General features: G+C 49.5%; 3 protein-coding genes and 1 long non-coding RNA gene across 10 annotated transcripts; 1 reads left to right on the forward strand and 3 right to left on the reverse strand.

Moving 5' to 3' along the window:
- Positions 1 to 7,060: 7,060 nt before the first annotated feature.
- On the reverse strand, positions 7,061 to 9,683 carry LOC145715576 (uncharacterized). The gene is made up of 2 exons (XR_014137850.1): positions 8,493 to 9,683; positions 7,061 to 8,391 (listed from the first exon to the last, which is right to left on the reverse strand). It is a non-coding gene; the product is annotated as an uncharacterized LOC145715576 (long non-coding RNA).
- Positions 7,070 to 49,123, forward strand: DGLUCY (D-glutamate cyclase). The gene is given in 15 exon segments (XM_078447906.2): positions 7,070 to 7,176; positions 8,327 to 8,437; positions 12,444 to 12,597; positions 14,389 to 14,587; positions 17,699 to 17,846; positions 18,997 to 19,119; positions 22,331 to 22,534; positions 28,696 to 28,956; positions 32,613 to 32,712; positions 36,956 to 37,104; positions 40,680 to 40,688; positions 40,691 to 40,798; positions 41,544 to 41,695; positions 47,711 to 47,743; positions 47,745 to 49,123. Coding segments are annotated over 14 exon segments (1,845 nt in total). The 5' UTR covers positions 7,070 to 7,176; positions 8,327 to 8,349; the 3' UTR covers positions 47,862 to 49,123.
- A 718-nt stretch (positions 49,124 to 49,841) lies between these two features.
- Positions 49,842 to 82,924, reverse strand: GPR68 (G protein-coupled receptor 68). 3 transcript variants are annotated; one of them, XM_060620556.3, is made up of 2 exons: positions 82,187 to 82,924; positions 49,842 to 56,418 (listed from the first exon to the last, which is right to left on the reverse strand). In XM_060620556.3, exon 2 carries the CDS (start codon positions 56,280 to 56,282, stop codon positions 55,200 to 55,202), a length of 1,083 nt encoding a protein of 360 aa, XP_060476539.1. In that variant the 5' UTR covers positions 56,283 to 56,418; positions 82,187 to 82,924; the 3' UTR covers positions 49,842 to 55,199. The 3 variants fall into 3 exon arrangements, with proteins under 3 accessions (XP_060476539.1, XP_060476540.1, XP_060476538.1); XM_060620557.3 differs by lacking the exon at positions 82,187 to 82,924 and adding an exon at positions 72,661 to 73,221; XM_060620555.3 differs by lacking the exon at positions 82,187 to 82,924 and adding an exon at positions 64,294 to 66,413.
- A 3,646-nt stretch (positions 82,925 to 86,570) lies between these two features.
- CCDC88C (coiled-coil and HOOK domain protein 88C) lies at positions 86,571 to 216,901 on the reverse strand. Of its 5 annotated transcripts, none has more exons than XM_060620560.3 (30): positions 216,211 to 216,901; positions 215,371 to 215,471; positions 208,266 to 208,374; positions 163,310 to 163,379; positions 149,082 to 149,140; positions 148,120 to 148,203; positions 145,378 to 145,518; positions 144,941 to 145,125; positions 144,114 to 144,195; positions 143,584 to 143,742; positions 133,902 to 134,048; positions 133,107 to 133,251; positions 129,809 to 129,993; positions 125,361 to 125,498; positions 123,245 to 124,315; positions 121,163 to 121,290; positions 119,653 to 119,788; positions 118,419 to 118,607; positions 117,082 to 117,243; positions 115,675 to 115,952; positions 112,627 to 112,770; positions 110,362 to 110,548; positions 108,248 to 108,393; positions 105,609 to 105,698; positions 104,058 to 104,296; positions 99,053 to 99,241; positions 96,350 to 96,415; positions 93,594 to 93,662; positions 92,435 to 92,724; positions 86,571 to 88,872 (listed from the first exon to the last, which is right to left on the reverse strand). In XM_060620560.3, exons 1-30 carry the CDS (start codon positions 216,268 to 216,270, stop codon positions 87,853 to 87,855), a joined length of 6,069 nt encoding a protein of 2,022 aa, XP_060476543.3. In that variant the 5' UTR covers positions 216,271 to 216,901; the 3' UTR covers positions 86,571 to 87,852. The 5 variants fall into 5 exon arrangements, with proteins under 5 accessions (XP_060476543.3, XP_060476542.3, XP_078304030.2 ...); XM_060620559.3 differs by having other exon boundaries at positions 119,650 to 119,788; positions 216,211 to 216,900; XM_078447904.2 differs by lacking the exons at positions 215,371 to 215,471; positions 216,211 to 216,901 and adding an exon at positions 210,011 to 210,130 and having other exon boundaries at positions 119,650 to 119,788.
- Positions 216,902 to 259,564: the final 42,663 nt, after the last annotated feature.

Raw genomic sequence — 259,564 nt, forward strand, 5'->3', positions numbered from 1 at the left:
TGCCCTGATACTCCATCATCTTTCAATACTTTGCTGTGTCTTTCCTGCATACAAAGACACTTCCCTACCTGACCACAGCACAACCATCAAAACCAGGAAACAAGATTTGCCAATTATCGCAACCATGTTTTTGACCACAAAAAGATCCAGTTCAGAATCACTCCTGCACTTAATTAAGTCTGTTTAGTCCCCTTCAGTCTGGAAATACAGCTCAACAGTCTCTCCTTGACTTTCATGACCTTGACACTTTATTTTTAATGTTGTTATTTATTTTTGAGAGAGAGAGAGAGAGAGAGAGAGAGAGCAAGCATGGGAAGGACACAGAGAGAGAGAGAAACACAGAATCTGCACTGTCAGCACAGAGCTGGATGTGGGGCTTGAACTTGTGAGCCATGAGATCATGACCTGAGCCGAAGTTGGATGCTTAACCAACTGAGCCACCCAGGCTCCCCTTAAAAAAATTTTTTTTAATGTTTTGACCTTGACACTTTTAAAGATCACAGACATTGTAGAACGTCCCTCAGTTAAGGTTTGCTTAATGTTTCCTCCGGATCAGATTCAAGTTATACACCATAGCAGGAAAATCATGCAATGACACTGCCTTCTTCCCCTTGCCTCCTACCGAGGCGTTCTCCATTTTGGTTTGTTCCTAAACTTTGATCACTTGGTTAAGGTGGTGTCTACTAGGTTTCTTCACTATAAAACTAGACTTTTCCTCTTTGTAATTGATAGGTATTTTATGGGGAGGTACTTTGCAATTGTGTAAATGTCTCATTCCTCATCAATTTTAATTATTTTTTATCTCCATATGAACTTTTGGATTCCTATAAAAGTTAGTGAGTTATATCCATTCCCATCATTCTTTAATTTAAAACTCGCATTGTCCCCAGTTTGACCACTGAGAGCTCCTTCATTCTGTGGCTTTTGTGTATGGTTCCATCATTCTTTCAGCACATCCCTACTTTTCAGCACACCTTCTGGACTTCTGACTTCCAGAAGGCTCACCTTCTGACTTCTAGGCCCCAGTTAGTGAATCAACCATTTCTCCAAGGCATCTTGATTCATTTTAATGGAAAATGGCATTTGGAATCCAAGATTTGGGCACCAGATGTGCTCATCCCTTTTGAGATGTTAGTGCTCCCAGGCAGAGCTAAGATACGTGTTTCCCTGTGCATGCGCACACACACGCACATGGGCACGCCCCCACGTGGGTGCACTCTTTCCCTCTGATGCTACATGCCAGTCTGCCATTGTCCCACCGTATGAGGAATCTCTCCTTGCACTGATCGGATGGTGACACCACGGGTCATGTCACCCTCCTTGGGCTTGTCCTCCTCATCACTTGGACTCTGATCCCCTGCTCTGGGCCACCATGGCTCCTGCCCTCCATCCCCCACCATGGACTCCTTCCTCACTCAGCTCTACCTAATGACTTTGGGACTGAATTGTTTAGGAAAGGAACCCATTGGCTTTGGTTGAAAATGCTTGTTTTGTTCACAATCTTTTGCTTATTGGGAGCACTTGAATCTGGCCTATTAGATAAGCAATACTAAACATGACTGCCAGCATTCTCCCTAATCTTTTGTCTCTCTTATTGTAATGAAAACAATTTTTGTGAAATGTCTATACAGTTAGGATGGCTTCTTCCTTACAGCAACATCTATTTTGCAAATTTGCAGTTGTATTTAGGCTGCCACCAGCCACTCTCTTGGCAAACGTCGAGCGACTCCCACCACAAAAATTAATGAGTAAAGACAAGGTCTGCACACCTACTTATTCTGTTCTTCCATTATCAAGCTGTAGGACTCTGGGGAAGTGATCCAGGGGACATCTACAGAAACCAGAAATGGAGTTTTGTGTTACTGTGAATTGCTCATGCTTGTGAATTAAGATCTTCCTGGTTAGACTCTGAACATCAAGGGAATGGACTTGTCTCCTCCTACTTTTTGTACCCTTCCAGGTCAGGTCCTAAACGCAATCCTGCTTACGGGGTGGGTGCTCCTGATGCTTGTTAACCAACAGGACCACGATGACACCATTATGGTGGTAAGGGAGAAAGGGCATGAATTCCAAACTCCAGTGGGTGCTTGTTGGGCTTTATCCTCCTTGACCTCCATAACCACCAATTCCCCCCCTGCAACACTTGCTTCCCTCGGCTTCTGAGCCATGGTTTCTCCTCTCCCTCCCTGGCTCCCTCATCATGGTTGCCTTTGTGCAAGTTACTTGCTCTGCCTGTGTCCTCCAACAGTGGACATTTATTGGGCATTCTCCATGCGCCAGGCACTGTTGTAGGTACTGGAGATATAGCAAGGAATAAAGAAGATCAGAACTCCTTCCGTGGAAGAACTGAAGGGAAACAGAAAGCCTTGTCTCTTATGTGTGTGTGATTTCTTGTGTCCGTTCCACAGGACCAGCCTCTGCTGCTGCCCTGAAGCGTGTTAAACACTGACTGGTCCGGCCAGGCAAACAAAGGGTTAAGGTACCGTCTCTCCTTCAAGATTTTTTCTAGAAGGAAGACTTTTTTTTTTAAGTTTATTTATTTTGAGAGAGAGAGCGCGAGCACAAGCAGAGGAGGGGCAGAGAGAGAGGGAGAGGGAGAGAATCCAAAGCAGGCTCTGCACTGACATGGGGCTTGAACTCACGAACCATGAGACCATGACCTGAGCTGAAATCAAGGGTCAGCTACTTAACTGACTGAGCCACCTGGGCACGTCCTAGGAGGGAGCCTTTCTGTACGCTCATCTCTCTCCTAGCCTCCCCTCTCATCTACCAGCCTCCTATTTTGCCTGCCCTGCGGTCCAGTCCCCCACCTGCAGCCAGAGTCTTCTTCATAAAAGGTAGGTCTTACCAAGTCACTCTACTGCCTAACACCTTCTTGATTTCCCATCGTTCTTGGATCGCCCACGAGCTGGCCACTGCCCCATCCCAGCTCCTACTCCCCTATCTCCTCCCTTACATCAAACATTCCAGCGGCACAGGAAGCTGGTTTCCTTCCCATGCCTCCCTGCTTTTGCTCATGCTGTCCCCTGACCTACAGTGCCCCCTCCCCACCTGTCTGCTAGTCTGACCCCTACTCTTCCTGTTAGACTGAGTTTCTTTTCCTCCTCCACTTGTAGTCCACGTGGCCCAGGAGTGCTCAGCACATGGTGTTATAGCTACTGAAGATAGATACAGTGGTAATTATGTGCTTAATGTCTGTCTCTGGGGATGGCAAACCCCCTGTGAGCGTGGGCTGTGGCTGTCTTATTCCCTACAGTATGTGCAGCACGCTGGGTGAGGAGCGGTAAACAGGCAACGCTTTTGTGGTGCTAACTGTGCACCCAGCCAGAAATTGTTCTAAGAATCTCACGTGTGTTAGCTCATTTAATCCTTACCACAACTCAGTGGGATACGTATTGTTATGAATCCCTGTTTACAGATGAGAAAATAGGCACAGGGAGGTGAATATGATCCCCTCCTGAGTGTAGAGGCAGGCTTGGAATCCAGACAGCCTACCCCCTAATCTGTGCTCTGTACTGCAATGCCTGTTGAATGGCAGGGATCGTGTCTAGATACTAAGTGCCTAGCAGGCACCCAGTAGGCGACAGCTGTCATTATTATCACCATGGTGTCCACACTCCCAGGCATGCATGCCTTTTATTTTTCTATTTTTTTAAGTTTATTTATTTATTTTGAGAGAGGGAGGGATGGAGGGGCAGAGACAGAGAAGGAGAGAGAATCCCAAGCAGGCTCCACTCTGTCAGCACAGAGCCCGATGCAGGGCTCAAACTCATGAACCATGAGATCACTACTGCAGCCAAAACCAAGAGTCAGATGCTTAACCGACTGACCGACCCAGGTGCCCCAGGCATACATGCCCTTTAATGGGGATAAGTTCTGCTTTACTCACCTCTGTGTGCTCAGCACATTCTACCCACATGGTAAGGACTAAATAAATATTTACCAAATGAATGAAAAAACTCATGACAGAAGTATAAGGAATGACCTAGGGTGCCTGGCTGGCTCAGTCGATCCCCGATCTCAAGGTTGAACATGCGATCCCGGATCTTAAGGTTGTGAGTTCAAGCCCCACAGTGGGTGTAGAGGTTACTTAAAAAGGATATGATCCTACCTTCCTTATATATGTTTAAATTAAATTCCAGTTTTTAAATTATGTGATACTTACATGTTGTCCTATTGAAAGTTGTAGGAAGGATAAAGAGCAGAAAATCCCTCTTCCGTCAGGGCCACCCCCTAGCACAACTCCAGAGGGCACCACTCACCTAAAATACAGTGTGGCAGCCACTGCTCCTGCTCAGGACCCCATCCACCTAATTTCCCTCTCTGCGGCCACAACTGATATCAAGCTCTTTTCCATCTTTACAGAGATAGTTTACATGCATTTGAATGGATCATGGGTGTGTTATTCAACATAGAATCCTTTACCTTACCTTGTTCATTTTATGTCTTTGGGAGATTGTTTCATACCGGGTGTATAGAGTAGCCTCATTCTTTTTAATGGTTACACAGTATCTCATTGTGCGGTATGGATGTACCCTAGTTTAGCTATGCCTCTATTTAATCAGCCCTCTATGTATTTACCCAACCTGTATTAGGTTGTTTCTACATTGTTTCTCTTACAAATAGTGCTGCCATGTGCTCCCATCATTCCACCTGGCTGTTTGAGAACATCTGGAGCATGCATTCCTAGAATTGGATTACTTGGGTAAAGCAGAGAAATGACTTTCTAATGGTGGAATTTCAGTCATCTGTGACAGGCATAGCTGAGGTATTTTTATACTGGGCTTTGGGGTGTGTCAGATCCTTCTAAGGAGTTGATGGTCTGTGGGCCCCTCTCTGGTGTATCCCAGGCTAGGGAATGATATCTGTGGGCTTGAAAGTTTGTTACTCTCTAAAGAGAAAAAAGAATTCACAGTGGAAGGGTAAGCTTCTTAGAGTCCAACTAGTGCTCAATGATTAGATCCCTTACTTAGAGTAAGGCCTTACTGGGTAATGAGACACTTGGGCCATGCAGGGCCACTCAGCAGTGAGTTCACTGGAGGTCCTGGTGGAAAGCCTGAGAAGTTCAGGGTTCAGTCCCCAAAGGAACATATGGACTCAAGAAACTCTGGTTCTGGAATCACCTTTTGGGAGAAAAGGGGAAGGTCCTTGCTATTCCTACTGAGGATGTGATTCCTATTAACACCAGAGGATGGATGGAAGGGGGGAGGGATGGATATATAGACACATAGGCATAGAAAGGTAGATATCAGTCAAGCAAGCATGAATTTAGACTTATTTGGGGGCTTAGGCTGTACCACTTAATAGTTATCAGACTTTAGGGAGCTTCTTTGATCTCCCCAAGACCCCATTCTTTGTCCATAATGGGATTAACAGTGTCTTTTTTGTGGGGCAGTGGTGAAGAACCAATGGTTGTAAACCAAAGAGGGTAAAGGGTCTGGCACAGTGCCTGGCAAACAGTGGGTTCTCATATATGGTAGGGTGGTAGCTACCATCATTTATTATATGACTGGGCACTCTGTCATTGGTGTATTGACAATTGCTAATGAGCATGTCCTTCATGCTCCATGTGGCCCCTGCCTTCAAGGGGGATGACTCTGTAGGGTAGGGGTTCTCAGCCTCCTTTCCCTCCCAACATGCACAGTGGGTAATATTCAGGTGACTGGCACACTCCCAGCATGCATTTCACAGGGCAGGATTTCAGGCTACACTTATTTAATCTCCAGGCCAGCAAAGCAACATTATTACAGGAATGACCTAGATCCACTTAAACTTATATTAAAACAATAAATAAATAAAGGAAAGGAAAGGCAATCACCCTCAGATTTTGGTCTTTTGACTACAATTTATTTGCAAACCAGCTCCCAGCTTCCACCTGCTGTCTTATAGAGTAAAAATGAGGGGCGACAGCTAACAGGTACCACTGAGGGCTCTCATTTCGGTGGGTTTGGGGTAAGTTCTATTCTCTCCTCTAGATATGAAGTGAAGGCCATTACCAGAGGAGTCTGGCCACTGTCCCCACTTGATTATGGAATGGTTCTCTCTTCGACCTTTGCTGAGTGCCTGGCTGAGGTGCTAAGATTTCTGCAGTGACCCTGGGAAAACACAGACATCCACGACCTCAGCCGGTGCCTCAGATGCTTGGCCAAGGGGTCAGGCCGGCCAGGTCCAGGAGGGCTCTCTCAGTCTAGCAGACAAGCTCAGGCTTGACCTCCCAAAGCAGCTGCTTTAATACTCAGTATCTTCAACTGGGGAATGGAATCCAACCTCACCTGACCCTCCCAGCACCCAACCCCCTCAGCCCAGCAGGACCAACTGTTCTCTCCTCTGTGTCCCCGAAGCACTTTGTTCTGTGGCTATTAAAGCACTCACTGTCAGTTTAAAACACACCTCTACCCCTTCCAGGGCAACACTTCTTATATTTTGTTTGTTAAAGTTTTTATACGATCTCAAATTTTTCATTAAAATGGCCGTGGAGTTTGCTTGGTTTTCTACCTATGAGATTGGAGTTGAAAACTGCATTGGTGGTTTGGAATCCCATTGGGTTCTTCTCTAGGTAGAAAGGGCTGTGGAAAATCTGGCTTGTCCAGAACCTTCCCTGGGGACACCACCCTTGAATCCTGCTTTCATCCATTGTGCAGTCAGTCAGCTAGCCATTCAACAAACACTGAACTACACTTTTGTGCCAGGCACTGTGCTAGACATGTAGTATATTGAGATGAAGACGACATGGGCTGTGCCTTGGAGGCCAACACAATGAGACTGTCTAGCTCTGGATGGTTGTAAATTGAAGTATAGGTGACCTACAATGTTGTAATAGTTTCAGGTGTACACACACAGATTTGACAATTCTGTACACTGCGCAGTGCTCACCAAGGTAATTGTAGTCACCATCTGTTAACCACACAAAACTACTGCAATATTATCGGCCACATTCTCTATGCTAGACTTTTCATCTCTGTCATTTCGTTCGCCTCTTCATCTATCGAACCCTAGATTCCGCTGACATGTTGAAACCTCTTTCTAGAGCATGTTAACCTTAAGAGAAAACTGCCAGCCATTTTACCAGCAAAAACGGGTTTATTTGGAAATAGCAGAGAATTGCAATCCCAGGACGTGCAAGCTGTGGCAAAACTACAGGCAAGGCCAGAGGCAAGTCCGGGGAGCAAAAGGGAGGTAGGTAGCTCCTTTCCAGAGGGAAGGGGGAAGATGGGAGAGCTGTTATAATCCGGAAGTCCATTGGAGTAAACTGGGAGTTCGAAGTGTAGTGCCTCCTGATTGGCTGAGCTGTGACCGTCATTGGCGGGGCTGTTGCCAGGAGAGGAGGAGACCTTTCCTCCTCCTGCTGGGGCAGTAAACTAGTAGCTAAAGTAGTATTGGACTTGGTAAGGTGTAGGTCTTCCTGTTGGGGCTGTGAGAGCTCCCCCTGCTGGCCTCCCTCCTACGTTTTAAACTCAACCATAACCTGAACTAAACTGGTTTCCTTTCATTTGTTTTCACAAGAAGTCAACATACAGGATTCCTTTCTGAATGCAATTTCCTGGAGCTTTGACACCATCTCTGTATTTAAAAATCTGCAGTATTTTTTATTCATCCACCAAAAATCTCTGTTAGGCACTGTACCTGGAGTAGCGGGGTGGGGTGGTGGGGCAGGGAATATAAAGAAGAAAACATAAAATCTGTTCCTTCTAGGCACCTAAATCTAAATAACAGAAGTCACACATAGACAGAAAATCTGGCCTATTCTTTCATTTGTGATTGCACGTGGCATGCAGTCGTTTGTTCAACCGAGCATAAGTATTTTTGGTGTGTGCTATGTGCTTTGGCTGTCGTAACACCGCGGGAGGCCCAAGATGTGAACCTGCTCTCTGGGTACTTGGGGTCTCCCCGGGAAAGAGAAAGGGGGTCCAGAGTCCAGTAAACATCAGGCCGAAGTCAGTGGCTCAAAGTATGCTCTGGGGGCAAGGAGACCCGGCAACCAGTCGGCGTGAGCCTACTGGGTGCTTCATAGAGGCGGAGGATTGGAACCTGTACTGAGGAATGGAAAGGTCTTCAGGAGGGAGGGAGGGAGGACATCCTGGGCCAGGGGAAGGTCATGACAAAGGTCAAGACAAAGGTCTTGAAGTGTTAGGAGTTTCTCACTAGAAACTGAGACCTGAAGGGGATGGGAATAGGGTGGGGAGAATTTGCTCCAAACAATGCCCACTCGGGCCAGGACAGGTAGGGCCGGGGGTGGGGGGGGGGGGGTGATGGATACCTGACGTCGAATCTGCCCCCTGCAAGGAAGCTGAGCTTCTCATTTGTTCCTCTTCCTTCCTTCACCCAGACTCTGGCCCGTTCAAAGACGGCATGATAACCTTCACACTTCCCTCTGCCATAAGGAGCTTGATCCTACAGAAGACACCAGACATCAGAAACATGTCCAGCGTGGCTGGGGGTAAGTAGTGATAGATGTTTAAAAAAAAAGAAAGAAAGAAAATCCCTAGAAATACCAGCGGTGCAGGGCCCAGGAATTCCTGAAACTTGTAGCTTCTGCCTGGGAGACAGGAAGTAAGAGCAGGATGATATTTGCTCGGGTCCCTAATTAATGTCCCAGCAGGTCTGGCAGTTGGGCCAGACTCAGGTGTGAACACCTTACCAGATGGCTCCGGTACCACCAGTTCTGCTTGGTCAACCCAACTCCACCGGGGGACCTGCCAATGGCCTCAGAAGATGAAAGGGGTTTTCCCTGGGGGGGGGGAAAAGCACCCCCAGATAACACTGCATTTTAATCTGGTTTTTGATTCAGACCACGTCTCCCCGTTTTGTTCCTCTCTGGGTGCACCGTCTCCCCAGTCTCTTCCAGGAGTGACACTCAAGGCTCTGAAAGGTCCTGTGAGAGAAAACAGCCGTCAAAGTTGTCACTGACACAAGTCCCAGCAAAATTTCATGATACGAAAGACTTCCGGTTACCGGAATCGCCAAAGAGAAAAACCAGTAGCATGGTTTAAAGTTCTGGAGCAAGACAGTTTTCACTGACGTATCTGGCCTCTGTGGCTATTTCTGGACCAACAGAATTCTCTATTATTGCATAACAAAGCACCCCAGACTCACCGGCTTAAGCGATATTCTGTGATGACGCTGGCCTTAGCGGGGAGTTTTTCTGCTTCACATGGTACCACGTCTGCTGGGGCTGGACCATCCATGATGGCTTCTTCCTCACATGTCTGGAGTGTCTACTGGGAGGCCCAGAGCACTTGGGGCCGGCCTAATGCTTCTCTCTTGCTAGGAAGCCTCGCCAGCAGTGGTAGCCAAACTTCTTTCCAGGGTAGCTCAAGATTCCTGGAGGAGGGGCTGTAATGCCCAAGCACGTATCAAACACCCGCTTGCGTCATACTTTCTACCGTCCCGTTGGCAAAGCAAGGCACGTGGCCTAGGACAGAGTCAACGGGGAAGGAGCCACTCAGGGCTGTGAGCCCTAGGGAGCGTGCTTTGTAGAGAGCCACCAGGGTCATAGTCTCCCCCAACCCTGTACATGACGTACCAGCAAACACCAGCTGAACCCCACTGCTCGCTAGCACCTCGGGGCTCCAAGAGAGCAGAGTGTACCAGTCTGGATGTAAGTCCCAGCTTGGCTCCTTCTGGCTGTAGCTGTGGGTAAGGTGTATGACCTCTCTAAGCTCACCTGCACCCTGAAAGTAACAGTTCAGTCCTCCCTCAGGAGCTGTCGGGAGGGGTAACTGAGCTCGTGGGGGTAAGATGTACCATCCAAGTCAGCCACTGTCATGGAATGTTCCACAAGGAAAGAAGCTCATTCTGCAGAAGAGCTGCAGCACCTCAGTTCGGGACTACGTCTTCCGGGGCTTTAGATCAGATTAGGGACATTAGAGGTGCTTTTTTTTTTTTTCCCTCTCCCATCATTAAGTTAAAAAAAAAAAAAAAAAAGAATGGACAACTTTGCTTTGAGGTAAAAGGACTCAGAAGGCTCACTTTGTTTCTCCTCACAAAGAAAAAGCTGTCATGACCTTAGATGGAGCCGGAGACCCAGGCAACACAGGAATCCGTTCAGACCCTCCCCTCACCCATCCCCCCCCCCCCAAAGCCACCACTGAGCCCTCTATTGGTGTCTTGTTACTAATGGGAACAACTGGGGACTTGGTACCATCAGCAGTGGAGATGAACAAAATGAAAACACAGTGCCCTCTGAAGTGCGTTTAATTAAAAAGGAAACAAAGAAGCTTTGTGCTCATAATACCTCTCTGATTTGCGGTATTAAAAATCCAATTTGCTCTCACAACAGGCTTTGGAGGTAAGAAAGGAGGCGGCTAGGGAAAGCCAGGCTTCTAGGCTGGCTGGATTCCCTTCCACCTCACTCCAGACTATTTTTGGAGACACGCTGGGCTTGCTTGAGACATGCAGTCAGCTTCCTTGGGCTTTCAGCAGCTGGGAGTGTCCAGCTCGTCCCCATTTTCAAAGTCTGTAGCATTGGCAGGCACCGAGGGTTTGAGGCAATGAGTTCCAGGATGTTAGAGCAGAAGCTGGTGCTAGAACTTTCCGTACGGATGGTTGCATCTGCTTGTATCCACTTCTTTCTACCATCCCTGAGGAGGAAGGTGCCGGAATGGGTGGTGGACCCATCCTACAAAGGTCTGATGCCTGCAGTCCAATGGTGACCCTAGAGGGACTCAGCGGTCCCCTGTCTCAGGCTTAAATCCTGGCTCTGCCATGCCTCAGCCATGTGAAGTCACTTCATCTCTTTGAGCCTTGTTCTCCTTACGTATAAAATATAAGTGATTACGTCTACAAATGACTTAGCACAGAGAGCTAAGGAAAATATCAGAGCTAAAGAGAAAATACTAGCAGACAGTATCGTTGTGGAAAAGAGATGCCCACATGTTGATACGGCAACCTAGCATTTAGGAGAATTGTCACCAAGATTATTTCTCCAAAAGCAGCATAATTATGTTTTTCTTTGGGATGGTGTGTTTAAAGGAAATAATCCCTTAAAAAAAAAAAACAAACCATAAGTTTTCTTGTTTGTTTTTTCCTCCAGTTACAGAATGATACCTATTTATTACATACATTTTAGAATTGAGAAAAGCACAGAAGAGAACATTAAATATCACGCAGTCCTGATACAGGAGATAACTGTGATTAACATGTAGATGTATTTCCTTCTAGTTATTTCTCTCATGAACTGTATAAAAAGGAGAATATGCCCCAAATACGGTTTTGTTATCTAGTTTTGTTCCTTTAACCGTACGTTACAAACCATCATTAAATATTCCTTCAATACCATAATTGTAAATGTCCATGCAAGAGTCCATATTCATGCCTCCAACCCCTACTTCCTGTACACCTGTGTGTTAGGTAATTAACACACAGGAATGAACTCCCAGAGTTCTCTTTGAGGCAGGTGTCATTACTGCCATCTCCTCCTTGGGAATACCAAGGCTCAGGGGCACACTGCTGGTCAGAGGCCGAATCAGGATTCAAACACAGGTTTGTTTAGCTGTCAAAGGACTTCCCACTCCAGAAGAGGGCTCCTTACCACAGGAGGTGGTGTCATGCAAGTGGGGGGTCTTCCCCCATAGCTGAAGTAAGACTACCTCCTTGGAGGGGGAGTCAAGGATTCTGTGAGCCTACTCAGTCAAGAATCTGCCCAGACAAAAGACATGAGCAGTGTCTTTCCCACAAAGGATACCCAAATGGCCAATAAAACCTATGAAAGTCACTCAACCGCATTGGTCTTCAGGGCAATGCAAATTAAAACCGCAGTGTGAGGCCACTACCCACCTGCCAGGGTGGATGGAATGGAAAAGATAGGCAACAGCAAACAGTGGAGAGGATAAGGAACAAGCAAGAACTTGCAATATAAATTGGTACAACCGCTTTGGAAACCGCTTAGCTGAACATGTATATACCCTGCAACCCTAGGGGTATGCCAGACAGAAATGCACCCCAACATGAGTGTATTAAAATGCTCATGGCAGCACCATTTATAATAACCCCAAACTGGAAGCCATTCAAATGTCCATCCACAACAGGACTGGGTAAATACATTGTGGTAATGAATATATCACACAGCAATGAGAATGAACCAGCTGTTGTCAAACACAAAGGTATGGATGGATCTCCCGGACATACGATTGAGTGACAGAAGCCAGACTCAAAAGGCTCACATTGTATGATTCCATTATATGAAGAACAGGCAAGAGTAACCCATGGTGTTAGAAGTCACGGTAGCGGCCACCTTCGAGGCTGGGGTGATTAACTATAAGGGGCATAGAGGGATTCTGGAATGTTGATAATGTTGTTTCTTGACCTGGGTGTCGGTTACGTGTTCATCAAGTTGTACACTTATGGGCATTTTTCTGTGCTGTCCTACGATAAAGAGTTAAAATTGAAAGGCTCTACCAAGAGGCAACCGACTATGCCTGTGTCCCTTCTCTCACCAAACTCAGGGCTCCGACCAGCCAGCATGGTGGTCCTGCACAGGTCCCTGGCTCCAGCCTTTGAAAAGTTCTGCCAAGCCAACAATGGCCCTCTGCCCCTACTGGGCCTGACTGAGCCAGGCAAGTGGACGTTGCCTACCCCGAACGCTGTTCTGGACACCAGGTAAAATGCTTGGGTTACCAGGGTTCAAGCTTGGGAGTGGCCACATGCAGCAGCCAGGTGTGTCTGTCAACGGGGACCTCTTTGTCCAGTCATGGGGATGCTCAGTACCTGGTACAAGGCCTCACCCATGACTCTTGCTCAGGGATGAGCTGTCCTCCCCTCCATTCCCATCCCTGTCCCTGTCCCTTGCCCTGGGAAAAATCTTGGGGATCACCAAGATAGTCCTGCCCTGGCTGCAGAAATGCCGCTGGCACCTCCCATCATCCACTTCCTCACCCAAGCCAGAAATCGGAAGCACTGGATGAAGAAGAAAGTAAAAACACTTGCATTACTGGTACCTACCCAGGGAGAGCCGTTATTAACACTGTGGGTATGTTCTCACAGACTTCGAAAATATAACATATTGAATAAATGGGCCTACTGATTCTGCTTCCTCCATAGCATCCCAACGAGCCCACCTTTCTCCCACGACCCCAGCTCAGGCTCACATCTCTTCTGCTTGCCCACCTGAGTGACTTTTCCTAAATGCTAGGTCTGATCACATGACTCCCCCATTTAAAATCTTCAGTGCCATGGAGCGCCTGAGTGGCTCAGTTGGGTAAGCATCCAACTTCGGCTCAGGTCATGATCTCATGGTTTGTGGGTTCAAGCCCTGCATCGGGCTCTGTGCTGTCAGCCCGGAGTCTAGAGCCTCCTACGGATTCTGTGTATCTTGGTCTCTCTGCCCTTTCCCTGCTCATGCTCTGTCTCTCTTCTCTCTCAAAAATAAATAAATAATTTTAAAAACATAAATAAATAAATAAATAAATAAATAAATAAACTCTTCAGTGCCTTCCCATGACTTGCACCTTGGCCTGATACCTGGTCACCTGTAGTGACCAGGCCCTGGCTCAGTGTCTCCCCTCCCCCATGACACTCCAGCCATCCCCAGCCATCTCCCCAGAGAGAAAGCTCCCCCCGAACATTCTGCTGCTACCATTTTGTGGACTCTGGGCTAGGAGAGTCCTTCAGAGACCCCACCCAGACCTGAGGTCAGCTCCTTCTGTTTTTTTTCCTAGCACCCCCTAGGCTACCATCTTGGGGACTCTTAGAGCAGATCGCACGGGGTGTCACATGTTTGATGCCTCCATGCTGTTCACATACTGTTCCCTCTGCCTAGGATGTGCTTTCCCCCTTGTTCAGCTGGTGAACTCCTATCCATCCCTCAGGATCCAGCTCCAGCACCTTCCCCTTTGTGGGGAAGAGTGAGTTCCTCCCTTCCGTGGGTCACTCCTCCACCCACACTGTTAACACTCACTGCTCTGTGTTGCAAGTATTTGTTTTCAGTGCAGTCTCACCGCCAACGTAGGATTGCATACTTCTTATGGGCTGGGCCGATGTCCTCTCTGTCACTGTTGTCCCATCACCTGGCTTGTGCTTGGCACAGAGGAATGGCTCAACAAAATAATTTTGGAGTGAATAAAGAACTGGCTTAAAACCATAATATTTTAATTCTACAGAAAAGTCTCTTTTTTTTAAAAGATTTTTTAAAGCTTATTTATTTATTTTTGAGAGAGAGCACAAGTGGGGGAAGAGCAGAGAGACAGAGAGAGAGAGAGAGAGAGAGAATCCCAAGCAGGCTCCACACTGTCAGTGCAGAGTCCGACATGGGGCTCAAACTCATGAATCTGAGCCGAAATCAAGAGTCGGAGGCCTAACCAACTGCGCCACCCAGGGACCCCAACCCCCATTCTTTTTAAAAATGCATGGTCAGGGGCCATCTTGATTCTGGAACTATGAGCTTCCCCCCAGGACAGGGTGTCCCTAGTTCCGGAAGTACGAGTTTGGTGCCCGCGGAGGCAGCCTGACCTCATTGGAGGAGTACTCAGAGCAGCTGAGGGACACGGTGACTTTCCTCCCGGAGTGCAGCTCCTCCCTGGAAGCAGCCTTGGAGAAGGTGGGGCTCCCCAGAAGAGACTCCGTAGGGCATGGTCACATGGGTGCGTACGAGGTAGGACACAATCTCCAAGGGCAGAATGACCTGAAAATGTGCATCACCTTGTATTTTCCTGTGGTGGGGAGAACATGCACTCAGGAGGTCAGAGACTAAAGTGACCTGAGCTCAGCCACTCTCTTGCTGTGCAACCCGACAAGTGGTTAACCTCTCTGAGCTTGTCCCCTCATCTGGAAAATGGAATGTCCAGCCTCTCTCGTGCCCACCTCTGGGATTGCTGTGAGCTCCCAGGGTGGCCTTGAGTGTTCAAGTCAAGCCCTTATAGACATTGTGGCAACTGTGTAAACCAAACCTGTCTGGAATTTGTCTGGCTCCTTTAACTTAGAGCATCTCAGTGAGCTTTTTGAAAATCCTCCTTGGCTCAAACTTCCTGGCATCGGGCAGAATGTGCCTGGCCAGGTAAATGGCCCCGGGGATTTGTGGCAGGGCCTTGGCCAGCCTGTTGGCTGCCGGGTTATGTTTCTGTCAGGAAAGCTGGGTTCTGTTCTTGGCCAGCGGTGGCCCCTGGGGGTCGCCTCTCCTGGGACGTGCCCGCTGCTAGGGGTCACCTCCCTGCCGTGTCTCTGAAGTTCCATTCCAGCCACTGCTTGTCAAGGCAGGAGAACCAGATTCCCTCATTCCCCTGACCCCCCTCCAGGACATCGTGTGAATCAGCCCACGTCAACGGCCAGCTGCAGGGTCCTCTGTGGAGGACTTGGACTGCAGATTTGGTCTTGGGCTTCCGGACATGTATTGAAACTTGCCTGGTTTGGGCTCCTGCCAGAGAGGCCCGAGCTGCCTCTGATGAGAAACAATTTTCATGAGTGAAGCATGTGCCTGAGCAGTTTTCTTAAAGGTAGGGAAGGGCGGAGACAGCAGTCACTGGCAGGGGCCCTGGGGCAGAGGTGGCCCCCAAACACACCGCCCTTGGCAGCGGGTACATCATGGGCAGTCTGTCATTGAGATGAGGAAACTGAGGCCTGGAGAGAGAAAAGGACCCGCCCATATCCCAAAGCCAGACCCTACCCTAGGACTCCTGGCTCCCGTTTATGAAATGTCACTAGTAGAAGTGTGACGATTAAGGGATGCTTTGCACAGCATGTTCATCACTGCCATGGTCAGTGCTCAGGGGAGCCATGGTTTTCCCATGACAGCTCACTTACCAAATAGCCTTCTGTTCAGTACGGTTGCCTCTGGCCCTTGGCTCCTGGGAGATACGGCCAGGCAGCCATCTTGGATTCAGGTGGGGCCCTGAGGGGCAGCCTCGGGGAGCGCTGCCTGTCCCCTGTGAAAGTCCCTGACGCGTGTCCCTTCCCCAGTGCTGTGATTCAGACACCGACCGGGCAGGCACGCCAAGGTTTCATCCTGCGGCCACCAGGGACTGCCAGGGAGGAAAACTTGTCCCTTCTTCCCTTCTAGGCCCTTTGGCTGGTCTAACACTTAGATCGACAGGAGGTGGATTAACAGGAGAAAACTAAATTTAATGTCATACCTACAGGAGCCCCAAACATGTGAGGCTCAAAGAAGTGACCAAAACAGATAGCTTTTACACCTTTCAGACAAAGAAACAATGAATTTGTGAAGAATTGGTAAGACAAGTTTGAGCTTGGGGTAGTAAATTCACGAGGAAGTCACAAGGTTTGTTTACATAGCCCTCTCGGCCTTGATTTCCCATCTCTGGAGATAAAGATGCCTTCTACCCTCTTGGTACAGGGAGGGTCCCTTCACGTGGGAGGATTATTTCCTGCTTTTCAGCCGGGGGGGGGGGGGGGGGAGGAGGAGGGGGGTTGCTGGAAAGGGGTGTAGAGTGTTTTTCTTACACTGGCGGTTTCTCAAGTAACTTTAATTCAAAACAATCTGTATGCCAAACTGGTGTATTTTGGGGTGGCATTTTCCCCCCTCAGTGCCAACAGCAAGCGCTTTGGGCAGCAGCCACGTCCCAGTGGATCATCATCCTGGCCACATTCTAAATCATTCATAAGCCCCACGGCAGCCACCAGAAACCGTTCAGACCACAAACACCACCACCAGTGAAAGTCACACAGGTCATTCTAAGGCAGGAGGAGGGAGGCAGGGCTCAGTGGGGCCCCCATCCCCAGTGTGGACTCACGAGGCAGAGCAGATCCCAATGCCTCCTGAGACATCCCTTGTCCTTGGAACCCTCTGCCGCTGACTGTCTTAGAGGTCTTCACCTGCGGTCCACGGACCCCTAGAGGTCTGTGGAGAAAATCCAGAGGACCCATGAAATTGGATGGGGAAAAAATTACATCTTTATTTTTATAGCCTCAGACTGAAACTGAGCATTTCCTTTGATTATGAATGCAGACAAGGAACTACAGTTGTATCAGCAGACCCTGTGATTTTGTGGCTGCCCAGAGAACTCCCAGATAGCTTCATGTCTCATGGCCATGCTGATAGCACAAAAATATCCTATATGTTGATCACTACACCAAAATTATAATGGTAGGTCTGCTGTCTTGTTCCCCAAGCTGTTAATGAAGGATACATATCGCTGCATCACATTTTTTCATAAGTTGGTAACTGCATGTGCGATATAATTGGTTGGCTTTGTAAACCTATGCGTTTCTTTTTCTGTAGTTAAAAACATTGCTTTAAGTGCTTTAAGCTACCAGAGCATCCACAGCACATACAAGGTTCTCTGTTTTAGACCAATAAATACCAGCAGGCTTTCTCATTTCTATGTCACATAAAAGTAGAAGCAACATGGGGCACCTGGGTGGCTCAGTTGGTTGGTTGAGCGTCTAACTCTTGATTTTGGCTCAGGTCATGATTTCACAGTGTTGCGGGTTCAAGCCCCCCATCTGGCTCTGCGTGGGTAGAGAGGAGCCTGCTTGGGATTCTCTCTCTCTCTCTCTCTCTCTCTGCCTCTCCCCTGCTGGCACTGTCTCTGTCACTAAATAATATAATATGATATAATATAATATAATATAATATAATATAATATAATATATTAAATCAGTCTTAAAAACAAACAAAAAGTAGAAGCTATAATTTTATAATAGCTGCTTGGATCCCCTCTTTCATTCAGCTGCTTTGAACTCCTGGTGTTCAGGCTTTCCATCTGTGTTAATTCTGTTTTTCAACTTGTTTTCCTTGATTTCTTTTCAGACGACAGCGCCTTGTGCTACCATTGCTGGCTTTTGCTGCCACCTGGTGGTCACAATGAGGCCCATCCCCAATAACAAGCTGGAAGGGCTGGTGCCGGCCAGTTGCTCCCCAGGGAATAAGGGACATCCCATTCATATCGACGACCCGGGTGAGTGTCCACTCTCATTCAGTATTCTGACAGCCACCCCTGAACTTCAGCACGAGAAGACGGGAACCTGCTATGTTCCCGAACTCCCCCGGCTTGTCCTCATCTTCCCAGGGGTCCTGGGCGTCCTGGACAAGGATCAGACTCCCGCAGCAGCTTTCGGGCTGGGTTTACAGAGGCCCCTCAGGTTTAAAGGTGTTGCCCTTGGCAGAATAGTCAGCCTCACCCATCATCTCCCATGAACTTAAGGTGAACCTGAAGGGTCGGGGGAAGCAGGTGGTAGAGAATGACAGCACGGCTATGTGTCCCGGGACTTGAGCTGAGAGCAACCTCTAATCCAGGCTGTTGGTCAGCAGCGTATTTAGCAGGGGAAGGCTTTGTTCCAAATGTTCACTTCAACTGATCCCCAGGGTATTAACTCAGTCTGAGAGTGAGTGAGCAGATCCAAGAGCGACAGCTGTCCAGGCCTCTTTGTGGTTCTCAGAGGACCTGGTGAGAACCTGGGATTGGGTCTTGGGTGAGAGTCAAAGCTCAGTGTAACTGAATTTGCTCAACTGTGTAAAACGAGCCAATCAGACAAAACCTGCTTTCTCTAAAGATGCAATCAACAGCGGGGCCACCTTCCTCTTAGAAAGATGATCTCAGGACCCCCCAAAGCAAAGTGCATTGATGAATCATTGAATTGTCTTCTCCTCGGTGGGCTTGGGTTGGCCCAACACATCCATCTTTGCTGTCCTCATGAGCCTTCTGATGCCAGACCATCAGTAGGGGTGCTGTTGGTGGTTAAGCAACAGAGTTTAGGTCTGCATTATGTGACTCAGCTTGTACCAAGATAAATGTGGGCTCACAAATGCTGGCTTGGTTAGCAACCTGCACAAGGTGCTGGGCTAAGTGCACCCAAGGCTCCTCCAGCAATCAAACCAGGGGTTTGAGGTTCTGTGTTCGGAAACTGTGCTACTCAGAATGGGCTAGAAGTTAGCAAGCGCCCTGGGTTGTTAAAGTCCCAATTCCTTTTCTCCAGTACCATCGACAGCAATCCTAGGACCAGAGTCTGTCTGGGAGAAAGAAGCATAAACCACTCAATGTGTGTCAACTTGGATGGGACCTACTAGGGCAGGATCCGATGGACTTCATTTTCTTTTTCCATTTGCAGAATGGTTGGGAATCAAAGATCTTTCTAGACCTGACTATGGGGAGCCTGTGGTGTGTCAGCCGGGGGACGTCCCAGTGTTCTGACCTTCTCCAATGACCAGCCTCGAAGCTGTCAGCAGCTGCAGTATGTCTGGGCTTATGGGGCACAATCACCATGACCCACGATGGAAACCAGTGGGGCTCTAGTTCTTGAAAGCATAGACTCACAGTGCAGTGATTTAAGAAATAGAGTCATAATGGGTTCCTGGGTGACTCAGTCAGTTGAGTGTCCGACTTTGGCTCAGGTCACAATCTCACAGTTTTTGAGTCCCCGCACTGCATTCGAGCCCTGCTCACGCTGACAGCGCAGAGGCGGCTTTGGATCCTCTGTCCCCCCTCCCTTTGCCCTTCCCCCACTCATGCTCTCTCAAAAATAAATAAACATTAAAAACAAAAAAGAAACAGAGTCACAAAACAGAACACAAAGCATACGGGTCTCGCTGGCTTCCTTCTTCCCTTCTCAGGGCTGGGTCTCACCAGCAGCTCGTCTCTCAGCCCAAGGATGCTTTGATTAAAATATTTCTCACCGCACAGGGCTCCCAGCCCATTGTGATAGAATCTAGACCAATATTTAGCTTGACTCTCTGAGACATTTTGAAGGTGGGTGGGGCTTGTGAAAACAAGAGCGAAGGCAAAAGCACAGCTAAACACACCATTCCACGTGGCGTTGGCAAGGTGCAGCGGGCCCCCCTCATCTTCAGTTCTGCCTCGGGAGGTTTGTTACCCACAGTCAACTGCAGTCAAGAAGCAGATGATCCTCCTTCCGACGAATCGTCAGAAGGTCAGTAGTGGCGTCCCACTCCATCACAATGCCTACTGGTCACTCACCTCGCTTCATTCAGCTCTCACGCAGGCACGTTATCACCTCACATGATCACAAGAGGAAGGGTGCGTACAGTACCAGAAGGTATTTTTAGAAAGGGAGACCACATTCACATAACTTTTATTATAGTATATTGTTATAATTGCTCTATTATTAGTTAGCCTTCTTAATCCTACTGTGCCTAATTTATAAACTAAACTTTATCATAGGGATGTACATATAGGGAAAAACATAGTCTGTAGGGCTTGGTGCTATCCGCGGTTTCCTGTCCACGGGGGGTCTTGGAACAGATCTTCATCCGGCAGGACCTCCGTATTTGAAAGCGATGTATATACAGTCAGTTTATTTTTCCCCAAGTGTAGGATGCTATTACAACGAAGCGACACACGAGGGCGCCCTAACTAGCTCACAGTAAGGTAGGGATGTGATAAAACATTAACTATTGCAGTCTATTTCATAGACACTGGAAAATTCTAGCCAGGTCAGCCACACTCACACTACAATCCATAGAATTTAGTGTTACTTTAATTGATTTTGAAATCATTCATATAAGTTTAGCTATCAGAATGGCCTCATGACAGGGGAAGATTAATATGGTGATGAGATCCGTGGAATTCTATTATCTAACATTAAATGTATGAGGCACCTGCTATGTACCAGGCATGGACCCAGATCTTGGGAATAAAATGCTGCATGAGACAAGATGCAGTTCTCAGGGAGTGTGTGGTCATTTCTGAGTGTGTGTGTGCTCATGTGTGTTCACACATCCACACACGTGCAGTAAATATTGTCTAGCTCGGTGGCCTCGCTCCTCTCTGCCACCAGCCACAGGGGACGCCCTGTTCTGCAGCAAACCCCAGCCCATTAGCTCTGGCTGGAAATAGTCTTTCTGACTGTAAATGATACCAAGTGACATCATTGGCTTAGGGATGACCTTGAATATTTCTGAGTTACAAAAGTCATGCTCAAACTTCAACATTTGAACTTCTCTCGGTGATAGATTAGTTGCTACACACCTCAAAGCTGGTGGGGAAAAACCCTGTGTCACCTTCTGAGCTGACTGTTCTGATGTGTACCTGGCATTAGAGTGATCAGTTTTAGATGCTGTCTAAAGTGATTACATTCATCAAAATCCTTAGTCCTTGCCTGTCTAAAAATTAAGTTAGAATGCTTTCTGCAGTTATCAGTAGGTTTTCCTTCTGAAGTGTTGACCAACTTTGGACTTTTGTTAAATCTGAAAAAAATGTGACTGTTTTCCGTGAAATTCGAAACATTTGTGCGTTGAGACACTCGAATTCTGAGATAAGTAAACAAAGGTCCCTCATCTCTGGGAGCATATAGCTGAGTAGGAGTGGAAGCACTCTAGGATAATAATGACGGTGAAGAAAGCAGAAGACGTAAATGAAGGACAGGAGGTATTAAGCACCTAAATGAGCCAGGCACAAAAGCATAGGACGAGTAAGATACCGTGCCTGATTCAGTGAGGCAAACCATCACTTATTGAAGGTTTACTCTGAACCACTTTGAGAAAACACTGTTATGTGCATTTTCCAGTTCTGACAACAACTATCTGAAGCATTATCATTATGATATAGTTGAAGAAACGTGTTTAGAGAAGATAAAGTCTCATCTCCAACTCTGGCACACTAAAGCCAGTTCTTTATAACTATACTAGAGTGCCCGGGATTCACATTGCCCAGGATTTAGTGTGGGAGAGGCGTGTTGTTTTGTTTGTGTTTTGTTTTGAGGGAGGGAGGGTGCAAGAGAGAAGGTGTGAGTGGGGGAGTGGCAGAGGGAGAGAGAGGGAATCTTTTTTAAAAAACATTTTTAAAGTTTATGTATTTATTTTGAGAGAGAGGATGCAAGCAGGGGAGGGGCAGAAAGAGAGAGACTCTTAAGTAGGCTCCATGATCAGCACGGAGTCCAATGTGGGGCTCAATACCGCCACCCTGGGATCATAACCTGAGCTGAAATCGAGAGCCAGACACTCAACGGACTGAGCCCCTTTTTTTGGAGGGGGGAGGAGTTTTTTAAAGAACAAAGTTAGCATATACCAAATCAAAATAAAAGTCCTATGGGAAAAAAAGGAGGTATGTTCAGAGAGAGCTATTTATTAGCAAAGTACAGAAAGATGGCTTCATGCATTGTAAGAGTTCAGTAAGTACTTTCGGATACCCGTGGGATTAAATTGACGGAAATTCCTAGAGCCCTATCTGTAGCTATGGCTGTACCTCCCTTCTCCCTTCTTCCATACCCAACTCATCTTCACTTTCCTAAAAATTGGAGGCACTTGTTTGAGTGGGACTTGATTTAGCCATAAGACAGTTTTTTCTGACTTGGTGCAAGAAGCCGTGAAGCACTGTTGGCAGAGTCGATGCATGGCGCCATCTTGCCTGTCCGACAGTGGGCTAGATGAGAATGAACTGAGTCTGATGAAGTGAGTGCATTCAGGCCCTCTTGTTGTGTGTTTCAGAGACCCCGCTGGCTTTCACCAGTGCACTGGGTTGCACAGTCATGACCAACCTGAAGAATACAGAGGCTCCACCCAGTTGTCTTACCCCTGAGGGAATTCCTGAGGTCCATCCCATTTCCCAAGATCCTTTGCACTACAGCATCGCATCGGCTTCAGCTCTTCAGAAGATTAGAGAACTGGAGACTATAATTGCCACAGACCCAGGTAAGAAACAAAGTGTTCACACCTTAATGACTTGGAGAAATTCATCATTGAAGTAATGGTCAGTGAAAAAGGCAGCATGCAAAGTACATGCATCTATAGTACGAATTTTTTATGAAAAGAAGAATTTATTCCTCTTTATTTAACTAGCACTATCAAAGAGAAGAAGTTGCTGTTTTACCAAGAAAGTAGGCATAGCCTTGGGGCACCTGGGTGGCTCAGTCGATTAAGCGTCCAACTTTGGCTGAGGTCATGATCTCACGACTCGTGAGTTCAAGCCCCACATCGGGCTCTGTGCTGACAGCTCGGACCCTGGAGCCTGCTTCAAATTCTGTACCTCCCTCTCTCTCTGACCTTACCCTGCTCTCTCTCTCTCTCTCTCTCTCTCTGTCTCAAAACTAAATAAATATTTTAAAAAATTTAGGGGCACCTAGGTGGCTCAGTTGGTTAAGCATCTGACTTTGGCTCAGATTGATCTCATCGTTTGTGAGTTCAAGCCCCGTATCAGGCTCTGTGCTGACAGCTCAGAGCCTGGAACCTGCTTCAGATTCTGTGTCTCCCTCTCTCTCTGACCCTCTCCTGCTCACACTCTGTGTGTCTCTCTCTCTCAAAAATAAATAAACATTAAAAAATTAAAAAAAAAATTTTAAACAGATACTCAGAATCCAAACTTTTTTTTTTTCAAACTCTTTAAAAAGTTACTTGAGAGTCATTAAGATACTTGTTTGAGTCATCTTTCCCCTCCACCTCCACCTACATATACAAGGGTCAGCTGCCTAAATTCCCTCTTTGCCTCTACTGAGCAGTCCCACAGCGTGATATTTTATTTTATTTTATTTTATTTTATTTTATTTTATTTTTTAACGTTTATTTATTTTTGAGACAGAGAGAGACAGAGCATGAACCGGTGAGGGTCAGAGAGAAGGAGACACAGAATATGAAACAGGCTCCAGGCTCTGAGCTGTCAGCACAGAGCCCAACGCAGGGCTCGAACTCATGGGCCGTGAGATCATGACCTGAGCCGAAGTCGGCCGCTTAACCGACTGAGCCACCCAGGCGCCCCCACAGTGTGATTTTTTAAAAATGTTTATACTGTGTATGAATCCCCCAAAAATGCACCAAAATTCTAGTGTTGATGATCTCTGGGTAGTTCGACTATGAATAATTTTGGGGGTTTTTATTTATGTTTTCCCCCCAAAATTGTCAACACTAAAGATAAGAGGGACTTTGGAAGGTGAGCTTATTAATTGGGTACATTGCCAGCAGGACTCAGTTGGGACCGGGTAGGTAAGAAAAGAGGGAGTATGGTTCCTAGGTAGTCAACTGGCACCATTTAAACAAGTCACCCCTGGGTTTCAGTGTCCCTAATCCCATCTTTTTGTGCCATTGCCCTGAGGTTGGGTGCAGAATAGGCTGTGCTGGGCAACAGAGGTGGGGGCGGGGGGCTGGGTTGCCACTCACTTGCAGATGCTGGAAGGGCAGGACCCTGCAAGAGACAGCCTCACAAGAGTTTGGAAGCAACATGTATATTGTATATTGAGTCTCAGAGAAAGGACATTCCTTCTATGGCTTGCGGCCTGCTGGCTTTCTAGACATGAGATCCACTAGGGGTCTTCTGGTTGCAAGTAGGAGGAGGTTGGCTGTAAGCCAGTCGAGGGGCTTTTCTCTTTCCCCTGCAGCACCGTTTGTTAAGAGCCAAAGGTCTAATTTTTAAACATACGACCAGCAGAGGGCGCTGATGTGCATGGAAATTCCATCAATTTGCTGGCTAGTGCTCCCCAGAGAATTAAGGTGCAGCCTTCCCAGCTGCTCTCCCCGTATGTTAAAAGCTTTGACACATTTCAGGGCGCCTGGGTGGCTCAGTTGATTAAGCCATTAAGCGTGATCTCATGATTTGTGGGTTTGAGCGCTACATCCAGCTCTGTGCTGACAGTGCGAATCCTGCTTGGGATTCTCTCTCCTCCTCTCTGCCCCTCCTCTGTGTTCTCTCTTTTTCTCTCAAAATAAATAAATTTTTTTAAAAAATGTAAAAGCTTTGACACATTTCATCTTATTGAATTCTTCCAGTGACCCTATGAGACAGCTATTATTAACTTTAACAGATGAGGAAACTGAGGCATGTAAGGTTAAGAAACTTGCCCAAGTCCACCTAGCTAGCAGATGGTCGGGGCAGATATTGAATCCACACTAACAGACTCCAAAGCCCACGATCCACAAATGTTGGATAAATTGGAATCTGAGTTTAAATCGTATATCATGGTCCCACTGGGCCAGTTAAAACAGTGCTCTGGCCTCTCCTGGCTCACACCCCATTTCTTCTGTACCTTCTCATGGGCTGTAATTCTAGACTTGGGAGCTCTTTGTACTTTGAATGTCTGGTGAAGGCATATAGTGGTCTCCCTGCTGGCCCATCTGATCCCTGTTTCCTAAGCAGATACCTGGATTGATGGTGGTGGGTCCCCTGTGGAGAGCAGAGGGGTAAGGTCAGCCTGGAGACATCGACCCTCCTGGCCAAAGTCCCAGCACCTAGACAGAACTGATGACAGTAACATCAGTACAGAGAGCAGCAGCTGGGCAGAGTCATAGAGCAGCCAGCCAGGGTGCCTTTTTATGTTAAATAATACTGTGGCCAAAAATCAAATAGTTCCAGGACCAGTAACCAGCCTTAAAAATGTCTGATCTCAGGGTGCCTGGGTGGCTCAGTCAGTTGAGTGTCTGACTATTGATTTCGGCTCAGGTCATGGTCCCAGGGCTGTAGGATTGAGTCCAATGTTGGACTTCTCGCGGAGCATGGAGCCTACTTAAGATTCTCTCACTCTCTCCCTCTGCGCCTCTCCCCAGCTTATGCTCTCTCTTTCTCTCTAAAATTAAAAAAAAAAAAAGTCTTCTCTCTCCCCTGGGTTTGGGATCAAAGGTCTACAGTAGCAAAATTTCCTTCAAAACCACAGGGCATAGCTTTTTGATTTTTTGTATGTCTGTTAGGTTGTTCGTTCATTCATTCATTCATTCATTGGTTCTGCAAAGAGTATGGTTTCTTTTACATATAAACCCACAGTAAATTTGAGATCTATACCTATCACAGGTGCACCTTTAAGGACATATGCATATACGGAGTTGAATGCTTATGGCTATATATATATATAGAGAGAGAGAGAGAGAGAGAGAGCACCTCTTACATAGTTGGTCTCCTGGGTGGATTTTTTTTTTTTTTAATTTCTGCAATACTTTCTCCCTCACAAACATTCTTATCCAGGCTATATCTCTTCCACTCAGCACAAGGGTCATAAGGGAAGATGAATTATTAACTCTGCCATTAGCTCAGATAAAAAAGTAAGTGGGAAGTAAATTTACTGTAGACCCAGCACACCCTAACTTACTAAGAATGACCTAGGAGGTCATCCACAAAGCCCCCCTTTGGTGCTTAGTCAGACTGTGTCAAGGTTTGAAGCATGAGGGTTGGGGGAAAGGCAGATTCATGACAGTCCGGATGTGCCAGTACGGTCTATTAAGGAACATCTTTAATCCCCAAGAACAATAGATGCTTTTGATTCCTACTATATTACATAAGCAGATACAAGATTAATGGTGGTATACTGAGCATTACTCACTATTAGAGCCACTCAGTCATTTTTGAGACGACGTTGGCTTGCATTTGAGGTGCCTGGAGAATATGAAGGAACACAGGGTTCATAGCGACGATGCTTCTCTCATAATAAAATCATCGCAAATGATGAAATCATACACTGCTCTAAATTTGACAAAGTTCTCTCTCTCTCCTCCTCTCACTTTTGTTATCACATCCTATGAAATAGGTTACATTCCAATTTCTTTCTTTAAAAATGTTCTTCTTTCCTTTCACCAACAGCAGTTCATACTCGTTGGAGAAGCATCAGAAAATATATGAATGTAAACAGGCAGTAAAGATGACCAGAATCGGGGCACCTGTGTGGCTCAGTCGGTTTGTGAGATCGAGCCCCCCCGACTCAGGCTCTGTGCTGACAGTGCAGAGCCTGCTTGGGGTTCTCTCTCTCCCTCTCTCTCTCTGCCCCTTCTCTGCTCTCTCTCTCTCTCAAAAGAAATAAACATTAAAAAAATTACCAAAATCTCGTCCCAATTAACATTATCAGCCATTCAGTATTTGCCCTTACGGTCTTTTACTTCAGTCTTAAACCTGTAAGACTGAAGAAATATATATAGAGAAAGAATATATATATATACAGAAAGAATATATATATAGGAAGAATATATATATTCTTTCTATTTCTATATAGAAAGAATATATATATTCTTCCTATATATGTAAACAAATTGTAAATATATTTTTCCTTTTATATTGCAAACATCCTTCCATGTCATTAGCTTTCTACAACATCCTTTCTAATGTTTGCCTAGAATTCCATTTGAGGAATGTGCCACCATTTATATTATTATCCTGTCACTTGGCACCACAAACAAGGCTGTGATGAACGCCTTCTGACTATGTGTGTGGACCCCCCCACAATCACTTTATGAGGGTAAATTCCTACACGTGAATTGCTGGTGCCACTAGAATGTGCCAATCTAAGGTCAAAGCGCCCTCCAGACAAATGTTCAGTTGGCGCTCCTACTGGAGGTATGTGAAGGGCCCTTACCCTGCACCCTCCTCCACCTGGACCTCCCCCCCCCCCCCCCCATGCTCCACTAGGAAACTGAGGTCCGGAGCAATCCAGGGATGAGGCCAAGGTCACACAGCTACCATGTTCCGACACCTGGGCTTGAATGGAAGTTTCCGGATTCTAAGTCTGGAACTGTCTCCCCACAACAGAAAGCCCAACCCTGTGTCCCTTCATGTTCTCCAGGCAGCTCAAGGCCAAGCTGACCTCCTCTGGCTGCGTCCCTCAGCCCACCTCTCGTTTCAGCCACAGCTTGTGGGGGAAGTTCTGAGCCACATCCTGCCTTTACGGGGCACAGATGTGCTCTGGGGTGCCCTGAATACGGACAGGGTCATGATGAAATGTGACAGGCCCTGGGAGGCTGTGCTGCCCAGTTGGGACCAGGTTGACAGTCACCAGTAGGCATCACAGCAGATGCCGTTGGCACCCCACCTGTCTCCCCTGCCCCCAGGGGTTCACCTGCTGCTGCAGTGGGGGGTTCCCAATGGGACAGCTTCCCCACTTAGGCTCACATCTCTCTGTCTTCCACCTGATCATGTCCTTGTACCTCCAGACCCCCTCCAGCACAGCAGGCACAGCCCTGGGTGATGGGGAGTTTATGTCCTGATGGGTAACCTGCACCCAGCAGGGGACAGGGGCAGGTGCCTCAATGCCCAGTCTCCCTGTCCTCTGGCAGGACAGTCCTGAGGTGTGTACCCCACGGTTTCCTAGAGCATCTCCAGCGGGATCAGGCCCCAGCTGCCTTTGGAGTTGATTTGCTCACTCACGAATTCTTTAGCGGCTTTTCTCCCTTTTTTCACACTTCTTCCATCTTCGGACTTCATGTTCCTGGGCTCACTTCCCACTGAAATCCTTGCCCCCAAGTCCGTGTCTCAGGGCCTTCTTCTGGTGACTCCCCGACGAGGGCAGCCCCATTGCCTCTCCTCTTTTGACGTTCTTGTACGAGTTAGGATTTGCTAAGACCACGATAATAAATTGACCCCAAGATGCTTTCTTCAAATACAGTACAAGTGTGTGGCTCTCACGCAACTGTCCAGGGTAGGCCTTCCCAGGTGAGTGTTCAGGTTCAGCAGGAAGGGGGACCTGCCCCCACCGGAAGCTCTGCCATCACACCCCGTGACCCCCAGCAGGCGCTGGTTGTCGCACCCCAGCACCCGAGAAGGGGGGTAGGCAGGGAGGTGTGTGGCAGGCCCAGAGGGGGTGCACATGACTTCCATTCACATTCCCTTTGACCCTCTCCGAATGCTGCAGAGAGAACCCAGTCCTGTGCCCTCCCCCTCCCCCACCCCCACTAACTGGAATTGCTGCTGGGCAGAGGTTGACCGGCTACCCTTTGTGAGAGGGGACAGAGGAGAAGGCATTCCAGGGAACGACCGGCAGTCTCTGCCACACCCCTCAAATCCACGTGAGAAACAAAAGGAAATCAAAAACCAAACCGCTGTTTGCATAAGCTTCTACTCGAAACACAATGACGTTGTTTTATGATTTTTTTTTTTTCCCAAATAATTTTAGGCCACCGGAGGATCGGGCACCTGCTCTGTAAAAATGAGCTGCTGAGGGCCTCCCTGTCACTGTCCCACGCCCGCTCGGTGCTCGTCACCACCGGCTTCCCCACTCACTTCAACCATGAGCCCCCAGAAGAGACAGACGGCCCATCAGGAACCATTGCTCTGGCCGCCTGCCTACAGGTCTTGGAGAAGGAGGTCTCCGTGATCGTTGACCTGAGAGCTTCGGGTTTGTTCAAGAAACTTGTTGAAGATGCCATTGAGCAAGGTGAGCAGCGAGATGAGGGCAGTCCATTTTCCCAAGGGGACCTCCGTGGGCAGAGGGTGGGGGTCAGTGTGTGTGGAACTCCTGCCCAGCACCCAGCACAGGGCTGTGCACTGGGCAGGGGCGTTTGTCGTAAAGCTCAGAACAACTCTCTGGTATAAGCAGCATTATATCCGCGTTTTATGGATGAAGAGGCTGAGCCTCTGAGAAGTCCAGGTGATTTCCCTGGGTGGGAATGGTGAGCTGGGGTTTGAACCCCGGTCCTTCAGGCTCCAGGTCCCACGGTCCCACTGTGCACCTGCTCCCCTCCCTACAAGAGCCCTGGTGACCTGCAGAGGACTCAGCAACCCTGGCCAGCCCTGGACCCCTGCCCCCCAGTCAGAGGCGGGATAGTCAAGAACAGAGTGGCTGAAGGGCTCAGGTGGCAGAGTCCCTCCCGCGGCCGCATGGGTGGGGGTGCCCCATGCTGCACAGGTTCCCAGAGCACCCAGGTGGCACGAGAGCTGCAAACAATGCTGGGTGAGGCTGTGCTGCTGATGTCTGTGCACCACGATCAGCCTGGGGGGCACTGTGAGCAAGTCTCTTCACCTGTCCTCCCTTCCACAGGTGGTGTTTGGGCATCAGCTGGGAGCCTGGTGCTCTACCCTGCTTCCCATTGCCTACCTCTCTGTGTTCTTTAGAGACACATTTTTTCCTTTTAGCCTCTAAAAAGGGCTTCAATGAAGCTCTTCGTGAAGATGAAAAAATTCTGGAGAGGGATGGTGGGGTGCTCGTCAAACAACATTGCGAATGTATTCGATGCCGGGCAAATGCACACGTAGAAATGGTTAAGAGAGTAAACTTTACATTATGTATTTTACCAAAATTACATCGTTTTAAAAGTTTTTAAAAGAGTGCAGGTTGGAGCCTCGGGGTGAGAAATCTATTAGCCACACAGATGGAGAAGTCAAGTAGACAGATCTACGAGTCAAGGTCAGGAGAGCAGTCTGGGCTGGAAAGATAAATCGGAGAGCAGTTGGCATACTGATGGTCTTTTAAGTCCAGACACAGGGTGAGATCACCGAGGGAATACGAGACAGAGAAAAGGGCCCAGGATTGCCCCCCTGGGACGCTCCCCAGGGAGAGGCTGAGGAGAAGAGGGGGAGCCAGCAGGGAGATGGAGAAGGGAGTAGCTGCCCTGAGGACAGAGGAAAACTTACCGACTGTGTTGTCAACACGGAGAAGGGACGGGCCGCGGTGGCAGCCACTGCCAACAGGCTGGCAGTCTTTTTTCCATCTGACAGCCGGGTCCGGTATTTTTAGCCGCACGCGTTCCCAGAAGCAGGTCTGCTCTCTGCTCACCTGCTCGCTGGCTCCAACTCCGGCGGCACAAGAGCTCAGAACTGGGGCTCGCTCAGCCGGGCGGGTTAGCAGGTGGAATCTACTGTGTTAGGTTGTGCAGAAATTTCATTACATGTGGACGAAGAAAGCAAAAGAGATTTGGCCCTTTTGATGAAAACTATTTCGGTTCTTTTTATAACCAAAGGCTGCACATGTTTAAAGAAGAAAGAGCTTAGTCATTTCTTCCCCGTCTTGAGCGTAAATGGACCAAACTGATAAATTGGTACTTCGTAGCTCAGGTGCAGGTTCTCATCTTGCCCTGACATTCCTTTGCAGGGGCTCTTTCTGTGTGCCCCCCTCTTGGAGGTATATTATGTGCCCTGCCCTGTTTGGCCCCTGGCACCCCTTCTTACAGGAATCCTGTATCCTTGATCCAACGTCAAGAAAGTAAGAAATCACCAGCCTTAACTTAGCACCTACTGTGCACCAGCCTCCCCCAGCTCAGTGCTTGGGACATATCCTATCACTGCATCCACAGCACTCCTGGGGGCAGGGAGCGTGATTAACCCTATTTGCAGAGGAGGAAACCACAACTAAGGGAATTTCTGTGACTTGTCCAAGATCACACAGCTAGGAACGTAGCTTCCCACCCAGGGGTGTTTTAGTCAGTCTTTGTGCGGGGCCACCAGGCTGCTCCTCACAGCACAGAAAGGGGCTGGGTCTTTCAGCCTGCTGTGACCACCCCCCGCATCCCCCCTCCCTGCCTGTTCCCTGGCCTGCCCCATGTAGAATGTGCTCAGTGAGTTTCCCTTAGTGGGCTGACTGCCCTCCTCTTGTCTTTCCCCCTTAGACATGGGGTGGGGCTGGAGAGAGAGGTTGGAGGGAGGCCCTTTAGGGTCTCTGACAATGATTCTGGCCCCTCCACCCACTGTGGCAGTTCCCAAAGGGCTTGGGGCAACAACACGGTGAAGCTGGGCCATCCCGAATCCACATTTATTATACAAGCACGTGGTCGTAACATAGACCTTACCTGGGCTGGGTTTATGTGAGGGGTGTGAGGGGCTGATGACGGAGATTATGACACCCCCTCTGGTCCACAGAGCAGTCTGGGGGGTCCTGCAGAACCCATGAGCGCTGGGTCCGATCCCTGTCGCAGGCCCTCTGTTAGGTGTCTCAAGCTCTGTGGAGAGACCTCATCCTGGGCCAGTGAAGGCGCATGGATTCCACCCCAAACTGCTGTGAGGTCTTAAAGAAAATCAAGTCAATTTTATTTTTATTTATTTATTTTTTTAAGAAAGATTGAACTAGTTTCAATCTATCCCAAGAAGGAGACTTTTTTTTTTTTTTAATGTTTACTTATTTTTTGAGATTCAGAGAGAGACAGAGCTCGAGCCGGGGAGAGGCAGAGAAAGAAAGAGACACAGAATCTGATGCAGGCTCTAGGCTCTGCTGTGACAGCACAGAGCCTGAAGCGGGGCTAGAACTCATGAAACCATGAGATCACGACCAGAGCAGAAACCAAGGGTCAGATGCTTAGCCAACTGAGCCACCAGCTGCCCCAAGTCAGTTTTATTTTAATTTGGAATTTGTGTGTGCTTCCCATGTATTCTACAATAATATGTATTATTATTGTAATTAGAAAAGGTGCCTTTTTTGAGAGTCAAACTCACTTTTGGAAATCACTCTACTATCAGTAGCTAACTCCAGGCCCAGACTCTGGGACCTCTCCTCTGTTGTTCTCGAACTTCCCCAAGGGTGTGCAGGGAGGGGAGGGTGGGGACCAGATGAGAACTTAGCGTGGAAACTGAGGTCATGACACTGACCTCCATGTTCAGCTTTGCCTAAGTTATTTAGCATCTCTGAGCCTCGGTTTCCCTCTTCTGTAAAATGGGATTCATAATGGTTCTTATCACATAGAATTGTTGTGCCAATTAAATGAAAGCATGCATGTCACATACTTAGTGGAGAGCTGCCTCCCTGTCACCTGGGCACCTAAATATGTCCTCAGCGCTCACAAGGACAGTGAGCCAGAATAGGCCTCCAATCACATGGTGTTATGGACATCTACATGCAGCCTATTTGCTAGCCCACAATATTGGTGCCACTAGCCCAGTTCCACTCAGGGTCACACACTCCACCAGCCCTGGGGTTTACTCACGACTAAAAGGAAGCAAGTATTTTTGCATCCAGGTCTTGGCTTTCCTAACAAAGTATTCTACAGGTAGGTGCTGCTCACCCATGATGATGATCCTCTCCAAAGAAGCTTTTGAAGAGCCAACATGAATTTCCAAAATGCAGCACTAGAGCTGATGCGTCCACCCTTTGCCTTTACTTTCAAGGGGTCCTGAAGACACAGATCCCCATATTCACTCTCCAAGGTGAATCAGCGGGAGCTGCTCAGGCATTTCTCTGCAAAGATGGGGACCCCAAGTCACCCAGGTATGTATGTCACCTCCCAGTGTGAGTGGTGGTGGTGGAAAAGCCCACACGCTATTAACTTTGACAACTCCAGAGAGGACAGAACCTTGGGGTTCTGATGGGCCAGGCTGGAGGGTCTCAAGCTGTACTAGGGGCTTCTCAGAGGGTCTCTGGGAGTGGCAGGTCCCTGAGAGATGGCATGTCTTCTCCGTAGAGGGAGACAATAGGACAATTATAAAAAACAAAACCTTAACAGTTTCTCAAACTGGGTCATGACCCATCAGAGGGCAGTGAATCATTCCAGTGGGGGTAACCAGCACCTTCGGAAGGTGAAACAGAAATAGAAATACCATTGTATGTTTTAAGTCATCATGTTAAGTACTGTCATGAAACTTTATGCAAGTGTGTGTGCCTTTTTAATGTTCATTTTTGAGAGACAGAGACAGAGTGTGAGTGGGGGAGGGGCAGAGACAGAGGGAGACACAGAATCCGAAGCAGGTTCCAGGCTCTGAACTGTCAGCATAGAGCATGACGCGGGTCTCGAACTCACAAACTGTGAGATCATGACCTGAGCCAAAGTCAGACGCTTAACTGACTGAGCCACCCAGGTGCCCCCAAGTATGTGTATTTTTTTTTTACTGTGTGTTATGATCAAACATTTTGAAAAATACATTTTTATTGTAGGTAGGGATGAATTTTAGATCTTATAATTTTTAATACCGTGTTCTGCAAACGTTTTTGACAAAAGTAATACATAATACATTTTGCATTGCAAAACGGTACACACGCATGCACACACAACTAGAACAGAAGATTCAAAAAACAGTATTTTCTGACATTTTCTATTCCAGTCTGTTCTATTCTGTTCTTCGGTGTTCTATTTTACTTTTCTGGAAATGCTGACGTGGCCTAATTTATTTCACAACCCACTAATGAGTGTCCCATTAGAACTTAAAAACACTGACTTAATAGGCCTGGAGGGCATAGCTTTACTGCACGTCACAGCAGAATTTGGTGATCATAATGACAACCCTGAGTCACCAATGAAAAGTTCAATCATGGAGCTGATATGCTACTTAAAGCTGCAAGAACATGTATGGTTCATATTAGAGATGTTTCTATTCTGCAAACAGTTGGCATATAAACAAAGCTCCGGATCTCCGGGGAGAAGCTGGAACATTCTCTTGTGTGGGATCCCCGATGGCAGTTAACACAGGTGCTGCTCTGTTTGCTGAGCGGAGAGAGGTGGAGAGAGGGTTCTGCTCTCTTTGGAGAAGATGCATTAACTCTTTCCAGGGAACAGGCTTCCCAGGAGTGGATTATTTCCCACTGTAGCTAAATGGACCCTGCAGGCCTAGAAAAAAAAAAATCAATCCACCTTCACGAGGTATATAACTGAATTCTCCTGGGGGGAAGATCCAGAAATGGTGTTCTCCCTGCAGAACAGAGAATGTATTAATCTCAATTGGAGGTCTTGTAAACAGCTTTTTCAACAACATTGATACAGATCTAGAGGAAATTCAGGGTCAAAGCTCTTTCCTCCTGGGGCGCCTGGGTGGCTTAGTCAGTTAAGCGTCCGACCCTTGGTTTCAACTCAAGTCATGATGTCACAGTTCGTGGGTTTGAGCCCTGCATCAGGCTCCACACTGACAGTGCAGAGACCTCTTGGGATTCTCTGTCTCCCTCTCTCTCTCTCTCTGCCCTTTCCTGCTCACTCTCTCTGCCTCTCTCTCAAAATAAATAAATAAACTTAAAAAAAAAAAAAAAAGCTCCTTCCTTTTGTTGATTCTGCTTCTCAGTGGTTGCCTTTTTCTGCCGTGGACATGTAGCCTCAGGATTACATTCCAAAACCCGCCCGGTGGCCTATTCATCCAGGCATATATGATGTCACCACAATATGCACAACCAGAGGGCACAGACTAGGCATAAAGATTTTGTTTTTTAAAAACATGTACAGGGGCATCTGGGTGGCTCAGTCGGTTAAGCGTCCGACTTCAGCTCAGGTCATGATCTTGCAGACTGTGAGTTCAAGCCCCACATCGGGCTCTGTGCTGACAGCTCAGAGCCTGGAGCCTGCTTCAGATTCTGTGTCTCCCTCTCTCTGTCCTTTCCCTGCTCTATCTCTCTCTGTCTCTGTCTCTCAAAAATAAATAAACATAAAAATTTTTTTTAATAAAATAGAATAAATAAAAACATGTACAGAAAAAGCATTCAGAGCTTAGTGGTTTTTTTTACTGTAGTAAAATATACATAACATAAATGTTTCCACTTTAACCATTTTAAGTGTGCAGTTCAGTGGCATTAAGGTGTATTCACATTGTCGTGTGTCCATCTCCAGGACCTTTTCATCTCCCAAACGGCAATGCTGTCCCCATTAAACAGTGACTTTCCATCCCCCACCCCGACCCCAACCCCTGACCCCAACCCTTCTACTTCCTGTCTCTATGAATCAACTGCTCTAGTACCTCATAAAGGTGAGATCCTACAGTATTCGTTCTTCTGTGATTGGCTGATTTCGGTCGGCAAATTATCCACAAGTTTCATCCATGTTGTAGCACGTGTTAGAATTTCCGTCCTTTTTGAGGACGCACCTCTTTTGGTTCTTGGCTCGTCTGTCGGTGGGCACTGGGCTGCTTCTACCGTTCGCTTGGTGGGAACACCGCTGTCGTGAGCAAGGATGTGCAATATCTCTTGGAGACCCCGCTGTCCGTTCTTTTGTGGAATTTCTGGCTCGCGTGGTGATTCTATTTTATGTGCTTTGAGCGACAGCCACACAGTTTCCCATAGCAAAGATTTTTAAAATTTTTTAACGTCTACTTATTTTTGAGAGAGGGAGAGAGACAGAGCATGAGCGGCGGAGGGGCGGAGAGAGAGGAAGACACAGAATCCAGAGCAGGCTCCAGACTCTGAGCTGTCAGCACAGAGCCCGATGTGGGCTCGAACTCACAGACGGCTAGATCATGACCCGAGCTGAAGTCAACGCTTAACCACCTAGCTACCCGTAGCAAAGATTTTAAAGAACTCCATCATGGGAGGGTTTGCAGAGATAAAGAAGTGTGATTTTCATGTTTTTAAATTGGATAATCAAGACAGTATTTTCCTGAGATGGGTGGGGGATAGGCTATATGGCGGTGGGCATTAAGGAGGACACTTGTGATGAGCACTGGGCACTGTAGATCAGTGATGAGTCACTGAATTCTACTCCTGAAACCAATATTGCACTGTCTGTTAACTAATTAGAATTTAAATAAAAACTTAAAAATAGTGGAGAAAAAAGATAATATTCCTCCTAATAGTGATAACATCCACAACTACTACCACTTACCGTGCACTGAGTGGGTGCAGGGCCCTCTGCTAAGCACCTCTTGTGCATTTTCTCCACTATATTGTTGAAGCCTCTTTCAAACCCAGGGAAGTAGATATTGCAGGCACAGTGTCCAAAAATGAGGCCGAGGGAGTCTGCTTTCAGCCCTGTATGAGACAGGTCCCCTTGTCAGGTCATCCGAGGTAGCAAATGTGGGTCAGAGAGGTTAAGCACTTGGCCAAGGCCAGGAGCAGGAGGGTCTGGACTCAGAGCCTACACCATCTGATTCCATAGCCCACAAGCTTACCGCTGCTCCCTGTGCCTCTTATCTAATCTCCGTCTTGTATTAGATTCATTCGTCTTCCATTTCAACTCTTTTTTAAGTCTGTTTGTGTTTGTAAACCGAACAAGAACCTAGAAGAAGCCAGAAGTGGGCCAGGAGCGGCCAACGCTCCAACCCCTGGGTGCTGGTGTCCACTGGCTAGAGATGGGGCAGGGCATCAGCAGCGTCAAACACGTGACCCTGACCATTGGCCTTCTCAATCTCACAGCCTCTGACTCTAATGAACCGCTAGAGATTCGGATGAGATTTTTAGTGATCTGATCGAGGGGCACCTGGGTGGCTCAGTCAGTTAAGCATCTGACTCTTGGTTTCGGCTCAGGTCATGATCTCACGGTTCCTGAGTTCCAGGCCCGAGTCTGGCTCTATGCTGACAGTGCAGAGCCTGCTTGGGATTTTCTCTCTCTGCCCCTCCCTCCTCTCAAAATAAACAAATAAACTTTAAAAAAAATGATCTGATCAACTAGCCCCCAGCACAGGCCGTGGCACACATAAATGTTGAGTCAAATTCTGTAGGAATGAAGGAATCAAAGAGAGCACAAGGGTCCTTCACACAAACACATGACCCAACAAGTCAGCCACACCCTCCATAAAGCCCCTATGCCCTTGCTTCCTGGCAGATTCGACCATCTGGTGGCAATTGAGCGCACAGGAAGGGCCGCCAATGGTAATTGCTATAATGCGAGGAAGATGAGCATCAGGCACTGGGTTGACCCCACTGATGATCTTTTCCTGGCAGCACAGAAGATTCCTGGAAACTCAGCTACTGGTAAGCCGGGAGCACAGAGAATTCAACAAGAGCGTGTCTGCACTAAATGCCTTTTTAGTTGACTATTGAACAGGTGACATGAAGGAGTTCTATGGGGTCCATAGTTTTTCTACTCCAGAGATGTTCTTTGTTTATTGTGATCTGTGTAGACAATAACAACATTATCACTTAGAAATCCAACATTCCCACAGCAAGAAAGGAAAATGATGCTTTAGCATATTCTATTCCCCCAACTCTAAAATATTAAAACTAATAGTAAAATTGGGGCACCTGGCTGGCTCAGTCAGTTAAGCATCCGACCCTGGGTTTCGGCTCAGACCATGATCTATGGTTTTGTGGGTTAGAGCCCCGTGTCAGGCTGTGTGTGGCAGTGTGGAGCCTGCTTGGGATTCTCTGTCTCCTTCTCTTTCTGTCCCCTCCCCCACTCACACTGTCTCTTTCTTTCTCAAAATAAATAAACTTAAAAAAAGACTAATAGTAAAATAATAATAATAATAAAATCAAGGCATAACATATTCTTTTAGTCATGCAGGACCAATGCACCATGTATATACTGTGCTTCATCTTATAAGAGCTTTAGTTTTGAAATATATCTTGAATATACGATTAGTGCAATATTCCGATTGCTAATAATATAACGTGATCATTTGTGTTTGTACAGAACTTCATCGCTTTCAAAGAGGTTTCACATCCATATATTGTTGAAGCCTCTTTAAAACCCTGGGAAGTAGGTAAGGTAGAGTGTCCAAAAATGAGGCCTAGGGAGGTTCCTCATGGTCGCTGAGCCCATTAGTGTTGCTGGTAGAATTAGGAGTCCAGACTCCCAGGACCCCTCCAAACATGCTTTTCATGGAATCACGTTGCTTTAACTGAATCTCTGAAAGGCTTGCTGTAACTCCCAGAGCAGTGTTCTTCCCCTGGGAGTAGGTGTAGACCCTGGGGTAATTAAGGCAAGTTTCTCTGTTCTGTGTTTATTTGTTCTCTTCATTCAAACACTTCAGAGTGTTTCCCAGACTCATTAGTCTCCTTTGGCTTTTGAGGTTGGATGAGACAATGAAAGTCTTCCTGGCTGGGTAGAAAATTTCTGCAAATCGCCTGGTCTTTCCCAGAAGAGGCCGTGGGTGTGGTGCCCACAGCACAGTTGGCTTGGGCTTCCTGTCTCGAGGCTGGCCAGGCGAGGGACCTGAGGGCTGGAGGAAGGTGTGCCCAGGGCGGGGAGGGAAGGGGTCTCCAAGTCCAAAGGGGCAATCAGGGTCTGAAGGAGCTGCTCTTCCCCTGATGAATGGACCCCTAATCTTTGCTCATCCCCCCAAGATCCCAGAGGACGCAGGTAGAGCTCGCTGTTTGTGCCTTCCAGTTGCCCCTTTTTTGTGGGCCCTTGGACCCCTCTCTTACCCAAAGGATCCCAACCTTCTCCTGTGATTTCCCCCAGCACCCCCTTCTCAGCAGGACCACCCCTGGTCTTTTCTCCCCTCTGCTCCATCAACACCCTGTTTTCCTCAGTTTCCACCGGCAGCTACCTTGTCATGGACGTACTACCGACCACCCAGGACCTAGGTGCCATCCCTCTTGGAGATTCTGGGAATGCCATCAAGTGAGGAAAACAAGGACTCACCTGAGGAGCAAACAAGATAAAATTCATAAAATGCAAAAGAGCAGAGACAGAAATAGACACAATACCAATGCTGGGGTTGTTATTATTTCCCTTCATTCAGTAGCCCGTCGTGGACCCAGAAAATTTTTCAGAGAGAAATCCTCAGGGTGTGGACCTAAGGCATCTGGCCATTCACAACAGTCTGATTCTTTGGGCTACGTCCAGGTCTCTGGCGCTCGAGGTGGGGTAGCTCTGGTCCCTGTCCACCATCTCACAGTGAATGCTAGCCTCTGGTGGAATGCTTCCACGCATCCCAGGCCTTTCTAGAAACAGACACAAAAAGAGCCATGCAACCTTTCTGCAGGCTTGCATGGCCTGGCCCTCTGCCCTTGGGGCCCTTGGACAAGTGTTTTGGGTAAGCGGTTATCTTAAGGCAGCCACAACCCTCTCCTGGAGGCAGATTCAGCTGACCTCTGGCCTACAGAATCCTCCAGAAATACCTGGACACAGGACCAAACGGTGTTCCTCTAGCACCACCACCTCAGATGGGTAGGCTGCAGAGTTGGTTATAATTTTTTTGTTTTTTTTTTTTGAGAGAGAGAGACAGACAGACAGAGCAGAGCAGAGGAGGGGCAGAGAGAGAGACACAAAAGCTGATTCAGGCTTCAGGCTCCAAGCCGTGAGCACAGAGCCCAACGCGGGGCTCGAACTCGTGGACCGTGAAATCATGGCCTAAGCTGAAGTCAGTCGCATAACTGACTGAGCCACCCAGGTGCCCCTGGTTAGATTTTTTTGCATCTTGTTCCTGTGAGGGTAGTGCGGCCTGGTAATTATTTTTAGCCAGTTCACCTATCTTCAACACCATTCCTGTCACAGAAGAATTAAATCATTTCTGATATTGATTTATTCTAACATATTTGCGATAGCATTTATTGTGCTAATTTCCAAACCCTCTGGTGCTGCTTATCAGATCGCCTTTAGGCCATGGTCTCTTTCCAGTGCTAACCAACCACCCCTGTGGTATGTGTTCCTCATTAGGCTACTCCACAAGCAGCCAGGCACCCTTCTGGTGTAGATTAACTGACACACATATATTTCATACTCTTTTTTTTTTTTAATGTTTATTTTTTTTCGAGAGAGAGACAGAGCATGAGTGGGTGAGGGGCAGAGAGAGAGGGAGACACAGAATCTGAAGCAGGCTCCAGGCTCTGAGCTCTCAGCACAGAGCCTGATGTGGGGCTCAAACTCACGAACTGTGAGATCATGACCGGAGCCGAAGTTGGACACCCAACCGACTGAGCCACCCAGGCTCAGTCTTTAATTTACATTAAATTACAGAATTGACCTTTACAATCTGTATCAGCTCCCCAGCACATGGATGGGTTTCAGGGCCTTCCTTGAAGCCCCTCTGTAAACAGGAGTCACTCAAAAGTTGAGGAACCACAGCTGTGTCTCCCTCGGGCTTGGTAACATCAGTATAGGGGTTATTCCATCTGTGACTAGAGAGCATGACTCAGTAGGGCACTGGCCACATTCTGGTGAGTTCCAAACTTCAACTCACTTTTTTAAAAAAACTTTGTATGTTTTATTTATTTTTGAGAGAGAGAGCACTAGTGAGGGAGGGGCAGGGAGAGAGGGAGACATAGAATCTGAAGCAGGGGCTCCAGGCTCTGAGCCCTCAGCCCAGGGACCAACACAGGGCTTGAACCCATGAACTGTGGGATCATACCTGAGCCGAAGTTGGGCACTTAACCAGGTGAGCCACCCAGGCGCCCCTCAACTCAATTTTAACTAAAGAAGTTCCTAGAAGATCTGAAGAAGTACATCTCCTAGTTGTCTGAAAATGTACCCAGAAGCAACCCTTTTCCCTAACCTGAGGCAACAAAACACATGTGGGGGGGGGGGGACCGTCCTGCCCCACAACGAGCCCCCATTTTGCCCAATCCTATACACCCACTGACTTGGTTCCCCTTGCCTTCAGGGGTCGGTGATGGGGCAATCAGCTTGGGAAGGGCAAAGTCAAGGAAGCTGTGAAAAGACACATATGAAATGGGGATGGGATTGCCTGTGATGTGGAGTCTGACTTTGCTGTCATCACTGGTGAGTATTCACATGGCGGGCCAGTCAGGCCCAGGTCTGCGCTGGGGCCCAAGAATCTGTGTTTCTAACAAGTTCCCAGGATCTCCTGGTGCCACTGGTCTTTTTTTTTTTTTTTTTTTTAATGTTTATTTATTTTTGAGAGAGACAGAGTGTGAGTGGGGGAGGGGCAGACAGAGAGGGAGACACAGAATCTGAAGCAGGCTCCAGGCTCTGAACTGTCCATGTTGCATAATTTTTTTTTACCTCAATACCCGGGGTTTGTTGTCTCACTGCTTTGAAGAATGAAGATGTGGACACAAAATGAGCAGCAGGCAACAGTTTGTTAGACTATAAGATTACTCTTACTTACAAAGTAAGAGTAATAGGAAAGTCCTCTTTACCGAGAGGGAGCATTCAAAAGTGAATGCCCCAACTATAGACAAGGGTCTTTATTTTATAGGGTTTTGGTCAGCCCCTTCCCTTCCCTCTTGTTTCTTCTCAGGTCCTACCCTTATTGACTGGATAACTCTAGATGCTGGGTGGTCCATTCCTGATTGGCTTGTTTCCATTTTATGAGGGGTGGTCTATGGCCATACCGTTCCTTGTGGGTCATGGGTTTTATGGTCACCGAAGTTGGACACTCAACCGACTGAGCCACCCACACCCCCCTTGGGGCCACTCTTTGAGATGAGTTCTGCTGCTTAGAGGCAGGGTGATGGACCCCATAAGCTTTCCAGTTCTATGATAGAATCTTTTTCTGTTCTAGGTGTTTCTAACTGGGGAGGCTGTGCCTTGGCCTGTGTGCTGTACATCCTCAACTCATGTGAGGTCCACAGACATTACCTAAGGGAGGCAGTTGGACCCTCCAGAGCACCTGGGGAGCAGGACTGGGCTCAGGCCCTTCCATCCGTTGCTAAAGTAACACACCCCGGCTGGCCACTCCCTGCAGGAGAGGTAGGCATGCTCCAGGCTTTCAGCCCAGGGCCAGGACCACTGCTGCCTGTTAACAGCCAGAGGCAGAGCCTACCTATGTAGGGGAGCAAAATTTGCCACCACAAAATGTGGCTCTTGGGCATGTGGATTATTTTAGGATGATTGTTTTTTGAAAACAGAAGGACTCAATGACTCTGCCCTTCTCTCTTGGGGCCTCAGTTCCCACGGCCCTACCCACTCACCCCAATCGCAGACTCAAACCCACCTCTTCATCCCCTGCTCCTCCTTGAGCCTGAAGCACCTTCTGGGAGAATTTTCCAGAATAATTTGGATCATGGGAAATTGGAGCCAAAGCCCTGACTTGATGTCTAAATCCCAGACCTGAAGGGACTTGCCCGTGAGCAGCAGCTTCACCTGGGGGCAGGCGGGAAGCTGAGAGGGCCACAAAGCCTGAGAAACAGTGGAGGGAGCTGGGGTGTTTGGCCTGGAGGGGAGAAGACTGGGGGGCATGGATGGCTCACACCTGAATGGCTTCCTGGAGGAGGGAGACAGACAACGCCCTCAACCCCCTGAGAGACAGAAGCAGGCCAAAAGGCAGAGGTCACGAAAGCAGATTCTGGTTCACTGTAAGGAAGACCTTGCCCTCTGCAGAGCTGCGCAGCCCTGCAAGGAGGAAGCCTCTGACGTGGGCCGATGGAGGAGGGGTTCCCGTGCAAGGGCAGGCTGGGCCGCTGACCCCGCAGCCACTCCTAACCAGTCCAGAAGCAGTCTCGTGCAACTGAAGGCCTCACTTTCCTAGCCTGGCCTCCCAAAGGTATGGATCGCTAAATGCAAGACCAGGAACCAGGTCTTTTGTGTCTGCTTTCCCAGCAACCAGCAGAGGGAACATAGTGATAAATTCTTGTAGAATGAACGAATAAACGAACGGGCAGGCCGATGCAGTGCTTTGTTAGGACAGCAGGTCCCCAAATCTAGAGGCATCTGAATCACCTCAGGGCATCGTAAACCACAGGGTGCAAAGCCTACCCCAGGGTACCTGACTCCAGAGATCTGAGTTGAGCCGAAGTGGCATCTCTGACATGTTCTGGGTGACCACACTCTGAGACCCTGGGTTAGAGGGTTGGTCTGGGGAGAAGCGAAGGCAATCCCAAGGCAGGAAGGTTCCTGAGCCTCGAGCCTGGACATAGCAGCTCAGGTGGGGCGAGTGGTTGTGATGAGTCCCCAGGCAGCCAGGGGCTGAGGCCCAGAGCCCCTCACTTTGGAGAAGCATATGCATCCAGAGCCCTGTCTCTACCTCTGTGTCTCTTTCTCCCTCCTGCCACCCCGTTTCTCTCCAACACCTCCCTGGGTTGATGTTGTCCCCACTTTACACATGAGGGAGCTGGGATTCCAACAAGGGAGGTGGCTTGCCCAACTCACCCAGCTAGGAGATGACCTTGGACCTGAGCCTGGGTCTTTCTGACTCCATTCTGTTTCCGTGGCTCAGAAGTTTCCTGGTTCCTGCTAATGCCAAGGTGCCATGTGGGGTTGGGGGCACTAGAGCAGCTTGAAGTGACATTTTCAGGGGAAACGATCTGCCCCATAGGGGCCCACAGGGCCTTCTGTGTTTTCTTTGCACTTCCTGGATCTGAACTGGAAAAAAACACTCAGGGGGGCTGCCTGACACATGATTCCTGATTCACACAGGCACAAAAGAATGAACCCAGCCAAACAAATTCACACAGACCAAATGCTTACCCTCTGGGGATGGAAAATTCTTTTAGTTTCCACCCAGTCCTTCATAAATACATTAATAATGTATCACTCTTGTAAGGAAAATAAGAGGAAACGTTTTCAAAGCAAAAGTACAAACTCGTGTGTGTTGAGCCCCTCCTCTGGGCCAGGCCAGTTCTGCTCTGAGAGGCAATGGGGTCAGACCCAGGCCCTGGGTAGGGACCTCGGGATCTCCCTGGGGTCAGGTGTGGGGACTCATGGAAAGATAGAAGTGTGCAGGGCAAGCTGCTGTGGGGACAGAGAGCAGGCACTCAGCTCCCTCAGGGGGCTCAAGAAAGGCTGCCTGGAGGAGGTGGTGCTGAGCTAGGTCTTAAAGGATGAGTGGGATATAAGTAGGCAGGTAAGAAAGGGTGGGGAGGCTCTTCCAGGCAGAGGACCCACATAAGCCAAGGTGCAGGCACACGAAGCAGTGCAGTGTGCAGGGGGAGTAACTGGGATCGTCATGCTAGAGTTCTGTAGGTGGCTCCATGGATGTCCCTGACTCATCGAGAGGTGTGGGCAGAGCTGTGGCCTGAGCAGGTGGTGCAGCTTGATTAGCAGGATGATGAATGTCCCCCATCTCTGCTCTGTGAGTTGCTTGTAAGCAGGGCCTCCCATATTCAGGGACGGTTCTTAGGGGTCCCCTTGTAACTGTAGCAGGTGTGGGCACCAGGCTGAGGAGCCCAGGGAAGGTAGCCACCACCATCTAAGGCACACCCTGCCTGCTCCAGCCCTTGGCTGTGCCTGGGAGTTTTATCTGAGGGCGCTAAATGGCTGGAGAGCATTCCCCACACCTTGTCAAGGGCTAAGAGCTGATTGATGACACCTTACAGGGACTAAGGATGGATGGATGGATAGATGGATGGATGGATGCATGGCTGGCTGGCTGGATGCCTGGATGGATGGCTGGCTGGCTGGCTGGCTGGATGGATGGATAGATGGATGCCTGGATGGATGGATGGATGGATGGATGGATGGATGGATGGATGGGTGGATGGATGGATGGATGGGTGGATGGATGCCTGGATGGATGGATGGATGGATGGATGGATGGATGGATGGATGAATGCCTGGATGGATGGATGGATGGATGGATGGATGGGTGGATGGATGCCTGGATGGATGGATGGATGGATGGATGGATGGATGGATGAATGCCTGGATGGATGGATGGATGGATGGATGGATGAATGGATGGATGCCTGGGTGGATGGATGGATGGATGGATGGGTGGATGGATGCCTGGATGGATGGATGGATGGATGGATGGATGGATGAATGGATGGATGCCTGGATGGATGGATGGATGGATGGATGGATGGATGGATAGATGGATGCCTGGATGGATGGATGGATGGATGGATGGATAGATGGATTTCTGGCTGGATGGCTGGATTGCTGGCTGTCTGGCCAGATGGATGGATGGATGGATGGATGGATGGATGGATGGATGATACAGACAAGCAGGAACATGGCTTCATCTTGGGCTCCTTTTCTCTTCCAGTACCTTCATCCCACTCTACTTTTCTTTCTAACTTTTTAAAATTGAGTTACATAGACGAAAGAAGTGCATACACCTTGCATGTACAGCAGATGAATTTTTACATACATATACATCCATGCAGCCACTGCCAAGATCATGATACAGAACAGTTCTAACTTCCTAGGAGGCCCCTTTCTTCCACCCCACTTTGAATAGCAACATCACCTACCCATGACACTACCCTACCACGCACCCTGTGTGAACCAACAGTGACCACCCACACACTCAGCCACTAAGCCCCAGAAGGCATCCTAGGGCCTCTTTCCCTGTTCACAATGAACTAGGCCCCAAGCCCTGGCCTTCTTGTCTCACTTCAGTCCTCTGTCCCTCCTCTCATGCCACACTGTCTCAGCCTGGATTGGTGTCACAGCCTCCAGGTGCTCTGCCTCCAGGTCAAGTCTCCTGTCTTCTGTCACCTCCTCCATGTGGTGGCATCTCCTTGAAGATGGTGTGCTCATTCAGTGATTCCTGGAAATTTTCAGGCAGTCTCCACTGGCCCAGCTGTTCCTTGTGGCTCTTGGTAGAGGCCGAGTGCCAACCAGTTCCAAAGCTGCTGTCTAATCACATGCACCCTGACACCCCAAGCTTCTCCCTGGGACCCAGAAGGATGGGAATGGTGCCAGTGGGCAGTGTGCTAAGAGGAAATGCCCATCCCCCCTCCAGGGACCCAGGAGCACTCCCCCAGAAAGAGAGGATATGATCCAATGGAGAGAGAAATGGAAGAATAAAGCCCAAACAAAGGGCAGGAAATGCCATTCTAGGCTGGGTAGTCCCTGGGAAGGGGCTGGTGGACAAAGAGATGCCTGGAAATGCCCGTGGGTGTCCCTCCCAACTTGGCACCCAGGGCAGGTGGAAATGCAGGCTCTCCCACCAGCTGGGAGTAGAGACGGTTCCCAGGTGACTTTTGCCAGCACTCTCTCCATTGTTTTGACTGGTTTTCAGTGAGTGCTCCTCACAGCCCCTGGCTTGGCTCCTTCCTGCTCTTTTGTCATCTGACATCCTAGCTGTCTGTCTTCTAGAAAATCTTTCTTGAGCCACTCTGATAACCAGGGTTGGATGCCCCCTGCTTGGTGCTGTGATCCCCATAGACTGTGCCTGCCTGATCACTTATCTAGACTATGAACACCCCAGGGGGGCAGGGACTATGTCACATTCACCGCTGTATCCCTGGTTCAGCTCTGGCACATAGCTGGTGCTCAAGGAAACTTTGATGGGTGCTGAAATGAATGAGAAATGCCTGAGGAGGAAGATGAGAGCCCTTCTCAGTCCTATCCTAACCTTCCTGTTGTGGATTCCTATGTCTCCTCCACCCCCCCCACCCCCCCACCCCCCACCCCCCCTTCTGCTTGAGGAGGAGGAGAGGGAGAATGTACTTGAATTCTGCCCCTCAGGCACCGTCCTCTCTCCTTTTGCCCACACCCAAGACCCCCTTCCTCAGGGAGAACTTTTCAACCAGAGAGTAACTCATGCTAGCTTTGATAAGTAGTTCTTTGGGACCTTTACTTTCAGAAGGTGAAATGAGGGGGATCAAATCACTTTTTAAAAAATGAGCAAATATGTCAAAGGAAAAAAAGCTCTGGGCTAAAGGCCAGGGGACCCAAAGCTGCCAATAATAATTCACTTCATTTCATGAGCACCTACTGTGTGCCAAGGACCACACTAGGTGCTTTACTTCCATCGTCTTATTTAATAGAGGCATTACTACTATTATCATCAAAATCCCCATTATACAGATGAGGACACTGAGGCAAGGAGAAGTTAAAACACCTACCAGGAAAGGCCCAAGTCAGATCTGTCTGATCCTAAACCCTGCCTGCTGGGCCCACGGTCTGTTATGCCCAGAATTCGTGATCCCCAAAGACCGCCAGGGAGCCGAGTCCGATGTAAAAGCAAAAGAGCCTTTATTCGAGCTAGCTCGAGCTCAATCCCCTACCTGCACCAACCCAGCGGTGAGATACCGGGGAGAGAGAGCGAGTTTCAAAAGGACAAAGGTTTTATTGGGGCCTAGGGGCAGTTGGTGGGGTAATGGCTGTGGCCTCAGCCGATTGGCTGGGGAAGGGTCGGAGTCCTGTTAGCCAGGTGAGCGGGAGGTTACTCAAGGGGAGGAGGCGTGGTCAAGGTGAAGGACACAGAACAAGATGGAGTCGGCTGGCATAGGCCCGCGCTTTCAGGTCAGGCTGCATTTTCTCCATGACTCTGCTCCCTCCGGATGCCCCCACATCCACACTGGGTCGTATGGAGAAGACAAGAAGGTGGCTGCAGCAGGGTTGGTACACGCCCCACAGGAGGCTAACGGCGGCGACTCAGGAGGAATGGGAGTCTCCCTGGCACAAAAGCCGCCGATGGATGATCCGGAGCTGAGCAGGGGCTAGGTTGCAGGGAGTAAGTAGCCTGTGCTGTCCCCGCAGAAGCGAATCTTCAGTGTCTTTAACAAACACTAACTCCACGGTAGTTACCGGAAGAAACATCCCAAACTGTTCCAAATTGCTGCTTCTCGGGAGCAGGTTTGGGGCAGATGAGAGGTGATACAGGACACTTACTTTTCATTATGAGTCTGCCAGTGGCATTACTGTGGTTAAGCAAAAATTCGTCTTTAAAAAGGAGTCCACGCCAAGTGAAACACTCTTCCTCCACTTGTAAATGTATGTGTTTCTTTCTTTTTCCTCCCCCTCCCCCATTCTATCCCCATCCCCTTGTTTTTCCAGGAAGAAAAAGTGTTGGGCATCCTGGTGCAGCACCCAAGTCCAGAGTGGAGTCTCGGGCGAGGTGGGCCCGGAGGTAGATGGGCTGCCCTTCCACGGCACCCACGCCCAGATGATCCAGAAGCTGGTGGATGTCACTGCGATGGGTGTGTGACTGTGCATGTAGAGTGCGTACCAGATGGCCGTGCCTGGAACTAGGAGGGAGTTCCCTGAGGGCCCCGAGCTCCTTTCCACACGGTCCTGGGTGAGCAGCGCCTGTGAGGGGACAGCGCAGACGTTGGGGACTGAGGAGGATGTTTCCTCAGGGCTTCCAGTCCTTTGCTTTTCTTCCTAAGTGCTAAGGGATTGATTTCAACCCTCCTCCTCAGGCTTCTTCAGAGCACCCACATGGTCTGCTCTGAGAGTTTTCTGAGGCACCACTTATGGGGACAAGAGTAGGCATGACTAGAGCCATGAATAATCCCAAGGCTAATTAAAAAAATAGTAAAAAAAAAAAACGGAGGGGGCACCTGGGTGACTTAGTTAAGTGTCTGACGCTTGATTTTGGCTCAGGTCATGATCTCGCGGTTTGTGAGATCGAGCCCTGTGTCAGCCTCCGTGTTGACAGTGTGGAGCCTGCTTGGGATCCTCTCTCCCCCTCTCTCGCTGCCCTTACCGCCCCCCCCCCCACTCTCTCTCTCAAAATAAACTTAAAAAAAAAAAGAAATTGTTAAATGTACAAATATGTAGCATATATTTACAAACCTCTGGGACTTTACTAAAGGTTTACTCACTACCACCACCAACAAAATATTTATACCTCTGAAATGCTTTCTTTTTCAAACATTTTGTTTCCTTGGGTCTTCAAACCTTACGCTTATCACCATCACCCCTCCTTTCTGTTCCTCACCTCTCTTCACCCCCACACCTCCCGACACCCCCTACCACAGAACCTGACTCTTGGCCCGCCTCCTCCCCATAGGCTCAGCCCCAGCCTAGAGCCAGAGGCTTTGGCCTCCCTGAATAGGAGGGCGGCCACACTCCTGGAGCCAGGGGGTTGGGGGGTCAGGAGTGTCTAGGGCTCAGGTGGCTCACAGGCTCCTCCTGGACAACTGTAGTCAGCTTGTCCTTATCTCACTCACACTCGTCCAGTGCACGTTTCCCAACAAAATTAGGAGCAGGATCACCGACCACATCCCATTACACTCCCCTGTTGAGCTAATACAGTATCTCGTGCTAGTTCACTGCCGAGCGATGGCTCACTCATCCAGATGGGGTAGTCTGGCTTCCCAGCTACAGCTCCAAATGTTTATTGGGCCTGCTTTGTTTTATTTCCTTAAACATGTCCACTTCAACTCTTTAAGGGGCGTTAGTTGTGAAGCGTGAAACACATGCTACAAAAATTACCCCTAGGTTGTCTACTCAACAGAAGTTAAAGCCTAAGCGTGTAGTAAGTAATCTGGGATTAACTTCCAGTGCCATTTACACGGCAAAGCCCCTGGCCAGCTAGGGGTGGGACAGTCCAGACCTCCCTTTGTCATTCTGGCGGGGAGTCCCCACCTACAGGTTTGTGCTTCCGCAGGTGTGGCCTCCAGGGCTGACGTGCTCATTGTGATGAGCTCACAGTCCCTCCCATCTGCAACTTCTCACAGCTCACTGAGCCTGTCTCAGCTGTCAGCTTTACTGGCCAGGTGTTCCACACTTACAGTTTTCGGCCCTGACTTGAGACGGCAGAGTTCCGCGTAACGGGGGCCTCTGAGAGCCCGCCCTGGCATTTGTGAAGTCTCGATGACTAGGAGAGAGGAAGCGAGGAAGCATCACTTTGGTAAAGCTGCCATCACTCTTCTGATTCATATTTTGGGGAAAGACACTAATGGACCTTTGGTTTTGCAATAGTAATAACAGAGTTCTGTTCTGGCATGGAGAAGTTTAAGGCATGACTGTGTAATAGGTTATGTGCGCTGTGGCCAGAAGTTTATGGGATGATGATGACATTGTTTAGGACAGAGGCCGAGACCTGGGTGGAGCCCAGAGAAGGCCGCGAGTGGGGGGTCCTAGTTCTGGAGTGAGACATCCGCAGTACCCCCCTCCCCCCGCACACACACACACACACACACACACACACTGCAGGGAGAAAGGGGCTAAGGTGCAAGCAAGAGCCAGGAATAGGGGCCAGCAGGGACCAGCCCAGGGACCACTGGAGCTCTGAGTTCCAGGATCCAGTTTTCAGGCATTTCCGTTCCACAGGATGATTCCTGGTCAAGCCTTTCATAAAGTTTGGCTCAAATTTATCCTAGTGTTGGCTGTGTTTTGATAAAGGGCCTGTGTTCACGTCTAGGGTGACTGGGTGAGCATGGCTATGGCCTGGAGAAGCCAGTTGCAGTGGGACAAGAGTGTCCTACAGGGAATGGTGGGGCAGCCTGGGGTAAAGATGGGCTGGAACGTCCCCCGGGATGGATTCATGGGGCAGGTGAGCATCTTGGGGCACTTCCAGGAATGTTAGAGGGGGATCCTGGCAAGCAGTGTCTGAGATGCTCTCTGGATATTCAAGGGCAGGCTGGAGACCTTAGGCACATCGAGATGCACATGCCCCATAGACCCTACAGGAGGTGGGACTCAAAGGCAAGCAAGCCAACCAATGGAGTCAGGGTTCCTTAGACCCCTGCTGTCCCCTGGTCAAGTGCTGTCCTATTGCTCATCTGGGCAAGACATTCCTCTGAATTCATTTCATGCCCCTAATTGCATGGGCCCTGCTGATGGCCAGCCCCACCGTCGTCCAGTCCACTGCATTCTGCTCCTTCCTGCCCATTCCATATGGGTTTCACTGCTCCTCAATGATAATTCCCAGATTCAAGAGACCACCGCTCTAGGCAGGACAGAGAAGATGTGGCATAAGAGCAGTTCACATGGACTCAATGTATGTCAATGATGTGCTGTGTCTGCCAGAAAAGCCAATGCATCGACAGAAGCACAGTGCGGTAGTGGTGCCTGGGTGGCTCAGTCGGTTGAGTGGTTGACTTTGGCTCAGGTCATGATGTCACAGTTCATGAGTTTGAGCCCCACTTTGGGCTCTCTGCTTTCAGCACAGATCCCACTTCAGATCCTCTGTTCCCCTCTCTCTCTGTCCCTACCCCCTCCCCCTCTCTCCCTCTCCCTCAAAAATAAACATTAGGAGAAGAAGAAGAAGAAGAAGAAGAAGAAGAAGAAAAGAAAAGAAAAGAAAAGAAAGGAGAAGGAGAAAGGGGAAGGAGAAGGAGGAGAGGGAGGAGGAGGAGGAGGAGGAGGAGAAGCACAGTGTGAGGTAAATGGTCCCTTTCTCCTCAGTGCAGATCAGACAGGCTTGGTCTCACTTCAGATCCAAGCATCACATTTGAAGAAGTGAGTTTTGTTCAGGTAAGGTTTAGGAAGGTGAGAGCTTAAAACCTGTTAAGTGGAGGTAGGTGACTTAAATTGCCGTCTGTCAGAGACTGGCTGGATGCTCACCACTTCTGTTTCCCCTTCCTGAATACATAGGAAAACTACATTTCCCATTCTCCCTTGCAGTTGGGTTGGAGCATGTGATTGGAATCTGGCCAATGGAGTGTGAGTAGTAGATATCAACCACTTCCAGACTTGGCCATAAATGCCCCGTGAGATTCTTTTGGTGCTGCTTCCCCTACCTGTATGGATGGAACAGTACCCCAAGATGCGGGAACCTCTTGATGGAAGGATTCTGAATCACTGCCATCACTTGGATGAAGATTTTCCAGAACTGGCAGCCTCTCGTTGGACTTTGGATGAACAGAAGACAAACTTTTCTTGTTTTAAGGCACTGTGATTTGGGGGGGGGGGGGGGGGTATATTCATTACTGCAGTATAATCCAGCCTTGTCTAATACAAGCTTGCAAGGTTTAATACTGAGAAGTAGGATAAGAAAATTCTCTTCAGATGCCAGTACTGGAAGGACCATGTACTCCAGGGGCACAGTTCATGTGCTTTAAGGCCAGTGGGGAAAGTGGTTCCACTTTGGCTCATTAAGAGTTAAGATTTTCTGACCAACCCTGGAACGGCTTATCTCGGGAAGTAGCAAATTGGTGCCATTGGTGGTATTTGTTCAGAAAACTGGACCATCATTTGGGGGAGAGGGGATATACCTGGGATAATTCATGGAGAGAAAACGGGATATCATGACCTGTATGGTGCATTCCAGCAATGATATCTAACATACAATCTAGCAGCGTCCTTCTGAGAGTAGTTGAATTAAAGCAAATGGAATAAAAATCCCACCATGTCTCCAGATCATTGGGTACTATTGTGACCTCCAGGTGATTGCCATCAAAGGCCATTGTCTTGCTAGATGAATTCCAGGAATGGAGGCTGTAGGATCGCCAGCTTCAAGCAGCAGATTTTTCAGAAAAGCAGTGAACCAAGCGGACCACATTCTGGCTATCTTGGCTCCACCGGTCAGAGGGAATGTGGCAGATGGGGCTGCATTCTGTGCTGAAAATTTCTCCCACTCTTGTCTGGCCAACCCACAGACCAATGTGTATAAACAGGAAGATGAGCCCTCATCTTGCTAAGCAACACTGGTGAATAAGAAAGGAATCTAATGGCTCTGTCACCTTCCGTCCAAACCAGATGGGCCTTTTCCTCCATCTTCCCTCAGGAGAGAAAGGAGTCTTAATCCCCAATAACGTCCTCACTTAGTCTGTTTGGAAGAAGGATCGATTCTTGCAGAATACTTCAGGACTCCAGGAATCTGACCCAGAGAAGGATTAAGTGACCAAAACCAAATTTACATTTTAATATGATGCAGTTAATCTTGAGCGATAAACACATAGCCCGCCACTATTGGCAAGATGCTAAAACCTAAAAGGGCTGGTCAACAAATGTGAACCTCCCCAAACAAAACCCAAGAAGTGAGGACATCCCCAAGAGAGGACTCCAGCAGGTCTTTCTACTTTGGCAATCTTCCATGGTGAGCGGGGTGGTCTCTCTCATCAAGCCCTTCCTCACTGTGGGGGACAGAGGGAGTGATATTCTCCAAATCACAAGGCTGGACTCTGTCCTCAAAAGGAGGAAAACGAGTTAAGTCCCGGAGTGGATTTGTAACAATGTGCTATAGATCTGAAGACACTTTATGAATCTCAAGAGGAGGGAGAGAAGACCCAACTTCACTTGAAGGCTCCATTGTTTTTGGCCACTGCTGGCTGACCAAGGCAAAATACCCTAATTTCTCTGACTTTTCTCTAAGAAAACCGATCCCTGGATCTTCCTAACTCCATTGGGTATTTCAAGAGCCTTCTAGATACCCCTGGTGTTGGAAGACCCTCCTTCCCCATAAAGACTGCAGCACACTCCAGCTGTGGCTTTTTACTTTGCTTTATTTGCAGACTCAAGTTTGCTACGTAAATCCATTGCACAATTCGGCACACATATACTTGGCATAAAAGGGAGGACCGTACAAAAATACAACTCTTGATAGTAAAAGGAACCATCCTCAGCTCATCCCCGTCCATCCTCCTGGTGGGAACACCCATGTTTAAGGTCAAAATAGGGGGAAATTTGGCATGAGGAGGCATGGAGGTCTCAACCAGTTCCATTGCCCCAGTAGGATTCTGGGCTGGGGCCAGGTGGACTTTTCTGTCACTTTCAGACCTGGTCACTGCCTCCTCCAAGAAGGGGAAGAGAAGCTCCCCAGGTTATGGGAGGCCTTCCATAAGGAGCTAGAATAGGGCTATCCAGTCAAAGCCAAAGCCACTTCCCTGGGACACATCCAACCTGGGGTATCTGCCTCTGGGCACCCCTGATTGGAGAGTAAGTGACTCAGGATAAACCCACCTCTTGGAAAGGGATGGGAGGAGAGAGTCAGAGAGATCTAGAGGATGTTCTCCTTGGCTCTCCTTTTAGCAGATTCCATAAATGTCCTATGGATGCCAGTTTGTATCTCCCTGCCCCTGGTCCCTCCCCAGGCTTGAGTCCACCTAGCCCCTTGGCAGTGAGGAGCTTGAATCCCAGAACTCCAAAGGAAGTCAGAGTTGGCCCCAGCCCACTGACCAGGAAATCTGAAGGACTAGCATTTCTGTAAAGGTGGGCAGATCCTTGGAGCAGCAAGAAGTCCTTCTGGTCCTTGGTATGTTCACCAGGGTGGAGGCTCAACATGGTCGGGCACAAAATTGCAGGAGAAATGAGACTGGTACTGAGCTTCCCAGGACAGAACAGAAGATGGCGGGCAGTACCCTGGTCTACATATGGCCCTACAGACCCACTATCACTCTCCAGGTGGTGGGGTGAGACGTCTGGCAGATGAGCAGTGCTGGAGAACAAAAGAGGCAGGGTGAGCCCGGGGCCACCTCCTCTTCTTGTCTCAGGGGCTATTTAAACCATTATGGAGCTTAACCCCAGGCCTTTGGGCTGAGAGATGCCAGAGAATGAGTCTCCGTTTTGTTTTGTTGTATCTGAGAACTCGGAGAGAATGTCAGGGTCCTCTCTGAGACTGCTAAGACACTCCACAGGGCGTGTGGCAGGGGGCTGAGGTGGGGACTGGGGGGCGGGGGGGATACAATTCTGCCAGTAGTCATATAACCTTAGCCTCAGTGTCTTGGCACAGAGCTGTCATGGAGACCCTGGCATTTTAACGGTGAACACATGCATGCTTGCACGCACGCGCACGTACACACACACACACACACACACACACACACACACAAACACATAGGGTTCCTGGCATCTGCCTCTGGTGCTTCTGGGCAAATGGAGACAGAAAAATAATTAGAACTCTGTGTGTTGGGAACTCGGTTAGACACACTGGATTTAGGCCTCTGTCCTGGCCCTGCGCTTCAGGACTGGCTGTTTAAAAGGGCCACAGACATGGCCCCAGGGAGCCCCGGGATTTGTCTTCCATCAGCCCTGGGGCTTGTAGAATCCACTCACCTGTCCTGTGAAAGTGAGACATGCCCTTCACTGTCCCCCCACCACATGCTCCCAGTGCCCGACCGCCTCCCCACCTCCCTTCTCCCCTCCGGCCTCCAGGGAGGTCATCTCCCTTCCGACCCCTTTGTGGGGTGGGGCTCAAGTGTTAATGATGACAATACAGCTTCGTGTGTCATGTCCTCAGGAAACACCCGTGCATTTGGACAGGTGTCATCGGTGACAACGGCACTGGAAGGTCCTGGCAGGCGTGAACCCAGATACCCCCCCTCATCTCCCAATCCCCACCCCTCACGCTCTGCACCCTCCCCCGCTCCAGCCTGTCTTTGAGAACTTCCTGGAGGTGACAATTCACTGTCTTCCTCTCCCCAGAAGCCGGCCGCAGACGACTCCCATCAGCCGATGGGGGCTTATCCCCACTGGGCTCAGCAAGCTGGAGCAGGCCCCCCGGGACCAGAGAGCCCCCCCCCCCCCCTCCTCCCCGGGACCAGAGAGGTCTCATGGTGGCCCAGGCCCATCGCTCCCACCTGCGCTTGGCCACGCGGGCGGCAGGCGGCGGGCAAGCTCAGGCCTCACTTGGCCCCACACGGCGGCGGGACCCTGGCTAGGCCAAGCCGCCCGCGGGGGTCCCGCCCGCTCCAGGCGAGTTCGGGGTCTGGAAGGTCGAGTGGAGCCTGGTCAGCAACTCGGGCTCATCGCTCTTCCCCGAGGCGTCGGGGGTGCCCGACGGGTAGGCCTCCCTGGCCCGGCCGGTCCTGGCGCAGGCGAGGAAGGCCAGGCAGGCCCCGCGCAGGCGGCCCAGGTCCCTGTGGGTGGACTCGCTGACGAAGCAGTACAGCACGGGGTCGGCCACGCAGTTGAAGCTGGTGAGGAGCAGGGCGAAGTGGTAGGCGTTGAAGACGGCCCTGGCGAACTGGCAGCTGGCCTCCCAGAGGCTGCGCACCAGCAGCAGGGTGTGGTAGGGCAGGAAGCAGGCCAGGAAGATGACCACCGTGCTGAACACGAGCCGCTGGATCTGGTCCTTGCGGCTCTTCTGGGTGCCGTGGCTGCGGCGCACGGCCCGCAGGATGCCCCGGTAGGAGGCCAGCAGCAGGCACAGCGGGAAGAGGAAGCCCACCAGGAAGCGGTAGTAGTTGATGCCGCGCTGCCACGGCTCCAGCGGGTAGTGCTCGAAGCAGACGCGGTGCCGCTTGTCGTCCTCCACCACCTCCTGGTGCCTGAGGAAGTAGACGCTGGTCAGCAGCTCCTTGGCCCAGATGAGCGCGCTGACGCCCACGGCCGCCTTCAGGGTGCGGAACTGGTGGAAGCGGAAGGGGTGGGCCACGGCCAGGTAGCGGTCGATGGAGATGCAGCACAGGAAGCCCACGCTGATGTAGATGTTCTCGTAGAGGAGGATGCCGCACAGCTGGCAGGACAGGTCTCCGTGCGACCAGTTGTCGTGCTGCAGCACGTACTGCAGCCAGAAGGGGAGCGAGCAGATGTAGAAGAGGTCGGCCACCGTCAGGTTGCACAGGTACACGCCCAGCTCGTTCCGGGCCTTGATCTGCAGGTAGCCGAAGTAGAGGGACAGGCAGTTGGCCGGGAAGCCCACCACCAGCACCGCCACGTAGACCACCGGGGCCAGAGTCTGGTGGATGGTGTGGTCGATGGGACAGCTCAGCGACGAGTTCTCAGTGACGTTCCCCATCTTCGGGCCTCAAGGGGCCTCGCCCCTCATGGGCTCGGGGAAGGGGCCGGGCTCTCTGACGCCATCTTGCTTGCGGGATGCGGCTCAAGCCGGTTCAAAGGCTGGGCCTCCTCGGTGGCGGGGAAGTCCCTGAAAGCTGAAGGCGGGAGAGGCTTGGAATAACAGCAGCTCACATTTCTGTAGCACCTACTGTGTGCCAGGTCCCTTTCTAAGTGCGTCACCCGATCGAGAAGACGGACCGACCTCAACTCCACTAGCCTATCCGAGCGGGTGGCACACCAGGATACTAAAATGTAAAATGTGGTTTGGGCCTCCCTGTCCCCCTTCCCTGGCCTCCCGTCCCTTATTTATTTTCCTGGTCCCTCGGGGCAGCAAGCAAGGCTAGGAGCCCTTGTGAGCACAAACCCTCCAAGGGAAGCTCAAGGTAAAGTTCAATTCCAACCCACGCACGACAGTGAGGGCTCCAGCCATTCTCTACGACAGCACTATGCATCCGTCACATCTTTCCTGCTTGCTCCAAGACATGTACCAGGGCAGTTAACACTGAGGTCACGGCCCCTTCTGGGGGCCTCTCCAGACAGCAGGGCCCGACCCTGTCACGTCCTCTTGTGCTCTGGCAAGAAACAAAGGCCGTGCTTCCCTCAGGCCACTGCCTGGATTCCCGGTGCTCCCCAGGAGGTGCTCCCTAGGAGGTGCTCCCTCACCTCTTCTCTGGAGAACTGAGGGCCCAGCGCAGGGAACAGCACAAGACGGGAACCAACAGAAATGAACACGAGGCCGGGGTCAGCCGCTTACAGGCTGGGCAAGGCATTTACCCTTTGTCTCAGTTTCCTCATCTAGAAGGTGGGGATAGAAGCACTCACCCTCAGGGGCAGTATCAGGGCCACATCAAATGATGGATGTCAAAATGCACGGCATTGTTTTGCCAGAGGGAAAGAGGCGGAGTCACAGATGGTATTTGCAAGAAGTTTATCGTGTTGAGAATTTAAGAAAGAAAATGCTATTGCTCTATTTTTTTTTTAAATTTTTTTAACGTTTATTTATTTTTGAGACAGAGAGAGACAGAGCGTGAACAGGGGAGGGGCAGAGAGAGAGAGGGAGACACCGAATCTGAAACAGGCTCCAGGCTCTGAGCTGTCAGCACAGAGCCTGACGTGGGGCTCGAACTCACAGACCGTGAGATCATGACCTGAGCCGAAGTCGGACGCTTAACCGACTGAGCCACCCAGGGGCCCCAGCTATTGCTCTATTTACAGATACATTAGAACAAAATAGAATAAAAATTGTTGTTGTAAGCCTACTTTATAAATTATCTGATATATATATATATATATATATATATATATATATATATATATATAATGAAAAGCCTGAGCTCCTCTATTGATTAAACACTCCTGGTTCCAGTGAAAAATCTCACTGTGAGTCTAAATCAGGATGTTTGAACTTTTTGCTTGTTTAACAGTCATCCTCCCCGGGGGCACCTGGGTGGCTCAGTCAGTTGAGTGTCTGACTCTTGATTTCAGCTCAGGTCATGATCCCAGGGTTGTGGGATCAAGCCCTGTATCGGGCTCCGTGCTGAGCGTGGAGTCTGCTTAGGATTCTCTCTCTCCCTCTCCCTCTCTCTCTCCCCCTCTTCCACTCTCACTCTCTCATGCTCTCTCTGTCTCAAAGAAAAAAGAAAGAAAGAAAGAAAGAAAAGAAAAGAAAAAGAATTATTCTCCCAAAGACCCTCATTAGACATTTTTCCCCCAACCACCCCCTTTCCATGAAATTTTAATACCCCATATGTATTGCATATCTCTTTGTGTCCTGTAGCCCTTTGGAAGGTGACAAATCATCGTAATAGCTCAGATTTTTTTTCACCACCCCTCCCCCCGAGAACATACAGTCTTATATGGTTGCAAATTCTGAATGAGTAACATTTGAATTAAGCTATTTTGAAGTATCAGCAGATCAACCCTGTCCTTTGCATGGTCTCTCAACAATAGTCAATCTGGGACTCAAGGACCCAGAAGGGAAAAGCCTCAGAGTCTGCCCCAAGCCACCTCACCGCCAGCTGACCAGGCCCCCTCCCACCGCCATCTCCCTCCTGCAGCTCTGTTGTGGCTCCTGCCTGGCCTCTTGCCTCTAAATGGGCAGGAGATGGTTCTGGTCCAAAGCTACCCTCCTCACCTGGAGTCCCTGGGACTCCTTGGGGCTCCCCCCACCCCACCCTGGCTCTCCCCTTCATGCTCCTGCCCATTACCCACATGGAAGGCACAGCCATCTTTCTAAATATAACCAGCTCTTCTTCTCCCTTGCTTAAAACCCACTGAGATGGCTTCTTATCACACCTACAGTAAAGCCCAAACTCCTTGCGGGACCTACAAGGCCCAGCATGATCTGGCCCCGACTCCCTCGGCCTTGCCCACCACCACCACCCTCTGGCTACAAAGGCCAGCTCTCTGCGCCTCAGGCCTGAGGAAGGAAGCGTGGGCAGGAGGACCCAGGTCTGCCTACTCCATGTCCCCGCTCCTGGCCAGCCAGTCCCCACCTGAGACTCACTCTCGAACTCTCAGTCAGTCTCCAGAAGGCAGGACTCCCGTCGGGCTCACCTCTCCACCCTCTCCAGGACACAAGCCCGGAATCTCAGTGATGGTGGCGGAGGGGAGTGCTTCTCGCTGTTTTTAATTGTGGTTAGATATATATAACATAAAATGTACCATGTTAACCATTTTTAAGTGTACATTTTTAAGCGGCGTGAAGTACATTCACACGGTTATGCAACCATCACCACACCACCCGTCTCCAGAACTTTCTCATCTTCCCAAACTGGAAAACTCTGTATCCGTTATACCCTATTCCCATTCCCCTATACCCCATACCCCATTCCCCTCACCCCCCAGCCCCTGGCAAGCTCCATTGTACTCTCTGTCTCTGAATTTGACTATGCTAGGACCTCGTGTGAGGGAAATCGTTCGGTGTTTGCCTTTTTGTGTCTGGCTTATGTCACTTAGCAAAATGTCCTCTGGGTTCATTCATGGGGTAGTATACTGCAGGATGTCCTTCTTCCTGAAGGCTGAACAACATTACGTTGTGTGCATGTACTGTGTTTTTGTTTTTCCACTCATTTGTCAGTGAACATCGGAGTTGTTTCTATCCTCCCTACTGGCCAGTGTGAATAACGCTGCAGTGAACAGGGATGCCGAGGATCCGCTTGAGTCCCCGTTTTCAGTTCTTTGGGGTCAACACCTAGAAGTGGAATTCCTGGATCATAGGACAGTTCTATTTTTCATTCTTTTGAGGAACTGCCATTCTGTTTTCCATAGTGGCTGCATCATTTTACATTCCTACCCGCAGTGCACGAGGGTGTTTTCTTATTTTTTGCTTTTTGTGGTTTTTTTTTTTTTTTGGTTTTGCTTATATGTTTTGATGGTGAGAGGAAGGGGGAAAGGGGGCAGATGAGCCCTGTGACCCTTCAACTCCGCCCGCGGCCGGTGAGTCAAACTTTGGTTCCACTCACCCTCCACTTGCCGACCCTCCTATCCCTGAATCCCAAGCCCACGCACAGTTCAGCTGGCTTACATATGAGGTCAACAGCCGGACACGTCCCTGAACTGTCCCCAAGAGCACTCACCCGGGACAGCCCCCGTCTCTAGATTTACCTCAGGTTCTCCAAAGTCCAGATAAAGTCCACCCGCAGGAAGATAAAATTCATTCATAAGCACAGGCCCCCAGATGCCCCCAAAACAGGGCAAATGAAGCCATCGTGAAGAAAAACACGTCCTGTCGGGTCTTTGGAAGGTCACCAGGCTGAAGCCTATTGTTTATAAGTGGTGAGTGTATATATGTGTGTATGGCGGGTGAGGGGGGAGCTGGGGCAATGGCCTGTGGCTTCCTCTTTCCTAGGCCAACAATAAGCGAATTCTGGCAACCAAAGTAAAAAATGTTCAAGCGTGCAAGGCAGAGAAGAAACATTTACTATGTTTAGGTTAAAACACCTCCTACGTTCCCTTGTAGCGAAAAGTGGGTTTGGGTGTTCCAGAGCCGTGGTTTTCATATTTAGGTGCATCTGAGTCACCTGGAAGATTTGTTTAAAACAGATTTTTGAGGGGCGCCTCAACTGGTTAAGCGTCCGACTCTTGATTTCGGTTCAGGTTGTGATCTCGCAGTTCATGAGTTCGGGCCCTGTGTCGGGCTCCGTGCTGACAGTGTGGAGCTTGCTTGGGATTCTCTCTTCCTCCCTCTCTGCCCCTCCCTCGCTCATACTCTCTTCTCTCAAAATAAATACATAAACTTAAAAAAAAAAAAAAACCTTATTGAAATTATTGAGCCTTACCTACCAAATGTCTAATCCAGTGGGTCTGAGGTGGGGCTTGAGAATTTGCAATATGCTCCTATGTGGTGTTGGTATGCCAGCCTGCTGACCACACTCTGAGTAGCAAGGCACTCAAAGCTCTAGAAAGTCTGGGATCTGAGTCCTGATAAGGGGCAGGATACGTATCCTGATACCTCGAGTTCCCAAGCTGGGAGGCAGAGGTAGCTGTAAGGGGAACTTAACGACCCAACAGAACCCTTATGGGCAGAACCAGGATGCAGCCTTTGGGAGGTCAACAGCCTGATTCACTCTCTCAAGAAATAGGGACTGGATCTGTCAGGGTTCTTACACCTCATATTTGCAAAATCTTCTGCAGTTTACAGAGCATTTCACCTCTGCCCTCTCACCCATCTTCACTACAGCCCTGTTATTTTCCCCATTTTAGGCAAGAGGACACTGAGGGATGGAGTGGCTTGTCCAAGAGTCCAGTTCCTCTGTGTTCCTCCCACCCTCAGGGAGCCTCCAGTCTCATAAGACAGAACAGCACGCACAAATGACTACCGCTCGAGGCAGCGCACGGTGGTACTGTGAGCCCCCCTCATACTCACGTTTAATTTGGTATGTTCTTTTCACTCCACACACGGCCTCTGTGGGACAGCCTCCCTCTGTGGTTTCAACCCCATCTGCACTCTGACGACTCCAGGCCTCCCACCAGGCGGACAGTGGACGTAATCAGCTTCCCGCTGCCTCACAAGACATGCTCCATGATGAGGCCCAGCCCCCTTCCATCATTTTCTGCACTAACGGCCTCTTGGAAGGGGCATCTCTACCTGTGCAGATGAATGGCCTTTGGCTTCTTCCCTTATCTTCATCCAAAGCATCCAATTAATTACCCAGTTCTACCATTTTCAACTCCTGAATATTTCCCACATCAATCTCTTCCTCTTCATTTCCTACACCAATGCCCTAGATTGACTTGGCCAAGACTTCACCCCCAGCATCGGTACAATGGCCTCCTGTTGGATTTCCTAGCTCCATCTGACCGCCCTTAATGCCATCCTCTAAACCATCCATGCAACCATGCTTTCGTGCATCCATCCATCTGTCCATCCATTCACTTATTCATTCATACAACAGACACTTATTGAGTATCTATTGTATGGAAGGCACTGCCCTAGACACTGTCACTTAGTGAAACTCAAGTTGCTTTTACTCTCATGAGACAGCGGAGAAGACGGGTGAGACCAGCTCCTAAGGAGAGCACAGGACTTTAAGGGAGCTCATGGGAGGTAACCTGACCCAGCCAGAGAGGCCTTCCTGAGCGGCAAGTCAGACTAAGACAGAAGAAGGGGGAAGGGCTACCCAAGCAGAAGGGAGTTTCTGCCTGTGGAAACAATGTGTGCAACAGGCCAAATGTGAGAGAGACAATGGGCACGTTTGGGGAACTGAGAGTAGCTTGGCATGACTGGGTCTAGGTATGAGGAAGCATGGCCGGAGAGGAGACAAGAAGGAGCTACAGAAACTGACAACTAATTAGAAGGGAGGTAGGGGGCAGGGACCCCAGTCAGGGACAAATCTGAGATGTTCCTTAGTGCTTGGTCCTTATAAGCTCTCAAAAATTATTTGTTAGGTGGGTGGATAGGTGAATGGGTGGATAGATGGGTAGGTGGATGAGTAAATGAATGTATGAGGAGGTAGATGGATAAATGAATGAGTGAATGGGTAGACAGATGGATGAATGGGTGGGTGGGTGGGTGGATGAATATGTAAACAGCTAGATGGTGGCGGGTGGCACCTGAGTGGCTCAGTCGGTTGAGCGTCCGACTTCGGCTCAGGTCATGATCTCACAGTTCGTGGGTTTGAGCCCCACATCGGGCTCTGTGCTGACAGCTCAGAGGCTGGAGTCTGCTTCTGATTCTGTGTCTCTCTCTGTCTCTCTCCCTGTCCCCTGCTCACTCTCTGTCTCTCTCTCTCAAATAAACATTAAAAATTTAAAAAAGTATAGCTAGATGGGTGAGGGGTAGACAGATGGATGGGTTAATGGGGAGAGAGATGGATAGATGGGTGACTGGATAGGTAGATGGGTTTGAGGTTGGGTGCTGGGACAGCGGGGTATCATTAATAGAAATAGAAAAGTAAGGAGGAAGGATTACTGGGGTTTCCTCTTCAGAAGCCTGGCATCTGCTCAAGCCTCCAGAGCTGGTCAGAGGGTCCAGCTTTTGCACTCAGGTCTTATCACAGCCAACCTTCCCTTCTACCAGTTCCTGAGGACAGGTACCCCCAGATAGAAACTCCACCTTGCCAGGAGGGTCCCTTCTCTACCTGGTGTCCATAAGAAACTTCCTCCTCAAAAATCAAGGGACACAGTGGATGCAAAAGTGTTCCGTGAATGGGAAAACCTAGATGGAATAGAAGAACCAAGCCACATCGGCCGAGAGGGCTCGACGTGCCAGGCACATTTCCGCACATTCGCTCCCTTTCAATACCACTCTCATCAGTGCTCATTTGACAGGTGAAAAAACTGAAGCTCAGAGCGATGAACCAACCCGCTTAGGATTCCACAGTTACGATGTGGTAGGCTAGGTTTGGAGCTCAGACAGGCCCAAACTCTGTGAACATGAACTCTGTGTCCTGTCCCCTTTCTGTCTATCACGGTGATCCGTGAGCAACCACCCTCCACCCCCAGGCTTCGCCAAGCTCCGGTCCTCAGATGCCACCAGGAGGGCCACCGGGCTTACTCCCGGGCCTGCTCCCCTGCACCCGGCGGATGTCTACCGGGTCACCCATGTCCTCAGCACCCAAAGTGCGCCCAGTCCGTGGTGGCCCGAGGGGCAGGGGGAGGGGCGGAGAATGAACACAAGGAGTCTCTGCATCTACCTCAAACGCTTCACCATCCAGCTAAGAAATCCACGGACTATCCACGACACAACCGACCCCTGAAAGCAAATCTTTCTACAAATGCTCGTCGGCACGGAGAAAGGTCTTCCAGGACCTTAACGACCAAGAAAAATTAGCCCTGAAAGGAAGGAAGCGCCTTTTGACGCAAGCTGAGAGCCTCCTGCACATCCCCAGCCAGAAGGCGGAGGTGCCTGATGCTGGCCTGGAGCCGGTGCATAAACAGTGATCTAATCTGTCGCCGTTTCTTCCGCGTGCTGCACACAGGCACGCACACAGACGGCTACTCACGGAGCCCCGAGCCCACGGAGCAGGGAGTTTCCTGCGCACCCAGCTTCCCTTCCCTTTAGCTGGTCAAACTTCCACCTGCTTTCAGAGGCTGACATTTCCCTCTGGGACGGGAGTAGAAATCAGGCTGCAGGCTTCCTGAGTCCCATCTTGCTCCCAAACAGCCTCACTCGGGCAACAACAACAAGGAGAAAATCTCATTTCTCAAGCCCTTGTCCCTGTTGGGAAGTTCAGTCCCATCTGGGCTCAGGCAGTCGCTCTGGGGCAGGTGGGGCTCGCACTGCTATCCCATTTCACAGAACCTGAAGCCCAGAGAGCCTAAGCCAGTGGCTCAAGTTCACACAGTAAGTCGGGCGAATCTGAATCCAGGACCCAGAACCCAGGCGTCCCGGCACTGATTTGCTGCCTTTTAAGCTCTTCTGACCACAAAGCATAGCAAGGATACATTTGACATTGTAACCAAGCACACAGACATCACACACACACACCTGCATACAGAGAATAAAACTTCCCCGAAGCAATACTTACCCCACTACTTGCGACGCACTCTGATCATTTCTACACTAAATTGATTTCCTGACCCACTAATGAGTCACGATCCTCAGTTTGGAAACAACTGGGCTGATCCCCCGCCTTCTCAGCCTCCAGACCCCGGGAAGGCGATGGTCTCTGACGCCAGGTGAAGAGCAGGCAGGGAGCGGCAGCAAAGGGGGAATCTGGCTCTTCTCTGACTGTCTACTCGGCTGAGCACTGCCCTCAAACCTCAAATAGCCGGGCTTCCTCTGGCCCTGGAGAGTCCCGGGGGAGGAGACGGGACCCACCTTGCCAGGCCTGGTGGAGGGCCCCAAGCAGGCCACTCTGCAGCCAGGACCCGCGCTTCCCCTCCGGAGATTTCCCACAGACCACACCTCCCAGCTCGGTCTAGAAAATCCCAGCTGGAGGCTGCCCGTTCCCGAGCTGAGGCAGAATCATGTGAACTCCGATCCGGTATCAGGCTGGGTGGTTGCCGAGGAACACTTGCCAGCCAAGGATGAGAGCAGGGGGGGACTGCTCCCTCCACCATCCGCATCCTCCAAATTCTTCCAGACCCCAGGGGGGCAGGGAGAGACCTTGCCAGGAATGTGAAAGCCTGAGTTAGGGGCAAGAGTCCTGGGGAGTGGGGTGGGGGTGGGGGGTGCAGGAGGAGCTAACCACACTAATTCTACCCATCAAACCACCTTGAGCACCTACAAGATACCAGGAGAGGAGCTACAGGGTGTCGAACCCCTGCCCCAGGAGTCCTTGCTTGAGCCGTTCAGACAAGCCAATGCTAGAATATGCTGCGGACACCGGCAAGAACGATGGGACGGCCGGCAAGGACAGGGGAAGGGGACTGTTTCCGTCCCCAGCCCCGGGCTGTCACCCTTCAGCGGCAAACAACCAACATCTGGGTCAGTGGGTCGCAACTCACCTAAGAACATACCCGGGGGACTTATAAAAATTAATACTAATGCCCATGCCCTGCCTCAGATGAATTAAATCACCCTTTCTGGCGGTGAGATGCCAGCACCAATGTTTTTCAAAGATCTCAGGACAATTCCAGTGGGCGGCCAGGTAGAGAAGCACTGATGTGGTGGTGGAGGCAAGTTGGATCCTGTTCTGCAGACTGATAGAGCCAGGGCAACGGGGAAGGTTCCAGGCTATGAAGAAGGCAAGCATCGATGTTTTAAAATAGCATGGCCCAGAGCAGAGAGCAAGCACAGGGCTCTGGTTTCACGGGGTCTTCTGTCTCTCAGGAGCATTTACTAAGCTTGGTCAGCACAGCGGGATTGGAAGACCCCCCTGGAGGTTACGCAGCCCAGCCCCCTCATCTTACAGATGGGGACACTCAGACACAGAAGGGCAAAGGCTCTAAACTGGGGCCTTACAGCTAAATGACAGAGCCGTGATTTTCTCAGAACACGCTGGCGACTTCAGACGTCATGCTGTCTTGGCATAGCCTCCTCCCTTTGAAGAACTCTCCTTGGAAGCTGCATCATGGGACACGTTGCTGGGGCCACAAAGCCAACGTCCGCCACGCATGGGGGTCATTGAGAAAGTGCGTTCTCCCTGCCCCGTTGGGTGATCTGTGGGACTCGTCCTCTCTAGAGGGTGAATCGCTGTAGTCTTTTGGGGGGACCGTTTCGGTAGGGGTCTCAGGAAAAACAAATCCCCCTGGGTTGGGCCCGGGCCCTCCGAGCAAATGCTTCTCGACACAGATGTTCTTCCGGAGCCGCGGAAGCGTGGCTGGCGTTTCCTGATGTCACAGGAAGGAATGCGTGGGTGAGGAGGGCAGGGTTGACTTAGTGGTGAATGCCTGACCACCCGGTGGACACACAGGCCAGAGAGAATGTCTCTGGCTCCTTCTGCAGGGGGGCCCGGCCTAATAGGACACGCACACGCAGGGGGCGGGTGGCGCTTTAGTTTTACTCAAGTCAGCTGAGCCCACATCCTCGGAGACACCCACTCAGTAAGAGAAAAAGGAGCCCGTGCTGTGTTCTCCTTTGCTGCCAGGATTTTGTCTTGAACCTAAAACAGGAAAGAAGGCCTAGAAAGCGTGATAACACAAAGCATCAAGCAGGGGCCTGAGGGGCCCTAGGGGCCCCATAACCTCGAGTCGCCCAAACCTCACTAAATAAACCTGTAACTAAGTACAAAGTAATGAGTTTGTAATAAAAATACAGTCTCAAGAGAAGCCCCCGGACTGCCTCCTTGCATTCAGACTTCTGTCCTTAAGCCCAAAGTGATAGTATCTTAGAGCTGCAGCTGAGCAGAACGGGGAGTTTAGTGAAGGGCCAGAATGCCTGAGCTCTGTGGGGTACGGTGACCTCATAGGGGCTGCTAGGGGCCACCTCAGTGTCTCCTTCCATCCTGAAAAGCCACAGGACATAAACTGGACCACGCCTGCCACCTGAATTCACTGTCTCCATCTCTCAGCCCTCAGTGACAGCAGACAGGAAGCCCTGTAGGCCCCCAGTAGAATGGCAGCCCCAGAAGGTTGGACTGAGCCCTGGGAAGACCTGTCTGCCCCCAGCATAAACATCTCCTCCAACAACCTTGGCTCTGAGGGGCTGGCGGACTTTTCTGAGCCACTCTGGAGGCTATTTTGAGGGCAACAGGACCATAGGCAAGAAGGCTCTCGGGCACCCCTGGCTCTTAGAATCCAGACAGCCTGAGACTCATCATAGGGAGGACTTCAGAGTCTGCCCTGAGCTGGTGGCACCATGCAAGCCGTCCAGCACATGGCAGCAATGCCATGGGCACGGGATGAAGGTTAAGAGCAGAGGCTCTGGACCAGACTGTGCAGGTTAGATCCCCGGGCTGCCACTGTCTGGCTATGTGACCTTGAGAAATCGCATACCCTGTGACCACTGGCCTTCTGTGAGAACCAAAGGAGATGAGGTTCAGCCTGGCACTCAGTACGTCCTCCATGTTAGTGAGGATCCAGGGGTGATGAGGATGGTGATGATGGAAGTGACAGGCTAGAAGGTCCTGCCCCATGGTCCGCTTTCCCCTAGAAAGGGTGAAGGGTGGGCAGGCCAACTTGGTGAGGTATTTTTTTATGGTGCACTACCTTATCCCCATGGCTACTCTCCCGATTTGGGGCTGGCTGGGGTAACGACCTCGGAGGCTCCCCGGGGGCTCTGACAAGTACCAGTGTCTTATCATGAGCCATCGGCTGTTTGACACCAGGGACCTTTGCTGACTTGTGTCTTGAAGGCCAGCCTTGGCCTTCCCCAGGCCTTCTATATCAGCGGCACAGGCTGTAAGCAAGGCTGTAAGCACAGGCTTACATCAGGGGAGCTAACACATGGTGCGATATTGTTGCAGGTTCAAAGGTGGCCAGGTGTGAAGTAAGGATGGCTCCAAGGACCAAGGAAAAGAACCAGCAGAGAACCTTCCAGAGCACCTGGCACCACGGCCCTGGTGGGGTCAGAGAAGAAGTGGAGGCAACATAGGGCCAAAGAGCATAGTCCTTGCCATTGTGGAAGCATGTGCTTAGTACCTGGGATGAGCACTTCTCAGATGCTTCCTGTGTTAATGCTGGCACCAACCTTGTGAGCCAGGGTTATCCCTGTCTCGGTCCACGGAGACCCAGCATGCCAGCAACTCGCCCCGAGTCGCATAGCTGGGAAAGAGTAGAGCTGTTTGGCACCAATGACTCTTGACCACTGTATGAATTTCCTGTTGCTGCCAGAACAAAGTACCACCCACTTAGTGGCTTAAGACAACACAAATTTCTTGTCTTAGAGTCTAGTGGTCAGAAGTCTGACATTGGTTTCACTGGTATTGGCAGGCCTGCATTTCTTCCGGAAGGTCTAGGGGAAATCCATTTCTTTGCCTTTTCCAGCTTCTAGAGGCTTCCAGCATTCCTTGGCTTTCGTTTTCCAAGCCAGCAGTGGCGGGTTGAGTTCGTGTCGCACTGCGTCACCGCGGCCTCTGCTCCCAGCCTCACGTCTTCTTCTCTGACTCTGACCCTGCTGCTCCCCTCCTCCATTTTTAAAGACCCTTGCGATCATCCTGGGCCCACCTGGATAATCCAGGACAGTCTCCTTATTTAAAGGTCAGCCCATTAGCAACCTTGATTCTACCTGCTATCTTAATTAATCTCCCTTTGCCGTGTAAGGTAACATACTCACTGTCTCCAGGGACTATGAACTGGACATCATTTGAGGGTCATTATCTCTGCTGACCACACCACCACATCGCACTTATCTAAAACCCTATAGAGCAGTGCTTCTGGAATGTTGGCGTGAATGATGGAGCCATCTGTGAGACGTGGAGCCATCTGTGGTGAGTTGGGATAGAGCCTCTGGGTGCGGATGGGCTTTGAGCTGGTGCCCTGAGAGAAGGGGGTGGGGGGGCGGGTGAGGTGGGCAGAGGTGGCCGAAGTGTGAAGGAAGGGAGAAGGCCCATCACCCTCGCTCTGAGTCCCAACACAGGGCCCACCCACTTCCCGGCCTCTGTTCCCTAGTCTTTCAGGCCCAATCCCGTTTCCCCGGGGAGCTCCAGCAAACCTGCATCAGTATTCCCAGGCCCTGCCCTGGGTCACTGATTGAGAATCACTGAGGGATGAGGTCCAAGAGGCGGCACTTTGAGCAATACCTCTGGGTTTTTCTGACACACGCCAAAGTCCGAGAACCACGGCTTTCAGGCCCAGCTTAATGTGCTGCACACATCCCTCCTTGGGTTCTTTTCATCCTTCCTTGGCCAGCTTGAGGACTGTGACTGCCAGGGAGCTGGGACCGGGGCTCTCCATACAGAAAGAAGGCGGCCAATGAGTTCCAAATGACAAACAGGCACCGGACGAGGGGACACCGGGCGGGTGCTTACATACTCAGAGTTACCGCTACGTGCGAGGCTCTGTGTATCCCACAACATGCCTTGCTGATGCCTTGCAGCAACCCTGGAAGGTAAATATTATCATCCCGGCTTTACCACCGAACACACCAAGGGTCACAGGGCTGGCAGAGCCGGGATTCAAGTCAAGTCTAAATCCACTGTATTTTTGGGCCCCTGGGGGGCTTAGTCGGTTAAGCATCTGACTTCATCTCAGGTCACCATCTCACGGTTCATGAGTCCAAGTGCTGTACTGGGTGAGCTCAACCCCCGCTTCAGGTGAACACATGCCCGGCTTCGAGCAAGCCCTGCTTCTCTCTCTCTCTCTCTCTGCCCCTCACTCACTTGCGCCCTCTCTCTCTCTCTCTCTCTCTCACACACACACACACACACACACACACACAAAGAAAGAAAAAGATTCATTCCCTCTCTTTCTGCCCCTCTCCCCCATTTGCACTCTTTTTCCAAAATTAAAAAAACCATATAAATAAAATATTTAAAAAATAAATTCATTGTATTCTAGTAACTATCAATGCAGTGCATGGGAATCTGTATGATTATGTGCTAATGCCCACCTCCACCTCCAGACAGTAAGCCCGTGCGGAAGGAGGAGCCGGGTCTGTTCTGTTCTCTCTTAGGGAGAAGGTGGTTTGGCCCAAAATAAACGCACAACAGAAATGTGTTGAATGCTTGAATGAATAAATGAATCTAAAATCCGTTTCTTTCTGCAGCCCAGTGTGGCTGAAATTGAAGTCAGGAGCTAAGAGACTGGGGCAGGCCACAGGAAGAGGGTTGGTTTCGACTCTGAAGACACTGGTGGGTGGCCACGTGTGAGAATGCATCACGGTGGAAACCTACTGCCGAAAGAGAGACGTTGGTCTCTCTTTGGAGAGTCTGTGGTCTTTCTGAGAAGGTCTCAGCCGTCTGGGACATCCTTCCTGCTTGGAGCCAAAGCACAAAACCACAGACCTGAAGGTTGCCATGGCGACTCCTAGGGCCTGCTGCCCTCTCTGGCCTCCTGCCTCCCCACCCCCCGGGGCTCCAACCCATCAGTTAATAACCTAATAATGTAGGACAACAGTCACTCCCCAAGCACCCAAGCAGCAACCCTCATGAAAAACAAACAGATTTCTCCAGGGAACTGAGCGCTACATAGATGTTCATTATACTCAGCCTGGGCCACCTGCTAGAATCTACTTTTCTGAATCCAAATTATCCCCTGCCTGGCTTCTCCCTCTGGTTTTAAAGACAAGGGGCTAGCAGAGAGGTTCCCGGGAAACAGATCCTAGAGAAGCCACTGTATAGGAGGCCTGCTCCCTCATTCCGGAACCAGGCCCCAAGAAAGTGACCGTGACCGAAACAGGCTCTGTGATAAGGCCCTCGTTATGGATATCTGGATCTCTGCTGGTCTTCTCCTTTGCGAGGATGAATTAATTTGTCACCATGGCACCCAGAAAAAATTAAAAAAAGACTTTCAAGTTGTGGTACAGTCAAGATAGTTGGAAATCGTTTGATGCTTTTTTCATTGAGAGATGGAGTCTAAGTCCCCTCCCCCTTGAATGGTGGTGGTCTCTGTGGCTACATGGTCAGTAGAATGAAGTGGAAACACACTGTGCTGGTTTCTGAGTCCACGGCTGAAGAGACTATAAACCCCCATTTCCTATCACTTGGGAGAGTTGCTCTTGAAACCTGGGCGCCATGTCATGGGGAGGCCCAAGCAGCCTCTTGGAGTGGCCCCATTGAGAGGAACCAAGACCCTAGCCCCAGTCCCAGCTGGCAGCCAGGATCACACAAGTGTGTGATCTCAGAAGAAGATTCTCTGGCGCCAGCTCGGCCGTATCAGCTGACGCAATAAGGAGCAGAGATAAGCCACGCCCACCAAACCCTGCCCAAATCACAGCTTCCTGAGCAAAATAGCTGAGTACTGTTATTTTAAGCCATTATCTTTAAACTGGTGTGTTAGGCAGCAGTAAAAACTGGAACACAAGTATTCTTTTTCTCCAAAATCAGGTGAGGGCTTATCATGTGCTGGTTTCACTCATATGGTTATTTTAACTTTTATAACAACTTTGTGAGGTGGATATAATAATCTCCATTTTTCCCACGACATACTAAAGCTCAGAGAGGTAAGGTATCTTGTTTGAGACCGGCCAGCTAGGAAAGATAAAACCCGCTTTCTACCGTTTCCCTGAGTCTTCTCTCCCTATGGTGTGTGAGCTGTACCCAGAAGGGTGCAACCTGACGGTAATAATAAGACTCCTAGCTAACACTCAGGGGCTCTGCAAGGCTTTCAAGGCGAGATCTTCTCCAGTATGATCTCGTAACACCCTAGGGAGTAGGCTCAACTATCATGCCCATTTCGTAGAAAATCACACGGAGGCTTAAAAAGAGGGTAGCTGATTTGCTAAGGTGATCGCTCTCCTAAGAGTAAGAGCTGAGATTTGCACTCCCGTCATCTCGCTCTGGAACTGAGCTCTCATTATAGCATCCACACTGTTCCAGCCCGGCATCCCCTGTTAAGCTTGGGAATCCTTTTTCCACCATCCTCTCTTTGGAAGCTTACCTGCGGGGAGAACAACATAATCTCACCATCTCAGATCTGTAACATTCTCACATCTCTTTTGTCCTCACTAAAGTAGTTATTTCCATTTGACAGGGGCCCAGCCACAGGAAGTGACCTGCCTCTGGCTCCAAATCAGTGCTCCCTCCTCTTTTTCTCCTCTTGAATCCCAAAGTGTCTTCCTGTGCCTTTTGGCCAACGCGTCACTGTTCTCCAGCTTGAGGAGTACCCGGGCCCACGGATTGCCAGGCAGGTGGCCTTGCCAACCTCAACCGGGCACTCCTTCGGCCAATCGCAGACAAGCTTTCCCTGTGCCGGACACCTGCCCTTCACGTAAAAGACACCGCGCAGGCCTGGGGGAAGGAAGGGAAAGCCTGGCCCACGCTGAATCTTGGGTCCCCTGTGCTGCCGAGCTCTGGGAAAAGAAGGGTTAGCTGTGTGTGTGTGTGTGTGTGTGTGTGTGTTAATTACCAGGTGGCCACAGAGCCAGCCGAGGGGGTGGCTGCTAACCCAGGCAGCTACCGCGGGAGGAGACACTCTACCGCGGAGAGGGGCCGGGACGCGCCGGCGCTCAGGGGCAGACACCAGGCCAGGCGGGGCCTGGCCGCAGCCACGTCTGCCCGTACTGCTCGCCCAGGGCGCGCCCGCACTTGGCCACCTCCGCCCCGCCCGGCGCGCGCACACCCGGCCGCTCCCGCACGTGCCCGCCCCGCGCTCTGCCCCCCGCCCCCCCATCCCCCGCGCACACGAGGTCGCTCCCACGCTTGGTGGCTGCGCTCCGCGCACGCACAGGTGGCCCGAAGCGTCATCGCGCGCTCGTGGGGCCGCTTCGGCGAAGGCGGGGAACTGGCTGCCAGTGCCCAGGACGCGGCCGCTGTCCGCAAGCAGTTTGCGGGCGCGCCAGGGACCCCAAGACCTTGGCGAGAGGAAGAGGCCCAGCTTGGGGGGGGGGGGCGCAACGGGGGTGGGGGACCTACCTGCGCGGTGAAGGGCCCGCGTGTGGGTCGCAGTCACCCCGCGCGTTGTCGGCGCCCCCTCCTAGGGCCGACGCCCAGCAAGCAGGGTGGGCACTGCTGGCAGGGGTGGTCTGGGAACACTGGCGGGTCCACTTCCTGGCCGGGCCCTCCTCCTCCTCGTTGTGCCCTGATTTCCTCTATCCTCTCCCCCTTTCCCGCTCCTGACGGTCGGGCACACCCAGCCCTGCCGGGTCCTTACCCAGCCTTTCTGACCGCAGGCCACAGGCTAGGCGCCTGCCAGGAGGAACCGCAGTGGCTCAGACCTGTCCTAGAGGCACAGCACTCCCCACCCACTACAACCGTGTCCCCGGAACAGACTCTGGGTGGCCAGGGTGGGCCAGACTGGTCTTGGCTGCAGAAGGACAAGGTTCCTTCTCCAGCCACATCCCTGGGGAAGCTGAGAGAAGAGTCCATGAAGCGACCTTCCTGTACTTTGCGGGTCCTTATCCTCAGCGCCAGCACATCGGTAGCCGCTCAGTAAATGCGGTACCGCGTTGCCGCCCTGAGCCTCTCGGCACCTCCCCTGGCACCTCCCCTGACCTCAGCGGGGCGCCCCCCTCCAGGAGTCTGCACTTAGGTTTGCTGCTTCCTGGATTCCGGTGCTGGTGCTTCCCAGGGCCTGAGTGTGCCTGAGTCACAACACAGACCTCCTGCTGTGGAGGTCAAGGAGGGAAGTCGAGGAGGCAGTCAGTCTCCCCCTCTGCCCCTCGGGCTCAGGGATAACAGCAAAAACAGCAGCCAGGGCTTGTGGTATTGTGCCAAGGGCTTAGATGACCCTATTAGGTACATAGTATTATCACCCCCATTTTGCACATGGGGGAATAAGGGACAGAAAGGTCAAGTAATGAGCCCAAGGTCACACGGGTAATAAGTGGAGGCAGTGGGTTTCAAACTCAGGCAGGTGAGCCCAGAGCCAGCAGTCTGTGCCAAGCCAGCCTTAGCTGTTCCCTCAGCACCTCTGCTCCTTCACATCAACTCCTGTGTCCCCCTCCACCCACAAGAACTCCTGTCCCCATCTTCTGAACTCCAGCCCCAGTTTTAAGACCCAGAAGTCACTTCTGCTACCAGGCCTTGACAACTGTTCCAGGCAATTTGTGCTCTGCTCCCCTGACCCCTTCTCAGCGTCTTTTGCACCGTCCACGGGGGTCATTGGCGCACAGACGTCTCTCTGTAGGACTCTCACTCCCGGCCCAGCGCCTGGCTCAGAGGACGGCACCCCATTCCTATTTGTGAACTGAGTGTCTGGGAATGGTCACTGCGGGAGTCTGCAGACTTGTGCCATTGGTCATTAGGACCGGCGGTCAGGGGTTAGGACTGAGGGCAGTCAGAGAGCAGGCAGGGGACGTAAAGAGATGGAGAGATATCTCACCTTCTGCTAACCCCTCTGGGTGGCTCAAAGCTGCTCACTTTGTGACCTGGCCCCTAGGGGAGTCTCTGGAGGGAGATGGACAGTGAACAAGAGGGCAGAGGACACCTCAGCAGGAAAGGCAGGGGAAGCAGAGGCTGGATGGGGCCCCTGGTGCGACATCTTCCTCCTTCTTGCAACATCTTCACACATGGAGTTTTCTGGATTAACTATTCAGGCCATAAAAATGCACATATGCTTTTCAAAAGTTGCCAGGCTGAGAGTACTTGTTAAAGAGTATGCCTTCCAGGGGCACCCTGGGCGGCTCAGTGGGTTAGGTGTCTGACTCTTGATTTCGGCTCAGGTCATGATTTCCTGGTTAGTGAGATCGAGTCTCACATCTGATATTGCGGAGCCTGCTTGGGATTCTGTCTCTCTCTCTCTCTCTCTGCCTGTTCCCCACGCGTGCGTGTGCGTGCACTCTCTCTCTCAAAATAAATAGATAAATTTTAAAAAAAAGTTTGCCTTCCAAAACCAGTGTCTGAATTAGAGTCCTAGCTCTGCTACCTATCAGTAGGGTGACCTTGGAGAAGTCCCTTAACCTCTCTGTGCCTAGCTCTTCACGTGCGAAATGGGGACACCCCTTCAAAAGGGGGTTGAAACGATTTCACAATTAAATCAGGCAAAGCCCTTAGCTCGACACCCAGCAGATATTAGGGTTCGGTAGATGTTAGCTGTTATTATTGTCTCCTCCCAATACCCTCTTCTACACGGCTCTTGTCTTTTGAATGCTTACTGTCCTTAGTGCCTATGCACGCTGCTCTCTTTGAATTCCAAGTAGTTTTATTCTCTCCAATTTACAGATCAGGAAGCTGAGATTCAGTGAATTACCTGAGGCCACTCGGTTCTGAGTGTCTGAAGCAGGACTTGAGAGAGTCTTAAGGGAAGCTGTTCTTGCAGCAATCGTGTCCCGTCCCCCAGGAAAGGAGTGGGGTGTTCTAAAGCCCATCGTCAGTTGCCAGATGCAGGATTCTGGCTTCCAGGGGTACAAACCGCGCATGCCATGTGGAAAGGTTATTACCAAGGGAATCCTGTCCGGGCTGCCACGACGCACGGTTCCGGGGGGCCCATACACACTGGAACCGACCGGATGGTGTCCCCTGGAGTTGGAACGGTGTGGCAGTGTCTGGTGGCCCTCTCTCCCTGCCTTTTTCTAGCACACAGTCTCTGCTTACAGACCTCCAAACACAGAACCTCTCACGAGGATAAATACTCTTCGATTAAAGCAAAGCTCTGTTTGGATTCATGCTTTAGTCTTTAGAGACCAAACAGCATGGCACCTATACTACTCACTGAAAGATCCAGAATCGGCCTGTGGAAGATGGGGTTGGCATCTCTGGCTGTGCTCTCCCTAAGAAGATGCTAGATTTGGGGAAGCAAAGAGATTCGTCGCCCTGCCTGCAACGTCAGCTTCTGGCTCGACTTCTGCCCTTTCTTGATGTCAAGCTGCCCAGTCATTGGCAGGAGCAGTAGAATTTGTTGTTTTGTAAACAAAACCTGGCACTGGCCTTGCAAACAACCTACAGCTCACCATGTTAAAATGAAGCATGCATTGTTTTCCAGAACCTTCCTGGTCCCAGGGAATGGCAAATTACGGCCCATGGAATGCTGATCTGAGACACCGCGCTAATAACCATCTTCCTTGCCCACAGCAATCATCTCCCACAATGGGCTGGACTCCGGAGACGTGGTCAGAATTTCTCCATACCTGGCATAAGTGACGTTCACGTCCATTTCTTTTCCAGTCTCTCATGGGATTTCGGTCTCGGCATTTGCATTTTCCCAGTGTCTGGGTTAGGGAGGCCGCTGAAGGGCCCGGAAATGGCAGCTGATGGGATGGTTGAAAGGGATTGTTTCCCGAGGGCCAGAAAAGTGCCGAGGACTTTTTATCGGCCCGTCCAGATCCACTGTCTACCCGTCTCCATCCTGCTCCCTGGATCGGATCACCGGCCTCCCTTGCCCTCTGGCTTCTGTTGGGTTTGGCCAATGGGAAGCACTAACTGGGATCGGAAGATGGCAAGAGAGTGAGGAGGAGGGAGTATTTATCCCCCTGCCAGGGTAGCTTCAGGTTGGCTGCTTCCTTTTAGCTCCTGCCGGAGTCCCTGTCCTACTCTGCTCTTCCTCTGCCCCCTCCAGCCTGGGGCAGTGACGACGCCAGGCCCAGGGTGCTGCAGACTCCTGCGCTGGTTCCCTTAACTCTATCCCCACATCATTAAAAACCGTCCCCTGTATTAACCTCTCCTCGGTCACCCTGCTTGACCTTGCGTCCGCTTCCTGCCAAGACCCTGAGTGACACAAAAGTGCACAGGCCAGATGCGTCTTCACTGCAAACTCACACTAATGGAAGAATATGCGCATATTTAGAATGTGCACAGATTATCTACTTTAAAAAAATTACTGTTTTTCCAGTTCGTTCTTCCAATGAGCACAGCTGGCCAGCCTCAGAGGAAATCTGTCTTTATCCCCTGAAGGAGTCCCTGCTTCCTCACTCTGCTACGTCAATAGCACATGGCTGCCTCTTGCAGATTCCCCTGCCCTGTGCTGCCTGTGGCTGTGAGCTTCCTGGCTATTCACTTGGGTATGTGTGACTCTCCTTTTGAGAAATGTTTGTCACTGCGGAGTCATGCTCCTGCCAGGACAGTTTCAAGCAGCAAGAAGCTGGTTTTTCTGTGAATTATCTTTTCTGGCATCAACCACACTCCGGCAGGGCCTGAACTGATTAATTAGACTGACCTGATTAATACGACGTTGTTTCCGCTCCCACTCAGACAATCCCCAGGCTCTCAGACGGAGTGTGACTAATGGAGCCACCCAAAGGCAGGAAACTCTGAGGCTGGTGGAGAAGACAGCACAAGTCCAGCTGAAGTGCAAGCACACACATCTGGAGAGCTGGGGAACCCATGTCGCATGCCAGGCTACAGACTCCCGGCGGAGGCCTTCAGGCTGGGCTTGCTCAGGCTTGGGGGCTGGGAGAGGGGGTAGCATCTGAATGTCCGGGTTCAAATCCCAAACCTGTTGCTTTCTAGTTGGGAGAACTCTGGCAAGTTATGCGGCCTCCCTGTGCCTGTTTTTTTTTTTTTTTTTTTTTTTTTTTAAATGGGGCAATGGGATGCCTAGGTGGCTCAGTCGGTTAAGCATCCAACTCTTGATTTCTGCTCAGGTCATGATCTCATGGTTTGTGGGTTCTGGGGCTGCATCAAGCTCTGTGACAGTGCAGAGCCTGCTTGGGATTCTCTCTACCCCTCTCTCCCTCTGCCCCAACCCTGCTTACTCTAAATAATAAATAAATAAATAAATAAATAAATAAATAAATAAATAAATAAAATGGGGGTGATAAAAAAGATTGGTGTGAGGATGAAATATAAAAGTGTTCTCAAGAAATGTGTTGTCACAGGGGCACCTGAATGGCTCACCCGGTTGAGTGTCTGACTTCAGCTCAGTTCCTGATCTCATGGTTCATGGGTTTGAGCCCTGCATTGAGCTCTGTGCTGACAGCTCGGAGCCTGGAGTCTGCTTCGGATTCTGTGTCTCCTCTCTCTCTGCCCCTCCCCGCCACCACGACCTGTGCTCTGTCTCTTTCTGTATCTCAAAGATAAATAAACATTAAAAATTAAAAAAAAAAAAAAAGAAATATATTGTCATAGAAACGAGGGGCCCAGCCTAGCAAGTGCAAAGAGGGCAGGTTATGCTGGGAAGGCACAAAAGGGGCTTGGCCAACTGAAATACAGGGAGTCAGGCTGGGACTGTTCAGCCAGCCTTGACCAGCCTCTGCCTTGGTTCTCCTGTTCATGGAGAATGGACTGAATCTTCATACTGGCTGTGTGACCTTGAACAGTCACATGACCGCTCTCTGCCCCAGTTGCCTTATCTGTGAAATGGGGATAATAACAGTACCTCATAGGGTTGTTGTATTAAATGAGTTACTGAGTATAAAACTCTTGGAAATATGCCTGCCCCTAGTGGGCGCTCAATAAATGTTAGGGCACCCCTCTTCACCGAGTGCCTGTGGAAGGCTTCCGTGTTCTCCTCTGGCTCAGATATACAGGCTTCTTTGTAATGGCGAGCTGGGGAAATGTGGTTTCGTTTCTTTGGTTTGTTGTATAAGACTTGCCTTCTATGGGGCTTGTATGCCTGGGGGAGGGGTGTGGGGGGAGGGCAGAGGTGAATTTGACTGGTACTTGGCACCAGGGCCACCTGCCTGGAGCCCCTAAAAAGAACCATCGGAAGCTCCCTGCAGCTCCCCGAGATAGGCTTAGGTACCCCTAATGGGGTGAGAGAGGGCTGAAATGGGAGGGGACTGGCCAGAGATGGGGCCTCACCCAGAAAATCTCGGTGAAAACTCTCCCTCTCCTGTTGTTGGGCTTCAGACCTTGCCTGGCCTCTCGCAGGCTGCTGGCTGGTATCTTGGAGGTGAGAATGGTGACAGGGAGGGAGTGTAGCCCCAAGGTCAGGAGGATGCACCAGAGCCAGACTGCGTGGGTTCAAATCCCAGCTCTGCCACTTGCCAAGTTATTTAACCTCCCAGTGCCTGACCTGTACCGTGAAGGTGGTAACTATGGCACCTACCTCAGAGTGCTGGGTGATGCGTTCAGAACGGTCTGTGGCCCGAGTAAGTGTTCAGTAAATGTCAATTATTATTACTATACCACCAGCCACAGTGCCCTCTGACCACCAGGGACAGCGATTACGGCAGCCAGAATAATGCCCCTCCTCAAAGATGTCCGTGTCCTGATCCCTGGAACCTGTGACTGTGTTGCCCTTTTATGGCAAAAGGGACTTGGCAGGTGTGATTAATTTAAGGATCTCAAGATGGGGAGAGTATCCTGGAATTTCCACAGGTAGGAAAGACGCAACCAGCCCTTGTTGGTTTTGAACATGGGAGTTGACCACCAGCCAAGAAATGCAGGCAGCCTCTACAAGGTTTCTAGAAACTGAAAAAGGAAATGAGACCCATTTCTGACCTCAAGGATTGCAAGACTAAATTTGCGTTGTTTTAAGCCACCAAGCTTGTAGTAATTTGTTACAGCAGCAGCAGGGAACTCATACAGCTGCCGAGACCCGACTCAGCTGCATCCCTGAGGGAAGAACCACGCTGACTCACTCCACAGTAGACATGAAGCATCTGTGACGTCACCCACTCTGCTTGTCCCGTGCAGGTGTGGGGAACACCTTGGACCATGGAACTGAATTTCCTCTGGGCACAGGCACTGCCAGGGATTGAATACAAAAGGGCAGGACACATCCCGGTGGGCTCAGTGGGTTGAAAAGGCCTCCTGGAAAATCTAGACCCTCAGGTGGGCCTTGAAGGATGAAAAGTGTGGGGTTTGGACAGGGAAGAGGAGGAGGAGGAAGGAAAGGCATTGTGGGAAGAGGCCCAGGGGGACCGAAGTCAAGGAGGTCAACACAGTCATTCAATCATTACTCATTCATCTTCCTATTCAGCGCTTGTGCTCCAGGCCCTGTGGGGGATAGATACCTGGATAGTAAGTGACTGAGACAGACCTGGCAGGGGTTCTTATGGGACTTACAGTGGGAATAGAAGCCAATATCCCATTATAGTAAAGCATATAACAACCCTTACAGCAGGACGAGTACAGCTTGTTAAGGAAGCACATCTGGGTGGGCTTCCTGGAGGAAGTGGCCCTTCCAGGATAGGTAAACTGAAGGCTTGTTCCGTATCACTTCAGGCTCTATGTGGTGCTCTGTACTCTCAGCAGGTGCTGACTGAGAGTAGTTTAGCCATATATTTTATTATTCACTATCCAATTCTTTCTTTTTAAAAAAAAAAGTTTTATTTATTTTGAGAGAGAGAAAGAGAGCACAAGACGGAGAGGAACACAGAAAGAGGCAGAGAATCCCAAGCAGGATCCACACCCTCAGGGCAGAACCCGATGATCAGGGCTTGAACTCACGAACTGTGACATCATGACCCGAGCTGAAATCAAGAGTCAGATGCTTAACTGGCTGAGCCACCAGGCACCTCTAGCTAATTCTCCCTTAGCTCGTCTTCCTGCACTAAGGAGAAAGTCTCAGCTGGGTGTTAGTGTGTCTTGAATTCTTTAATTCTTATTAATCTCGCTTTGTAACCTGGAGAGCTAGACTCAGGTGTGCTATGCAGGCAACAGGTGCCCATTGAAGTCTAACAACACTTCTTGGTTTTCCTTGTTTTTATTGGTTTAATTACCTTCATTTTGTGGCAGAGGGTACTGGTTTTCCACTTCTGCGAGCGGAACACAATTTCCTTTGAAAAAGAACTGTACGTAAGTGGATGGAACCGTAAGTCAGTGAGGGGTTCTCCCTCCTATCCCGGAGTTGACCACTGGGGTCCAGCTGAACACCAAGAGGGGCACACAGTGTGTGCCCGGGGCAGCGACGGGCCTGACTCCTTAGAACTTCCAGATCCTATTCTGGGCTGTGTGCGGTGCTGGGGACAGTGAGTGGAAACTGGGTGGCCACTGAGAGGCTGAGATTCTCTAAGAGGATTCTCGTGGAGGGGGGCGGGGCTGCTACAAGGAGAGGAGCCTGGGGTCCATCTGCTAAGGCAGGGGGCACAGTAAACTGCTCAGTGTGCCTTTTTGGACGGGAAGAAAAGAAGCCTGGAGAGGAGCAGGAGACAGCCAGGGGACAGTGAGTGGCCTGCATGCCGTCCTCCACTTGTCATGCAGGCTTGTGTGGCTAAGTGGATGTGAGGGGAGGAGCTGAGCTCCCGGGGGGCCAGCTGGTGGGGCAGGAACCAGGGTGAGGGGCAGGAGGAGACGGTGCTAGAGCCAAGATGCCCATGGGATCTGGACCGAGGGGGAGGCTCAGGGGACCTCTGGGTAACTTTTTGCCTTGTGCCCCCGAAAGAGCCACTCAGGGGCCATCCGGGCCAGTGCGGGCTGGCCAGAGAGAAGAGATGACCAACAGAGAAAAGTTTCTATTTCCTGAATAGAGGTTCTGCAATCCAGTTTCCAAAGTAAAATCAAGAAAAATGTTATGTATATACTAACATGGAACTAGAGTGGCTGAGTTTTTGAAACTGACTTAGGAGGGAAAGCTGGGAGTGATACGGCAATGACAATACTCTGAGAGCAGCTATGATCACAGGATGAAGGGCAGGAGGGCCATACTGTGGGAGCCCAAGGTGCCAGAGCATCTGATCAAGAGGACAGCAGTCAAGGTGGCCTTCCTGGAAGAGGTGACTTCTAAACTGAAACCCACAAGGGGGCAGGAGCATCCTGGAATTCCTCCCAGTGACTGGTGTTTATGATGCTGTGGCTACAGAAGGGGTCCTTTGAGTATTGATGGTGGGGGGCTTAAGAATTTCTCACTAGTCCAAGGGTATATTGCTGGTGGCGAGTGCCCCCTTAGATTCTGATCGTTTGGGGCAGGAAAGAGAAACAAGGTGGATCTGTCTCTCCAGCTAGAGTGTGAGTTGTACTGGCAGGGGGGCGGGGACCAGCTCCCTCCATGTGGGGCTGCTGAATGGGCCATAGGGAATGGATGGGGGAAGAGCGGAGACAGACAGTGGAGATGCTCCTGGAGAAGCACCAGGCACCAGCAGGCACTCGGGAGACGTTAGTTTGCCCCCTCCTCCCCGCCCCCCCGCCCCCCCCCCCCCCATCAGGAAAGTCTCCAGTCTGGGACCGGGTCCTTGGACTTCGCCCACGGCGCACTTCCTTGGGCCTTAGCTGCACTTATGCAGGGTCAGGGTGTGTGTCCCGGGGACCTGGATGGTGTTGGACTTTTGAAATCTGCGGGGACCGTGGGGGCCCTGGGCAGGGCGGCCCCCTCCGGCCCTCTGCACCCCCAAACGCCCCTCTCGTGACACACCTTCTCGTGATAGGTCCCTGGGCCCCCAAAGCACTATCAGTGTGGACCTTGGGATGACACGGACCTACTTCCCAGCCCTTCTCCTCCTCCTCCTCCACTCCCAGCTAAGGCCTTTATCTGGAGACTGGATTTTGAATTTTCCGCCGCAGGAGATGTCAGGGAGCCGGCCTTGCTGAAGGTCCGTGCTCCCCTGGGCCGGGCCGCCGTCATCCGCGCGCTGCCTGCCCCGCCGTCCCGGCCCAACCCCGCGCTGCCCCGGGGCGCACTCACCTCTCTCGGGTCCCGGGCGCAGGAGGCCGGATCGCGGCGGGCGGGAGCGGAGGGACGCGCGGGCGGCGGGGACCGGGCGGGGACGGGCCGGGGACAGGCCGGGGACGAGGTGCGGGCGGCCCTGCGCACCGGCTCCAGCTCGCGCGCCGCCTCGCCGCGGGAGGAGGTGGAGGGGGCGGAGGCTCCCGGCGGGCGCCGAGCAGCCGCCCCAGGGATCCGGGGAGGGTGCGGCTTCCAGAACCATTGCTCTCCCGCGGGGAGCGCCGAGGGGCCCAGGGGTTTCCTCCCGGCTCTTTATTGGGGGTCTCTTGGAGGAGAGGATTTGGGGAGCAGGTGGCCGGCTTTGCCTCTGCCAGCTCTCACACTGCGCCAGGTGACCCCCGTAATCTTCACCTCAGTGGGCTGGGCCAAGAAGCCTGGAAAGGGGAGGACGGGTCTGAGCGCTGCCATGATCCCTCCTCACCCCTCCCCAGCACGTGCCAGGCCTGCCCGGCGCCCGGGGCTCCTGCCTGACTTCACGTCGTTCACTGCTCCGTTTTACAGACGCAGAGGTCGCGGGCTTTCCTCGGGCCCACTCTTTCCCTCTACCTGGGGCAGAAGGGCAAGGAGGGGCGATGGGAGGAGACCCAGAAGCCCGGGTCTGAGCTTTCAGCCTCCAGCGATGGCTCCCTGTGCCCTGTGCAGGAAGAACACTGCGCCACCCACACCAACACGGAGTAGGCGGTCAGCTCTTCACAGCTTCCTCCCTCTTTGGTCTTCTTCGGTTCTCAATTCTGTCTCTGCTTTTTCAGCCCATCTCTAAAAAGGTGGTGCTCCCAGGAGCGTGCAGGAATTTTGCAAGCCAGTTGATAAACAGTCATCACTAAAAATTAACTTATTTTAATTAACATTAATTTAATTATGTTAATTTAGTAGGGCCACCTGGGTGGCTCAGCCGGTTTAAGCATCGGACTTCAGCTCAGGTCATGATCTCACGGTTCATGGGTTCTAGCCCCGCGTGGGGCTCTGTGCTGACAGCTCAGAGCCTGGAGCCTGCTTTGGATTCTGTGTCTCCGTCTCTCTCTGCTCCTCCCCCACTCATATTCTGTCTCTCTCTCTCAAAAATAAATAATATTAAAAAAAATTAACTTCTGTAAACCTTTGATTAAATACTGTATTTTTTTAAATGTTTATTTATTTTTGAGACAGAGAGAGACAGAGCATGAGTGGGGGAGGAGCAGAGAGAGAGGGAGATACAGAATCGGAAGCAGGCTCCAGGCTCTCAGCACAGAGTCCGTCGTGGGGCTCGAACTTGTCAACCATGAGATCGTGACCTGAGCCAAAGTCGGATGCTCAACCGACCAAACCACCCAGGCAACCCCTAAATACTGCATATTAAAAACAAAGGTAATAAATACATAAAACTTGCTGCTTCCTAATTATTTTACCAGTACCCATACTCTTGAGGTTATTTACACCCACTTTATCGGTGTGGAGGTGATGCTCTGTAACAGGTGCCACACATGTCTTCCCACCTCTGTGGTCAATGACACCACGTTGGCAGCTTGGAATCGGCCATGGTGAGAATATTTACACCACAGAAATTGGCAGATATTACCAATCAGGGCTTGATTTATGTTTTTCTCAGTGTCTAGACTTAAGGAAATGGCAGAGAAAATGTTCATAGTGCAGAGTAAACTTAAAAGTATGTCTTGGGTGAATATTTATGGCATGTAAGGCGGTACATCTATTTTTTTAAAAAGTGTGCTCCGTCTGTAGCCATGATGTGACAGCACAAAATGGAGGAAACTTGCTCATCCTGCATCCAGACCTCCTCCGTGACCAGGTAGTCCCCGTGTCATCCACAAAGGAGTGAAGTTCTGCCATGCGTTTCTGGTTCGTTTTGCTTTCATGGTACTGGTTAACATAAAGGGAAATTTCAACCAACATCCCTGTTGGAATGATACTGACAGATGTCCGTTGCAAGCACAGGCTGGCTACAAATACACAAGTGTGGCAGAAATCGATGAGAGCTTTCTCGGAGAATCAATTGGCTGTACGGGTTCTGAGGCAGAAAGTATTATATATTTTACTATCTGTAAATTTTATTACACATCTTTATAAAATTTTATGGATGTATACATGTTCCTTCTCCTTCGGTTGATGAACATTGGGCTGGATGTTTTACACTGGCTAGATCCTTCCCAGGGTTTGTCCTGTGCTTTCTCACTTTAGTGTTCTACCCAGGGTGAGCCCCTCTTGTCCCAGAGATGATTCCAAATCTCTTTCCAGGTATAGACCTCACCCTGGAGCTGTGCGCACGAATGCCAACTGCTAGTCAGCTCCCCAGACGCCAGGTCCCATATCTCCCAGGCCAGTGCAGAGGGAGGTGCCTGGAGCTCAGGAAGGGCATGATCTGGGATGCCTGGCTTAGCAACAGGACCCTGTGGTACTGCCCGGGGGTGGGGACCATTGCCTGGGATTGGCTGCGTATGTGAGCGAGGTGTCAGAGCTGGAACCAGCTGATAAAGTAATGGATAGGACACAGGGAAGAGGGAGGTGGGTGTCAAATATCATCTGGAGGTTAGGGGACAGAGAAGATGAGATGGGAACCACAAAGAGGCTTTGGTGGGGGGGCAGGTGGTAAACAGTATGCTGAGCATTGAGTTGGAGGGACATCCAGGCTGGAAACACAGGTCCGAAGGCTCCAAGGAGAGGCTGGGGCTGGAGCTGTTTGGAGCCTTCTGGGAACAGACTGTAATTAAAATCGTGGATGTGTACGAGCTTGTCTGGGGCGAGGGGAGGGAGCCGTAAGAGGGCTGGGTGCACCTCGGTGAGCCATGTAGAGCGGCCCAGTCCACAAAGGCATGGGTGTGACTAGTGCGGAGGCAGAGACTTAGGGGAATGGGTCAAAAGGAAAGGTCACCGGGGGTGAATGCCCTGAGAGGTGCCACGAGGGCTAAGTTGTTTGAGGCAGCCAGTCTATTGGGCAAGCTACCGCCCAAACCCAGGGCCAGGTGTGTGTGTGTGTGTGTGTGACCCGAGATGAGAAAAACTAAGACAAGGGTGGGGGTGCAGATTCCAGACACAGTCCAGAACGTGACCTAGAACGTGTGGGGTGCGGAGAGAGGAAGGGCCGAGCCTGCATCTCGGGCTTCTGGTTTTTGTGATAACAGGACAGCTGGTCCTTGAATGAGCGAGGGAGCCAGAGGGGTGGGGGTGGCCAGGTGGAAGAGTCGAGCGAGGCCTGCAGGTCCAGGCAGGAGGATCTGACAGCAGGTGGGGCTTCAGGCCTACAGCTCAGCAGTCAGCCCTCGGCTAGCCTCGGGGGGCTGTCCAGAAGGGGCAGCCTCTGGGACCTAGCACCTTAACTTTGAAGGCACCTTTATGAATGAATGAGGGGCTGGCAAGTATGAGCCCTGGAGACCCGTTCCAGACAGCAGAGAATCCCAAGCGAGGTTCACGTGCTAAGTGGCCAGGTGGCAAAGTCTGCACAGGAGGAAGCGGAGAGGTGGCTGCTGCTGTTTGGCCCGAGCCTTGTGGATGGCAGCCCCCCGCTGAGCGGTCACACGGGACAGGCTGCAAGCTTCCGAAAGGACAGGCGAAAGGACAGAAGAGGAGGCAGGAGACTCTTAATCCGGGGGCACACGGGGGGCTCAATCACTTGAGCTCAGGTCGTGATTGCGCGGTTCGTGGGTTGAAGCCATTCATGAGGCTCTCTGCTGTCGGCACAGAGCCTGCTTCGGATCTTCTGTCCCCCTCTCACTCTGTCCCTCCCCTGCTTGTGCTCTCTCAAAAATAAACGTTAAAAAAAGCTTGGTGAGGAAAGACACACCGAGGCAGCAAGACAGAAAGCCATTTGAAGAAAGACTTCACCATGTGTGGATATGTATATGCCTCCCATCCTCCCTCCCTCCTATTTAAGCATCTGATCTGAGGTCCCGGAGATCTAAATTCCAGATCCTAGTCGAGTACTCTTGGGAAAATCCAAAGGACCAGTTGGAGCTGAATCCCACATCAAAACGGGGTGTCTGGGTGGCTCAGCCGGTTAAGCATCCAACTCTCGATTTCGGCTGAGGTCACGATCTCATGGTTTGTGAGTTCCAGCCTTGCATCCGGCTCTGTGCTGACAGTGAGGAGCCTGCTTGGGATTCTGTCTCCTCTCTCTCTCTCTCTCTGCCCCTCCCCTGCTCACTCACCCTCTCTCTCAAAATAAACTCTAGGAAAAAAAAATACAAGTCTGGGAAAAAGCTGTATAGTAAGCACGAAAAACTTGTTCTCTGACCTGTTGGCAAAGAGTAGATTCCAGAGGCCGAGAAGGCTCTTGGAGGTGAAGCAGGGAGCCCCGGGAGCCCCCGACAGCCTGTCCCATAATGCCAAGGCTGTCCAGTGAGAAAACCAGGACTCCGTTCTCTGCCATCTCATTTTATTACAATCCTGTCCGGGTGTTCCAGAATGAATGGCTATTCAATAAACAACCGAAAGCGCTCCTAAAACTGACCTTGTTAACAATCCCATTTTTTCCTCGGATTAAATCAAAAGAAAAAAAAATAAATCTTAAAAAAAAAAAAAATCACCAAGTTTAGTATATCCCAGAAAGAGCACCTTTACTAAACAGAAAACAAAACGTGTCAGGAATCTGACCAAATACACAAAAGCAGCAGGTTAAGATTCCTGATGGAAAAGAAGGACTCCCAGTGGAACATAAATAGATTCCCCCTCAAAGGACATATATCTCACAGGGGCGTGTACATACATATGTAATATATTAAAAGAAATTTGGTTTCTACCACAAGAAGTTATTCAGAAATAATAAATCAATATCTCATCTGAGACTGGGGAAGTGGAGAGGCTGTACCCCACTCTTGCACACACCTCCCCTCTGTACACTATGTGCACTTGCTGGTCGGGGCTGGGGCAGGGCCCTCTCTCTGCCCCCAGCCCCAGCAGATCCAGTGTTTGTAGAGAAGTGAGTCAGGGAAGGCAGGTCTCCCCGTGGCCCCTGAGCCCACCATGCAGAGCCCAGGAGCCGGCTGCAGGGGGATGGGGGGGGGGGGGGGGATAGGCCAAAGCCTGAAGCCACTTGCCACCTGCCTAGAAGGCCACCTTAGCCCTGGGGCAGAAGGGGATTGCCTGGGACCCCAGGAATGGCATGGCGACACCCCTGATTTTCAGCAGCAAGCCTAATTCTGGGGTCCCCCCACCAAGGTCCTCAAGATCTTTGTAGTTTGGCCAGTCTGGACTTCTCCTAGGATCAAACGGCTTTGGGGAGAGGGAATGGAGTTTCCAGAGCCGCGGGGGCTTGGCCACGTGAAAGTGTATGTGCACACACGCACATACACACACCCGTGCCTTAAGAGAGGTCAACGAGTTGCAAATGAGTGTTCTACCGGGACATGCTCAAATAGTGTCTGCTTCAATGGTTCTGTCACTGCATTCTGAGTGTCCCCGTCAAGTGTGGATCTGTTCAAAAGCTCTCAGGTGCTGGAAGCTACAGAAGACACACACCTGGGAGTGTAACCCTCGCAGGGCTTGGCACAGTGTTTTCATTAACAGGAGAGACGCACAGGAACCCCCATCCTCATTCTAAAGCCCTTTCCTGGCACCACAGGGGCAGAAGCAAAGGCCGTCACCGCCAGAAGGGGAGTCAGTAGTTTCAGGGTTCAGGGGCCGCCGGTCCGGACAAGTCACACGCAGCCGTACTCGTACCACACCGTCTGCTGGTCCCCGCCAGGCTCGGGGGACGCCGGCGTGCTCTTCAAGCTGCTTCCGCGGCTGAAGTCCTCAGGGGCCCGGCTGGTGTGCGGAGCCAAGTCGGGAGACCTACCCGGACTCTTGGCAGGGAGGCCCTCGCCGTGGCCTTGCCTCGGGACCCCGTCTCCCTCTGAGAGGCTGAGCGCGCCCCGGACAGGGGCGATGGTGGCCGCCTCCCCCGAGTGGGGGGGCGTCTGGGGTTTGGTCCTGGCAGCCGGGGCCGCAGCCGATGGAAAGTGCTGGGGCTGGGAGCTGCTGCCACAGGCACCGCCACCTCCGGAGGCGATGGCCGGGGCCGTGGCAGACTGCTGCAGGGGGACCAGCCTCTCCTCCTTTGGGGGAGCCAGTGAGAAGCGCCTCACGTCCGGGGGCCGGCTGCGGGGGGCTGAGCCTTGACCGGAGCTGCCGCAGGTCTTTCCGGCAAGCGGGGTCCGCTCCCGGGCCAGGCTGTGGGAGGTGGGGGGCGTGGGGCTCTGCAGGACGTGACTGCCTGTTTCTCTGCCCCCTGAGGTGTCAGGACCCCCCAGCTTCTGAGGGGCCTCCTGTTTGCAAGCCTCTGGCCCACTGGCCCGGAGAAGGTCGGCCGAGGCCAGGCTAAAGGCACGGCTCAGGGATGCACTCCGGCCGGCCGGTGTGTGGGACGTCGGGGGCATCGTGGCCTGCCGGGGTCTGCCCAGTGACAGGCTCTGGGGGGGCTGGGCCTGCCTCGGGGGGGCACTGGGTGGGGCCTCGGCCTCGGCAGGTCTGGAGTTTGGCTTCACGTACTGTCCAGGCTTCAGCAACTTCCCTTCAGGGGTGTTGACAGGCATCTTGATGGTAGGGGCCACGAAGCTGGTGGGCATCTTGGCCCCTTCTCTCCTGGCAGGTGGCCCCGGCTGGCTTCCAATGGCCGGGAGACCGCTGGCTTTTCTGAAGAAGTCACTTAGCAGGTCATCCGGGCAGCTGGGAGTGTCCTACGGGGAAGAGAGAAGGAGTGAGAAGTGGGCACAAGGCCCCGACAGGCGCTCCAACGGCCCTCCCCACCCCAGGACGTCCCCTGGGCAGCACAGGTGGCCAGGACTGAGGCTTCCTGCCCCCGCTAGGCCTCTTTGAGGCAGAACATCGCCCGTGCCCCCCACACACTGGTCAAGACGGGGAGGGGGCGATACACAGAACACCAGGGAGAGAACCCCAGACGCCACTCTGGCAGCCCCCTAACTTCACAACAACAAAAGACCTCCAGACACGGGAAGGACTTCCCACAAAGCTCATCCAGTGTCTGGAAAGGTCAGGGCTGAAAGCCCGACCACAGCCAACTGTTCCAATCTGTTCTGGCTTTCCTACTGCGCAGGGCCGAGGGAAGCTGACCGGCAGGGCCGCACTTTTCTTCTCCCGGTCAGCCCACTGTGCTCAGACACGTTGCAAGGGCTCTGTGTGTGGAGCCACAGAGGAAGGGGAACAAGACCAGCTCCTGCAAAGCCAGAACCCTCACTGCCACTCAGACCACTCTCCACATAAGAGGCAGGCACAGCGGGGGTGGGTGGGAGCCAGAACGGCAGGCTGCCTAGTAGGACAGGGTGGCAGGAATGGGGGACATGTGACGACCCAGCCCGCCAGACTGCTCCGCTCAAGCCACCGCTCCCTGGCTGGGCTTCCCCGGGCCAGGGAACTGGTGTCCTCTCGCCACCACTGTGTAGGCAAACAGAGTCACCAGAGGCCCAGGTCTATGATGCCGCTCAGTAACTTCAGCCTCCTGTCAGCACCTCATGGCCTGGAGGAGCCAAGTGGAGGTTCCTCCTCGGGCTGATGGACACTGCAAAACCAGGCAAGGAAGTGCATTCACGTGGCAGGTGGGAGTCAGGCACTGAGGGCTGAGGCAGTCTGACCCTAGCCTTCTGTGAGCTGTTGGGGGGTGGGGGGAGCCAGTCTGCAGGACGGGGCAGCAGCTCAGAAGCCATCTGTACCTGCCAACAAACTGCTGGCCCATGGAAACATCTGGATGCTCAACTTGACAGAGCCAAAACCTACTGTTTTATGCTAGTTTGGAGCCACAGATCTCGGTTGAGCACGCGCTAAGATCTTCAGTCATTAGCAGGGATAGGAACCATTTATCGAGTGCTTCCTGAGTACCAGACACTGTGCTAGGAACCACAGGTTAACCACCAAGAAAACCCAAACCTCCCTGAACTCTTGAAAGAGCAACGCTGCAAGGCTGTTTAAGGCTGGATTAAAACAATCTTCGATAGGAAAGGAAGTTGAAGCCCCAGGGGTCTAACAGGTCCCACACCCGGAGAGCACAGACCAGGATTAACACCTACTGCTGGCTGACCCCAGCTGCTGCCTACACATGGTTAATCCTGTGATGCGCACCTGCATGGGGCCACCCTCTCTGGCCACCCAGGGAGCCCATTTTGAGACACTCCCTTGCCGGCATCAGGGAGGTGAAAGCACGGACGGGCACACTGTGACTTCTCCGGACTGGTCGAGGGAGGGTGGGAGAGGTCAGGTGCACGGGTTGGGCAGGGGTTGTGCACCCTAGGCAGGCAGAGAGGTGAGGGTGGCTCTCCAGGGCCAAACATCGGCTTCCAACACGGACTTTGCAGTAAGATAATTTTGGGGTTGTTTAGGCTGAAAAGGGACAGGTGATGATATGGAGCGTGAGGAACAGGGACTACCAGGGACAGGTCTGAACTGAGGGGGGAGTGGCCCTGCCCCTTGAACAGGACCCACCCCCCGAAATCTGCAAAAGGAAAGGAAACTCACTGCGGTAGGTACATAGTCGGAAAGGGTCGAGAAGGAAAGTCTTCCAATTTGCAGGCACCCCTGCTTTCTGGACCATTCTCACTTATTCCACCGGATAAGTGGAATCTGGCTCCTCAGCGTGTGATGCCTGGACACACGCTGACAGCAAGAGCATCCTCTGGGAATCCAGTAAACACGCAAATTCTCAGGGACCCCCACCTCAGACCCACGGAGTCAGAAGCTCCAGGGTGCAGCCTGTGTCCTGGCGAGGCCGCCAGGAGAATCTGGGAACCACTTGGCAGACCATAAGCTTCCTGAAAGCAGCAGGGCTTCTGTGTGGTTTCTCCAAGTCCTAGTGCACAGAGCCAGTGCTTGCCGGACAGAAACGTAAATGAAGGGACGGCAGGGGCCATGTTTTCTATTTCCTTCCAGTGCCAACCACAAGACTCGGCACCTAGCAAATCTATGAGAAAAGCTTGCCAATTAATGGTTTGCTCTGATTTTCGAGAGCAGGCACTATGCACACTGTGTAACATGTAGTAGGTGCTCAGTAAGTATCTGCTGAACTAATACTTAGTGTTTCCACCATGGCCTATAAGGTGGGTCATAGAGTTTACCGTGTGGCTAAAAAAGTTCCACTGTTAAGGGGAATGAGACAGAATCATGGAAGCATTAAAAATCCTTACAAGATCTCAGGGCACCTGGGTGGCTCAGTCAGCTGAGAATCTGACTTGATTTCGGCTCAGGTCATGATCTCAGGGTCATGAGATCGAGCCCTGCGTTGGGCTCCATGCTGGGTGTGGAGCCTGCTTCTGATTCTTTCTCCCTCTCCTTCTGCCCCCAACCCACTCATGCGTGCACTCATGCATGCTCAAAAAACAAAAAAACCCTTACAAGATCTCATTTGCAAGAAAGTATACTTTATCTGTTCAGTAACCCAACTGCTTACTTGACTGAAGTCAGGCAGAGTGTGTAAAAGGCACACGTGTAGCTTCAGGAAAGTTAAACAGAGACACTGGCAAGTGACAGAGGAGGGCACCCCAACGCCAGTGATGTCTGGGGGTCAGAGCTGCAGGATGCAGGCCAGCAAACTACAGCTGGAGGTCAATCTCGGTTGGCCACATGTTCTTGTATGGCTTAAGAGCTAAGGAGAGTTTTTACATTTTTAAAATGATTTTTAAAAATTTTTAAAAAGAAAAGCCTTACGTGACACGTGAAAATTAAATGAAATTCAAATGTCAATATCCGTAAGTTTTGTTGGAACACAGCCATGTCCATTCACTGACAGAAGATCTAAGGCTGTGTCCTTACGAAAATGGCAGAGCTGAGAGGCTGCGATAGAGACTGCATGGCCCAGAATGCCTAAGATATCTACTATCGAGCCCTTTACAGAAACAATTTGCCAACCTCTGCTGGTGGAGGCTGGGGAGAAGTGGGTATTCGGGGCTCTGCCACAAAAGCTGCTGAGACCCTAGCCCCACCAAGTTGGGTGCTGGCCATATCCCGAGAGCAGCTCCCAGTGGTGGGCACATCCCATCCCTACCCTCTATGCTGGCAGCAACTTCCTGCCTGCTCACTTCACAATGGAGAAAACAGGCTCCGAGGTCTGGGGCCGGCTGCCAGAGCCCAGTGGCTTGCTGACTAGTGGGTGCCCTCCCCCATCCAAGCCAGCTCTCCACCCAGGCCACACCACGCCTGGCCCGTCCCTTTCTGGGACTCTGCTGCCAGGGTCTCAGCCCCCAGTGCCCATGTGGGGAAGACAGGCACTCTGTGTCCAAGCCCCGGGCCACTCACAGGGGTGGGGGAGCGCCGGTTGCTCTCCTCCAGAAACTCCTCCAGGGTGACCATCTCACTGCTTGGCGAGGCAGAGCTGGGCCGTCCCCCAGCGTGAGGCTGGCCCGCGCCCCTCTTCTGGATGCCCTCCTGGGGGAGAGGCCCGTTCCGGGGCGGGGGGCACTCATGGCGGCTGAGGGCGGCGCGTCCCGTGGTGCTGGCGTCCCGTGGCAGAGTGGCCGTGTCCCGGCTGGGGATCAGGTCTTCACTGCTGAAGCTCTCGGACCTTCTGTGGAGCTGGTCAGAGGAACCTGGGAGTGGGGGCGGGGCGGTACAGAGGGACACGCGTGAGTCTCCCTTGCCGTCTCCTCTGCCTCCAGCGGGCTCTGTGCTGCCTCGCAGTCACCGAAAACAGAGAGAGCCCTGCCAGGGCACCCAGGCCACACTTCTCCCAGCTGCAATTCGGATATTAAGGATGTTTTGGAGAGCTTCAGAATTTCACTCTGGCATTTAAAAACGAAACTCCTTGAGATAAAAGCAGAAAGCTTCTGGTAATGTTTAAGTTATTATTTAATATTAGTAGCTGAAGGCACCACACTCAGTAGGTCTCATCCATCCATGTATTAAAGGATTAATCAGCACCTGTTTCACGCTAGGGGTCTTCCAGGGGCTGGTCATGCGCATGAGAAGGGAAAAAAGTTATCTGTGAAAAGTTTCCAGGCTTGGGACAACACACACATTCTTTCCAAATGCTCAGAAATGTTAAGACAGACGATACTGTGCACTATATAACGAAGTTAAAAAAGTACAGAAGAATCAAAGTCATCCCACTATGCTCTCTGGCCACCAGACAGAACTATGGTCAGTACCCCCACGCTACAGATGAAGTAGCTCAGATTCAGAGAACGGGGGGCAGGGGGGCGGGCACCCAGGGCTGGTCTATGGGGATGAAGGGATTCAAACTCAAATCCGCTCAAACGCCCAGGTGTGTGCCTCAAACAGCACGATGTGGACTCCACCAGCAAATGTCCGATGAGGCAGACAACCTGTGAAGATGACCACTTTGTTGTAAAAAAAAAAAAAAAAAAAAAAAAAAAAAAAAAAAAAAAAACAACAACACGAGCCCAGAACCAAAGCCCACAATATAACGAAAAGTGTGCGGAAGCCAAGGCTGACCGACCTTTCAGGTTGAGGGGCGAGCTGTCGCTGGATGCATTTCGACTGCTCTCCAAGCTGCCTGGTCGGGACACTGAAAGGAAAGGACACTCCGTGTCAAGGGCCAACGAGCAGGTAAACCCCAGACTGAACCACCTGACCCGAGAAAGGCCGCAGAACAAAGCACGTCCACGCCAAAGTCCAGGCAGAGGCCCTGAGGATGGATGGGTGCCGGGGTTCTCTATGTTCCCCCACCAGGAGCGCCAGCAACTTGCGTGTGAGGCACGGCATCCAGCAAGCGACCCAGAAACGACAGGTAGCGTTGTTTTTATTAGGTCTAGGGCTAGGACTTGAGACAATTTTGTTAACAACACGAATCGCACACGAACGCTAGTCCAGGAAGCAGACCGAAAGAGAAGGGCTGCTCAGGGGAAGCTAACGAGAGGAGAGCGCCCACGCCTATTATTACATAGAGCTTTCTGGAACACATGTGAGACCTGGTGGGGGTAGAGGAGCCAGAAGACAGCGGGGTGCACACGTGTACAAGGGGGTGCGTGCCTGCGCCCAGGGCACCTTCCCTTTGCTGATCCACAGGAGTGAGTGCGGGGACCCTGAGGAGGGGAGGGAGAGTGTGCTTTTGCTTTTCTTGGCTGTTTGTGGCCCTTCAGCTCCTTGCTTCCTCTGCCTCGAATTTCCATCTGCCCCCAAGGGAAAAATTGGCCCTTCCGGTGACAAGGAACTTGGAGACAGCAGCTCTCCTGGCTGCATGAGCCTGCCTGAGTGTGTGCACAAGGGAGCTCAGGGCGGGGAGCAGGGGGAGGCAGGCGGGGGGCGAGCCTGGCTGCAGGTGGGGGTGGCTTCACCGCTGCAAAAGGCAGGCTGGCCCTCCAAGGCCGGCAGACCCCCGCTCTCCTGGTCCACTCTTCCAGGAGCCCTGCCGGCCTGCCCCACACCACTTTGTTTGTCCTGCCGGACCACGAACCCCTGGGGGACAAGAACTGCCTTTCTGTCATCCCTGCATCTACCTCAGCACGCAGCTGGTGTCGAGCCGAAGGGCACGGAGAAACGAAGACGCGCGGAGGTGCTCTGTTCATTGTGCCCCTGGGGAGAGTTTGCTCTTGCTTTACTGGGTCTATAGGGCGTCCAGTTCCCAAGTGCTGGTGCGCTCTGCAAATAGCAGGCATCTGGAAAACTCTTACTAGCAAACAGGGTTTGGGGAGGAGCCAAAAAATCCGCAGTTTTCACAAACAGTGTAAAAGCAGAGTCCCCTCTTTCAGAAGGAAAAATTGAAGAAAATGCACGTCTCTCTTTAAAAAGGAATTAAGTTTTGGGGCGCCTGGGTGCCTCAGTCAGTTGAGCAGCCGACTTCAGCTCAGGTCATAATCTCACAGTTTGTGAGTTCGAATCCCGGGTCGGGCTCTGTGCTGACAACTGTGAGTCTGGAGCGTGCTTCGGATTCTGTGTCCCCACCACCCCGCCCCCCCCCGCCCCTTCCTTGCTCACACTTTGCCTCTCTCAAAAAAAAAAAATAAACATTAAAAAAAAATTATAAAGGAATTAAGTTTCATTCAAAGAAAACCGTGACACAAATCAACAGGGCCCCAAAGCACTTTTGTTTATTCAACCACAGCACTGAAAACTGCTTTTCCTTCCTTCTCCCCTGATAAGAAAAGCTCAAGGAATCAGAGTGCTTAGGAAGAAAACCCCTCGGTTGGTCAGCCACTGGAGCACCCATCTGGCTCCTCAGTGCCCCTAACAAAGCACCGCAGCCAGTATGTCCAGGTGTGGCACCGCCCCCCTCGGTGCAAAGACACAAGGGGCCCTCGTGCCAGACTGTTGTGCCACAGAGCATGTCCGACTTCCACTCATACAGAGCGCCAGCGTCTGTATCTGTATGAACGTCCGCATCGTAAGACACTGAAGACGACGGACGGGAGACAACGCTATAGCCCCTACACTTACTGTTGATCACTTCCCAAGTAGCAGAGTTCACGGTGAGCTTTCTGATTTTAAGAATCATTTCCTCACCCTTATAGGATTTTTGTTTTTCAAAACTCACCAAAACCCAAAGCAGCTTTTAAGTTTTGAGAAAGCTGGTATGATTCGCTGTTTCCCTGCTGCAGAAACTTACAATGTCTCTAAATCAAATGGCCAAGGGCTTCATCAGTTCCTAAGACTAGTACAACGTGGAGCTAATGTGGACAACTGAATTCCAAGTGAGGACACTGAGGGACCTCCTGGCACTCAGTGCTCCCCGTGTGGGTCACCACAATGCCCTGGCAAACCTGAGGGGCACCCCCAAAGCAAGGGCAGTTGGAGCCTGTAGACGCGGGATACTTTAGAAATGGTGACTTCCGGGGCGCCTGGGTGGCTCAGTCAGTTAAGCCTCCAACTTCAGCTCAGGTCATGATCTCGTGGCTCATGAGTTCGAGCCCTGTGTCAGGCTCTGTGCTGATAGCTCAGAGCATGGAGCCTGCTTCGGGTTCTGTGTCTCCCTCTCTCTCTGCCCCTCCCCCACTTGTGCAGTCTCAAAAACAAACATTTAAAAAAAAAAAAGAAGTGGTGACTTCCCTGTCCCTGGAGGTATGTAAGCAGAAGCCACATGCTCAGGACCCTGGGGAGGGCAAGAAGGAGCCTGGAGGAACTGCGGCCCCTCTCCATCCTCACTTCTACCCATTTTGTATGTCGGACATCCACACAGGACTGAGGTTGAAGGAAAAGTACTGCAGATGAAAATGAGTCTGAGAACCCAGGCACAAGGACATGACGCTGAGCACTCACCGTACTGCCTGTGGTTGAACTCCAGCTCCAGGGACGGGTCACAGAGGCTGTCATCTGAATTATAGCCTATGGTGACAGTAAGGTCATCGGTTATTAACGCAGGAGTTTCTGGAACACTTTGAAAAACTACAGACTCTTATTTAGGAAAAAGTATACTTTTATTTGCCCTTTGACCCAGCAATCCCAATTCAAGGAATCAGCTCTGGAGAAGGGTTGGTTGAAAAGACTGTGTGATATGTGGCCATTTAATACCAATTAAAGTAAGAAAGATCTCCATGATGTATGCCTAGGTGGAAAAAAAGAAATCAAGGTGCCATTTATTTTTGAAGAAGCACCAGGAATTTCAACGAGTACCGAAGGAAAAAGGGTATCCAGAGAGTGGTTTTGGAATAGAGTTCAGGGGATGGGGACAGAGAGGGGACCTCGAACACTGAGAATACCTCCTCACATTATTCAGGTTTTTGAATCTATATTATGTATTTTAAACACAGGGTTAATTTATGAAGAAGTCTAAAATTGAAAACAGAACAAACCTCACTGCATGCAATTGTTAACAATCACACAGAGAGAAACATTTATCTGTTTACATTTTGAATGTAAAACTCTATGTGTGCATCCTTAGTGAGATGGAACTTAAAGAGTAAAAGAACTATAAAGAAAATACCGCTTAGTGGATTTACTTTAATAACACTGGCATAACTTTTTAAACCATTTACCACATATTTGGGGGGAAAAAGATAAGTCAATGTTTCAGGAGACCAGATTTCCATGTAAGAAAAGGACAGATATGAAATCAAAGAAGGAAAATCCCTGTAATGTTACATTTGAATCGGAAGTATTGACACAAACTTATAATGTGTCCCATCTTTCTCTACTGAAAGGGCCAGAAGCAATGGCAACTCTGTAGCGCCCAGATCTTGATTATTAAGTTCTGCTCTAGGGGCGTCTGAGTACATCAGTGGGTTGTCCAATTCTTGATTTTAGCTCAGGTCATTGTCTCACAGTCTTCAGATTGAGCCACGCTCAGTGTGGAGCCTGCTTGGGATTCCTTCTCTCTCCCCACCTGCCCTTCTCCCTTGGTTACATATACACGCACTCTCCCCCCCAAAATAACAAAATAAACCGATAAATTCTGTTCTAAAAGGAATCAGATTTACTTAGAGAAATGGCTGACTCTAAGGGGGGGGGTTTCCACTTGCTATTTGCCCAATGGCAGTCAATACTGAGGAGTATGAGTACACGTTGGCGGGGAAGCGCGTGGCCAGGACTGGGTCTGCAGAGGTGACCCACCTTCCTGCAGGCTCCACAGGTGTAGGAATGGCCAGAGAGGTTTCTAGGCTCAGGCTCTGGTTTAGGACTGGGATCCAGACAGGGCCCGCGAATTAGTCTCAAGGGTTGGACCCTGAACCGCACAGGTCGCTGGAAATCCGAGGGGAGATGGAGTCCCGGCTCCTCCCTGAGACCAGGCAGGGCTTCTGTACCCCTGGCCCCGGGAGAACGGGGGGAGACTGCTGACAAGGAGCCTGTCCAGGCTGTCCACCTAGCATGTGACACCATCCCCTTGACCTCCACCAGCATGAGACTACCACTTCCAGTGTCTGGCCAGGAGTAGAGAAGGACCACCTGCTCACCCTGTGCCCACTCATCTCCCCAGAGGTGTTCATGAGCTGTGAACAAGGTCGTGAAGCTAACCCAGATGCGCCTTGAGGGTGGGGACCCTGTGTGCTTTGCCTGTCAAACCAAGGTTCTGCACAGCCAGGTGGTATGGTGGTGGGGTGGTGGTATAACAGTAATCCTTCCCAGTTCTCTCCAATTTCCAACACCCCACAGGCACCCCTTCCAGCTGTTGCTTCAGATATTTTCATCTCTCTAAATTGTAAGCAGGATGTCTTTTTCAGTCTTAAGCTTTATCTTCCTGTTAGCAGATTTTAGATTTCCAAGTGCTTTTCCCCCCAACTGCTCTCTTTTACAGCATCCTGTTCTTGTTTCATGGGTAAAACCACCTCACTTATCTCGGACTCTATTAATGACAGGCATTTCAAAGCTGTCACCTCTGTGCTGTTTACTCTGTGGCCTCGTATTGGTTTTGGTCGCCCTGGCCAGAGGCTCTCTTCAGGTGTCCAGGGATCCCTGAACTTCCCTAGGCCTCACTTGGCAAGATATGACTGAGCTGTTCTGGTGGGAATTTCTCAAGCTTATCAGACAGGTCGAAGAACATTTTAATCTCACGTCCAGAGGTGTGGACACATATGGCTCCTGGCACCCAGGGAGAAGTTCAGTTTGTAAGCCCCTCCCCAAATCCCCTTGTCCTCAGTTTAGGAGACCCACTCTCTAATCTACTGAGTGGACCTCCAGTTCAGAGACACGCTCGTGTTTCCTCCATAGAGAATAAACCGCCAAACTCCCACCACGGTGGAGTGAGGGTGTTGCCTGCATTTAGCCCAAACTCCAGTTCACCTCCCTTCTGGAGCTACTGGGTGCCACCACTTCCTGAAAAGTGCTGGTGAGAGCGGCTTAGGATAGGGCCTCTGGATGGTGAAGTTGTCTGCCCTGAGTCACCCGGCTGGTAGGCAGAATCCATGCCTTTGTGATTTCAAAGCTTGCCTACAGCTTACCTGCTCTGCTTACCACCTCATAGCCTGGGGTCTTTCGGAAGGACCCTGGGCGCTTATCCCTCTTATTCTGGAGGGGCCCACAACTCACCTTTGGTGCGGCCTGGGTGCCGGGAGATGGGGGTGGAGCTGGAAGGGGTTGTAGTGATGGCTGAGGTTGAACAGGTCCGGGAGCTCAGCTCCGAGGGCCAGGGTTTCACGGCCAGGTCGGCGGAGGCATCTGTGCGGTCAAGGCTGCCTCTGTGCGGGGACCCTTGCTTTGGTTTTAGGTCCCCAGGGCCTGGGGCAGAGAAGGACATTGAGAAATGGGGCTGCAAAAGCCCGTGCGAAGGCTGGGCTGCCACACTGAGGTCTAGAAGCAGGGACACCAGGGCACACGGACCACAACAAGACAGAAGCTGGGCTGCAGTTTCAACAAGAGGGCGCAGGCTGCAGGCCTGTGTTGGGAGGCCCAGAGAGGCCGGCCCTGGCTCTACAGATGGATCCTACTGCAAGCCCTGAAAAGCCGGGAGAAGATAAAGAACTCAAGACGATCGGATCGACACACTGTTGCTACAGGTCCCACATACGAACTACGGGGTACACCTGCTGTATGTAACTCCAATGACTGATCTAAAAAGATCCTCATAACTTCTGCTCAATATCACTCAAGGCCTGCAGCCAAGGTTCCAAAGGCCCAGGATGTGCATCCTGCCAGCTGGCTTCACTGAGGATTTGAAGAAGATGTTCACTGTCACGCTGACAATTTAAGAATTCTTAATTTCTGTTAAGAGTGACTTTTACCTTGCATCTTGTGCTTTTCTGCAATTGCTGAATTTTCTACCACGAACACATACTCTTATTATAAAACAAAATCTATGTAAAAATATTAAAAAAGAAAAAAAAAACCCAACTCATTCCAACTACCTAACAGTAGGAAAGGAGATGGGCTCTCTAAATGGAAGGTAACACGAGTGCCGTTGGAACTACTAGGAGCAGGAGGACGTCACCATGTCCCAACCCAGGAACCCCGTGGCTGGGGACCCAGAGCCAGGGCCCTTCCGTGGACCTGACCCCACCGGCCCCTCAGCCACTCGAAGTCTGGGTTCGCTGGGAAGTTTTCAGTGCCCAAATCTTACAACTTGAAACCAAGGCAAAATTTGGATTCTGAAAGATACCCTTGATGAGAAGCAAGATTCAAGTCTGGTGGAATGAGTCGGGACAGGCATCCAACAGGTGCGGTTAAAATGAGGAGCGGAGGGGAGATGGAGATGAGCAGACAGCACAAATGGCAGAGAGACAGGGCGATTCCAATGGCATGCTGGCGAGACAGAGTCCTGGGGGACCAGGAGCACGGTGGCCCGGGGTCCCCAAGGCGGAGCGTGCGAGATGAAGTCAGTGCCACTTTGAACGACTTCAACAGCTTAGTAGGTATGTATGTACTTTTATGGTTATCTTGTTTTTATGCTGATACCGGTTTTCCACAGACAGTACTGATAATAATCTTTCCTTTTAAAAATAAATTTAAGTAGCAACGCTGAGTCAGTTCAAGGGAAAACACGGAAGTAATCATACAGGTAAAAAAAAAAAAAATGTGGCAGAACTCAAGAAGACCACACAGGAATGACAGAAGACAGCAAACAGTGCAGTAGCTAAAGGCCTCTATCGACCAGCATCCCCCCGCTCTGGGCATGACTGGTGTGCTGATGGTCTTTCTGTCCGCTACCATTTTGGCTTCCACATCCAAGAGGTCAGAGAGCTACCACACAGTCATAAAACTTCATTCTGGGCTGCCCTCTGGCTTGGCAACATCGATCCAATTATACAAAATGCTTGAATGGAGCAGTAAATCCTTCAAAACATAGAGAACATCTAAAAAGGGCCTTGTCAGCAAAAGCCAACAATTCGGTGCTCTGACAAAGGAAAGGGCAGCGGTTTTAAATTTAGCTGCTTAAAAATAAGTCTTAAAAAAAAAAATCTCACTTGACAGAGGCCGTATACTTTAGGAAGCAAAGCGACAACTGACCAGTCCTGCTTTACACACGGGCATGACATAAGCCTGCAGGTGCGAGAGAGGGGAAGGCAGCCCACGGCCACCAGACTTACTTATTAGCACGGACATCCTGGCCCAAGGACCTGTGCACGGATGTCCCGAGGCTCCCCTAAAACTGTGCTGCGCTGGAGAAATGGTCCAGAGGGTGTGACAACTCATCTTCTCTTTTGAAATCAGAATCCACGCTGGCTACTTTAAGTTTGGCTTGAACTGGGGTTGGGAAGGAGGGGTCCACTATGGGTCATCTGGCCTTTAGGTACTTTTTGTTTGTTTCTTTTTTGGTTTTGTTTGAATTTCAGAAATGAAGGAGGATTACGTGATGAAGACACATGATACAGGAAAAGGATTAGAAATCTCCAATTTCTGAAAAAGGGACAGGCTCATTAGGAGAGGATGGGATGTCAGAGGAAGACCAGAACCGCAGGCGTTTAGACAGAGTTGGGTGGGCCGTTGGAGACTTGTCTTTGTCCTTGCTTTTGCTTCTCAAAAAGGGACTCTTTTTGCGCTGAGTTGCTAAATTGTTATTCCCCGCAATACCCAAGAGAGGAAGAAAAGAAAAAAAAAAAAACAAGTAAATCAAATGAGTAACAACAAATGACTCTAAATAAGCTAAATGTAGTCAGGAAATCAGAATCCTGTCCAACCCAGGAAAGACAGAAACAATACCCATGACAAGCCCAGAACCAGGACTCCGTGAATCATTTATGCTCTGAGTCAATTTAATTTCACCGGCATCTTTGTGCCAATGCTTCACTCTGCACGTGAGGAGAACTATATACTGCTCAAGGAGCCAATGGCTGAGACATATTTCAATTTCAAAGTGTTAAATTATTAAATAAGGATGTTTGTTAATTTAGGACCCGGCTTCTCTTACTCGTCCATTTTAATGACAGGCCCCCTGATGATGTGGTGCTCACTCTACTCCTGTTCCTGTTCAAAGGCCTTGGAAACCCCTAATGGTCTGTTTCTGGCCTGGTGTCATGAACAGTCTACCCTCAAGTATTCACCAGTAACTCTGTATATCTACAATAACCTCTTTTGGCAGTATATGTTTAAAAACAATGAAAATATCACTTTTTATACCAAACCCCCTGTCAAGAATTATTTCCCTTTCGATCTCCCACACAACCTCTACCCCAATCCCACACTTCTTGGCCTTTAGAGTCTTGTCAGAGCAGACACTCAAGTCTTACTTTCTGAACACGTCCTATATTGACACAGCTGATTTAACCAATTTCTCATTTAGGATTAAAGCAATATGGGATCCTCGGTTATTTCTTCCTCCACAGCGCCACCTGGTGGCCAGAATAAGGGACCTCAGGTTCTGCCACACTTTAGTTCAACATCTTCGGGGACCCAAAGGGCTTTAACTGCACACAGTGGTCAAGAACTCCAGCTCGCACCCCGACAGACGTGGATCCCAGTTCCACCACTGGTTACACTGGCAAGGATTTAATTTCACCAAGCCTCACTTTCTCAGCTCTGAGGAGGGATGATTAATCGTGCCTGCAGGACGTGGCAGTTAGGACTCAAGGAGACAGGTAAAGCATGTAAATTAGCTACAGGGATGCTGAGCCCAGAGGAAGCACCCCACACATGGCTGCCACTATGAATAATTTTCCCTGACCTGCTCGTTCATGGATCAGCTCAACGGTCTGGACCAGCCAAGCACTTTTTTTCCTCTCAAAGTTTTCCTAGCTCATTAGACAGATGGTAGTTCACGAAGTCAATTACAGAATAATAGAAGTGGAGGGGATAAACGTCAACAGCTTTAAATGGCCAACATGAAAACGGGAGGTAACAGGGCTCCTCTAGAAACCAAGGTTAGGCTTCCTTATCTCTTAGCTGCACGTGAGCGTTTCACCTAATCTGATCTGTAAAGAAGGGGAGGGAGGCAAGCATTCGTCGCCAATATGTGCGCGTGTGCACGTTTTTTTCTGCATTCAAAAGTGACAGAACAGGACCTCGCATGGTGAATGTACCCCCCCCAAAAGGTTTGTGCACGTGCCACACTCAAGAGGCAGCTTGTCTCCGCCAGCCGTCAGCAGCCGGGGGCACAAAGGTCTCAGGCCTGGTCTTTAGACAGTCCTAGGGTCCTGCATAAACACTTACATTACTAGCAAGGTTTATGGGTAAGTAATCTTTAATCACCACTTAAAAGTAAATTTGAAAATATAACAACGTTTCATGGCCACTGCCGTGTTTGGTTGATTCTAAGACACGCATTTCTCCCCATTCCTTCCCATCTCTGAAATCAGGACACAGCTCCGATGGTGTCTGAAAGTCACCGGTGGCCAGGGGGTACCTCTGATAAAACGGTCACTGCCACTGCCAATTTATTTTGCTCCTGTTTTCCGTTTACGTCTGGGCACAGCAACCTAAGTCTTTGGAAGAGCTCTCCAACAAGAGTATAACAAACTTTCTGAGTGGTAAGGCACTTCCTCCTCTGATTGCCAGTCTTTTCCTTCCCGGGTGGCATATTAAGTAATTATGCAGTGCAGAGCTGATAGAGTCTTAGATGTGATGAAACATAGCATATACAACAAGAACTCCATTTCAGAACCTCTGGCAAACTCCAAATGACAGGTCTAAGTAAAAGGGTAAGCTGTGCCCCATGGCTGGTAGGACTCAGGGACTTTACTGAAGATCTAATGTGCACACAAAACACGTTAAATGCACTTGGGATTTCCCTACAGGAACAGCTCACACTAAATCTTTGACATGTGCAACCTCAAAACATATACTACCGAGCCTGTCTCTACAGCGCCTGCATAAGTATCTCTGTGGATGTCAGACCCCCTACCCCAGCGTACCTGCTGGGCGATGGTTCTCATTCTAAAATAACAAAACTGTCATGGGACGAAGCTGCTGACGTAGATGTATATTTTCTACCTGGTTGCTAACATACGCGAAGAGGCAGATGTGTGCGTATGAGGCACACCCTCTCCATGCCCCTCCGCACATGCGTGCACATCCACGCACCGTCTCTCATTCTACCCTCGAGGCTCAGCCCTTCGGAGCATCCCCTCCAGAGCCTGGCTGCAGCCTGGTCGGCCACTCGTACCTTTCCCCACAGGCCCGTTGAGGGGGTCCTGCTCTTCCACACAGTTGGAGCCAGATGGGGCCGTCTCGGGGTTGTCTGGCTGCAACCGGAGGGGCTGGGAGGCAGATGGCGTCGTCGGGTCTGGGGACTCCAGCTGCCAGGGAGGGCTGTCTGCGGTTGACTTCAGTCGTTCTCTGGAACCCTCCTTCTTTGGTTTGATGAGTTTGACTAAGGCTTTGGCTCCAATCCAGTGGTTTTTCCTAGTTACGAGCAGAGTGTAAGAAGGACAAGGCCAACCCGCACTGTCCCTCCAGCAGGTCACAGGGTGGGGGGCCCTGATGGGAGCTGGACTTTCCATAAGCCTGGAAGCCATTGATTTGGGGTTCAGAATGGTGGTGCTCTTCATCACCATAATCATTGGATTTGGGGCCCAGGGATGGTAGAAATGTGTGTTGTGGCAGAAATCCACACTAGCCTCTTGGGAAAACAGACTTCAAACACGGCCACTGACTCTTGGTTATCTGTGTGAAACCAAGTGGTGCTGTGCTAACCACATCTGTGTTCGCTGGCAATTTTTCTGTCAAAATGCCATTCTGGAACAGAGTCATGGACCTCTTCATTTTCTGTTAAAGTTAATAGTGAGTGAGGTGAGTGGACATTCTTCTCCCAGTCCCTGGCACAGAGGAATATGGGAGAGCAGGAGGCAGGTAGAGTAGGCCGTTTAAATTAAAACCAGTGAATTTTAAGAGTAAACGACAGAGTAGCAGCTAAATGGAAATGGGAGCATCCTGATATAACAAAAAAACTGACTCTGAAACTAGATAGCACTGTGTCTACACAAACTACTCGGTTCCTCATCTGGGCCTCCATTTCTCTGTCAGAGAGAAGGTTGAGAATAAGGTTCTGAAATTCTGTGGTTCACCAGAGGAGCCTTGAGGCTTCATGGTGATTCTGACTTTGAGGCTGGGCTGGGACAGGACACGGGAGGGCTGGCTCAGGGGTCAATCCTGATGGATGATGCCGGCCCTGCTGGGAGACTGAGCGGGCCCCACAGCCAGGGGGCTGCTGCTCCCTGGAGAAAGAAATGTGTTTGTGAACCTGCCCTGGGGTTCAGGGAGCCCAGAGGAATTTGTGTGAGGCCCAGGGGTTCCCGTGTTCACCTGTAGGAGGTGCTATACCAGCTTCCTTCTCTGAAACAGGAACGTGATTTGCAATGTCCTGAGAAATCCTGAGACAGAACCTGACACGGCAGCCATTTGTCCCATTTTAATGGCTCCAAAACCACAGACTCTCTGCCCCCTTTAAAGGGCTGTGGCTAAATTAAGCCCACGTCTCATCACAGTCAGCTGGCATCCGCCGTCCCTCACAGGACAAGCCAGAGCACAGGGGGCGGGGCCGAACGTCTAATTCCCCTCTGTCACGGGAGCGGCCTGCACACAGGGCCTCCACAGAGCAGGAGGCATGGGCTCTACAAGCTGGGTGCTGCTCCAGACGGGAGCAGTTTCCACCCCACTCATGAACACGGACATTCTCTGCTCTAGGTCTAAGTCACAGACACTTCCATCAACTCACTTCTTGGGAGCAGGGTCATAGAACTTGTACTGATCCATGATTTTCTCCTCCAGTTTTTCCTTATGTCTCCGTAAGGCATTTAATTTGTCTCTGTGAAGAGAGAGGAAAGGGGGGCTATCAATCCAGTTTTAAATAAAACACGTGAATTTACTTCATCAGCCCAGCCTGGAACCTTTTCTGGGATTTGGACATCACAGTGTCATGACCCTCATGATCACAAAGCTGGGAATGTGCGAATGGAAACGTCTGGCATGAGTCCAGGGAGCCCTGCTACCTTAAGGAGCCATGATAAATCACCTAGGGTCTGGATGCAAGGCAACTCAAGGGAGCAGACTCCTAACCATCTGAAAACCTGCATGTTTCTAGAAGCTCTAAGGACTTGGCGGCCAGGTCTTTCAGGACACTGGGCATTCGGGGGTGGCCACAGCACTTGCACGTTAATAATACCTTTGGTGAAAGGGGAAAGGTGTGCCCTCAGCTAGTCAGTTCAGCAAAGTCAGACCTCCGACTTGGACCTATCCCGATGCCGGTTCCTGAGGACATTCCACGAGGGCAAACTCAAAAGCTTCCGGGGCCAGAGAAGGAGCAAAGCAGGCCTAGAAAGAGCAGGGGGAGCGGTGGGCACGGTAGCCCAAACAGATGGCCACTAGGCAGGGATGCATGAGGCCTACAGGGCAGACCCGCCAATGTTTTCAGAGAAGCCAAAAACTTAGGTCATGAAGCAACATGTCCTGATTTCTAACTATTGGAGATCAGTTCACATTTTCAAAAACACAAAAAGGATCAAGACGCCTCTGGACCCTGGGGCTGCCAGAGGGCACTGCTGTGCCCTAGGCGAGTCTGGCCTTACTGATATGAAGGGTGTGCTTCTGGTTTGCTTTATCTCAGGAGTCCCAGGGGCGGTGCCTTCTACACGCACTGCCCACAGGCTGCCACCTGGGTCTCAGCAGCCATGACAGCTCGGAACCCTGGTCTCCTTGTTAGAAAAGGAGGCCTCTGAACCAGAGACGGGTAAACAGGCCTCTGTCGTGGAGCTGTAGGGGCTCCATCCGAACTGAGGGCTGAGACATCACTGCACAATGACATCCCAAGAGTGACAGCTTCGTGAACCTCTGGCGCCCACCAGGAAGCCCCACTCTGCTCCCAGCCCCCTTGGCTTGATGTCTGTGTTATTCTTCTGTCTCACTGCCATGCTGCTCAGCCTTCCTCTGTGAGCACTTCCGTGGTCGTCTGGCCCCACAGATGCACAGTAACTCCCTGCGAGTGGGCAATGCACCCCTCCCAGGGCCCAGAACGGTGCTCTCTGTTCAGCGCAGGCTCTGGGAAGCTTGCTAAGCCCCCGGCATTCCGCACTCTCTAATGCAAAACCACCATCAAATCATCCCCCTTGGATACCAGGCTCTTACTCTTCAGGTTAGCACCTGCCCAACCCCCTGCTGGCATTTTTTATCAGCTGGGTTACAGACGGCCAACTTCTGTCAGTCCGATCTACCCTAAATTTACAGCGTGGTTTTCAATGTAAACCATCCTCCAGTAGGTGGCGAGCCACCTCTACAGGATCAAAGCCAGAAAAGTAACGAAGCAGCGTCATGCTGGAGAGCGGGCCCAGTGTGGCGGCATTCACTGTGATCACATCCCTCTGCCAGCCAGCTTCCTCTTGCGTTCCCCACACTGGCTAGCCAGTACCCCCCTCATGAGGAAGGAGAGCCCACCCACCACAGCACAGAGTGGTGAAAATCACCCCATATCCACGAGATGGATCTTGGATTACTCAACTTCTAAAGCATGAGGTTTCCAGGACCAGGGCTCCTCCTCCAGACCTCTATTTCCTAGGCCCTGCTAGACCAGCATCCTTTCGGATGATGGCATCCTTCCCGGCAAATCAAAACTCACAAGCTGCACAGAGAAGCCTTCCACGGCTGAGTGCCCACCTCCTCGTCCAGGCTTCTTTCCGTGCACATTCCCTGCACCCAGAACACTGCTGAGCTCCACCTTCAGGTTCCCCACCTGCCCACCTTCCATGTCCACAAGAGAACCTCATCTCCCCACTACGCTGCCTTCCATGAAGCTCAGCAGGTGCCCAGCACGGAGGTGCTCCTCGCACAACCCCCCACCCCTACCAGTTCCTGGCCCCCAGGGAATGGATCTGTGCACCCATGGGGCCCGTGCCAGAGCTGGCACTTCATTAACACCAGCTGAGGGAGGACAATCACAGCACAGCAACAACCCACTTTGCGACAATCCAGGGGAAAACAGACACAGGTGACAGAAAGACACCAGCTATGGCACCTGTGCTCAGCCTTCCACTTGGATTCTTCCCTGAGGTATTTCTCACCGGCACTGTCATATTTTTAAAAGTGAGCTTAATTCCAAAAGCAGATTCCAAAGCTTCTGGTGGGGGTACTGCCTTTGAAACACAAACAAAAGCTAACCACCACCACTTACAGAAACCTAGAACCATTCCAGGGAAGCCAAGAGAAGGATGTGTTGGTAAGGTGGTCCGTCCCCTTGCCCTCAGGACGCCAACAGGCTCGGGGCCATTCCTTGTCCACAGTGTCACAGGTCCTGGATGGGGCCCGGGAAGCTAGAACCTCCCCCCGCCCTTTGCCTACAGGCGTCAACCCCACACGTGCCCTTACATGTACTGCTTCTGCTCCTCGTGGTACTGCTCCTTACTCTCCATGTTCTGCTCTAGAAGCATCTGGTTCTGCTGGCTCAGCAGCTGGATCTGGCTCAGGAGGTGATGATTTTCTTCCTCCAAGTTTCCCTTGAGACGGGAGAGCAGCTACAACACAGATCAACAGCGTTTCAGACACTACGCGATCCCGTGATTCCTCTGCTGGGAATGTGGCTTCCAGGGGAAGGGCCACGTGCACAGGGACGTGCACCCCTCCTCTGCCAGTGAGAACCTGCAAGGACCAAAAGAGCCAACGGCATGGGAAGAGCTGAACTCCTTCTGCACCTGCCCTGCCCAATCTGGCAGTCACCAGCAACGTGTGGCCATTGAGCTTACAATGCAGCTAGTCTGAACGGAGGTGTGCCAAAGTACACGACAGATTGTGAAGACTTAATGATAGTAAAGAACATAGAAGATATTTTTTTGGATACACATCGAAATGATAATATTTTAGATATGTTAGCCAAACAAAATATACTATGAAAATTAATCCCACCTGTTCTTACTTTTTTAACATGGCTACTAGAAAACGTTAACATGTGCACGTGGCCTGTGCTTTATTTCTGGTGGGCAGCTCTGCTCTTGAAGAGGGTCAGCACACCTTTTCTTCAAAGGACCTGACACTAAGTATTTCAGGCTTTCCAGACTGAAAGGGGGTCGCCTGTTGCAAAGCTTCGACTCAGTTGCTGCAGCAGGAAGTAGCCACAGACAAAATGTAAGCGCACCGGGTGAGGCCATGTTCCCATAAAACTGCTGACAGACATGGACATTTAAATTTCCTATCATTTCTGGGGGGCCTGGGTGGCTCATTCGGTTAAGTGTCTGACGTCAGCCCAGGTCATGATGATCTCACGGTTTGTGGGTTCGATCCCCGCATCGGGCTCTGTGCTGACAGCTAGGAGCCTGGAGCCTGCTTCGGGTTCTGTGTCTCCCTCTCTCTCTGCCCTCCCAAACTCGCTTGCCCGCCTTCCCTGCCTCCCTCCCTCTCTCTCAAAAATAAACATTAAAAAAATTATCCTTAAGTTTCTTATCATTTCCACTTGACACAAACTATTCTTTCGATTTCTCCCAACCACTACCACTGTCAAAGACATTCTTAGTTCATAGCCGAATGTATACAAACAGGCAGTGGGCTAGATCTGACTCATGGGCTGAGATCTGCCAACTCCTGCTTCAGAAGATCAGTACGGGTGATGTAGCAGGAAAATCGCAGGCTTTGGCTTCAGACAGAGCTCCATTCCACTACCGTGGACCTCAGTCTGAGGTCTCCTCCGAAACCCTAAAGAACCTCCCTGTGACAACACAGCCTATGGTGGCTGAGGCTTCCTCTGGCTTAAAGTCTGGCCCCCACCTCCTCCACACGCCCCTTGCCCCAGCCCAGGGGGCCTTGAGGCACCTGGGCCTTGGTTTCCTCAGCTGAGATGTCCCACAGGGCCACCACCAGCTCGAAGGAAAAGGCCTCTGAGAGGATTTCTGGACAAACGAGAGGCAAGAGGAGCTGTGTCCTGGGGATGGTGCCATCCATGGGGAGGGACCCACGGATGAAGCTGGGGAGGGACCAAGTGCTCTCTCCTGCCCAATCCACTTTGGTCTTATCTGTCGCGGGGTCTGCTCACGATTTCATTTGAGATGGTTTTGCTAAGAAGACAATTTCCAACCTAGTGCACCAAAAGAGAGCTCTGCTCCTCTGGAAACCCGGGCACTCCTGAGTAAGCTCCATCCCAGATGCCCCGGGATACAGGACCCGGAGCCAGAGTCAGCCATTCACGCCATTTCTCGGGAACAGCGTGGATACTGAATTGCAAAGATGAAAAGTGTAGACACAGACAAGGGGATGGAAATAAGTCTGTGTTCTGCTGTCCCCACGCATGTCTCTGATGCTCGGGGAAGCACAGGGCAGATGGAAAGGTGTTTTCGAATACATCTCTGCCAATCATGGGGTCTGTCTCCCTTTTAAACGCCTCAGTACCCTCTCAGCCCCTGTACCGCCTTCCACAGAGTCTTCGGATGCCGACGCCAGCGCAGACCCATCGCAACCCCACCGGGCCCAGGGCCGTCCACGTCCTGAGGCCTCACCTCGCAGCGGTTGTCCAGCTTGGTCAGCGAGATGTCCATGTTCTGGTGCTGCTCCTTCAGCTCGTCAAACTGTGCCTGCCAGCGGTTCAGCTCCAGCTGTGAGTTGTTCAGGGAGGTTTTCAGCTCCTTGGTGTGGGCGTGCAGCTCCTCATACTCCCCCTTCAGCTGGTGGTGCAGGAAATTGACCCTGGGGGTGGAGAGCCACAGGCCAAGAGCTGAAGAGCTGTCCCTGCTGTGCAGCCTTACACAAGAGGATAGCCTCTCTGGGCCTCAGTTCTTTCACGTGTAAAATGAGAGGCTTGAACAAAATCAGCAGTCTTCAAACTGCGTCCCTTGGGGTTCTACAAGGATCCCCCTGGTGTCCTCACACTGGGCTGGGGGGACAGAGTGGGTAGGCTCAGACACCTGCTCCAACAGAGTATCACTGCTATGATGTCTTTTGGCTTTAAAGCCTTGGGATATCTGCATACGTACTTGGAAAAAAGGGTTCAGTAGTTAGCGTGTTTTGTTTTGTTTTGTTTTGTTTTTTGGAAACACAGAACCAGAACATTTTTGCGTCTGGCTCTTCTTCCCAGTTTCAAGCTCCTTTCTAACTTCAACTCCTGGGATAAATAAAATGAGATGCCAGGGTTTTACAGAAACCCACTAAAATTATCATCATGATAACTATTATCTAACTGGGATTTCTTGGGGGAAGATTTGGATCAGAAAGTTCCAGTCACTGGAGGCTCACGGATTTCATTTGGACACAGCTGTGTCTTATTTGGCCCCACACCCTTCTTTTAAATGGATCAGTGTGCCTGATTTAGAAACATTTAGAAACCTGAAAGTCTCACGTCAATACTCCGATGTCCCGTTTCTCTTAAGAAAAAAGCATAAAACGGAAAGATGACCTGGTAGCGGTGAGCCCGCCTCGCGGCTGACAACCTTCAGCCGCTGTGCTCTTCTCCACGTCACTGTCCGGCCTATCGCCGACACTCCCTCACCCGCGAGCCTGGTCTCCCAGGGCACAGGACACACCGCAGTATGCGGTCCCGGTGCACATTCATGCAAGGACATGGAGAGGAAGCAGCTTTATAGGGTCATTGTGGTAAGACTGGATTCAAATCCTGATTCTGCCATTAAGTGATTTTGAAAAAATGTGCTCATCTCTGAGCCTGTTTCTTATCTGTTAAAAAAGTGGGGGGGGATAATAACAGTAGAGCTGACTCTCGTTATCTGAGGTAGTGATGCTCTGTGAGGTCCCCCAAGATCACTGAACTGGTGGATACTGAACCACTGCTCCTCGGGAAAATGCACAGTACAGGTTCCTGCTCTGGTTACAACATTTTAGTCGACTGATCAAGACATTCCTTATTTTATAGGGGTCTCTGTTTAAAGACACCTCCCAGCCACAGCACCGTAGCTCCTGCCTGAATGGAGCTTATCTAATGTGTACTTTCCCCGTAAGGCCATCACAGCCTTGCACTTAGGAACACGAGACAACACTTCAGTACTCCACTTGGTGGGTATTTTAAATAGTAAAACTGCCACGAAGTAAGACAAAAATATGAAAATCCCACAGGTCACAAAAAGGATGCTTATTCACAGTATGAGAACTGAAACAGGAAGGCAGAGCATCCTTGTATGTCCTCAGCTGGAAATGTGTGCGTCAGGTGACTCAGGTACTGGGCCACCCCGGGCATGTACATCAAAGTACCATGAGCATCGATTTGGGGGTGACGCATACATTTTAGGAAGGAGGTGAATTCACAACAGGAAACGTGTGAATACTAAGCATCAATGGTGTGTCCTTCATGAGATCGCCGTGTGGCCTACATCAGATGAGGGTCTGTGCCTGATGCAATGTGTCTCTCGAGTCCTTCCATCCCAGCAATAAGCTAGAGCCCCCTCTCAACTGTGCCACCCAGCTGTGAACAGGACAGGGTTTATAAAAATACAGGTCTGCGGGGCACCCAGGTGGTTCAGTCGGTTGAGCATCTGACTTCGGCTCAGGTCATGATTTTGCGGTTCCTGAGTTCGAGCCTACACGTCAGGCTCTGTGCTGACAGCTCAGAGCCTGGAGCCTGCTTTGGATTCTGGGTCTCCCCCTCTCTCTGCCCCTCCCCAACTTGTGCATACTCTTTCAAAAGGTCAATAAAAAATTTTTTTAAGTAAAAATATAAAAATACAGGACTGCCAGGGGACCCCCGCTGACCTCCTCTCGGCAGGGCTGAGTGCGTCTACGTGAAATCCCGGATGGCAGCCGCCCCACACGGAGCTCACCTGTCCAGCTCTCTCCGCAGCCGCTGGTTCTCACCCATGGCCATGGCGCCCGTCCTCTGCTCTTGCTGCAGTGCCTCCCTCTCGGTGTTCAGAACCTTCTCCCGCTCCTCCAGCTCCGCCTGACGCTTCAGCATGTCGTCGTGCCTGGCGGAGGGGAGCACACCCGCTGGGAGCTGGGCTGGGGCCTCCTTTCCCTCCAGGTACCCAACTCCCCAGAGGACTGTGAAGCTGCCCACAGAAGGCAGGGCCCCTCTGGAGGCTTTCTCTGGCGTCTTTGAGGGGGATGGGGCAGGAACAGGCAGGGTGAGATGCAGGGCAGCAGAAAAACAGAGAACGGTGGCCAGGAGAGGCGTCTGGGCCAGGGGTCTCCTCCAGCCCCACACGTGTCCACAGTCCCTCAGATTCCCCGTCAAACCAGCCATTCCTCTCTGGCCACCTGGGCTGTGTTTCCTGCACTCTGAGCCCTTCCCTTCAGGAGTCATGGCTACATTACTAGGTGGTTCGCTAAGCACAAACACATCTACAAGAAACGACAAAATAAACAGCTGAATTCCACCACACTTAACTCTTAATCCCTCTTCACTGGGGCCTGGGTGAGCCCTCCGCCCTCCTCTCCTCCGGAATTGAGTCTCCTTGTTCTTTGCCTGGCCTTGCTGCTGGGACAGAGGCTTGCTTGATGGGGACCTACTGGCTGCCAGTGGCCAATTCTTCACACACACACACACACACGCATGCGCGCACAGCCTTTTCTCAGGATCCCCAACCACAGCCCTCCCCCTCCCCTTAGACTTTTCTCTCCTTCTGCAGCCTAGGTCTCCGGGGGTTACTGTGTAGTTGTCTCTGGAGACCAGCAGAGCACAGGAGGATGGACCCCTTGACAAGCCCAGGCTGTCTTTCCTACTTGCTGGAAACATCCGTGTTCAAAGACAACTCAGGATCTCCCCCAAATCCATGGCAACGACTAAGGCACCACCTTTCAATCGTCCCCATTCAGGCAAATCCCTCCTCTGCAGACCCCCTTCCTTGTCAGACAGTGTGACAGGGTGCCCAACCTGTCTTCACAGCTCCACGCCTGCGCCCTCAGGCCCCACAGCAACTACGCTTATACCACCTGACTAGAGCCAGGACTAGTCGGGGATCAAAGTCAGAAACCTGCTTAGGCAGCCGTTCAATGACACACTTTTGTGGGGCCTTCTGCCACACTGTGGAGAAGCATAAAGCTGGGAGTGGAAGCTCTGTCTAGCTTCTCAGGTGGTGACATTTCTCAACCAGGCTAACAATTCTGAAAAAAGCCATCCAGGTTTGCAAATTAGGGCCACAGGCAGATATCAGGGCTCCCCAAAATGTGTTTCCCTGTGGTCATGTCTTGGAAAAGCCCACAGGGGTATCTGTAACCACTAGTAACCACCTAACTGCAGGACTGATGCCATGTGTCCTGCTCACCAGTGAATCCTGGGTACGAGGCATGGCACTTGGTAAATATCTATTAAAGAACGAAGAAATGAGCATCCAATTTAAAAAGTGCCATCATCCCTGTGTTCCAAGTACCTACACTCCCAAAGCCACAGCCCCACTGCAGACAGACCAAGGGGGCCTCCAGCCATCTGTCCAGCCAGTGAAAATTCAAGCGACACAGTAGTTCTGCCTGCTGTATTGACAAGGAGCCAGAGGGAAAACAACAGTGAACCCCCTCAAGGCCAGTCCAAACTCCACCTGCAAAAACCTTCACCCTCTAAACAGACACTAAGAATATCGTGAGACACGATTAGAACATAGAACAAGATGTTAATGACAAGACGCATAAGTGCCTGGTGAGCAGTGGGCAAGGTTCAGAGCTCTGTGAACACCTTTTGCTCCACTTCATTAGCCAACCGGGAGCATCCCTGGCAAGTCCAGACACAGCACCATGCACACAGTACACGCTCACCAAGTGCCACACGAACCTAGGAGGGGCTCAGGAGGAGAGGGGAGATGGAAATGCCCAGAGGCACAAGACGCTAATTTGGGCTGGAAGGCATAATGTCTTACTAGGAGCAGATGCTTCGACAGCTCCTGAAGAAAGGAGATGTGGGTGGAGAGAGCAGGTAGAGGACCCCAGAGAGAGGCAAAACAGAAGCAACGGGTGAGTGGATAAATGAATGTCATCACCTCTGTGCCCTCAGCATCATCAGATGCCCTTACCACTTTGCAGCTCCATGACTAAGACCAGTCAAAGGAGATGCTGTCAGCAAGGACACCTGACAAGCACAGGAAGTGGGTAATCAACTGCTCCCTCCTACACAGCTCCGTGGGCTTGAGTGCCCACCTCTCTGTAGAGACACAGCTCTCTCCTGGGTCAGAGTCAGGTGCACAGCACCCTTCCCACCAGACTCCGGGTCCTGCCCGGAAGCACTCAGGGATCTGCCGGGGGACAGGAGCTCGGGCAACGCTAGCTGAATGTACACGAAACCCAGGACCCTGCTTTGTGAAGAGTGCCAAGACCTGTAGGTTTCAGTGCATGTAAATTTTAGATTAAAAAAGGAAAGGAGGGCAGGCAGGGGGAGAGAGAGGTATGGCTGAGAGGTACACGGGGGTCTCATTATACTGTTCTATTTGCTTTCTATATATTCACAAGCTGCCAAAATCAAAGGCTGGAAAGAAAGCGTCCCAGACCTTGACAGGGAAAACGAGGCTGGGGAAGTCCATGGGAGCAGGTCAGTGTAAAAAACTGCGGGGCAGTTGTGGTGAATGGCCTCCTTTTTCCTGGTTTGGAGAGGAAGGGAGAGGTGGGGGAATCCATAGGGAAGCAGGAACCCCAAGGCTGGGGATTCCCTGAGCTGGGAGTGGGCACGGCACCCCCTTCGCTACTCGGGGACCCTCCTGTCACCCGACCTCCAGCTGCACAAACTCATCCAACCGCTGGGTGGGACTTTCGATGGACTTCCCTCCGGGAAAGTCTGGGTGTCCCAGACAACGTGAAGCAACGGCCCGAGAGGAAACGCGGGGAAGGCTTGTGGGCAAGGACATGAGCCCGGAGAGGCAGGGGCGCCGCCAGAGGCCCGCACACACCTGTCCCGGAGCTCCTTGTGCTCCAGCTCCAGGTTTCGATGCAGCGTCTTCAGGCAGCTGTGCTGGTGGATGAGGGCCTCGTACTCCGTGGACTGCCGCTCGTGGAGCGCGGCCAGGTGCTCGTGGTCCTGCAGCAGCGCCTCGTAGGCCGCCGTCAGCTGCTCCTGCTGCTTCTGCAGGTTCTCATTCTCGCTCTCCTTGGCCGTCTGCTGGTTCTGGAGCAGCGTGTACTGCGCGGTGAGCGCGGCACTCTGGGAGCTCAGAGTGGAATTCTCCACCTGCCGGGAGGGAGAAGGCTCCGCCTGACCGCGGGCAGGCCCCAGGGAGCCACACGCTCCGTGTCCCCGCTCGCGGTGACCACGCCGTGAGGAGCCGGAGTCAGACACCCGGACAACAGGGACCCTCGGGGCAGCCAACACCCAGCCGCTGAGGACAGTTCTGTCTGAACTTGAGAAACTGCTCTGGAAAGAGGCAGCACCAGACTGTCAGACGGCTCTGGTCCTGCACCCTCCCTACATGGGACCTTTCGGGGCCAATTATGTCCTTTCTCTGGAGAAGCTCCCGGGCACCCTCTTTGGCTACTTTCACACACCTGTTTCCTAGAACAAGTAGAAAACCAGTGACATTGCAGAATACCCGGTCACCACCACCAGCCACCCTAACTGATGCTCCCAGAACCACCACCCCACAACATCCCAAACTATCAGAAAACTGAAGAGGCAGCACTGCCTGACTCATTCTGGGGCCACTTTTACTGACGTGAAACTCAGACGAAGACCTGGCGACAGCCACCACCACCAAAACCAACAACCAATATCAAATTTTGTTATTTTAATACAACAAATTCCAACATCTTTGCCTAATAGTTTCCTGTTTACTGTCCTGACCCATGTTCCGTGTTTTCAAACGCTTTTCTCAGAAACTGCATTAATGAACGATTAATTCATTTCCTCGCAATGTATTAACCGTAAATAAAAACCAACGTCCTCGAATATGCGGCATGGAATACCAGTTTCACTAGAAGCTCTCAAAAGCCTGGCAGCTACTTGATGCCCTATATGTCCCTCGTGGAGATTAAAAATTCACACTAAACAGAGACTCTGCCAGGTTTTATAGTAAATAAAATCGACTTGAGTCCAGAACCTCTTTCCCAAGTCATTCCTGGTCAAAGCTTATGGAAAAGACTTTGAGAAACAGGCAAGTCCGGGCAGAGCAAGTTTCCAGCCCTGCAGCCACAGGCTCAGTCACTGGAAACAAACCCGCACCACCTTCAAAGACCCCCAGGCCGGGCCCCGCTGTTTGCAATGAGCCAACGCAAAATAAATGTGCGGAGACTCTCCCGTGCTCGGAGGAGCCAGTGTGGCGGGCCGGTCTCTACGTGATGCCTGTGGCTGGGCCCTCACTCACCTGCAGCGTGGCCGTCTGGGTCTGCAGCGTGGTGTTGTGCTCCTGCAGGAAGGCGCTCTGTTTCTGCAGTGTCAGGATCTGACTGCTGAAGGCCACGTTCTGGGTCTCTAAGTGCTGCAGCTGTTCCTTGAGCAGCTGTTTCTCTGCCTGCAGAGCTGCGTTCTAGGGGATGAGGAAGCACGGGGCCCGTCAGACACCGGCTTGGGAAATGTAACCGGCCACAGGCACTGGGGTTGGAAGCAACACTCGAGAGTTGATGCTATGGGCACTAAAGCCAGAATCCAACAGGTGAGACAAGTAACGTTTCCCTCTTGCAAAAGACAATCAACAGAATTGGGGGGGAGGGGAGAGACCTACTTTTTTTTGGTATGTGCTTTCCAGACAGAAATGCATTCACCTAATGGCGATATGGCTTCAAACCTGAGCATCTGAGTGCAAGGCAAAGGCAAGCTGGGGTTAAAGCCGTGCAGTGTCTTCTCTCTGTAATGCTTCTGTTTTCTGCTGAACACCCCACAAGTGGCGTTCTGTGAGCTTCTCCCACAGGACAGGGAGTCAAAGCCTGTGGCCACACCTCACCCTACTCAGGAGCGACAACAGACAGAAGAAGGCGGTTCACGCCCCAGCAGACTGAGAAATACCATGTAAAATATGCCACCAACCGGGCCAGGACATATGGGTTACAGTCCAGTGCTGTCCCTTACTAGCATGGGGCCTAGGGTCGAGTCTCTTAACCTGTCTCCACTTTCTCATCTGTCAAATGATGAAGATCATCACTACCTGCTTCACAAGGTTGTTGGGAGAGTCCGACAACATCGGGGGTTAGACACGCACCGGCAAACTTCTGTAAAGGGACGGACAGAATTCTGCAGTCTTCCAGCCACGTGGTCTCCACTGCAACCACTTAGGTCTGCCACGAGGGTGGGAAGACCACACACAATATGTAACAAAGCAGATGTCCGTGGGCTGGCAGGCCACGGTCTGTCAACCCCTAGGGGAACACTGTGGAAGCGGGGCTGGTGTACAAGCCAAGGGCCAAGTCTGACGGGCAGGCAGACAGGGATTCACCATGGGAAAATGCGAACGTGCTCCTTTCCGCTAGAAAGGCTGACGAGATCTCAAATGACAAGTAGCTCATAGGACTTGCCAGGACAACTCAAGAAGTATTCAGCTGGATCTGGGTAAATCTCAACAGATTCTGACGTCTCGTGTCCTTTATGGTAATGGCGGCCTATCACTGGGACAATCAACAGAGTGCACTGCGCGCGCGCGCGCTCTCTCTCTCTCTCTCTCTCTCTCTCTCTCTCTCTCAACGACCGCAGCAGGGGCAGCCCACTCACATTCCGTTCCAGCTCGATGGCCCGGTCCTTCACTCGGAGCAGCTCCATGGTGGCTTCCTTGTGGCTGGGTCCCCAGGGCTCCTTCCCCTGGAGACCGGTGACCAGAGTGTCCACAGGGTGTTTGAAAGAGTTCTCCAAGTGCTTCCCTTCCTGCTGGTTCTGCCTGAGGACCTCACACTCGGTCTTCAACTGTGGGGTGGGAGCAGGAAAAGCAGACTTGGGGCAGGAAAAGGTTGGCTCAGAGCTCCGAGTTCGTGGCTAGAGGAGAGCCCCATAGCAAACCCAATCCCTCACCTGGCACCAGTGATAAGCCAGACACCGTCCTTCTGCTCTGCAGGGAACGTACATAACCCACCCTGTGCTCCCCCTCCTTCCAGACATCTGCCTCGGTCTCAACTTCAACCACATGACCTTGGCAAGTCTTCTCGCTTTCCCGAGCTTCAGCTGTCCACTCCATCAAATGGAGATGAGCCTGGGGGACGTGGACCGGGTGATGTTACAAAGCCCCTTCCAGCTCTAGAACCACTTTGTTCTAGATTCCTTGTTCAATCACGCAGCCAAGAAATGTGCCAAGGCTTCAAAAAGCAGAAGGGGCGGGGAGTTGGGGGAGCGCCCGGGTGGCTCAGCTGGTTAAGCATCCAACTTCAGCTCAGGCCATGATCTGTTCTGGAGTTTGAGCTCCGCATCGGGCTCACTGCTGTCAGTGCAGAGTCCACTTCGGATCCTGTGTCTCCCTTTCTCTCTTCCCCCTCCCCTACTCCTGCTCTCTCTCAAAAATAACCATTAAAAAAAAAAAGCCTTTGCTTAAAAGAAGCAAAGGAGAGCTGGAAGAGCACATATCACCAGGAGTGGACATCCTGATGAAGCACCTGTGCACCCACGCCCACCTGTCCCATGTGAGGGTGCCCAAGAGACTCGAGGCCTCTGTCTGGTCTCGATGCTCATAATCTCACACTGGTCCTCATCAGTGTTCCCGATCTTGCCTAGCAGACTCAGTGCTGCTCTGAATGTGGCCTCCTCTCCTCCCAGGCATCTGATCCTGTCCAGCCCCAATGCACAGGATTGTGATGGTAGCTCCCCCGCTCAGAACCCTGCATCTCAGTACATCTGCTCTGAGAAATGGACATCCAGGCCGGCCCTCTGCTACCCCCAGGTGAGGGGCTGGAAAAGGTGGGGCAGGGGCCTCATGACTGGGACTTACAGTGTGGCACCGAAGGGGGCCAGATCTTACCACCTGGAGCTCGTTCTGCAACTGGTGGTTCAGGCTGGCCTTCTCTTCCATCTGAGCTTCTAAAAACACAATCTTTTCTTCTTTCAGGGCTAATGTTGTTTTTAATGAGTCATTTCTGTCCTCCAGAATCTTGAACTTTCTGAAAAATACAAAGACACAACTGTACCTATCTGCCTCTTCCACCCACAAGCCCCCAGTCTCCCAGCTACCAACACCTATCTCCTCCATTAAGCTCGTTTTCCCTATTATTCTGCAGCATTTGGCCCAGAAGAACTGTAGGAGCCAAAAGCCATCACCCAGAGCCCTCCCCGGGGCTCCCTGCACACACCTGTGACACCCTCCAATGAGACATCACTGCTGTAGTCTTACAGGCATAGTCTTAGAGGAAGGTATCATCAAGGCCATTTTACAGATGGGGAAACTTAGTCTCAGAAAGGTTAATTAAGCACAGGGCACCTGGGTGGCTCAATCGGTTAAGTATCTGACTCTTGATTTCAGCTCAGGTCATGATCTCACGCTTTGTGAGACTGAGTTCTATGTTGGGCTTTGTGCTGACAAGCAAGGAGCCTGTTTGGGATTCTCTCTCTCCTCTCTCCCTGCCCCTCCCTGACTCATTTCTCTTTCAAAAATAAACATTAAGAAGGAAGAAAGGAAAGGAAAGGAAAGGAAAGGAAAGGAAAGGAAAGGAAAGGATAGAAAAGAAAAGAAAAGAAAAGAAAAGAAAAGAAAAAAGAAAAGAAAAGATTAGGCCATTTGCCCAAGACTACAATGCTAGCTAGGTAAGTGGTAGCCTTTTCACCACACCGACAGCGTGTCACACGTTATCCGTCCTGTGGATCTTGTCAGTTACAAGTCCAGGAAAAATCCATGATACTGGATTTCTTTGAACAATGAGACGGTTACAGAAAGAACCGCAGGCAAAGACTACAACGGTTAAATGTTTAAAAATTAAAGGGCTGGGACCAGGAAAAGAGGAATGAATAGGTGGAACACAGGATTTTCAGGGCAGAGAAACTGTAGGACACTTGGCAGATGCAGGTTATTACACAAGGGTTGAAACCCATGAAATGTGCACCATCCAGAGCGGCCTCCAATGTAAACTGTGGACTTCGGGTGATGATGGGTCAGTGGAGGCACATCAAGTGTAACACATGCACCACCCTGGTGGGGATACGGATTACAGGGAGGTGATGCCGGGCAGGGGTTGAGGCGGGGTGGCACTGGACATTCAGGAAATCTCTGTCCCTTCCCTTTAACTTGGCTTTGAGCTTAAAGCTGCTCTAAAAAGTGTATTTAAAAAAAATTGAGAAGCCTTTCCACTGGACAAGAGAGTCTCCTTTCACCCCTCCCTGCAAACCTCCAGGGAGATGATCTGTAAAGGACACAAGCCCCTCATAAAGACCACAAGACAACAAGCCCCGAGGTAGGTAGAGTGAACAGAGCTCTGGAGCTGGGAGCGTGCGGCGTGCAGCCCCGGGTAAGAGCCCACAGACCGCGGCAGGGAGGTCCTCACGTGTCGCCATGGCTGCTCTCGTCCTGTAGCAGCAGCTCCTTGTGGAGGCCGACCTTCTCCAGCCCCTGGCTCAGTTTGTCCAGCTCACTGGTCAGCTGCTGGCTCTTGAGCTTCTCCAGCACCAGGTCCTGCCAGGACAGGGAGAGGATGCGCGTGGGACGGGAGCCCAGCACGGAGGGCCTGGCACAGGCCCTTCTCAAGGCCGAGGAGCCATCTTCCCGAGTCATGGCTGACTCAGGTGTCCTGAGGGCTGAGCAGACAGTTCCACGGGACAAGTGAACCCCAGGGACATCTTCCAAAGGGAAGGGACAGACGCGCTTTCCCAGCCTCCCAGCCTCCATGGTGATACGGGAAGGACGTGTGTTTGTGCAACGCCATTTATGTTGACCTTTGAGTAGGAGCTTTGAATTCTAACACGATTACCTTTTCTGTGCAGTAATGGAATTAAATGCTCCTTGCGGAGAATTTGGAACAGAAAAAAGGACAAAAGAGATAAAGATTTTACTAAAAACTCTGGTTGTGGTTTATTCTGCAAAAGCAGTTGCTCTCATTTAGGTGGTTTACTTACTGTATGTAGGTCCCCCTTCTTACTCCCACCCATCTTCGAAGCTCTCCAGGCAGGTACTGCTCTCTGCCCAGTGCCCCAGCTACTTGGCATGCAAGCTGACCCCCCACCAAATCCTCAGGCCTTTGACGGCCGTGTGACAGCGTGGCGCTCGCCCAACACTCCATCAGCTCACCCCAAATGTCCCAGCTACCCGGTAGTTCTGGCCAGTGAGTGGTGGGTGGACATGCTGTGGGTCACCTCCTGGCTGCAGCACAGCAGAGCCGGTGTGTGACCTTCCAGCTGCCTTTGTCCTGCCTCAGCAACTGCCCAAGCCCCGTGCTGAGAAGGCGGAGCCATAAATCAAAGCAGCCTGGACTGCTGAGTCACAGCACAGATGACAGGCTCCTGGGGAGTCACCTGGACTCTCGCGAATGAGAAGTCAGTCCCTGGCGTGATGAGCCGCTATGACTCCGGGCTTGAGTGTGACCATGGCAGAACTTATCTTCTGCTTCCAGAGACAGGGACTAGGGGTCACATTAGTGAACTCTCTCTCCCATAGCCTTACGATCTTCCCGCACATGAACATGGAGACATCCCTGTGTTCACCAAATCTATTTCCTTTTCTCCCCTGGCACACCGCTGAAACACGTTCCCCAGCCTCGCCTGCAGCTAGGTGCAGCCATGTGACCACGTTCTGCACAGTGGAGTGCAATCTTTCTTACCCACTGTCTTCCTCATTTACTGCCACAGCCAGAAGAGGACTCCACTGCGGGATGGCCGAGCCACAGGATGGGAGAAACCAGGTGCCCAAGTCACTGAATTTAAGGCTGTCCATGAACAGCCACACTCAACTCCTACCTACGTGAGACTCAACTTCTGTGCCGGGCCATTCAGATGCTGAAGTCATTTACTAAAGCAGTTTATTCCCCCTCAAACACTGAAGGAACCCCCAGAGGGCCCATGCAATAAATACTGGGGAAACAGTAGGATGCCAACTTAGCAAGAAACTTTAAGATGTTCATACCCTTAGAACCCCTACTTTTGCTTCTAGGAATATAGCCTGAGAAAACAGATATATGTATGCAAGTGTCCAGTGATATCTAAAATAATGAAAAGAATTGGAAAACCACCTAAACGTCCAAAAACTAATTGCAGTAAATCTACAGCATTAAAACCCTGTAGCCATTAGAAATCCATGGCTTCAATCTTACTTACTGTAATGAGAAAAGAAAGGCAGAGTAAGTAAACAACAGAAGAGCTTAGGATGCAGGGACGCACGATGTCAAGCGTGTGTATGTACAAATGCACATGGGGAATGACGGGATAAAATCGGCCAGACTATGAGCAGTGGTCATCTCTGGGCATCTCTGGGCAGGGAGATTAGAACCAGTGCTTTCCCTTTGTTCTTCGCACCGGCAGACCTTATTCTGTTCAGAATCAGGGCGGACACACACACACACAGTCTCACGTCTGCTCGGGAGGCACGCACCCCCACCCCCTCACCACGGGGGAGGGGCCTGCCGGTGCCAGCTCACCTCTCTCAGGGTGGTCAGCGTCCTCGTATGCATGGTGACTTGCTTGGTGAGGTCCCTGTTGTCCCTCTCCAGTTCCTTCAGCTTGCTGGCCGCGTCCCTGCAGCGGGCCAGCTCCTTGTCCAGGGCGCGGCTCTCCCTCTCGGCGGCAGACAGCTTCGCGGTGCTGTCGTCTAAGACCGCCTCCTTGAGCTCCACCTGCTGCCACAGCCGCTTTGCCTCCTTCTCCAGCAGCTTCTTGTCTTTCTCCAGCTGGGCCACCTCCTGCTCCAGGGCCTTCCTGTCCTTCTCAGCCCTCTCCAGCTGCTTGTGGGAGAGCCGAAGGGCCTCCAGGTCGCGCCGCAGGACCTGGTTTTCGGCCTCCAGCTCGCCGAGCTCTTGCTCCAGGGCCTGGGACTTTTGGCTGCTGCTCTCCAGGGTCTGCTGCAGCCGCAGGTTCTCGGCGCTCACGCCCTGGTAGCTGAGCTCCAGGCGCTCGGACTTCTTGCTCAGGGCCTTCAGTAGCTCCACGTTCTTCCTCAGCTCCTCCTTCTCCCGCTCGAGCTCCTGGTTCTCCCTCTCGATCTGAGCCATCTTGGCACTGGTGAAGCGCATGGTCTCCACCATCCTGCGCAGCTCCAGGTTCTCCTCGTCCAGCTGCTTGTTGTCCCGCTCCAGACCCTCGAGCTGCAGGGACACGTTCTGCAGGGTGTCCAGCGACTTCCTGAGCTTCCGGTTCTCCAGAGCCAGGCCCCGACTCTCGCGCTCCAGGGCGTCCACCTTCTCGGTGGCGGTCTTCAGGGAGGCCACCTTCTTGGCCAGCTTCTCGTTGTCCTTCTCCAGCCGGTGCAGCTCCTTCTCCAGCTCCTCCACCCGCTCCACCTTCTCCTTCGCCTGCTCGAAGTCCTTGTGCAGCTGCTGCTTCTCGAATTCCAGCTTGCTGAGTCTGCTGCTGGTCTCCGTCACCGTCTGGTGGAGGGCTTTGTTCTCCTTCTCGATGTCCTTCACCCGGGCCTCGCTGCTCACCTGCGACCTCTCCCGCAGCGTCCACACTGCCTGGTTGAGATGATCCTTTTCTTGCTCGAGATCCTTGATCTGCGGAGAAATATAACGCGAATGACACAGGAGGTGGCTGTTGCATGGATAAATTTCAGTGACCTGGGTCCAAACTAGGAGAATAAATTGTAGGCCCCTGAAGGACCACCCAGAGCCATCCCACTGCTTCCCAGGCCAAGGTCAAGGGCAGTCATTACTCAGTTCAAGCCAAACACATCCACAGCAGTCACAGCGATTCTCAAATGTAAACCACTTCTCTTCCTCTTATTTACAAGAATGAGAATGAAAGGGATTTCTCTGGTACTCCTCATCCTGGGCAGCAAGACCCCCACGACCTGAGCCTGCCACCTATGGCCACCCCGTATGCCACTCTCCCCCGCTGCGGACGCTGCACGTGATGTTCCCTCTGCCTTGAACACTCCCCCATCTTCCCCCCACTGATCTACAGCATCTCTGTCCCCTCCTTGTCCTTCAGGCTCAGGGAGAGTGTCAGCTCCATGACTTGAACATGCCTGGCACCCAGCAGGACGCTCTCCCTGGGCATCGTGACCTTTTTCCCGCCCATACTTTGGGGATGTGCAATAGCTAGGCCTGGCAGGACAGGTAGAGAGAGGCCTGGCTTCTGGCTGGCATCACTGAGCCACTGCACCAGCAATGCGTTGCCCACCCTGGACCTCTTATAGCGTGAGCCAAATAAAGCTCAAAGGTTTGCCAGGGTTCTCTGCTAGGACACGACAGACGTTTACAGCTGGACCTGTTCTTCGTCCTGAGGGGCCGTCCTGTGCACTGCAGGCCATCTGGCAGCATTTCTGGTCTCCACCCACAGGCCACGGGCACCTTTTCTCTCCTCCCCCAAATCACGACAATCAAAACCAGGACTGCCGCTGTCACCTGGGAGGCAAAAGCTGACCCCTGTTCCTGCACCGTCAGCTAAAAATGGCTGGTGAGGGCAGCTAAGCTGGGTCAGTGGTAACACAAAGATCACTCATCAATTATAGGCAGTGGCTACAATCCTGGACTCTCCCTCTTGTAGGCAGAGTTCCCAAGACAGGCGAGAAGGAACATTCATCCCGGAGGCACCCACCTGCCTGGCTCTGTCGGCCTTCAGGGTCTCCATGTCACTCTGCAGCTGCTCCTTCTCTTTGATCAGCTCCTCACTCAGGGTCTCCAAATCCTGGTTGCTCTGCTTTTCTCTCTCCAGCTGGGTCTGTAACTTTTCAATCTGTGGAGCCAGAAGAAGACCCAGCCAGTGCAAAAGTCACTTTCACAAAGTGAACGACATTTTAAGACAAACCAAAGCCCTGCCAGCCTCACAGAATACTTGCACAGGCCTCTTCTCAAGGAAAAACATCCAGGTGCTGTTCCGTAGCAATCTCAACTCTTAGCTCACACCTTGCACTTTCGGCTCAGGGAAGAGGGGAGGGTCCTGGGCACCAACCAACCAGTCAGCCTCCCTCTCACCCCACCCCTGCTCATCCTCACTGCCAAATGTTCTTAGCCACACCCAGGTCCCTCGCTTCTGTCTCAGGCCTTGTCCACGCTCTCAAGGGTCAGAGCACATGCTCTAGGGGCCACCAGCCACCACTGTTGGATGCCCTGCAGGGACTTTGGACTCACCCTTCTACCCTCTCCTTCACAAAGGCCACCTAAGTTGGGGACACACCTGTTCACCCAGCTGCTCAGAGCAGTCTTCTGATGCATCTCTCCTTCCACTGTCACCCTCCAATAAGTTTGTCAGCAAGTCCTGTCCTCTCTACCTGTGCCCCTCCCCCTCCACATGCCCCCTGACTACCCCAGGCCTGACCATGTTCCATCTTTTTTTTTAAAGTTTATTTTTTAGAGTGTGTGTGTGTGCGCACATGCGTGCAAGTGGGGGAGGGGCAGAGAGCATGAGAGAGAGAGAGACAGACAGACAGAAACAGAGGAGGAGGATCCCAAGCAGGCTCTGCATTATCAGCACAGAGCCCAACTTGGGGCTCGAACTCATGTACCGTGAGATCATGACCTGAGCTGAAATCAAGAGTTGGATGCTCAACTGACTGAACCACCCATGTGCCCCTGGACCACACTCCATCTTGCCTGGATGACCACCTGTATCACCTCCTGGGTGCCATGCTCTTGGCTAAGACCCACCAGCGTCCATCCTTCCTAAACATGAACTACCTAGCTCAGGGCTTCTCACACTTTATCATGCCCGATACCCACATTTATCATCGTGGTAAATGCAGATTCTGACTTGGCAGGCTGAAGGCAGGGCCTACAACTCGGCTCCCAGGTGATGCCCATGTCACCTTTTGCAGTCTGAGGGCTTCGTGGGGGCTGCTGTCCCTCCCTGTCAACCCCAAACTCCTTATCACTGGGGACAGGAGGTGGGGAAACGGCACTGACTGGTGTCAGAGGGACACGGGTTCAGAGTCTAGTCCCTTGCTGCTAACAACAGGACCATGATGAGCAAATTTCTGTAAATGACATTGGGCCAGTGGCGTCCATCTTCATGAGCTATCCCATCAAGTGCTCAGCATGCATCTGGCAGGTGTCAGGTGTGCCAATGTCAGCAGACCCTCCCCAAGAGCGTGCTGCCAGTGACGGGTAAGGGAACAGGCAAGTATTACTGACCATCATGCAGTGGACGACTCTGGGCCAGAGCAACTAAGTGATTTGCCCAAGGCCTCACAGTGAGGACACAGCAGGCCTAGGATGCACACCAGTGGGTGACCCCAGACCTGCTCCCAGGCACTGTCAGCAGCCTGTGGTGCGTGCCCCCTGCCTTCCCAGCTCATCCGCTGACCTCACTGGTAATCCTTTACCCTGGCTGCCCCTTCTCTCCTGGAGAAAGGAATGTTCTTCCAGCCTCTGCATTTCTGATTGTTCTTGCTTCTAGTCTGAAGACACGATGTCCCCACATCCCACCTATCACTGCTGGATGCCCACTGCCATCTTTCTCCCTTTCTGGTTCTTTCTGCCATGGAATTGGAGCCCCTATTCTTACCCATCCCTGACGGACCACAGTGGCCCTGGGGGAGCTCGTGGGGCTGAGATGTGAGCTGGCCGTAGGCCTGTCAGCCCTGAGAGGGCTTCCCATCCTTCCTCAAGTACCTGGCTCAGGTTATGGATTCCCAGAGCATGTGGGTGCCAGGGGCCTTCCCCTCAGCTCTGGATCTGTACACACCCTCAACGGGTTGCCTTCCTGTCTCTGAAACTAAGGATTCTTTACTTCTTAGCTCAAGGCGTTCAACTTGCAAGGTATTGACACAGTTATAGTCATGAGGGCGAGGCAGTTTCTCTAAGTCCCATGAAAATTTCATTAATTAGAAGGAAGATATTAACTTTGGGGAATGACGGTTCCCACAGACATCCTGAACCTAAGCAAGCTTGCAGCCTGGGCTACGTGCAGGATGATGGGAGAACCGGGCTAGCACGGCAGGGGGCGGGAGGGGCCTCCAGGTCACTGTGTCCTGGTTGGCCCTTAACCCTCCTTTGTAGACACCTCCCAGGGTAGCTGTGCCGTCTGGGCTCGTCCCAAGGCGGTGCCCTCCCTTGTTCCAGGAGTCACTGTTGGGGATGTGTCCCCTGTGGGGCTCAGCTAGGTTGGTGGTTCACCTATTGACCAAGAAATGCCAGCTGGTGACTGAGACACACTCCATGGAGAGAAGCGCAGAGTGAGGTGACCAAGGCTGGGGAAAGGCAATTCCAGAGGAGCTGACAGGCTCCCTCCGGTGTTCTGTACCAAGCTGGATGGTGCAGAGAGAATGTAACTACCCACGCTGGGTCAGAACAGATCCAGCCAGACCCTGGGCAGGCTGAGGACAAGGAGAAGAGGTGCTCCAGTGGGCAGAAGGACTCCCTCCCCAGGGCTCCTGACTCTGGACACAGGATGGCTTCAGTCTGGGAACAGTGGCACCTCCCTTTTACCAGGGATGCTGTGCCACAAGATATGCTCCCATAGGCTGCGGCAGGGAGGGCTGCTATCCCCCTGGAGAAACGATCCAGAGAGGAAGCAGGAGGTGGGACCGAGAGACGGGGGCTCAGAAATAATGTTGGGCAGGCAGCACCCACTGCCGGTCCTGTCTGTGCAGAGGAGGGACCAGGGTGGACCCCAAGGGGAGGGAAAACTTCTGAGGCTGGCTGGGAGCTGGGCCAGCAAGATTTCAGCACAGCTTTCTACGGCAGACCCGTGAGGACCTGTGGAGTTGAAGGTTCTCATTTCTCGAAAGGTCAAAAAAATTTTTTTTTTTTTTTTTTTTTAGTCTTGGCTGAGGTCAGACTGCCATTTATAGAGACATTTCCTGTGCTAGGCCCATGTGAATCTAAACACCCAAACCGTCTAGTCGCCCTCCACACGCTGCTCTGCATTAAGACACAGAGCACAAGAGAGTGTGTTTTCCATTGTCCTATGAGAGACGACAGACTTTGGCACCTACCACGCTGCGGAGCACACAATGCTTCAAAGGGACCAGAAGGGTGAGTAACCGAGCCTGGGAAGTCCCAGGAGGGGACGGGAGAGACCATTTCATAGAAGGAGGGGCTGCCTCAAGCCTCCCCCAGAGAGGAAGTGCAGGCAGGGCCAGCACCAGTGGACCCCAGTCTCTTGTCTGCAGCCCAAGCTCCTCCCCCTGCCAGTGCAACCTCAGTCAATGACACTGGCCAGACAGTGGGCAGGTCAGGACAGACACCCAGATACCCAGAAGCGTCGGCCCTGCACGGTGGTCAGCGGGCAAGAGCACTCTTGTCCTCTCCCTCAGCTGCAATCTGGCAGCTGGTGTGTGGATAGCCCATGATGCAGGTGCGCTGTCTGTAGTGTGGGTGACGTCTACTGAGGCCCTGTGACCAACACATGCAGGCAATCCCTGGCTCTCAACTGCCCTTTCGTGCACCTGATCCGCATCCCCTGTGCGAACAGGGGTCCTTGTAACCGGAGAACAAAGACGGTTTGGGAGCCTCTGTCTGTCCTCCCAGAGGTCTGGGCTCTACAGTGCTAAATCAAAGACCCAGCAGTTGTCCTGAAAGGCAAATGCAATTTGGCCATCTCTTCTTCCTCACCCCATAAACCAAGAGAAAGAGGTGTGCTCTGATCTTGTGTTACCACCAGCAATGCCCTAAAATAGTCCATCAGTGTCCTGTACACACGTGCACGCAGGCATGTCTGACATCACCGCTTCCTCTTCCCGTGCCCCGTCCTATGCTTTTTAACAGTGCGTTCTTTTCATAGAGCACTTACTATGTATGTGCCCGACTCTACTTACACTAACCCATAAAATCCTTACAACCCCCATTAACCCCATTTCGCAGATGAAGACAAGGCACACAGAGGTCTAGTCACGCTGGGGCCACATTTGCATTTGTGGTGCAGGGACAAGCCATGCTGCCTCTGGTCAAGGACACGCTTATCCCTCTATTATAATGAACTGTGCCTGCAGTGGATTCTGCATTTTTCCCAGCTGTGCACACTCACCAACACCTGAACGCTCTGCCTGGCTGCACATTATAGACAAGGGCCGGGGGAGGAGGTCGCCCACCCCCGGCTGGAGTTACCTTCTTGCTGAGCTGGTGGTTCTCCTTCTCCAGATCTCCGCATTTCAGGCTGCTCTCCTCCAGCGCCAGGGATGCATCCCGCAGCCCCTGGATGGTGCTCTGGAGGCTCTGGTTCTCCTTCTCTAGCTTCAGGATGCGGCTGGAGGCACATTCGTTCAGCTCAAACACAAATGACTTCCGGGAGGCTGAAACACAAAGTCGGGTCACAGTCCAGGTTCCAGGAGAGACTCTGCTTCCACTCTCTTCCCCACCCCGGGATCAGCTGGGTGCCTCACCCCCAGTCCATGCGGTGCTGCTATGGTCAGCACGCTAGAGACCTTCTCCGGTAGTTCCAGTCCCTCTGCCAGCTCAGCTGGGGTCTGGGGGAGCAACCAGGAGCTTAAGAAGAAAGCAGCTCATAGAGGAGGGGCCAATGTAAAAGTCACAGACTAAGGGCTGGGAACTGTTTTTACCAAGCTGCTAACTTGACTGTGCACTCAAGGACTGTACAGACCAACAGAGATGGCAAACAGGTGACATTTCTGGGCCGGTTCTGGGAGGTTCAGCAGGAGGAACATGATAATTGACTAGTTATGTCTGCCACAAGTGGTCAGCAACTGTGTGGGGATGTCTGCCAGGTACTTGCCATCCTTTTGACAGAGATTTTGTAATTTCACAATTGTACTGGAAAAAAATGAGATGGTATATATAAATTGCTTTAAAATTCTAAGTGAGATGAAAATGTGAGCCAAAGACAGAAAAAGGCAGATTATCTACTCTGCTTCTAAAACAGCTCAAATACAAATAAATGAAGAAGGGGGCACAGACCCAAGAGTCAGGGGACAGGAGTTCTTGGCCCCATCCTGCCACAGCAGGTGAATGATATTAGGTAACTTAAGGGGCTTTTCTGGAAAGGAAAAAGGAATGTATGTGAAAGCCCCTGAGAGAAGGGATCAGGGATGTCCTGTCCTCTTCTGTCCCGTGAGAACCATGCTCAGCTCTGGGAGCCTTACCACACTGTATGGCTAATATGGCCTCCCCCACCTGCTGCTTACTCATCACGCTAGGGCCTGGAGGTACCAAGAGCTGAAGGCTTTCATAGCAACCACATCAAGCTGGAAAAAAGAAAAACGTGTGTTTGGATCCCCTGCATGATCCTAAGAACTGGAAGGCATCCAAATCCCTCTCTGAGGTCTCTTCACCCACCAAGGACAGGAGTACAGACCCAACAAAGCAGAAAGGCCTCAAGACCACAGGCAACAACAGGCATGCAGCAGTGGAGGTGGATGGAGTGTCCGCAGTGCTGACCATCCCCGCACTAACGCACCCACGAGCACATGCGCTCTCGATGTGCAAAAACGGGTGCACAGTGGGCTGTCTCGACTGTGCTACGAATCCAACTAACCTGACCTAAAACCCCACTGACTCAGAACCTGTGATCACTGGGACAGCATTCATGGGAAAAATCACATTTTTCATTGTGGTGCAATATACAGAACGTAAAATTTACCATTTTTATCGTTTTCAGTACAGTTCTACGGCATTAGATACATTCTCACTGGTTAGATTCAACCGCCCCCACCATCCATCTGCAGACTTTGTCATCATCCCAAACTGAAGCTCTGTACTCATGGAGGATAAATGTGAAGGTTCCACACATTAAACAAAGGAATTGATTACAAGCCTCATTTCCCCTTCAGTGAAAGGCAGGCCCTCAGAGACAATGAGGACCCAACAGTTTATCACAAAACCACCAACGACTCTTGACTGAGTGCTTCGCTCATTAGCACCCCCAGCAATCAGATTTGTGAGACAGGTCGTGTGTGTGTGTGTGTGTGTGTGTGTGTGTGTGTGTGTGAGTGTGTGAGAGAGAGAGAGAGAGAGAGAGAGAGAGAGAGAGAGAGAGAGAGAGGTGGGGGGAAGGAGGGAGGAGTTTTGACACAAGAGCAAGACAGGAAGAAAGAGGAGCCCTTCCCAGAGTGCCTGTGGGCCAGGTACAGTGTAACGCTTCACTGCCTCCCATCACTGGATACTCAAGGCAATCCTGCGAGGTGGCTGCATCACCCCCATTTTGCAGCTAAGGAAACTGGGCTGGCCAACTAGCTCTGACTCAAGAAGCCACCACACCATACATGCACAAGCACTTTCGGGCTCTGCTCACATGCCACCATTCAAACCAAAGCCCACGAGCTCCCCGCTAAGCACTAGGAGTTGGGAACACCAAGAATAAATCATCATCATGGACCTGAAAGGGCTCACAAACACACTCAGTCGTGTGAATCAGTGAGGCTTCCGACTCCAACAGCCACCCTTGGGTGTCACTGAAACACTCCCTTTTGGTCTGATACTGTCCTAGGCAGCCTGCACCACCTCTCTGCCTCGCCAGGGGGCAGCGGTCCTCCCCGGTGAACCTGAAATCCCAGGGCAGGAATCCATGTGAACCACCCCCACCAACCCTCAGGCCCCACCACAGCCCCCGGACACCATGGCACAGGCAGAACTAACTTCTCACACTGATTAATAATTTAATCAACGTATTTTAGGTTTGGAACTTGAGAAGAAATACCCAGCTGCTTTCAGTAACCCCTCCATTATGTTTAGGGATGTTTATCAGAAATGAAAAAGTCCCCCCAAACCCACCCAATACCCTACCCACACTCTGTACAGTTCTAAGTAAACATTAACTCACACTATCAGGTGCACGTGTACTATTTTTGAACAAAGGAACTGGCTTATTGTTTGCGGAGCGCTGGAGCTTCCTGCTGCCCCACCCGCCAATCCCCAGCCAACACCTCGCCTGGGGTGCTGGGCACAGGGGGGAGAGGAAGAGGCCTGGGTCCTGTGAGGGGCAGCCACTTAGCAATCCCCACCCAGAGAGACAGAAAACAGACTGCATCCATCTTGCCCAATTATGCAAATGAACAGAGGAAATAATGCCCGGGGTACTTGTATAGTGGAGATTAATGACCACTGGGGGTGTCACCTGCCATCCAGAGCTTTCAATCATCCATAGAGAGGCCTAACATGTCCTCTGGGGGTCAGCGTGCTGTAATCTGGAAGCTCCTAGGACTGTCCATATGGGAAACGAGAAAGCTGGCAACGCTTAATTTGCATTTCATGTCCCGACACCAAAGCTGCCGGACCCCTCATGTTCTCCTTGGGGAGAGCAGTGATGAAACCATTCCAAATGGCTCTTGATGGAAACCCTATTTACTTGGGGTGAATGGCTAGACTGACACGGAAGATTCTGAGCCAAGGGTTCGGCTCCCTGGATGAGAAAGCTGCTGCAGGCCGGCTGAAGACCCCAGGCGGTACCCACCATCGGACAGGTCTGCGTTCTTGGACAGCTGCTCCAGCTCCCAGCCGAGGTGCACTGACTCATTCATGCTCTGCTTCTGGGCTATCTCGAGGACCATGTTCTCTTCCAGCAGCTCCTCAATTCGTTTCTTGTCTGTGTCCCGGTCCTGGTGCAGGAAGAGCGAAGGAGTGAGGCTGTGGCCAGGGGCTCCCGCTGGACAGGCTCCAACCCCCAGGCACCTGCCCTCGTTCCCCCCCAGGATGAAGGGATGCCATGCACCTGGCTCACTTCCTAAAAAATACAGCTGCAAGGAAACCTCTCCAACACAGGACCAGCTGAGTTACGGCCATTAAGAGATACCCTGCCCCAGTGACCTAGGTAATGAACAGAGACCTGAGGTCTCTAACTGAATGCTGTCTTGACAAAGTGACACACTATGCAGGGCTTTAAAGCAAGTAATGTGACGACAGGTGGTTCTGGGGTCCTCGAGCAGGCCTCACACACCTTGAAGAGGCTGTACAGAGACTCACAAAATCACAGCTCAACCCGCACCATGAAGGCCAGCAAGGACCTTCCTGCCACAGACATGCACATACACCCATGCCTACGGAAGAGCACAAGCGGTCGAGTCCCGTGTCATGGGCATCGAGTGCTGCCCACTCAGTCGCACTGAGCTTAGCAAGCTGCCCACCATGGTTCATGAGCCACCGTGGTGGCGGCAGCAAGAGCCCAGGGGTGAAAGCCCCGAGGAGGGCACGGCATAAATCGGACACCGCCCCAATCTGTTTCAGATGTAGTGGCGGGAGCTGGCAATACCAGTTCCAGGTCGTGAAGCTTGGATTTCAGCTGCAGGTTCTCTTTCTCTAGCTCGTGAACTTTATCGCCCCGGGCCCGGGCTGCAGTCAGCTGCTCCTCCAGCATGGCCTTGGTCTCGATTAAAATGATGTTGTCCTCTCTCAGCTCCTGCTCAGCAAAAACATACACGAGAACCGTCAGATGAAGGCACCTGGCTCACAACCAGGGTTCTGGACCGAAAACACACAATGTAGGGGTGAGGCCGCTGTGCAGGGGTGGGAGGTACGTCTCCACCTTTCGGCACCCCCACATTTCTCACTGGGCCAGACCAAATGGGCATGCCCTACTGAAAGAAAAGCCCCCGGATCAAGAAAATGGTTGAATTTGGTGTCTTCCTCAGTAGACACTTCCTCGATGTCTATGCTGCCCATGGTATGAAGACGTTGCCATTTAAAACCTCATCTGGTTGGACAAGTGGACTCTGCTGACAGACATGGGGCCTTGCTGAGTCCCATTTCTTTCTTTTTGTTTTAAAGTTGTTATTTTTGAGAGAGCGAATGAGCACAGGCGCAAGTGGGATAGGGAGAGGGGGAGGAAGGGAGGAAGGGAGGGAGGGAGGGAGGGAGGGAGGGAGGGAGGGAGAGAGAGAGAGAGAGAGAGAGAGAGAGAAAGAGAGAGAGAGAGAGAGAGAGAATGAATATCCCAAGCAGGCTCTGTGAGCACAGACCCCGCTGCAGGGCTCAGAGAACTCATGAACCGTGAAATCATGACCTGAGCTGAAATCAAGAATCGGATGCTTAACCGACTGAGCCCCCCAGGTGCCCCGAGCCCCGTTTCCTTAACAAGAAAGAGGTGGGGCTGACAAGTCTGTCCCGGATTCGAGGGCTGAGTCTAGCCCTGTAGACTCAACATTCACTTTGTAGTCAGGGTCCTGGGAAGAGGTAGCTGTTGAGATCAGCTTTCGTTCCATACCCAGCTCCTATCTGAACTTGTCACATATGTACTCTTGGAAGAACAACAGTTCTCAACAGTTTTCTGGAAATGCAGAGTCTCCGAGACAGGTCACAAACAAATGGGAACCCCCAAAATAAGTGCTACCGGCCCCCTGTGTATTAGGCACATGCTGGGTGTGGAACGTGATGGCCATTCCCTCGAAGACCCCCTTCGTGGGCGAGGGGCAGTGGGACTCTTCCTCCTGCACCAGACAGCCCAGCACACACGATGAAATTCGGCTCATTTGCTCCATTTCTCCTCCCTCTTTGTTATGGGGCTTCTTGGTTTCTCTTCTCCTCAGAGCCCTTCCGGCACCACTCAGGATCCTGGAGGGACAGTTTCCCAAAACGCCTTCACAGTGCATGCAAACACACACAGGTTGGAATGTGTCTGCAGAGTTTTCAAAGGCCTGCCCCTCTAACAACCGGGAAGCTCTTGCTTATCCACTACATGTGTGTCTTCCCTGCACTGAAGATTCTTGGTCGAGGGGGAAACCACGTGCCTTCTGGTCAATGGTCACGGTGCTGATCAAAGCGTGGCAGCTGTGAAGGGTTTAAGACTCAGATTACCTAGACGTCCTCTCTCTGTCGGAGACTCTGTCTACTGTGCAGCTGGCCCTGCCCTGGGCACACCCTCTACCTCACTCATCCCAACAGCCCTGAGAGGGAGGCAGGGACAGACCCTTTTCACAGATGAGGAGGCTTAAAGTAAGCCATGAGCCCCAAGTCACAAAGCCGCTGAGGGGCGAAGCTGGGACTTGAGCTCTGGCCAGAGAGGTCCAGACATGTGTTCTCCTCACCGCCCTCAGCTGACAACTCATCCTCAAGGGACTCACGTGGGAAAGAGGCCCAGACCAGCCATAATGATGTGAGCCAGAGCACATGGGGGTGTCAAGCAGAAAGAAAGGCTGGCCCTTCGTCTTTGGCCACTGCCCCCACTGTTCACACCCTGAGTTCCAGCAGTTGCACCCACCAGCACTTTCCACCATCACCTCACTACTGGGCTCTCCGTGCCCACGGCACAGACTGCCCCTTCATCCTCACAACCAACTCCTGATCAGCCTTCAAAACCCAGCCTGAGTTGCCCCCTCTGAAAAATGCCTGCAAATTCACTCTGTCGTGCTTGCTGAATCAGGTACTTGGGCTCCCAGAGTGCCCTGGACACGCTGTGCGGCAATGTGGCCTGCCCTCCTCCCCCAGACCTTAAACTCCTCAGGGTAGGGCTGTTCCATTTCTGCCCTTGTGAGCCTCATAGATTTGTTCAATAACACTGTTGGCTGAATCGGGTGGGCAGCAGGGGTGGGGTGGGATGGGTGGGTGGGTGGGGGGAGTCGGGCATGTGAGGTGGGCCCTCAAGGACTCAGCGACTTCCAACAGGCAGGGACAGATAAGAGTATCCAGGAGTGAAACACAGTATGGAACAGGGTGATTTCTAACTACTATTCAACTATATTTCAATCCTCTGGCCTTATCAACCTCCACCACATATTAGGCAACAGAAGTACGTCAGCTTGTCTTGGACACCCCACGACCTCAGAAGGGAGGGACTAGAACTGCGTGAAATTGTGCCCCAGCTCCTATGGCAAGCCACGGGCTCAGCCCAGATGACTGAGAATCTGTATTCCTCCCCTCTGGGCAGCTGCCTGAAGCCAGCCTGCCCCCCGCAGATCTGACCTCAACTGAACCAGGAGGCTATTTAAAGGCCTGACCCAGCCCTGCGAACAGCTGAGGGGTCACATTTAGGGAGTCACGGGCCAGGTCTGATGGCTGGTCCCCAAGGGGCTAAAGAGCTGCCCCAGCTAATCTGTCGTGCTGACCGGGAATATGGGCTGACAGGCTCCGATTCCCAGGCCTGCCAATGCGCTATTAGCCATGGGATGTGAAGCAAGTGAATGTCCCTCAACTGTGGATCCTTCCTTTCTGCGACGGGCACACAAGTAGGGCCGATACAGGATCAGACGCAGTAATGCTTGTCAAATACTCCGTGCACAGTGCCTGAGGCCCAGTGAGATAGGGGCATTCCCTCATGCCCCTGTGGTCAGCCCAGCACTCCCCAGGCATCCAACCACCAAGCAACAGGCCAACACTCGTTTCCAGGGGGCCTCCTTGACCCCCAACAACCAAATGCCAGAGGTGCGGGGCGGGGGGAGGGGAGGCGGAATCAAACCAACCACTGGTTCCTCCCCGCTGCACTCAGATCGCAGCACCCAATGCATCTCTCCGGAACCTAGAGCAACAGAAAGCCAGTCCGGAGGTGTCCTCAGGACGGGGACAGGGGCACTCCACACCGGGCAGGTGCACCTCCTGCTCACTCAGCCAAGATCGCCCCCTCACTAAACTCCACCTGTTCGCCCCGTCCCACTGCCATCAGCTCGGCTCCCTAGAACACCTGCCCGTTCTTCACCTGCCTCCAGGAGTGTGGTGATCGGTACAAACATCAGGTCTGTCTGCCCTGCTTTTACCTATGTACCGAATTTTATCAGCACTCCTTAGAAGCCGTTAAGAAACATGGTGAAACACAAAGTCCCAAGTGTAAACAGATAATGAATGTCCCAAGGTTCTTACTCAGTTCCCCGAATTTTAACGTTCCCCACTCACGACATGACATCCAAATTCCCACATGGACCACTGGAGGCGGGGCCTCCGTCTGCCCTTTCACGGTGTTGTCTGAGGCAGGGGCCACCATCACCCCCTCCTGAGCACCCGTTTCCCACCCCCCACCCCGGCACCGCTGCGTCTCTCTGTGAGTTCCCCCGCCTTTATTTCCTTCCCCGTCAAGGTAGAGGCCCTGCAGGCAGGCAGACACATTTCAATGCAACCTCCGTACTGACGGCAAAATGCAGACACTGTAAATCAATCCTCAGTTTTCTCCCATGAAAACAGGACATGTTTAGCAGTGGCTGCTGAACCCTGGTGGCCACCATGAGGCTTACACGTGGTGATGTAGTTGGAGCTTAACCATTCCTAGCATGCGGAAAAAGCTTCATAAATACAGTTATAACTGCTCTTTAACACCTTACTGTGCACCTACTCTGGGCCAGGCAGTTAAGTATTTTCAGCTTTTCAGGTCATAAATTTGTCACAACCATCCAACCCTGCAGGTGAACCAAACGCAGCCACAGAAAAATGTATGAACGGACGGATGCCATTGTGCTCCAGTAAAACTTTATACTTACAAGGGGGATGGGGGGGCCAGGTCTAACCCCTAGATGGGCTGTAGTTTGGCCATCGCCAAGCTACACAACATGCTCGAAGTCAGTCAGGCACGGACCTGGGCTTCAAGGAACTCCCAGTATGGACAGGAAACAGGAAAACACACATCACAGCACCATGTGAGGAGCACTGCCCGAGGTCACATGAAGCACTGCCTGGGGCCTGCAGGAGGTGAAGTGTGAAGCAGAAGGCTGGGGGACACAGAGGGATGTGGACAAGGACAGACAGAGGCAGAATGGCCAGTTTGGATACCCGCGGAAGACATCCTGTGTGTAGGCTGTGGGGTCACATGAGCAACGACAGACAAGGCTGGTAGGGCAGAGACCCTCACTCCCCCTTCCACCTGCCCTGGACAGTGGCAGGGACGTGCCGGCAGGTGGGAAAATGGGCTCTGGAGGATGGGGAGAATCTGGGGCTGGGTGGGGGCTGGGTGGACTGATCATGAACCCAGCTCCCAATTGCCTTGCCAACAGCCCCCCCCCCCCCACCCTCCACTGTACGGTCAGCTCCCAGGGCTTGCTAGGATCAGCTCACTGGAAACCAGCTCCTATAGTGCACAATGCCCTTTTATAGAACACCCAGCAAGGGGGGTGGCAGCTAGGACTGTGCCCTGCTAGGTCTCTGCCTCTCAGACTGTTTACTTTGGGGCCAGCACTGCCTAGGAAGCCATAAATGCCACATAGGAGCAAGGACAAGGCCTGTCTTACCTCCACCCCACACAGATGCACATGGCACTGAAGCACCTGTCCTCTGCTTTGGAAATTTCAGCCAAATCCAAATCACAGGACAAGAGGAACGTCCAGGCAGCCTCTCTGCCTCTGTCCTCCTCCCACAAGGCTCACTGGCAGCAGCGAGGAGGGACAAGTGCTTGCAAAGAAGCCAAGGACCACCCGGTGCACTGACCCCATGCTTCCCACCGTTCCCAGGGATGGCCACACCACTCTCGCCCTGTAGTGTGAACTACACTCACGTAAACTACACCGGGAGGCACGGAAAAGCTGCCAGAAGCTTCACGGTAAAACATGGAAATTTGTGGTCCATATTTTTCTAACCAAAATTAACTTTGCCCTTGTCCTGAACCCCAAGGCCTTTTATCTTTTCCTCCCATGAGGCACGAGCACACGCTGCCTCCCATGATAGGCGTTAATGTGTCTCTCAGCGGGGAGACTCGACAGGCTCTCGGGGAGGGCACCTGGGCCGCCTGCCACTCTCCTGTCACTCTCCTGTCACTCTCCGTGTCTGGAAGAGCGTCCCCCACAGGGTAGGTGTCCACAATGTGAGCTGGCACAAACGTGTCAATCCTGTTCCTCTCTCTGCCCTCCTGACCATCACACCTACCACTACCCCATTCTCCAAGAGAAAAAAGCTCTAGATTCTTCCCGTCCTTTTCTCCAGATCAAGTCTTTTTATTGCTGAGTGATGGGGTTTTCCCTGACTTGTGGGGTGATTACCAAGTGCCTTGTGTGTGCCAGGCCCTGGCCACGCCGTCATATTAAGACCTAGTCCCTGCGCTCAGGGGCTCGAGTTCCATACAAGCAGCCTCAGGCCAAGGTCCACCCACAGACTAGCCGTCAGCCTTCCCAACCCCATCTCTTGCAGAGAAAAGCCAGCAGTCGGAGGAAAGTACCCTGTTCATATGACCTCATGCTTGGCAATGCTGAAAAGCCATCTGGGAGAGAGCATTCAGAACACACATTTCTGGGGCCCAGGAATCTCCATTTTTAACAGGCATGCTGGACTCAGATACAGGTGGATACAGACCACCTCTTGAGAAACGGAGATCTAACACATGGGGCTGTTCAGTATTTTAAACTATTATTAAGTTGATGTTAATCACGTATGAGCTTATTCAAAAGGGTTAACATCCACTGCTATCTTTTTACCTTCCACCACCCCCCTATATTTTATTATGGAAATTTTAAAGCCTACTAGAACGTTGAAATAAATATTCTGAACACACATATCACCAGGATTCTGTAATTAGTGTTTTGCTCTATTTGCTTTGTCACATATCCCCCCATCTCTGTTGTTAAGTTTTTGGATGTGTAAACATCGAAATTGGGTCTTTCCCAGTCTAAGGTTTTATCACATGCAGGTCAATCTCCATTCACAGACACATCTCTGCATGGTACTGCGTACTTCTAATTACTTAGAAATTATTCAAGAATCTTGGGGTGAATCCCTTGGAGGTGTGCATCACTACACCCTGGAAAATCTGGTTTTACGTACAAAGCTGGGCAACGTTGTTTTCTGAAACAAAAACATGGACCCAAAAAACACACCTGTGCATCAAGGTAGTGCTTCTCCTTGACACGAAGCACCAGAAGGACTGAACGGCCCAGGCCCCTAAGTCTGGGGACAGGCAGCCCACCTCAATCCCTGCAGGCCCCAAGTACTACTGGCTCACATCCCAAAGCAACCTGTCCTGAGGTCTCTAAGCAGCATTCTAGGTTAACTTCCAACACACCCCAGTGTGCCCTGGTAGGCAGCAGGCCAGGGGAAGCCTGCACAGGGGTCTGAGAAGGCAGGGGCTCTACTGCGGCCCAGCAGCAACAAGCTCTATAAACGCTGATCAAAGAAAAACCCAGATACGGGGCACCTGGGAGGTTCAGTCGGTTGAGCATCCAGCTTTGGCTCAGGTCATGACCTCGAGGTTAGGGAGTTCGAGGGCCAAATCAGGCTCACTGCTATCAGTACAGAACCAGCTTCAGATCCTACATCCCCCTCACTATGCCCCTTCCCTGCTTGCACTCTCCCAAAATTAAATAAATACTAAAAAAAAAAAAAAAAAAAAAAAAAAAAAAAAAAAAGAAAGAAAGAAAGAAAGAAAGAAAGAAAAAAGAAAAAGAAAAAAGAAAAAAAACTCCGGATATAATTCTTTCAGCAAATGCTCATCCACCACCACCCATGGGCCAGACACTGGTCCAGATGCTGAGCACATACCCACAAACAAAGCAGAGTCCCCGTTCTGGGGCCCATGCCACTGGGAGTCACGGAAGCTGCAGCAGAATGCACCCTGGGCAGTCCATCCAACCTCCCCAAGCTTAGCTCGTCCTCAGGGCTGCTTGGAGAAATGAATGAGAACACACAGATGTTGCTCAAGTAACGCTCAGCAGCTTGCAGCCTTGTGGCCAGGAGAGGGAGGAAGCTCACCAGGCTGGAGATGGGCCCATCCTGGCTGATAAGAGGGTGTATGGGTCCCAGGTGGGCCCATCTGGCTGGCAGACTTCCACAGCCCATGGCATCCTGTTGCCCCTTCTGGTCCGTTCCCTACCTGGCAACCCAAAATGTGCTTTCTGAAATCCAAACCATGCCATTCCCCTCACTAAAACACTTCCTGAGGATGGCATGCACCTTCCACAGCTGGAGTCTTTGGCCCCCTCCAGACAGTGAGAAAGGCTGATGTGACTACTTGAGATCTAAGGATGAGTGCCCAAGTGCTCCTGTCCACTGAACCCTGTCATCAGGGGCATCCCAGCACAGCAAGACTCATCCTCTCTGTGGTGGCCTGGACTCCATGGACCACACCCAATTCATCAGCCAGCCTGGGCTGCAAAGGGTCTGCAAACCCATGCGTGTCCCTGCCTGCCCCAAAGTAAACACCTCGTGCAGACACATACCATTTCTCTTGTGGTGAATAAAAACTAAAGTAAAATTCAAGGCCTTACCAAGCTCCCAGTAACTTTTCACTATGCAACTAATCAATATGAAAAATGTTGCTGTTACTACAGAGGCATGAAATTTGAAAATTTGAGAAGTCTGAGAAAAGGGGGGTCCTGGGAGAAACCCTAAAAGTCGGGAAGCTCTGTGAATGCAGGGCATGCATCATCTTGGGTTTAGATCCCTAGCTGCTGGTGCAGGCCTTGGTACCACACAGGCGCTAAGTCACCGTGTCTGGATGACCGTGTGAGGCTGCCTGGACAGGGCCAGGGGTGCACACAGAGACAGAGACTGGATCCCGATGCCCACCTGCTCCATGGGACAGAACTGGGGTGAGGTGTGGGAGCCACACTCTGCCTGTGATCCCATCTGGGGGCTGCGGAAGGCCTGCACTGTTTAGAAGGGGCTGCTGGGGCAGCACTCTGGGGAAACGTGTGGGACCCCCCTGATTCTCTCAACTGTGGCATTTCTAGTAAGTGATAAGAGGCCCTGGTATATGCCCGTGTCCCAGAACCTGTCTGTGCTGGGGATTTATGCCTTTCAAATTCAGCGGGGCCAGTGGACCATTTCCAGGACAAAGCCAGAGGTGGTCTCCCACCTCCCACCTCTTGCACCCCAAAGCCACAGTACCAAAGGTGCCTTCTCTGCAGGAGGTAGGGCGTCGCATTCCTCGGGGAACAGACACTTCTTGCATAACAAATGGGCCCGGCACCACAGCCTTCCCCACCACCTCCCGTGGCCCGTGGGCAGGGCCTGCCTGTAGCAGCAGAGCGCGTCCGGATGTTCAGCCAAACACCCTTCCCCAAGCTGGTCTGCCAGCAGCATGGCTGGGAGAAGGATACCATGCCCCCCAGACCCATGTTTGGTCCCCTCAAAAGCCTCCTGAATGGCAACTGGAAATCTTTCTTACCAAACAAGCCCGGTTGGTACAGGCTGACATCCTGATTTCACCATCTCATTAAAACTACCTTCAGGGGCGCCTGGGTGGCTCAGTCGGTTAAGCGGCCGACTTCGGCTCAGGTCATGATCTCACGGTCCGTGAGTTCAAGCCCCGCGTCGGGCTCTGTGCTAACAGCTCAGAGCCTGGAGCCTGTTTCGGATTCTGTGTCTCCCTCTCTCTGACCCTCCCCCGTTCATGGTCTGTCTCTGTCTCAAAAATAAACGTTAAAAAAAAAAAAACTTAAAAAAAAAAAAAAAAAAAAAAACTACCTTCAGACCCCACCTTGGGATTGTTGATAGGGGCAAAGTCCCCAAATCCTTGGGAAAGTAGGTCCTGGAACCCGTGGCTGACATGAGGCAGTCAGGGTGAGCAGTTGAAGCACCGGTAACCCCACTTGGGTCTCGGTTTCCAGTCCCCCGTTAGCCCTGACGCCCTCCCCTGCATCCTCCCAGAACCTCGGGATCAGAGTGGGCTCCACGACTGAGGACTTCCTATGGGACTTGCCCAAGTGACAGGTATTTTTTGTCTTTCATCTGGAAAAACTCATGAAGTGGTATGATTATTTCTATTTTATGGACGAAGAAACTAATTCCCTGTAAAAGTTAGCCGCAGAAACTGCAAGAAGTAGGAAAAAATAAATAAAAATCCACGAATTGAAGGTCATCACTGTGGCAGGAAGCAGGAAAAGGAAAAATCCTAAAAGGAGTCTGAGCTCTTCATTACAGAACCACGTTCCCTCCCCGCCCTCACCCATGTGACACCTCTAGGTGGGCAAGGAGCTGAGGGATGGAGCCTCCTGGGCCCACAGACAGGCTGAGCGGCAGGGAAAGCCTCGCCGTGGAGATCTCACAACTCCCTTTCCCGGCCGGCGCGGACGCGTTCTGGAAGGCGGGCTCACCTCCATGCGCGCCTTGTAGAAGTCCACGTCGTGCAGCTTCTCCCTGCAGCGCACGAGCTCCATCTCCAGCCTCTCCACGCGGTTCGCCTTCTCCCTCAGGGAGTCCAGCTCGTCGCGATAGGCACGGGCAGACCGGGCATCAGCCGCCAGCTGGATGTTCTGGGGGGTGGGAAAAGGCGGGGGAAGCCAGCTTAGGGCCCCCCCTCCAGGGAGGGGAGAGGGGCTCAAGTCCCTGCAGTGCAGCCTTTCGGGGACATCCCAGGAGAAGCCAGGTCCGGGGGGCCCGGCGGGTCGGCGTGCAGGTCCCTGCGTGGGGTCCCCCACAGGCTGTCACGAAGACACAGGGTCGTCCCCCCACAGCAGTTCTCAGGACAGCTGGCTGTCAGGCAGCGTCGCTCTGAGCAGACAGAAACAGAGGCCTTTGCCGGAAGCTCCTGATGCTGTTTTCCTGAGCCTCTGGGCCACAGTCACTGTGGAGTCTCGGCCACCACCACCTCCTCCAGGACACACGCACAGGCCCGCCCGCTCACCTCCTGCTTGGCCTTCTGAAGCTCTAGCACCAGCTGGTCCACCTCATGCCTGGTGTCCACAAGCTGCTCGGTCTTCTCCTCCCTGGGGGCGATGTGGAGGAACGGAGCTGAGGAGCGTCCTCAGCCAGCACCCTGAGCGGCCCCCCACCTCATGAGACCACAGCAGGGAGCGGGACGGCGGCTTCTGGGAGGGAGGAGGCCAGTGTGCGTACGGGGCTTACAAAAACGTTCCTGACTCGCATTCTCTTCTGCCTTTAACTTTTCAAAGCCTGCTCTCAAACTCCACCCACCAGACACTGGGTTTCCCTCTGAGGGTGCAGGGCAGGGGGACAGGTAAGGAGGCTCCTGCCACAGGTGCACTCCCCACTGCCAGGCAGGCAGGCAGGCAGGCAGGCTGTGAGGGGGAGGAGGGCAGCTCCCCAGACGGGGCACAGGGACATTCTCCTGCTGCAGGAAAAGAGGTGACAACAGGTTCACTGGATGGCGGGGTGGGGTGGCGGCATGGGGGTGGGGTGGGGTTGCATCCTCCCTCTAGCCAAGAAAACATGCCACTGGGTGATCAGTCCTGCCCCAAACTGGACAAGTGTGGACAAGAGGCTATCTGCAGACCATCTGTAACCCGGGCCGGTTGGAGCCCTAAAGATCTGGTAGAACCCCTCCCCGTGCAGGCCCAGACAGGGAGGGAACTAGTCCACGTTCAAACAGCGAGCGAGCCTGGGGCAGCGGGCTCTGGGGCCCGGGTCGGACGGCTCCGGTTGGCCGCACCACACGACAGACCACCCAAAAGCAGAAAGACAGCCCAGCCCGGGGGTCCCTGCAGGACTCACAGCTCCTGTCTCACACGGCGCAGCCTGGCCTTGGTGTCCGCCAGCTCCACGGCCAGGTGCTGCTTGTCCTCGCTGGAGAGGCTGCTGGTGGGGCTGGGGGTGGACTCGGCGCTGGAGGACCTGAGCGGGCTGGGCGGGTGCTGCGCCTGCAGGTAGTCCCGCTCCTGCGTCAGGTCCACGATCAGCTGCGGCAGGGCAGGGGGAGGGGGGGGAGAGCAGTCGCACCAGCGCGCCCCGTGCCCTGGCCCAACCATCGACAGACAAGGAGAAAGCAAGAGCAGAGGCCGGGTGTGGGGGAGAAACCATGAGGGAGGTGGCTCGAGTTTGTAGGAAGAGCTAGAATATTCGGTGGGACAAGGAGTGCGTGAATGGGGGCAGGGCCCCGAGCTCGGCGTTTCTACAGACTTCTCCTCCCGCAGGTGTGTGCGGCCACGCACCTCCGTGCACTCGTCACGCTCATCTATGAGCCTCCTGAGGTGAAACACCATGTTCCTCGAGAGGGCCTCCAGCTCCTCCGGGGCCACGTCCGGGAGTTCCAGCCACTGCAGGTCAAACACGTTCTCCTGGTTGTGGGTCACCTGTGGGCACACAGGCAGGCGCTGCAGAGGCCGGCAGGGAGCATCCGCCTCCCCGCGCTAGGCCGGGCGGCGGGGTAGTGGCTGACACGTCCCACTGACATTATCAACCCGTCACTGACACATCTACTGCACCAAGGGGCCTCATGAGTAAGGGCAAACTCCCTTCAACCAAGCTCTGGTGCAAAACACTCCTGCTTTCAACACCGGCTCAGAGAACACCTGGAGTCTTAGATTTTTTTTTAATGTTTATTTTTGAGAGAGAGAGACAGAGACAGAGACAGAGTATGAGCAGGGGAGAGGCAGAGAGAGAGGGAGACACAGAATCCGAAGCAGGCTCTAGGCTCCAAGCTGTCAGCACAGAGGCCAACATGGGGCTCAAACTCAGGAACCGTGAGATCATGACCTGGGCCAAAGTCAGGTGCTTAGCTTAACCGACTGAACCACCCAGGCGGGCCAAGCACCTAGATTCTTTAATGCCAGAAAGCTCTCCTACAATACAGTATTTCCCTAAACAGTCCTCAGATACGGTTGTTGTAAGCTGTCAATTTACAACTCAAGAAAGGGAAGCCTCAGGGGCTGGGAGAATCCCTCAAGAGGGGGACCCTGTGTTACTACTTCAAATCCAATGTGAATACGGCAAATGTTACATAAAAGTCTTATGTCAGAATGTGGGGCACATAACAATCTTATTTCGGGGGAAGATATTTCATAATCTAAAACAATTTTCAGTAAGCCTGAATCTCATTCCTCACGTAAAATCATCTGGTTTTTCCCTTTCCGCCAGGTGTGAGCGGAGACCCACAGCGATGTCTGCACATAGCAGCCTCTCCATGGATCGTGACAGTCTGACCTTCTCACCACCCCCCAGCCCCAGACCTACTGAGGGGGCAGATGATCTATTTGGAGCACCTGATAGCTTAGTTTGGGAAGTGAAGTATTCGTGTACTCAGGCCTCAGTGGGGGAAAACAGAAAGAAGCCAGAGCTATCCACTCAGTGAGGCGCACCAAAAAAAGTTCTTAAATTTTTCAGAGTAGTAAACGGAAACAGAAAATAGTTGAACAAAACAAAAGACAGGGCCCTTTAGTATCTCAAAAGGGCTTTCTTACCTCTCCCCTCCTGACAAAGGAAAAGCTAAGATTCAGCTGATCCTGAGGAATCAGGAGAACCTTATCCCATGGTACAGGGTACCTTAAACTCTCAGAACTGGGAGCACAGGCTGGATGGGTGCTAGGTCTGCCCACAGAGGAGAAAAGGGGAGCAGGGGCTCAACCCCAGTGCACATCAGTCACCCAAGGAGCTTTTAATTAAAGGCTCATGCCCTCATCCCCTAGTTCTGACTCAACAGGCCTCTTGTGGGGTCTGGACACCTGAACGTTTAAGCAGCACCCAACTAATTGTGAAGCCAGTCCCCATAGCCAGCCACCAAATGACATGCATGCAAGACTCCTTTTTGGCCACATTTGACCTTCTCTTTCTGATATTCTGCTGTCTGAGCAGGAAAGGTGGTCAGTGGCAAAAAACAAACAAACAAACAAACAAACAAACAAACACTGCTGGCCTCAAGGACCCAGTGCCCAGATAAATACAATTTTCAAATTAAAAGCAGAATGGTTCTTAGGCTAACAGCTGGTCTGCCCCTGATAAGGATGCTTGAGGATATCTGTGACACTATTGACTCTCCCTGATGGACCCCCTACCGGCCCAGAACTGCATCTGTCTCCTGCTTCAAATCCCACCTCAGAACTCATGCCCCCAATGCCCCGACAGTGCCCTGGGCAGCTATGGAAGCCCGGGAGCCCAGGAGCAGCCTGTCCCTGGTGCCAGCAGCGGGAGCTCTGCCTTCACTGCCCCTGTCAGTTATATACCTGCTCCTACGAGCTCCTGGTTATATCTTTTATATTTAATACATCTGTCCAATTACACGGAAGGCTGAACCTTAAGTCCTGAGGTAATTGAAGAATTTTGGTGTAAGGGTGGGGTGGAGATCAGGGAAGAAAATTTTCAGGTGAGCACCTGCCTCTCTCTACAGGCTCATTTTCCAGGGAAACCCCCTCCCACCAAGGTCAATGGCGGAGAGGCTGCTCTCAGTGCAGAGCCCTCCTGACCCCATCCTGGACACTGCGTCTCTGGAGACAGCCCTCTGGGACTTGCTGGTTTTTAACTTCCCAAGTGGCGGCGGCTTGTCTCTCTGCCATGTTACTGACAGAAGCAGAGAATCTCTTTCTATAAAGATCAACCATTCAAAACAGGGTGACATTTGCCAGAATACATTTTCAGGATCTGTAAATCAAATTCTGAGCCTAAACCACTTGACAGCTCTTAAAAATAGTCTGAGTCCATATTAGGCAAGAAGAGGAGGCAAAAGATGACTTGATTGAGGGTTTAAAAAATTTTTTTATTTTTACCCCATTTTATTTTAGCTCACTGATGATTACCTTTCCAAATAGAATACATTTGTCTGTGGTGTCTGAAACCTAAGATCAGCAAGAATATTGATGGGTGACATATTCTTCAAACTTTTCACTGGTGGAGACTGCCCATCTCCTGGCCACCACAGGAGCGGCGGTCCACAGCCACACCCCACGAAGCCACACACCTACCTCCTGTATATGGGCCACGATCCCGGCTTGGGTCTCAATGTCCAGCTGTTTGATTCTTTCAATAAATTCCTCTTTCCTCTCACACTGTGGAGGGTTACAGGTGTTAATGGAAGCATTCTGTGAGGGCAACCTGGGGCCACCATGCTACAGAAGTACAAACTATCCACCCAAGCCCTGGCTTTCTCCTTTATACCCCAGAATGCTCTTGTCCCCTTACCAGCCCTTACACTAAGGTTTCTCTAGAAGTTTCTTTGACTACCTAGATCAGACCTATAGCAGATTTTTAAAAAGCACATTCCAGACTGAAAACACTGGCGGTAGAACGCTGAAATCTGCACTGTATTATTTTAAGTAGGTTTCATGTCCAGCGTGGGGTTTGGACTCAGAACCCTGAGATCAAGACCTGAGCTGAGATCAAGAGTCAAATGCTTAACCCACTGAGCCACCCAGGAGCCCCTGAAATGTGCACTTTGGACAATCTCTCCAGATGATTCCTAAATCGGTAAAGAACAAGAACACCTGGTCTAGGCCAGGGGCTGGCAAACTTCATTGGTAAAAGGCCAGATGGTTAAAAAAAAAAAAAAAAAAATTCTCAGACCCAGTGGGCCACGCCCCACAGATAATATGTAAAGGAATCAGCATGGCCGTGTTCCCATAAAACTTCATTTACAAAAATAGGTGGCAGGTCAATTTGGCCCCCAGGCTGCAGTTTACTGATCTTGTTCTAGATGTTCCCATACGGGGCAGTCTACTCATGGCGTCTCGGTCCGTGGGATCCCCACCTGCTCTCTTGCACAGGGTGCTCTGTGTGAGAGATCAGTGCCATCCAAGATGGTGGCCACTGTCTCTCAGGCAACCAATGGTTTCACTCCCACCTCAATTCAGGGGGCGTTTGATCCGCACAACTCCAAACACAAGATGGCTAAGAGCAGGCCCTCCCCACTGCATGCCTGGATCCCTACCTGGACGGCACAGCCCAGCACCAGCAGCAGCACCTTCTTTATTTCTTCCATGCTCTTCCCTAAACCAAAAGAGCAAGATAAATGTAACTAAGCTCAACTGTTCATAAAATTTCACCACTGATCTGCATGTGCTGTAGGGGAGGCGGGGGTGGAAGGGATCAAGCTAGAAAGCTAGAGAAAAAGGACTCTTTCAACCCAGCGATATCCATGTAGGTGTGCAGAGTCCATCTGTTTTCTATGTATGGGTTTATTTTTTTTGAACCAAATGAGAATTCCGTATATGACTATTTGTGGCCCTTTTCCGTTCAGATAGCATAAATATCCTCTCATGATAACGAAGGAACTTCAGAACCAGCAGCTCTTTTCAGTGTGTGGGAAGCAAAGTACAATGGGAGAGAGTAATCCCCACGGGAAATACGGAGTCCTCCAAAACACGGCCGTACGCAACTTTACTTTTCCACCACGCAAGAACATCCAGGAGCCAGAGGAACAAACCACCACACTCACAGCCTGGCTTCACACTATGGACTGTTTACGCATCGGTTCAGTCCCCCCCCCCCCCCCCCCACACACACACATTCGACTAGAATACTCTAAAGCAAATCCCTAACATACATGTGGCATTTTTGATGGTCTCATCTTTACTTTGTACAAAGACCACAAACTTATTCAACCAATCTTCTTGGAGAGGTTCAAGTTTTTGATACTCTAAATAATGTGATAGAGAACATCTTAGTGGCTAATTCTTTATGCACATACTTACATCTTTCATTTAAAAAAAACTTTTCTTTAAAGTTTATTTTGGCGGGGCGGGGGGAGGGAGAGAGGGAGAGAATCCCGAGCAGGTATGATGCTGTCAGTATGGAGCCTGACGAGGGGCTCGATGTCATTTTTTTATGAAATTTATTGTCAAACTGGTTTCCATACAACACCCAGTGCTCATCCCAACAGGTGCCCTCCATCAGCTGAAAAATTCTACAGGATTCTCCCTTTCTCATTATATCCTCTTCTGTTTGGGGGAAAAGGGACAAGCCACATATAGCCTGGTTTTCTTGACAGACTTACCAGCATGAGCTCACCCTGTGCAAAAACGGCCCCAGGTATCCCCAACACCTGCTAGGATAAACAAACCAAACCTGGGTCCCAGGAACTAGTGTGGTTCATTCCAGGTCCCTGGGTGTAAGGTGGGTGTGGAGTGACACGCGATCTTGTCCTAATATTTCTCAACGGAAAAGTGTCTCAAAATAGCTTTTCCCTGACATCGTGGTGGAGTCTCAGATGTGGGGGCTGGACATTCGTTCAGCCAAAACTGAACACCCCTTCCTACCTTCCAGCCTGAAGGCGGGCAGGAGGGGCTGGCGAGCTGGACCACAGGGACCCTTCCGAGCACTCAGATTCCACAGTCTTAACACACTTAGCTTTGACGGCACTGTACACCAGTGTACTGGGCTAAGGCCCTTCTCTTTGCTAGTAAGGTGCACAACTTCATCAGTGTTTGAAATGGGAACATTTTCAGACTTTCATACATTTTTTTTTTTTTTTTTTTTTACTGGAGGCCTTTTACTTGTCCCAAGAGTCTAATCCATAGACATAAATAAATAGATGGCCACGACTCACTTCTCCGTTAAAGCTGAACTGATGATCAATCACAATTTTAGTGTTGATTACAAGGAAATGCCCACCTGAATATTAAAAGCCTACAATCAGTCTCACCAAAATCTTTCCCTGGCCACAGTGCTGCATCCAGCCCAGGTGACCACCCTCACCTCTGTCCCCAGACACCCAGCCAGTGCCCCTCATACACCTTTGGTGGATAGAACAGGTACAGACCCCTCCCAGCCACTGCCAGTGATTCACCACCTGTCATGGGCCATGAGCCCGGCGTATAACCGGCAGGGACACACAGGAGGAAAGCATTCGAAAGGTCTCCTGTTAGCCCAGACATAAGTCAGAGTTCACACGGAGAATCTTTACATACTGTGTTCACAGCGAAGGCCCCAAAGGCCCTCATTATATCATACACTAGAATAATTTAAACAGCCCCGATGATCCATCTTCCTGGCTCGCAACAGATGAGCAAACTAAACGTGGGAACAAGCACTGAACACGCCCACTGCCAGTAGCAGGAGCACAAGCCAGTGACTGCAAGGAAAAGACCAGAAACCCTATGTACACACACGCCAAGGCCTCAAAACTACATTCTGTGGCTATTAAAACAACAAAGGTTCTGTTCCCTCACCACCCAGCACTTACACACCTTGACAACCATGAGTCATTCATTCATTCGTTCATTCACTCACTCACACCTATTAGAGAAGTATGCAATTCCTGTTTTGCTAAGTCTTAGAACAGAGTAGGGGGGAAAGGTTTTAAAGGGACAGAGTTTTAGAAAAATTCTCATGGAAAAAAAGTATTTAAAATAAACTTTTTGGTAATGAACAGGGTACCAGGAAAATCACCCCTGCCCTCATTCAAATGAACCAGTGCTGCGCTCATTCTCACCAGGCTAAGTGAATACAAACATTTGCTTATAATAGATGCATCCTGGGGTGCCTGGGTGGCTCAGTCGGTTGAGCATCTGACTTTGGCTCAGGTCATGATCTCACAGTTCGTGGGTTCAAGCCCTGCATCGGGCTCTGTGCTGACAGCTCAGAGCCTGGAGCCTGCTTCGGATTCTGTGTCTCCCTCTCTCTCTGCCCCCTCCCCCACTCATGCTCTCTCTCAAAAACAAAACCCATTCTAAAAAATTAAAAAATAAATAAATGCATCCTGTGATTTACCCCTACACAGATTCCTGTGAAGTTAAAAAAGTATATGAAAATAAAAAACGGAAGAATACAAGTTCCTTCATTTCTCCTGGGAAGCTGATGCCCAATTTCTCTCAGGATTTCAACAGTAAGGCAAACTACTGCTATTTTCATAAATCTGCCAGATTGTAGGTTTTGAATAGTTTCAAAACATACCCGAAGACTCTGTACTGGGTCCCTGCCAATAAGACTGGCTCAGTGACACACTTAAGCAGGCCAAGAAGAAATAAACCTGCAGGCAACTCCCTCCCAAGCACCCCCAGGGGTGGAGGCTCGCTGAGAACAGAACCAGAATCGACACAGTCCTCTGAGCTCAGACCAGGGGCAGCAATTTTAAAAAGCTGATAAATGCTATGGAAACCCAGAGGAAGGACATCTAGTTTGCAGTAAGGATCAGGCAAGGCTTCCTGAGGAAATGACCCCTGAACTGAGACCCAAGGATGACGAGGGATGTAAGACGCAGGTGAACCAGGGCTCAGGCACAGGGATCATCAGCATGTGCAGAGGCCCAGAGGTAAGGCAACATGGTGTCTGTCAAATTATGAATGCTTTGTGGTTACGGGTGGGTCTTCAGAGTGAGAAATGGGGGCAGGGTATGAAGTGATGTTCATTTCTCTACCGAGTGAGTCACAGGCAACCAAGGGGGGAGGGTCAAAAACATCCGACACCCTCTGCGTCTACCCACAACCCCAGGGGGAATCCCATGACAGCCTGAGCTAATGGCTGAATCTAAGAAAAACCTTCCTTTACTACCTGCTTCCTACAGTCCTGACACAGAGAAACTCACACCGGCCTTAGCAGAAATAGAATACATCAACATATGCTGATCTAAGCTATATATAAAGTTAGATGTTTGTAGCAACCCGCTTCCAAAACAGAAGGGAAACTATCTGATATTGCATGTGTGTGAGGGTAGACAAAAGATAGAAGTAGATAGACAGTAGGTAGATAGAAGTGGGTTTTTTTTTTTTTTTTAGTAAGTTCATTTATTTCTGAGACAGCATGCAAGCGAGCGAGCGAGCGAGCAGGGGGGGTAGAGAGAGAGAGAGAGAATCTGAGCAGGCTCTGCACTTTCAGCACAGAGCCCAACATGGGGCTGGATCCCACGAACCATGCGATCATGGCCTGAGCCGAAATCAAGAGGCAGACTCTTAACCAACTGAACCACCCAGGTGCCCTTCGAAGTGTAGTTTGATAATTAAAGTACATGACCCTCTAAAATGTGGAGGCAGAGCTAGATCAGGGCTGGAAAATCCCCTTTCTAATCTCCTGTCTGTGGTACATGTGGCTCGTCAATATCAACACCTTGTTAAGCAGCCTGGAAAGAGGCCTCAGAATCCCTCAGAAAAGAGCACTGGACAGCACCTGCCAATCAACAGAAGTTGACACATGAAACGAAACCTGTCTTCCGTGCCTGGTACGTGATCTCTAGGGTCCTTTTTGGGTCCACTCTGAGTCTCCAAGATTCAGCCCTCTGAATGTTCCCACTTCCTGGTCTCTAGATACGGAAAATAAACCTTGTCATTGATTATTGGTCACTTATGTATGAAGGTGGGGATTTAGGCAAAGGAATGCTAACAGTCCCCTCTAAGACGGAGCCCCTCTTGCACACCCTCTGCTCTGTTGAGGTCAGAAGGCACCGTGACTGCCTGCAAAGACAGGGTCAGAGAAAGGCAGTGATACTGACTCCTCAGTCTTGCTCGCTCAGCTCTCCACAACCACAGGGGCCCAGGATCAGCAAACTGCCAGCCAGGCTGAGGGTTTAACCCGGAAAATGGAAAATGGGGGACCCTTTCAGGTTAATTCTGGAAAATGGACCCTTTCCTGGAAAATGGACCTGGAAAATGGACCCTTTCAGGTTAATTCTGCCCCCGCCCCACCCCGTGCCCTTCATGCCTGCGGGCCATTACTGCACTTTCAGTAAAACACACAGTCATCTGATTTAACCCCAAAGGACAGCATTATCTCCACTTTACAAACAAGAACAGGTTCAGACCAGCAGAGTCACAGAACTAAGATTTGGTCCTGCGCTGTTCACCACCTGCTTTGCCCTAACTCCCTATCGTCCTTTTGCCCCCTGAAACTGTCATTACTGAGGGTTACAGCTCCTTCCAGAACAGAACTCTATCTCGTTTAGCATCTGACCCAAATGCCACAGTGCAGGCATTTAACCAGTGCCTGCTGATTGAGTGAGTGACATTAACAGTTAACACTGAGTCCCTGGGTAGAACATAGAGAACAATTTCAGTTTCCTTCCCTGCTGGGATGGAGACTATGCATTCGTATGTACCTACTTGTTCTTAATAAGTCTCTATACCGCTCTCCTCTGCTGTGTGTTAGAGTCGATCACTAACTGTGTTTCCCGTTTAACAAAAAAATTTTTTTGAAAAAGTGAGAGAGTGCTCGAGCAGGGAAGAGGGGCAGAGGGAGGCTGGGGAGAGAGACGGAGGGAGAGAGAATCTTAAGCAGGCTCCACGGCCAGTGCTCAGCCCGATGTGAGGCTTGATCTCACGACCCTGAGATCATGACCTGAGCCAAAATCAAGTCAGATGCTCAACCGAGTGAGCAACCCAGGCACCCCTCTGTGCTTTCTTATTTAAAAAACCGTTATTTCCTAAGGATGATTACGGGGCTGTCTCACTGATTTGAAAGTAATGCTGTGCTGAACGTGACCCATGTGTATGTCTCTTCAATGTCTAATGGCATCCTGAGACTCACTCACAAGAGCACAGCTCTGTGGGCCCTCCTGAGGACCTGGCTTGCATCAAAACCAGCGGTTTATTATCATTTGAACAGTCAGGGTCACCTTCCGCAGGCACTGCCGAGGAACAGAATGGATGGGGAGTTCCTGGTGGGTGGGCACATGAGGACCTCCCCCACATACCTGTCTCGGTGCATACGGTCTGAAGCAGGCATCTCCACATGATACCTCACTGGCTGAAGGGCGACCCCTAGGAAGCCCTCACCTAGCTTTCTGACACCCAGAACATTACCACACGGGGCCCCCACCAGGCAGGAACATAACCAGGCACTCCACTATCTGTTTATTCAGTTACTGAATAAATGGTTATCACAGGTGGGCTTTGGCAGGCACCAAGTCGCATGGCAGTGCAAACGGTGCAGGGGCCTCCCACGCAACCCCCCCCCCCTCCGCCGACCAGCGGCCCCCTGATCCCGGCATCAGTGCACCCCCCAATCCAGCCTGCCGCCAACCCCCGGATCCCCCAGCACCGCCGGGTGTGGGCAACAAGAGGCGTCTGCCCAGCAACAGAGGCAGCTGCTCCCAGATTGGGGAGAACACTTTGAAACAGCCACCCCAAGCCCCTCAGACAGCATGCCCGACAGAAAGGACTCCCTGCCTGTCCCCCTCCCCCCACCCCCCCCACCCAGGCCACAGCAGGGGAAAGCTAATTCTCCCTAGCACCAAACAATTACAGATCAGAAAAGCAAAATGCAGAGGCGCCTGGGTGGCTCAGTCGGTTAAGCGTCCGACTTTGGCTCAGGTCATGATCTCACGGTTTGTGAGTTCGAGCCCCGCATCGGGTTCTGTGCTGACAGCTAGGAGCCTGGAGCCTGCTTCCGATTCTGTGTCTCCCTCTCTCTCTGTCCCTCCCCTGCTCACAGTCTGTCTCTCTCTCAAAGTAAACAAACATTAAAAAAAAGAAGAAGAAGAAAAGCAGAATCTGACCACAAGAACTCAGCTTGAGACCCAGCATCTGTACTGGTTGCAGGCGAGAGGGTGCCACAGGCAGGAGATGATGCGAGGAAGGGAAGGGTTCCTCCCCACCACCAGGCAGAAAACTCAAAGCCCAAATACTATCAGTGACCATAAAGAACCTTTCACAAACAACATCTCGTCCCTCCTCCTCGGACAGCCACGGCCACAGGGAACAGTGCTGCTGGAAGCCATGGCGTGGTTACCACAGCCAGGGAGCCGTCTCTGTGTACAGACCATCGCTAAGAAGTTTACTCAACAAAGGCTGGTATCCAGGCAGATCCCAGGGCTGTTCCGAAGGCCGGCATTTGGCTGCGCTCTAACACCCGCCTGTGCCTCATGTTAACCAAGCTTTTCACGTTCCTGGAAAAGCAAAGTGCTGGCTTTCAGCTCAAGTGTCCAGCAACCCCGGCGTTCTAGATGGACCAAAAGACTCCTTTCCGGATCCAGCAAGCAGCACAGGAGCAAAGCAGCAGGCCGTAGCCTCGCCATTTGCAACCACACTTGGATGCTCTTCTGAGCCTGCTCCCTCCAGGACAGAACGGGGAGCGTCACCAGGATCCAAATGGCTACAAGGTTGGTTCTCCTTTGCTCACTTACTTCTTCCCTCTTTGTCTAAACAACCTGAGGTTTGGGGCCCCCGGGTGGCTCAGTCGGTTAAGCGTCCGACTCTTGATTTCGGCTCAGATCACGATCTCACAGTTCGTGGGATCGAGCCCCATGTTGGGCTTTGTGCTGACAGGGCAGAGCCTTCTTGGAATTCTCTCTCCCTCTCGCTTTCCGCCCCTCCCTCCCTCACGCTCTCAAAATAAACAAACATAAAAAAATAATAAAGAACCTGAGGTTTTCGTAAATACAAAAATAAAAATATGTGCACACAAGAACAAAATTACAGTGAGGGAGAAATGAAAAAAAAAAATAAGGTTAAGAGAAGTAACACCAGAAATCTCCCTTTAACCCCCGATGGTGGACGCTTGCCACCAGGTCACCCGGCAAGCGGCGGCACTAGGGAGGGCAGAACCGCAGGGAGATGGCGGGGGAGGGAAGCCAGCCCTCGAGATCTTTAAGAGAACACTCACTGGGGCAAGAAGACTGTTCCTAACAAACCTAGCTCTGGGCCCTCTTCCCGGGCTGCAGGGAGCAAGCCACAGGCACACAGCCCACACAGGCTTCCTGCTAGTCTGCAGAAGGCAGAGCTGTGCCGTGTGGACTAGGAGGCAAGGCTTCCACGGGGTCTGAAAAGCACTTTGGGGATGCCTTTGACAGGAGAGCAGGCAAACACTGCAAGGGTTAAATACTGATCCCAGGAGTTTCCTTCCAGCCTTTGAAAAGTAAACTTCGGCTGGGACAGAGCTTCCTCCTAGTGTCCTGAGGACAGATGCCCCTCATGGGATTCCCAACACAGTTCTACTCCTGTGGGCTTCTCCCTCCCAGGACACCTTTCCTCTGCTGCTCTGCCACACACAGCCTCCTCCAGGAGGTCTTCCCGGCCTGCCTGGCAGAATTCATCATCTGCTCTGCGTTTTATGGAAAGCACACGTATGTCACTTCTCACCCTGGAAAAGATCCAGCAGTTACCAACGCGGTCTTCCTATCCTCCCTCCCCCAACACGGACTGGGGGCTTCTTGAGCAAAAACAGCCTCCTTGTTTCCAAGGAGGGGCCCTGGACCCAGCGTGGTGGGCATCTGACAATGAAAGCTGGAGGAGAGGGCCGGGCTCAACTTCTCTGTGGGCCTCTGGCCGAGGGGTAGCCTACTCAAAAAAGCAAGGGTGCAGGGCCATTCTAGTCTTCTATGGGGGTGGGGGAGGGGCAGAAATTGGCCCTTTGGTTTCCTCCGTCAGAACAGAGGCCTGCATGAACTGGGAGGAAGCTATGGCACCTGCAGGCACAGAATGCTCCCACTCATCAAGGTGCTTTCTCGGTCACTAGAAGCCCTTCAGTGAGCACCAGAACAGGGAGAAAACAGAAGACCAATGGCCAGCCCACTGAATAGCAATTAATGGAATCCCCAAGGCTATCCTCAAGTGTTCCAGCTGTATTCACAGACAGCACTCTGTAGGATATGGGGACAGCCCCTCCACGGACCCGGGTATCTTGCCTTGTGTTTAAAATCCACGCAGCACCGGGCTGAAGGATGACGGTGGCCACTCCCCGATGACCCACGTATATATCCATCTGCAGAACTAAACAGTGACAAATGCGTCTCTTACCTATGGGGCCATCAAGCCATATGCTTCTGAAGGAGTTCCCTCTCCTCTCTGAGCTGGGTTTCCCAACTTAACATGGCTCCCTTCCTTCCACTCTAAGCGTCTTAGGTGGGATCAGCCATTTACAAGTCAGAAAACCACTACTGCACTTGGATACAAACCTTGGAAGACAAACAATGCTCTCTTCCAGCATGACTGCTGAATGATTCATCGGAGAAATTAATTTGCTACCACCTTGGCTTCCTGTCAGACGAATCCAGCCTTTTTTTTGTGTGGCCCGGTGACAGGCCTGGCTGCTGAGAAAGCAGAGCTTGAGGGGACCAGGGAGCTGGTCCAGGTGTGACCAAAAATCTTCCCTCGTTTAACAGATAAAGCAGACATCATCACCTCTTGGTTGTCATGACTTCTTCCAGAACGGACTCTGAGAAACCATGTAAATGTCCCTAATGGATGCACGGCTGGCAAGCTGGTGGGGTGAGGGCAGTTTCCAGCACATCATCTCCAGTCTCGCGGAGCCACACACACATGGTGCTGGGCACAGATGGACTTCCACTTGACCCTGACCACTGACATCTGATCTTTTGCATCTGTGAGAGCATGTGCTTAACACTTGTCAGCCGCACTTGCTTGAAGGAAGGGAAGTGGGGACAGGAGGAGATAAAGGTAGGTCTCCGGCAGGCATGCTTTCTTTACTGAGCACCTACTATGGGCCAGGTACTGCTGTGGACACTTGGGATAGATGGGCGGCAAGAAGAAGAAAAAACCCAAAGATTCCTGTCCTCATGAGAAATTACATCCTGGGGGTGGGGGTGGGTAAGCAACGCAACAGAGATGAAAAAATAAATGATACTGGAGGGTGATAAATACTGGGAAAGGGGGAGGCAGAGCAGGATGAGGGGACTGGCCTAGGGACACAGGGGGTCGGGAGGGGCACTTGAGCAAAGACTTGTGTCTGGGAAAAGCATGCCAGGCAGTGGGAACAGCCACTGCGCAGACCCTAGCGCCAGGAGGGAAGGGGCAAGAAAGTAACACAACCTGACTGGCATGTATCTAAGAGGACCAGGGGCTGTGCTTAGGACAGACTACCAGGGGCAAGGACAGAGCCAGGCAGGTGTCACAAAGCCACTCTGGCACGCAGCCGGGTGGGAGATCAGGGTGGCCATGTGGCAAGAGGAGTGAAGAACTCAGGTGCTGCGAAGGCACAGCCGAGGTACCTGCCTGACAAACAAGTGTGGGTGAGAGAGGTCAGGATTTAGCCAACTAGAAACAAAACAAAGGGACACCCTACAACACCCAGCCCTGGGAGCCACCAGAACAAGGTGGGAGCCACCAGGGCAAGGCTTTCCTGCTCACAGCCATCATGTAAAAGTGAGCAAGGGGCTCAGAGCAGAGTCCTGCGAGACCCCAGCCAGGCTCCAACAAGTGGGGTCCACAGTAATGAGGTACTGGACAGACGCTTCCCAAGGGACTGGCACCCAGGTGACAGACAACTGCACAACATCGTGCCATTAAAGAGAAAATCCAGAGTGGCAATTCAAGCTAAAGAAGAGAGAATGAGGATTTAGGGCCAGAGGGGCAGGTACTGCAGAGAGATTTTTTTTTAAGTTTGTTTATTTTGAGAGAGGGAGTGAGAACATAAGCAGGGGCAGAGGGGGAGACAGAGAAGGAGAGAGAGAATCCCAAGCAGGCTCTGCACTACCACTGCAGAGCCCAATGTGGGGCTCGAACTCATCAACTGAACCATGAGATCACGACCTGAGCCGAAATCAAGAGTCGGACACTTAACTGATGCAGCCACCCAGGCGCCCCACTGCAGAGAGATTTTAACAACAGTTTAAAGTATATGAAGTTCTTTGGGGCAACTGGGTGGCTATTGGTTGAGCATCCAACTCTTGGGTTTTGGCTCCAATCATGAGCATGGAGCCTGCTTATGATTCATTGTCTCTCTCCCTCCCTCTTTCTCTCTCTGCCCCTCTCCCTGGCTTGCACTCGAAAGAAAGAAAGAAAGAAAGAAAGAGGAAGGAAGAAAAGAAATAAAAGAAGGAAAGAAGAGAAAGAAAAGAAAAGAAAAAAAGAGAGAGAGAGAAGTTCTTTCTCGCATTTACTGAGCAGTTCTCGAATCCCACCCAAGGCAGAAAAAAGAGAACATCCTTTTGTCTGATGGGCGCAGGCACAGCAGGTCAGACACACAGAAAAAAATCTCATAACAGAAGTCATGACACCTCCCTTGTTGGGGTCAGAGCAAGGGGACAAAGGTTTGGCGTCTCAGGATGGGTGTCACTGGGACTGGATGCTCTGTTGGGTTCTGTCCTGCCCGCGGACCCTGGCTCCACTGAGACGCGTTTGCCAAAAAAACAGTAACAACAACCCCAAACTGTGATGTGTTATAACTAACGGTACAGTGTCCACGTGAGCCGAAAAGAGCACAGACATCTTCCTACGACGTGCGAGGAGGAGTAAAAAGACAGCGCTCCTCTCACCTTCCAAACCCACTTCCAGGCCACCACTCAAAACAGAAAGCAACTTTGTGCTTTATTCAAAAACAAACCCCAAATGCTTCACTCATCTATTTTTTTTTTTAATTGAAAACAGATGACACCATTCCATAAATAGGCCTCTGCATCTTCTTGCCAACCTTCCCTCTTCCCGGAGGCCCCCTGGGACTTCCGTCAAAACCTACCCAAGCGTGTGCCCAGCTCCCAGCTCCCGGCCAGGCCGCCAGTGCCGTGATGAGCCAGAACCGGTCTCTGTGCACGGCCCGCAAAGACCCCGCCTGGGAGCCCTCCCGGCTTGTCGCGAGGCCCACGCTCGCGGCCTCTTTCCAACCTCTCCTTGAGAGCTGGGGACACAACCTTTTGAGTGACATGTACGGATTCTTTTCTGTGCTGGAGACAATCCACGCACCTGTCACAGTTGGAAAGCAGCTTCCCCACAACGTTCTATACCTGAACTATGGCAAAGGTCACACGACTCTACACGATTATGACAGAGAGTCACCCCACAGTATACTCAGAATGGGTGAATTTTATGGGATGCAAACTATACCTCAATAAAGCCGTCTCAAGAAAAAGTCAGCGTCCACCTCACCTGGATGTTTCTGTTCAGCGCTGGACCTGAAGTGGGGGCCTGTGTTGTCTCTACATGTGGACAACCTCTTGGCCCCTGTGGTTCAGAGGCTGGAACAGAAACTCTGCCGAGGGGGAGGCTGGGGCCAGGGTTCCAGGGTGAGGAGGAATCTGGTGAAGGGGCTTCCAGGGGACAGGTTTCCCGCCAGCAGCAGGAAGAGAGGACACTGACAGGGAAAAGAAGGGGCACCCAGAGGAAGGTGGGTGAGCTACACAGCACGCCGGGGTGATGGGGGGGCTGGGTGGGGGAGTGGGAGGAGTTTCAGGTTAGATTGAGCCATCTGCCACTGCCAGTTTTGTAGGTCAAAACGGCTGAACACTGGCCCAACCTCACATGTCCGTGTGTGCTATGGATGGGAGCTCAGACTCCGGGGTCTGCTTACGGGCTGAGTGACAGAGGGCTCATCACTTAAACTCTACGGGCCTGCATCTTCTCACCTATAAACGGGATGGCACAGCCACACCCCGGAAGCACACTTTGATTTCCACGTTTTTTTTTTTTTTTTTTTAAATTTTTTTTTTCAACGTTTATTTTTTTATTTTTGGGACAGAGAGAGACAGAGCATGAACGGGGGAGGGACAGAGAGAGAGGGAGACACAGAATCGGAAACAGGCTCCAGGCTCCGAGCCATCAGCCCAGAGCCCGACGCGGGGCTCGAACTCACGGACCGTGAGATCGTGACCTGGCTGAAGTCGGACGCTTAACCGACTGCGCCACCCAGGCGCCCCTGATTTCCACGTTTTAATACATACACAACGCCCAGCACACGGCAGGCTCACCAAGGGCTCAAGGAGGGAGCATCCTTCTTTCCTGCTCCCCCGCCCGCCTCTTCGCCTTACGTGGCCGCCTCCAGAGCAGAACGAAGCTTGCACGGCCAGCCTCCCACAGGCATCTCTCTTCCCTTGTAAGACCGGCTCCCGAATACGTCAGGACAGTTCTGCTCGGCGAAGGAGACCCCCACTTTCCTGACGTTACTACAGAAATACGAGAGCGCCGACTGTCCCTGGGGCCCGGGGCTGTGGCTGGCATCCTCTGTGTGGGGGAACCAGGAAATCAAACCAAAACACGAATGGCCCAAAGGCAGAGCTGGGGGCAAAGTGAACCAAAGGCCCCGGTTACCGACACACCCAGTGGGTAAGGGCGTTCGCTGCCAGGAGCCACCCGGTGGGCCTGGGTGGCCTCTGCAAAGCCATCATGCAAGGCCGTAAGTGCTCATGGCCAGCTGTGCTAAAGACTATGGGAGGTCATGTGGAGAAAAGGCACATGCACCACCCAGCTGGGGCCCAGGAGGACACTCGCCAGGAGCAAAGTGATCTGATGCTCAGCTGCCCCCGACCTGGTGCCCCCAGATGCTGCTGCAGCCAAGGGCCACGGCGCTAAAATACAACTTCTCTACAAGAAGTGTCCTGGGCTGGTCACTCGGTGTACTCTTCCTTCAGTCTGCAGGCAACTTTAGCTAATGTCATACAGGCAGGAGCAAGGACGGCCAGACTCCAGTGGGAGCAGGGTGAGAGGAGATGCTGCAGAGGAAAGCTTCGGTTCCTTCTGTAGAAGCCTCTACTGTGTGGGGTCCTTCCTGCATTCCTGGACCCTCACCTGTTTCTAGGAGGCCAGAGACCTACGCTAGCCAAGTGTCCGCTGGAACGAGTCCCAGCCAGCTAGTGCACTGTCCCTGGGGCCGGCGAGCTGATGTCCATGAGCCATGGGTGCAGGTCAAGGCACACAACTGTGGCAGGGAAGAAATCCATCAGCCTGTTTAACTCTCCCGGTGAGTTAGCTGGGCAGGTATGAATTAAGCTCTGATTTTCTGCAATGGAGGACATTTCATTCAGTCTTTCAAAGGCACACCGAGTGTCCAAGCCTGGGACTTAGAAACCTTGCCCTCTCGGGCTCCACAGACATGTGGGAGGTATGAAAACAGATACAAAACAGGACATGCTGGAGAGATACACCACAGTGTGAATCAAAGTGTAGTACAATCCAGCGGAAGGGACATCCGTTCGCTCAAAAGGTTCTTAACTTTCTTGCCAATAGATACCACAATACCATGACGGTGTGGCTTCCACATTTACTAAGGAGAGACCCCCAGCAAGTCTGGCCTATGGCTCAGGCGCCTAAGCCTGACAAAGCAGTGGCCTCGCCTGCCTCCACACTTGCATATGAGGGGTTGGGAGGGCTCATTCTTAAGGGGGGAAGAAAACGTGCTCTTGGCTTAATGCCTCAGAGTAATAAACCACCCTTTAAAATCGCACCAAAATGATCACGTGTTGTCACTGTGGTGGCTCTGAGCCGGCAGCCAGAGCTCTGTCTCCAGCAGCTGCTCAGAGCCGATGGCACCGCCCGGGCACCGCAGGGGGCAGCTTCCACTCACCAGACAGCGGGTCTTTGCCAATCATCAAAACATTGGGCAAATTCATTACGATCAGCTGCTGGAGAACTTCCTACAGAAACAAAGGGGAAAAGATACCGTTAAGAACAGGAAACAAAAGTAAAGAATGATTAAGAAAATTACAGTTTATCAAGTCACTGGACAAAACGTGCAGCCGTTGGATGGTAACTATGAAGGATCCTATAGAATAGGAAGGAATATTTACAATACAAATAAACGTGAAAAGTCAAAGTTAATTATACTTCAGCCTTGCTCATGAACAAATAAAAGTCATGCTTGCATATGTACAGAAACCTCGGGAAAAAGATCTACTGCATGCTAGGATAGAGGATTAGGTGTAGGCTTCTTTTTAAGAGATGTCTTTATTTTTATTTTATGGTCTGCTCATGCAATTAAAAAAAAAGTACAGAGTAAAGATTACAGAGATGCTTCTGAGTCCCCACGACCTGATGATTCAGGATCCTAGCATTCAGCAGGCCTTTGGTACAAGCTGTAAATGAGGAGACTTCTCTCCTTTACGACACTGGCTTCCCTGGGAGAGGGGATAAATCACAGCTAATCTGCACCGTTAGAGGCAGCGCGCGGAAATGAGCCGCCTTCTGGCCCTCACACCAAGGGGCTTTGAAAGGAGGCCCAGGCACCAGCCATCAGTCATGGCCCCGTGTCTGGGGTCTTTAACAAGCTCCCCCTGGGAGTGTGCCGGCTCCGACCCACCGCTCATGTTGCCCAAAACACTTCTCAGGGCAGGTCTGCCTCCCCCGCCCAGATGTACCTGGTTCTTCACAAATCAGAAGATAAAAGTCTAATTTTACAGAAGACCAGTAAGGGGATAGGTTTCTTAGGTATTCTTGGTCTTACAAAAGTGGTCACTACAGAAACTTCACCAACAAAGCTCCTCTTAGGCCTTTTTAAAAATGTTTCCAGTGAGACAGCTTTTTTTCCAGAGTCACTCTATTGCACAACACGAGGGTCTCTGTATTCTGTATACTGCCAGCTAGCACTGATGGAGACAAGAGGGACAATCACACAATGCCCTAATCCCACAGGGTCCAGCTGAACACCCCAGAATGATGTCCAAATCATCAGATTAGAGTGAGAGCCTTGGCAGGCATGCCTGAAGAGGCCAACACCTTCAAAAAACATATAAAGTGATTTTATCTCCCCCTCACTGTTTCTATGGCTCCTGTCCACACCAGAACTTGGGGGGAGTGGATGTGGACCCAAACACACCAGGCCCCTCCCCCACTCAATGATGGGGTCACAGGTCACCACATCAGAGATCCTCATGTTTTCTCGAACACGTCTTAGTTGTAAATACCTGTGCTGGATAGAAGTGTGAACCATGTAGCAGCCTCAGCCCGCCTTCAGGGCTTGAAAGAAGTCCACGTCCACACACACACACACACACACACACACACACACACACACACGGTCTCTTAACTGAATGCACTCACCCCAAAGGATTCCACAGTCCCACCCTGGGGCAAAACACACATCAACAGTAAAATCAGCAAAATCCACTTTCCAGCTTGCTCATCCAGCAAAAGGAAGGACTCCAGGCCAGATTAGCCCATTCTGGCGCGGAGTCCCTGCTCTGCCCCAATGGTAAACTCAAGTGCGCAGCCCAACTTCTGGCGGATTTACTTGTTATCACTGTCCAACCAGCTATAGTCCCTTTTGGAGTCTTGGCTGGTTTCGCCCTGCCACCGTCCAGGAGTCCGGAGTGCTAACGCTATTATCGGGGTACTTACGTTTATGAGAGATACAGAACATGAAAGCATCTTGAAGGACTCTGAAATGACGCAAAGTGGTATTTCTATGCTAATGATGAGCTCAGCAGAAGACTGCTGGGAGCATTGCTCGGAAATATTGCTAGAACACCCACATACTCCCCTTCCAAAGCAGCATGTTTAACTTTGTCTAATCAGTACTAATTTTCCCACAAGAAATAGGTCATTTGTGCAATCAAGAAGTAATGCTTTAGGAACAGAAGATATCTTTTATTTGTTCCTTTCAAAACACACTGTGGGTCTCCCAAGATCGAATCCTGGGGCCCAAAGCACTCCTGAGACATTAACCATCTCCCCACCCGCACCCCACCCCCGCCAAGGACTACCAATCACATTTTCAGCAAAAGCAGGCTTCAAGATAGAAGCAGCAAGGTCAGAGAAATACAGCGCGAGACACAAATTAACTTCAAATGTTCTAGTAACCGTCTTAAAAAAAGATTTTTTAAAAAGGTGTATTTATATGAAAATATCCTAATAATGCCTTAAGACAATATATATCCAAAATATTATTTCACCACATAATTAACATAAAATCATGAATGAGATACTTTACATTCTCTTTTCATACTATAGTCTCTGGTCTCAAAGCCCATCTCAATTCGGATGCTAAATTCTCACTGGAAACACTTGATCTGCAAAAGTAGCTTCACACACCCCAAGATGTTCCAAACACACTTTAAAAAGTTTTCCTAAATAACTGAATCAAGTATCAGTTTTTAAATTTAATTAAACTTTCACTTCCTCAGTCACACTAGCCACATCTGGAGGCCCCAACAGCCCCATGTGGCCAGCAGCTGTCACACTCCCCGACACCAGTGACAAGGGGACTCGGCAGAGATCAGTCCCTGAGGAAATCCTGGGTGGCAGGGCCTCCAAGGCGACAGGCCAGGCCCTCCATCTAGTGGGGACGTGAGGTGGTTGCTGACGAGGAGACCCTCCCGCCTGGTACTCAGAACAGAAAGCCACTGTGGAGGCCGCAGCTGACACTGGCCGGCTCAGCAGGCACCTGGTCACACCCTGGCTGGCTGCGTGGGGTGGGCAAGAGCCAGGACGGAGAACACTAGCCCAGTGGTGTGCTCTGAGCAGCCCTCAAATGTGCCAGCAAGCCCTCCTGGCACCAGCCAGGCCTTTGCAAAAAGCAGAAGCAAAGGCCACTGCCACATCCCGAGGCAAATGATGAACAACAAGGGCAGCCTCTGTCTGGTCACCCCATCCGTGTGGCCTGATGGGCAGGAGGGAAGAGTCAGGGTCAGGGTGCAGCCTTCCTGAGACCCCACCCTTTGGAGGGACTGGGGTGGGGTAAGGGTTAAATACCGAGATCCAGGGTGGATTCTGTCCCTCTTCCTTCTCCTCCCCATTCCCCCTCTAAGTTTGTTCCCAGATCCTAATAGAAGATGCAAGGGGGACCCCAGATGCTCCTTTTCATAAATGAAGCTGCCCTAATTGTGTCCTGGAAGGATCCCATGGGGAACTGCTGTAAACAAATTCAAGGAAAAGTCACAAGAAGGGACGAAAGGAGGGTGGGTGTCGTGGGCAGCAGAGGCGGGGCAAGTGCTCTGTAATGTAAAAAGGGGACAGAACCTAGGGGACACCAACCAGCGAGGCTGCCAGTCCAGGAGCGAGAATCTCATCCTAATTCCGAAGCTCCTCCCAGGGCTGTGAGCCCTACAGGCTAGGGGAGAATGGGACGGGGAGGGGACACTCTCCTGGAAGCGTCTGTCACCCCAGTTGCTGGGGGTTGGGGGCTGCATCTGTGTTTGCACATGGTGTCTGTCAACAAGCCTAGAGACTCACCCACCCTCGGATTCCAGCTTCCGGATTCCAGCGGCAGCGGCCACCGGAGGTGACCCAGGGCCCGTGGCCTGGCTCTCAGAAGTCACCGGTGGGGAGAAGTTCTAAGAACAGAACCAGGAAGCTGAGTGCAAGGAAAAGGCTTCCTTCCCATCAGAAACCTCTCCTGACAAGTACAAATGTACTCAGTGGGGGGAAACCACGGGGACGTGGGAGCCCCATTCTGGGCTCCAGTTAATGGGGTGCTGGTAGTGACAGGAAGGACGATGGGAGGATGGGGATGAACAGATTCCAGAGGCACCTGGATACACACACAATGCACAACTAAGCGAGCAGCCACTGTGGACCACACTGCAGCACCCAGGGGCACGGCTTCACTGCCCGTGGCCAAACACTGGTCCTGCTGGTCTGTGAGTCCACCTCGGGGCCCAGGTGGCAATTCGGGCTGGCTCCACAGTGTCACGCTGCACCCTCGTCACTCCCTACTGTCACCGGCCATCCCCCCCCAAGCTCCCTCCAACCTCACTCCTCCCAGGGAGGCTGCAAAGTGTCCTGAACGCCTGCACTTGGTGGGTTGTCAGCAGGGCAAAGTCTTAGGATGAAAAGATCTGGAAGTTTCCGTCACTGCTCTACGGACAGGGTTGTCCTGCTAGAGGCAGGAGGACACAGCGAGGGGGAGTGGGAGGCCTGGGGCAGCACAGCAGGGGCTGGGAGGGACCCGGGATGGACCCAAGCACCCCTGGTTGCCTCAATCCACCTCCTATGGCCCAGGGCCTGATGTAACCCTCCTCCTCATGCACCTCCCCACCCTCAGCTCCCAGGGGCTTGCAGATGCGGCTCAATTTCTGCGTCTGTCCAGTCACTCGATTAAACTGTTAGGTTCTGTGGGAGCTGGGGCCCCTAATTCCACGTTGGCCAGTCCCCATTCAGGACTTATGCACACTGCACCCACACAACCATGTTCACGCAGCTGAATGTCCCGGAAGCTCCCAGGTGAGCCTGGGCTTTCTCCCAGGACCCCACCCTTGGCTTAGGAACAGGGGACTCAGCTCAGGTCCCTGCAAACTTACCTCTGGGAATAAGTGCACATACCCCAAACTCTTGGTAAACTGTCTACTGCACAACTGTCAACAGCAGAGTATTAAACGGAGACCCTAACACACCCCTACCAAAACCTCAACATACAAATGAAAGGAAGTATGGTGTGGGCAGGGGGAGTCGGTGTGATACGGGAGTAGCACTTCAACACTGAGGCTACCGATGGGTAGGTGGTCCTGGTTAGAACACAAGATGCCTCAGTGAATAGAAGGACACACAATTCTATGTGCAGTACTGGTGTTGAAAAAAGAAAAAGAAACCCTCAAAGGGAATGTACCAGAATGACACCACATTCTTCACTCGTGTTGTCAGAACAAGAGCAAGTTTTCCAGCATTTTCTAAAGGGCCTGTAATGTGCTCATATCTATGGTATTTTAACCCACATGGCTTCTCACACATACAGTCCGCAGCATCTATTCATCAGATAGTAAGCCATGAAAGGACAGGTTCACAAAAATGACCTCCTTTGAGACAACTCATCAGGTATCCAAGATGAATGAAATGGATTCCCATGTTTTAAAACACGCCCCCCCCCCCCCCCCCCCAGCTGGGAAGAGCAGACACCAGCCAGCAGGACCCAGGCGACCTGGCCAGGGATGGGGACAGGGCTGACTTATAGGCCTGGGGAAGGGGTGGGCTCTAGAGCATCAGCCCCTTGAAGCCCTTGAAGGTTCAGGTTAGGGGTCCCAGAAAAGTTCCATCTACCACCCGAGGCAATGCAGAGGCCTCACTGAAAAGGCTTACAAGCCTGCCAGGTCCCATCTGGACCTCTGTGCCCGCTCAAAGAGAAAGGTCATTTTCTCCCCTGGTGGAAGAAATGCGAGGTCCTGGAGAAGTTCTGGGGTAGAAACACACGTGTGTAGTGGGACTACAGGATTAAGAACAAGGATTTCATTGGGGCGCCTGGGTGGCTCAGTTAGTTGAGTGTCCAACTTCAGCTCAGGTCATGATCTCATGGTCTGTGAGTTCAAGCCCCACATCAGGCTCTGTGCTGACAGCTCAGAGTCTGAAGCCTGCTTTGGATTCTGTGTCTCCCTCTCTCTCTGCCCCTCCCCCACTCATGCCCCCCCCCTGTAAAAAATAAACATTAACAAATTTTTTTAAAAAAAAGAACAAGGATTTCATGAAGCTGCTGAAATAATTTTTTCTCTCCCCCAGAATCAAACTGAATTTTATGGCTTGATATGGTGCCAGGAAGACCAAATAAATGCTACTAAAAGCCAAGTTTTCAGGCCCATGAGTGACACCACCCCCTCCCCCTCCGAGGGGTTTAAATGGGAGAGGATGCTGAGTAAACGAGGGGAAATCCCAGCAAAATTAAGACAATCACCGAGCAGAGGCATCCAGATCATTACCAAGGAGGTCTGGCCGGTCCAGACAGCAAAAGATGCCTTCCACACGGCTAAAGAAACAGGGTGTTGTTGTGGACCTGTCCACGTTCTCAGAGCCAATACTGAAAATCAGACACGCGTGTTATCAGCTTTGAGCATACACCCAGCACCCCTTTAGAACTGGGGTTCAGATATTCCAAAGATACATACTGAGCACCGTGCTGTGAGTGGGGAACTCTCAGCCTGAATGGAAAGGCAGAGAGGCAGAAAATCACAGCGCAAAAGGACAGGTGTCAGTCAGAGCAGCACAGCACAACCAAGTCCGGGAAGGCTTCCCAGAGGAGGTGGCTTCTGAGCTGGGCTATGGAGAATGCTTAGGAGTTCCACAGGCGGGGGAGAAAGCCCAAAAATATATTAACTGTTAAATGTGGCCAACAAGCCAAGCCTTTGGTTACCCTGTACTGTACATACTCTGCAGTTCCTCCTGGGGCACAATCTTCCTCACATACCCCTAGCCTCGATTACTACCAGTCAGAATCCTATTTATCCTCCGAAACTCACAGAAATCATCACCTCCTCTATGCAGCTACCACTGATGCCCTTAATCACATACGATTTTCTTTCCCCTGAATTCTTAAGGCTTCATTTGCCCTCTTCTGTGGCCTTTTCACATTCTGCCTTCTTCATCAACTCCCCATTCAAAGGCAGCAAAAAGCTGCTAACAGTGACAGCTGACAGAAAATCAGACTGATCAGAAAATATTCCTCAACATTTATATTAAGATGAAAAAAAATTATCCTCTTGGAAGAGGTGTCCTCTCTCTCTCACACTAACCGGGGAACCAAGTCCTAAAAACCATCTGCTTTGCTCCACCACCATGATGGAAGTAACTCAACTGTCTTTGCCTGGAATCTTGGCAAAATCGGCTGCCACATGCCTTAAGATTCAACAGCCTGCAGATGTAGGCAAAAGTTAAAACATCTCCTCATCAATTTGTAATGCTGGTTTGGGTACACCATGCTTTCTGATTGTTAATTCCCAAATACGATCATTTTATGAGCAAAGAGAAGCAGAACAAGGGTATTTAAAAATTCCAACACTACAGAAATGACTCAGACAGGAAAGGTATCACCTGAATTCTGATGTTCTCAGGGTCTATTCCAGTGCCCTAGAAGAGGTGACATGTCTAAACCCCACAGCAAGAACACGTCCAGGAAGTGCAGAGCATTTAGCTGGGGTTCACACGGGTGGGATGCCTCTGGGCACCCGACAATGAGACACTCACAGAGCACCGCAGAGAGACCTACAGAGCCAGGGACTAGCTCCAGGGGTCCTCTGCACACACACCACACAGTTTGTGCTCATGTCATCAATTAGCAGTCCTCCATACCACACCTTGAAATCTCCCACCCGCATCTGGCCAAGAGGGGTTCCTTAACGCCCTTCAGGACTCCTCAGTCAAAACAGAAAGTGCCAGAAACCCTGCCTGACCTTGCCAAACATACACCCAACCACAGAAAGTGCCCCATCTCTTTCCTTCTCCCAATATTCACAAGAGGTGCTCAGGACAAGAATTACTAGAATTTCCCATCTGAGGGAACCACAGCACAGGGCAGGTAACAGGGCTTCACGTGGGGTCCAGAGCAAGGGCCAAGACTGGCAGTCTGCGTGGCGAGCTCTCCCCCATACCATGCCAGCTTCCCCGTGGCTCACACTAGAGCACTCTCTACGGGTGAGGCTTGCCTCATACCTTCCATGGTGATGCCTGGTACTGACAGCCTGCTGGCCTCACCCCGACAGATCACGCCTCCCATGATTATCACCCAATCTGAGAGCAACAGGGACTAGACTCCAAAGCCAGGTGTCACAGCCCACTTTCTGGGATACCACAGCCAAGAGCACGAGTTTCTAACGTAGCTGCTGGGAGGAGACGTAAGCCTGATGATTTATCCTCGGCCGCCTGTTCAAAGCCTGAGCCCATGGGGCCACGTGCTTGTAATTCCATCTGGACAAGGGGCTCTGGCTCCGGCCGCCTTCCCTCTCACTGGGGCAGTGAGCCCTGGCAAAATGAGTGGGTAATGAAGTGCTTTTATGTTAAGAGGCTGTCACGTAAAGCTGCTGATAGATTCAATCCATCTGTTCCAACTCCTTTCAATTAATCCTGGGGTCCCCAGGGCCTGAAACCAGTCCGGATCCACACAAGCCCAAGAGTACTGGCTCCCCTAACTAGGCCACGCTGCATCTCAGGACCCAGTGATGTAAAGCCACCAACCTGGGCCATCCGTGGTTATCACGCTGTGAAAGAACCGCCTGCCCCTGAACGCTTTGTAGCTGCTTGCCCTCGTGGCTGTTCACAAAAACAAACAACACCATTCTTTGTTCGCAGAAAGGAAAACAGTATTTCCTTCGATAGAGGAGGAGGAGGAGACCTGTGGGAAGGAGCCCCTGGAAACTCAATCACCACTGCATGAGGGCAGAAGCTATGTGCTGTGTGACCTCAGGAAAGCCACAGTCCCTCTCTGAGCCACACCCTCATCTGTAACAGGACTAGGACCACCTCTAAAGGGATGTCTGGCTCCTTCAGAAGTTGGGGGAGGGGAACTGGGAAAGGAGACAGCGTGCTGGCATAGAGGAGCACATCACAGTTTTATCAGGTCACTAACTCAGGACTACCAACTCTGAAAACAGGCAAGTGCCCATGTGTCCCGGAAGAACCCAGGGGAAACCCAACAAGGGACGGGACTGCAGGATGCTCAAATGTCCCCACAGACGTTTGTCACCTTCCCTTTAGGGCTGGTATGACGCCTGGGGTTGCTCTGCAGCAGGAGCCGTCTTATCTGATGCTGGTAAGTGCCTGCTCTGAGCCCATGGACCAAAAAAAGGTGGTGGGGTAGCCCCGGAAGCATGGGCAGGGCACTGCGTTCAGCTCCTCTGAGAAGAATTTCTGCCCATAAATGGTGTTTCGAGAGCCACTTTACATGGTAAACACAAGCCTGTCACCAGCAGCCAAGGTTGGGCTCTAGGGGAGAACTTCTGCAGCAAAGCCATCAGCAGCCACAGGTGCTGGGGGAGGGGCACAGGGCTCCAGATGGACCAACGGACGGACATGCAGACTTGCTGACAGATCCCGGCCAGCATCAAGGGGCTGGTGAGAACTAGCTTTTAAGACTGCAAGAGGCTTCCAGATTACCTACAGAGCAGGAAAACTGAGACCCAGAGAGGAAAATCACAGGGTGGGGCGGTGGGCAGCATCACACCTGGGTCTAGAAAGCCAGGTCTCCTCTGCCTCCACCCCGGGGCTCTTTCTACCACGGCAAGGAGAGCAGTTCATTCATCAGTGTCTACTGGGTGCCTCCTACACCCAGGACCATGCTCCAGGAGGGGCTCGGGGGAGGGAGGGGTGGTCCTGTCCTCACACTCAATGCCCAGAGTGGTTCAGGGCCGCCCTGTCCTCTCCTCAGCAACATCAACAGCATCAGTGCTCGGGGCTGACACAAGAAACCCTACTTCATGGCAGTGAGGGATCTTACAGCTGTGGACCAGCAGTTGGAGAATCCCTGTGTTCCAGCTTCTTGGAAGAGTCTACATTTCTGTTGATCAGCAGGCAAGGAGGGTGTGGGGCTCAGAGGCAGACCACCTATTGGCCAGGGTGTAGCGTGGGTATGTGTGTAAGGGAGGGAGGCTAGAAGAGCCACCAACACCACCAGTCCACGGGACCCAAACTGCTCCCCTACACCCCCAGCAGCTGGGGGCCCTAGGCTGATTTCCCAGGCACAGTCTGCCCTGGGCACGCCTACAGAGCTTAGCGGGAGGGGTGCGGCCCTCCCCTGTCCCAGCAAGTTGCTGGGTGTCTACGCATCAACTGTATCCCATTCTGCTGCATCCATCACTCAGCCCAGGCAGGGCTGGAGCAGAGGCCACACCCTAGCAGCCCTCACCCGTTCCTGACAGTGCTGTACCAGCTCCTTCGCTCCCAGGGTACAAGTCTGAGCAGGAGGGGACAGAGTGCTTGGAAGCCTCCAGCAGCAGGTGGCAGCCTGCTGGGACCTGTGAGGGCAGGGAAAGGCAGGGAGGGAAGACCAACCCAGAGCGTGAGCGTCGCAGGACCCAAGGCACCAACGCATCCAAGTCAGCCAGGCCTCCACACCCATCTCCCCAGGGCAGGGGGAATAGAAGGACAGCCGGTCACTCTCTTTTGGACACCACTGTATTTCCGGGTACCTAACAGGTGTCAGGTGGTGTGCTGGTGTGTGTGTGGTGGGGGGAGGGGAGTTACACAGAGATGACTTCTGTCCTCAAATCTACAATACACAGAAAGACAAGCTCAACAAAACGTGCAAGAGCAGTGAGGGTGCCCAGGGTGTGTGCGCATGGGGCCGGGCTCTGTCCTTGAAGAGCCTGCCGCCTGGCAGGGGGCCGACCTGCTGGCAAGTTTGGCACCCTAACAGTGGAGATGAGAGGCATCTCAACTGAGGAGCATACGGGAGAGGCTCACCCAGAAAGGCTTTCAGGAAGAGGCGGCACTGAGCTACGATGGAACAGAGAGGCACAGGTGCCCCCCAGGCATGTCACATGCCTAGCAGATCATGCTGATGGTAGGGAAAGGAGGCAACAAAGGCAAAGGAAGAAGCAAACGGCACCCCACCCCCACTTCCTGTGTCCAACACGGGCACTGGAATCCCACCTCCTGGCCCGGTCCAGGATGAAGCAGCAGAACCCCTGTTCAGGGAGTTGGGGCCCCCGGCATGCACTCCGTACTCAGCTCTGCGGTGGCAGCAGTGGCTCTGGAGTCCCCAAACCAGGCCCACCAGCAGCCTCTTGCCGCTGGGACTCAGCTCCAACTCCTGCCAGGTGGCTGGGCGGGCAGGGGGGGCATCACACCTAACCCACAGGAGACTGAGCACAGCACCTGGCACGTAATGAGGCCCCAGACACTCTTAGGGAGAACACATGCCTGCCTCCTGCTTCAAGGGTCCCGCTTTAGAACAGTTCTGGGATGCACACATGTAGGAGGCCTGCAGAGACCAGAAGTGAAGACAGCCACAGTGAGGTGGGTGTGGGAGTTCACCCTGGAGGTCCTCGGGAATGGAGAAATCCTCTCCACCCCTTTTTCCTCTCTACTGCTCTGGCTCCTTCAGAAAGGACTGAATAGGAACACCTGGACACCTCTACTCCCTTGCTCTCACTTCTCTCTTCCCTCCAGTCGCTGGAGGAAAAGCACACACGATGGTAGGCACTGCAAAGGCTGGCAGAGGTTTCAACCCTCAAGGCCTGGCAGGTGCTATGCTGAGAACTCTCAGGGCAGGCCTAGCCTGTAGGGGAGGGGGTATAGGGAGAGGCGGTGCTTGGTACATTAGTGATGCCTGGGGGATGGGGAGAGATGCCTGGGGGATGGGGAGAGAGGTGCCTGGTTGATTAGTGATGCCTGGGCATGGGGGGGGGGGCGGGTTGCTTGGTTGATTAGTGATGCCTGCCTCAGGCAGAATGACAGAATTTTCACCTCCGAGACCAGCAAAGGTGGAAATGCAAACTCTCCACAGCAGGAAGTGAGCTAGGTAGGCCTGTACTACTGCCTCCCTCACCCAGAAAGCTGCAGATGAAATAGGTGGTACAAGTTACAAAGAGGTGACTTTTGGCTCCAAAAGGAGGGATTTCTGTGAACTAAATGAGACGCACTGACAAAATGATATACTGGGTCAAAAACGCCAGGATCCTTGCATTTGGAGGGAACCTGACTAGAGTAACTCTACGTTATTAGAAAAGTAAAACGGGGAGAACACATTTACTCCTCAGGATTTCTGAAAACTAATCCTCAAATCCATGTTAAGTGACCTAAGGGCGGGTGGGGGGGGCATACTTAGCCCGTTTTACTAAAAGCAGAACATTTCTAAAAATTAATCTTCCAATAACAGTAGCAGTTGCTACATCCGTCTGATCATCAGAGGCCTTCCCCATCATACAAATAACCCACCTGGGAACAACCACAACAGCAAAGAAACAGAGAAACAGATGGTGTAAGCAAACAAATCTTATAAACACTGGTCACTTCGCATCGTTAATTAAGGGAGGTTGCCACTCATGGCCAGACTTCATCTAGAGAGTAAAGAACTCTGAAAGGTTCTTATTTTCCTATCACCAAAAATGTATTCTATAGCAGGAAACTGGGGGAGGGCAACTCAGGACACAGTTGAAAAACTGGGGAGGAGGAAGGTTAAGAAATGAGTTTGTAATGAGTAACATTTCGTCAGGAAGCGAAAATCTCAACAGATGGTATCAGCTTCAAGGCAGCTGGGCAAGGGCTTGGTGGTGGCTCAATGCACGCCCCCTCCCTCCAACACCTGATGCAATCTCCCCCACTCTGCAACACTCACCTCCAGTGCCATCCTCTACCCAAATTCCTTGGTTGGACATCATCACTTCCTCCTCTGTGCCCGAGCCCCAGGGCGTGCACCCCTATAGTCAGTTCGATGTGACTGGGAACCTCAGGGTCTTGGGGTGCTGTAAGGTGCTCATCTCTGAACTGTCCCCTCCACCACCCCAGGCCTCTGCACGTGCTGCCCACAGATGGTCACCAGCTGCTGGCTGACCCAAACCCACTGACCACAGGAGGAAGGGTCTGGTGAGAACAGAGGCCTCAGAACCTCAGGTCACTGACTACATCTTCGCCCTTCTTGCAGAGTGCAAGCAACACTGGCTTTTGAACAGTAAGCCAGTCCTAACCGGCAGGCGGTATCCCAGGTCCACTGGCTGGCTCTTTGCCAACACAGGATCTGTTTAATCAACAAATATTTTAAGTTTATTTATTTGTGAGAGATAGTGTGAGCAGGGGAGGAGGCGGCAGGGCAAGGAGAGAATCCTAACCTGTGAGATCATGACCTGAGTCAAAATCAAGAGTCACACACTTAATTGATTGAACCATTGATTGAACCACCCAGGTACCCCGATCAAATATTTCTGATTGCTGGGGATGCTGCAGTCAATGAGGGCAATCAAGAGGTAAATAAGTGTATTATAAGCACGTGCCAAGAAATACTAAGTGTGGAGAAGAAAAATCAGCAAGGTAAGACCATTCGGAGTAACAGAAAAAGAAATTACAGACACGCAGCCAAAGGAAAGCCCTTCCATGAAGTGATAGTTGAACAAACATGAGTGGAGAGAGGGTGTGAGCCAGGTGGACGCGTGGAATAAGAGCATTCCAGCCACAGGCAAGTCTTGCAAGAGGGCAAGTCTTGTGGCTGGAACACACCGTGTAGTCCCACTGAGGGTGACACACACTGGCAGGGGTCCACCCTAACCTGTGGTGCCATTCCCAGCAGTGCCCGCAGTGGACTCCCGGGGTCAGACTCCCCACTCTGAAGCCTGAGGCAGCACAGGAATGTCACATGAGCAACTCACCAGGACACAGGGGTTCTAAAGCTTTTGAGCCTTGGACACCAGGCACAGGTGACTAGTGGTGGCTATCTGGAGTGCTGTGTTGAGAAGGATTCTGAGGCCAGGGCTCGGAGTTAGAGTGCCACGATCGATCAGTGAGGTCAGCCTGAGCTAGGAATTAAGACACGGGGGCACTCCCTGGTAGAGCCTGGTGTAATAACGTGCTGTAACACGCTTGTGGTATAAAATGCTGCGGAGACAAGAGGAAGCGACCAGCATTTCTCTGTCACTCATTATAAAGCTGTAGACTGAGCTCCCTCTGCTAAACCATCTTCACTTGTGAAGCCTCCATACCAGGCTGTGGGGTCCCCAAGGTGGGGATCTGGACCATCTTCCTCCCTGCAGCTGCCCAGGGTGTGGTACGAGGAGGGGTTCACTCAGTGTTCTATCAGATGAGCTAGGCTGGCATGCGTTCTGTGTGAACAGCCCGACTGTGGGTCCCTAAAGGACAGAGACAGAAACAATGGCCTTCAATTAGACCAACTGGGCCTTTCTGGGTGAGGATCTGACCCGAAGACAAAAACAAAACAAAGCAACCACCTTTCTTTTCCTTTTAAAAAAGAAAAGGGAGGCTTCCTTTCAGATGTGGGTAAGGTGGGTGTGAGGACCACCAGAATCCAGGAACATTGGGGGGGGGGGGGTAGGTGGGAAAACTAAGGCATGCAGACCCACCCCAGCACCTGGCCACGAGGCAGCCCAGCTGAGAACCCACACTTCAAACAAATAAAGGCATCCTGGCCACCTGTTCCTGAGCTCAAATCCAGCAGGGTGACGGTTTGTGCCCATCCCACCCCATGGCAGGTGGACTCCTCCAGCCCAAGCCAAAAGATGAGAAAAGATGCCATCTGTGCACATGAACTGAGCACCTACTGTGTGTGTGTGTGTGTGTGTGTGTGTGTGTGTGTGTGTGTGTGAAGAACATCTCGCTCTGGTCCAAGTGTGTACATGCTGTCGTGGGCTGAGTGGGGCAGGTGTCTGTTTTACACCTGGCTTTTGGGGAGTGCATCTGTCTTCCAGAATGCACTCATGGTCCTCTGTGCCTTGCACACTCGTGGACTGCCTCACTTTTACATTCATTAGCTAATTCACTGAATGAGCATTTACTGAGCCTAGGTCTATTCCAGGCAGTGTGCTCGGGTCGGGGACGTGATGATGGTGAGTGAACACACACTCCTGGTGGAGACGGGCATTTATCAACCACCCTCACGAGTGAGCTCAGTCAGGAACGGCGCTGTGGGCGGGCACAGGGAAAGCTCCAAGTAAACGTTTCCAGAATGAACGTACAGGAGAGATGGAATACTGCAAAGCCAGCAATGGTCATCATAAATTCCATCTCCCATCCGGAAGCAGAGAGGAAAGATGCAGGAAGTGGGACGCGCTGTGTGCTCCCAGCCAGGACCACAGGCCCGAGGGAAGACCACGGGTTGAGCCACAGGATAGGCCCATCTCTTGGCAGACTGCCCAGGTACAGCCCCGGCCTGCAGCGGTAGGAAAGGCCTTTGCTCCAACAGTCACACTGCGCTCGCCTGGCCATTAAGACCCAGGAAAACGAGGCCAGACGTTGGGCTTGGAACAGAACTGCTCCAGGCAGGCAGGCTGGCCAGCTACTCTGGCTGCAGCTTCACGCACACATGCGCCGCCCCTCCATTAGCATCGCCACCACCTCCCTCTGCACAGAGGGGCTCTCACCCCGTGTCTAAGACACTGGTCTTTGCTTTCAGCCAGAAAAATAAAGAGAAACAGAAGCCATGACAAAGCACCCCCACGTGAAAAAGCAAGCTCATCTCATCTCACACCACCCACCCAGAGCTTCCTCTAAAGAGTAGAGGGCTCACGGTGGCTGCCGAGGGCTGGCACGGAACAGAGCACCTTCGACAGGCACAGGTGTGTCAAAGGGCCCCTAAATCCACTCCTGGGAAGTGGGGTCGCCACGGAGGGCAGGCCGAGAGGTGATGTTATGCCTCCACAGTGGAGTCCCTGAGCTCGTGGGGCTGCTGTGAAAATTACAGCACATGTCTACGGGTGCTGATTAACTCTGGCATCCACAGGAACCATCCTAACTCCATGAGCCAGCGGAGTTCAGAGGAGTTAGGTGATGCCCAGGTTACCTGCGGGTGAGTGGAGTGTGGGACCCAACGCCAATTCCTTGGAATCCTGACGCCAATGTGAGATCCTGCTGACCTTTTAGAATCCACAGGACTCTCGGTAGTCATTATGCACCTTGCGGTGCTAGAAACCATGGAGCTGGGGGCGGTTACATGACAGATCCCTGAGAATTACAGTCATCTGGGAGTAATGAAGACCTGAAAACAGTGACGCCCTAGGTATCAGGGACCTGGGCACTGCGAAGCATTCCAGGCAATGGGCAGGAGGGAGCTTCTGAGAAAGGCATGCTGCCCCCTCGTTCAAGGAGGGCTTCCCAGAAGTGGCACTCAATCCTGACCCCAGAGCCATGCCTGGCTGGAGGGGAGGCTGGGGCTTCTTTTATTAAGGAAGAAGGGGGAGAGTGGACAGGAGCTGGGGGATAATCTGCCACATAAGACAGGTGATAAAACACGACCTCTGGCCTCATGGAAATTACCGTCTCGTTAGAAATATACACACATGTGGAGATGATTAGTGGGTGAGGCCACCTATAACAAGACACTTTGACACACAGGAAACAAGTGGTTAAGGCAGAACAGAGCCATGGGCCGTGGAGGTTGCTACAGCCAGCAGGCATTAGTGGAAGAGGGAGGCCTGAACTGCAAGGGGGGCAAGAGAGAGGCAGGGGGAAGGCAGCTCTGGAAAAGCAGATCGCTCCCCCCCTCCCTGTGAACACTGGGCCATCACAGCCTTTGCTAAAACTAACTTGGCAGTGGGGGATGGGGGGGGGGGGCAAGCTGGACCTAACAGGCACAGAACTAGGTTAATTATTAAACATAATCCTTGGCTCATGACACTCATCTGTGGTCACACATGGCTCGCTTTCTTTCAGTTACTTTTTACAACGTAATAAACACCTGCAAACCCACCACCCCAAACACAGGCTATGATCTTGACAATAACCTCCATCTAACCAGATGGTTCCCCCATCCCACCTCCACCCCGCCTTCTATCCAAGATATCACCATCTTGGATCACAAGTGCACATTCCCTTGCTCTCTTTTTTACAGCTTTACTTCATCTGTAAATATTCCTAAAAAGCACATTTCGTTGCTTTTTAACTTTAGAAGAAAAGGAATGATGGTGTATGTAATCTTTGAGAGCATATGTTCTTTTCACCTAGTATTTATGATATTGCTAAAATTCATCTACATCACTGCACGTTGCTGCAGTTAATTTGTTTGGACAGCTGTATAATATTCCATTGTGTGGTCACATCTCCGTGTATTCATCCGTTCCCCTACTGATGGGCATCTGGGCTGTTTCCAGGTTTTTGCTGTTGTGAACAGAAATGCTGTGAATATCCTTGTACAAGTCTCCCAGAGTTCACGCGCCAGAGACTTTCTTGGGTATATACCTAGGCGTAAAATGAGCTGGGCCATCAGGTATGCGGATGCTGAACTTTTGCCATTAATGCCAGTCTGTTTTCCAAAGTAACTGCACCAATCTGCACTCCCTCCAGCAGAGGATGAGAAACAGAACAGCCAACACTGGCCACACAACAAGAGTTCACCAGTTCTCTCCCAGTTGCCTCATGTCAGACTGGGAGCAAACACTGACCCAGCACCACCACCTACTGCGTGCAAGAGCCAGGTCCTGACCCATCAGCAGCCGGACTCTAAAATCCCGTGTTCCCAACCACAAAGACCTCCCCACTTGACAGGCCAACTCCCGCCAGAGGGAAAAGGCTGGAAGGGCAAGGATTACATCTAAGACACCTCAACAGGATCAAGTTCAGGGTCAAGGGCTGAAACACAGACATGCCAAGCCAGTCTGTATAGGATCCTACCTTTGTCACCCAGGGCCAGGGATGAGCTGTTGCCAAGTCTGACTGGTCTTCGATGGCCGGCATTTTCTCACTCTGTCATCCACTGCCCTTGACTCTTAAACTGCCTCAATGCAAGCCCACCAGATGAGGTGGCAGATGGGGCCACATAAGTATTGGCTCCTTGAGCTTGCCTCCTTCTACTCCATCCCTGCTCCCGCTCTCATTCTTGGCTCCAGGGACAAGTGACAGTGATGGCTTTCCATGGCCAGGTCAGGTACCTACACTGGTGCCTGGGCCCTCCACTGGAGTGCCTCATTTGTTCCCACTTCCAGTCATTTCCAGTGGGCCTGCCTGAAATCAACACATAAAAAACTGAGTCTTCTTCGTCAGTAGTTTAGTTACTGGAGAAAGGGTCCACCCTGCAAACATGTGAGTGAAGGCCAAAGGGTCTGGGGTTGAATATAAGTGCCGTGGGACATCAGAACGAGATGAGATGGTGGGGACTGGACAAGCCCACTATTAGAAAGGACCTCCATGCTATGCCACGAGGACTCACCTTCCAGCTTCAAGTTGTCGTCCTGACACTAGCAGCACCCCCCCAAAGTCATTTCCTCACGTTTGTTTTGTCTTCACACATAGATGCTCAATAAATACTTGTCCAATAGAAACAAAACTCTCATTGCTATTTATACAAGACCACCCAAAAAATCTTTGTCAAATGCTATGGATAGAATTCTGGTCATCGTGGGGTGGTTAACTGTTCTGCAACTTTTTGGAAAGCATTACACAGGGAAGCACACCCGCTTCAACATGCAGCAGAAGCAAGGACATAAGAGCAAAGTGCCAGTGTGGCATCAGACAGGCCTCTCAAAGCAGGCAGACCAGTTTAATGCAAGAGCACCCAAAATTACATGCAAGCCAAAAAGTTTCCAGAAGAATCCTATTATATATACACTTTTACAACATGGTTATTGTGCAAATTTTCAAAAGTAGATAAAAGGAGACAAAAACAGTACAATAAGCCCTACGTACCCAGCAGCCAGCAAGATAAGCTTCATATGTCGTTTTTCCCTTTGCTATAAAATTATTTTCACACAACCTCCAGCATCACATCATCTCAGCCCTCCATCAGAATGTTTCTCTAAAGAACACTGGCATTTTCTTACATAACCACAATTACATGCTATTATCTTTTTCCTACGTGCTTCTTAAAATGAAGCACTGTATGTTTCTGGAGTCCAGCCAGGAAGTGAGAGAGAGGGGAGGCGGGAGGAGGGGGGGGAGGAGGGGGGAAGGAGCAGGGAGAACGTGGATACAGGTTTCACGTGAGACCTGCAGTATGCTCTAGGGAGGGGTTTCCCCATGTGCACGCCCCATGCAGATTTGTTTCTTCCATGACTCTAACCACTGACTAAGGAGCAGGTGAGATTGGGGGGCTGAGGACATGGAAGGGTGTAGTAACATGGGGAGAAGTTAAAGGTTTAAGGGCTTTCTCTGTGGGGAGTTTGAGTCTCCCATCCCCGCCTATCCCAGGAAGGGGGCCTGTGACCCACCAGACCCGTTGCACATTACCAAAGGGGTCTCATGGAGAGGAGGGACCCCAAGTCTCAAAAACACCAGAGCCCAGGTCCCGGAGACACAGCAGGTGCGGCAAACCAGCTGGTCAACACGGAAACAATCTTTTGGGTCTAGGGTTTTATCTTCTCCGCATTTCTCTACGCCCATGAAGTTACACATTCCTCCTGCTGCTGAAGGTCAAGGCTTTTTTTTCCCCCCCAGAATAAAAAACTCTTTTATTGAACTGGGAGAAGGATAAACACGGGGAGTCTTTATCTGATGGGGTGTCCAGACTCAGGGAGGCCCGAGCTGGGGGCGGCGGAGCAAGAGGCGGCAGCGAGGTTGGTGCCCTGGAGCTGGGGCTGTGCGCACTTGAGGGATGGCTACACGGCCGGGCATGGGGCCTTGGAGCACAGTGCAGGCCATGCAAGGCTTGAGCGAGCACAGCTCCGCGGGGCTGCAGCAGGGAGACAGAGAAACTGAGGCAGGTGCAGGGGCAGCAGTGAAGACATCCTGTCCTCAGACCAATCAGGGGGTCTCAGGAGGTTGACCTGGAGGGCGCCGAGGACAGTCAGACCCCCGATTCTCCCCCGCAGGACGAGGCCAGTGGAGAGCAGGAGGGGGGCTGAAGATGGACAGACATCCAGCTCTACCCCGGGGGTCGGGGGAGGGACAGGCTGGGCAAAAAGAGGACTCACCTTGGCATCCAGTTAAATGGTTAACAGAGAGGTTGGGGGGGCGCCCCTCTGGACACCCCATTTGCAGCCAGAAGGGCAGCTGGGGGACTCGAGGTTGATCCACCTCTCATTCTCAACCTTGGGACACAGGATCTTCTGAGGCCAGGAAGATGCTCTATCTTCCACCTCCGGGACAAGATTAAGGGTCCCCGAATCTGGACAAACACCTCATTCTCAGACACCTCCAGACTAGACAGGCACAGTATTTTCTCTCACATCCAGAAAAATCAAGTCTGGGTGCACCTCCCCCCCCCCCCCCCCAAGGTCTCTCATTCTCTGAGACGGTAAGGACTGTGACCAGGAAGGTAGGTCCCTGAGCCATGCCTGTAAAGCACGGGCTCCAAGTCGGAGCCCGCCCCATCGAGCAAGCGGTGCGCCAGGCTCAGCACCGCAGCTGAGTGCCGATCCGGCTCCCATCCTGCTGCCTTGGCCTCCAGCAGAGATAGCTCCAGAAAGTAGGTGGCAAAGAGCCCCGAAGGTCAAGGCTTTAAAGCCTGACACATCAAGAGGAAGGCTGCAGCTTCTGTACTTTCTGCCCCAGGTGGCAGGCTTTGCCTCGAAGAGGCGACTGCACAATTAATTGCCTTCGTCCCAATCAGGCCTCTCCTACAAGACCCAGCTCACTCCTCTGTCTGGTCCAAGCCCACCCCCGGGTCTCCTTTCTGATTCCTTTTTTCATTGTATTTTCTTAACAGCCCATTTCATCAGGGTTAGTCTGCTATCTTCTCCTGTTTCACATCTGCACGTCTGGCCTCTCCAGCTAGGATAGGTTCTTCCATGTCCGGGCAGCAGAAAGAGCACAGAGCTGAGGTTCACAGCAGCCTTGGGTTCTAGTTCCAGACTCACCATTAAACACAGAGCTCATCACACCTTCTCGGGGCCTCGGTTTCTTCATGTGTAAGATGAAGCCATGCAGGGAACAGCACTGTCCTCCTCCTCCTCCCTCCATGGCAGACATACTACAGAAGGAAGCCCTCTTTCCCACAGATCCAGGCCTCCCGGCCCTTCTGCACACAGTTCTCTGCGCGGCCACACCTGCTCCATCTGTACCTCAGCGCGAGCTCGTCCCCCACTCCCTGGGCTGGATGGTTTCCAAGGACGCTGTAAATACAGTGGGCCCCACAACAGAGCACCCAGAGAAGATTATGCAAAAAGTGGGAACAGGAGATCCTCCCTGACAGTGTTTGGACTCTGAAGTGGCCACCTCTGGTGGGAATAATGGACTCTGAATTTCTCCAGACGAAGGCCCTTACAAGGCGGTCTCATCTCCAGCTCAGCTCTGCCTCCACTGTGTTCGAAGGAATCTTAACGCCAAGCTCCTCCAGCAGGGGTGAGGTCGGCTATCTCTCCACCCGCCTTGGGGCCCAGGGCCGAGCCCAATTCATGCCGCGACCTAAGGAAATCATCCAGCAGTTGAGAGAGAGGGCAGAGAAGAGACACAGCCGCCAAGGTCTCGGAGAGATAAAACCTCATCTCATGTCAGCCTGAGAAGGGCGTGAGGCATGAGTGGAAGCCCCTTGGGGTCACACAGACTGTCTGGTCTCCTACAGAAAACCCAGGGGGAGACCACAGCCATTCCTACATGAGGCGCAGACTTGCCCAAAGTTTAAATCCTGATTTATCAGGACACATGGCCTCTTCTGACTGTACCTCTTTCAATACCCGTGCCATAGAAGGGAAAGGAGGCGGCCGCACCTGTCCCTTACCCCCGAGCCCTCAGGGAGAGAATGAAGCCCTCACACCTGAACTCCCTGCCCTCCACCCTCCCAGGCTGGGGGCATTCTCCTTCATCCCAGCTTCTAGTACTACTGACAACAGCCTCGAAGGGCAGGTTGAGATCGGCTGAGGGACCCCCAGGGTCTGGCTCCCACGCTTCACTGCCCCTCCTTTGGCAGCACCTGACACGCTCCCAAGCCCCAGGGCCTTCTTGCCAAACCTCGCAAAAAGCTTAAAAGCCCACAGCTGCCTGCAGGAGCCCGCTTCTCCTCACCACAGCCCAGAGTACCGCAGCTCTGGAGCACTACAGCTGGGAGCAGTCAGGTGGACAGAAAGCCTCATCTCCCAAGGGGTCTGTCTGAAGCCCAGGCCTGCCTGCTCCAGTGGGGGGGTCCTGTGGCGAAGGGCCCCAGGCAAGACTGGCTTTGATGATCAAGCCCTTCCCCCCACAACGCCTAGGAAAGGGAAGGCCCTCCCTCATTCTGCTTGTGCACTCAAGTGTTAAGGAGCAGGAGGAAGAGGGGGTGGGGGAGAAGGCCAGGAGCCAGGGTCATTTGGCCTCCTCAAAGGTCCGCCAGTAACTTATTAAGCTTCCCCATCCTTATTGGCACTGAGGATCCCCACGGAAGTATCAGTTTACTCTGCAAAACCAGTTCCTGCTGCTTAAAGACCGAGCTTGGTGAATGGCAGTGGGAAACCGGACACCCCTGGGAACAACACTGTTCTGGGGGAAATGAAGCGCTGGGAAAAGACACAGCACTCCCACAGGTTATAAACCATTTTACTGTCAGCTGCGCGCTCCGACAGGGAGCTGGGGCCACCAATGGAGAGGATATACCACCAAAACGTGATCACCTCAAACTCTAGTAGGAGACCCATCTTTCTCACAGTGAGACAGTGAAACACATTTACTTGTGTGTGTCAACCTTTCCAGTAACAGGTGACACCGTGAAGCCCGCAGAAAGGCTGCGTCTCTCCATTTCCAATTTGAAGATCAATTCTGCACCTCACGTGAGGGAAGGCCTTCTGGAGCACCACGCGTGGGGACCACGGTGCACTGGTGCATCCTGGGGAGACGTTCCAGGAGGACCACACCTGGGGACCATGATGCACTGGTGCATCCTGGGGAGACGTTCCGGGAGCACCACACCTGGGGACCATGATGCACTGGTGCATCCTGGGGAGACGTTCCGGGAGCACCACACCTGGGGATCATGGTGCTCTAGTGCATCCAGTAAGACTAAGGTGAGAGAATCAGTGCATCGAAATCCAAACCCTGAGGATCATCCAAATATTCTCAGGAGGAAAACACCCTGCCTTTCACTACTCTGCTGTGAACTAAGCGCTAGCACATGGGAGAGAGGGCAGCTCGCTATTCCTCCACCGCACACCTTGGAACCCCTTCAGCCACACTCTCCTGCGCTTCGGCTGCTCCACTGGCCGGCTGGTGAATCAGGCTCATCAGTGTGGTGCTAACAAGTCACATAGGGAATCTGGGCTCTGCGATCCTCACTTCCCTTCCTGCCTGGTCACGGCCCACGTGCATCCAGGCCCGCTGTGTCCTCAGTCACCAGAGAACCCCAGAGGAGGACATGCGGCTGAATCTAGTGACGCCTCACACCCTGCTCCCCAAACCCACAGCACAGGGGCCACCACCCACCCAGCATCAAAGGGCAATACGGTGCCTACTCTACAAACTTTTCCTTTGTTCTCTTTCAAAGTTACTGCTCCCCACGAAACACTGCAGTGTGATCACTGAGATTCCCGAGAGCCTTTTCCAGTGAACCACATGGTAAGACCAGCACCCACAAATTCTCCCTTTCTGACAGACAAGGCCCACCAGGAGCACAGTGCCCCAGGCTGGTATTGCTTTGAGGTTTAGGTTCAAGGGTCTGTAAGATGCCAAAGCATCAGAACTCCAGGTGAAAAGTGGTTTGTCGGCCAGGGTTTATCTATAGGATTCTGGATACTTCTAACAATCTAAGATAACAAGAAGCCTACCAACGAATGTCACCCAACCAGAGCCCCAACATGCCTTCCCCCATCTCTCCCATATGCGGCATTCTCCTGCCCAAACAAGGAACCTTAACACAAGAAATGCCCCCGTGGCTGCACTCGCCACCACGCCCTCCCCATCAGGCCTGTGGCCCAGACCACCACCAGCTCTGAAAGCCAGCAGTCTCCTGGCAGCATTATGAAGTTGGGAGCCTCCCGCAGCCTCAATAAGAAAGGGAGCCAGTGCATGGGGACCAGCAAGGTGTCAGGCATCTTTCAACTTGCCCAGCCCTCCAAGGTGGGGGGCTTCCATCCCTACATAGCCCCCTAGGAAACCTGTGCTAGGAGATGGGCTTCAGGTCACCAGGTGGTGGATGGCTTTGAAGCCAGAAGGTGGTACCATTCCTGGGAAGTTCAGGGTGTGCCCAAGGGGGTCTGGATATTCTGGAGTATTAAAAGCCCATTTTTGTCATAGGACACAGGGCTTGCTGCTTATGACACAACTCTACCCACCTTCCCCATCGCCTAGAAAACTGATCCACGTGCATTTTTATTTCAGAGGCCATGAAGCACAGAAGACAACACCGTACCAGGAGCAGAAAGATCAGGTTTCCGATGTCAGGTCTGACACCCACGAGCTGTCTGTGACCCTGAGTAAGCCACTTAGGAACAGAAACGAAGCCAAGGCCTCATCTCCTCATCTGTAAAATGGGGGTCATAATACCTGAACCACCCACCTCATACTTTTTATAGATCTTCTGATGACTGTTCTCTCTCTATCCTACGATGAACCTACAATTAAAGTGAATGCAGCCAGCACACTCCTGCCAGAACCAACAGGATTTGTGTATATTTGCACATGCACGCACACACACATCCTCTTCATGATCACATCTTGATTGCTCATTGCCCTGGTGGCTGACAGTCTGTCCTAGAGGCCAATCTGTTTTCTGCCCATGCAGCCTGCGTGGCACATCATGGTGTGGGGCGTGACTGTTCAGACCAAAGGGAACCCTCACCAATTCCCCAGTAGGCTGGCACCCTTTCTCCTCACACCCAGCACTGGAATGACCTGAGGGATCCAGAGGGCCAGTCTAGCCCCTCAGTCCACCTCAGGGGCCTTAGATCTCTACCTACAGCACCTCTGCCAGAGAAGGGAGCCAGACCCCAATGCAATAGACTGGGCTGGGCACCCTCTACCATCAGATGCAAGGACGGTGATTGCCACTTCTATACTAAGTGCCAGGCACTCTTCTGAGTATTTATTATTTATATTCTTTTTTGGAGAGAGAGAAAGACAATGTGAGCACAAGCAGGAGAGGGGCAGCGGGAAAGGGAGACATAATTTTTTTTTCTTTTTTTTAGTTTCATATCTTGAGAGAGTAGGGGAGGGGCAGAGAGATAATTCCAAACAGGCTCCATGCTGTCAGCATGAAGCCCAGTGCGGGGCTTGAACTAACCAACAACGAGATCACGACCTGAGCTGAAGTCGGACGCTTAACTGACAGAGCCACCCAGGCGCCCTGGGAGGGACAGAATCTCAAGCAGGCTCCACGCCCAGTACAGAGCCTGACATGGAGCTCAATCTCACCACGTTGAGATCATGACCTGAGCCGAAATCAAGCTCAGGTCATAACTGAGTGAGCGCCCCCTGAGTGTTTTAAATATACTGACTTATTTATCCTCAGTCCAATCTTGTTAGGATTCTCAGTTAACAAATGAGGAAACTGAGGCATGAACACGCAGAGCAACAAGCCTAAGGTGATATCAGCTTTTGGTGCAACCATTCACATCAAATCAAAATGTCTGGCCTCGAACACAAGGGCCTGTGCTGGAAAAGAAAATAAACTACATGGTTGGAAACAGAAAAGGTTTACGCAAAGATCATTTAACTTGCTTGTGAAGTCTGCCATCAGAGAGTTTCGGCTCCGAAGCTGGTGAAGGTGCTGCCTTGGCCTGGTTACATTACTGAACCTCTCAGCCCCTCAGGTCCTGCATCTGCAGAACCAGGGGTACCGTGAGAGCAGTGGGCACACAGTAGGCACTCAGCAGAGGGAGGGTCTTCTGAGAGGAAGCCAGCTGGAGCTGAGTAGTAGTGACTGGGGGGCAGTGAGCACCCAGGATTTTCTGCAAAAGCCTTTTTAGAGGAGAAGGAGCTAGATGGGAGTAAAGCATCCGCCACCCTTTGGATGGAATAACCCCTTTAGATGGTTAAAACTCAAAGAGGGATAATCACACCATGTGGCCACCAAAACAGAAACAATACGCTTGCCTAAGAACAACCTCCAAGGTCTCTAGCAACAGCAGGTCAGGGCTCTAAGACAAGCCAGTTCTGGTTCAAAGGGCCCTGTGTTGAGAAGGTAAGCCCCTGGAGGCTATGCACAGTCTCCTGCTTTAAGAGCTCAGTGCTTTCCTGAGAGCCTCGCTGGGGAGAATGGGGAGGAGACAGAGGAGGCAGTCGCCAGCCCGGGAGGCCTGGCCAAGTGGCCCAGGCCATGTTTCCAGCTCCACTGTGTCCTCTCCCAGAAACCCACCCAGGCCAAGCCTCCTGAGCAGCACACACTGTAGGAATCACTCTCTAGACAAAACCACCCTGGCACAGGGCTGACGGCTGCCGCACGCATGGGAGAGAGCTCACTTTCTGGCTCCCCCAAAGTTCCAAAGCCAGGTGCTAACTGAAACACCCAAGCCATCCTGCCCTGTCTTGTTAGGCTGGAGAAAGGCACCGGGAAGCACACCCAGGCCTTCTCAGGTCGATCTGTCTACATCAAGTACACAGGCTCCCCAGTGCTGCTCCAGCAACTTTCCACAGCCTCACCAAGATCCCGGGCTGATGCCTGATGGGGAAACAGGGATAGGAGATGAGACAGCAATCTTGGGAGAAGGGAGCCAAGAGGGACTCAGCTGCCCGCTGCCTCCGAATCACAGAAGGGACAAAAGGAAACCACTCAAAGGCCCTGTTTGTTTCCCATTTGCTAAACGAGGAGCAGGCGGAACAGGATTAGTGGTTCTCAGCCTGGCTGCGCATCACAATCATCTGATTACAAGCATCCAAGAGAGCTTTTAAACAACACTGACACCCAAGCCCACCCAGGCCAGTTAAAAGGCAAATCTCCCGGGGGAGCCTGGGTGGCTCAGTTGGTTAGGTTAGGCGTCCGACTTCAGCTCAGGTCATGAACTCACAGTCTGTGAGTTCCAGCCCCGCGTCGGGCTCTGTGCTGACAGCTCAGAGTCTGGAGCCTGCTTCAGATTCTGTGTCTCCCTCTCTCTGCTCATCATCTGTCTCTGTCTCAAAAATAAATAATTAAAAAAAAAAAAAAAAAGCCAAATATCTCACTTTGTGGGGGTGGGGAACACGTGCAGCATGTTAGGTATTCTGGGGTGAGACCACCACCACCAAACTGGGTCTCTCATTTCCCTCCTGGCTTTAACCCTCTACCAGCCACACCCCAGCAGGGCTTGTTCTGAAACACCCCTCTGTCACAGTCTCCTGAGCCTTAACACCACAGAGGAACATTTATCAGGCCCCAGGCATGTCCCAGCCGTGCCTCTGGCTAGCATGAGAGAGGATCGGGGTGGTAAATGAGCCCCAGTCACCGTATGACCAGATTTCTGTAATGTCACATGAGAGCTGGGTTCCAGCTCTGCTGTTAACTCGCTGCATAGCCCCAGCCGAGCCCCTCTCCCACCGCCCCCCGTTCCCCCACCCTGACCCCCTTGCTTGTGTAGAATGAGGGTAGCTCTGGGCTTCAGCCCAGCTTTCCAGAGCACTGATGCTTCCTCTAAACCTTGGGCTTCCTACACTCGGAGGTCCAGGCAGGAACCAGGTGGCACTTGCCCCAGCAACACCCCAGGCTAAGGCATCTGTCCCAGTCCACCATGGGGACTCGAGATCCCAGCCGAGGACTTGAGCCGTTCCTGGGTGACACAAGCTATGGCAAGAGCACACTATGAGTGTGTCTGCTGCTCAGGACAGCACTCAGATGCTCACAATAAGCTCTCAAACGGATCTGTAAACAAGAAATACACATGGCAAGCTGTCAGCCACTTGGGAAGCACAGAAAATGACTAAAAAAGGATTGGAACACTCTAACACATGACGTTGCAACCAAATAAAGACCGAGGTCTGTTCTCACAGCAGGCTGTGCCTCAGAAGCATGCTTGGGGAGAGAGATGCTAACTCCTCCCCTTTGGGGCCTGTGTGATGGACTTCCTCGGGTATTAATAACCGCCAGCTGTCCCCACAAAAGCCAGAGACTCCCTTCTTAGCAAAGAGATTTTGGCTGGGAAGGATGGTGAACTATGAGCCCCTCTGATGTGCTGAGATGGCAGGAAGGCAGGGAGACATCTGCCTTCTGTCCTTTAATGTGAAGTTTTACTCAGATGACCATCGTTTACGTGGTAACAACAGAAGACAGAAAAGCAAGCATCCAGGTACCTCGCTCTGCAGAGCAGGCCAAGGTCTCCTTCATGGGGGTGCGGAGAAGGCTCACTTCCAGATGGAAAAGGACCCCTCCCTCCAGCATGTGCCCACCAGCCCAAGGCAGGACATTAGTCTGGATGCCAGACCAGCAGCAGATCCAAGAAAAACCGAGGTGCACAGGGAGCATTCCTGTCCTCCACCGGGAAGAGGGTCAGATTAGTTCATACTAAGGCCTCAGCAGCTAAGAGCCGAGCGGGGCCTTTATAGGTCATGTAGGGGTAGGTAAGGGGAGAAGAAAAATGGCTCCATCCACTCTCCCTCCAAGTCCAGACACTAAAATGGGAATTGGAGGGGTTGTGTGTTCTCACCTCTGCTACCACCATCCCCCTCACTGCCTCCCAACTTCTCTTCTGGACAGATGTGATTCCAATTCAAAAATGAAGTCACTGACCTAGACCCAGAAGACCTCAAGGGGAAAGGGATGCTTCTGTGTCTGACAATTTAATCCTGGCTTGATTTAAGCAGGAACTTCTAAAAAGTCCTCATATCTTAGGACTATCCATCATCAGCAGGAGTATCCTGGTTGCCAGGACTCAAGATTAATTGCTTTGATGTGGAAAAATCCCTACACTGACTCCAGGTGAAAAGGTTATTCCTTTACAGTAAACAAGAAGAAAAAAAAGATGGCGGGGGGGGGGGGGGCGGTGCGGGGAAGGAAAGGAAAATAAAAGAAATGCTGACTGACCCTGTTCAAGTAGCCCCCCACTGTCATTAAGCCATCGAAACGGGGCAGAGACACGGCACTTTTAAGCTGGGGCTGGGGTCTCAAGCCCTTTATGATTAACATCACGTATGTTCTTATTAGACACTCTCCTCATTCCTCCAGAAAATATGAGACCAGCATCTGGCACAGAGCCATATGTTCCACAAAAACCTCCTATCATCCTCTCCATTTATACTTTTAGCATCTCTACCTCATTACCATACTCATTACCATACCATAGAGGGTGGGGACCCATCTAACTCAGCGCAACACCCAAAGCATGCCATGAGCTGTGTGTTAAATGCAGAAATCATGCAAGCTGGCTATCTCACAGGTATCAACACCAAATAAAGCCCCTCAACCGCAGAAACCTGTGGGGCTGTGAGGTTTCGTGGGGCACACACCAGTTCAACCTCTTTGTTTGCTAACTGGCTGTTTCAAATCCACACTGCCAGACCCTAAGAGGTAAAGCCCACAGCTACCCTCGCAGCACCCTTTGAAAAGTGTCACTGAAGCCACCTTCCAGGAACCAGATGCAAAAAGCCAACAGCTGGTCTCACTTTACTGTGGGGATTCCCAGAGCCGAAAACAAAACAAAAAATCGAAACAATGATTCTCCCAAGGACCAGAGAGAGGAGAGAACAGGGGCCTCCAGAAGGAAAGGGTAACGGGTTCAGTCCTTTTTTGGGGTAAGACTATGGTAGAACACACAACCTAAAACCAAGTAAAATACACATTAACATTTACCATCTTAACCAATTTTAAGCGTACGGGTCAGTACCGTTACCGCATTCACACCGTTGCACTTACCACCATCCTAACGGTTTCTAGGTCTATGAATCTGACTGTTCCAGGTCCCTGATTGTAAGTGGAATCATGCAGTATTCGTCTTTCTGTGACTGGCTTATTTCACTTAGCCTAATGTCCTCCAGGTTCATCCATGTAGAAGGTGTCAGAATTTCCTTCCTTTTTAAGGCTAATATTCCATTGTGTGTACGCACACCACATTTTGTTACCCATCCACCCACTTGGGTTATTACTTCTACACCTTGGCTATTGTGAATAATGCTGCTGTGAACGTGGGTGGTGTTCCTTGCCTTTTAAGTCAAAGAGGATTTCGAAAACCAGGCAGCCTCCTTAAAGACAAAGTTCAATTTTCTTTTTTTTTTTTAATTTTTTTTAAATGTTTATTTATTTTTGAGAGAGACAGAGACAGAATGCGAGTGGGTTAGAGGGAGAGAGAGAGGGAGACACAGAATCAGAATCAGGCTCCAGGCTCTGAGCTGTCAGCACAGAGCCTGAGGTGGGACTCGAATTCACAAGCCTTGAGATCACAACCTAAGCCAAAGTCGGACGCTCAACCGACTGAGCCACCCAGGCACCCCTAAAAGTTCAATTTTCCTGAGCATACCATATTTTTTTGGTTTGGTTTGGGTTTTTTTGGTAATTACCTCATACTTTCTAAGCTCTTCCCATCCAAATGTGAACATACACTCGCATTTCAGAGTCACATCATGAATTCACCTCCCAGCTCCATCTGGCTGCTCCAGGCCTTCTGGGGACTCTCAGGGTGGCAGCTATCATCAGGACCACCATAATAGCTGCTCCCAGTTGACCCTGTTCCTGCCAACCTGATCTTCCCCAGTGGTTCAAGCTCTCCTTTCCAGAGACTATACCTGGGAGCTCACACACACCTGGGAATTTAAATGACCTATGGACTTTGGCACGACCATCCCTCCTCACCACGTGGCCCCCTCCCAAAAGAACCCAACCCAACTAGACCCTTTGGAGGAGGAGGATGGTTATGGAAATGGAAGTCCCATGTCCTGACCTTGACCTCCCAGAGCAGGGAAAGAACCTCAGTCATTCAGAACTAGAGGAAGACACTTTCGAAAGGAAAAAAGAAAAGAGGAAACCTTCACTGGTGACGATTCCAATTACTCTCTGTTTAAAAAGGCTGTGAAAGGGTTCATCAAAGAGGCTTTGCCTTTATTTATTTATTCATTTTTAATATATGAAATTTATCGTCAAATTGGCTTCCATACAACACCCAGTGCTCATCCCAAAAGATGCCCTCTTCAATACCCATCACCCACCTTCCCCTCCCTCCCACCCCACATCAACCGTCAGTTTGTTCTCAGTTTTTAAGAGTCTCTTATGCTTTGGCTCTCTCCCACTCTGACCTCTTTTTTTTGTTTGTTTTTTTTTAAGAAATCAATTTCTCCCAGTTTTTTTTTTTTTTTTTAATTTTTTTTTCAACGTTTTTTATTTATTTTTGGGACAGAGAGAGACCGAGCATGAACGGGGGAGGGGCAGAGAGAGAGGGAGACACAAAATCGGAAACAGGCTCCAGGCTCCGAGCCATCAGCCCAGAGCCTGACGCTGGGCTCGAACTCACGGACCGCGAGATCGTGACCTGGCTGAAGTCGGACGCTTAACCGACTGCGCCACCCAGGCGCCCCAATTTCTCCCAGTTTTTGAACACCGGATGGATAAAGACCCAGTTTCAATGCAGGCGATGCACCACAGCAGGGACACTGGAGTCTAGTTTGTCACCTAAAGCTGCCTGCAGCAGTACTCAGGCTGGCCCTGGACCCTCAGGCCAGGGAGGCACCGGTGGGGCAGGCGCACTGCTTCTTTCAGACACCAAGTGGCCGGGCGGCCCATCAGTCGGCATTTACTGCCCCCAGTCCCTGGTAAGTCCAAGGCTGCCAGTTCCTGCCCTGAGAAAAAAGCTGGAAACGGGTGCAGGACCTAGAAAAGCAGGTAGGAGCTGAAATGGCAGGGCTCAGGAAGATAAATAAACCTACGTTCACAGAGGAAGACCAAGGTAAGGTGCTCTGACAGGAAAAAGTACCAAGACAAGACACAGGAGTGGAGGGGGAGGCAGGTGGGCACAGAGTGGGGCAAAGACGTAAGTACTACAGCCTGGTAACAGGCACAGTCTGCCGGCACCAGCCTCCAGCTCTGCAGCAGGTGCCACGCGGGAGTGCAAGCACTCTGACCCAGGGAGTCAAGTTCAATTATTCCCCTTAGACAAAGGAGGAAATGGTTTAGAGGGGTCAGGTCGCTTGCGCCAAGGGAGGAAAGACTCTGCTGTCTACTGTCTACAGAACATTGGGGTCCAGGAAGGACACTGTCCAGAGCACCACCCCCCCCCCCCCAGGCCCCAGCACATGGGCTGGGGGCAAACGAGGTGAAGGCAGCCTGGGAGTTTACCTCCCAAAGGAAGAAACCAGGATGATGACAGATGATGGAAAGAGAAGCAGGTCAGATCTAAGCACTTCTTCCTCCCAGGCGACCTATACTTCAGTCCCCATCTGCCTTCCTCGGAAAGTGGGGGCAAACCATTTTGGATTAACTGCCCTAGGCAGCTAAAGAAACCACCCACTCTTCATTTTTCTGGCATCTCAACCTTGGGACATGTACAGCTGCGACTTAGTCCCTTTCCATCTGAAAAGTCCAATTTTGTAAGCTCTATGCTATAAAATTCCAACATTCAGAATTCTCACTGTAAAAAGGAGAGAGTGACTAGAAGACCAACTTGGCACAAGAAGTGACAACCTGCTTCAAAGTTTCTGATACTTTTTGTAAATTTTTTTTTTTACTGTTTATTCTTGACAGAGAGACAAAGACAAAGCAGGAGCAGGGGAGGGGCAGAGAGAGAGGGAGACACAGAATCTGAAACAGGCTTCAGGCTCTGAGCTGTCAGCACAGAGCTCAAGGCAGGACTTGAACTTAAGAGCTGTGAGATCACGACCTGAGCTGAAGTCAGATGCCTAACTGAGCCACCCAGGCACCCCCAGAGTTTGATACTTTAAGCAGCCACAATTCCACATTTTAAAGGAAAGTAAACTGTTCTGACTGGTTACAAGAGCAGGAGGAAAAGCCTGTTTGGTTGCTGTGGTTTGGAAAGAAGGCATTCATTTTTAAAGTTTTAAAGCCATTAAGCCTAAACATTACTAACCTCAGGGGAGCCAAGCTGGCTAGACAAAGTTGAAAACAATCAATGTAATTTCCACCCCCCAGGGACTGGGCCTCCCTAGTACCTGACAGATGGCATCTCCATCAACAAAGCAAACACCACATGAAAGCTTGCAGGTTGGTGTGAAAGCAGCGGGGGTCCCCTCTAAGAGTGGGATTCAAAGGCTCCAGCCACCCCACCCCATTTCGATCTCATTTGCCCCCAGTGACCTCCTCAACAGTCAGGTCCCCAGTCCCTGATGTGTGTCAGGCACTCAAGGGACACACAGAATGAAAAAAGCAAGGCCCTGGGGCATCTGGGTGACTCAGTCGTTAAGTGGTTAAGCTCCTCTGACTTTGGCTCAGGTCATGATCTCATGGTTCAGTTCGTGAGTTTGAGCCCCTCGAGCCTCTCCCTCGGATTCTGTGTCTCTCTCTCCCTCTGCCCCTCCCCTGCTTGTGCTCACTTGCTCTCTCTCAAAAATTAACATTAAATGTACATATATGCACATATATGTACACACACACACACACACACACACACACACACGGACCTGTCTTCCAATTAGTCTAGAAAGAAGCAACAGGTCAGGGAACTCTGTAGGACTATTTTCGCCTAGAGATAGGATCCTGGGTCCAAGCCCAGCACAGTAATGAACTCCCTGAATGCCAGGACTTACTTTCTGAATTTACTTACTCCCTGAATTTACTTACTCCAGACTCACTCCAGAGTGAGTCGTTGTCTGTTCTGTTGTTTCGTATCTTGTCTCTAACACACGCTGAAATGTTTCCATGCTGATGGGGTGAGACACAAAGATGTAGTGCCTACTTTTAAGGTGTTTCACTGCTGGTGGCAGATAAAATCATGAGATAATATGTGTAATAGGCCTAAGACACTCCACACCATGAGCACACAGTAAACTTTTTAAAAAAGCTCATATAGGAGAAAAATATGTACGGCAAATCAAGCACATACGTGCATGCTCATTGGACTAACCCAAACCAATCACAGTGCACCTCTTGGAAGGGCCCGTCCATAAGCCACCCACTAAGAAATCAACGAAGCACACCCAGAGGGGCAGACCTGCCCACGATACCCTCTGCTCCACCAGTGCGCATCTTATCCTCACGGCTGGCAGGGAACCTGCACAAGGCCCTCATTCAACCCTCCTCATAGTCTCTGAGGCAGGCGCTATTCATATCCTCGTTTTCAGATAAACACTCTCAGAGATGAAGCTGCCCGAGGTCACCAATCTGAGCGGTGAGCTTGCAGGATCCCGCGCCTCTGCAGACAGAGGCTTACAGTTCCTTTTTGTGCTGTGTTTGGCCCCTTCATACTGACCAAATGCCAGGTCAGTCTGGGAGAGGAGCCACTGCCATGAGCATTCACAGACTCAAGAAACTTGGCACTATTTCACCTGAGCCTCATGACAACCTGCAATATGGTATTACCCACACTTTACAGGGGAGGTTCAATGATCCAGCCTAAGTCACATCGGTAGGAACAGGGACACACAAGTTTCTAGACCCTTGAAAGAATAACATGACCCAACCTGACAAAGCAGTGGAGTTTGCCCTTATTTCTGCCCCCGGCCCCCCAGCTTCCATCTGGTTCTTCCCCCTCTGGCTTCACCTTCCTGGCCTTCGCCCCACAGAGCTTGCTCATCCATTCCACGGGCCAGTGGCTAACATCCTGCCCCTAGCTGAGAAAGCAAACCCGACTACCCCCCCCCCCCCAGCCAACGGAAGTGTGCCACCGTACGACGTTTCTGGACACCCTGCTTTCAAGCTCCATTTTCCTTTCCAACTGATACGAACTCTTGAACTGGGCCAGAAGTGGCAACAGTTTTACTAGCAGTTGCTCGTAAACTTTCAACAGAGCAACTGGCAGTTGTATCATATGAGGACAGTAAAATTAATTAATACACATCAGGGACGGCTGTGTTTGGTAGCTTCAATAAAATAATCAATGAGATAAGTCATCAGAAGCAGCTCAACCCATCAGGCCTACGTTAGCAGGCTTTTTCTCTCCTTTTCCCTATCGGCATCATGTAATCACCCCCTTTTCTTCTTTCTCATAAAAACCCCTTACTTTCCCCACACAGTAACCCCACTCTCTGGTTACTCGGTCATGTTTGGTGCTCCCTGAATTGCGATTCTGAGACCCTGAGTGAAGGGCTTGTTCTTTTCAGTTTTGCCTTCTTTTCTAGGTGGACAGAAGCAATGCGAGGCTCCCCCGATCCCCCCGAAGCTGCGTTTGCCCCATCAGTATAGGGTATAGGGTCAGTATAGGGTCAGAGCATGGCCCTATACTTCGAACACCTCCCTCCCCCCTTTAACCTCTTGAGAAACCTAAATCCCAAGCCAGTGGAAACCTTGCAGGGTGTAGCTGGCACAGCCCTTCCAAAACCTCCACCTTCCGTCAACATACCACCAACAAACTCAGAACTGGGGGCCTCTTCAACACCTCCATCAACCTTGCTGAACCCACCGATTTAAGAGCACTTCCTCATCCTCCTTGGTCTTCCTCCTCAATACCAGAAAAACGACTGCAATTCTATCTTAAGATTAAGGACCAAGGCCCTGAATCTGTGGCCAAGTAGGAGAAAAACTCTGCCTTTCCAGAAAGAAAGGCTGAATAAGGAAAACTGCTATTAGCCCTGGACGTGAGCCACGCGGGCGGCTTTACGGAGGGGCGAAGCCTGCCCGGGCAAGTTCTTCAGGGACTCCTCCTGACAAAGGAGTTGTAACATCCCACATGCTGATCTCGGCACCAAACACCAAAACCCAAGGCAAGGGAGAGACCCTTCTTTTTTTCTCAAACCTTGAGAAATCCACTTCCCTCCTTTTCGTCACAAAGGGCATCGGTGCCTCTAACCGCTTCCTACGTCTCTGGTGCCTAGTGCACTACGAAAGTTGTTTCTACCACCTTCATTCACCCAGCAGTGCTGGATCCTCAACACTCCCGGCTCCACTCTGAATGTGTGAGCAACAAGAGCTAACTGAAAAGGACGCCAACTCGCTCCACCTACAAGCAGCATGGCCCATCCTCGGCATCGGAGAGCTTCGCGGCCTGGCTTAGCCAATATTCTGCTGGAAGCACAAATTCAGACCACCTGCCCGGTGGTGGGGTGACCCCCCCGCCCCCAGCCAAGCTTCCACCCCCCGCTCCATTCTGTGCCCAGACCTTCAGAGAAGGGCTCACAAAAAGACCCTTCTTAAACGAATGGCCACTGGCTATGAGAAAACTTGAGCTAAAAGTGGAGAAGGAAATTCATGGCGAGAGAACATGTATCAGAAACAGGATTCAGGAAAGAAGGGCCGTTCAGAAGGAGAGGAGCTGGGACAAAGTTCGGATTCGCAGAAGCAGAGGTTTGAGTGGGTCCCTTGGGCCAATCCTGTACCAGGTTTTTGGGCTCCGTGCTGTGAACAGCCCAAAGCCAGCTGGCAGCCCAAGGGACCTTGGGTGGCACCCTCAGCACCTGGGAGGGAAGGTGTGGCAGCTCAGGGACAGGAGGCAAAGCCCCAACAGTTCAAGGTCTGGACTCAAGGCCAGGAGGGGGAGCCCACGCAGACCAGAAAGGATGGTGTCTATACACATACTCCCCCGCCTCCTCTGTCTTTGTGTGTGTGTGTCTCTCTCTCTCCCCTCCTCGCCTTCAGCCTCCATGGCCTGGCCAAATTCCAGCTCCACTAATTACATCAGACCCACCTTTCACCCCTCCCCACCCTCTGCAATTAACCCCGATTCTCTGCTTCCTGCTGCTCTGGGGGTGCAGGATGAAGTCTGAGGCCAGCTGTTCCCTCCATCCCACCCACCGCCCAACCCCGGAACTGCTGGCCTCACAAGGTGCCTGAAGCAATCCAGTCCCTTCCTCTGGGGCTCCAGGCTGGTGTGAAATCTAGTTTTCAACACGGGAGAGCCTCAGGAAGCAGCGCTCCCAGCCTGGCCCACCACGCAAAGCTTCTGAGCTCAGGATCCACCTCACTCTGGTGTCAGTGCAGATCCTGGTGGCCCTGCCAACCTTTATAAAACAGACTCTCTACCTACAGCAAGCTATCTCCCTACACAATGGACTACAGAAGGCTTCTTAGAAAGGCATTTCAGGGGCGCCTGGGTGGCTCAGTCGGTTAAGCGTCCGACTTCGGCTCAGGTCACGATCTCGCGGTCCGCGGGTTCAAGCCCCGCATCGGGCTCTGGGCTGATGGCTCAGAGCCTGGAGCCTGCTTCAGATTCTGTGTTTCCCTCTCTCTCTGCCCCTCCCCCGTTCATGCTGTGTCTCTCTCTGTCTGAAAAATAAATAAACGTTAAAAAAAAAAATTTAAAAAAAAAAGGCATTTCACCAAGCAACTAACGACCAAGAAACCCTGCAGCTCTTCAGGGCTGTTTCCATATCTTATTTGCTGAGCCTCCCTTCTCTAATCTGTAAAATGGGGACAGCAATTTCCTCCCCACTATGCCAGGGCCTGGCTCATAGGAAGCACGGTTATCTTCTTCTAGCCTTCTGACGGGGGTAAAAACTAAGTCTCGAAGTTCCTGCTTGCTATTTCATATGCCTCAACAGCATTTCTTCTAAAACAAAAAAGGAGAAAAAAACAAATAAATCAAGTTCAACTGACACTTAGTCTCCCATTTTGCGGAAACAAAACCTGCCTCTTGGTAGATTTGGGACTGCAAAGCACATGACCCTGGGTCTTCAGCCCCATCTGCCCCACCCTGGTCAGCAGGACAGGAAGGGTCACAGGTCAGGAGTAAATACCTTCTGTTTAGTGTAGAAAAACAGAATTCTAGTGGCCCTGAAAGCTGCCCCCCTCCAGCTGACTCAGAGTCACGGCCACCCCATCGGGCGGGTCCTGAACCCCAGGACCCTGGTGGGAGTGAGGGTCAGATCTGCTGCAGCTCTCAGTGGTCCTGGGTCTGGTAATGCATTTTGCCCTCCCCTCAGAAGCTCGCTCCAGGTGGGGCACCAAGCACGCTGCTATCCATAGCCCCATATGGGCAACACCCCACGGAGTCTCTCAGAATTCGTCCCCTCACCCCTGCCTTGGTCCAGACCCCCATGATCTGCCCTGACTCCCCACTCCCTCTGACACCAATCTGTTCTTCATGCTGGTGCCAGCATTGCCTTTTTTAAACTTTCCCTTTTAAAAACTCTCCAAAGATTCCCAAGTCCTTTAGGATGAAGTTCAAATTCATTAGCATGGCATCCACTTCCCTGAAACCTCATCTTTCCAGGCTCCCCCCATCACCACCCACAAAGACACCCAACCTCTAGCCACCTTGAAGTGATTCAATCAGTCCTCAGACTGTCTTATGTCTCCACAGCTTTGCAGGTGCTTTTCCTCTCCCAGGACACCCCCTTCCACGCACCCCATTTTCAGCCAGCCTAGCTCCCTGCCAATCCTCCAAGACTCAGGACAAGTGTCACGCCCTACAGAAAGCTCCCCCATGAGCTTTGCCCTTTCCCAGGCTGGGGAACTCCCTCCTGTGCCCTGTGGCCTCTCTTCCGCCCACTGGAGGTGGGCACCTCAGGTCTGGAGAAAGGCTTTAACAACAAGAAAGAGAAAGGAACCAGGCAACCCCTGGTGAGTGACACCCTCCCCTCTGGGCCCCCAGGGCTTCCTCAGCCCACATTTCATCACTGCACTAGAGACAATGAGGGACAGGAAGTGAGATGAAGGAAAGAGGAAAGGAGGGGTCCGTGCAGACCACCGCCCCTCTCAGGCTCACTTCCCAACACAGCCTGGAAGGTTCCCTCTTGCACTGTAAACTGACCGCGAATAGTAACAGGGAAGTAGGCAAGCTCCCGGGTCAAGCCCATTAACAGAAAAAGAGCTCCTACCCCTGACTGGGGACAGGACACAGGGGCCTCTCTAATGAAGGCCTCCCAGGCCTGGGGCTGCACCGCACAGCTCACGACAACATTCGGTCACCACACCACAATTGCCGGAAGGCTGTCCTGCTGGAGATTCCAGACCAGCATCCAGTAATACTCCAACACAAGGAAACGTGCCCAGGCACACAGTAAAAATCTCAGACCTTCATCCACACGGCAGAGACACAGAAATCTTCATTATTCATTCAGCAGCGATATGAAACACTGCACATCTTAATACGCAAAGGGCGCCAACGGGCAATCCGGCCAGAAAAAACAAGGCAATTCTGGCAGTGAGCAACCGGGGTCCTCAAAGTATTCATGCCCTCTGACCCAGCAATTCCATACCACGAATTTATCCCAAGGAAATGAAAACATTTGTTGAAAGGCTCAAGTACCCAGTATGTTCATGGTTGTATTGTTTATAATTCTGAGACAGAAATAACTCCGTACCAGCGACAATGGTGGAGCCATCAAGTGCCATGTAGACATTAAAATTCATGTAATGAAAGAACATTTAGTGACGTGGGAAAATGCTCACTGCACAGTAAGTGAAAAGAAAGGTTACAAATAGCATAGAGGATATAATCCACACTGTGAAACCCATGTACACACAGACACAGAGATGGAAGGCATAAACACCAAAACGTTAACCACAGCAGCTCTAAGTGGCATGATCATGGGTGAACCTACTTTTCCTGATTTCTCCCCATCTGCGATCAGAAATTTTTATAATAAAAAATGTTACTTTTAACGTCTTCAAAACGTAAATATAAGCTACGAAATCAAGAACATCCCCCCTCCAGAGCGCCTGGGTGGCTCAGTCAGTTAAGCGCCCAACTTCAGCTCGGGTCACGATCTCACGGTTCATGAGTTCAGGCCCCGCATGGGGCTCTATGCTGACAGCTCAGAGCCTGGAGCCTGCTTGAGATTCTGTGTCTCCTTCGCTCTCTTCCCCTCCCCCACTTGTGCTCTGTCTCTCAAAAATAAATAAATGTAAAAAAAGAAAAAAAAAATTTTTTTAAAAGAATATCCCCCCTCTGTCTCCTGTGAAGCCTCACAGCCCCCCTCTATAAAATCAAAAGTGGAGAAGATAAGTACTCCCCTGCAAATCTGATACAATGTATTTTTCACAAAGCAAATTCTGCCAGTACTGGTACTGTAGAAAAGGCCTGTGTGGACCCTAAGCTCCCCTGAGCACTGTCCCTATCCATCAAAGCAGGTCACACCCACCTAAGGAGGCTTTGCTTGAACTAAACACTAAACGCTACAGACCACATGAATTCTCGAGAGGAACCTATGAAGTTTACTATGTTCCCACCAATGATTATCAAACGTACATTTCCTTCTATTCTTACTTTTGATAAAAGTCTTTCCTTTCTCCAACTGAGGGAACACACTTCTAGAGATACTTCTAATTTTAACTAGCCAGCCCATGCTTATCAAATACAACCACTACAGGAAACAGACAGATAGAAAAAACTGGCTGAGTGGGGAAAAGGTACAGACGGTACATGAAGTTTTATCTAAAGGTACCACAAAAAACAACATATATGCACACATACACATAAACATATATACACACAAGAGTGTAAAGCCATGAACTGGACACCCACCAAATTAACAATGGGGTCGTCTCCAGGGAGGGAGGGAAGGAGAACTGGACTCACTAGAGGCATCCTAGGGACTTCTATCAGAGAAATGTAGGGGGGGGCGGGGAACCTAAAGCAGATATGAACAATACTCACACGTTCACATTTATTTTTAACAGAGACACAAGGGTGCATTATGACCATCTGTACTACTTTTGTTTTTCAAGGCAATAAAGGAAAGAGACTACAAAAGATAAAAGGCAACCCCAGATTCTTTACTCTGCTTTTCTTCTGAGATAAAGAACAATATTCTGGGTTGGTTCTGGTCTTCTGAGCATGGCGAGAGACGAGAGCTCAGAAGAGCCAAGTTCGAGGAACTCCTAAAACAGAGCTTCCTTGAGGTGACCTGTCAGATGTCTCCGGCCACTGTGTGACTGTGGAATCTGAGGCCCATGAGGGCCCATCCACTTCTTGACAGATGAGAACTCAGGCGGCCCAGAGAGGGAACGCAGACTATTCCGGCACATGATCAGTTAAGGTGAGAAGCTCAAAGAAACTCCGCAAATTTCTCATTTCAGGGTAAGTTCTGCAGGTGGGTCCCTACCATCCACCTGAGGGTCCCGATTTCAGGACAGAGATCTGTATGTGTACCTGACAACAAAGATCAACACACAGTGAATTTATCCAAGCCTCTGTTTGAAATGCTTCCCAGCAGCATAAAGCCAAAAAAAGCCTCAGAAACTTCACATGACAAGTAGGCCCTGACTGTCAAGAGGCAGAACAAGGGTGCAGGTATCCAGGGCAGGTAATGGCAATGGGACACTCATACACAAACCCCAACGAACAAACACACAGCCACTGCTGCACCAGGGATTTCTGCTTATACTAGCCATATTTTCCTACTGGCTCCACTATCAAATGAACATGCATTTAACATAAACACTCAAGAATCTGAATATAAAAAAGAACCATTCTATAAATCCAAACTTTAACTTAAAAAAGACTCAGATGAAGAAGGGCTTGGTTGTTGAGCATTGAAACAAGCATCACATGATGCCGGGCTCAAAGATGGCCAGCCAGGTGGCCGGAAGCAGCGTGCAGTTCAGGTCTAAGCTTGCCTTTCCTCCAAGACTCAGCACATGTCCTGTCTGCGGAGACTCATCCTGGAGCAGGTACCTCCACCTTGGACTGCTAGCCTTTTCTTCTGCAAAAGCCAGAGACTGAACCAGGCACTCTCTTCTCTGCCTCACTGTCCCAGGACACATGAGATGTGCCTCTGTACGTGATGGACAGGAGTCACCTGGGGACACCTGGCTGAAGATGCCTCTTCTGGACATCACTAGAAACGCTCTAACCCTTGGTTCCCGTGAGAATGTGCATCAGAATCACCTGGAGGGCTTGTTAAGACAGACTGTGGGGCTGGGGAGGTCTGCAGAAGGGCCTGAGGATCCCCACTTCTACTAAGTTCCCAGGCCATGTCAATGCCATTGGCCTGGGGACCACACTTTGAGAAAGCCCAGTGATTCCCAATTCTGCTGGAAGGATGGCAAGACTAACAGCTGGAGAACTTCTAAAATGCAGAATCTAGGCCCCAACGGCAGAGAAGTCCAAGCGGCAGGTCAGAAGGCAGCCTGAGATCTGGCTGACACACCAATGGTCAGACTGAGACTGGCCATGCTTATTTTTACCCACCGTCTATGTTCTGCCCCAGCAAAAGGTCAAGGATCGTTGTCTCCGAAGGTTTTCAGAGCCAAAACTTGAGTTTCCTTGTGACAGAAGCCCACGCCATTCAAGAGAGGTCCCCATCTTTTCTAACTGTCCCTGTCCCATGGTGCCTCTGAAAAGAAGGGGACCGCCAAAGGCAGAACCACTGCTTGGCAAACAACACTCAAGGCTGGCTTCTGTGACCTCAATGTCTCAGAAAAGCCACAGGCAAGACTCAATGTCTCAAGTCTACTGAAAAGCCACAGCCAAGTGGGGGTCCCACTCCCTTGGGGGCAGCCTCTCACCCTTCTAGGCCACCCTTGTAACAATAAGGAATGACATTTGTCTTGCTTCATCCTGAGCCCTCACAACCTGCCAGGCCACTTTCACAAAGGGACTCGGGCAGTACTTCTCTTGGAAACTTTTCTTGAGTGACCTTTTATAATAATAACCAATTATGTCTACACTTGAATGTCAGGTGGAAGGAAAAAAGGCAGGATATGCAATTGTATATATGGCATGACCACAACCATGTAAAACAAAAACTATTCATGCAAACACTGGAAGGAAACAGTAAAAACGTTAACAGGGATTGTCTTTAGGTGGTGGGATTGTGGGTGTTCTTTTCTTCTTGCTACTTATTTTCCAAGTTGTTTACAAAGAGCACATATTACTTACAGAACTAGAGCTTAATTTTACAATAAATCGGAAGGAAAAAATATACACAACTGCCCACATCTAACGTGTGCCAGCCCAGAGAGCAAATGGCCTGCTAGTCTTCTCCACGTAAGCAGGACTGTGGCTCTGAGGCCTTGAGCAAGTGCCTTCAGCAAATATTCACTCTGGACTGGGCTGCTAATGCACACCAGCATTGCCCTCGAAGGGTTAACAGTGCAGAAGCAGAACAAGGATGCAGGGTCCTCCCTTCTACCTCTGAGACTTCCTGGGCCCTGAGCACGGACTAGACATCTTTTCCTCCCAGTTTCTCACCTTCTGGAACTTGACAGAGAGCAGCAATCCGCCTCCAAACGGACACTGTCTCAAATAAGCATCAAACTCCCTTCGGCTGGACTGTCAGGAGCCACTGCTCACCATCAGCATGTGACCTCCTGGACCAGCAAGAGCAGAGGACAGCCCCTGCACGGCCATCACCTCCACTTGAGAGCTTCATCACTGCCACCAACCGGGGAGAGGGTACCACCTCCCTGCCATACCTCGGGCCTGAGACACACCTGTCAACTTATCGACAGGACTGTTAGCCCTGGCCAGCCTTGCACACCGGTTCCGAATTTCGGGATCTCTTATGTTCATATCCTCTCCAGTTCTGATTCATCTAAACCTTAGTGAAACAAACCTTCATTTGAGCAGCTGCAGAAAATGTGGACCCTGACAGATCGAGGACAGACCTGTCTCGTGCCTCCATGTCTTCCTCTACCTCTACACCCCTCCCCTTTCTCTCTTTCCCATGACCTTCCAAACTTGGAAACTCAATCACCTACCAAGACTCCACTCAGGTGCCCCCTCCTCCAAGAAGCCTTCCCCCTCTCCAACCCTGCAGCATGGGTTAGAGATCTTGTCTCTCCCAACTATCTGCACCATCCACTTCTGGCACTTAGCACACACCATTGAAGGCACCTGCAGACAGGGATCAAGCCCTGAGTACATGCTGAACAGCCCCTTCCACGCCCAGACTCAAGTTCACTGGCAGGCCAATCACCTTTACCCAACTTCCCCTGCCTGTGGCCGTCTCCAGGGGAACACTCGCTGAGTATTTCCTGCCTGCCTGCAGCATGCCCGGCCCCGAGTGTGGCACCCCTCAGATGAGGAAACAAACCCACTTCACCCCACAGATCCAGCTGGCTCAGGCCCTCTCCTCAGCACAGCTGGCATCTACCTGGGACTAACAGGGCAGGGCTGGACCTAAGTCTCCCAGAAGCTGCTCAGAGAGTCCAAGGTGCTGGTCCATGGAATGAGCTCAGGTGGCTTGTGGAATTGGCCGCTCAGGGAAAGTGTCCTAGCACCGAAGCCTTCTCTCACACACCCCGATCTCAATGAGAGGGTGGAAACAATCATCTCGGAAAACCCCGGACACAGTCCACTCCCTCCCTCTCCCATCTTTGGATGGAAGATCCCAAATTTGTACTGAGTCAGAAGAAGGGCCCCTGCAGCCACCACAGCCCTCAGCAGGAGCTGGCCCTGCATGAGGCCTCAGCTCACCTCAGAGCCAGCAAGCACTGCACCGCATAGGACAGAGAGGGAGCCTACCTCATGTCTGCAGGGATCTCTCCACTCTGAAAGATGCCCCTGAACCCCAGCACCAAGACGGAGTTACAGTCCAGAAAGTGGATGCTAGGAACAGGTCTCAGAGGCAGAGTCTGCCCAAGCAATCAGGGAAGCCCCAGCATGAATTCTGGAAAAGATCTGTTCTTGAGCAGTCGTTCTCGAATGGTGTTCCCTGGGGTCCTGGGAACCCACAGAGATCCCCAGAGGGAGAGAGGGGAGCTGAGTAGAGACCACTAGGACCCGTCAAGTCAATCAGAGTCACTAGAGCTTCACTTGGGGCTTCAGGAAAAATGCACAGAGGGAAGAATTCTTGTTTCACTGCTATGAAGTTGGAAAACCAGGGTTCTGAGACACACAGTTTAAATCCATTTACAAGCAATATCAAAGACTCTCACCTGACCTTCCCAAGGCTGGGATGGGGATTTTAACAGGCCTTCCCCGGCAGGCCCCCTTGCCCAACCCATCACCTATCTGCCAGTGAGATACAGGGAGACCCTAACAAACGGACACTCCACACCATGAATCCCTGTCTGCAAGCTGGGGGCTCAAGCATAACCCTTCTGTGGTCCCCCCCCAACCCCGACCCTTGCAGTTGCTCCTGAACAAACACTCACTGAGCTGTGGGTGACACCACGTCAGGGTGCCCCCGCCCCGCCCCCCGGAGCCAGTCTCCGTTCAGCTGCATGCTTGAGGCTGCGGCTATGAATGGAGGGCCATCTCTGGGAACCCCCACCACACCACATACGATGCTGGGCACACAGCTCAAAGGACGTTCACCAGACAAAGTAATCCAACATCAGACCCTTCTCATGACACCCCCAAAAAATACAAAAGTGAAAACACACCAAGCCTTAGCGAGTAGATGCCTAACCATGAACACCATTTCCTCTCAACTTCCTGTGGGGAAACCGCCTGAGTGACGAGACTGCCAGATGCACAGCAGAACCCTGGGGGAACAGAGTTCCTGGCCCTTACCTGGTAGTAGGTCTTAATGTTTCTCACCAAGATGGTCAAGTTCTGAATGCGGAGGTTCACGTCGTTGTTAACGTGCTTGTTGATGCGCTGATTTGTTGGTCTGGGGTCACTAGAGAAGGAAGAGGAGAATGGAAACTGCGTATCGCATCATCTGCCACGCACCCCCATTCCCAGGCAAGAGTGAACCTCCCGTCCTCCCCTCCAGCCTCTGTTACTATGCAGCTATGACTGTGGATTGAGTCAAATCCTTATTCTGCTACTGCCAATCCCCGGATCTTGGGCGGGGGCGCCCCATCACCTCCCTGCTTCCCCATCTCGCAGCACCTAGCCCATCACAGGCCCGGAGTCAATGCTATTTCTCCTTATTCTGCTACTGCCAAGTCCCAGACCTTGGGGGCGGGGGGGCGGGCATCACCTCCCTGCTTCCCCATCCCCCGGCTGGAGTCAATGCTATTTCCATCCCTACTGCTGGCAACACCCATAATCCACCACCAAATGCCAGTGCAGACCCAAAAGGTTATACTGTATAAAAACCAATAACCCATCCCAAGATTTCAAGATTAAAAAGGTTAAGGGGCGCCTGGGTGGTTCAGTCAGTTAAGTGTCCAACTCTCGGCTTTGGCTCAGGTCATGATCTCACGGTTTCATGACTTCCAGCCCTGTGTCAGGCTCTGCATTGACAGTGGGGAGCCTGCTTGGGATTCCCTCTCTCTCTACCCACCCCCCACGCTGTCTCTGTCTCTCAAAATAAACAGACTTAAACAAAAAAAATAAAATGTTCAAGTCTGAACAGACCAAAATATACTAAATACCAAGAAAGGAAAGGAAAGAAATGTTGTTTTCTGACAATAAATCAAAATTATTAAAGTTCCATCTCCCCCTCCCCCACCCCGTCAACCAGATTGGTCTAGGCTGGTCCTGCCGGTGACTGACATTTCAGGGACACAACTCTACCCCCGAAAAACCCGAGTCTGTGACAGGGCATGACGTACACGTACCCTATGAGAAAGGCTAAGAGCAGAGATATAAATAATTCATGTGGGAAACCCCCAAAGCGTCATTTATTTTCCAATCTCAGGCAAAAGTCAGGTCCAGCTGCGATGAAACTAGAAATCTGAATCAAGTGATTTATCATTCCTCTCATCTATGTCCAGAACATTTTTCAAAAATGTTTCTTATGTGAAGAGAACAGAGTCAGGAAAAGAAATTCAGCTTCTGCCTCCCCAGGTAGCACGCGATGCTTTCCACAACAAAGCCCTCCCTCCCAGGTGCCTGTCCCATCCTCCACAAAGAGAGCTAACTGAAATGAGGGCTGTTTTCAGGGCTTCATCATCTGTCATCCTGGCTCCGTGATAAGGGTGCTGAACCTCCCCGGGGTGGTGTGAAGGCAGAGTCAGCCTCTTCCTCAGTAATCGGCCCACAAGGAGACAGGAGCACAGGAATGGGGGTGGGGGGGGGGAGGGTTAAGGAAATCAACCTCAATGCCACTCGACTCATCCCAAAGCCAACTAACACAAAACTGACCAAAAAAAATTTACAAATAGAAATCTTTTCAAATGTCATTGCAAGTATAATTTTTTCTTAATAACACGAGCTGTTTGGAATTCAGCCGTTAAACATTTGACATATACACCACGAGTCCCTACCCTGTTTCATGTGTACGCAAACCCCTTTACGCATTACATGTTGTCAGCCATGGATTTTGTTTGAACACCCTGTATCCCCTAAAATAATCACATGGGTACCTTGGGTCAACCAGGGAATCTCTTTTCAACTGTCATGTGACAACATGTCTTATTGTCCCCACAGGGTAATGGAGCCTGGCCAAGCCATTTGCACGTTAGGTTTCTCTTGGAGCCATTCATTACTGAGAAAACAAAGGTTAACAGTTCAGTGGAAATTAATTTAGGAATAGAGGCGGCATTCAGAACTTAAACCACAAAGGCATTGTTAGCTACAGAAGTATACCTGACATTACAAATAATTTATCTCAAAGGCTCACTTCTCCTTTGCTTAGGTATCTCAAGAGATGAGAAACAAGTTCATAATGTGACTAAAGTACTTCTTAAATCTGAACTTAGAGAACACGCAGGACTTTTTCTGTTTTGCTACTGCGGTCCCAGCTTTGAGTCAGAGGGCCTCAGCACGCGTGGTGGAACACACATTCACTGCGTGAGCAAAGGCACAACGCACAAGGGATGTGGGGGCGGTGGGGACCTGGGTGCCCCTCAGATAACAGCAGGGAAGCCTCTGACCATCTCGGCTTTTGTTCTCCCAGTTCAGCTAAGAGAAACAACACTACAAAAGAGCCTCATTCGATGCTTACCATATGAGTAATTAGACTCATTATCACCATCATTAGTACTCCCATCTTCTAACTGAGGCTCTCAGGGTAGAGAAACAACTGGAAACAAAAGTCAACTAGGGTTAAGTAAGGCTCATCCTCACTCTCCCAGCACTGAGTAACCTCCACCTTTCTATGCTGCAGGAAATGGGTCAGAAGACACAGACTCCAGTCCAGGGTGCAGGACTGGCCAAGGTTCTCTGGGCCCCAGGGTGCTCATCTGCAAAATGACTGTAGGATCCTTCCAACCGAGACTGTCATTCTGTGAAGGCCAGGTCGCACTGGCCACACTTGGTCCTAGATCCCAGAAAGAGGACATCATATAACCATTGCACCAACTGCACATCCCCAAAAGCCATCATTAACAACAAGATCTTCTTTCCACAATATCAAGATGTCAGAGGGCAGGAGAGAGGCACTGGGAGTGCAAACATCTGGTAGTGTGTCCCATCTCAGAGAGTTCCAAGTCCAAAGTGTGGGGCCCCCAGGGCCTCCTTCTCATAAAAACTTCTAACTAGAAAAAAGGAAATCAACTTGCCCTAGAATTTTAAAGAGTTATGATTTAGGTTTATAGCAATCTTGCCCCCCTCCTTTTTGAAAGCCAGCCCCCAACTTTGGTTATATTCCAAAGGCTTCCAAAATTTAAACCTGAGTCAAGAAATGTATTGACACAGAACAGATGTCCACAATATATCACAGGTTAAAAAAAAAAAAAAAGGATGTTAAAAAAACAACAGCATGAGCCCAAGTTTGCATAAAAATACATTAAGGAACATATACCTATTTACTATAGACATTCAGAAGACACAGATTAGCATTGCTACCTCTTTGTGGCAAAATTATAGGTAATTTTATTTTGCTCACCATTTCTTATTCTCCTGCAATGAATGTAAACTTTTGGTGTAATTAAATATATTTTTTTTCAACTTGAGAGACAGCAAGCAAGTGCGTGAGGCACAGAGACAGAGAGGGAGAGAGAGAATCCCAAGCAGGTTCTGCACTGTCAATGCAGAGCCTGACCCAGGGCTTAAACCCAGAAACCGTGAGATCATAAGTGAGCTAAAGAGTCAGATGCTTAACTGACTGAGGTGCCCCCTTGGTGTTATTAAGGACTCAAAGCCCCCACGTCATACTCTGTAGCCAAAAAAGGAAATCACTTAAGTTCACAAGTAAAAATTTTTGCGCCAACACTTTCCTGCCAACACAAACTCATTCAACAACAAATATTTGCCCTTATGTCCTCAGCTTTCACAGATACCGAATAGGAATAGAACTCCTCTTCCAGCACACTAGGGGAAAAAAAATTATCCTTCAAATGCCTTTTAGAAACTTAGGCCTGAGGAGGTTTCTAACCCCTGAAAAAGATCCTGAATTTTGCAGTGAGCACCAGGGGTAAAGAAGGGAGTCTGAATAAAAAGCAAATAGTGCCGGACTTCCCACAGGCCTTGCAAGGGCACAGGCTCTCAGTCCCAATCCCAAGTTCCCAACTGCACTCAACAGCCACAGCCTCAAATCAGAAGGTGTCTGCTCTCAGAAGTACAGATGCACGCTGGAGCAGGCACAGGGGTGCACGCACGAACGTGGCCCAGGTCTCACTCCCAACAATGATGGATGTTTCTTGGGCATTTTCTATACACATCATCTTATTCAATCCTCCCAAGTTTATAAAATACAATCCCCTTATTACTGATAGCGAAGTTGAGGCTTAGAGAATGTAAGTAATTTGCCCAAGGTGGCTGAACTAGTAAGTGGCAGAGAAGGGAACGTGAACTTGGTCCCTGAAAACATCAGGCAGACAAGTACTTAAATACTTTTGCTACGAGACAGCGAGAAACGTGTCCAAAGTGAATCAGAAATCTTGTTTTCCCTTGGGTACCAGCAGATCACCCAGAAAGACTGCATTTACAGAGGCACTATTCAGCAGGGTGCCCCGTGCATCTTGTTCCAAGCCACTCAATGCCTTTCACTCAAGAATTCTCCTAGACCTGGGCCTCCCCTGAAAGCTGAGCCCACAGGGCTTTCCTGCTTCCAGGCACTGATGTCACCATGAGGCCAGGGCCAAGAGACTACTACTGTGGCCTTCTTCAGTTGCCGGAGACAAAGCCTAGGTGCAGCCACGTGACCCTCGCCGGCATCCATATGGCTCTGAAGTGTTAGGTAACATGCCTCTTATCTGAGCTCCAGCAACCCACTGAGCACACTGCTCTCTACAATTTTCCCAGGTCCTACCAACTTGGGGAGAACTTACCAAAATAGGCAAGTAGCACACAGTTGGAGCTATCAGCATAGGAGATAAGGCAGAATCGCCTTATCACTTACCTGCTAGATAGCCTGACATTTCTCCATTTGGCACAAGTGAACACCAAGGCTTACAGACAGTGTCAAATATGGGGCTTGGACTCGGGTCCCAGCATCCAGCTGTGCCCTAGCGCTTGCTGAGAGAGGACCAAGGCTAAGAGCTACGCAGTAATCTAGGAGACTAACAACGTAGGAGAAGGTATACTGGAAAAACTCCTAAGGGGCACCTCAAATCCGTTCTGGATTAAGATGGCACATATATAATTGATATTAATACCTGTTAAGTGGCAAGCACTGTGCTAATCGCTAACACATCATCCCTTTTAATCCTCACAACCATCGCTTAAAGGAGGCAATTTACTTCCCATTCTACAGATGAGCAAACTGAAGTGTTGAGCGGTGTGTGCCCAGCCTCACTTGGCGAGTGTAAGCTGACCTAGGGTTCAAACCCTGGCTGGCTACCTAGGCTGTCAACACTAGGGCTGGAACACTTTTTTTTTTTTTTTTTTCAGTTGAGGTAATTACATAGAGCGAAATGCACAGATCGTAAGTTACAGCTTGATGAGTTCTGAAAAATGAAATGTCCTTCATTTCATGATCAATGTCCTGATCAATGTACAGATCAGTATTACCGTCCCTAAAAGTTCACCTGTGTTTCCTTTCCAGACGATCCCCACCCACCTCCAGGTGCAAACAACGTTCTGATTGCTATCACCTGGAACAGGGTCATTCTGTAAACGGTGTGCTGCTGAAGCCATTCACTCCTTGATTTCCTTGTTCAGAAAGCCATCCAAACAGCTTCCTGGTGTCCTTTCCTCTGTTCCTGACCCTGACCAGAAGGCACCAGAAACACTGCTTGAGGCCATAAGAGCTGCCAGGACTTATCAGCTCCCATTTCTAGAATGATTATCTTCGCATATCACAGAGGAGAGACCATGTAAAATTGTCAAGGGAAGTGGAGAAGCCCTTCAAACTGAATTTAGCCACGGGGCCAAGTGTGAACAAGTGATGAGCTGGCATTTCTCAAAGGAATGGTCCAACAGGCTCTCCTGATTTACAAGCAAGTGGTAAACGCTTCAGGAATTCCAAAGGTCAGGGAAGAAAGAGAAACAGTCCCAGGGCTTTTGTTCTCCCCTCCGCCTGGGTGTAAAAACTGAATGAAAAGGCTGGGGATACTGCTGTTTTTAATTAGACAGTCTTGGGCTTGGGTAAGGACACACTGGTCACCGGACCAATGGAATCCAGTAACTTTCGGGGTCCACCAAAATGGGGGTAGAGTTGCCAGAACTTAAATATGACGCTTGACAACCCCAGGAAAACTCGTTTTCATCAATGTTCTCAGACAAGAGCTGCCAAAGTGGCAACAGATTTGTCTTTTTAGAATCTAACCAAACACAAGATTGGTAAGATTAAGAAACAGGCAAACTGAAGTGTCTCTCACACGACATGACACCCAATGACTTACTAAAAGAAGGAGTGTTGCCAGGGAATTTTAAAAAACAGGCCTTTTTAGGTAGATCTATTTAAACCACTTTCTGAATATGCCCAAGCTAAGTGCTCCTCCTGTGTGGGCCGCAAAGCTGATTCTCATTAGCTAATGGCTTCATGTTCAAGTATGACAACTTGCTTAGTTGCAGGTGAGTAGGTGAGCACAAGGGGCCGATCCACAGAGAACATTAGAATGTTTTATTTTGCTTCCAGCGCTTGTGAATCATATTGACACTCAGTTCCAATGTGTTCCCTGCACTTTCTGGGTTAAAAACAGAACGCAGTGGAGAGCCAACACCTACGTGTGGCAGGCTGTCAATCAAACGGGCTCTGCAGAATTCAGCAACAGGAAAGGATGTGGTCAGACATATATGCTAACAAGTGTAACTTCCACCAAGACCCTGTTTAAGCTGCGAGTGCTTCAAGACAAACAGTACCACAGCACTGAGACTCCCAGGGCCTCTCTTAACACAGTGACTTCAAATCCAATACAGGGGAAAGGCCTTAACCAATTGCACTTGCTTCGGGGCAACTGAAAACAAGATGAAATGGAAAGCTCAGAAACACAGGCATCCCAACCTACAGTGGAACTTTATAGTCCGTCACAGATGCTCTGGGTCCACCCTAGACACTTCCTGTAACCAGACTCTCCGTTACAGTTCCTTGCCCCCAAAAAGGGTTTTGTTTTTTTTTTTATTTCAGAGTTCAAACCTCAAGCATCTGAGTTTGAAGTCAATTGTGCTATCTAGACCAAGAGGATGATAGTCGTTCAATTTCAAATTTGCCAAACAAGCTGCCAACCTGCTGTCCTGGAATTCTCCACATCCCCAAGGGAAAGAAGTCACCTTCATACTATACTGCAATACCAGGGACCCTGCCTGCAAAGAACCCTCCTGTTTCAACTTCATGTTCCATTTCTACAACCTTAAACGTTCTGAAGCATCAATTTTTCCTTTCTCCTTGTAGATAACTTACATTTGCAACATGATTTGGTTCAAAAAGATGCCATCCGCTAAATCCATGTACATTGTCAGGTTGTCCTGGTTGCCGCTTCCAAATGAGCCAAAAGTTTTCACCTGCCGGGAAAGGGGCATAAAGAGAAAGACAGGAAAAGTCACCCCCAAGCGCACAGTCTAAAGCTCTCTCAGGTAAAGGCGAGCAGGGACGGTGTAGGAAAAGGGGGTCACCCACACCCACTCACCCTTCAGCAGGCACCAAGCCCACCCTTTTCTAGGGCCTCTACCCGCTCCTCGTGCCAGGCAACAGAAGCCAGAGAGGAGGAAAACTTCCTCCCCGCTTTTCTCCAGCGTTCCAGGGCGGAGGGGGAAGAAAAAAAAAAAAAAAACCCCAAAAGGGAGTTTTCAATAAATTTCTCACGTCTCAAACCTACTGGAAAGGACTGCGCCGACCCCAGCCTGTAAGCGTTCTCACTCGGAAACCCCCAATCCCCACCGCCATCCACCCGGCCTCAGGGATTCAGAAACTACACGAGGATATTTTTGGAGAGTGGGTCCTTTACTCGAGTGATCAAGCCATGGGTGGCCCAGGTGACTACTCAGACCTTGTCCACTCCAGGGACACAGCCCAGCGCCCGAGTGGGAACAGGTGTACCCGCTCAGACCCCGGTCGGAACAGGCGCAACGGCTCCCAAGTTGGAAATGCCTCCGGACCCCGGGGCTCAGACCCCGACCCTGGCCAGGAGCACTTACTGAGTCCCTCGCGTTCCGGAAGCTACCCCGTACCCCGGGAAGAGAGAACGTACCGCTACCGCCGGTGCACCAACAATAAGGCAAGGAGCTAGTTGGGAGCACTCACCCAGGTCACCAGCGGGCTCTGCAGGAAGAGCTCCATGAGCTCCGAGACGGTCACGTCCATGCTGAGGCTGTGCCCGCCGGCTCCACGCCCCGGTCCCCCGCGCCGCGGCACAAAGCGGCTCTGGCAGCAATCGGCGGGCGCGGGGCTGCGGCGGCTCGCGCCCGGGAGACAAAGGCGGGGCGCGAGCCCACGTTCCGCGGCTACGGCGGCCCCGCGCCCCGCCCGGGGCTGGGGGAAGGGGAGGGCCCGCCCCTCGGGGAGGAACAATGCGGGCGGCAGCCCCGCCCCTCAGCAGCCCCTGGCAGCCGGCGCGCCGCCTCGCGGTGCCGGAGCCGGGATCCCGGACGCTGGCGCTGCTGCGCTGGGAGCAGGGAGGGGGCGAAGGCCCGCACGTGTGCGGGGGGAGGGGGCGTCCGCGCGGTAGGCGGGGCTGCCCCCACGTGGGGCCGCAGCCACGCACCCACGCTGAGCGCAGCAGCCTCCGCGCTCGGGGCCCCAGCACGTGGCGCCTCCCTGCGCGCGTGCGCCTGCGGCGGGCCCGAACTCCCAGCGCGGGCCAGAGCGCGCGGGCGCTGGCGCCCCCGTGCCTACCCGGGAGGCGCGCCGGAGACTCGGGCGCCCTGCTTCCGAGGGTTGTCCCCGGCCCACCGCACGCTAGGGGCACAGCAGAGCCAGATCCCGAGACCGCCGGCCCCGGGCAGGTGCAGCCCTTCGGCCACGCGGAGTTCCAGCCGCCCAGGTGCCGCCAGAGGCCCCGCCCCGGCCTGTGGCAGAAGAGCGGAGCCCGCCCCCCCTCACGTGTTGGCGTCGGTCTCGCGTGCAGATGGGGCGCGAGCCTGGAGGTCACAAGAGGAAAGTTAGTGTTGAGTTTAGACCGTAAGAACGCGACCTCTTGCGTCCCGCCGCGCCACCTCCCGGTCTGCCTCCCTTTTAAAAGTTCCAGTAGGTGAACGGTGATGCTCCTTCGGCCCGCCCCTCTGTGATCCCGACCCTCAAAACTACCGCCTCTTTGCCGTAGAGGAGCCAAATATCGGATTCCAAATTGGAGGGCGTAGCAGCAGTTTAGTGGAGGAAGACAGGAGAAAGGAAAAGGGCCCAACTGGATGGAAAGCAAGCCCTGGGACCTGACCAGTCTGCTGAGACAAATGCCGTGGACCCAAGTTCCTGTCTGCCACCTCACCTTGGGCTGGTAATAATTTCACACTACGATTCAGTTCATTGTTCAAAGCACTTTATGCGATTTAATCTAATCCTCACGCGTTGTCCAGGTGAGCCAACCGGTGTGGAGTTGACCTGAAGCGCCTAGTGTATTTCTTTTCAAGTATACAGTAGGCATCAAATAGCTGGGTTGGTAGTCAGTTCGAAGTTGGCTGCCAGGTGTTGAGCCTGCGGCATCTGCCGGTGAAGTGTGGTATTGCAGCCGAGTTCTCTCATCTTGGGCTGGTGAGGGGGTGACATTGCGGCCCCAAGAGCCAAGTGGGTGATTAAGAGTTCCTAAAGAAATGTGGAAGTCAAGGTAACTGAGGAAACAACTGGGACACTGCGAAGGAACTAAAATTTCTAACCCAAGTAGTTTTCCCATGCACCAGAAATTTATTAATTCCCTAGTTGTCCTTAATTGTGAACTCGGTTGGAAAACAGGTGTAGCATGTATCTACATCCATCTTTGCTTGGAAGGTCTTTGTTCTGTAAAGTAGTGAATGCCTGAAGGACCAGAGTGTTTTCCACATTGCCCCCAACTCTTCTGGAGACACAAGGAGGGATCTTTCAAGTTATTTGATAAGCATACTATTTTGTGCTAAGAAACACATTGAACTAATGAATGCTTTGTGACCGTGGGGATGAGACATTTCTCATCATGATGAGAGAATTTGTCCCTGGGGACATTGGTAATCCCTGGGCCACAGGTCGGAAATTTCTGATTTGGGGTCAATTAGCTGCCGTGTTGGTTCATGATCATCGATGCATCCATCATTCATTGCCTAGACCTTAACCTCACCCTATTCAGAGACTGCTCAGCATTCTTGTTTCCTGAGAGGCAGGGGGTCAGGTAATCCAGAAGGTGCCCAAGTTACAGGGTTGAAAGTCTTTGAAAGGCTGGACCACCTGTACAAGGTACTTCCTAGAAGCCTTTTAATGTCTAAAACTGAAATAAGAATATTTTCCCCTATGTGACTTTAAAATATAATTTTGAGGGCCCAGGTGTGGTGCATGTGAAAAGATTTATAAAGATCCATAATGACAGTCTCTTGCTGATCTTTTGCAGAGGGTTCTATCACCACTTTAATAAGAATTCTTTCATTGGGGTATCTGGATGGTTCAGTCGGTTAAGCATCGGACTTTGGACTTGCTCAGGTCATGATCTTGGATTTGCGAGTTTAGTCCTTGCATGGGGCTCTTTGCTGTCAGTGCGCAGCCCACTATGGATCCTCTGTCCCACTCCCCCTCCCTGTCGTACTGTGCACGTGCTCCCTCTCTCATAAATAAACATTAAAAAAAAGAATACTCTTAAATAAGAATTGTTTCCCTGAAGTCTCCGTTGGATTGGAGCATAGCTTCAGGGAGCCTACACACAGACCATCTGCTAACCACTAAGCAGAGCCTCTCCATCCCCACCTGAACACCCTTTGGCTTTCACTCCATCTGTCTGAGACTTCACTCTTTAATTTTTTTTCTTGCTTGTTTCTGTATAAAAAGTAATTTCTCTGCTTTAGACATTGCTTCTTAGGACTATTTTAATTATGTTCTTCATTCTGAAAAGGAATTTTCCTTCCCTTCTTGGAAAATGCTAGCTCAGCACTGTCAGCTAATGGCATATCTAGGTTACCTGATAGCTTAAATTATTTGTGCAACTTGGGGGTGGGGGTCAGGAATGGCTCTTTGTTAATGTGTCTTCGTATTTGGTTTTTGTTGGAATGAGTATTTCATAATTTAAAAATATTCTTACGTCAAAACAGACCTAACCTAAAACTCACCATCTTAACCACTGTGTTCGGTTTATCAAAATTGAATACATTTGCATTGTTGTGAGGCCATCACTACCATTCATCACCATCACTCTTTTCCTTTTATAAATCTGAAACTCTATACCTATCAGTCGCTCTCCATTCTCTCCTCCCCCAGCCCCTGGCAGCCCCCATTCTACTTTCTGTCTTTATCACGTTGACTATTCAAAGTACCTCATATAAGTGGAATCATACGGTATTTATTTTTTTGTGACTGGCTTAGTTCCTTTAACGTAATGTCCTCAAGATTCATCGATGTTATACCATATTTCAGAAGGTCCTTCTTTTTCAAAACTATTATTCCGTGGTATGTATACATCACATTTTGTTATCCACTTATTGGTCAATAGACACTTAGATTGCTTCTTTGTCTTAACTATTGTGAATAATGCTGCCCTAAATACAAGTGTGCAAAATACCTCCTTGGGACCCTGCTCTCAATTCTTTTTTGAGTATATACCCAGAAGTGGGATTGCTGGATCCTATGGTAATGCTATTTTTAGTTTTGGGGGAACCTCGCTCCTGATTTCCACAGTGACTCTACCATCTTCCATTCCATCAGCAGAACACAAGCATTCTGATTTCTCCATATCCCCACCAACACCTGTTTCTGGGGTTTTTGTTTGTTTGTTTGGTTGGTTGGTTTTTTGTAGGAGCCATCCTAATGGATGTGAGTGGGATCTCCCTGTAGTTTTGATTTGCATTTCCCTGATGATTAATGTTGAGCATCTTTTCATATACTTACTGGCCATTCGTATATCCCCTTCGAAGAAATGCCTACTTTTGAATGTCTGTGGTTGTTGCTGAGTTTAAGGAATCCTGTATATATTCTGAACATGAATCCCTTATCAGATAAATGATCTGCAAATATTTTCTCTCATTCCATGGGTTGCCTTTTTGCTCTCTGGATAGTGTCTCTTGATGTACAAATTTTAAATTTTCACAAAGTCCAGCTTGCCTTTTTTTTCTTTTGTTGCCTGTGGCATCATATCCAAGAATTTATTGCCAAATCCAATATCCTGAAGCTTTTGTCCTATGTTTACTTCCAAGTTTTATTGTTTTAGGTACTTGATTCATGTTGAGTTGATGTTTGTATGTGGGGTTAGTTAGGAGTCCAATTTCATTCTTCTGCCTGTGGATAATCCAGTTTCCCCAGCATCATCTGTTGAAAATACCATCCTTTCCCCATGAATGGTCATGGCACCCTCATAAAAAGTCATTTGACTGTATACACAAGGGTTTATTTCTGGATTTTTCATTCCATTGGTCAAGATGCCTCTCTTTATACAAATACCACAGTGTTTTGATTACTGTAGCTTTATAGTAGGCTTTAAAATTTTTCTTTTTCCAATTTGATATAAAATTGAGCTACAGCAGTGGTTAAGGTATAGAGCAAATGATTTCACTAATACATTGTAAAATGGTTACCACAAGTAGTTAGCACCCAACACTTCATATGCAGTGTTAACTAGAATCACCATGTTGTGCATTAGTACTGATTTGTCTTATAACTAGAAGTTTGTACCTTTTGACCACCTTTATCCAGTTTTCCCCTCCCCCTTAGCTTCTGCCTCTGGGAACCACATTTTCTATTCTACAAAATGTGTGGGGTTTTTCTTGTTTGTTTTGTTTGTAGATTCCATGTATAAGTGAGAGCAAATGGTATTTGTCTTTCTCTGACTTATTTCATTTAGCATTATGCCCTCAAGGTCCAACCATGTTATTGCAAATGGCAACATCTCATTCTTTTATGACTAATATTCCACTGTATATATGTACCACAACTTCTTTATCCATTCGTCCATCAGTAGACACCTAGGTTGTTTTCATGTCTAGGTTATTGTAAATAATGCTGCTATGAACATGGGTATGCAGATATCTTTTTGAGTTAGTGTTTTTGGGTTTGTTTTTTTTGTTTTTGTTTTTTTTTTTTTTTTTTTTTTGATAAATACCCAGAAATGAAATTGCTGGATCATATTGTAGTTCTATTTTTAATTTTTTGAAGAACCTCCATACTGTTTTCTGAGTGGCTGTACAATTTACATTTCCACCAACAGTGCACGAGGGTTCCCTTTTCTCCACATCTTTGCCAGCATTTGTTATCTGCCATTCTGACTGGCATGAGATAATATATCATTGTGGTTTTGATTTGCATTTCCCTAATGATTAGTGATATTGAGTATCTGTTCATGTACCTATTGGCCTTTCATTTGTCTTTGGAAAAATATCTATTCATATCCTTTGCCCGTTTTTAAATTGGATTATTTGTTCTTTTGCTATTGCATCATATGAGTTCATTATATATTTTTAATTTTAAACCCTTAGCAGATACATGGTTTGCAAACATTTTCTGTGGGTTGCCTTTTCATTTTGATCATTTCTTTTGCTGTGCGGAAGCTTTTTAGTTTGATGTAGTCCCTCGTGTTTATCTCTGATTTTGTTGTTTGTGCTTTAGGTGTCCTGTCCAAAAATATCAATGCCAAAACCCATGGAAAAGGTCTTTTTTCCTATATTTTCTTCTAGGATTTTTATGGTTTCCAGTCTTACATTTGAATTTTTAATCTATTTTGAGTTAAATTTTGTGAGTGGTATAAGTAAGATAGGGGTTGAGTTTCATTTTTTTTTTTTTTTTTACGAATATCTAATATTTATGGCACCATTTCTTGAAGAGACTGTCTTTTCTCCATTGAGTATTCTTGGCTCCCTTATCAAATATTAGTTGACCGTATTTGCATGGGTTTATTTCTGGGGTCTCAGTTCTGTTCCTTTCGTCTGTGTTTATGCCATATAGCGTTTTGATTATTATATTTTTATAGCATAGCTTAACATCAGGAAGTGATTGTGCTGCCTCCTGCTGTGTTCTTCTTTCCCAGGATTGCTTTGGTTATTCAGGTCTTTTGTGGTTCCACATAAATTTTAGGATTTTTTTTTTTTTTTTACTTAAAAAATGCTATTGGAACTTAATAGGGATTGCATTAAATCTATAGATATATTTGGGTAGTGTAAGCACTTTAACAATATTAGTTCTTCCAACCCAAATTACATTTATTTGTGTCTTCAGTTGTATTCATTGTGTTATAGTCTTCAGTGTAGAGATCTTTCACCTTCTTGGCTAAACTATTCCTAAGTATTTTTTGTTTGTTTGTTTTTGATGCTATTGTAAATTGGATTTTTTTTTTCAGATAGTTCATCATTAGTGTATAGAAATGCTACTAATTTTTGTGTGTTAATTTTGTATCCTACAACTTCATTGAATTTGATATGACAGGGTTTTTTGGTGGAATCATTAGGATTTTTTATGTATAAATTCCTGTCATCTGCGAATAGAGAAAATTTCACTTATTTATTTCCATTTCTGATGCCTTATATTTTTCTTGCCTGATTACTCTGGCTAGGACTTCCAGTACTGGATTGAATAGGAGTAGTGAGAGTGGCACCCTTGTCTTGTTTCCGATCTTGGAGCAAAGGCTTTTAACCTTTCACCATCGAGTATGTTGTTAGCGGTGGGCTTGTCTTATGTGGCTTTTATTGAGGTTCATTCCTTCTGTGCCTAATTTATAAAGAGATTTTATCATGAATGGATGTTGAATTTTGTCAAATGGTTTTTCTGTGTCTGTTGAAATGATCCATGGGATTTTTTTCCCTTGCATTCAATAAGATGTATCACACTGATTTGTACATATTAAATCATCCTGGCATCCCAGCGATAAATCCCATCTGATCATGGTGAATGATCTTTTTAATGTGCTGCTGAATTCAATTTGCTAGTATTTTGCTGAGAATTTTTTATATCTCAGTTCATCAGGGATATTCGCCTATAGTTTTCCTTTCTGGTAGTATGCTTTTTGGCTTTGATACCAAGGTAATGCCAACCGTGTAAAATGGGTTCAGGAATGTTCCCTCCTCGTCTGTGTTTTTTATTCCTTGTGGGGTTTTTTGAGATATAATTAACATTATATTAGTTTCAGATATACGGCATAATTATTCAGTGTTTGTGTGTGTTGTAAAGTGATGACCACATGTAAGTCTAGTTAACATCTGCCACTGTATGTAGTTACAAATTTGTGTTCTTGTAAGAATTTTTAACATTTACTCTGTTAGCAACTGTCAAACATGCAGTAGAGTATTATTATCTATAGTTACCAAGCTGTACATTACATTCCCCTGACTTATTTTACAAAAGGAAATTTGTACCTTTTGACTCCCTTCACCCATTTCACTCACCCCCCTCAACCCACAGCCCCACTGCCAACCACCAATCTGTTCTCTGTATCTGTGAGTTTGGTTTTTTTGTTTTTGTTTTTTTACTTATTTTTTTTTAGTTTGTTTATTTTGAGAGAGAGAGAGAGAGCACATGCAAGCATATAGATGGAGGGGGGACCTGAGGAGGAGGGGGAGAGAGAGAGAATCCCAAGCAGACACCAGGTTGTGAGTGCAGAGCCCAGTGCGGTGCTGGACCCCATGAATCGAGCCATGAGATCATGACCTGAGCTGAAATCAAGAGTACCACGCTTAACTGACTGAGCCACTCTGGCGCCCCTGTTTTTGTTTTGTTTTGATTTTTTAGTGTTTTTATTTATTTTTGAGAGAGACCGAGCATAAGCGGGGGAGGGGCAAAGAGACTGAAACAGAATCTGAAGCAGACTCCAGGCTCTGAACTGTCAACACAGAACCCACCATGGGCCTGGAACTCCTGAACAGCAGGATCACGACCTGGGCTGAAGTCAGGCGCTTAACTCACTGAGCCACCCAGGCACCTCTGTTTTTGTTTTTTAAAGATTCCACATAGAAACTATATCATATTTGTTTTTCTTTGATTTACTTCAGTCAGCATAATGCCCTCAAGGTCCATCCATGTTGTGGCAAATGGCAATATTTTATTCTTTTTTATGGCTGAATAATGCCATTTGTACATGTGTACCACATTTTCTTTCTCCATTCATTCCTTGATGGACACTTAGGTTAATTGCATATCTTGTCTGTTGCAAATAATGCTGCAGTGAACATTGGAGTGCATGTATCTTTTTTTTTTTTTTTTTTAGTTTTAATTTTTTTTTTTTAACGTTTATTTATTTTTGAGACAGAGAGAGACAGAGTGTGAACAGGGGAGGGGCAGAGAGAGAGGGAGACACAGAATCTGAAACAGGCTCCAGGCTCTGGGCTGTCAGCACAGAGCCTGACGCGGGGCTCGAACCCACTGACCGTGAGATCATGACCTGAGCCAAAGTCGGACGCTTAACCAACTGAGCCACCCAGGCGCCCCTGTATCTTTTTTGAATTCATGTTTTTTTCCTCAAATACCCAGCAGTGGAGTTGCTGGATCATATGGTAGTTCTATTTTTAATTATTTGAGAAAAGCCATACTGTTTTCTATAGGGGCTGCATTAATTTACATTTCCACCAACAGTGCACAGGGTTCGCTCTTCTTCACATTCTCACCAACACTTATTATTTCTTGTCCTTTTGATAATAGCCATTCTGACAAGTGTGACGTGATATCTCTTCATGGCTTTGATTTGCTTTTCTCTGTTGGTTTGTGACGTTGGGCATCTTTTCGTATATCGGCCGTCTGTATGTCTCTTTAGAGAACTGTCTATTCAGATATTCTGCCCATTTTTAAATCAGATTGTTTGTGGACTTTTTTTTTTTCTTATTTGGTATTGGGTTGAATTCTTTACATATTTTGGGTACTAACCTTTCATCAGATACATGACTTGCAAGTATTTTCTCCCATCTGGTAGGCTGCCTTTTCATTTTGCTGATGGTTTCTTTTGTTGTGCAGAAGCTTTTTAGTTTGGTATAGTTCCGTTTGTTTATTTTTGCTTTTGTTGCCTTTGCTTTTGGTGTCAGATTTTATTTTTTTAAAACTTTTTTTTTATGTTTGTTTATTTTTGAGAGACAGAGTGTGAGCCAGGGAGGGGCAGAGAGAGAGGGAGACACAGAATCCAAAGCAGGTTCCAGGCTCTGAGCTGTCAGTACAGAGCCCGACGCGGGGCTTGAACTCACAAGCTGTGAGATCATGACCTGAGCCGAAGTCAGACGCTTAACCGACTGAGCCACCCAGGCGCCCCTGGTGTCAGATTTTAAAAGTAGCACCAAGACCAATGTCAAGAAGCTTTCTGCCTATATTTTCTTTTAGGAGTTTTATGGTTTCAGGTGTTGTGTTCAAGTCTTTAAGTCATTTTGCATTAATTTTTGTGGACACTAGAAGATACCCCTCCAGTTTCATACTTTTACATGTGGCTGTTCAGTTTCCCCAGCACCATTTGAGAAGGCTGTCCTTTCCCCATTGTATATTATTGGCTCCTTTGTTGTAAATTAATTGACCATATATGCATGGGTTTATTTCTGAGCTCTCCGTTCTGTTCCATTGGTCTGTGTGTGTATTTTTATGTCACTATCATACTGTTTGGTTACTGTAGCTTTGTAATGTAGTTTGAAATCAGGGTGCATGATGCTTTCCACTTTGTTTTTTTCAAAATTGGTTTGGTTATTCATGGTCTTTTGCGTTTCTATACAAATTTTAGGATTGTTCCATTTCTGTGAAAAATGCTATTGGAGGGGCACCTGAGTGGCTCAGTCAGTTAAGCATCTAACTCTTGGTTTCAGCTCAGGTCATGATCTCAAAGTTTGTGAGTTAGAGACACCTGCATCAGGCTATGCACTGACAATGCAGAGCCTGCTTTGGATTCTTTCTCCCTCTCTCTCTGCCTTTCTCCTGCTAATGTGCACATGCTCTCTCCCTCTCAAAAATAAATAGGGGTGCCTGGGTGGCTCAGTTGCTTAAAAGTCTGATTCTTGATTTCACCTCAGGGCATGATCTCACAGTCGTGAGATCGAGCCCCTTGTCAGACTCTGCACTGACAGTGCAGAGCCTGCTTGGGATTCTCTTCTCTCCTCTCCTCTCCTCTTTTTTTTCTCTCTCTCTCTCAAAATGAAAAACTTAAAAAGAAAAAGAAAAATGCTATTGAAATTTTGATAGGATGTCATTGAATCTATTGTTTTGGGGGTCACATGAACCTTTTAACAATTTTCTCCCAGGTGATGTGCATGAATATCTTTCCATTTATTTGTATTTTGTAGTTCCTCTGTTCTTTTTCTCATGCTCTCTTTCGTGGCTTGATGATTTTCTTTAGTGGTATGTTTAGATTCTTTTCTCATCTTCTGTGTATCTACTATAGGTTTTTGCTTGTAGTTACCATGAAGATTACATATAACAATTTATATTTATAACAGCCTATTTTAAGTTGATAACAGTTTAAGTTTAAAGGCATTCTCAAAGCACATTTTTACTGTTCCCTCATGTTTTATGTTTTTGGTATCACGTGTCACATCTTTTAATGTTGTGTGTCCCTTTACTAATTATTGTAATTATGGTTATTTTTGCTACTTTTGTTTTTTAACCTTTAGGCTAGTTTTATATAATGCGTCTTCTACCTTTACTATATATTTACCTTGGCCGGTGAGGTTTATGCTTTCCTGTGTTTTCTTGTTGCTAGTCAGCTTAAAGAAGTCCCATTAGCATGTCTTCTAAGGCTGGTTTAGTGAGGGTGGACTCCTTTGGCTTTGGGTGTCCAGAAAACTCCATCTCTCCTTTAATTTTGAATGGTAATTTTTCCAGGCAGAGTATTCTTGGTTGGAAGTTATTGTCTTTTAGCACTTTTTTTAAAATTAAGTCTTTTTTTTTTAATTTTAATCTAGGATAGTTAATATACAGTGTTACATTAGTTCCAGGTGTATGGTATAGTGATTCAGCGATTCTATACATTACTCAGTGCTCATGGTGACAAGTGTGCTCTTTACCCCCTTCCCCTGTTTCAACCATCATCGCCACCCCACCCCCCACCTCCCTTTGGTAACCATTTGCTCTCTAGAGTGTGATTCTTGGTTTCTCTCTCTTATTTTTCTTTGTTAGTTTTTGTTTCTTAAATTCCACATACAAGTGAAATCATACTATCTTTCTCTGACTTGTTTAACTTAGCATAATACTCCCTAGCTCCACCCATGTCGTTGTAAAGGGTGAGATACCTTTCTTAGGGCTGAATAATATTCTGTTATGTATAGATATACCACATCTTCTTTATCCATTCATCTATCGACAGACACTTGGGCTGTTTCCATAATTTGGCTATTGTAAATAATGCTGCAGATGCAGAAGACCTAGGGGTGTGTGTATCCCTTTGAGTTCATGCTTTTGTACTTTTTGGGTAAATACCCAGTAGTGTGATTGCTGGATCACAGGGTTGTTCTATTTTTAACTTTTTGAGGTACCTCTGTACTGTCTTCTACAGTGGCTGCATCAATTTGCATTCCCAACCCGGTGCATGAGGATTCCTTTTTTCTACATCCTGACCAGCACTTGTCCTTTTTTGTATTTTTTTTATTTTAGCCACTGTGACAGGTGTAAGGTGATATCTCATTAGAGTTTTGTGACCCAGTATATGATCTATCTTGGAGAATGTTCCATGTGCACTCGAGAAGAAAGTATATTCTGTTGCTTTGGGATGCAGAGTTCTAAATATATCTGTCAAGTCCATCTGATCCAATGTATCATTCAGGGCCCTTGTTTCTTTATTGACCGTGTGTTTAGATGATCTATCCATTTCTGTAAGTGTAGTGTTAAAGTCCCCTGCAATTACCACATTCTTATCAATAAGGTTGCTTATGTTTATGAGTAATTGTTTTACATATTTGGGGGCTCCGGTATTCGGCGCATAGACGTTTATAATTGTTAGCTCTTCCTGATGGATAGACCCTGTAATTATTATATAATGCCCTTGTTCATCTCTTGTTACAGCCTTTAATTTAAAGTCTAGTTTGTCTGATATAAGTATGGCTACTCCAGCTTTTCTTTTGGCTTCCAGTAGCATGATAAATAGTTCTCCATCCCCTCACTCTCAATCTAAAGGTGTCCTCAGGTCTAAAATGAGTCTCTTGTAGACAGCAAATAGATGGGTCTTGTTTTTTTATGCATTCTTGATACCCTATGTCTTTTGGTTGGCGCATTTAATCCATTTACATTCAGTGTTATTATAGAAAGATACGGGTTTAGAGTCATTGTGATGTCTGTATGTTTTATGCTTGTAGTGATGTCTCTGGTACTTTGTCTCACAGGATCCCCCTTAGGATCTCTTGTAGGGCTGGTTTAGTGGTGACAAATTCCTTCAGTTTTTGTTTGGGAAGACCTTTATCTCTCCTTCTATTCTAAATGACAGACTTGCTGGATAAAGGATTCTCGGCTGCATATTTTTTCTGTTTAGCACACTGAAGATATCGTGCCAGTCCTTTCTGGCCTGCCAAGTTTCAAAAGAGAGATCAGTCACGAGTCTTATAGGTCTCCCTTTATATGTGAAGGCACGTTTATCCCTTGCTGCTTTCAGAATTTTCTCTTTATCCTTGTATTTTGCCAGTTTCACTATGATATGTCGTGCAGAAGATCGATTCAAGTTACGTCTGAAGGGAGTTCTCTGTGCCTCTTGGATTTCAGTGCCTTTTTCCTTCCCCAGTTCAGGGAAGTTCTCCGCTATTATTTCTTCAAGTACCCCTTCACCTTTCCCTCTCTCTTCCTCCTCCGGGATACCAATTATGCGTATATTATTTCTTTTTAGTGTATCACTTAGTTCTCTAATTTTCCCCTCATACTCCTGGATTTTTTTATCTCTCTTTCTCTCAGCTTCCTCTTTTTCCATAACTTTATCTTCTAGTTCACCTATTCTCTCCTCTGCCTCTTCAATCCGAGCCGTCATCGTTTCCATTTTGTTTTGCATTTCGTTTTGCATTTCGTTTAAAGCGCTTTTCAGCTCCTCGTGACTGTTCCTTAGTCCCTTGATCTCTGTGGCAAGAGATTCTCTGCTGTCCTCTATACTGTTTTCAAGCCCAGCGATTAATTTTATGACTATTATTCTAAATTCACTTTCTGTTATATTATTTAAATCCTTTTTGATCAGTTCATTAGCTGTTGTTATTTCCTGGAGATTCTTCTGAGGGGAATTCTTCCATTTGGTCATTTTGGATAGTCCCTGGAGTGGTGAGGACTTGGGGGCACTTCCCCCGTGCTGTGGTGTATAGCTGGAGTTGGTGGGCGGGGCCGCAGTCAGACCTGATGTCTGCCCCCAGCCCACCGCCGGGGCCACAGTCAGACTGGTGTGTGCCTTCTCTTCCCCTCTCCTAGGGGCGGGATTCACTGTGGGGTGGCGTGGCCCATCTGGGCTACTTGCACACTACCAGGCTTGTGGTGCTGGGGATCTGGCGTATTAGCTAGGGTGAATCGGCAAGGTGCACGGGGGCAGGAGGGGCAGGCTTAGCTCGCTTCTCCTTAGGTGATCCACTTCAGGAGGGGCCCTGTGGCAGCGGGAGGGAGTCAGATCTGCTGCTGGAGGTTTGGCTCCGCAGAAGCACAGCGTTGGGTGTTTGCGCCGAGCGAGCAAGTTCCCTGGCAGGAACTGGTTCTCTTTGGGATTTTGGCTGGGGGATGGGCGGGGGAGATGGCGCTGGCGAGCGCCTTTGTTCCCCACCAAACTGAGTTCTGCCGTCCGGGGGCTCAGCAGCTCTCCCTCCCTTTGTCCTCCAGCCTTCCCGTTTTCCGAGCAGAGCTGTTAACTTTTGACCTCCCAGACGCTAAGTCGCGCTTGCTGTCGGAAGACACTCTGTCTGGCCCCTTCGCTTTTGCCAGCCAGACTCGGGGGCTCTGCTTGGCCGGCGGGCCGCCCCTCCGCCCTGGCTCCCTCCCGCCAGTCCATAGAGTGCGCACCGCCTCGCCGCCCTTCCTACCCTCTTCCGTGGGCCTCTCGTCTGCACTTGGCTCCGGAGACTCCGTTCTGCTAATCCTCTGGCGGTTTTCTGGGTTATTTAGGCAGGTGTAGGTGGAATCTAAGTGATCAGCAGGACGCGCGGTGAGCCCAGCGTCCTCCTACGCCGCCATCTTCCCATAATCCTCTCATTAGAGTTTTGATTTGCATTTCCCTGATGATAAGTGATGTTGAGCATCTTTTCATGTGTCTGTTGGCCATCTGAATATCTTTGGAGCAGTGTCTGTTCATGTCCTCTGCCCATTTTTTTAAAAGTTCTTATTTGGGGCTCCTGGGTGGCTCAGTCAGTTAAGCATCTGACTTCACTTCAGGTCATGATCTCATGATTTGTGAGTTCAAGTGCAGCATTGGACTCTGTGCAGATAGCTCAGAGCCTGGAGCCTGTTTTGGATTCTGTGTCTCCCTCTCTCTCTGCCCCTCCCCCACTTGTTCTCTCGCTCTCTCAGAAATAAACGTTAAAAAATCTTTTCTAAAAGCATTTATTTTGAGAGTGTGGGGGATGGGTGGAGAGAAAGAATCTCAAGTAGGCTCTGAGCTGTTACCACAGAGCCTAATACGGGGTTTTATCTCATGGAAGCGTGAGACTGTGACTTGAGCCAAAATCAAGAGACCGATGCTTAACCCACTGAGCCACCCAGGTGCCCCCTTCTGCCGATTTTTAAATTTGATTATTTGAGTTTTGGGGGTGTTGAGCTGTATTAATTCTTTATGTTTTGGATACTAATTCTTTATTGGATATGTTCTTTGCAGATATCTTCCCTCAGTAGGTTACCTTTTAGTTTTGTTGATTGTTTCCTTCACTATGAGGAAGCTTTTTATTTTGATGTAGTCCCAATAGGTTATTTTTGCTTTTGTTTCCCTTGCCTCAGGAGACCCATCTAGAAAAATGTTGCTATGGCCAATGTCAGAGAGATTACTGCCTTTGCTCTCTTCTAGGATTTGTATGGTAAGGTCTCACATTTAGGTCGTTAACCCTTTCTGAAGTTTATTTTTGTGTATGGTGTAAGATAGTGGTCCTGTCATTCTTCTGCATGTCGCTGTCCAGTTTTCCCAACACCATTTGCTGAAGAGACTTTTTCCCATTATATGTTCTTTCCTCCTTTGTCAAAGATTAATTGACTGAATAATTGTGAGTTTATTTCTGGTTTTCTATTTTGTTCATTGATCTAATGTCTGTTTTTATGCCAGTACCATCCTGTTTGGATGACCACAGCTTTATAACATAACTTGAAGTCTGGAATTGTAATACCTCCAGTTCTGCTTTTGTTATTCAGGATTGCTTTGGCTATTTGGGATCTTGTGTGGTGCCAAACGAATTTTAGGATTATTTGTTCTAGTTCTGCAAAAAATGTTGTTGATATTTTGGTAGGGATTGAATTAAATCTGTGGATTGAGTAGTATAGACATTTCAACAATATTTTTCCAATCCATGGAGCGTCTTTATTTTGTGTCCTCTTCAGTTTCTTTCATGAGTATTTTATAGTTTTCAGAGTACAGGTCTTTCACCTCTTTGGTTAAGTTTATTCCTAGATTTTTTATTGTTTTTGGTGCAGTCGTAAACGGGATTGTTTTCTTAATTTCACTTTTCTGTTTCTTCATTATTAGCATGTAGGAATGTGACAGATTTCTGTATGTTGATTTTTGTATCACGTGGCTTTGCTGAATTTTCATTTGTCAGTTCTAGTTTTTTGGTGGAGTCTTTAGGTTTTCTATGCATTGTATCATGTCAACTGCAAATAGTGAAAGTTTTACTTCTTCCTTACCAGTTTGGATGCTTTTTTTTTTCTTATCTGATTCCAGTACTATGTTGAATAAAGGTGGGGACAGTGGACATCCTCATCTTGTTCCTGACCTTAGGGGAAAAGTTCTGTTTTTCCCCCACTGAGTATGCTTTTCACTGTGGGTTTTTCATATAAGGCCTTTATTCTGTTGAGGTAATTTTCCTCTAGAAGTACTTTGTTGAGAGTTTTTATTATGAAACGGATGTTGTACTTTGTCAAATGTTTTTTGCATCTATTGAAATGATCTTATGGTTTTTATCCTTATTGATATGATGTATCACATTGATTAATTGCAAATATTGAACCACCCTTACATCCTGGGAATAAATCCCACTTGATCATGGTGGGTGATTTTTTGCAATGTATTATTGGATTTGGTTTGTTAGTATTTTGTTGAGGATTTTTGCTCTATGTTCATCAGAGATATTGGCCTTTTTGTGTGTGTGGTGTCTTTATCTGGTTTTGGTGTCAGGGTGATACTGGCCTCAGAATGAATTTGGAAGCTTTCCTTCCTCTTCTATTTTTTGGGATAGTTTGAGAGTAATAGGTAATAACTGTTTAAATGTTTGGTAGAATTGTCCTGTGAAGCTATCTGGTCCTGGACATTTGCTTGTTGGGAGTTTTTTGATTACTGATTCAGCTTCCTTGCTGGTAACTGGTTTGTTCAAATTTTCTATTTCTTCCTGTTTTGGTTTCAGTAGGTTATATGTTTCTAGGAATTTGTCCATTTCTTCTAGGTTGTCTAATTTGTTGGTGTATAATTTTTCATAATATTGTCTTACAATTGTTTGTATTTCCATAGTAGTGTTATTGTCTTTCATCTGTGATTTTGTTTCTTTGGGTCACAGAACTCACTTCTTGCGCGTCTGCTCGCTTGCTCTCGCTCGCTCTCTATGAGTCAGGCTAGAGGTTTATCAATATTGTTGATTTTTTTTCAAAGAACCAGCTTCTGGTTTCATTGATCTGTTCTATTGTGGTTTTTTTGTTTGTTTTAGTTTTAATCATTTATTTCTGCTCTAATCTTTATTATTTCCTTCCTTTTGCTGGTTTTGTTTGTTCTTTGCTAACTCCTTTATGTGTAAAGTTAAGTTGGTTTTTATGAGATTTTTCTTTCTTCTTGAGGTAGGCCTGTATTAAATAAACTTCCCTCTTAGCACTTTTACTGTATCCCAAAGATTTTGGACTATTGTGTTTTTGTTTTCATTTCTTTCCATGTAGTTGTTTATTTCTTGGTAGACCCATTCATTTTCAGTAAATAGCATGTTATTTAACCTCTTTGTATTTGTGTTCTTTCCAGATTTTTTCTTGTGGTTGATTTCTAGTTTCATAACATTGTGGTCAGAAAAGATGCACAGTATGACTTCGATCTGTTTAGATTTGTTGAGGCTTGTTTTGTGGCCTAATACATGAACTGTTCTGGAGAATGTTTAATGTGCTTTTGAAAATAATATGTATTCTCCTGTTTTAGGGTGGAATGTTCTGAAACTTATCTGTTAAATCCATCTGACCCAGTGTGTCTTTCAAAGCCACTGTTTCCTTATTGATTTTCTGTTTGAATGATTTGTCCATTGATGTAAATGGAGTATTAAAAACCCTTATTATTACTATTGATTAATTCCTTTATGTTTATTAACTTGTATGTATCTGGGTGCTCCCATTTTGGGTGCATATTATTTACAATTGTTAAATCTTCTTGTTGGCTGGTCCCCTTTATTATTATGTAGTGTCCTTTTTGTCTCTTTCTCCAGTTTGTTTTAAAGTCTAGTTTGTCCAGTATAAGTATTGCTACTCTGGCTTTCTTTTGACATCGATTTGCATGATAAATGTTTCTCTAGCCTCTCACTTTCAATCTGCAGGTGTGTCTGTAGGTCTGGAATGAGTCTCTTGTAAGCAGAATATGCATGGGTTTTTGTTTTTTGTTGTTTTTTCAATCTATACACTTACCCTATGTCTTTTGATTGGAGTCTTTAGTCCATTTACATTCAAAGTAATTATTTACATATATTTATTGCCATTTTGTTACTCATTTTGTGGTTGTTTTTGTAGTTTTTCTCTGACCTCTTGTTCTCTTCTTTTCATGGTTTGCTGGCTTTCTTTAGTGATATACTTGGATTCCTTTCTCTTTATTCTTTGCATATCAGTGGATTTTGATTTGTGGTTACCATTAGTTTTATAGATCATATTTTCTGCATATAGCAGTCTATATTAAATTGATGGTTGTTTAAGTTCAAACTCATTCTTTACTCCTCTCCCTACCCCCCACGTTAGGTATTTGGTGTCATATTTTGCACTGTTTTATTTTGTGAATCCTTGACCTTTTACAGAAATATTTATTTTTACTGCTTTTGTATTTCATATTTTTCATACTCTCATTTATGGTCTTTCCTTTCCACTCAAAGAGTCCCCTTTAATATTTCTAGTAGTGCTGGTTTAGTGGTTATGAACTCCTTTGGTTTTTGTTCGTCTGAAAAACTCTCCTTCTATTCTGAATGATAGCCTTGCTGGATACAGTATTCTTCGTTGTAGATTTTTCCCATTCAGCACCTTGTATATCATGCCATTCCCTTCTGGCTTGCAAAGTTTCTGCTTACAAATCTCATAGCCTTATGGGGTTTCCTTTGTATGTAACTGTCTTCTTTTCTCTTGCTGATGTAAAAAATTTTTTCTTTATCACCACTGTGCCATTTTGATTACTCTGTGTCTTGATGTGGACCTCCTTGGGTTGATTTTGGTGGCGGGGGTTGGGGGGAAACTCTGTGCCTCCTGGATCTTGGTATCTATTTCCTTTCCCAGATCAGGAACTTGTCAGCTATTATTTCTTTAAATAAATTTTCTGCCCCCTTCTCTCTCTCTTATTCTGGGATACCTATAATGTGAATTCTATTATGCTTGATGGAGTCATAGTCCCCTGAAACTGTTTTCAATTTGCATATTTTTTTTCTCTTATTTGCTCTGCTTGGTTACTTTTTATTACTCTGTCTTCCAAGTCATTAATTTGTTCATCTGCTTCCTCTAGCCTGGTATATATTCCATCCAGTGTAATTTTAATTTCATTTATTGTGTTCTTCATCTCTGACTGGGTCTTTTTTATCTCTCTTTTTTTAAGGATATCACTGATGTCCTCCACTCTTTTTTAAGTCCAGTGAGTATCTTTATGATCATTACTTTAGTATTTAAAATTTTTTTTCATGTTTTATTTATTTTTGAGAGAAAGACAGAGTACAAGTCGGGGAGGGGCAGAGAGAGAGAGAGAGAGAGAGAAGGAGACACAGAATCCGAAGCAGGCTCCAGGCTCTGAGCTATCAGCACAAAGCCTCTTGCGGTCTTGAACCCATGACCTGAGCCAAAGTCAGACACTCAACCAACTGAGCCACCCAGGTGCCCCTCCATTGATTGATTTTCTTTTTTTTTTTAATTTTTTTTTTTTAACGTTTTTTATTTATTTTTGAGACAGAGACAGAGCATCAACGGGGGAGGGGCAGAGAGAGAGGGAGACACAGAATCAGAAGCAGGCTCCAGGCTCTGAGCCATCAGCCCAGAGCCCGATGCGGGGCTCGAACTCACGGACCGCGAGACTGTGACCTGAGCTGAAGTCGGCCGCTTAACCGACTGAGCCACCCAGGCGCCCCCATTGATTGATTTTCAAATGCTGAACAAACTTTGCATTCTTGGGATAAACCACAGTTGGCGGTGTTGATTGTTTCTTTTTATGTGCTTTTATTCTCATTTTGTTAGTAATTTGTTGAGAAGTTTCACATTTGTGTTCATGAGGGATATTTGTTTATGATGGTCTTTTTCTGATTTATGTGTCAGGTAATGTTAACCTCATAGAATGGCTTAGGATATGTTTCCTTCTTTATATATCCTACAAGAGTTTGTGTAGAGTTGGCATTATATTTTCCTAAATATTTGGTACAATTTACCAGTGAAGACACCTGGGCCTGGAGTTTTTATTGCTGGAAGGTTTTAAACTACAAACTCACTTTCTATAATAGACACAAACTGTTCAGGTTATCTATTTCTTCTTGATTAAACTTTGGTAGTTTGAGTCTTTTATGGAATTTCTCTGTTTCATCTAAATTGTCAAATTTATCAGCATAAAGTTGTTCATACTAGTCTCTTATCGTTTTAACATTTGTAATGTCAGTATTGGTTTTCCTTTCATTTTTTGCTGTTTGTTGTTTGTCTTTTCTCTCTTTTTGTTCCCTTGGTCAATTTGGCTAGTTCAATTTATCACCTTTGAATTTTTTTTTTTTTAAGTAGGCTCCTTACCCAGCACAGAGTCCAAGGTGGAGCTTGAACTCATGACCCTGAGACCAAGACCTGAGCTAAGATCAAGAGTCAGATGCTTAACCGACAGTTTCTCTCCACTTTTGTATTTTTTTAAGAAAAAAATTTTGTGTGTTGTATTTCTATTCTTAATTTCATCGGTTTCTTCTCTCCGTTTTCTTATTTCTTCTTGATTTGGGCCTAATTACCTTTTTGTCTAGTTTCTTAAAGTGGAAGCTAGATCATTGTTTCTATCTAAGATATTCTATCTAAGATATTTTTTCTTATTTTTAAAAATAGGTGTATTGAGACAGAATTATCATACCAGACCATTTACCGATTTGAAGTGTACAACTCAGTGTAGTCACAGATCTTCACAATAATCACCACAATTTTAGAACTTTCCCTACCCTCAGAAAGAGACCCTGGATCCTTTTGCTACCACCTTCTTTTTGTTTATTAAAATATAATTGAAATACAATGTTATATTAGCTTCCCATGTACAACATAGTGAATGGAGAATTCTGTGCATTGAGCTGTGCTCATCACTGTAAGTGTAGTTACCATCTGTTACCATACAATGTTATTTCAATATTATTGACTATATTTTTTTTTTTAATTTTTTTTTTTAACTTTTTTTTTATTTTATTTTTGAGACAGAGAGAGACAGAGCATGAACGGGGGAGGGGCAGAGAGAGAGGGAGACACAGAATCGGAAGCAGGCCACAGGCTCTGGGCCATCAGCCCAGAGCCCGACGCGGGGCTCAAACCCACGGACCCACGGACCGTGAGATCGTGACCTGAGCCGAAGTCGGACGCTCAACCGACTGAGCCACCCAGGCGCCCCTATTGACTATATTTTATGCTCTGCTTACATCCCTGTGACTTAATATTTACAATGTAAGTGGGTTAGCATTTCTTAATTTCCTTCACCTGTTTTGCTCATCTCCCCAGAATCCTCTCTGGCAACCACCAGTTCTCTATATTTATGATTCTGTTTTGTGTTTTGTTTGGTTACTTCTTTTGGTTTTTAGATGCCATATATAAGTGACTTCATATAATATTTGTCTTTCTCTAACTTCACTTAGCGTAATATTCTTTAAGTCCATCCATGTTGTCACAAATGGTAAGATCTCCATTGTTTTTTTATGGCTGAATATTTTTTCCATTGTGTAAATATACCACATCTTCTTTATCCATTCATCTACCAGTGGACTCAAGTTGCTTCACTATCTTGGCTAGTGTAAATAATGACGCAGTAAACCTAGGGATGCATGTATCTTTCTGAATTAGTGTTTTTGCTTATCTTGAGATAAATAACATAGTGAAATTACTAGATCATATAGTATTTTTTTTTTAAGTTTATTTATTTAACTTGAGAGAGAGAGCACGCAAGCACGTGAATAGGAGAGGGATAGAGAGAGGGCAAGGGAGAATCCCAAGGAGGTCTGCTCTGTTAGTGCAGAGCCCAGTGCAGAGCTTGAACTCATGAAACCCTGAGATCATGACCTGAGCCGAGATCAATAGCTGGATGCTTAACTGACTGAGCCACCCAGATGCCCCAGTATTTCTATTTTTAATTTTTAGAGGAACTTTCATAAAGTTTTCCGCCATGGTTGCACCAATTTGCATCCCCACCAACAGTGCCTAAGGGTTCCCTTTTCTTCACATCCTCACCAACACTTACTTCCTGTCTTTTTGATACTAGCCTTTCTGACAAGTATGAAGTGATATCTCATTGCAGTTTTGATTTGCATTTTCCGGGTGATTAATGATGTTGAGCATCTTTTCATATTGGCTATCTGTGTGTTGTCTTTGGAGAAATGTCCATTTAGGTCTTCTGCTCATTTCTTAATCAGATTATTTGTATATGGTGTTGAGTTGTATAAGTTCTTTATGAGTTTTGGATATTATCCCCTTGTCAGTTATAGCATTTGCAAGTATTTTCTCCTATTCAGTGGGTTGCCTTTTTGTTTTATTGATGGTTTCCTTCAAACGCTTTTAATCTTGGTGTAGTCATGGTCATTTATTTTTCATTTTGTTTCCCTTGCTTGAGGCAACTCATCTAGAAAAATGTTAAGGCTGATGTCAAAAAGATCACTGCCTATGTTTTAAGGAGTTTTATGGTTTCAGTTCTCCTATTTAGATCTTTATCCATTTCAAGTTTATTTTTGTGTATGGTGTAAGAAAGTGGTCCTGTTTCATTCTTTTGCATGTAGTTGTGCAGTTTTCCCAGCACAATCTTTTGAGGCTGACATTTCCCCATTGTATATTCTCCTCTCATTTGTGGTATACTAATTGAGCAGATTAGTGTTGGTTTATTTCTGGGCTCTATCGTGTTCCATGGATCTATGTGTCCCACTATCATACTGTTTTGATTACTATAGCTTTGTAATATATCATGAAGCCTGGATTTGTGATACCTCCAGCGTTGTTCTTTTTTCTTAAGTTTGCTTTGGTTATTCAGAGTCTTTTGTGGTTTCATACAGATTTTAGTATTTGTTCTGGTTTTATGAAGAATACTCTTGGTATTTTCTTAGGGATTGCATTGAATCTGTAGATTCTATTGGGTAGTATGGACATTTTGAAAAAATTAATTCTTCAAATTCATGAACATGGTATATCTTTCCATTTATCCTCTTCAGTTTCTTTCAGTGTTTTATAATTTTCAGAGTATGGGTCTTTCACTTCCTTCTTAAATTTATTTCTAGGGTTTTGTTTTTTTTTTTTTTTTGGTACAGTTAAAAGTGGAATTATCTTAATTTTTCTTCCTGCTACTTCATTATTGTATAAAACTACAACCGATTTCTATATATTTTGTATCCTGCAACTTTACTGAGTTTTTAGTTTTAATAGTTTTTTGATGGAGTCTTTAGGGTTTTCCATATATAGGATAGTGTCACCTGCAAATAATGAGTTTTACTCCCTCCTTACCTATTTGGATACCTTTTATTTCTTGTCTGATTGCTAGGACTTCCAGTACTATATTGAATAAAAGTGCTAAGAGTGGGCATCCTTGTCTTGTTCCTGATCTTAAATTATGATTTTAGCTGTGGGTTTGTCATATATGGCCTTTATAAAGTAAATATCTCTCTCAATGCACTTTGTTAAGAGTTTATGTTATGAACAGATGTTAAAATTTGTCAAATGCTTTTTCTGCATCTATTGAGGTGATCATATGATTTTTAGCCTTCATTTTGTTAATGTGATATATCATGTTGATTGATCATAGATTGGACCATTCTTGCATCCCTAAATTTCATTCGATCATGGTGAATGATCCTGTTAATATATTATTGAATTCAGTTTGCTAATATTTTGTGGAGGATTTTTTCATCTATGTTCATCAGGGTTATTGGCCTGGAGTTTTCTTTTTTTATAGTGTCTTTGTCTGGTTTTGGTATCAGGGCAAGACTGACATTATAGAATGTATTTGGAAATTTTCTTTTCTTCTTTTATTTTTTGGAATAGTTTGAAGAGAATTGGAGTTACCTTCTCTTTGAATGTTTTGTAGAGTTCACCTGTGAATCTGTCTAATCCTGGACTTCTGTGTGTTGGGAGTGTTTTTGGCTATAGATTTAATTACATTGTTGGTAATTGATCTGTTCAGATTTTCTGTTTCTTCCTGATTTACTTTTGGAAGATTGTATGTTTCTAGGAACTTCTCTATTTCTTCTAAGTTGCCTAATATGTCGGTATTACAATTTTTTGTAGTACTCTTTTGTAATCCTTTGTATTTCTGTAGTGTTTGTTGTTACTTGTCCTTTTTCATTTCTGAATTTGTGTCCCCTCTCTTTTTTTCTTGATGCATTGACTAAAGTTTTGTCACTATTTATCTTTTCAAAGAACCACCTCTTGGTTTCATTGAGCTTTTCTATTGTTTTTTAGTCTCTGTTTTACTTATTTCCACTCTGATCTTGATTATTTGCTTCTTTCTACTAACTTTGGACTTTGCTTGTTCTTCTTTTTCTAGTTCTTTTAACTGTAACCTTAGTGTTTGAGATTTTTCTTGCTTCTTGAGGTAGGCCTGCAATACTATAAACTTCCAAGAACTGCTTTTGTTGTACCCCAATGATTTTGGACCATTGTGTTTTCATGTTTACTAGTCTTCATATATATTTTCTCTTTTTAAAACTAATTATTTTGTTGACTCATTGGTTGTTTAGTAGTATATTGTTTAGCATCCACATGTTTCTGTTCTTTCCAGGTTTTTCTTTCTTGTAGTTGCTTTCCAATTTAAAACCATTGTGGTCAGAAAAGGTGCTTGATATGATTTCAGTGTGATTAACTTTATTGAAACTTGTTTTGTGGCTTAACATGTGATCTATCTTGGAGAATGTTCCATGTACACTTAAAACAATATATATCCTGTGTTTGGATGGAATTATGTATCTGTTCAGTCTATTTGATCTAATGTGTCACTCAGACACTGTCTCCTTATTGTTTTTCTGTCTAGATGATGTATCCATTGATGTAAATGAGTGTGAAAATTCCCCTGCTATTGTTGTGTTACTGTCAGTTTCTCCCTTTATGTCTGCTAATATTTGTCTTAAATATTTTGGTTCTTTTTTGGGTGTATAGATATTTACAATTATTATATTTTCCTGATGGATTGATCCTTTATCGTTATTTAATGATCTGTCTCTAGTTAAAGCTTTTGTTTTAAAGTTATTTTTGTCTTGGGGTACCTGGCTGGCTCAATCAGTTAAGTGTCTGACTCTTGATTTCAGCTCAGGTTGTGATCTCATGGTTCATGGGATTGAGCCCCACGTTGGACTGCACACTGACAGCATGGAGCCTGTTTGGGAATCTCTCTCTCTCTCTGTCTCTGTCTCTCTGTCTCTCTGTCTCTCTCCCCTTCCCACACATACATGCACACATTCTCTCTCTCTCAAAATAAATAAACTTTTTGAAAAAAGAAAATAAAGAAAAATAAAGTTTATTTTGTCAGATGTATTGCTACCCTGGCTTCCCGCCCCCCCCCCCCCCCGCCCCCGTTTTTATCTGCAGAGAATATCTTTTTCCATGCTTTCACTTTCAGTCTGTATTTGTCGTTAGGTCTTAAATGTGTCTCTTGGAGGCAGCATATAAATGGGTCTTGTTTTATTCATTCATTCATTTATCCTATATGTTTTCATTGGAGCATTTAGGCCATTTGCATTTAAAGTAACTATTGATAGGTTTGTATTGTCATTTTATTGTTTCCTGGTTGTTTCTGTAGTGCTTCTCTGTTCTTCTCTTGCTCTCTTTGTGATTGATGACTTTCTTTAGTGTTGTGGATGGATTCCTTTCTCTGTTTTTTACATGCATCTATTATATGTTTTTGGTTTGTGGTCACCATGAGGTTTGTATAACATCCTACATATATAGCAGTCTGTGTTAAGTTGATGGTCACTTAAGTTCCAATGCATTCTAAAGGAACTTCAATTTTGCTTCCCCTTCCCCATGTTTTATGTATATGTTGTCACATTTTTATATCTTTTTATTTTGTGAGTCCCCTTAAGATGGATTTACTACCTTTATATGTTTACTTTTTCATGAAATTTTTTCCTTTCATAATTTTCCTTTAATTATGGCCTTTTTTCACTTAAGTAAATCTGTTTTTTTTTTTCTTTTTTTCTTAAAGTAGGCTCCATGCCCAACGTGAGGCTTAAACTCACGATGCTGAGATCAAGGCACATGTTCTACTGACTGAGCCAGCCAGGTGCCCCCTTTTTAACATTTTTTATAAGGCTGGTTTAGTGGTGATGAACTTCTTTAACTTTTGTTTGCTGGGGGAACTCTTTATTTCTCCTTCAATTTTGTATGATATCTTTGCCGAGTAAAGTATTCTTGGTTGTAGGGTTTTTCCTTTCAGCATTTTCAATATATCCTACCACTGCATTCTGGCCCGCAACATCTCTGCTGAAAAGTCAACTGATTTCCTTATTGGGTTTCCCTTATTTGTAAATAGTTGTTTTTTTCTTGTTGCCTTTAAGATTCTCTCTTTATCTTTAATCTTTCACATTGAAAACAAATTTTTTTAATGTTTATTTATTTTTGAGAGACAGAGTGAGCAGGGGAGGGGCAGAAAGAGAAGGGGACACAGAATCCAAAGCAGGCTCCAGGCTCTGAACTGTCAGCACAGAGCCCAATGTGGGGCTCAAACCCACGAACCATGAGATAATGGCCTGAGCCAAAGTCGGACACTTAAACCAACTGAGTGACCCAGGTGCCCCAAATCTTTCACATTTTAATTATTATGTGCCTTGGTGTAGACCTCCTGGTTTCATCTTATTTGGGGTCGTCTATGTCATGGACCTGGATGTGTCTCTTCTTTCTCAGGTTAGGGATGTTTTCAGCTATTACTTCTTCAAGTAAGTTTTCTGTTCTTTTCTCCTTTTTCTGGGACTCCTTGTAGTGCGAATGTTCACATACTTGCTGTTGTCCCAGAGTTCCCTTAACCTGCTCTCATTTTTTTAGGAATTCTTTTTTCTTACTACTGTTCAAGTTAGGTGCTCTCCATTATCTTGTCTTCCAGATTGCTGATCCATTCTTCTGTATCTTGTCATCTGCTGTTGATTGCTCTAGTGTATTTTTCATTTCACTTACTGTGTTCTTTAACTCTTTTTCCTTTTTACATTTTCTGCCTTTTTGTTAAAATTCTCACTGAGTTCATCCATGCTTTTCTCCAGTCTGGTCAGCATCTTTAAGACCATCACTTTCAACTCTTTATCAGGTAGATCGCTTAATTCTGTTTCATTTATTTCTTTTTCTCCTATTTTGACTTGTTCTTTTATTTGGAGCATATCCCTCTGTCTCCTCATTTTGTTTGTGTTTGTGTCCATGAATTAAGCAGAACAGCTACTTCTCCTAAACTTGAAGTAATGGCTTTGCCTAGGGACATTACCTGTGTATACTGTGTGTGCCTGGTGGCTGTGGCTGGCTGGCTGGAGCTGCAGCGGGGGGGTTGGGGGGGTTGCCTCTGAGCTGAAGCAGCCCTGCTGGCTAGCTGGAGCTGAGGAGGCTGTGAGCCCCAGGTTTCGGGCACTCTGTGCAGCGGGTGCCTTGGCAGGAAAGCTGGAGCTGAACCACGTGTGGGCTGGGAGGTCCTAGGATGCTCCATGCAGCAGGTACCTTGGTGAGTAGTCTGGAGCTGAAGCAGGTAGGAGCCTGGGGTATCCCAAGGTGCTTTATGCCTGTGTTGCCTTGGCAAGATGGCTGGAGCAGTAGAGGACACTGCACAGAGGTGTCCTCATGTGCATTGTGCCGGAGCCTCCTTGATGGAAAGGCTGGGCTGGTATAGGCTGGGGCCTGGAGCTTTGCTCAGGTGGCAAGCCAACTGGGGCGCCCAGATCCTGCTCTTGTCTGTACCTTCATGGTGGAGGGGCAGTGTAAACAGTGGCGCTCATGAGCCTCTCTGACCTGGAAACAGTTCCAGCAGGCTCCCCCACCTAATAGGAAGGTTAGTTCCTTTGTATTTCAGTTGCCCTTTTAAACCACGACTTTTATTTCTGTGCCCCAGGACAGATAAATCTGCTTCCAGTCCCACAGTACTATCCTTTCCCACTGCAGTTCAGAGCATTGGTGGGGGGGTGGTTCTTATTGTTACCCTGTCTCTGTCTCTCCTGTTTTCCATGTGGTCCTTCTGTCTTCTATTGTGCAGAAGCCGTTCAGTCAGCCCTCAGTTCTAGTTCAGGAGAAATTGCTCTATACGTAGATACAGATTTAGTAAATTCATGGAGGATGTGAGCTCAGAATCTTCCTATGTTCCCATCTTGGACCATCTATCATCTCCTTATTCCTCTCTTGCCCCAGCCCTAAGCAACCGCTAATCTACCTTCCATCTGTCTAGATTTGCCTATTCAGGACATTTCATATAAGTGGGACCATATAGTATAGTTTTTTGTTCTGAGCTTCTTTCACTTAGCATAATATTTTCAAAGTTCCTTCATGTGGTAACTTGTATTAGTACTTTATTCCTTACTCTGGTTGAATATTTTATTGTATGGACATACCACTTTTTATTTATCCATTCATCAGTTAATGGGCATTGGGTTATTTCCACCTCTTAGCTCTGAAGAGTAATGTTCTTATAAACATTCACGTACAAGTTTTTGTATGGACCTATGTTTTCATTTCTCTAAGGTGTATGCCCAGGAATGGAATTGCTAGGTGATGTGGTAACTTTGTCTTTATTTAATTTTAGGAGCTACTAGACTGTCTTCCAAAGTGCACTATTTTATATTCCCACCGGTTATGTATGAGGGGTATGATTTCTCTACATCCTTGCCAACACTTATTATCTGACATTTTGGATTTCAGCCATTCTAGTAGGTGTGAAGTATCATCTCATTGTGATTTTGATTTGCATTTCCCTGATGGCTGGGCTAATGATGTTGAGCATCTTTTCATGTGCTTATCAACCATTTGTGTATATCTTTTGGATATATGTTAGATCCTTTGCTGGTTTTTAATTATTTGTCTTTTTGCTTTTGAGTTGCAAGTGTTCTTTATATATTTCAGGTACAAGTCTTTTATAAGGTGTATGATTTGAAAATATTTTTCCCATTCTGTGAGTTGTCTTTTCACTCTCTTGGCATTGTCTTTTGAAGTACAAGACCTTAACATTTTGATCAAGACCAGTTTATATAATTTTCTCGTTGCTCATATTTTTGGCTCATGGCCAAATCCAAGATCAAAATGCTGAACCCCCTATGTTTTCTTGTAAGAATTCCATAGTTTTAGCTCTTACACTTAGGGCTTTGATCCATTATGAGTTGATTTTTTTTAATGTTTATTTATTTTTGAAGGGGAGAGAGAGAAAGAGAGAGAGAGAGTGTGTGTGTGTGTGTGTGTGTGTGTGTGTGCGTGTGCGCGTGTGCAGGGGAAGGGCAGAGAGAGGGAGCCACAGAATCTGAAGTGGGCTGTAGGCTCAGAGCTGTCAGTACAGATCCTGATGTGGGGCTCGAACTCACAGACCATGAGATCAAGACCTGAGCTGAAATCGTCCATTTAACCAACTGAGCTACCCTGGCGCCCCTATGAGTTGGTTTTTATATGAGGTAAGGATGCAGTTTCATTCTTGATATGTGGCTCTCTCTTGTTTCAGTACCATTTGTAGAAAATACTCTTCCCCGTTGAATGATGTGATCTTGGCTTGGCATCTGTATCACTCAGAGTTCTCCAGGGAAACAGAACCAAAAAGATGTGTGTATCTATATTTGTATGTGTATTTATATTTTATATGTGCATACACACACACATACATATGTGTGTGTGTATATGTCAGTATATCGAGAGAGGGAGAGGATGGGGGGAGGGATTTATTTTAAGGAAATGTTTCATGCAATTGTGGGAGCTGACAGGTTCATATCTGCAGGTTTAGGGCAGCAGCCTAGAGACCCAGGGAGGAGATGATGTTGGAGCTCTTGTCCGAAGACAGTCCAGAGACAGAATTGCCTCTTCCTCCAGTGACCTCAGTTATTTTCTTTGTGTCTTCAACTGATTGGAGGAAGCCCACCTACACTCTGGAGGGAAATCTGCTTTACCTACAGTCCACCCATTTAAATGTTAATCTCATCTAAAAAATGCCTTCACAGCAATATTCAAATGTTCTGTGAAGTCTCTGGGTACTGCGGCCTAGCTAAGTAAGCACATAAAATGAACTATCGCAACGAACTGATTAAATCTACCACTTAATCAGCTTGGTGCCCAAACACATCTTCTTGAACCACACTCTATCTCTGAAAAAAGACAATAACAAGGTTATGTTTCCACCTAACATGGTAACACTTGTCCTGTGCACAGCTAAAATTGGGCCGAACTTTTCCCTAAAAGAGAATACAAAGTCCTGTGTGATATGACCTGTTGTACTTGAAGTCCTATAACTGAAATACTCTGATGTCATTAACAACACTTCAATATATGAAGTCAGGACATCTTACCTTAGGGTAAGATGATAAAGGGTAAGAGAGACAAAAAAATATATTTGAGATACACACATTCATAACAAAATAAAGAAGATATGCTCATGACAGTTACAGTCCTCACTTTTGTAACTGATCACTTGGTCATAGCTGTTATTTATAACTTCTTTCTTCCACTAGCCACTCCACATTCCCTTTGCTCTCAGTAAGCACCTGACGTGGTCACGGCTCTTGACCTTCATTAGTTGGGTGGCGTGACTCAAACCTTCATTCCTGAAGGGTCTGGGCCACTGGGAGTCCTGCATAAGTTGAATTGTAGTTTTCCGTTGACTTTAATCACATAACATGGTGAATACTAAGAGATGCCCTAAGAGATCTCCTATATTCCAGATATATACTCTTCCTTACATCCATTGTGGAGGAGCAGCCCCATTTCCCCCTTGGTGACTAGATCAGTCACTCCAGCCAGCACAGAACTCCGTTTTTGTCTGTTGATTCAAGGGTACAAAGAGTTCAAAGTGGCTGGGTGGCAGTCTTAACTTCCAGTTTAATGAAATCATCTTGGTAAAAGCGATTCTCCTTTTGGAACTAAGGCCTCTAAGCCAGCAGAGCATCAGGTTGTAGGGACAGGAAGCAGAAATTTTGCCCGTGGAGCGCAAGGGGTCATAGTGAGTGGTGCCACCCCCATTTTCAGTCTTGATTACTGGATCTGTGGGTCCTTGCAATGGGAGAAACAGTACCATATATTGGATGCTGATTCAGAGCATATAGAGCTTTCTAATAAACTTGCACCAACCTACAAGGTATTGCCACCTAGCTGATGCTGTATCTATGTGTTCAAAAGTCCATTCCAGCATCTTTTGTGAAGCCAGCTGCTTCACGGTGGTGAAGAATGTGGGAAGACCACTGCATTCCACAAGCACAAGTCTGCATTTCGTGCAAGCACCGTGCCTGCATTTCGGTGGCTGTGAAGTGAGTTCCTTGATGAGAAGCAATGATGCGGAGCACCGTGATGGTGTATAAGGCTTTCTGTAAGTGCATAGATGATTTTTGGAGAAGCATGTATGCAGGGGAGACAAACCTGTGTCCAGAGTATGTGTGTATTCTAGCAAGGAAAAAGAATCCTGCCTTTCCGTGATGGAAGCATCCAGTGTAGTTAACCTGCTAGCAGGTAGCTGGCTGATTACTCTAGGGGAGTGGTCCCACGTGGAAGATTCAGTGTTGGTGCATGTATCTTTCAAGTTCATGTTTTCATTTCTTTTAGATAAATGCTCAGACATAGAATTGTTAGATCATACGATAGTTCTATTTGAAATTTGGGGAAACTCCATACTTTTTTGGCAGTGGCAGTTTTGTATTGACATCGTCAGTGTACGAGGTTCCCTTTTCTCATACCCTCACCAACACTAGTTATCTCTTTTTGATAGTAGCTATTCTAACAGGCGTGTGGTAAGATCTCATTCTGGTTTTTGAGTTGCATTTCTCAGCGATTAGTGATGTTGAGCACTTTTTCAAGTGCCTGTGGCAGTCAGTATGTCTTTTTTGGAAAACTGTCTATTCAGATCCTCTGCCTACTTTTTAGTTGGATTGTATGAGCCTTTGGTGTTGAGTTGTAGGAGTTCTTTGTATATTTTGCATATTAATCCTTTAATTAGATGTTATTTGCAAATATTTCCCCCCATTTGGTGTAGATTGCCTTTACATTTTGCTGATGGTTTCCTTTGCGGTACAGAAGCATTTTTGTGGGCCAAAGTCCCACTTGTTCATTTTTGCTTTTGTTGTCTTTCCTTTTTCTGTCAGACCCCCCCAAAATCATCAAAACTCCTCTCAAGGAACGAGCTTCCTGTTTTCTTCTAGGAGTTTTATGGCTTCAGGTATTATGTTCAAGTCTTTAATCTATTTTGAGTTAATTTTTGTGTATAGTGTAAGTTAGTGGTCCCATCTTATTCGTTCACACGTGACTGTCCAGTTTTCCCAGCACCATTTATCAAACAGACTATCCTTTTTCCATTGTGTATTCATGGCTTCTGTTGTAAATTAATTGAGCATATATGTGTGGATTTATTTATGGGCTCTCGTTTCTTGAGATAGGCCTAGATTGCAATGTATTTTCCTCTCAGGACTGCCTTTGCTGCATCCCAAAGCGTTTGGATTGTTGTATTTTCATTTTCATTTGTTTTCATATATTTTTAAATTTCTTCTCTAATTGCCTGGTTGACCCATTCGTTCTTTACTAGGGTGTTCTTTAACCTCCATGCTTTTGGAGGTTTTCCAGACTTTTTCCTGTGGTTCATATCAACCACATAAACCACATGTCATGCTTCATGTCAAGCTTCATCGCATTGTGGTCCGAAAGTACGCATGGTATGATCTCAATTCTTGTATACTCATGAAGGGCTGTTTTGTGACCCAGTGTGTGATCTATCTTGGAGAATGTTCTATGTGCACTCGAGAAGAAAGTATATTCTGTTGCTTTGGGATGCAGAGTTCTAACTATATCTGTCAAGTCCATCTGATCCAATGTATCATTCAGGGCCCTTGTTTCTTGGTTGATCCTCTGTCTAGATGATCTATCCATTGTTGTAAGTGGAGTATTAAAGTCCCCTGCAATTACCACATTCTTATCAATAAGGTTGCTTACGTTTGTGATTGTTTTATATATTCAGGGGCTCTCGTATTTGGTGCATAGACATTTATAATTGTTAGCTCTTCCTGATGGATAGACCCTGTAATTATTATATAACCCCCTTCTTCATCTCTTGTTACAGCCTTTAATTTAAAGTCTGGTTTGTCTGATATAAGTATGGCTACTCCAGCTTTCTATTGATTTCCAGTAGCATGATAGATCTCCATCCCCTCACTTTCAATCTGAAGGTGTCCTTAGGTCTAAAATGAGTCTCTTGTAGACAGCAAACAGATGGGTCTTGTTTTTTTATCCATTCTGATACCCTGTATCTTTTGGTTGGAGCATTTAGTCCATTTACATTCAGTGTTATTATTGAAAGATATGGGTTTAGACTCATTGTGATGTCTGTAGGTTTCATGCTTGTAGCGATGTCTCTGGTACTTTGTGGTCCTTGCAACATTTTACTCACAGAATCCCCTTAGGATCTCTTGTAGGGCTGGTTTAGTGGTGATGAATTCCTTCCGTTTTTGTTTGGGAAGACCTTTATCTCTCCTTCTATTCTGAATGACAGACTTGCTGGATAAAGGATTCTTGGCTGCATATTTTTTCTGTACATCACATTGAAGATTTCCGGACATTCCTTTCTGGCCTGCCAAGTTTCAGTTGATAAGTCTGTCACTAGTCTTATGGGTCTTCCTTTATATGTTAGAGCATGTTTATCCCTAGCTGATTTCAGAATTTTCTCTTTATCCTTGTATTTTGCCAGTTTCACTATGATATGTTGTGCAGAAGATCGATTCAAGTTACGTCTGAAGGGAGTTCTCTGTGCCTCTTGGATTTCAATGCCTGTTTCCTTCCCCAGATCAGGGAAGTTCTCAGCAATGATTTGTTCAAATACACCTTCAGCCCCTTTCTCTCTCTCTTCCTCTTCTGGAATTCCTATTATACGGATATTGTTCCATTTGATTGCATCACTTAGTTCTCTCATTCTCCCCTCATACTCCTAGATTTTTTTATCTTTTTCTCAGCTTCCTCTTTTTCCGTAATTTTATCTTCTAATTCACCTATTTCCTCTGCCTCTTCAATCCATGCTATGGCCGCCTCCATTTTATTTTGCACCTCATTTGTAGCATTTTTTAGCTCCTCATGACTATTTCTTAGTCCCTTGATCTCTGTAGCAATAGATTCTCTGCTATCCTTTATGCTTTTTTCAAGCCCAGCGATTAATTTTATGACTATTATTCTAAATTCTTGGGGTGCCTGGGTGGCTCAGTCGGTTAAGCATCCAACTTCGGCTCAGGCCATGATCTCACGGTTCGTGGGTTCGAGCCCTGTGTCGGGCTCTGTGCTGACAGCTCGGAGCCTGGACACTGCTTCAGATTCTGTCTCTCCCTCTCTCTCTGCCCCTCTCCGGCTCACACTCTCTCTCAAAAAAAATAAATAAACATTAAAAAAATGTTTTTAAATAAAAAATAAAATAATAAATAAATTCTTGTTCCTTTATATTGCTTAAATTGTTTTTGATCACTTCGTTAGCTGTCCCTACTTCCTGGAGTTTCTTTTGAGGAGATTTCTTCTGTTTCGTCATTTTGGATAGTCCCTGGGGCGGCGGAACCGCAAGACACATCCCCTGTGGTCCGGAGTAACTTGTGTTGGTGGGCGGGCCGCAGTCAGACCCGATGTCTGTCCCCAGCCCACCGCTGGGGCCACAGTCAGACTGGTGTCTACCTTATCTTCCCCTCTCCCAGGGGCAGGACTCACTGTGGAGTGGTGTGGCCCCTGTCTGGGCTACTTGCACACTGCCAGGCTTGTGGTGCTGCTTTGATGGGATCTGGCGTATTAGCCGGGTGGATCTGCAAGGTGCACAGGGGCGGGAGGAGCAGGCTGAGCTCGCTTTGCCGTAGGTGGTCCCCTGAGGGAGGGGCCCTGCAGCACCGGGAGGAGGCAGGCCGACCCTTTGGAGGGATGGACCCACAGAAGCACAGCATTGGGTGTTTGCGCGGTGCAAGCAAGTTCGGTGTCGGGAACTGGTTCCCTTTGGGATTTCGGCTGGGGGATGGGAGAGGGGGAGATGGTGTTTGCCAGAGCCTTTGTTCCCTGCTATTTATGGGCTCTCTATTCTATTCCAGGTATCTATGTTTCTGTTGTGATGCTAATATCATACTGTTTTGATTACTATAGCTTTGTAATACAATGTGAAACAGACGTGTGATGCCTTCCACTTTGTTCTTCTTTCTCAGGATTGCTGTGGGTACTCGAGGTCTTTTGTAGTTCCATACAAATTTTAGGATTGATTGTTCTATTTCTGTGAAAAACGCCATTGGAATTTTGATAGGGATTACACTGAATCTGTGGATTGCATTGTGTAGTGTGGACATTTTAACAATATTTTTTCCAATTTATGAGCACAGAATACTTTCTTTTTCCATGCGTGTCTTCAATTTCTTCCATCAGTGTCTTATAGTTTTCAGCATACAGGTTGTTCATTCACCTTCTTAGTTAAATTTATTTCTAGGTGTTTTCCTTTTGACGCAGTCCTGAGTGGAATGGTTTTCTTAATTTCTCTCTTTTTTTTTCATTTTGATTGACATAGAATATTGACTGTATGTGTACAACATAGTGATTCAACGTTAATGTATATTAAAAGTGATCACCATGATAAATCTTGCTGCCATCTGTCACCATAAAAAGTTGGTACATATTGTTAACTGTTTCCTGTGCTGTACATTGTATCTCTATGTCTTAGTTATTTTATAATTGGAATTTTGTACCTTTTAATGCCTTTTTAATCTTGCCCATCATCTATCCTATTCCTGTCTGGAAACTACCAGATTGTCCTTTGTATCAGTTGGTCTGTTTTTGTTTGTTCATTTGTTTTACTTTTTTGGTTCCACATAGAAGTAAAATCATATCTTTTTGTGTGTGTATGACTTGCCTTTCTGTGTCTGACTTATTTCATTTAGCACAATACCCTCTAGGTCAACCCTTGTTATTGCAAATGGCAAGATTTCATACTTTCTGTGGCTGAGTAATATTCCTGTGTGTGTGTGTGTGTGTGTGTGTGTGTGTGTGTGTGTACACCATATCTTTTTCATCCATCTATTGATGGAAGGACGCTTTAGGTTGTTTCCATATTTTGGCTTTGCAAATACTGCAGTGAACATAGGGGTGTGTGTATCTTTCTGAATTAGTGTTTTTGTTTTCTTTGGATAATACCTGGTTCATATGCTAGTTCTGTGTTTAATTTTTTGTGGAACCTCCATACTGTTTTTCATTGTGAATGTACCATTTTGTATCCCCACCAATAGTATATAAGTGTTCCCTTTTCTCCACATCCTTACCAACACTTACTATTTCTTATCTTTTTGATACTAGCCATTTTCTGACAGGTGTGAGTTGATAACTCAAAGAGATTTTTATTTGCATTTCTATGATGATTATCATGGAGGTTGCATTGAATCCGTAGATTATTTGGGTATTGTGGACATTTTAACAGTATTCTTCCAGTCCATGAGCATGGTATATCTTTGTATTTATTTGTGTCTTCTTCAATTTCTTTCACTAATGTCTTATAGTTTTCAGACTACAAGTCTTTCTCCTTGGTTAAATTTATTCCTATGTTGTTTTGTGGAGTTTTTAAATTTTTTTTTAATGTTTATTTGTTTTCGAGAGAGAGCACGTGTGCGCGCACAAGTGGGGGAGGGACAGAGAGTGAGGGAGACCCAGAATCCAAAGCACGCTCCAGGCTCCCATCTGTCAGCATAGAGCCCAACACCGGGCTCGAACTCATGAGCCATGAGATCATGACCTGAGCTGAAGTCAGACACTTAACCGACAGAGCCACCCAGATGCCCCTTTGCGGGTTTTTTTTGTTTGTTTGTTTGTTTGTTTGATACAGTTGTGAATGTTATTGCTTTCTTAATTTTTCTTTCTGGTAGTTTTACCAGTGTCTAGAAATGAACAGATTTTTGTATGTTGTATCCTTCAACTTCACTGAATTCGTTTATTCTGGTACTTTTTAATGGAGTCTTTAGGATTTTCCATATATAGCATCATGTCATCTGCAATTAGTGACTGTTTTACTTCTTTTCCATTTTGGATGCCTTTTATTTCTTGTCTGATTGCTGTGGCTCAGACTTCAAATACTTTGTTGAATGAAAGTAGCAAGAGTGAGCATCCTTGTCTTATTTCTGATTTTAGAAGAAAAGCTTTAAGCTTTTTATCATTGAGTATGATGTTAACCATTGGGTATAATTTATTTTATATGGCCTTTGTTAAGCTGAGATGTGTTCCCTCTATACTCACTTTTCTGATAATTTTTTAATCATGAATGGATATTGAATATGGTCAGATGCTTTCTCTACATCTATTGAGCTGATCATATGGTTTTTACCTTTTTGTTAAATGTATTGCATGGTTGTTTAATAGCATGTTGTTTAGCATCACGTGTTTGTGTTTTTCCAGTTTGTCCTTATGGTTGGTTTCTAGTTTCATCCCACTGTTGTCAGAAATGATGCTTAGTATGATTTCAGTCTTCTCACATTTATAGTTGTTTTGTGGCCTGCCATGTGTTCAATCCTAGAGAATGTTCCATGTGCACTTGAAAAGGTATGTGTCCTATTGTTTTTTTGGATGGGATGTTCTGTAAATATCTGGTAAGTCTATTTGGTCTAATGTGTCACTCAGAACCATCGTTTACTTATTGATTTTTCTGTTGGATGATCTATCCATTGGTGTAAATGGGGTGTTTAAAGTCCCCTATTTTTATTGCATTACAGTGAGTTTCCCTTATGTCTGTTAATATTTGCTTTATATATTTAGGTGTTCCTATGTTGGGTTCATAAACCTTAAATTTCTGTATTATTGTTGGATTGATCACTTTATCATTATGTCATGACCTTATTGTCTCTTGGTATCATCTTTATTTTAAAGTCTATTTTTTCTGATGTAAGGATTGCTAACCTAGGTTTAGCATTTGCATGGAATATCTTTTCCCATCCTTCACTTTCAGTCTGTATTTGACTGTATGTTTGAAGCGTCTCTTGCAGGCAGTATTCAGATGGGTCCTGTTTTTGTGTGTGTTTTGATGTGGACCTGCCTGGGCTTATCTTGTTTGGGGCTGTGTATCCTGGACCTGGATGTTTTTTCTTCCCCAGTTTGGGGGAATTTTCCAGCTATTATTTCTTCAATTAAGTTTTCTGCCCATTTCCCTCTTCTTTTTCTGGGCCCCCTATAATGTGAATGCTAGTATGCTCGATGCTGTCCCAGAGGTTCCTTAACCTAGCCTCATGTTTTAATATTCTTTTTTCTTATTGTTGTTTAGCCTGGATGATTTTCACTACCCTGCCTTCCAGATCACTGATCTCTTCTTCTGTATCCTCTTATCTGCCGTTGAGTCTCTCTAGTGTATTTTCTTTTTATTTGTTATTATATTCTCCAGCTCTGGTTGGCTCTCCGTTTTCTGTTTTTTGAAATTCTCACTGTGTTCATCTGTTTTTCTCTCAAGTCCATTGAACATCCTTATGACTATTACTTTTAACTCTTTATGAGGTAGATTGCTGATCTGTTTCCTTTTCTTTTTTCCTGAGGTTTGGTCTTGTTCTTTCATCTTGAACATCTTTCTCCATCTCCTCACTTTGCCCAGTTCTCTTATTATGTGTTGTTATGTATTACATCAGTTACTTCCCCCAGTTTTGAAGGAGTGGCTTTATGCAGAAGATGTCTCTTGGGGCCCAGTAACACAACCCCCGCCCCCCGCCCCAGTCACCCAAACCAGGCACCATAGAAGTGTCCACTGTGTGGGCTGCGAGCACCCTCCTGTCGTGGCTGGGTGGCATTGGCGCAGGCTCACTCGTGTGTGGGGCTGTCCCCCAGAGTGATTGCCTGTGCGGCTCGGCTGCACCTGGTATGGGTGTGCGAGTGTGCAGGCGTGGCCTTGGCCTGTCTGGCTCAGAGGCCGGGCCACCACTGCCGCAGGCACGTTGCCGTGGGGTAAGAGCGCTTCGAAGGGCTCTAGGGCTGGCTGAGCCTGCCCAGCACATGAGGTGGGGTAGGGAGCCACTGGGGAGGGGCTCCAGGCCTGTCCCGTGGGTTGACAGATTGAGTCTTCAGGGGAGCACCTGGGAGGGGCCAGCAGTGGTGGCACAGTAGATGGTGACACTCAGAAATGGCGCCTGCCGGCACTGGGCCTCCGGGTGGGAGGTAAGTGCCAAAACAGAACAACAAAACACAAAATGGCGCCCACCACTTTTCTCACATTGCCAGGGAGCAAGCATTCCAGCGGATCCCTGCCCCTTTGACAGCGCCCTCATTTAGCGCGTGGGTTTCCTTCACATGTAACCCAGGCGCTTTTCAGACTGCTGCCTCTGCTGGAACTCAGCGATGAGACTGTGGGTGCGCCCTTCGAGAGCAGAGTCTTGGTTTCCCACTGCTCTTCCTCTCCCAGACAGTAAGCCCCCTCCATTTTCACAGCCAGGCACCCTGGGGGCTCATCTTCCCAATGCAGGTCCCCGGGCCGTGGAGCCCGATGTGGGGCCCAGACCCCTTGTTCCTTAGGGAGGGCCTCTACGTTCCTACGGTGCGGGTCCCCACCAAACCGTGTCTCCACCCCTCCAGTGTGTCACGTGGCTTTTTCTTACCTCCTTGGTTGGGTGTGATCTGTTCTGCTGGTTTTAGTTCCTCCCCAGAGGCGGTGGTTGTGTGTGTGTGTGTAGTCATAGAATTTGGCATGTCTGCGGGAGGAGGTGAGCTCAGGATCTCCCTGCTCTGCCTTGGTCCTGAGCCTGATTTCTGTTTCTCATAGTTTGTTATTAGCGTATAGAAATGTAAGAGAGCTTTATATATTGATTTTGTATCCTGCATCCTTACTGACTTTGTTTAGTACTTCTAATAGCTTTTTGGTGGAGCCTTCATTTTTTTCTATAGAATACCATGTCATCTGCAAATAGTGACAGTTTTACTTCCTTTCCAGTTGGATGTCTTGTGTTTTTCTTTTTGCTTATTTTTTTTTCAGCTAGGACATCCAATACTGTATTGAACAACAGTGGCAAGAGTGGGCGTCCTTTCTTGTTACTGATTTTAGAGGAAAAGCTTTTAGCTTTTCACCATTGACCAAGAATGTTAGCTGTAGGCCTGTTATATATGACCTTTATTATGTTGGGATATCTTTATATATATATGCCTGATTTTTTCTGAGAGTTTTTGTCATAATTAGATAAACTATGTCAAATGCTTTTTCTGCATCCACGGAGCTGATCCTATGATTTTTATCCTTCATTTTATGGATTTATCACATTGATTGAATTTGTGGATATTGAACCCTTATATGCCTGGAATAAATCTAGGTTCGTCATGGTGCATGATTCTTTTAATGTATTGTTGAATTTGGTTTGATAATATTTTGTTGACAGTTTTTGCATCTGTGGTCTTCAGGGATGTTAGCTTGTCACTTTCTTTTCTTATGGTGTCCTTGTCTGATTTTGCTTTCAGGGCAATGCTGGCCTTGTATAATGAATTTGGAAGTTGTTCCCACCTTTTCTAATTTGTGAAGAATTTGAGGATTGGTACTCTTCTTTAAATGTTTGCTAGAATTCACCAGTGAGGCCATCTGGTCCTAGGCTTCTCTTGGGAAGTTTTTGATTACCGGTCTGTTCAGATTTTTGTCCATTTCTTCTTGACTTAATTTCAGTAGTTTTGTGTCTTTTTGGAGTGGGTCCATTCTTATCTAAGTTACCGAAGTGTATTGGCATAGAGTTAATCATAATATTCCTTTCTAATTCTTTTTCTTTCTATAAGGTGGATAACGATGGCCCCAACCAAATGTCTCTCATTTCTGAATTGAACAATCGGAATCATTTTTCTTGGTCAAGCTCCTATTTCTGTGAACAACCACGTGTGTGTTTTCCTGTACTCCAAGTGAGCCACTTCCAGTTAGGAAACTGCATCGGTAGAGCTTCTAGCAGACTGAGCTGAGGGAGGAGCAGGGGTGGGGATGAGTCACCACAGGTCCAAATGGCACAGACTCTTCACCGGTCTGAAGATTCTCGAGTGAACTTTTTTTCAGTCTGTTACGTGTCTTCAGCTAATTTGGAAAGCCCTGAAATGGTTGACTGTAACAATTTTGCCGTTTTTAATTTGCTTTTTGAGGGAGGAGCGGCCAGGCTCCTTACTCCGGGCCATCCCTGGATGTATAATCGTAACTAGTATATTGTATACTGGTTCCTACACTGCGGAGACTACGAGCCACTTCTAAAAGCAGGCAGTTTCAGGTTTTAAAAGGTCCGCACCGTAGCCCGTCTCCCTCCAGGTGGGGACTGTATTAATGCACCATATTAAATGGCTGCTGGCCCTGGAAAAGCTGCCAGTGGGAGAGTTGCTGTCCGTGTACACATCAGCTCTGCCGTCTTCACGCTTGTGAAGTCACTCCCATTACAGACGGGGAAACCAAGGTTCAAGGAACTTGCCTACGGTCTGAATAACCGTGACTGTTCACACCCACAGCTTTCTGACTATGCTGTTGCCACATAGGTGCTTGGTCTATGCCCTCGGCTTTTCACCACTTTCTACCAGGAAACCTGCTGTTAGAATCCAGTCACCACTCAGTATGCATGGAGCACATATCGTGAGGTTTCCTGAGCGCTCCTTCAGCCTCTTTTTTTATTTTATCCACCCTTCCCTCTACCCCCATCACGGTCTTCCAGAATAGACCTCTTCCTGAGGTCTCAAAAGGTGTCAGGGTCAGGGGCTTGGGGGCGCGGTGGACTTCGGTGAAAGGTTTTCACTAATAGCAATTCCTCGCATTCCCTACCTAAACTTTTTGAAAGCCACCTGGGAATTCTAAAAGCCAAATTTTTCTGGGCTCTTAGTTTTGATGGAACTCCTACCTCATAGTACAAACCCGACAGAACCATCTTGGAGGCTGGTTAATAAACTGTCTCATGTTTTCCTTATGTTCCTCTAGAGTAGTGCTTTACAAGTTAGAATGAGAACACCTGAGGTAGCAATTCACGAATTACAGTAACATTAAAGTAAAATTAATCTGCTGTTTTTTCTGTAAGGCAACAGAAACACATTCCTGTAGAAAGATATTTGGTGATAAAATTAAGTGCTGCAATTTTTGAGCACATTTTTCAGGCTCTTTATTTAAAATGAATTTATTCTTTAAGAAATAAAGAAAAGGAATCCCTTTTATCAAGTTACTGAGAAGTATCAGTTGATCAATCCTACATAGGAAATCTATCTGCCTGACCTATGTGCCGTCTACCTACCATCTGTGTTCTAATAGCTGCACAAGAGAGAATCGCATAAATCTGGGGCCCGCCTTCTAGGATCTCACATTCCAGGAAGTATGCCGATGTAAAAGTTTAATAGACTGAGGCTTAATAAACACTCCATCCCAATAGGCAAGTGTTATTTGGAATTGGTAGCTCATGGCTTGGTCCAGTGATAAAAGGCAGGGGTCTGTACTTACAGGCAAAGATCTATGATCGAAAGACCAGTAAGAGAGAGAAGGAGTTAAAGGTGCTGGAGCCAGGGATGAACAGACCAGGAAGCCTAAACAGAATTTTAGGAGTTGCTGAAATAACTCAATATAGGGTAATTCTGTGAACTTGAGATAGCCCCTTGTTGGTATTTCTAACCTGAGGCAGGACAGGAGACAAGACAGACAGAGGTCTCGAGTCTTCCCCTTATATCCACAAAGTGGGAATCTCATGGTCAAGGAGTCAAACTCTTAACTATGTAAGGGCATCAGCCAAAAGACTTCCCCAGTGTGTATAATCTGTGTGCACCTTACTCCATCTTTCATTCACCCAGTAAACGTTTTGGAGAGCCATCTGTGGGCTAGGGTATCTTGCTAGGTACTATGGAAACAAAGTTGAAGAGGATATAACCCCTTCCTCAAGGAAGGAGTAGTGTCAGGGGCACACTTCCCAAGATTGAAAGATGAATGTAAGTTTATCAGCAGGCAAGGCAAGAAGAGCATTCAAAGGGGCACATGACAGATTAGGCAGTCTTGTAGGGCACAGCATGATTGGACAGGGACATTAACATGCCCTGGCTGGAGCTTGGGAAGATGAGCACCCAAGATGGGGCAGTAGAGAATCCCAGCATTTAAGGGATAAACAAGGGAGCTATCAAAGGAAGAGAGCATCTGCTACTATCCACGGTCTTCTTCATACCTTGGCCTCTATTAACACCACGTGCTTAAAGATTTGACCTAAGTGTCAAGAAACATAAGGATGGAGGGGTGCTTGGGTGGCTCCGTCAGTTAAGCGTCTGACTCTGGATTTCGGCTAAGGTCATGATGTCATGGTTCGTGAGATCGAGCCTGGCGTGGGGCTCTGCACCGACAATGCGGAGCCTGCTTGGGATTCTCTCTCTGCCCCTCTCGCTCTCTCTCAAAATAAATAAACTTTTAAAAATATACATAAGGATGGAACAAGGGTCCACTCCAAATTTGTAGGTAGAATGTGACTTACACTAGAGCAGTGTCTTTGGAAGAGTAGGAATAGAATTTAAATCAAAACCCATTCAGCATCATGTTGGAGAAATCAGTGTTCCCTACGAGTCGATGGAAGAACTTACCTAGGACAGCAAAAAGGTCAAGTAAACTTCTGTCTCCAACCAGAGCTATTTTAAGGACCAAGACATCTGACTCCACTAGACATTTATCTATCTGAAGAGAGGCGCTCTACAGTTTCCTTTCAGAATTATTCTCAGGAGCCAAGATGAAAGGCAGAGAAAGGAATCAAACTGGCTTACCAGTTTATACTGGGTATCACAATATACTATTTCCCCATTTCCCCATGTTCTCTGAGTGTCCCAGTGTAACAGCAGACAATAATCCAGCCCATACAAATTTGTTTTTATAATCCTCTTGCTCAAAATGGATATTATGGCAGAAAAAGTTAATATAACCTTGTATATAAGAATTTTGAAGGTCCTAAATTTTCCTCCA

Source organism: Panthera onca, chromosome B3, assembly GCF_046562875.1.
Source record: "Panthera onca isolate mPanOnc1 chromosome B3, mPanOnc1 haplotype 2, whole genome shotgun sequence".
NCBI classification, from domain to species: Eukaryota; Metazoa; Chordata; class Mammalia; order Carnivora; family Felidae; genus Panthera; species Panthera onca.

What these genes read in the sequence shown, in the direction of transcription:
- CCDC88C (XM_060620559.3), bottom strand. Translation starts at nt 216,270, where the DNA reads ATGGACGTGACCGTCTCGGAGCTCATGGAGCTCTTCCTGCAGAGCCCG. An exon ending in GAGAGCAGCCATGGCGACAC is followed by an intron (nt 119,789 to 121,162) that starts GTGAGGACCTCC and finishes TGTATTTTTCAG; the next exon opens with AAAGTTCAAGATTCTGGAGG. An exon ending in CCATCGAGCTGGAACGGAAT is followed by an intron (nt 117,244 to 118,418) that starts GTGAGTGGGCTG and finishes CTCATCCCCTAG; the next exon opens with AACGCAGCTCTGCAGGCAGA.
- GPR68 (XM_060620556.3), bottom strand. Translation starts at nt 56,282, where the DNA reads ATGGGGAACGTCACTGAGAACTCGTCGCTGAGCTGTCCCATCGACCAC.